Below are 238617 nucleotides of genomic sequence, written 5' to 3'. Positions count from 1 at the left end.
AAGGCAATCCTGGTCAGGAATGTACAGTGGGGAGAACAAGTATTTGATACACTGCCAATGGGAAAACCCATTGGCAGTGTATCAAATACTTGTTCTCCCCACTGTATTTAGCAATCTACTTATTAAATGTGTGCTGTGTTTTGTTCTTTCTTTACATTTCTAACAAAAACAAAGCAGAAACAAAGATTTTAATTCCTTCTTGTTAAAACTCATCCATTGCGATTGACGGTGATGGTTGTCCATCGCCGTCAATGGCAGCTAACAAGTTCATCAACTGAAGAAGTAGAAAACCTGTGGGAAAATATCTGATAGAACTGTAAACCCCGTCTAAAGGATCATCTCCCAGTTTTTATTTTTCTGGTTTTATTTGTATTTTTTGATGGGCAGCCAACATGCCCCCAGCCTGCCTTGGGCAAACGCAGATGTTTCAAAGCCTCACTCTGCTTGGTGCCTCCTTTTAAAGCCTGCACAACCCTTCTGGAGCGCGCTCTGTCTAGGAAGTCCGCTTCACTATCCACACGCTCTGTCGTGTTCTTCTCAGAATAAAGTCTCACTCTTCGTTGACCCCATCACGGCTTGTTGTAGAAACGGGGGCACCTATGTGGAGCAGGCCTGGCATGTTGTACAGCGAGTTCCATCTTCCCAGACTTATAATAAATGGTTCACGTGATTATTATCTTTTGGGGGGAGTCTCTGCATCATGCAACAAAGACTAAGAGTTCACACGAGAAAGCATTGTAAAACAAAAATGTGATATCCAAAAATGTCTTCAGTCTGGCTGCTCAGTACAAAGTGATCCTTCCTGAGACCTTACATCACTGAGTCATCATTGGTGAGTACAGTTTTTATAAATATAAATTTTTAATATGAAGTACTTTGCCACATGTTCAGATTAAATACAATACTTTGTTTGAGTGACCTGATTTATGAGTTGCCCTTGTTAAGAGCTGTCACAAGGTCACTTATTTTTAAAGGGATCCACAGATAGAAAGACATGTAGTTCTTAAAAGATATGTTAGTACGAGTTATACTAATTTGATATTAAAACCCCTCTTAATGTTTTCGTTTAAATAAAATTTGTAAAATTATTTGAAGTAGTAGGTCGCCGTTGTTGACGTCGCAGGCACATGGACACGCTGCCGGATTTCCACATTGTCACTCTTTAACTACATAAACATTTTGTCGGTTCTACCCTTACAATTTGAACCCGAGCGGAATATTAATGAGACGGACAGCCCTGTCGATATTTGACAAAACGAGCAGCAAAAACTAAATGAACACGAAAGACTGGATGAGAGGAGTAGCACACATGTGTCAAGTTCACTAGTGACAGCTAGCACTCTCCTGCTCTAGCGACAGACCAGGAGAGTGATGTCCAAAAATGTTTGGAGATCTTCACGGTAAACTACTAGTCCTTCTAAAAAAAATTAGCATATTGTGATAAAGTTCATTATTTTCTCTTATGTGCTGATAAACATTAGATTTTCATATATTTTGGATTCATTACACACAACTGAAGTAGTTCAAGCCTTTTATTGTTTTAATAGTGACGATTTTGTTGTTAAAAAAAAAAGGGGGGGGGGGATTTATGGGTTTTCTTTCTAAAAAAATTTGCATTTCATTAAAAGGTACTCTAAAGAAGCTCCTAACCAAATCATCTGAATCAACCAATTACCTCAAATCCCCTGCGAAAGATTTCTGAGGCTTTTAAAAACTCCCAGCCTGGTTCATTACTCAAAACCGCAATAATGGGCAAACCTGCCGACCTGACTACTGTCCAGAAGGCCATCATTGACACCCTCAAGCAAGAGGCTAAGGCAAAGAAAAATATTTCTGAGCAAATAGGCTGTTCCCAGAGTGCTGTATCAAGGCACCTCAGTGGGAAGTCTATGGGAAGGAAAAAGTGTGGCAGGAAACTGAAGAGGAGACGGCACCCTGAGAAAGATTGTGGAGAAGGGCCGATTCCAGACCTTGGGGGACCTGCAGAAAAAGTGGACTGAGTCTGGAGTAGAAACATCCACAGCCACCGTGCACAGGCGTGTGCTGGAAATGTGCTATTGGTGCCGCTTTCCCCAGGTCAAGCCACTTTTGAACCTAAAACGGCGACAGAAGCGCCTGACCTGGGCTACAGAGAAGAAGCATTGAACTGTTGCTCAATGGTCCAAAGTACTTTTTTCAGATGAAAACAAATTTTGCATGTCATTCGGAAATCAAAGTGCCAGAGTTTGGAGGAAGACTGGGGAGAAGGAAATGCCAAAATGCCTTAAGTCCAGTGTCAAGTACCCACAGTGATGGTCTGGGGTGCCATGTCGGCTGCTGGTGTTGATCTACTGTGTTTTATCAAGGGCAGTGTCAAGGCAGCTACCTATCAGTAGATCTTGGAGCACTTCATGCTTCCATCTGCTGAAAAGCTTTATGGAGATGAAGATTTCATTTTTCAGCACGACCTGGCACCTGCTCTCAGTGCCAAAACCACTGGTAAATGGTTTACTGACCATGGCATTACTGTGCTCAATTGGCCTGCCAACTCTCCTGACCTGAACCCCATAGAGAATCCGTGGGATATTGTGAAGAGAAAGTTGAGACACCAGACACAACACTGTGGATGAGCTTAAGGCCGCTATCGAAGCATCCTGGGCCTCCATAACACCTCAGGGGTGCCACAGGCTGATTGCTTCCATGCCATGCCGCATTGAAGGAGTCATTTCTGCAAAAGGATTCCCGACCAAGTATTGAGGACATAGCTGATATAATTAATTGAAGGTTGACTTTTTTTGTATTAAACACTTTTTTTGTCTTGGCCGGATGAAATATGCAAATTTTTTGAAATAGGGATTTTTCTTGACTTTTTTGCCAAAATCATCAATATTAAAACAACAAAAGGCTTGAACTACTTCAGTTGTGTGTAATGAATCTAAAATACATGAAATTTTGTTTATCAGTACATTAGAGAAAATTATGAACTTTATCACAATATGCTAAATTTTTTAGAACAACCTGTATATAGAGGCCTACAGACATCAAACCCATCCAAGAACACTCCCAGAAACCAAGTACAGCTGTGATTAAATGCCACCCAGCAGTTTCCAAGTCCATAGGGAACGAACACACACAACACACACACACAAAGTTCCATTTATATATCTGTATAAGAATACATATACATTGGTGCCACCATCCTGCTGCCTAGGTTTTTACATTTAGCAGATGATACGTTTTTGTTGAAAGCTTCTCAGTTCTTTTGTTTTCTGCTTTCTCAATGCATATAATTTGTTTACAAACACAATTTAAGGATGTATATTTTGAAGTGAAACCTTTTGAGGTCAGAGTTTAGTCATAAATCATTTGATGGGCGAACGATCCTTATTTCCCGAGACAATAAATCTTGCGAGATGTGGGCGTGGCTGGCACTTAAAATTTGATCATGGACGAATTTTATTATTTATGAAAGAAAAAGCTGTAACACTACTGTACATTCAACATCACTCAAATGTCATATGTTTAATCGCTATCCAGACCCGAACAAACTATTGCACTATGAGCATAACTAAGCATAGGTGTGAAGAATCTTGAGGGATGTGGGAAGCAAGGGCATAGGTTTGGTCTCAACATTGGTAAGGAGGATATAACAGCATAACTCGCATGTACACTTTTTGCTGGGGACGAGACATTAATAAGACCAAACAGATTGCGTGAACGGGGTCAGGGTGACATTTCTCACAAATATGAACCTAATTAATTGATAGGCTAAATGATTAATGCAAAATAAATCTGTATTGACTTATGCTAACTTTCTTGTGTATTGGTTCAAGTGATACACTGTTCGATTCAAACACTTTGTTTTCAAAAACTACTAAAACATTTTGAAAATTTCCAGAATAAATTTCTGGATTTTATTAGCAAAATTTAAATTGCAATATTTGCACATAACTTAAGTTTTATGGACATACACAAATACAAACTTGTTAATAACCTCTTAACCATCCAGGAATGCAAAAAATAAACATTTGTCTTAAGACCACCAAACATTGTCTGTCTAAATAAAGAAATTATAACAAAAATGGAGCCTACCATAGGTAAAACACTACTGCTTTTGTCCACAGGCAAACCCAAACTCGACACAAAATGAAAGCTCCTATGGGCTGCTTTAAGACCACAATTAGATAAAAATGACAATTGGGAAGAAAGGGGTACACCTCGGTAAACTACATTTCTCACAGTTAATGTTAAAAGTAGGAAACACATGCAGGAGGACACTTCTCTCTAATCAGCTTCCTACTTGAGCTTTGCAGGTTTGCAAGTTCACACAGTTTAATGTTATGCTAAGTCTGATGCAGGTCGGATTTTCAGTAGCAAAAACTGTGGTATGTTCCCCACTTCCACAACATTGACGTATTTTTATATTACTTGCAAAAAAAAAAGTCTAATATTCCTCCTATTCGAAGGGGGCTTAGGAGGCGGCATGTTTTCGACACGTATCATCAGCCAATCAAACGTGCGTTTGAGGGGGAAAAAATGGACTGGCACATTCAGCTAGTCAGAAGGGGTAAATACAAGTCATAGGATAATGAAAATAATTTACTTACTAATGGTAGGGTCAATTCTATCCTTTTAACACATGGGAAGATAATCTAAATGACCTACAGTGGGTCAAATAAGTATTTAGTCAACCACTAATTGTGCAAGTTCTCCCACTTGAAAATATTAGAGAGGCCTGTAATTGTCAACATGAGTTAACCCCAACCATGAGAGACAGAATGTGGAAAAAAAAAAACAGAAAATCATATTGTTTGATTTTTAAAGAATTTATTTGCAAATCATGGTGGAAAATAAGTATTTGGTCTATACCAAAAGTTCATCTCAATACTTTGTTATGTACCCTTTGAGGCCAAACATTTTCTGTAACTCTTCACAAGCTTTTCACACACTTTTGCTGGTATTTTGGCCCATTCCTCCATGCAGATCTCCTCTAGAGCAGTGATATTTTGGGGCTGTCGTTGGGCAACACGGATTTTCAGCTCCCTCCTCACCCGGTGGCGTCAAAATGATAACAAGAACGATGAGCAAAAATCCCAAAACCACACGGGGGGACCTAGTGAATGACCTACAGAGAGTTGGGACCACAGTAACAAAGGCTACTATCAGTAACACAATGCGCCGCCAGGGACTCAAATCCTGCACTGCCAGATGTGTCCCCCTGCTGAAGAAAGTACACGTCCAGGCCTGTCTGCGGTTCGCTAGAGAGCATTTGGATGATCAAGAAGAGGACTGGGAGAATGTGTTATGGTCAGATGAAAGAAAAATCGAATTTTTTTGTAGAAACGCAGGTTCTCGTGTTTGGAGGAAAAAGAATACTGAGTTGCATCATACCCACTGTGAAGCATGCAGGTGGAAACATCATTCTTTGGGGCTGTTTTTTTGCAAAGGGACCAGGACGACTGATCTGTGTAAAGGAAAGAATAAATGGGGCCGTGTATCGAGATTTTGCGTGAAAATCTCCTTCCATCAGCAAGGGCATTGAAGATGAGATGTGGCTGGGTCTTTCAGCATGACAATGATCCCAAACACACAGCCAGGGCAACAAAGGAGTGGCTTTGTAAGAAGCATTTCAAGGTCCTGGAGTGGCCTAGCCAGTCTCGAAATCTCAACCCCATAGAAAATCTGTGGAGGGAGTTGAAAGTCCGTGTTGCCCAACGACAGCCCCAAAACATCACTGCTCTAGAGGAGATCTGCATGGAGGAATGGGCCAAAATACCAGCAACAGTGTGTGAAAAGCTTGTGAAGAGTTGGAGAAAATGTTTGGTCTCCGTTATTGCCAACAAAGGGTACATAACAAAGTATTGAGATTAACTTTTGGTATTGACCAAATACTTATTTTTCACCAAGATTTGCAAATGAATTCTTTAAAAATCAAACAATGTGATTTTCTGTTTTTTTTTTCCACATTCCGTCTCTCATGGTTGAGGTTTACCCATGTTGACAATTACAGACGTCTCGAATATTTTCAAGTGGGAGAACTTGCACAAATAGTGGTTGACTAAATACTTATTTGCCCCACTGTATATAGCTGGAGTCGTTATAAAATGCAAATTACATTGATTAATAGTTGGTGGGGACAATTTGAGCATCCTAAAAAGTTGGTAGTGTTATGTCCCTACCGTCCCTATGCAAACCTACGCCCTTGGTGGGAAGGTTAATAAATACTCCCTACCCGCACCCCAGAAATTGATAAACTAAAGATATTCCCTTCAGAGGGCATCATATCTCATTTTGACACTGTACAAGAAAGAATTTAAGTAGTACAGTAAATGTAGGTCAGTGCTTCTGATGGTTTAGGCCAATAGAAAATGTCTTGATGGCCCTGACCTCTCCTCCCTCTGCTATACGGTCAGTCGGTGAGTGTGACACCCAGCCCTCCTCCATTCAGGTCAAGGGTTCCAAAGTGGTTCAGAGACGCTGTTGCTATGGTGCTATTGTCAAATCACATGGGGTATAACCTTGAGTGCATTATGTGAAACATTTCTATTACATACACACACTTGGCTTTATTGCCCTAAAACACCACCAGAGGTGTTTTGGTGTGTGCAAATTGTGCAGCACTACAAAAAGCTAATGTCGTGTGGCCGAGTGGTGGTCATCTTTCTGCTTTATTCCACCGTCCGCAGGTGTTCCTCTCACCTCCTTGATTGGATGGAGACGCCAGCCATCTTGCGGCGTCTCGGGCGCCCAAATCAGAGCGCTATTGAAACGTGTCATCTAAAGCTGATAGACACTATAGGACCCGCTGGGACCTGCGTTATTGTTTGTATAACCTGCAGGGTATGGCGCGTCTCGCTGATGGGGTCCCATGCTGCTGCTTATTGACGTGGCTCCATTGAAAAATGTCATGTTGTACACATGTCAGGTCTTGTAACAGTGCGCAGCACCGCAATCTATATTGACTTAATTATTCTTCATCCCGAAGGGTGCTTCTCCTTGTGCAAAAATTCACAAAACTTTGTGTTGGTGTGTTGGAAAGTAAATCATTCAACACTTTTTGAAGATATGTGTGAGAGAGATCTCAGATGATGGAAGCACTATGTTAAAGAAATCCTCCAACCCAGATGGTCCATTTTTCACAAACTCCTGATGTATTTTGCTTAGGTATCATCAGTCCGTTTTGGTGTAATCTTAAATAATACCTCATCAACAAAACACCTACATTTCATCGGAAAAAGGGTTTGTGGTCATGTGGTCTGACATCACATCAACTAAGTAACTGATGACAATTTTATAGTGTAAAAGGCATCACTTAAGATGCTTATAATCAGTGGCAGTTCTAGGGTTTTTCTAAAAACACGGGCCAAGAATGGGCCACATGTTACCCTCAGGGGCCAAGTGTCACTGCCATCTTTGTTCAGTGCAGTGTTGTTTTTGGCAGCCCTTTTAATTTTCGTCCTAGTCTTTTGGACGATAATACTTATTAGTCTTAGTCATGTATTAGTCATTTCCAAAATAATTTCGTCTTCATCTAGTTTTCGTCTTTAAAATTCCAAGGATTTACTCCAAAAATAAATAAATAAAGGTTTCCACCTTTTTAGAATGAACATTACGTCATTCAAGAATAATTTAGGGCAAGTGACTTAACTCATTATCGGTATAAAAGACACCTGTCCACACCTTTGGCAGTCACACTCCAATCTCCACTATGGCCAAGACCAAAGAGCTGTCGAGGGACACCAGAGACAAAATTGTAGACCTGCAACAGGCTGGGAAGACTGAATCTGCAATAGGTAAAACGCTTGGTGTAAAGAAATCAACTGTGGGAGCAATTGTTAGAAAATGGAAGACATACAAGACCACTGATAATCTCCCTCTATCTGGGGCTCCATGCAAGATCTCACCCCTTGGCGTCAAAATAATAACAAGAACGGTGAGCAAAAATCCCAGAACCACACGGGGGGACCTAGTGAATGACCTACAGAAAGCTGGGACCACAGTAACAAAGGCTACTATCAGTAACACAATGCGCCGCCAGGGACTCAAATCCTGCACTGCCAGACGTGTCCCCCTGCTGAAGCCAGTACACGTCCAGGCCCGTCTGCGGTTCGCTAGAGAGCATTTGGATGATCCAGAAGAGGACTGGGAGAATGTCTTATGCTCAGATGAAACCAAAATAGAACTTTTTTGGTAGAAACGCAGGTTCTCGTGTTTGGAGGAGAAAGAATACTGAATTGCACCCGAAGAACACTGTACCCACTGTCAAGCATCATGCTTTGGGGCTGGTTTTCTGCAAAGGGACCGGGACGACTGATCTGTGTAAAGGAAAGAATGAATGGGGCCATGTATCGAGAGATTTTGAGTGAAAATCTCCTTCTATCAGCAAGGGCATTGAAGATGAGACGTGGCTGGGTCTTTCAGCATGACAATGATCCCAAACACGCAGCCAGGGTAACAAAGGAGTGGCTTCGTAAGAAGCATTTCAAAGTCTCCAGATCTCAACCCCATAGAAAATCTGTGGAGGGAGTTGAATGTCCGTGTTGCCCCACGACGGCCCCAAAACATCACTGCTCTAGAGGAGATCTGCATTGAGGAATGGGCCAAAATACCAGCAACAGTGTATGAAAAGCTTGTGAAGAGTTACATAAAATGTTTGGCCTCCGTTATTGTCAACAAAGGGTACATAAAGTATTGAGATGAACTTTTGGTATTGACCAAATACTTATTTTCCACCATGATTTGCAAATAAATTCTTTAAAAATCAAACAGTGTGATTCCCCCCCCCCCCCCCCCCCCCCCCCCACACACACATTCTGTCTGTCATGGTTGAGGTTTACCCATGTTGACAATTACAGGCCTCTCTAATATTTTCAAGTGGGAGAACTTGCACAATTAGTGGTTGACTAAATACTTATTTGCCCCACTGTAAAGACGTAAATGCAGCACCGTTTTTTATCTCTTTGGATGAGTCAACAGACGTAAGCTATTTATTCCAGTTCAGCGTGATTGCAAGGTTTTGCCTATGAAAGGGACAACAAGATGGGAGGATTTATTCAAGTCCTTCACCGAGTTCGCAAAAGAAAAAAATTTACCGATGGATAAACTTGTTTCGATGTGCACTGATGTTGCTCCGTGCATAAGTTTCTCAACGCCTGATCGAAGCTTAACCCCACCAAATATCAACCAGACTCCAAAGCCATCAGCAAAACAATGCAGTACTAGAAGTTGCATTAATGCTAAGAAATACTAATCATTGATTAGCAACAGCATAACAATGTTATTAAAAAAGAATTCAGAGATTTATTGTACTTTAAAAGAGTTGAAATTACATAAAATGCACACATTACTTGTATTTTTAGTTTTGAACACATTGTATGGCTCTTGCGCAATATTTAAAAATATGTGGTGTTCATGGCTTTCTCAGCCAAAAAGGTTCCAGAACCCTGCTCTACAGTTATGTGCTCGTCTGTCATGTTCATTCGAAATTGTTGGGTACCTTTTATTTAGTTAGTTAGTTATTTATTCATTAATGGACTAAAACTTTTGAAGTTTCTAGACGAAAATATTTTGAGAATTGTCGACTAAAACTAGACAAAATTTGAGTTTTTGTTGACTAAAACTAAATGAAGACGAACACATTTTAAAATGACGAAAATATGACTTAAGTATTTTTGTCCAAAAGACAGACGAAAATTACAATGGCTGCCAAAAACAACACTGCTAGTATCATTTCCAATAATTTTTAGAACTTTTCTTGTTTATACTACTCCCGCTTTCTTCCCATCTCACGCATCTTTCTCCTCCTCAGTACCACTGCCACTAGGTCACCATAGCAACCGCTGAGCAAGCCCCACGTTGAGGGATGGTGAAAGAATGGACGTAGAGGAGGGAAGGGGGGTATAAAAGGATGGGGAGTTACCACTTGCCCCCCGCCTTCTCCGGCACCCCCTCACTTTATTGCTGAGTCCCCTATCCCAGCCGCATCAAGACCCCCCCTCCACCTCCGCTGCCTCCCCATGTACCCCATCATCCTCTCCATCCCCACTGTTGTCCAGACAAGCTGGCTCGCGTGGCGTGGATGGAGACCTTCGCCGATGGAAGCACTGGTAATGTTCTTTTATTGTGGGTGTTTTTGAAAGTGCAAAAAAAAAAAAAATGGTACTTGAGGGTGGGAGGTGTCTCCCTTTTCTGTTGGTCCTCCTCCCATCGGCATATGTGGAAGTGCTTTCACGTTGTTTGTGTGTTGGCATAGTTGGAATATGCGTGGGCCAGAGTCACGCGTGCACCTGTAACGCCCCCTCATTACCTGCCACGTGATAGTGCAGGTGCGTGCTTTTGCACGCTACGCATCCTCTTCTCGCGTGATGAGTGTATGAGTGGTCGATATTGCCTCATAGTTGGAGGAGTATAGCGGTGGCGTCCACAATAACACAGCGTCCACGTTGGAGCGGAAATCGATGGACACACTGAGTTAATTATGGGAAAATCAATTAAAAGGAGGAGGCACAACCGACGGGGCTTTCTATATAAAGAGGCCGGGAGTGAGGCTCTCTCTCCCCGGCAGAGGCGAGGAGGAGAGCGGGCCGCGTGGTTGGGAACCGCCGAGCCACCGGTGCGCAGAGAGAGACGAGCCCGGGAATGGTGGCTCGGTGGCCGGCCACGCTGCGCGCTCGCTCCCGGTGTTCTCCCTGTGCTCGCGCGTTGCAATGGCTGCGTGTATGATTGTACAACATCATGTTAAGCATATTTGGGGTGTTTTAGTGTGGGATATCTTCAGTGACATTGCATCGGGGTCACACTGAAAGTGTGAGTGAGACCCTCAGCGAAGTATCATTTATTTTTGCTCAACCTTACTGTATCAAATGTATGTTTTGTGAAGTTTTTAATGATGACATATGGAATAACAGCACTAAGAGAAGTGGAAATTAAACTATCCGATGCAACAGCTGCATCGATAATTTTCCATTCATAAAATTAATAAGGCACATTTAAGTGCATGGTCTTGAGTGACGAATATGCTTTTCTGTGTGTTTTGAGTCCTCTCATTTGCATCTTTGATCAACTTTGAATAAGGCTCAGTGTGAGTAACTGTGCTTGAGTGCGTGTTTTTAATAAGGTTAATTATAGGAAGATAATATTTCGTCAATTAAGTACAAAGAAAAAGGAGAAAGCAAGATTCCAGTCGTTGAACACTTCATTAGACAAGTTCATGAGCATTAAAATGATTTTATTGAAATAGCCGTTGTGGTTTTGCTGTACTTTTTGGTAATTTCTACACTGGTTTGAGCAACGTGAAATACACCAATTATGAGAAGCTCTCTCTCCGATGCATTACTTGATTATATGTATATACTTTTGGTTTAATACCACGAAATCGGGTGTTCATATGTGTGTTCATGCTTTTCTTTTGGATTATTTTGAATGCGAGTTTTCTGGTGTGTACCTAAAGAAATGCTCGCTGATTTTATAATAGATGCATGATTAGGATTTTTCTTTTTGGAGTGCATCAGAACGATAAAATTCAATCATTATTAATTTTATATTACATTTACACAAAATGAAAGTGATTCGTTTAAATTCAATTCGTAGAATATTCAACAGCAACAAAATTCAGACGTCTATTAATCCTTTTAAATAATTCGCCATTAAAACGGTGAGTAAATTTATAATAGACAATATTTGCTTATGATGAAATAACTTTTTCCCCCCGAAGTGCTTAATTAACACTGTTCTACATTCTTTCATGAATTTGCAGCATTTATTCAAATGCAAAATAAAATAAACTCAAATGCACGCTGTTGCTCATGTTTTGAAGCACATCAATAGTGATAAAAATGTTGATTTTTACGTTTCATTTAATGGTTCAATCTTACATATGTATATGTGATATATGCAAACTCTTTCCCGCATAAACATTTACTTTGATTAAATTACGTTTTATTCAACATATAGTGCAAATTTGTTCTAACATTTAGAATATATTTAATTGCCAATGTATTATAATGCACATTGCATTTTAATGCTGTTTAACTTGTATATGCAAATAATTTAAATTTGGGGGTACCTGTGCGATACCTAAAATGATTGCAAATGTGTACATAATGCAGTTAATAAGGATTATAGTACTTGAACAATATTCGCATATATTAAGTATGGATACGTTCAATACTTGAATCTTCTTTTTCACGAGGACAAAATGGAAAAGCATTTGGGAAAAACATCCATGAAGTGCAGTTTTACATGAGTGTGTGTGTGTGTGTGTTTTTTTTTTTTTAATTTATTTAGGTTTTTACAGTATTTGAAACTCACAGTGAGATCATCTAATATTAGCACCACGTTACAAAAGACAATAAGTGGAATTTACCTCGATTTTAGTTTGAATGAGAAAAAAAAACACGCAAAAAATGCTGAATATTTTTTGACACCTATCACACACGTGCATACGCCCCTGCACACACACTTTTGCATGTCGCAATAATAATAATAATACTCATTTTGAGTAAGTCTTCACACACTTTATTTATTTTTGAAAAATACAACAAAATTAATCAATTTTCCTTGGACGACGACCCCCACCTGGCAAATGCCCCTCACCCCCACGCATACCCCACACTCTCTGGCCCGCTGCACAATGCGGTAATGACCTGCAGGGTTCAAAGGTCGCCTGGTCAGTTTCTCAATTAATGCGGAGAGATTGCAATTGCACGTTGGGTTAGGGTGTGTGTGAGTGCGAGAGAGAAGAGGTGTGAGACAGCAGTGACCGCCAGAATATATTAGTGGCCTTTGGCAAGAACACAGCAGTCACTATATTAGGTATACCTGCTCGATTTGGGCCATTGTCAACACACACAAGCACTCAGATCATTTTAATTGTATGATTTAGTAAAAGACCAAATGCATTGTTCCCAATATTAGCTTTTAAATGTGTTTTATCTTAGAATAGTGTGAAAGTCAAAATATAGTTTATGCAAAGTCTGCCAATAATTACATAAACATATTTTATTAATGCATTTTTGTTCTGGATACTTTTAGATTGTGGTAGGTGTACCTAATAAACTGGTGCGTGTTTGTTCAATTTAGTAAAGCTTATGTGCATATTAATCAGTGCTTTTTTAAAAAATGTTTTCAAATGAATGCCTACAATTTATAAAGACTTATAAAAACAAACCACACTAACGTAATTAAATTGCAGAACACAATTTTAGCTTTGACAGCTTTCAAGTTTTTGGAGTGAGGAATCCAAAACTGATCTCAGTTTTTCTCAATCACATCAATTTTTTTTACCATAGGATCCCAGTTTTCTTGGAATATTTTGAACAATATTTTACTTCACATGAGTGTTTGTTTTCAACAATTTGACACACAATATAAATATGAAAAAGACAGGCATGACTACAATGGTTGTTGAAGAGTATTTTGTTTTTACAAAGGATATGGCTATGTGTGCAAGTAATAATGACAGTTGGTGAGATTTGGAGAAACATTTGAATTAGCTTTTACATTTTTTTTTTTTAAACTGCATGGAATCATCATGCCAATGTGATTTTTAATCAACCTAGTTGTGTTATTGATCTTAAAAAGAAACGTGTTTAATGTTTTGTACACTGAAAAAAATAACTGGTGGATTTACTTGATAAAATCATTGTGACAATTTGCACTTTTAATAAGTAAATTTTGTTGTAAGTTATGAACTGGACTTATTATTACAAGCAGTAAAATTTACTTAATAAAAATAAGTGCAAATTGTCACTATGATTTTATCAAGTAAATCCACCAGTTATTTTTTTGTGTGTGTGTACTACAATTACTACTACTAGAGTGTAGTAGTAGTAATCTAGTCTAGTGAATAGACTAATATTTTTATTACATTAGCTTTCTGTTATGTGAATAAAAATTCATTTACAGTAATAAAAGCAACCCACACTAAACGCATTCTGAATCCTAAAGCCTTGGTACTTAATGCAATCAAACAGGCTGCCATTGACGGCAATAGACGTCCAATTCATTTGAACAGAGAGTGGTAGCGCTTACTTGGACATGACACAAAAGGATGCATTTTACATTTCCAAAATACCGTGTGAGTGTCTCCAGTGTGACATAGTTGCGAATGAATAGAGTCAAGAGTCAATTCCCGATCATGGCCGAATTGATTAGCTGATAAATGGCAGTCGGATCAATGCTGGGCAAACATGGCTGATTGGACAGCGAGTCAAAATGGCGGCTGCAGCAGCACCGGCAAAGTGATAAATTGATCAAAAACGGCCATTACGGGAGAGTGTCTGCTGCCTTTGTGCTCGGAATACATCCAGGCCTGGGGGGGTCAGAGGTCAGGCTTCATCCCAGACTGATGACCCCATAGACAGGAGGACCTTTTGGGGTCCGAAAGCCGTCATGGAAGGGGGAGGGCAGAGGAGAAAAGAGGACCTTGCGAGGTTAAATTGGAAAGTAAGACTAGATTTTAGCGGTGGAGCTTCAAGTTAACGTTTTAGCGTGTTTTCCCAGAAGAAGCCCGATTATCGGATTTCTCCCAAACATGATATTGTGTTAAACAATTATTCCTTACTTATTATTTTCACAAATGTTAGTTGAACAATTAAATTCTAGAGAGCCAAATTTAAGCATTTACCCTCAATCTAAAACATTATCGTGATTATGACTTCCCACCCCCTAATCTGTTCTGTGAAATGGTCAAGCGTAATTATCATAAAGGAGGGTGCACAGGGTGAATGATCACGTTTCAGTGCCATTGACAGTGATGGGTGTGTGATTCATTTAGATTTGACGTTACAGCACCAATAGGCAACCATTCACACTTGCATTCCCACCAACGATATTGATGACTCAAAACTGATTTGGACATGTGGATCTTTGGTAATTTGCAAATTACCGGCCAACATCTGTTATTTGTAATTATAGACTTGGATAAGAAACATCTGTAAATTTGTCTATATTTTACTGACATTACACCCATAAAAAAGAGCTTTTTCGGTGTATTTTTTTGAGGGGGTTGGGGGTCCACATAGTTCTACCTGGAGGTGCACAGGAGTGTGGCGCAGCGTCTCAATGTGAGACCGTATTATATTTTGTCTTATCAAAATTACCACCGCAGCCTTCATCACTCAGGATCGGATTTAGAGCAAAATAGATTGAAAGAGAAAAGAACAGGGTAAGAAAATAAAAACAGAAAAAGCATGCACATTATTATATCATCGGACATCTGTGTTTGGTGACATACAACTATAATTTGTAGTGGAATTTTTACTCTGATATTCTGACAGATTAACGACATAATGCTAATACTCAATCTGTGCGAATCAGGATTTAGTGTTCACACAACTAAACATGACTGACACTGTTTGTTTATCACGAAATTTCACTAGTCCAAATTCTGAACCCCGTTTCTCTTCCCTAAACAACATTTGATTTTTTTTTTAACCATCCTCTTCTACAACCGCCAAAATCCCCCTCTTCTTCTTCATATCACTGATTTAACACCTGACCCCATCCTACACCCCCACCTTCCAGATTAGCAAACATGTGCTATCTTGCCTGCACACACACACGCGCACATACGTGCAACCTTTCACACAACCTGCTCACTTTGTAATTCTCGTGTGTATATTTGTGAATGTGAGGCAACAACACACTAAAAACACACATACAAATCATTTACCCTAATACAAGGCTTTGGTCAATGTAGCATAAATTGTGTTACTGGTCCTTTTTTTCTTGTTGCAAAAACATCGTCACATTTTGCACAAGATTCAAAACCGTTCCACATACAAAATGTTCCAAAAAAATGTATTGACCCAAAAACTAATTCTGAAAATTCAGAATAAAAAAATTCTCCATTCACTCCTATTGACTTTCAACACAGATCAACAAAAATAAACCTCCATATTCTGCTACAAAGTGGGACTCACAGAAAATTTGAAATAATTTTGGGGAAAATTCCACCTCAAAAGCACACATTGAACCCTTTAGAGTTATTTGACTCCGTGGTCAACAATTTACCCACACAAAAAAAAAAAAAACTCCCTATATGAGCAAATCTCCATTAACTCCCATTGATATTCAACTACAGTGGGGTAAATAAGTATTTGTTCAACCCCTAATTGTGCAAGTTATCCCCCTTGAAAATATTAGAGAGGCCTGTAATTGTCAACATGGGTAAATCTCAAGCATGAGAGACAAAATGTGGGAAAAAAAACAGAAAATCACATTGTTTGATTTTTAAAGAATTTATTTGCAAATCATGGTGGAAAATAAGTATTTGGTCAATACCAAAAGTTCATCTCAGTACTTTGTTATGTACCCTTTGTTGGCAATAACGGAGGCCAAACGTTTTCTGTAACTCTTCACAAGCTTTTCACACACTGTTGCTGGTAATCTGGCTCATTCCTCCATGCAGATCTCTAGAGCATTGACGTTTTGGGGCTGTCGTTGGGCAAGACGGACTTTCAACTCCCTTCACAGATTTTCTATGGGTTTGAGATCTGGAGACTGGCTAGGCCACTCCAGGACCTTGAAATGCTTCTTACGAAGCCACTCCTTTGTTGCCCTGGCTGTGTGTTTGGGATCATTGTCATGCTGAAAGACCCAGCCAGGTCTCATCTTCAATGCCCTTGCTGATGGAAGGAGATTTTCACTCAAAATCTCTCGATACATGGCCCCATTCATTCTTTCCTTTACACAGATCAGTCGTCCTGGTCCCTTTGCAGAAAAACAGCCCCAAAGCATGATGTTTCCACCCCCATGCTTCACAGTGGGTATGGTGTTCTTCAGATGCAATTCAGTATCCTTTCTCCTCCAAACACGAGAACCTGTGTTTCCACCAAAAAGTTCTATTTTGGTTTCATCTGACCATAACACATTCTCCCAGTCCTCTTCTGGATCATCCAAATCCTCTTTGGCGAACCGCAGACAGGCTTGGATGTGTACTTTCTTCAGCAGGGGGACACGTCTGGCAGTGCAGGATTTGAGTCCCCGAGTAGCCTTTGTTACTGTGGTCCCAGCTCTCTGTAGGTCATTCACTAGGTCCCCCCGTGTGGTTCTGGGATTTTTGCTCACCGTTCTTGTTATCATTTTGATGCCATGGGGTGAGGTCTTGCATGAAGCCCCAGATCGAGGGAGATTATCAGTGGTCTTGTATGTCATCCATTTTCAAATAATTGCTCCCACAGTTGATTTCTTTACACCAAGCATTTTACCTATTGCGGATTCAGTCTTCCCAGCCTGGTGCAGGTCTACAATTTTGTCTCTGGTGTCCTTCGACAGCTCTTTGGTCTTGGCCATAGTGGAGTTTGGAGTGTGACTGACTGAGATTGTGGACAGGTGTCTTTTATACCCGATAATGAGTTAAAATAGGTGCCATTAATACAGGTAACGAGTGGAGCCTCGTTAGACCTCGTAAGAAGAAGTTAGACCTCTCTGACAGCCAGAAATCTTGCTTGTTTGTAGGTGACCAAATACTTATTTTCCATTGTAATTTTGGAAATAAATTCTTTAAAAATCAAACAATACGATTTTCTGTTTTTTTTTCCGCATTCTGTGTCTCATGGTTGAGGTTTACCCATGTTGGCAATTACAGGCCTCTGTAATCCTTTCTAGTAGGAGAACTTGCACAATTGGTGGTTCTCATTCACATTTAACTATAGGACCCACAAAAACGGTTTGACTAATTTTCATTGGTCAGTGTTCTTCGACCCCCAAAACCTTCTACAAACTAAATCTCCATTGGCTCCCATTGACATTAAACTATTGGACCCACAAAAAAATCCCCATCGACTCTCACTCCAAACCCACAAAAAAAATCTCCATCAATTACGCCTGCACAATACATCGTTTGTACATCGCCATCGGAATGTGTGCATCCGCAATAGTCACATCGCAGGACGTGCAATTGTTTTTTGTTTTTAATGTGTAAGCTTCTGTTTTACTTCATAAAAGCAGCACGTGTGCACATGCTGGATCCCTTTTATATGCAGCAAACTTGGATTAAACCACTGCAGCTGGCATTTTGTACTTAAAGTTAATGATGATTGACAGGTTTGTGGCTTTGCTCTGGTTTGGTCTGGTGGCACAAATGTGTTAATCATCGTTAAACGTCCAGCCCAGTCTATAAGTGCGCTGTGCCAACTCAGCAGCGTGAGCGTCAAAGCATTAGCGGACTCACTCATATGAATTATATGAATGTTAAGGAGAGTGATTAAAAGTATGGTGTTAAAGGTGATGCAATGAAAAATATGGGTGAGCCTACATTTTGGTTGGTGAACCTTAAGAAAAAAATGCAACCAGGGCAACCTATGCAAAAGTAAATGTGGAGCCTTGGCAGTAGGGATGTGACAAAATATCGAAATATTGATATATCGTAATACTTTATATCCCCAAAAGGTTATCGATATGGCTGCCAAGAATGGAGGTATCGTTTTAAAAAGGTGTCATTGTCTAAAAAAATAAAATAAAACGGAACCAACAAGTTTCTACCAAAATCTTCCACCATAATAGTGTCTTAGTTAACTCTAAGGCTGCATTGACGGTGCACGATGCCCAATCCTTTTAGACTGGGGGTTTTCAGGGCATTTGCAGGTCACTTGCGGTTCATTTCAGGGCATTTATAGGTAATTTCCTGTTGAGTTTGAGTCACTTCCTATTCCTTTGGGTGATTCCCAGGTCACTTCCTGTTCTGTAACTAAAAATCAACAGGAAGTGACCCATAAAATACCCCAAAATCAACAGGAAGTAACTGAAGATCAACAGGTAAATGACCTTAAATGGCCCAAAATTACCTCATTGCCTGGCATTGGCTGCCACTGATGGCCATAGACGTTCAATCCGTTTGAAGTGGGAGGGATGGCAGCGAATGAACGCCACCCTCCCAGTTCAAATGGATTGGACGTCTACTAGAGATAAACTCATTTCAATTCACAGCAGAAGCTTGTTTTTCTGTTTATAAGTTGTTGGTCAGAAAATCATTCTAGGATATTCTACAAATGTATTGATAATCATTGTATCGCCATATCGTCAGATCATCGTTATTGTGAGCTTTGTATCGCAAATCATATTGTATCGTGAGGTACCAAGAGGTTCCCACTCCTATTTCATATACTCACACATATTTTGTATATACACTAACTGATATGTGCAGTACAAATTTTGGCAAGTTGGTTCAGTTTTAATTCCCTTACAAACAAAATGGAAAACACAGACAAGGCTGAAAAAGCCATTTCTGCTCTTGCACCCCTCTTTAAAATAAACTGCTGTATTTTAAGCCAAAAATAACTGCTGTGTTTGATAGAAAAATATATCCATAACTGAGACACTATTATGCTGGAAGATTTTGGTAGCAACTTGTTGGTTCCTTTTTATTTTATTTTTTTTAGACATTGTCGCCTTTTGAAAACGATATGTCGATTCTTGGCAGGAGCATATCGATAACCTTTTGTGATATAAAGTATCACAATTAGGGCTGTCAAATTTATCGCGTTAACGGGCGGTAATTCATCTTTAATTTTTTAATTAATCACGTTAAAATATTTAACGCATGCGCGGAACGACCCACTCACGCATTGCCGCAAACAGACTACAAGCGCAGTTTTATGTATATTGAGCGTTAAGAGGCAGAGACAAGCGAGTGAAGTGGACACAGGCATTCATTGGGGCCGTGCTATTTACTGGCATTAGCTTTGGCATCTCTTCCACAACAATTATATCTATTGTGGCGAGTGACGTGGGGAAGAACGACAGGAGATAATCTTTTTCTTAACACCCTGAACACAACGCAGAGAAGATATACCATTTGCAGCCACCACTGACAGTCATGGTTGCCAAACTTCCCATCATGCATTTGGGCAGAACAGTTAAGTCGCTACAGTATCATTTACTGAAAGCACAACAAAAATAATAATCCTATCTCTCAAAAAAAAAAAAAAAAAAATCTTCACAAAAAGAAAAGCGCTCAATGCAAAGAGAACTAACCTTCCCAATCAAAATAGCTATGCAAAATAATACTCAGACTTTGGTCAAACTCTATTCAAACATTTTGTTTAGCTCAACAAATACACTAGATGGCAATATTTTGTCACAATATACAAACTATCAGAGGTCTCTTACGTTGTGAAGTCAACACTGGCGAGCTATTAGTTTATTTTTTGATTGAAAATTTTACACATTTTATTAAAACGAAAACTTACAGAGGGGTTTTAATATAAAATTACTATAACTTGTACTCACATTTATCTTTTAAGAATTACAAGTCTTTCTATCCGTGGATCCCTTTCACAGAAAGAATGTTAATGTTAATGCCATCTTGTGGATTTATTGTTATAATAAACAAGTACAGTACTTATGTACAGTATGTTGAATGTATATATCTGTCTTGTCTTTCCATTCCAACAATAATTTACAGAAAAATATGACATATTTTAGAGATGGTTTGAATTGCGATTAATTACGATTAATTAATTTTTAAGCTTTGATTAACTCGATTAAAAATTTTAATCGTTTGACAGCCCTTGTCACGATATATTACCATTTCGATATTTTGCCACACCCCTAATATGAAATATACCATTCAATCTGACAAATAATGATCCCAGTGAAACATTTGCTCCCGCTTATTGATTCTTTCTTGAGAGGCGCTTCAAATACTAGTTGCCTGTTATCACTTATGAGCGTGACTCAGCAACATGGCGCCCCTCCACGTTATTGATCAAGTCTACCTGCTTCTCTCCAATACATTTTTTTTTTCTTCAACAGAGTGTTATTTTCCTCTCAGAGCCCGGAAGCGTGTCAACTCTTAATTCCTGTTGCTGTTCTTGCGCTTGGAACAAGACAATTGCGGGACCATTTTAGCCATCGAGCCCCCCTAGGCTGTAGGGAGGCCCGGGATGGATGGACCGTGTCCCGCTTGCAGTGACCGGTTGCTCACCTGCGGGTGTCAGCAGAGAGCAATGGGATGCTTGCGCCCTGTCTTGTCTTCCAGCTGTGTCACCCAAAAACGGACAAAAGCGCATGTTTTGTTCACTTTTTGAGCTTTCAGTCTTGCGCGCTCCCCTTCTCCTGCAAAACCACCACTCACTTTGTCGCGCAGTGGCGCTAATCCTCCTCTTTTTTAGCCCACACTCAGTGCTTAATCCCAAATCTCTTACTCCTCCTTTTTGCACTTGTTCCTCCTCCTCCTCCCCCGACTCCATTCTACTGTATATCATCTCTGAACACGCCACCTCTCAACGTAACCCCTTTACGCCTTATTTTCCACACCTTCAGGTCTTTTTGATGGGTCTCTCATGCACTTATTTTATTGATTTTATTCCAAGCACGGCACTAAACAACACATTCTGGTGAGAGGTTTATTATTATTTTTTTCCCCATTTATTTTTGATCCCCCATACCTTCCCCAAACAAAATCAATATTATTATTATTAGTAGTAGTACAAATAAACCTGAACCATCATTCTTCTTTTTAATTATTTTGTTTTATTAAAAGGGAACCACGGATGGAAGGATGTCGTTCTTAAAAGATAAATCTTTGTACGAGTTATAATAATTTGATATTAAGACCCCTCTTAATGTTTTTGTTTCAATTAAATTTGTACAATTACTTTAACTAGTAGGTTGCCATTGTTTTTGACGTCGCAGGGCGGTGACGTCACATGGCCACGCTGCCGGAATTCCACGTGTCACTCTTTAAAAAAAAAACGTGTTACTCTTTAACTCATTCACTCCCAGCCATTTTCACCAGAGCAAGGCCCTTTGCTCCTGGCCATTTTACTGGATTTTGACTGATTTTGCAAGGCCCACAGAAAATTCTGTTCTATTGCTATATAAACATGGAACCCACCAAAAGAAAGATTAGACTCTTCTTTCAGCAGAAAAAAAATGGTTCATATCTTTTTCCATTCTTTAGAAATCAGCATCAGAAAATAGCTTAGTTTGAGCAATTTTCCAATTTCTGATGAAAAAACTGAGAAATTGAGCCTTTTGTGAAAGCATACGTTTCAAACATAACTTTGACTTTAACACAGCTATTTTTTGCTTTAGTTACATCCCAAACATCTGAATAATGTTCTCCTTCCACAAAATAACATAATCAAAAAGAGCTTTTGATAGCAAAGTAACAATTTATTTACAGAAAACTAAACTATTGAACTGAGAGATGACGCTGTTGTGGCTGCAGCTGTCGCCCCGGCCGTGCAACCCAACCGTTTTGTTCCGTTAAATCGGGTTACGCCTGGCGTCCTGTGTGGATGAATTCTGGGGGGGGCCTTTGTCGTGACCACTACCTCATAACAGAATTCACCTAGGGAACTTGTGTGGGGCATGTGCCTTGTGTTTGAGATCGTTCTTCCCATTTTTCTCACACTTCGTACTTCTTCCAACTTCCTTTCCCTGACTATTTCTCTTCATTCACTTCCTTTCGTGGTCCGATGAGTTCTTACCAAATGCGCTACTGACCTCCAGTGGCCAGTTTTATTGCTTTAAAATGGATTTTCAGCGTTGTGCTTTGGAGCGAATTTGCATCACAACCTAGAGATGTCTCTTGTGGAAAAAAAAACGTAAAAGACGTATTCGTCTTTGGGACACTGAAACAATTAAAAATAGAACGTATTTATACGTTTTTGGGAGCAAATGAGTTAATTATGTAAGGTAATGATTTAAATATGCCACAAAGAAAAATGTGTCAATCTGTATTAATAAGGCCCTATTCTCACACAGTTAAACAAACAATGCAAAGAGAACTGGCATTCACAAATTCACAATCAAAATAGACCTGCAAGAAACACATAAAACTTACTCAGACTTTGGTCAAACTCTATTTAAAAATTTTAGCAACTCGTTTAGCTCAACAAATACACTGGATGGCAATATTTAATCACCTATGATGCTGGAAGCCATTATCAGGAGTCTTGTTTGTTGTGAAGACAACCCTCATATGAACGTAACTCAAAGTGGCCCCCTCACTAAACAGGAAACTACTGCGTCAGTCAACGGACAAAGCGCACTCATTGGCTTGATCTCTTATTAATTTAAAACTCGCCACTGACACCTTGTGGTTTATTTAAATCACTACCTTACATAGTTAAAGAGTGACACTGTGAAGTATGGCAGCGTGGCTATGTGACGTCAGTGGCGAGCTACTAGTTAATTTTTTTATTTACATTTTTACAAATTTTATCAAAACGAAAACTTTAAGAAGGGTTTTAATATCAATTTAATATAACTCCTACTAACAATTTATCTTATAAGAACTACATGTCTTTCTATCCGTGGTACCCTTCAAATAATGTTGCATAAAGCAATTATTCTGAAGTGGAAAAAATATACATATTTTTAAATGAGCATCATGTTTTGCTGTTTTGCTATGTATTGGTTTAGTCATATATAATTATTATCGGAAGACTGTAGGTCATTTTTAACCCGTTATGACCAAAGCATGCTGCTGAAGGACATGACGCGTTTGCGTCTCCAAACCAATAAATGCACTAAATTCAGTTGCTATTTCCACTTCTGGGAGATGATTGGATGAAACTTTACCCATCAAAATCAAATCATAAGGTTTGGGATGCCCTCTTTGCTATTTTTGACTCTTTGAAAATGTCTGACCAGACTTAAATAAGGATAACATTAAAATGACCAATAAAAGCATTAAATATCCACAACCCAAAAAAATTGCACTTTTTTTCAGGTGCTTGACGAAAAATAAGCGCTTTTTTTTTTTTTTTGCCCAGCAGAAAAAAAATGCGGGTCTGAAGGGTTAAAGGGTAATATATTGACTAAAGGCAAATATAATTTGATTTTTTTTTTTTTTTTTTTTTAAATATGATTACAAATTTTATCTAATATTTTTAATAGGACAGTAGATTGTCCACAAACATTTGTATTTTCCCCCCCCAGTATTTCTTATTTTTACGATGTACATATTTTGATTAATTTATTTGTATTTATAAAACATTTTTAAAATTAGATATTTAAACACTTACACAATTCATCATTTCATATTGTTTTGATCAAATTTAAATATTAAATTTTCCAGAAATACATAAATTAATATTTAAATACAGTTCTTTGCTTCTATTTTTGCTTAAGTTTTTAAGTTTTACAATTTCATGTTTTTTAATTACTTATAATTTCATAATAATGCAATGCATACATCTGTGAAAATCAAGGGCGTAGATTTGGTCTCCTCATTTGTAGGGATGATATAACAGCATAACCTGCATTTACACTTTTTGCTGGGGATGGGACAATAATCAGACCAAACAGATTGGGTGAACGGGGGTTTTCATTTCTCACGAATATGAACTTAATTAATTGATAGGCTAAATGATTTAATGCAAAATAAATCTGTATTGACCAGTGTTGATTTTGGCAGCCCTTTTAATTTTCGTCTTAGTCTTTGGGACGATACTTATTTGTCTTCATCGTATTTTAGTCATCTCAAAATGCGTTTGTTTTCATCTAGTTTTAGTTCACGTTTACTAACAATGTTTTCGTCTGTAAAATTTTACTCCAAAAATAAATAAAGGTTTCCAACAATTTCAAATGAACAGTGATGGACAAGCACATATTGTAGCATCTACAAGGACAATGCCAACTTATAGACCCCAATCACCAATGTCATACAATCACGTGATAGCTGTATTGTGCCGCCATATTGTCCGTCATTGTGTGTCCGTATTGTCAATGATCTTAGTTTCTAAAGGTGGATTCACTTACAAATTATGGAAGCCCCGGTGCTTTTAGACGCTGTAAACTCATTGGATGAGTTACATAAAAGCCGTTATTTGGAAAAGCTTCGGTCGATGCAGTCGCCAGATCCATATTTGATGCCCAAACCGATGTTTCCTCCCGTCCGGTCCCGTGTGTCAGAGCTCATCCTGAGACCACAAAATTTCCAATCATACTCCAGTTTATGTCACGATGAGGAGTCGGGTACCCAAAATCGGCACCAGCCCGAATATAGACCGACATTTGGTCAGCTGAGCGTCACCGTTGTCACGATTGTAAAATGAAATTTGATCGACAACGCGCCGGTGTGTGCCGAAAAATAGCTGCCCCGCGTGAAATGTCCCCCCTGACGGGAGCGCTTATTTATAACGCTTTATTGACGTGAAAACATCAAATGTTTTCATGGACGCATTACAGTAATGGATTTACGACTGTAAGATCGGTTTTAAATAATTAAATTACACAAAATATTAGTGCTGTATTTTAGTAACAAATTGTGGACTGGGCCACATAACCATCTTTGAACAGAAATGTATTAGTCTACAGGTTTTCCGTGTGGGCGCGCCCGTCAGGGGGAGACATTTCACGCAGGGCGGCTATTTTTCGGCACAACACCTCCTCTTGCTGCACGACCGTGGCGACGAGCTTCGTAGTCTCCATCTGATGATGTCTGCGATCGTGTTGGCATCATATTGATGTTTTCACCGCTGTCTAACAGACCGAGATAAACAAACCGTGCTGCTTTAGAGATTTGCCCTTTTAACAATGGGCACACAGCAACTACTAAAATGACCGTTTATCTTCTCTGTTACTGCAACCAGCCGCCACACATGCCTTCACCATTTTGCTTAATCAATGTTAACGATTGTCAGGAAGGTTTTTGGGTTGTTTACTAGGCGGTGATTCCTTCGACAAGCAGAAAAACACGGAGTAATAGGAATGTACGTAGTGGTAATATGTAAACACGATGAGCTGACGGACAATATGGCGGCACCAGTCAGGGGGGCGGGGTTGTGATGTCACGTGATTGGGATCTATACACACTCAGCACGAAAAAAGTACATTATTTTCAATTTATTGGTTGGACGCCCCTGAATTGTATGTTAAAAAAAAAAAAAAAAAAAAAAAGAAAAGTTGTCTGAGAGTGTAAGAGGAAGCTCACTGTCAGCAATAGCCTAATGCTAATGCGGATGCAAATGCTATGCTAATGCTACAAGTTACAATTAGTGTGTGGTGATCACTCAGCACAGTGCTTTAAAGGCTAAATCAACATTGCATTTCTCTCTTGCCAAGATAAGAAAACAAATCTTACCGTGTGTGCAAGCCTAAGAGCAGCACCACGTCACATGAGTGACACAACCAGACACTGCTACGATGCATGCTAACTACACAAAAAATGTCTCACATCGTGAACATGTAACGGAAACTATTGTGGATTTTCGTCTCGTTCTCGTCTTGTCAGACAAAAACTGGGGTTAGTCTTGTTATTTTTTGTCTCCCACGACACATTTTTAGCTCATCATCGTCTCATCGTCATGAAAAAATTGTTGTCGAAATATTTTCGTTATAGTTGACGAAAACTGATAGTGACTTATACTAAGTTTCACGTGTATCGATTCAGATGATACACATTTTGAGTCACTTTTTTTTTTCAAAAAGAAACATTTTTAAAGCTTCCAGAATAAATGTCGTAATTTTATTAGCAAAATCGAATAGCAATATTTGAACATACAAACAATAAATGCAAATTTGTCAATAATTTCTTAAATATCCATGAATGCAAAAGAAATGGTATTAAAAAATTGTCTTAAGACCACTCAACATTGTCTAAATAAATAAATATAAGTGAAAAAAAACTAGTCAGGGTATAACAAAAATAAATAAAAATGGAGCCTTCCTTCAGGTAAAACACGACATATACAGTATATATACATGCATATATAATAAATACATTTTAAATAAATGCAAATCAATCAAACATGCGTTTGGGGGGGGAAAAATGGACCGGCACATTCAGCAAGTGAAAAAGGGTAAATATAAGTCTGAATGAACATGATGAAAATAATTCACTAAATAATGGTAGGGTCAATTCTATTCTTTCAACATATGGGAAGACAATCTAAATTACCTACAAAACTGAACTCATATGATGGAAATAAGGATACTTAAAAGTTGGTGGGGACAATTTGACCATCCTGAAAAGTTTGTAGTGTAATGTCCAGTGGTGAAAGTGGGCCAGAACGGTCAGGAACGCAGTTCCTATATAAGATTCAGGGACAGAACGCAGTTCTGGTATAAGATTCAGGGCCGGAATGCTGTTCCGGTACACGGTGCTTTGATTCTGAAAATATGACAGCAACTAAACGCGATGTAAAAAAAAAAAAAAAAATAATAATAATAATAATAATGCTAAGCTGCCACACATGTATTTCATCTCCAGAAGAAAACAATCTACCAACATTAGATTTACATACACAAGTGTTAACAACAGGCATAATAAAGTACTTGTGTAACGTCATCCGTTTCCACCAATATTTATTATTTATTTTATTCCACGGAGGGCATGGAGGTTTCCCCAGCTGCTGCAGTTATCTGAGTCTGACGATGATGAGTCACGTCAATGTGCGAACTCACGCAGCAAAGCAAAACACCTTGACTCATTTATCCGTTCAATTGGCTGACATACTTACATGTGATCAACAGAGATAGTTAGCTCTGATTGGTTTAAATATGAGTGTTTTTTGAAACCGCAAAAAAAAAAAAAAAAAAAAAAAGGTTTTAGGATGCGACAAAAAAAGGGCAATGCAACCTAAAATGGATCAAATCTTTAAGAGCAACGAAAGTGTTGAGGAGGCTTATTTATTATATTTAGTTTTATTTGCTCTGATGGGGAGGTTCAGAAAATCTTAGCTGTCAATGTGCACTTTGGACTTATATTTGTTCATTTATGTTAGGCTACTTATTTATTTCCTTATGATTTTAAAAAGTCAATGTTTGCGCGATCTTCAAAATATATTCCATTTCACTGCATAATATAAGTCATTTGTACTTATTTTTCTAAATGTATGTTACTTATATCTTTATTATTAAAAAAAAAAAAAAAAAATGTTTACATTAACTTCAATTTTATTATACATCCGATGTTATTAAGTAGTTAAAATTGAGATTTGGCATTTAGTATGTGAGGAAATGAGGGAAAATAAAAATTAGCCGATGGTGGTTGTGGTTATTGGTGTTTTTGTTAACTTTTATTTTGCAAATCATTGAAAAAATACAATTTTGAAAGAAAATCTGTTTTTGTATGTGGTATAGAAACAACTGTGCTAAAACAGTTTTCTTTGCATTTCAGTAGTTTAAGAGGTTTGAAAGAAAATAAATAAATGGAATTTCTGGCTCCGTAGCGACCTTCACTTTCACCCCTGGTTATGTCCCTACCTTCCCTATGCAAACCTACGCCCTCAGTGCAAATCCATCCCCAAAAACCGCAGAAGAAGAAAAAAGAACTTTTTTTTTTTTTTTTTTACCACTTTCAAAAATCCAGATTACACGTTTTTATAATTTAGTCATAAAGATGTCCAATTAGCATAAGGACCAATAAAAACTCAAAGATATTCATGACTAGAGAAATGTCTCCATCCATTTAAAACAGTAACTAAAAGCATCTGTTAACAATTGAAACGTGTGCTAATTTTGGTGGAGCGCTTCCACTGCAGTAATGTGTTCATAAGTGCTTGGCGCAGCGTCATTTGTCACAAGTGCAGTGTTTTCATCCATCCCCTTTGCACCTGCTGGTTATTTTTTTCCCCCTCTCTTCCTCTTCCATCCAAAGCAAGCTCACACTGTTCTCTTTTTTTCTCGGTCACTGCAGCCATTTTGTGGGATGTGATCAATTTTCTGTGATTTTCCGCCCGTCATTGTGAGGTGCCACTGATGCCACGTTGCGCCGCGTGTATCTTTTTCCTCCTCTTTTCTGTGTGGCTTAAGGAGGAATATAATTTAGACTTTTCCCCTTCTTTTTTTTATCAATTCTCTTGTTCATTACAGCATTGGCAGGGGGAAACTTTCTCGGTCGTGTTCTAATTTCAGGCGAGCCTCCTAACAAACGGCGTATCCTCGCCTCCTCAGCGGCCTTCTATTATTCCTGATATCAAGAGAGCTGCAAAATAGGATATGTTTTCCTAATCTGCCAATAGTCGCATGGCCTTGAAAGACTTCATTTCGGCTGAGCCGTGAAAAGGCTCAAAAAAAGAAGGAGGACGGAGAGGGGGGGGGCATCAATATGGCTGAGCGGGATAAGAGGGAAAGAGCCGTATTCCGCGGCTGTATCACGTTGATGCCGTATCCTCCCTATTTGTGCAGATATTGGTTTTGGAGGGGCGAGAAATCGGGAGACGTCAGTCCAATAGGAAGGTTATACGGAACCAATGCGTCCGAGCCTAGGCCGTAAAGTCCATTCTTCAACTTTTCCTTCATCTCTGTCGGGAGGCGTGAGGTGTCGATTATGGACAGACATGTAGAGTTGAGGCGTGACGCATCGCGGGGGTTCACCGTGGAAATGAAGTGCGCCACAGAAAAGACTTGACTCAAATACACTCTCTGCCCCCCACACTTCCATTTTAGTGGACACGCTACAACGTGCATGTAAACAAAACACATGCAGAGCCACTACGCGGATTTAGTGCGTGTTGATGGGATTTAAAGGCTGTTTGTCTATACAGCTTTACACACTCTGTTGTTGTATCAGCGTTTTACGGCAGGCATAGGCGGATATACTGTTCAGGCGAAGTAGGCGATCGCCTTAGGCCCCCAACCAATAGGGGGCCCCCCAACCAGCTGCCCTTGCCCTAACGAGCAAGGGCTTGGGCCACCGGAGCCAGCAGCACCCCCAACTATTCGTTATGTATAATTATGTCAGCATACCAAACAAACTAATAACAAAACAAAAAAGAAAGCCATTTGAATGCTGGATTTATATTATCTCTCCCCCACACACAGGCACTACAATGGACTGTTCCACGACGACTGACTGAGTATCAGTCGCTTAGCTTCATTTAGCGCCGTTTAGCTTAGCTCCGTTTAGCATCGCTTAGCTCTGCTTAGATGTTCGTTAGCTTCACTTAGCTCTCCAGCATTTTTCACGCCACTAAGCTCGCTATTTTTACAGCTCACTTGCTACTTTGGACGTAGCTATTGTTTATTTCGAACACATGAGCGAATGTGCTCTCCATGACAGCCAAAATGCAGCTAGGGAGAAGTTTAGAACAGGCCGCTAATGCCTTTTAACTTTATTCTTCTTCACAACGAACATAAAATACACGACAGCACACCCTGTGGCGAACAATGCAGTACAGTTCCAATCATTCATACAATAACACCCAACAGCTACAGAATTTGTGTCAGGAATACGCTGGCAAGCAGGTGATGTGGACCCAAATGCAGGGAAACAAAAAGCAGCCAGGGAGGATTTGACACAGACAATGATGCAACAAGGAGTGAAAAGAAACCAGGAGCTTATTTACACACATGCAGAGAAGGGGTAACGAGACAACGAGGAATAGCTGGGTAATGCAGGAGATTACACTAGGAGCAGGCGGACCAGGTGAAATCAATGGGTAATCACAGGGACAAGTCACACTAGGAAAAAACCAACACAAAACCTAACAATTTGCTAACGATTAAAAAAAAAAAATCTATTAGTGACACCACAAGCAATGGCGACGAATGTTTTTTTGACGATTAATGTTTTTTTACGGAGTGGAAAGCTTTTGGTTAGCGGTTTAGCTAACGTACCTCCGGTGAACATTTCAAAATAAAAGCACGTCATGTTCATCATATAAATAACAATTTCTGGAGTTAGTCCTACATACTTGAGAAATAATATTATAATATGTTGAGTAAATACTACAGAATACAGATTCTACACTAAGAATAGCTTTGAAATGACACTCTTTATGACAAACATGATTGGCAATGAATTTTTTTTTTTACTATTTTAATACTATTATATACAGTGGTATACTATAATAATAATGCTAGATTTTTTTTAAAGAATTGAATAATATTGGAAAGGCAAAATCAGAGTTCTGAATCTATTTACTTTCCATTCTTTAGCACTAGTAAATGCTATCAGCATTTAACCTCATTGTTTATTTGTGATTAATTATTGTTATTTACATGATTATTTGTACTTTATTAAAGAATTTAAGTGTTCCAAAATGGTTTCGTGAATTAATAAGCGTCAACAAAAATGTCATTGCTAAATTAGTAAATTATTAGATTAGTCGACTAATCGTAAAACTAATCAGGAGAAAATTTGTCATTTAGGACAGCACTAGTGTACCGGAACATATTTCCTCCACACCCTTCTCACCTTTTTAACCCCTGACCCAAGAAGAGGGCCCCTGGATATGTTCGCCTTAGGCCCCAAAATTGCCAAGTCCACCACTGACGGCAGGTCCGCCATTTTTGTAGAGTGTATAAAAGCCAGTGGTCTAAATGGCCTACAGTAATCCACCTAGTGTGAATTCTGCACTATTGAGCGCACATGACTATAAGCCGCACCATCCAATGTCATTATACAAAAACATACACATACAATCCGCACCTGTCTATAAGTCTACACATATCTATGAATTAGTATTGGCAACTTGGTGGATCACAGCTGTCAGCGCTAGACCTAGCATAACAGCTTTGTCATAGCACACTGTTTGTTTGTTTTTTAAACCTGTCAGCTCACCAATGCTAGCCTCAAATTGTTCTACTGTAATGGTCTCAAGTATCAGACAGAGGTGTGTAGTTATGTGTAGTTATGTGCCTGAGCTAGCATAGAAGCCTCTTTATGAACAATTTTTTTTGTTTTTGTTTTAATGTTACAAGTTAGACCTGTTGAGAAACTAATTGCTTACTGTGTACTGTACTGTTAGTCCCACCTGTGGTTATGTGGGCAATTGCCCGAGCTGTGCAGAGTATAGCCTAAATAGTAATTGTAAATTTTTGTCATAACATTTATACCATGGATATTACCTGAAATTGAGACTGGTAAGTCCCACAGTATGGCAAGTGGGCATTTGAGTGTTTTTATCAGCAACATTTTCTGCGTATGTTCCGGGACCTGTACCTGTCTCGTCATCCATGCGCTGTCATATGTACTTTGCGCCCTGGCACCTTATGATTTACAAATTAAGCACTGCAGGGGGGGGGGCAAAAATGTTGATAACCCCGAAACACAGTGTCAACAATTAAATACACTTACAAGATGTATGCTCGTACACACAGGCATCCCAGCTATGTGGGTGTGCGTGCGTGTGTGAGCGCACGTTTTTCTGTCTTACCTAGTGGAGAAGTAGACACCGCATCTTTTTTGACTGAATATTCCAGGCAGGAATATTTCTAATAATATGTTGAAAATATGTATATTTTTTTTGTTTCCTATTATTTTTGAGGATTAATGTCTTTAGTGGAGCAAACTGAAACACAGCAGTGCTCTCTCCGGTGTTTCATGGTCCACATCTTTAATCCTTGGTTCTTGCTCAGTAGTTGTTGTTATTTTTTAGGTTATAGGTTTGAAAAAAATTACGTATTTCCATCTTGCCTCTTCTGTCCTCAGGTGTTTTTTTTTTTGGAGTAACCAAAGCAATTGACTGTCTCTAAGGTACTAGTAACATGATCTGTTTGAAAAATAATTTTGATCAATTATAAAAAATATTTTTTTTGTTGATTTTATGTTTGATTTATTTCAGATGTTAAGACAAAATGAATAGCCTCACAATCCACACAAAAATTATTTATTGAAATAACGACACAAAAGAAATGAGAAAAACATAGGCATATTGTTTTTGTTCATTTAATTCATTTTTGTTGTTTTATTGCCTTAAAACGTTTCTAGACAACTTTTTACCGGAAAAGACTTAATTTTAAATTCATATATTGGAAAGTCAATTATATGCAGTGTTGTCACAGATTACTTAAAAAAGTAATTTAATTACTGATTACTTTTTTGAGGTGTAATCAGTAATCTAGTTACTTTACCGATAACTATATTATCAAAGTAACTAAGTTACTTTAAAAGTAACTTATCAGTTACTTTTTACCAATGTTCCTCCTTTTGCTGCCTCAACATAAAAATGACAACAAAAAAATGTCTTCGCATGTAATAGAATTTTCACGTAAGGCTTAATCTTTGAGTTAGCGGGGGTTGACTCGTGCTAGCTTAGGCACCCCGGAGCCCTGAAACTAACAAATAACTGACAAACTGCACGGAATTTGTTCAAATCAACTCCAACGACTAAATAAACCCCGGCTAACTTCAAGATCAAGCCTAATGTCAAAAAATCTGAACTTCCCCTTTGAAATAAAGACCTAGCTGTTAAAATATTGTCTCTAAAAGTTCAAAAGTTGAAATGAACAAGAATCCTACAACAAATTTCTAATGGGTCAAAATCATTTTTCGAGCAAATCATATGACTAGCACCTAGCTAGACACTAGCTTTTGCTTTGCTAAGCCAAAACTACACCTGTGAAGGCAAGATGAGTATTTAGAATTTATGTAAACCTAAGCTTTCAAATGCAACCAACAACAACTGAGCTTGAACAGTTTTATATACACTCATCGGCCACTTTATTAGGTACACCTGTCCAACTGCTCGTTAACACTTAATTTCTAATCAGCCAATCACATGGCGGCAACTCAGTGCATTTAGGCACGTAGACATGGTTTAAGACAATCTCCTGCAGTTCAAACAGAGCATAAGTATGGGGAAGAAAGGTGATTTGAGTGACTTTGAACATGGCATGGTTGTTGGTGCCAGAAGGGCTGGTCTGAGTATTTCAGAAACTGCTGATCTACTGGGATTTTAACGCACAACCATCCCTGGGGTTTACAGAGAATGGTCCGAAAAAGAAAAAATATCCAGTGAGCGGTAGTTCTGTGGCGGAAATGCCTTGTTGATGCCAGAGGTCAGAGGAGAATGGTCAGACTGGTTCGAGCTGATAGAAAGGCAACAGTGACTCAAATAACCACCTGTTACAACCAAGGTAGGCAGAAGAGCATCTCTGAACGCACAGTACGTCAAACTTTGAGGCAGATGGGCTACAGCGGCAGAAGACCACGCCGGGTGCCACTCTTTTCAGCTAAGAACAGGAAACTGAGGCTACAATTTGCACAAGGTCATCGAAATTGGACAATAGAAGATTGGAAAAACATTACCTGGTCTGATGAGTCTCGATTTCTGCTGCGACATTTGGATGGTAGGGTCAGAATTTGGCGTCAACAACATGAAAGCATGGATCCATCCTGCCTTGTATCATCGGTTCAGGCTGGTGGTTGTGGTGTAATGGTGTGGGAAATATTTTCTTGGCACTCTTTGGGCCCCTTGGTACCAATTGAGCATCGTTGGAACGCCACAGCCTACCTGAGTATTGTTGCTGACCATGTTCATCCCTTTATGACCACAATGTACCCAACTTCTGATGGCTACTTTCAGCAGGATAATGCGCCATGTCATAAAGCTGGAATAATCTCAGACTGGTTTCTTTAACATGACAATGACTTCACTGTACTCAAATGGCCTCCACAGTCACCAGATTTCAATCCAATAGAGCATCTTTGGGATGTGGTGGAACGGGAGATTCGCATCATGGATGTGCAGCCAAAAAATCTGCACCAACTGTGTGATGCCATCATGTCAATATGGACCAAACTCTCTGAGGAATGCTTCCAGCGCCTTGTTGAATCTATGCCACGAAGAATTGAGGCAGTTCTGAAGGCAAAAGGGGGGTCCAACCTGTTACAAGCATGGTGTACCTAATAAAGTGGCCGGTGAGTGTATATGTATATATACAGTATTGGTGAAAAGTTTGGTGACACCTCAAAGGTGGATACTTTGAAGAATGTAGAATATAAAACCTGTTTTCAGTTATTTCCCTTTTTTTTGCCATTCCACATGTTCGTTCATAGTTTTGATGTATTCAGAGAGGATTTACAATATTAGTGAAAATATATAAAACGTAAAAATGTTTAGGTGTGCCCAAACTTTTGACTTTTGTTTCAGTCATCAACATGCTTTGCCCCCAGCCCCACAAAAGTAAAACTCCGCCTATGGTTACAAACACTGACAACAAAATGTGCATAAAGGCTGGTTACAAACTGTAGAAGTGCTGGATATCTTGTTACCTGTAGGCTTTGTTTGGAGTTTTGTCGCGTTGTCCCGTAATTCCAAGTGCTTCCTTGTTGAACTGAATGTAGAGTTTTTAGCGGCTGACAGTCTTTTTCAGCCAGCGTAAAGTTTGCAACGCACGAAGATATTTTTGTCATCTTTACTGGACAGAAATGTGAAGTAATGGCTGTATTTCCAGTGAGCAAAGGCATCCATTTGCGGTATATATCCTGCCTTTCACTGTTAGCCTCGCTGCCTCGTCAGAATGCTATGTTGTTGACCGCCGTGGCAGACAGCCTCAAACAGCATAGTAATACACGTGACCCGCCCCCCCCGATGAGAAATGCCCTTTATACATGACTACAGTATTCTTCATTCTACATACATTATGAGGCAAAAACAAAATAGTAACGCACAGGCACTAGGGAAACTAACTTGAATCGGATTACTGGCTTGGAAAAATGAACGCGTTAGATTACTCGTTACTAGGGCTGTCAAAATTATCGCGTTAACGGGCGGTAATAATTTTTTTAAATTAACCACGTTAAAATATTTGACGCAATTAATGTAAATGCCCCGCTCAGACAGATTTGAATGACAGTATAGTGAAATGCCCACTTGTTAATTGTGTTTCATGGAGTTTTGCTGCCCTCTGCTGGCGCTTGGGTGCGACTGATTTTATAGGCTTCAGCACCCATGAGCAATGTGTAAGTAATTATTGACATCAACAATGGCGGGCTACTAGTTTTATTTTTTGATTGAAGAATTTACAAATTTTATTGAAACAAAAACATTAAGAGGGGTTTTAATATAAAATTTCTATAACTTGTACTAACATTTATCTTTTAAGAACTACAAGTCTTTCTATCCATGGATCGCTTTAACAGAATGTTAATAATAATGCCATCTTGTTGATTTATTGTTATAATAAACAAACACAGTCCTTATGTACCACATGTTTAATATACATATATCCATCTTGTGTCTTTCCATTCCAACAATAATTTACAGAAAAATATGGCATATTTTATAGATGGTTTGAAATGCGATTAATTGCGATTAATTACGATTAATTAATTTTTAAGCTGTAATTAACTCGATTAAAAATTTTAATCGTTTGACAGCCCTACTCGTTACTGAAAAAAGTAATCAGATTACAGTAACGCGTTACTGACAGCACTGATTATATGCAATTAAATTTTTGGCCACTGGGGGGGGGGGCTATATGTTGTGCACGCCTAATATGGAGAAAAAGCACGAGCATGACAAATTTGGACCAAATTGGCTGTTTTTGGAAGGGACAAACAAAATAAGATCCTCGGCACCCCCTGTTGTGAGTGACTCCCAGCGCCCCTGAGCAACCATGCTTTATTCAAGTAAACTAATAAACTGATCCTAATTTGATTATTTAAGGAAAACACACGAAACCTCTTGCCTCGCTATCAGTCCTCCCAGTTAAAATGGATTGGACGTCTATCATTGCATGGTTGTTGGTAATGTGCTAAAAAGCTAGTAAGTGGCTGCCATGTTGTAGTGAGTTTTTAGCTTCTGTGCATCAAAGTCGCCTACAAGAAGCTTTGGGCTTTTTTATGCGTGCCGATGGGATTTAAAAGCTGTTTGTCTATGCAGCTTTACTCACTGAGTTGTAGTACATGGATGGCTTTGTGGTTGCACTACTGCACCGCTAACTGTCAGACTCCGATTTCCAGGGCTTTCATTCCCCCCCCCCCCCTTACACAAGGGGAGGAAATGAGGAAGAACAAACCAAACGTATGAAAAGTCAAACATGAGAGCGCTAGGAGGGAGGGAGGGAATGGGAGGGAACAGAGGAAGTGGAGAAAACAAGAGGGCTTTCAAAAGCGCAGGATGAAAGCTGTCGTCAGTTTGTTATTTCGGAGGAATCGTCCTGGTGTCGTGGAGCTCCTCTTAAGGAGCAGCTATGTATTACTTGGTCTTCCCGAGAGCTCCTCTGGCACGCTTTTTAATTCTCTCTTTTGTCTACACCAGGAAAATGGATGCTTAAATAAAAGCATGCTCATTTTCCTGTGCTGTAACTGAAGAGGTGTTTAAAAATTGTAGTTTCTAAACAGTACTCCACCATGATATCAGAATATACGAAGTAGCACAACAATTGCTTATTTCTTCACCGTTTTTGTGAATATCAAAACGAGTAATCAGGGGTGAAAGTGGCTAGAATTTCTGCCGGAACTCCTTGACGTGAAGGTCGCCACAGAGCCAGAAATTTAATTTATTAATTAATTTTTTTCTTTCATTTTTTAGGGGGGTCAAACCTCATAAACTACTGAAATGCAAAGAAAACTACGTCTTTCTATAACACATACAAAAACTGATTTTCATTCAAAATTGTATTTTTTTTCAATGATTTGCAAAATAAAAGTTAACAAAAACAGCAATGACCCTAACCTCCATCTCCTAATTTTTATTTTCCCTCATTTCCTCACATACTAAATGCCATATCTCAATTTTAACTACTTAAGAACATAGGATGTATATTAAAATTGAAGTTAATGTTAACATTTACTTTTTCTTTTCTTTTTTTTTTTTTATAACAAAGATGTAAGTAACATACAGTCAGAAAAATAAGTACAAATGACTTATGCAGAGTGAAATGGAATACAGTTGTGGTCAAAAGATTACTTACACTTGTGAAGAACATAATGTCATGGCTCTCTTGAGTTTCCAGTTATTTCTACAACTCTGATTTTTCTCCGATAGAGTGATTGGAACAGATACTTCTTTGTCACAAAAAAACATTCATGAAGTTTGGTTCTTTTATGACTTTATTATGGGTTAACAGAAAAAGTGATCAAATCTGCTGGGTCAAAAATATACATACATGGATCTGAAAAAGTGAATCATTGACTTGAACAAGTCAGGAAAGTCACTTGGAGCCATTTCAAAGCAGCTGCAGGTCCCAAGAGCAACAGTGAAAACAATTGTTTGTAAGTAAAAAGTGCATGGCACTGTTTTGTCACTGCCACGATCAGGAAGAAAATGCAAGCCATCACCTGCTGCTGAGAGAAAATTGGTCAGGAGGGTGAAGATTCAACGAGAATCACCAAAAAGCAGATCTGCTAAGAATTAGAAGCTGCTGGAACACAGGTGTCAGTTTCCACAGTCAAGCGTGTTTTGCATCTCCATGGACTGAGAGGCTGCCGTGCAAGAAGGAAGCCCTTGCTCCAAAAGCGGCAGCTTAAGGCTCGACTGAAGTTTGCTGTTGATCACATGGACAAAGATAAGACCTTCTGGAGGAAAGTTCTGTGGTCAGACGAAACAAAAATCGAGCTGTTTGGCCACAATGACCAGCAATATGTTTGGAGGAGAAAAGGTGAGGCCTTTAACCCCTAGTACACCATGCCTTCCGTCAAGCACGGTGGTGGTAGTATTATGCTGTGGGGCTGTTTTGCTGCCAATGGATCTGGTGCTTTACAGAGAGTAAATGGGATAATGAAGAAGGAGGATTACCTTCAAATTCTTCAAGATAACCTAACGTCATCAGCCCGAAGATTGGGTCTTGGGCGCAGTTGGGTGTTCCAACAGGACAGTGACCCCAAACACACATCAAAAGTGGTAATGGAATGGCTAAATCAAGCTAGAATTAAGGTTTTCGAATGGCCTTCCCAAAGTCCTGACTTAAACCCCATTGAGAACTTGTGGACAATGTTGAAGAAACAAGTGCATGTCAGAAAGCCATCAAATTTAACTGAACTGCACCAATTCTGTCAAGAGGAGTGGTCAAAGATTCAACCAGAAGCTTGCCAGAAGCTTGTGGATGGCTACCAAAAGTGCCTAATTGAAGTGAAAATGGCCAAGGGACATGTTACCAAATATTAGCGCTGCTGTATGTATATTTTTGACCCAGCAGATTTGATCACTTTTTGCTGTTCACCCATAATAAAGTCATCAAACAACCAAACTTCATGAATGTTTTTTGTGACAAAGAAGTATCTGTTCCAATCACTCTAACAGAGAAAAATCAGAGTTGCAGAAATAACTGGAAACTCAAGAGAGCCACGACATTATGTTCTTCACACGTGTATGTAAACTGTATATTTTGAAGATTGCGCAAACATTGACTTTTTTAAATCATAAGGAAATGAATAAGTAGCCAAACATAAATGAAAAAATGAAAATGAAAAAAGTCCAAAGTGCACATTGACAGCTAAGATGTTCTGAACCTCCCCATCAGAGCAAATAAAACTAGATATAATAAATAAGCCTCCTAATTCTTTTGTTGCTCTTAAAAATTTGATTCATTTTATGTTGCATTGCCTTTTTTTGTCATCTCAACCTTTTTTTTTTTTTTGCTGTTCCAGAAAACATGCACATTTGAACCAATCAGAGCTAACGATCTCTGCTGATCACATGTCAGTATATCAGCCAATTGAACGGATAAATCAACCCAGGCGTTTTGCTTTGCTGCGTGCATTTGCACATTGACGTGACTCATCATCTTCAGACTCTGATAACTGCAGCAGCTGGGGAAACCTCCATGCCGTCCGTGGAATAAAATAAATAATAAATATTGGTGGAAACAGATTACGCTACACAAGCACATTTTTTTTTTTTTAACTTTGCGTTTTGACAGTTCCCGTCATATTTTCAGAATCAAAGCACTGTGTACAGGAACAGCATTCCGGCCCTGAATCTTGTACCGGAACAGAATTCCGGCCCTGAATCTTATACCGGAACTGCGTTCTGGCCCTGAATCTTATACCGGAACTGCGTTCCTGACCGTTCTGGCACACTTTCACCCCTGCGGGTAATTCCCAACTCATAGCTGTCAGTATGAAGATGGAGATTCCCATTTGCTAATTTCGTACCCTTTCAAAAATTCTTAATTATTATCAGTGTTGGGAATAACGTTATTATAAATAACGCTGTTACATAACGTTATTTTTTTCAGTAACGGGGTCATCTAACTAATTATTTTTTCCGCCGTTACAACGCCGTTACCATTACTGACGGTCAAAAGCGGTGCGTTACTTACTTTGAATAAATTGAAGAAACTACCAGACGTTACGAGTCTACTCTGTTCTGTTTATTTGTCATCCAATACTTGGGGTGTGTTCAGGTTCATGGCAATGAAAATAGTAAACACACATAGCCTACCTTTGCAAGAACGATGGAGTTGCCGTTTGATACGGTCATAATGTGTAGGTCCTGCACTTATCTGCAGCAAAACTGTTCGTAGCTTTGTAGCGATTTGTAATTTCGGAATCGCTGATGAGTTTAGTAACATACACCAAACAATAAATACAGCAGAATGTCCATTTCGCGTAATTGTGGAAGCCCGTCGACATCTTTACTCCATTCGTCTCCGGCTTGCTCGTAAGTGTCAACATTGTTCAAATCCTTAAATTTGATCACATATCTGTTCTTCGGCTTAGTAACGAGTTTGTCTCTTTATCGAACTGGCAAGTTCAAGTTTAATGTCCCACGAGCCAGAACTGCTTCCAATATGGCTGTGTTGTTGTCAAATCTCACGTGATCCCCCATTCAATGACGTAAAAGCTCAAGCCTAATAGCGCACGTACTTCAGAGCCGGTGTTCGGCCATTCCTTACTACTAGGGGTGCAACGGTTCAGTTAGCCCACGGTTCGGTTTGAACCTCGGTTTTGGGATCACGGTTTCGGTTCGGTTTCGGTTTGCTTTTTTTTTGCCTTTAAAAAAATGAAATAAACACTTAAAATGTAAACATTTTCGACAGTTAAAATGCCTCTTAGCACTTTGGCTAGTGTAGTGACTGACTACTGAAATACACACACAGTAGTAAAAAAGTTACTTGGCAAAGTAACTGGTGATACCTTTCATGTTTTTTTTTTCTTTCATTTAAAAAACAAAAAACAAAACAAAAAAAACATAGTAACCTTTGCTATGTTTGGAGGTCATTTAATGTTGTGAATCAACCGTTAAAGTTGATAAAATTGCTCCCGTTTTTGCATTAGTTCCCTTCTGTCTACTTTCGACATGTGAAAATTACTGTTTCATCCTTTAAAGATAGACTCATGTCAAGATTTTGCCGATTTAGGAGTATTTTAGATAAAAAGTTGCCAAGGTTCGCTAGGAAGGTTTACTACAACAGAGCCTTTCTGAGAAGTTTACTGCTCTAAAATGGCGGCTGTTTACTAATGCTACAGAGTCTGTCATTTCGCATGTAGTTCTATATGCATGAGATATCTAGGCGTAGATTGTAGACTGTCAGCTACAGGGGGGAAACATTGGAGCCACCTAGCCTAGCATCGCGTTTGCTACAGCATCTCAACAAACACTCTTCCCTCTCCGTGTCTCTAACTTTGCTCGCATCATTCAACCAACGTATTAACGCACATTGTCTCGTTGCCAAAACGGTGACCAAATCCGAATGGATGGGAAAAAAAAAACGTAATGCACGAAAAACGTACAGATTTTGAACGTATCGTACGGCGTGCACATTTAAAAATCAGTGCTCACTTGTACAAATTATGACGAGACCGTACAACTTGACAGGTATGAATTATAGTGGACCGTCACAGTTAGGTAGTAGCACTCTTTAGCACGGGACGTCCAACTATCAGTGGTCAGGGCGAAACTATGTGCTGTAGCGAAATCATCTTCGATGGCTTTGCGTGCCATTTCATAAATGTCGGGGATTACGTTGTTGGAGAAATATGTCCACGAGGGAACAATGTAGCGCGGGTCAAGCGTTGCAAATAAATTAACGAAGCCCGTCGTGTGTTTTCACTGGTGTCATCGTTGGGGTTGTCCTGCTCTGAGAAAGTGATATCTGTGGGTGATGCCGGCTGAGGTGGCGGAGTTCGGTCTCTCCACTCCTCCGCTCGCCTTAGCTATTTGTTTTCTTTCTTGTTTCACTTTCACTTCGCTGGTAAGCGAGAGAGTGCGTTACTCGGCTTCTATTACACAGGTGCTTGACAGCGATCAGACATTTACTTGCGGGGCGGGAGTTTCTCCACAGCGGCGCTTCACGTCACACACAGGCACACAGAGCTTGATCAATTCATTCCACAAGCGTTCGGAATACATTCAATGCAAAACCGAAAAGGCGCGGTTCATAAAGGCGTACTGAACCGTACAGGGCAAACCGTACGGTTCGGCTTTGAACCGCGAACCGTTGCACTGCTACTTACTACGTGGCGAAACGTCCTACACAATGCTCAGCGCGCTTGCGCACGCATCCGTACGCATGCGCACATCGGTTTGAAGCGGCGAGTAGTCATTAATTTTGTTTTTATTTAGTTTTTTTATACTTTTTGCATGTATTACCCTATCCTACATTTAACCATTGTGTTTTTTTGTGTTAGCTCCTTCGAAGCAGTTGACCACATTAGTCATGTAGCGTATTTAAACCTACATTTAAGTATTTTTTAAGGCATTTTTTTAGTACGTTCTGCCTGTACGCATCTAATCAAAACAAGTTCAGCGCGCACGGTAGTACTTTGGGTGTCCAATTCGACTCATGTAGACGTTTGCCAATGTAGCAGATTTTGGCAGAACACCGGTGTTTCACACACAAACTGGAACAGCGCGTGAGGCAAACACACACACGCAAAACAGATGCAGAGGGATATGATGGCAGAGCATTCAGAGAAAAAATTTGTCCTTTACGAGGTGGAGATATAAACACTATTTCAAGTTGGTCGAAATTAAAGGAAAGAATGTGCATGTAAAGTGTAATTTATGTCCCGGGGCAAAGCTTTTGTCGCCATCTGTGGTAAGCAATTCAAATCTGTTTATTTTTGTTGCACTTCAAGTGTAGGACAAATCTGTTGCTGGTGAGGTGCAATAAATATTACAAGGTTCTATAACACACCTACCTGTCTGTTCTTCTCTATTCAACTGACTCGAATACTGCTCAGAAAATTTCAAATTCTTTGACATACAACTTCTTTTTAAAGTAACGGAAATAGTTACTTTCCCTGGTAACTAGTTACTTTTACTATAGAGTAATTCAGTTACTAACTCAGTTACTTTTTGGAAGAAGTAGTGAGTAACTGTAACTAATTACTTTTTTAAAGTAACGTGCCCAACACTGATTATTATGGACTATAATTGGCCAGCAAATGTTAAATTTAAAGGATGAAAAAGACTGTTTTTGTTATTAAATTTCCAGCCTGATTGGAATATTCTTTCGCGCCGTGCATTGTGGAATACTGACTGTTATTGTGTGCCATTTTCCCCCACAAACACGGCCTTTCCTAAAGATTCTCATGATTAAAACAAAAACAAAAAAACTGAATTGATTGAAAGAGGATTTTAATGGCGCCTTGCAAGAAAACAAGTTGCTGTCCAAATCAGCTGTCCACTTGCAATATGGACGTTGTTGCAAATGCATGGCAGTGGACTGAACGAGTACTCATACTTCTGTGATGATTAGGGATGTGAAGGAGGTGACTGGGGGGTAATCAGGGAATGACAAATAGCTCTGGTCATCTTGAAAGATGGTCTTGCGATGGTCAAATCAATGGAAATGACAATAATGCTTCAGATTTGGATGATAATATTTCAATCACGACCCCTTGGTTGGTGATGAAGGGTAATGACAGTTTTTCAGAAAAAAAATCTAAAAATGAAATGAAATACGTTAAAGTCATTATTTCATGGCTCGATCAGGCACTAAATTTTTCCTCCTGGGTTTCTATGACGAATTTGAGGGTTGTCCAGCATAACTGTCTTATTATGCTTGTTGCTAAGGTCAAGTGAATGGTTAATTTTTAAAATCCAAAATGACCAGACCATGCAACTTCAAGTCACAATTTCTGAGAGATGAAACACTGTAGCAGGCCCGGCCCTGGGTGATTAAGTGCCCTAGCAACCCCCCCCTCCCCCCCAAAAAAACAAACAATACATCGTGGTACCTCGACATACAAACGCTTCGACACACGAGTCTTTCGACATCCGACGTAAAATTTGACTCGCCATTTATTTCTACATCCGACGACATGCTCGAAACACGATGATTTATGACTGCGCCGCAGTTACTTTTTCCCCCGCAAGACGGACACACGGCTGATTTTCATGTGAGAGAAATCAACATAGGTTCCAAGAATGTTACTGCAGGTGGTGAAAAAAGGGAAAATGTGACGCTTACCATTGAAATGAAGATGGAAATGATAGAAAAATAGGAGCGTTGTGTAGAGATGTCCCGATGCCGATCGATCGGGTCCGATCACGTCATTTTCAAAGTATCGGAATCAGCAAAAAATATCGACCATGCCTTTTTTTAATATATATTTTAATTAAATCGTTTTCTAATTGTATTTAACGTTACAGACATAATATATTACACTCATCCAGAGTCTTTAGTTTAGGCTTAAGGTAGGGTTAGAGGTTAGGGTAGAGAAGATATATCAATTGGTAGCTCTACGCACAGTCATGGGTGCACTTCCCATCATGCATTTGGGCATGGCTACAGTATCATTTACTGAAAGCTCAACAAATACACTAGATGGCAATATTTACTCACAATATACGAAGTCACAAGTCTTTCTATCCGTGGATCCCCCTCACAGAAAGAATGTTAATAATGTAAATGCCATCTTGAGGATTTATTGTCATAATAAACAAATACAGTACTTATGTACTGTATGTTGAATGTATATATTCATCCGAGTTTTATTCATTTTTTATTTAATGCGTTGCCAAAATGTATATGATCGGGAAAAATTATCGGGAATGATTGGAATTGAATCGGGTGCAAAAAAAAGGAAACGGATCGGGAAATATCGGGATCGGCAGATACTCAAACTAAAACGATCGGGATCGGATCGGGAGCAAAAAAACATGATCGGAACAACCCTAGCGTGGTGTGCACGTCAGTGAACTGGCTCGACAATACGGCTGTAGAATGTCTACGATCCCGATGGTCCACCTCCGACCTAAGTTCACCAGTCTTACGGCGCGCTAGGCAATTGCCTAGCTCACTTATGCCCAGGGCCGGCCCTGCAGTGTAGCAAAATGGTTTATACACAGGGGTGCACATAAGTGGTCCGCATGCGCGCATGCCTACCGGACGTAGACAAACGCGCTGGCCCTCAACGACTTCCATACGCTTTTGCGTACCGATGGCTGACCACCGTATTTGCGGTGGACACGAGAAAATAACTTCTCAAAATGTCAAAGAGGCAGGCCACACTGAGTAATTACTTCCGTGTTCCCCCACCCCCGTCAAAAGACAGACAGACGACAGAGACGTCACCGGAGCTACCGAAAAAAAGGACTTTTGCTGAAAAGTAGGAGGTACCATGGCTAGAAGCAAATGATGCTCGCACGGAAATGCGGTACAAAATGTGCTGTGAGAATCCCAATGTCGCCGATAAGAGCAGCGCATTTTATGTAGGGTCAAAGAATTTCAGCCATCCAAACTTTGAAAAGCACGAAAAAAACAGAGCATGTGGCAATTAAGCAAACTATCGATGTCAAACAGGACCCCGCTCGCCCTATGGACAAGTGGCGGAATAAAGGTAATGAACAGTGACATGCACTGACAAACGTGTTTTTGCTCGCATTTTACAAAGCTAAACATGCACGTTCAATAAGGTTTTATGAGGAGGACATCCCACTTTTAAAAAGGCTTGGAGTTAATGTGGGAGCCGCATAATGCCCTTTATTTTGAATTGGTGCTTTTTATTTCTTTACATTTCAAAGTAATGGCAATTTTGTTGTGCCAGTTGATGTTAATCAAGCATTAATTGTTAATATAATTAATTAAAATTAATTGGCTGTAAGTAAAGCTTGTCATAAATTTATCGCATCAGGCGGCTTGGCTCTCAAGCTCAATGAGGACCAAGTCACATCTCCAGGTCCTCCTCTGAGAACCTGGGCAAAAAAATGATGTGCACCCCTGTTTATACACTAGTACTACAGTGGTATGAAAAAGTATCCGAACCTTTTGGAATTTCTCACATTTCTGCATAAAATCCCCATCAAATGTTATCTGATCTTTTTAAAATCACACAGATGAAAATACAGTGTCTGCTTTAACTAAAACCACCTAAACATTTATAGGTTTTCATATTTTAATGAGGATAGCATGCAAACAAGGGGGGAAAACAAGTAACTGAACCCTCTGCCTAAGGAGAATTAAAGAACAATTGAAACCAATTTTTACCAAACAATTTAAGTCAGGTGTGTGCCCAACCACTGATGAGTGATTTAAATCTGCCCTGCTCAATATAAAACACACACCGGGTAAGAATTGTCTTGATGAGAAGCATTGTCTGACGTGCATCATGGCTTTGTCAAAAGAGCTGTCTGAAGACCTGCTATCAAGGATTGTTGAGTTGTATAAAGCTGGGAAATGATACAAAACCATCTCTAAAAGTCTGGATGTTCATCAATCGACAGTCAGAGAAGTTGTCTACAAATGGAGAGAGTTTGGCACTGTTGCTTCTCTCCCAAGGAGTGGCCATCCACCAAAGATGACGCCAAGAGGTAAGCGTAAAATACTCAGGGAGGTAAAAAAGAACCCTAGAGTGTCTGCACTGGAACAGCCCAATATCTCTGTGCACACATCAACTATATGTAAAACAATGGCCAAGAATGGTGTTCATGAGAGGACTTCACGGAGGAAGCCACTGCTGTCTAAAAAACATTGTTGCCCGTTTAATGTTCGCAAAAAGGCACTTGGACATTCCACAGAAGTTTTGGCAGACCAAAGTTGAATTGTTTGAGAGTAAAACACATCGACATGTGTGGAGGAAAAAACGGAACAGCTCACCAACATCAACACCTCATCCCCACTGTGAAGCGTGATGGAGGGAGCATCATGATTTGGGGCTGTTTAGCTGCCTCAGGGCCTGGACAACTTGCAATCATTAACGGAAGGATGAATTCAAAAGTTTATCAATGTTTTGCAGGAAAACCTGAGGCCGTCTATCAGACAGTTGAAGCTAAACAGAGGATGGATGCTGCAACAAGACAATGATCTAAAACACAGAAGTAAATCAACGTCAGAATGGTTTCAGAAGAACAAAACACACATTCTGGAGTGGCCAAGTCAAAGTCCAGACTTTAACCGCTCTGAGATGCTGTTGCATGACCTAAAGACAGCGATTCATGCCAGACATCCCAGGAATCTGACTGAACTAAAGGAGTTTTGTAGAGAAGAATGGGCCAAAATTTGTCCTGATTGATGTACCAAACTGATCTGCAGCTACAGGAAGCGTCTGGTTGAAGTTATTGCTGCCAAAGAGGGGGCCACAAAATATTAAATGTGATGGTTCACTTACTTATTTTTCCCCCTTCTGTCACTGTTTGCATGCTATCCTCATTAAAACATGAAAACCTCTAAATGTTTAGGTGATTTAAGTCAAAGCACTAAAGAATAAAATACACATTCTGGGCTGGCCAAGTCAAAGTCTAGACTTGAACCCCATTGAGATGCTGTGGCATGACCCATCCCAGGAATCTAACTGAACTACAGCAGTTTTGTAAAAAAGAATGGGCCAAGATTAGTCCTGATCAATGTGCCAGACTGATCTGCAGCTACAGAAAGCGTCTGGTTGAAGTTATTGCTGCCAAAGGGGGGTGGGGGGTGGGGGGGGGTGGGGTGACACAAAATATTAAATGTGATGGTTCACTTATATTTCCCCCTTCTGTCATTGTTTGGATACTATTTCATTAAAATATGAAAACCTATAAATGTTCGGGTGGTTTTAGTTAAAGCAGACACTGTTTTTCATCTGTGTGATTTTAACAAAGATCAGAACACATTTGATGGTGATTTTATGCAGAAATGTGAGAAATTCCAAAAGGTTCAGATACTTTTTCATACCACTGTATATCATTGTAATGCTCATGAATTGAGTGCTGCTGATGTGGGAGGTGATTGTACGTTTTCTTTGTATTACATTAAATGGCAAGAAAGCGCTCCTTCTCCATCTGACATTAGAAAGCGAAGACTTGATAATGTCAAAACCTCATTTATTCATAATTGTGCCAAAAACCCAAATTAACAGATGCCTGAAAGATTATCCTGATGACTGGACGCAGGAGTAACTTGAATTCTGTGATCTGATCTGTCATGATTTTGGAACATACTGTACGACAACACAACCAGTATATTTGTAGTGCGCTTCCTTTCTTTTTGCTGACTCGCTCGCTGTCAGGAGCTTTCCAGATGTTTGTATCGGAATGTGTGTGCGAGCATTCAACACGTGTCCTCCGTATCAATAGGTTAATAGCCCACATGTCAGTTTCAGTGACTGGCTGATTAGTTGTGTGTTCACTAATCCACACTGGGGCGGGGAACTATTGGCTTTGTCATTGATTTTCAGCGTGGTGAGCAGGCAGAAGATAGAGAGAGGGGAGATCTATTGATTGACCCCAAATTAGCCCCCCCCCCCCCCCCCCCCCCACCGCACACCCACTCTTAACATCACCCACCTACCGGCCAATCAATGATGTCGTTTCCTACCAGCCTTTAGCTGCAGTGTCGTCATTGGCTGCTGATGATCGAGAGGGGAAACTGTCCGATTGGTTCACGATTAAGCAATTATGACTAGTCTTAGCTTAGGAAACATTTTCGCTAACCAGGGATAATTTCAGGTTGAATAAATTTCCCCGTTGCGTAGTAAGTTAAAAAAAATATATGTTTGAAAACATTTGAAGTTCTGCTCTCAGACTCCCAATTTGGCCAACTTTCAAAATTGTCTGATATGCATGTGTGATACATGATTGGGAAGCTTAAAATCTCTATTTTCTGAACAGGAGGGCATTTTTGACACCTTAAAAGTAGGTCAAATAAGGTGACTGAAAAACTTTTGAGGCCTTTGAAATTTTTCTTTTAAGTTTCTCATTTTAAAAAAAACTTTTGGACACCCATCCTGGTACATAATAAATAACGAACACTTCAAGATGATCCCCCCTTGTCTACTCAAGCCTTGGATAATCGTAATGGCGGAAAACACTCAGGTGACTTGAAGTTCCGCTCTGAGACCCCAAATTTGGCCAACTTTCAAAATTGTCCGATATGCATGTGTGATACATCATTGGAAAGGTTAAAATCTCAATTTTCAGGGGAAAGAAAAATTTTGAAGCATTTTTGAAAAAGATTTTTTTTTTAAACAGCGAAACCCTATCTGGAGGTGAGAGCATGAAAGAGCAGAATTAAAGACTTTAATGAGATATTATGGCGTACTTGTTTCGATCCAAAAACTCCACATAGCATGTATCACTGAGTGTCAGGACCAGGGGTCGCGTTAACTGGATATTTTCCGTCGTTAACCGGTTTTTTAAAACGGTGACGGAAAAAACTGAAGTCCGTCCGTCATTTTGACAGGTTGCAATTCACACCCCAGACCACAGGGTGGCGAGTTAGCTCTTCTGTCAGAATATTGTAGCGTCACCGGGGTCTGGCGGCGGCACCGTGATTGACACATCAACGCGAGGTTCTTATTGGTGCACCCGGTGTGCCAGCGCGTCATCCAATTGATGGACAAGATTGCCGCCTGTGTATAGACCCCAATCACATGATGTCACAACTCCGCCCCCCTGACCGGAGCCGCCATATTGTGTGTCAGCTCGTCATATTTACACATTACCGCTACGTACATGCCTCCTATTACGGCGTGTTTTTCTGCTCGTTAATATTAATAATCAAAATGGTGAAGGCGTGTGTGGCGGTTGGTTGCTGTAACAGAGAAGATAGACGGAGAGACTTGAAGTTCTACCGTATTCTGAGAGACCCGAAGATGAGAGCGAGATGGACTGCTGTAATTCGACAAGAAATCTGGGCACCAAACGATCACCACAGACTATGTAGTAGTCTTTTTATATCTGGTAAGATGCATTTAATATATATTTAGAAGATTTTGGGCTGACAACCACAATTAAGATCATTGTGTGACGTTGGGATTGGGGTCTATATCGTTGCCTCTTTTTCTTTGGGGGCGGAGTTGTTGGCAGTAAGCAGAGTAAAAAGGGAGAAAAATACCACGACTTCCGTGTCTAATTTTTCGCCGCCAAGCAAGCGTTACAATATTAATTAAAAATGAATGAAAACTAAATACTATTGAATATGTCATCCTTATCATTTTAAAATTTTAAGTGACGGGTAAAAATAGACTATGACCGGATTTTTATGACCCTGTCAGTCAAAATGACAGACAACGAAAATGTCTAGCGCAACCTCTGGTCAGGACAAAGGTGTTAATGGCCACAGCTGCATTTTTGGGGGATTTTATGGGTGACACATGGTAATATGACAAGGGTCGCGATGCAGAAATCAGACATCAAGGATTGGTCGAGATTTCTTTTTCATATATTTACCCTTTTAAATGTTGTTTTTCAATGTACTTTGCTTGGATCGAGTAGTTATCATCTAACATATCGGAGAAAATGCGACAGTAACAAAAAAAGCAAAAAAAAACAATTAAGCGATAGTTATGAGCAGAGGCATCGCATCCCATTAGGCAAACCAGGCAATTGCATAGGGCCCCCAGCCAGCAGGGGCCCCCAGAGGGCCAACAGATTTAGCACATGCAGCTTTACTGCATTGTCGTAGTGACAAGTGTAGGGAGTGTTTCAATACCATGGAATCATTTGGCAGATTATCTAACGATTCTGTTATCAATTCCAATCAGCACTAACCGTAGATTATACAGGTTTAAGAAAGTCCAATCAGCTATTAATCAAAACTAAATAATAGACATCAATTCATGATTATAAGCTAAATATGATAGACATTTCGAATACTAAATATTATTACTTACCTTCTTATTTTGGCTGGGTTGAAGCAACAGCAACAAGCGGTTGCGAAGTGTCTGTAAACGGGGGTTTCCAGGGTAAAACTGACAAATTAAAAATATTCATGAGGCATAATGCGCAATGAAACTGCTATGAGAGCATGTAGACATTTTATTCTATCAAACACATCAGTTTATTTTAAAGAGGGGTGCAAGAGAAGCAACTGCTTTTTCAGCCTTGTGTGTGTTTTCCGCCATATATAATTATATGTAACAAGCAGGGGGGAAAGTGGGCCAGAACGGTCAGGAACGCAGTTCCAGTATAAGATTCAGGGCCCAAATGCTGTTCCGGTACATGGTGCGTTGATTCCAAAAATATGACAGCAACTGTTAAAACGCTATGTAAAAAAAAAAAAAAAAGTTTGTTGAATTGATGTGACAAAAAAAGGGCAATGCGACAGAAAATGGATCAAATCTTTAAGAGCAAGGAAAGAGTTGAGGAGGCTTATTCATCATATTTAGTTTTATTTGCTCTGATTGGGAGGTTCAGAACATCTTAGCCGTCAATGTGCACTTTGGACTTATATTTGTTCATTTATGTTAGGCTACTTATTCATCTCCTTATGATTTAAAAAGTCAATGTTTGCGCGATCTTCAAAATATATTCCATTTCACTCTGCATAATATGTCATTTGTACTTATTTTCCTGAACGTATGTTTCTTATATCTTTATTATTTAAGAAAAAAAATAAAAAGAAAGCAAAAGTTTACATTAACTCCAATTTTTAATATACATCCTATGTTCTTCAGTAGTTAAAATTGAGATTTGGCATTTAGCATGTGAGGAAATGAGGGAAAATAAAAATTAGAGGATGGAGGTTGGGGTTATTGGTGTTTTTGTTAACTTTTATTTTGCAAATCATTGAAAAAATAACAAAAATCAGTTTTTGTATGAGTTATAGAAATAACTGTGCCAAAACAGTTTTCTTTGCATTTCAGTAGTTTTGGGAGGTTTGACCCACCCCCAAAAATGAAAATAAATAAATAAATAAACAAAATTGCTGGCTCCGTGGCGACCTTCAGATCGGGGAGTTTCGGCAAGAAATTCTAGCCACTTTCACCCCTGGTAACAAGTGTTTATTATTACAACAGTGCTGTTTGCTGTGTATATCGTGAGACAAGTTCAAGGTACCGCTGTGATCCTGGATTAAGTAAAAAAAAAAAAAATAAATCAAATTCAGGACAAAATTTTTCTTTTTATATTTTTGGGGGTACAAAACCAACCAGCCAGTAATTTGAGTTAAACGTGAATTGACAGTCAACTAATGACTCCAGCATTTTATCTAGTACCCGGTTCTGAAGCCTTGATATGGCTGCCCTTATTGGCTTCCCGATGGCATTATCCCATGAGGTCAGCATCCCCCTGGTCCCGGTGCCCGTCCTGGCATTCCTCCTTCATCTCTAGCCCTTAACTTCCCTCCCTCCCTCCCATGCCTCCGCCTAAGCTGGGGAGCTTTCCCCCGCTGAGCCTTTTCCTTCCCATACATCACTCCATCTCATCCTTCTCCCGCCTCCTGTATTCCTCCTTTGGGCTCAGCCCCTCTCGCTCTCCCTATCTCTCTCTCTCTGGTGTGTCTGCAAGCTTGTTAAACATTTTTCTTGCCTCTTAATTGTTTTGACTGGTCCGATTGGCATCCCGATTAGGCCCATTGATTTCCTGGCGCTAAGTGCATTGATTTTTAAATTTCTTATTGATCCCCTGCTCTAAATCACCTGCACTCTCACTCACAGTCTCGCTATTTTGCCGCGGCTCGCACACATGCACTGAGGGAGAAAGGGCTGAGGGAAGACCTCGGCAAACAATCAAGACAGAGGGAAGGATAGTTGCAGGGAAATGCATGGGAATGTCCAACTATGGAAATCTTTACACTTCAACTCATTCGCTGCCATTGACGGTGATAGACATCCAATCCATTTTAAGTGGGAGTTTAAGGTGTTTTCTGTCAAAACTAAAAGAAAAACAAAAAGAATTTTATGTTTTATAGCTTAATGCTAATGCAGAACTTGAAACATTGAAGACGGGGTAACAAAGATAGCATCAATGTTTGCAGTATTTTAAAACTTTAGAAGTGACCGTTGGCTGAGGTTATTTCTCATAAATTAATGAGTGTGTGACCCTATTGAAATATGTAATTTATGCAGTTCATGATTTTTTTGTCATCGCTTTTGTAAGTCACAAGTTATGCAAGTAAACCTGCTCACTTTGTGCTTTCTCACACAAGATTTTAATTGAAACCAGGGGCGTTACCAGGGGGAAGGGGTGGTCAGTGCCCACCCACGGACACGCTCTGCCCATCCAAAGAAAACTGGATGTAGTTCTAATTGCAGTCTGGGCACCGCGTATGGTATCACATTCATATAGTACTGATGTGTTCTAAGTTTTAACCTTTGCATTGTTACCTCCTCCTTTACCTTAACCCTTAAATACCTGCAACATGAAGCAATTATCAGTGAAAAAATAAGGTCCTAATGAAACCTTTTTTTCAAATGTGTAAAAAGAAAAGTCAAAATGAATATGTGTAATAAGCGCTCTAATATCTATAACCCTTGCTAATTCCTGTTTTTTTTCCTCAGGGAAACTGCAGATGCATGTGTTGACTTTCATCTTTTTTTTCAAAAAGAAAAGTCAAAATTCTGAATTAGTCTCAAAATCATCAAATTTTAGGTGTATAAAAAAGAAATGAAATGTTGGTTTTGTATCTAGGGGGCGCTACACACATTTACGCATATATATATATATATATATTACATTTTATCAAAGTTTTCACCAGTGTTCACCTGGCTGTTGAGTTTGGTGAGTTTTGAAGCATTCTGAAGGGGTCAAAGTAGGGCTCAAAGCGTCTGCAGGACAAAGAATGACTGCTAGGGGTTGCTACATTGTGTATTTGGAATTTGTCTTTATAGGGTATCAAAGATTGCACCTGTCTTGACCTGGCTGCCGATTTTGGTGCATTTTGAAGCATTCTAAGGGGGTCAAATTGAGCTCAAAGGGACTGCGGAACAAAGAATAACTATAACTAGGCCTGCAAGCAGGACTGAACGGGCCCTCGCGATCTAGCGCAACTCGGACGTCACGCAACTCGGACTGTGTGCAGGTCAGGGCGGTGGCAGATCCTCCTCTCTAATCATCTCATTAGAACCTAACATGCTCGAAAGTCGCCTATTTACATTCCCACACCCAAGAGATAAAAACCCCTATTGGAGAGAGTACTACAAAAAAGGAGCCACTACTGAGCTGTGCAGCCAAGCCCTTATTCAAAACTAAAATTAATCTTCTAACTGGGCCAATTCGACCAAGTGTGCCAACTATTGTGGCTCTATAAGCTGCCTGAGTCTCTGAAAAAAAATATTTCCTTTAAATGGCGAACAAAGGGTCGTCACGGCAACAGACAGAGACACGTGGACATGGGCCGTAAAAAAGTATTTTAATAGGTCTTGAAACTACAATGACCAACATGAAAAGAACTGGACATGTTTTGGAAAAACGAGTGACTTTCTATCGCCACTAGTTGGCGCTGTAGGGTTGATGCAAATGACCCCTACAAGGCCCTTCAGGGTATGACTCTCAACAAGCACGGGAAGTTTGGCGCAGATATCTTGTATATCTGCCGAGTTATGACTGTTCAAAGTTTTTGGAGAGAAAAATTGTTGACAGTCATTTTCACTTTCCTGTTTGGACCCCTCCGCTTCAACGAAACTTCAATATTTTTCATCAGGCACCTGAAGACAGGTCTTAAGGTTTCCCTTATGCAGGTTTGAGGTAGATTGATTTTTTCCCTTTAGAGGAGGAGTGTGTCCCGTAAAAAAGGGCATTTCCTGTTCCCACTAGGAGGCGCCAGGCACAAATGGTAAATTTTCAATCCAGTCCTGCTCAGGCTGGTATACCTCACACACATGCCAGATTTAAAATAGATTGAACGTTGTATGAGGGAGTTATCAGTCATTTTCCGAATTCGGTGTTTTTGCGAAAAAATGGAAGAATTTGGCGCCCCGCCCAGGTCAGGCCCGTGAATGAAAACACACCATTTTTATAACTTAAGATTTCATATGCCTCATGAACAGTCTCACCAATTTTGAGAATGATCAAACTAATTCCCTAGGTGCCAAGGTGTAAAATGTGCACACTGTAAATCGATAAAAAGTTCACATTCAATCCAAAATACCCGATTTCCTGTAGGATTTGGAATGTGTGTGCAAGAGACTTTTTGGAGCAGTTTTGCACAAAGTTTTGACTCTCCAAATTTCATCACTCTATGTTAGAAAAACCTAAATGGAGAGGCCTTTTTGAAAATTTCAAGGGGGCGCCACTGAGCCATTTTGTTACATGTTTTCGTAACGTTGCAAGATTATCGAACGTTATCCAAAGCCGCATGTATGTGCAAATTTTGGTGAGTTTTTATGCATATTCAAGCCTCCAAATGTAAACTCTTACTGTGAACCCATGAAAATTTCACATTCGATCCAAAATACCCAATTTCCTGTTGGATTTGGAATATGGGTGCAAGAGACTTTTTGGAGCAGTTTTGCATAAGGTATCTACTCCCCAAATTTCCTTGCTCTATGTTGAAAAAACCCAATAGGAAAGGCCTTTTTTAAAACTTCTTTCTGTTGCCACTAGTTGGCACTGTAGAGTTGATGCAAATGACCCCTACAAGAACCTTCAGGGTATGACTCTCAACAAACACGGAAAGTTTGGCGCAGATATGTTGCATATCTGCCGAGTTATGACTGTTCAAAATTTTTGGCGAGACAAATTGTTGACGGTCATTTTCACTTGCAGTTTGGACCTCTCCGCTTCAACGAAACCTCAATATTTTTCATCAGGGACCTGAACACATGTCTTGAGGCTCCCCTGAAACAGGTTTGAGGTCAATAGATTTTTTTCCCTTGGAGGAGGAGCCTGTCTCGTGAAGAAGGCCATTTCCTGTTCCCACTAGGGGGCGCCAGGCCTAATAGGTAATATTTCAATGCAGTCGTGTTCAGGCTGAGATATCTCATATACATGCTAGAAATGAAAAAGATTGAACGTTGTATCACGGAGTTTTTAATCATTTTCTGAATTTGGTATTTTGCCCAAAAATGGCCGACTTTGGGACCACGCCCAGGCCAGACCCTTGAATGAAAACACACCATTTTGAAAACTTAAGATCTCATAGGTCTCCTGAATAGTCTGACCAATTTTGAAGACGATCCAACTTTATCCTTCAGCGACAAGGTCTCAAATGTAAATCGATAAAATTTCGCATTTGACCCAAAATTTCCGGCTTCCTGTTGGGTTTGGAATATGGGTGCAAGAGACTTTTTGGAGCAGTTTTGCACAATGTATCGACTCGCCAAATTTCATCGTTCTACGTTGAAAAAACCTAATAGGAAAGGCCTTTTTGAAAATTTCAAGGGGGCGCCACTGAGCCATTTTGTTAAATTTTTTTGTAGATTATCAAAATTTTTGCAAAGTTGCATGTATGTGCAAATTTTGGTGAGTTTTCGTGCATGTTCAGGCCTCCAAATGTAAACTCCAACTGTGAACCGATAAAAATTTCACATTTGATCCAAAATATCCGATTTCCTGTTGGATTTGGAATATGGGTGCAAGAGGCTTTTTTGAACAGTTAGGCATAAGGTATCTACTCCCCAAATTTCATTGCTCTACGTTGAAAACCTGAGAGGAGAGGCCTTTTTGAAAATTTTAAGGGTCAAGGGGGCGCCACTGAGCCATTTTTTGACATTTTTTCAAAACGACACAAGATTATCGAATTTTACGCAAAGCCGCACGTATGTGCAAATTTTGGTGACTTTTCGTGCATGTTCAGGCCTCCAAATTGGCCATTTTCATTTGCCCTGAAAAAAGAAGAATAATAATAATAATAATAACTAGGCCTGCAAGCAGGACTGAACGGGCCCTCGCAATCTAGCGCAACTCGGACGTCACGCAACTCGGACTGTGTGCAGGTCAGGGTGGTGGCAGATCCTCCTCTCTAATCATCTCATTAGAACCTAACATGCTCGAAAGTCGCCTATTTACATTCCCACACCCAAGAGATAAAAACCCCTATTGGAGAGAGTACTACAAAAAAGGAGCCACTACTGAGCTGTGCAGCCAAGCCCTTATTCAAAACCAAAATTAATCTTCTAACTGGGCCAATTCGACCAAGTGTGCCAACTATTGTGGCTCTATAAGCTCCCTGAGTCTCTGAAAAAAAATATTTCCTTTAAATGGCGAACAAAGGGTCGTCACGGCAACAGACAGAGACACGTGGACATGGGCCGTAAAAAAGTATTTTAATAGGTCTTGAAACTACAATGACCAACATGAAAAGAACTGGACATGTTTTGGAAAAACGAGTGACTTTATATCGCCACTAGTTGGCGCTGTAGGGTTGATGCAAATGACCCCTACAAGGCCCTTCAGGGTATGACTCTCAACAAGCACGGGAAGTTTGGCGCAGATATCTTGTATATCTGCCGAGTTATGACTGTTCAAAGTTTTTGGAGAGAAAAATTGTTGACAGTCATTTTCACTTTCCTGTTTGGACCCCTCCGCTTCAACGAAACTTCAATATTTTTCATCAGGCACCTGAAGACAGGTCTTAAGGTTTCCCTTATGCAGGTTTGAAGTAGATTGATTTTTTCCCTTTAGAGGAGGAGTGTGTCCCGTAAAAAAGGGCATTTCCTGTTCCCACTAGGAGGCGCCAGGCACAAATGGTAAATTTTCAATCCAGTCCTGCTCAGGCTGGTATACCTCACACACATGCCAGATTTAAAATAGATTGAACGTTGTATGAGGGAGTTATCAGTCATTTTCCGAATTCGGTGTTTTGGCGAAAAAATGGAAGAATTTGGCGCCCCGCCCAGGTCAGGCCCGTGAATGAAAACACACCATTTTTATAACTTAAGATTTCATATGCCTCATGAACAGTCTCACCAATTTTGAGAATGATCAAACTAATTCCCTAGGTGCCAAGGTGTAAAATGTGCACACTGTAAATCGATAAAAAGTTCACATTCAATCCAAAATACCCGATTTCCTGTAGGATTTGGAATGTGTGTGCAAGAGACTTTTTGGAGCAGTTTTGCACAAAGTTTTGACTCTCCAAATTTCATCACTCTATGTTAGAAAAACCTAAATGGAGAGGCCTTTTTGAAAATTTCAAGGGGGCGCCACTGAGCCATTTTGTTAAATTGTTTCGTAACGTTGCAAGATTATCGAACGATATCCAAAGCCGCATGTATGTGCAAATTTTGGTGAGTTTTTATGCATATTCAAGCCTCCAAATGTAAACTCTTACTGTGAACCCATGAAAATTTCACATTCGACCCAAAATACCCGATTTCCTGTTGGATTTGGAATATGGGTGCAAGAGACTTTTTGGAGCAGTTTTGCATAAGGTATCTACTCCCCAAATTTCCTTGCTCTATGTTGAAAAAACCCAATAGGAAAGGCCTTTTTTAAAACTTCTTTCTGTCGCCACTAGTTGGCACTGTAGAGTTGATGCAAATGACCCCTACAAGAACCTTCAGGGTATGACTCTCAACAAACACGGAAAGTTTGGCGCAGATATGTTGCATATCTGCCGAGTTATGACTGTTCAAAATTTTTGGCGAGACAAATTGTTGACGGTCATTTTCACTTCCAGTTTGGACCTCTCCGCTTCAACGAAACCTCAATATTTTTCATCAGGGACCTGAACACATGTCTTGAGGCTCCCCTGAAACAGGTTTGAGGTCAATAGATTTTTTTCCCTTGGAGGAGGAGCCTGTCTCGTAAAGAAGGCCATTTCCTGTTCCCACTAGGGGGCGCCAGGCCTAATGGGTAATATTTCAATGCAGTCGTGTTCAGGCTGGGATATCTCATATACATGCTAGAAATGAAAAAGATTGAACGTTGTATCACGGAGTTTTTAATCATTTTCTGAATTTGGTATTTTGCCCAAAAATGGCCGACTTTGGGACCACGCCCAGGTCAGACCCTTGAGTGAAAACTCACCATTTTGAAAACTTAAGATCTCATATGTCTCCTGAATAGTCTGACCAATTTTGAAGACGATCCAACTATTTTCTTCAGCGACAAGGTCTCAAATGTAAATCGATAAAATTTCACATTTGATCCAAAATTTCTGGCTTCCAGTTGGGTTTGGAATATGGGTGCAAGAGACTTTTTGGAGCAGTTTTGCACAATGTATCGACTCGCCAAATTTCATCGTTCTACGTTGAAAAAACCTAATAGGAAAGGCCTTTTTTAAAATTTCAAGGGGGCGCCACTGAGCCATTTTGTTAAATTTTTTTGTAGATTATCAAAATTTACGCAAAGTTGCATGTATGTGCAAATTTTGGTGAGTTTTCGTGCATGTTCAGGCCTCCAAATGTAAACTCAAACTGTGAACCGATAAAAATTTCACATTTGATCCAAAATATCCGATTTCCTGTTGGATTTGGAATATGGGTGCAAGAGGCTTTTTTGAACAGTTAGGCATAAGGTATCTACTCCCCAAATTTCATTGCTCTACGTTGAAAACCTGAGAGGAGAGGCCTTTTTCAAAATTTTAAGGGTCAAGGGGGCGCCACTGAGCCATTTTTTGACATTTTTTCAAAACGACACAAGATTATCGAAATTTACGCAAAGCCGCACGTTTGTGCAAATTTTGGTGACTTTTCGTGCATGTTCAGGCCTCCAAATTGGCCATTTTCATTTGCCCTGAAAAAAGAAGAATAATAATAATAACTAGGCCTGCAAGCAGGACTGAACGGGCCCTCGCAATCTAGCGCAACTCGGACGTCACGCAACTCGGACTGTGTGCAGGTCAGGGTGGTGGCAGATCCTCCTCTCTCATCATCTCATTAGAACCTAACATGCTCGAAAGTCGCCTATTTACATTCCCACACCCAAGAGATAAAAACCCCTATTGGAGAGAGTACTACAAAAAAGGAGCCACTACTGAGCTGTGCAGCCAAGCCCTTATTCAAAAGCAAAATTAATCTTCTAACTGGGCCAATTCGACCAAGTGTGCCAAATATTGTGGCTATATAAGCTGCCTGAGTCTTTGAAAAAAAATATTTCCTTTAAATGGCGAATAAAGGGTTGTCACGGCAACAGACAGAGACACGTGGACATGGGCCGTAAATAAGTATTACAATAGGTCTTCAAACTACAATGACCAACCTGAAAAGAACTGGACATGTATTGGAAAAACGAGTGACTTTCTATTGCCACTAGTTGGCGCTGTAGGGTTGATGCAAATGACCCCTACAAGGCCCTTCAGGGCATGACTCTCAACAAGCACGGGAAGTTTGGCGCAGATATGTTGTATATCTGCCGAGTTATGACTGTTCAAAGTTTTTGGAGAGAAAAATTGTTGACAGTCATTTTCACTTTCCTGTTTGGACCCCTCCGCTTCAACGAAACTTCAATATTTTTCATCAGGCACCTGAAGACAGGTCTTAAGGCTACCCTTATGCAGGTTTGAGGTCAACAGATTTTTTTTCCTTGGAGGACGAACCTGTCTCGTAAAAAAAGGCATTTCCTGTTCTCACTAGGGGGCGCTAGGCCTAATGGGTAATATTTCAATGCACTCGTGTTAAGGGTGGGATGTCGCACATACATGCCAGATATGAAAAAGATTGAACGTTGTGTGAAGGAACTATTAGTCATTTACTGAATTTGTCATTTTGCCGAAAAAATGGCCGACTTTGGCACCCCGCCCAGGTCAGGCCCGTGAATGAAAACACACCATTTTGATAACTTAAGATTTCATATGCCTCATGAACAGTCTCGCCAATTTTGAGAATGATCAAACTAATTCCCTAGGTGCCAAGGTGTAAAATGTGCACACTGTAAATCGATAAAAAATTCGCATTCAAACCAAAATACCCGATTTCCTGTTGGGTTTGGAATACGCATGCAAGAGACTTTTTGGAGCAGTTTTGTACAAGGTATCGACTCACCGAATTTCATCCCTCTACGTAGAAAAAACCTAAATGGAGAGGCCTTTTTGAAAATTTCAAGGGGGCGCCACTGAGCCATTTTGTTACATGTTTTCGTAACGTTGCAAGATTATTGAACGTTATGGAAAGCCGCATTTATGTCCAAATTTTTGTGAGTTTTCGTGCATGTTGAAGCTTCCAAATGTAAACTCCTACTGTGAACCGATAAAAATTTCACATTCGATTCAAAATACCCGATTTCCTGTTGGATTTGGAATACGGGTGCAAGAGACTTTTTGGAGCAGTTTTGCATAAGGTATCTACTCCCCAAATTTCCTCGCTCTATGTTGAAAAAACCCAATAGGAAAGGCCTTTTTTAAAACTTCTTTCTGTCGCCACTAGTTGGCACTGTAGAGTTGATGCAAATGACCCCTACAAGAACCTTCAGGGTATGACTCTCAACAAACACGGAAAGTTTGGCGCAGATATGTTGCATATCTGCCGAGTTATGACTGTTCAAAATTTTTGGCGAGACAAATTGTTGACGGTCATTTTCACTTCCAGTTTGGACCTCTCCGCTTCAACGAAACCTCAATATTTTTCATCAGGGACCTGAACACATGTCTTGAGGCTCCCCTGAAACAGGTTTGAGGTCAATAGATTTTTTTCCCTTGGAGGAGGAGCCTGTCTCGTAAAGAAGGCCATTTCCTGTTCCCACTAGGGGGCGCCAGGCCTAATGGGTAATATTTCAATGCAGTCGTGTTCAGGCTGGGATATCTCATATACATGCTAGAAATGAAAAAGATTGAACGTTGTATCACGGAGTTTTTAATCATTTTCTGAATTTGGTATTTTGCCCAAAAATGGCCGACTTTGGGACCACGCCCAGGCCAGACCCTTGAATGAAAACACACCATTTTGAAAACTTAAGATCTCATATGTCTCCTGAATAGTCTGGCCAATTTTGAAGACGATCCAACTATTTTCTTCAGCGACAAGGTCTCAAATGTAAATCGATAAAATTTCACATTTGATCCAAAATTTCCGGCTTCCTGTTGGGTTTGGAATATGGGTGCAAGAGACTTTTTGGAGCAGTTTTGCACAATGTATCGACTCGCCAAATTTCATCGTTCTACGTTGAAAAAACCTAATAGGAAAGGCCTTTTTGAAAATTTCAAGGGGGCGCCACTGAGCCATTTTGTTAAATTTTTTTGTAGATTATCAAAATTTACGCAAAGTTGAATGTATGTGCAAATTTTGGTGAGTTTTCGTGCATGTTCAAGCCTCCAAACGTAAACTCCAACTGTGAACCGAAAAAATTTCACATTCGATCCAAAATACCCGATTTCCTGTTGGATTTGGAATATGGGTGCAAGAGGCTTTTTTGAACAGTTAGGCATAAGGTATCTACTCCCCAAATTTCATTGCTCTACGTTGAAAACCTGAGAGGAGAGGCCTTTTTGAAAATTTTAAGGGTCAAGGGGGCGCCACTGAGCCATTTTTTAACATTTTTTCAAAACGACGCAAGATTATCGAAATTTACGCGAATCTGCACGTATGTGCAAATTTTGGTGACTTTTCGTGCATGTTCAGGCCTCCAAATTGGCCATTTTCATTTGCCATGAAGAAAGAAGAATAATAAAAATAAACTAGGCCTGCAAGCAGGACTGAACGGGCCCTCGCAATCTAGCGCAACTCGGACGTCACGCAACTCGGACTGTGTGCAGGTCAGGGTGTTGGCAGATGCTCCTCTCTAATCATCTCATTAGAACATAACATGCTCGAAAGTCGCCTATTTACATTCCCACACCCAAGAGATAAAAACCCCTATTGGAGAGAGTACTACAAAAAAGGAGCCACTACTGAGCTGTGCAGCCAAGCCCTTATTCAAAACCAAAATTAATCTTCTAACTGGGCCAATTCGACGAAGTGTGCCAAATATTGTGGCTATATAAGCTGCCTGAGTCTTTGAAAAAAAATATTTCCTTTAAATGGCGAATAAAGGGTCGTCACGGCAACAGACAGAGACACGTGGACATGGGCTGTAAATAAGTATTACAATAGGTCTTCAAATTACAATGACCAACCTGAAAAGAACTGGACATGTATTGGAAAAACGAGTGACTTTCTATTGCCACTAGTTGGCGCTGTAGGGTTGATGCAAATGATCTCTACAAGGCCCTTCAGGGTATGACTCTCAACAAGCACGGGAAGTTTGGCGCAGATATGTTGTATATCTGCCGAGTTATGACTGTTCAAAGTTTTTGGAGAGAAAAATTGTTGACAGTCATTTTCACTTTCCTGTTTGGACCCCTCCGCTTCAACGAAACTTCAATATTTTTCATCAGGCACCTGAAGACAGGTCTTAAGCCTTCCCTTATGCAGGTTTGAGGTCAACAGATTTTTTTTCCTTGGAGGAGGAACCTGTCTCGTAAAAAAAGGCATTTCCTGTTCTCACTAGGGGGCGCTAGGCCTAATGGGTAATATTTCAATGCACTCGTGTTAAGGGTGGGATGTCGCACATACATGCCAGATATGAAAAAGATGGAACGTTGTGTGAAGGAACTATTAGTCATTTACTGAATTTGTCATTTTGCCGAAAAAATGGCCGACTTTGGCACCCCGCCCAGGTCAGGCCCGTGAATGAAAACACACCATTTTGATAACTTAAGATTTCATAAGCCTCATGAACAGTCTCGCCAATTTTGAGAATGATCAAACTAATTCCCTAGGTGCCAAGGTGTAAAATGTGCACACTGTAAATCGATAAAAATTTCACATTCAATCCAAAATACCCGATTTCCTGTTGGGTTTGGAATATGCATGCAAGAGACTTTTTGGAGCAGTTTTGTACAAGGTATCGACTCTCCGAATTTCATCCCTCTACGTTGAAAAAACCTAAATGGAGAGGCCTTTTTGAAAATTTCAAGGGGGCGCCACTGAGCCATTTTGTTACATGTTTTCGTAACGTTGCAAGATTATTGAACGTTATGCAAAGCCACATGTATGTCCAAATTTTTGTGAGTTTTCGTGCATGTTCAAGCCTCCAAATGTAAACTCCTACTGTGAACCGATAAAAATTTCACATTCGATCCAAAATACCCGATTTCCTGTTGGATTTGGAATACGGGTGCAAGAGACTTTTTGGAGCAGTTTTGCACAAGGTATCGACTCCCCAAATTTCATCACTCTCTGTTAAAAAAACCTAATAGGAAACGCCTTTTTGAAAAATTCAAGGGGGCGCCACTGAGGCATTTTGCTACATTTTTTCGTAACATTGCAAGATTATCGAACGTTATCTAAAGCCGCATGTATGTGCAAATTTGTACAAGTTTTTGTGCATATTCAAGCCTCCAAATGTAAACTCCTACTGTGAACCCATGAAAATTTCACATTCGATCCAAAATACCCGATTTCCTGTTGGATTTGGAATATGGGTGCAAGAGACTTTTTGGATCAGTTTTGCATAAGGTATCTACTCCCCAAATTTCCTTGCTCTATGTTGAAAAAACCCAATAGGAAAGGCCTTTTTTAAAACTTCTTTCTGTCGCCACTAGTTGGCACTGTAGAGTTGATGCAAATGACCCCTACAAGAACCTTCAGGGTATGACTCTCAACAAACACGGGAAGTTTGGCGCAGATATGTTGTATATCTGCCGAGTTATGACTGTTCAAAGTTTTTTGCGTGACAAATTGTTGACGTTCATTTTCACTTTCCTGTTTGGACCCCTCCGCCTCAACGAAACCTCAATATTTTTCATCAGGCACCTGAACACAGGTCTTAAGGCTCCCCTGATGCAGGTTTGAGGTCAACAGATTTTTTTCCCTTGGAGGAGGAACCTGTCTCGTAAAAAAAGGCATTTCCTGTTCTCACTAGGGGGCGCTAGACCTAATGGGTAATATTTCAATGCACTCGTGTTAAGGGTGGGATACCACACATACATGCCAAATATGAAAAAGATTGAACGTTGTGTCAAGGAACTATAAGTCATTTACTGAATTTGTCATTTTGCCGAAAAAATGGTCGACTTTGGCACCACGCCCAGGTCAGACCCGTGAATGAAAACGCACCATTTTCAAAACTTAAGATTTCATATGTCTCCTGAACAGTCTCACCAATTTTGAAGATGATCCAACTAACTCCCTCGGCGAAAAGGTCTCAAATGTGCACCCTGTAAATCGATAAAAATTTCATATTTGATCCAAAATAACCGATTTCCTGTTGGGTTTGGAATATGCGTGTAAATGCTTTTTTGGAGCGGTTTTGGACAAGGTATAGACCCCCCAAATTTCATTGCTCTACGCTGACAGACCCTAATGTTATAGGCCAATTTTAAAATTTCAAGGGGGCGCCACTGAGCCATTTTGTTATATTTTTTTGCAACGTTGCAAAATTATCGAAATTTACAATTTTTCGGACGTATGTGCAAATTTTGGTGACTTTTCGTGCATGTTCAGGCCTCCAAATTGGCCGTTTTCATTTGCCCTGAAAAAAAAAAAAAAAAAAAAAAATAAAATAAAAAACTAGGCCTGCAAGCAGGACTGAACGGGCCCTCGCAATCTAGCGCAACTCGGACGTCACGCAACTCGGACTGTGTGCAGGTCAGGGTGGTGGCAGATCCTCCTCTCTAATCATCTCATTAGAACCTAACATGCTCGAAAGTCGCCTATTTACATTCCCACACCCAAGAGATAAAAACCCCTATTGGAGAGAGTACTACAAAAAAGGAGCCACTACTGAGCTGTGCAGCCAAGCCCTTATTCAAAACCAAAATTAATCTTCTAACTGGGCCAATTCGACCAAGTGTGCCAACTATTGTGGCTCTATAAGCTCCCTGAGTCTCTGAAAAAAAATATTTCCTTTAAATGGCGAACAAAGGGTCGTCACGGCAACAGACAGAGACACGTGGACATGGGCCGTAAAAAAGTATTTTAATAGGTCTTGAAACTACAATGACCAACATGAAAAGAACTGGACATGTTTTGGAAAAACGAGTGACTTTCTATCGCCACTAGTTGGCGCTGTAGGGTTGATGCAAATGACCCCTACAAGGCCCTTCAGGGTATGACTCTCAACAAGCACGGGAAGTTTGGCGCAGATATCTTGTATATCTGCCGAGTTATGACTGTTCAAAGTTTTTGGAGAGAAAAATTGTTGACAGTCATTTTCACTTTCCTGTTTGGACCCCTCCGCTTCAACGAAACTTCAATATTTTTCATCAGGCACCTGAAGACAGGTCTCAAGGTTTCCCTTATACAGGTTTGAGGTAGATTGATTTTTTCCCTTTAGAGGAGGAGTGTGTCCCGTAAAAAAGGGCATTTCCTGTTCCCACTAGGAGGCGCCAGGCACAAATGGTAAATTTTCAATCCAGTCCTGCTCAGGCTGTTATACCTCACACACATGCCAGATTTAAAATAGATTGAAGGTTGTATGAGGGAGTTATCAGTCATTTTCCGAATTCGGTGTTTTGGCGAAAAAATGGAAGAATTTGGCGCCCGCCCAGGTCAGGCCCGTGAATGAAAACACACCATTTTTATAACTTAAGATTTCATATGCCTCATGAACAGTCTCACCAATTTTGAGAATGATCAAACTAATTCCCTAGGTGCCAAGGTGTAAAATGTGCACACTGTAAATCGATAAAAAGTTCACATTCAATCCAAAATACCCGATTTCCTGTAGGATTTGGAATGTGTGTGCAAGAGACTTTTTGGAGCAGTTTTGCACAAAGTTTTGACTCTCCAAATTTCATCACTCTATGTTAGAAAAACCTAAATGGAGAGGCCTTTTTGAAAATTTCAAGGGGGCGCCACTGAGCCATTTTGTTAAATTGTTTCGTAACGTTGCAAGATTATCGAACGTTATCCAAAGCCGCATGTATGTGCAAATTTTGGTGAGTTTTTATGCATATTCAAGCCTCTTACTGTGAACCCATGAAAATTTCACATTCGATCCAAAATACCCGATTTCCTGTTGGATTTGGAATATGGGTGCAAGAGACTTTTTGGAGCAGTTTTGCATAAGGTATCTACTCCCCAAATTTCCTTGCTCTATGTTGAAAAAACCCAATAGGAAAGGCCTTTTTTAAAACTTCTTTCTGTCGCCACTAGTTGGCACTGTAGAGTTGATGCAAATGACCCCTACAAGAACCTTCAGGGTATGACTCTCAACAAACACGTAAAGTTTGGCGCACATATGTTGCATATCTGCCGAGTTATGACTGTTCAAAATTTTTGGCGAGACAAATTGTTGACGGTCATTTTCACTTCCAGTTTGGACCTCTCCGCTTCAACGAAACCTCAATATTTTTCATCAGGGACCTGAACACATGTCTTGAGGCTCCCCTGAAACAGGTTTGAGGTCAATAGATTTTTTTCCCTTGGAGGAGGAGCCTGTCTCGTAAAGAAGGCCATTTCCTGTTCCCACTAGGGGGCGCCAGGCCTAATGGGTAATATTTCAATGCAGTCGTGTTCAGGCTGGGATATCTCATATACATGCTAGAAATGAAAAAGATTGAACGTTGTATCACGGAGTTTTTAATCATTTTCTGAATTTGGTATTTTGCCCAAAAATGGCCGACTTTGGGACCACGCCCAGGTCAGACCCTTGAGTGAAAACTCACCATTTTGAAAACTTAAGATCTCATATGTCTCCTGAATAGTCTGACCAATTTTGAAGACGATCCAACTATTTTCTTCAGCGACAAGGTCTCAAATGTAAATCGATAAAATTTCACATTTGATCCAAAATTTCCGGCTTCCTGTTGGGTTTGGAATATGGGTGCAAGAGACTTTTTGGAGCAGTTTTGCACAATGTATCGACTCGCCAAATTTCATTGTTGTACGTTGAAAAAACCTAATAGGAAAGGCCTTTTTGAAAATTTCAAGGGGGCGCCACTGAGCCATTTTGTTAAATTTTTTTGTAGATTATCAAAATTTACGCAAAGTTGCATGTATGTGCAAATTTTGGTGAGTTTTCGTGCATGTTCAGGCCTCCAAATGTAAACTCCAACTGTGAACCGATAAAAATTTCACATTTGATCCAAAATATCCGATTTCCTGTTGGATTTGGAATATGGGTGCAAGAGGCTTTTTTGAACAGTTAGGCATAAGGTATCTACTCCCCAAATTTCATTGCTCTACGTTGAAAACCTGAGAGGAGAGGCCTTTTTGAAAATTTTAAGGGTCAAGGGGGCGCCACTGAGCCATTTTTTGACATTTTTTCAAAACGACACAAGATTATCGAATTTTACGCAAAGCCGCACGTATGTGCAAATTTTGGTGACTTTTCGTGCATGTTCAGGCCTCCAAATTGGCCATTTTCATTTGCCCTGAAAAAAGAAGAATAATAATAACTAGGCCTGCAAGCAGGACTGAACGGGCCCTCGCAATCTAGCGCAACTCGGACGTCACGCAACTCGGACTGTGTGCAGGTCAGGGTGGTGGCAGATCCTCCTCTCTAATCATCTCATTAGAACCTAACATGCTCGAAAGTCGCCTCTTACATTACCACACCCAAGAGATAAAAACCCCTATTGGAGAGATTACTACAAAAAAGGAGCCACTACTGAGCTGTGCAGCCAAGCCCTTATTCAAAACCAAAATTAATCTTCTAACTGGGCCAATTTGACCAAGTGTGCCAAATATTGTGGCTCTATAAGCTGCCTGACTCTCTGGAAAAAAATATTTCCTTTAAATGGCGAACAAAGGGTCGTCACGGCAACAGACAGACACGTGGACATGGGCCGTAAATAAGTATTTTAATAGGTCTTGAAACTACAATGACCAAACTGAAAAGAACTGGATATGTATTGGAAAAACGAGTGACTTTCTATTGCCACTAGTTGGCGCTGTAGGGTTGATGCAAATGACCCCTACAAGGCACTTCAGGGTATGACTCTCAACAAGCACGGGAAGTTTGTCGCAGATATGTTGTATATCTGCCGAGTTATGACTGTTCAAAGTTTTTAGCGAGACAAATTGTTGACGGTCATTTTCACTTTCCTGTTTGGACCCCTCCGCTTCAACGAAACCTCAATATTTTTCATCAGGCACCTGAACACAGGTCTTAAGGCTTCCCTTATACAGGTTTGAGGTAGATTGTTTTTTTCCCTTTAGAGGAGGTGTGTGTCCCGTAAAAAAAGGGCTTTTCCTGTTCCCACTAGGAGGCGCCAGGCACAAATGGTAAATTCTCAATCCAGTCCTGCTCAGGCAGGTATACCTCACACACATGCCAGATTTAAAATAGATTGAACGTTGTATGAGGGAGTTATCAGTCATTTTCTGAATTTGGTGTTTTGGCGAAAAAATGGCCGACTTTGGCACCCCGCCCAGCTCAGGCCCGTGAATGAAAACACACCATTTTGATAACTTAAGATTTCATATGCCTCATGAACAGTCTCGCCAATTTTGAGAATGATCAAACTAATTCCCTAGGTGCCAAGGTGTAAAATGTGCACACTGTAAATCGATAAAAATTTCACATTCAATCCAAAATACCCGATTTCCTGTTGGGTTTGGAATACGCATGCAAGAGACTTTTTGGAGCAGTTTTGTACAAGGTATCGACTCTCCGAATTTCATCCCTCTACGTTGAAAAAACCTAAATGGAGAGGCCTTTTTGAAAATTTCAAGGGGGCGCCACTGAGCCATTTTGTTACATGTTTTCGTAACGTTGCAAGATTATCGAACGTTATGCAAAGCCGCATGTATGTCCAAATTTTTGTGAGTTTTCGTGCATGTTCAAGCCTCCAAATGTGAACTCCTACTGTGAACCGATAAAAATTTCACATTCGATCCAAAATACCCGATTTCCTGTTGGATTTGGAATACGGGTGCAAGAGACTTTTTGGAGCAGTTTTGCACAAGGTATCGACTCCCCAAATTTCATCACTCTCTGTTAAAAAAACCTAATAGGAAACGCCTTTTTGAAAAATTCAAGGGGGCGCCACTGAGGCATTTTGCTACATTTTTTCGTAACATTGCAAGATTATCGAACGTTATCTAAAGCCGCATGTATGTGCAAATTTGTACAAGTTTTTGTGCATATTCAAGCCTCCAAATGTAAACTCCTACTGTGAACCCATGAAAATTTCACATTCGATCCAAAATACCCGATTTCCTGTTGGATTTGGAATATGGGTGCAAGAGACTTTTTGGAGCAGTTTTGCATAAGGTATCTACTCCCCAAATTTCCTTGCTCTATGTTGAAAAAACCCAATAGGAAAGGCCTTTTTTAAAACTTCTTTCTGTCGCCACTAGTTGGCACTGTAGAGTTGATGCAAATGACCCCTACAAGAACCTTCAGGGTATGACTCTCAACAAACACGGGAAGTTTGGCGCAGATATGTTGTATATCTGCCGAGTTATGACTGTTCAAAGTTTTTTGCGTGACAAATTGTTGACGTTCATTTTCACTTTCCTGTTTGGACCCCTCCGCCTCAACGAAACCTCAATATTTTTCATCAGGCACCTGAACACAGGTCTTAAGGCTCCCCTGATGCAGGTTTGAGGTCAACAGATTTTTTTCCCTTGGAGGAGGAACCTGTCTCGTAAAAAAAGGCATTTCCTGTTCTCACTAGGGGGCGCTAGACCTAATGGGTAATATTTCAATGCACTCGTGTTAAGGGTGGGATACCACACATACATGCCAAATATGAAAAAGATTGAACGTTGTGTCAAGGAACTATAAGTCATTTACTGAATTTGTCATTTTGCCGAAAAAATGGTCGACTTTGGCACCACGCCCAGGTCAGACCCGTGAATGAAAACGCACCATTTTCAAAACTTAAGATTTCATATGTCTCCTGAACAGTCTCACCAATTTTGAAGATGATCCAACTAACTCCCTCGGCGAAAAGGTCTCAAATGTGCACCCTGTAAATCGATAAAAATTTCATATTTGATCCAAAATAACCGATTTCCTGTTGGGTTTGGAATATGCGTGTAAATGCTTTTTTGGAGCGGTTTTGGACAAGGTATAGACCCCCCAAATTTCATTGCTCTACGCTGACAGACCCTAATGTTATAGGCCAATTTTAAAATTTCAAGGGGGCGCCACTGAGCCATTTTGTTATATTTTTTTGCAACGTTGCAAAATTATCGAAATTTACAATTTTCCGGACGTATGTGCAAATTTTGGTGACTTTTCGTGCATGTTCAGGCCTCCAAATTGGCCGTTTTCATTTGCCCTGAAAAAAAAAAAAAAAAAAAAAAATAAAAAAAAAAATAATCCTTTGCAAAACAATAGGGCCTTCGCACGCTTAGTGCTCGGGCCCTAATAATCCTTTGCAAAACAATAGGGCCTTCGCACGCTTAGTGCTCGGGCCCTAATAATAATAATAATAATAATAATAATAATAATAATAATAATAATCCTTTGCAAAACAATAGGGCCTTCGCACGTCTAGTGCTCGGGCCCTAATAATCCTTTGCAAAACAATAGGGCCTTCGCACGCTTAGTGCTCGGGCCCTAACTAGGCCTGCAAGCAGGACTGAACGGGCCCTCGCAATCTAGCGCAACTCGGACGTCACGCAACTCGGACAGTGTGCAGGTCAGGGTGGTGGCAGATCGTCCTCTCTAATCATCTCATTAGAACCTAACATGCGCGAAAGTTGCCTCTTTACATTCACACACCTAAGAGATAAAAACCCCTATTGGACAGAGGACTACAAAAAAGGAGCGAATAAAGGGTCATCACAGCAACAGACAGAGACATGTGGACATGGGCCGTAAAATAAGTATTTTAAAAGGTCTTGAAACTACAATGACCAACCTGAAAAGAACTGGACATATATTTAAAAAAATGAGTGACTTTCTTTTTTTTTTTTTTTTTTTTTTTTTTTTAAACCTGTCCTGTTCAGCTATTTGACACAGAGAATGGAAGTCTAAGTGCCCGGATTCTGAACAGTTTTAATGTTTCACATTGAGAGTCTGACATACTCCCATTGTGATCATTCAAAATACCTTTTTATTATGACAAAGCAGCGAACAGGAAGGGATTATGGGGGGACAGAAGAAAAGAAATACAAGAGAAGAAAGAAAAGAAACACATACACAAACAACAACAAGAAATACATTGAACATCTAAACTAGTTACTAATATGCTGGTGCTATCGTCAGCGAGATGTATTTCCGGTTTACACCATGTGGGGGCCTATTGGCCAGTGAAAGAGGAGAATGGGGGTGGGGGTGTCTATAAGACTATAAACTAAGTGATTGAAAGGGGTAGAGTGTACACAAATCAGTTCTGTGATCTAGAACCCAGTAATCGTGTGAATCTCTTATGAGTGAAAGCCCGTTGGCGACCAACCCTACGCCGCCACATCGCCAATCCCGGCACCGGAACCCCCAACCCGAGCATGCCCTACCACATCCAGCAGCACGCAAGCCCCACCGGGCGCGCGACAGCCACGCAGACGGGCGGAGAGACCGCGCGGGCACCAACCCAGGGCCACGGCCCACACCCAGCCAGCCCGGGGAGGGAGGGCGGGCGGGGGGGCGGGGGGATCCATGCGCAGCCCATCCCTCCTCCAACCGCCCAGCAAAGGAGCCACCGTCACCCCCCCCCGGGACCCAGGGTGGTCCCCCGGGCCACCCGCGCGCCCATCAACCGGCCTTCAGGGATGGCAGGAGGGGACGCATCACCAACCCCACGCCTACACCCACCCCCGCCCGCCCACCCGGACCACGAGCCACAGCCCCCCAACCGGCACGGCACGCCACGGGACCCCCAGCGGCCCACCAAGCCCCAGGCAAGGCAGGGCCCCCCGCCGGTGCAGGCGACACCCCGCTGATACACCGGCGCCCAGCCAGCGACCCGCGACGGAGCGCAGGGCGGACGCCCAGCCAGAGAAGAGAGGGGAAGGCGGAGGCAGGAGAACGCCCAGGGACTGCCATGGGGCGACGCAAGATCGGAGACCCGACCCCCCAACCCACTCCCGCGGCCGGCAGCCGAGGCAGAGGGGAGGCCACACCCCGGGAGCCACGCCATATAGAAAAAGTGTGGGACCCACCTACCACCCTATTACTGTGGCTGCCAGGTTCCCGACTGGCAGCCATCACCCAGCACCGTGATGGGGGTGTGAGGGGAGGGTAGTGCAATGTATGCATTAAAATAGGAGAGCTTGGCTTGGGGCAGTGGGACCGCAGCATGGAGTTTCTGTCCAGCCGCCCGTCCCACCGCCCTTTGCCAGAGCTCTCCTGTGGAGTATGATGTGTGTGGTGCATTTAAAAAAGGTGCAGGGATGGCGGGGCCTGTGGTGAGGAGGCAGCCGTGAGGCCCCCCCCCCCCCCAGCAGGTCCCAACCATCCCACAACCTTGGTGTGTGGTGCATTAAAAACAGGGGGGAGTCGGGCTGGGACTGTAAAGCCCCGTCCCAACTCTCCCCGGAGAAATGTATGAGCATGTAAGTGCCAGGGTGAAAAATATTTACAGTGCCGAAGTGAGAAGTGCGTGAGTTAAGAGGCAGGCTCCCGCGGGCGTGGCCCCGTCCACCAGAACCACCGGCCCCAGGGCGGAAGAAGCGTCAGGGCCCCGATCAATCCCCGCCCCAGAACACCCACGGCGCCTCCGCGACCGCCCACCCCCCTCCCACCCACCGAGCACCCACCCCGCACCCCGAGCAGGCGCCACACCAAGCGCCGGCGACCAGGGGGCGTCCACCCCACCGGCAAGGGACAACAAGCCTCACCCTAGGCCCCGCGGGCCCCAAGAGGCCCCGCTAACGACCCCGCCGGCCGGGGGGCAGCCGCGGCCGCCGCGGCCCAGGGAGGCAGACAGAGCCGGAAACAGACCAAGGGGAGAGAAGCGCACCCCCCACAACCCACCCCCGGGCCAAGAGGGGCGCGCGGTATGGCACCAGAGGGCACCTCCCCGGCACCCGGTACAGGGAGACGCGGCTCCGGCCGGGCGGACCTGGGAGGGAACCATGGCTGCCGCATACACCCCCCGGCCCCCACCCCAACCCGGCCGGCCGGGGAAGGGCCGCGGCCCCGGACCGGCACCCGCACGGCCCCCCCACCCGCCCACGACACCAGCGCGCGCCCGACGGGACCCCCCGCACAGCCAGACGCAACCGGACAAGCCCCGGCCGAAAATCCCGGGGGCCAAGACCGGCGGCGGGACGGCCCAGGGCAGGACGCCAACAAACTCCACCTGTAAAGCTGATAGAAGAAGAGGTTTATCAAACACCATTAGATGTATGCCAAGGACCAGTGAAGTGTATTATTTACGCATAGTTCCTTAATTGTTCCAAGTCTGATAAGTAATATATAGGGTGTTCCAAAAAAAGTTGCATATGATCCCCAGCAGCTGGAAACCAAATTGTCCATGAGTATCCTTGTAAAATAAGCCCATTGACCGACTAAACTGTGAAGGAAGAAAAATTATTTATTACATGCTGTTGGGAGTGTATAAAACAATTCGGATTTAAACATGTCCAGTTTCCAGCTGCAGAAGGATGCATACAACTTCCCTGGACACCCCGCATACATCCATTTATGTATACAATTTTATTATTTTTGTGGCATTCCTTCGCAGGTGAGAGAGAATCCTTAGTCTATGTTCATCATTCTTGCGACCGTTTCCCACTGTTGTTCATATTTGTCCATTTTATTTGTCTGTTTGGCAGATATTTTCTCTAATGTTATATATTCAATGATTAGATTTAGCCATTGGTTAATGCTAATGTTTTGTTTGTTTTTCCAATTCAACAATATTGTTTTTTTGGCTATCGTTAGACTTGCTAGTAGTGGACGGGTTTGATGGATAGAGATATTCACTGTATTCAGATCGCCAAGCAGACAAAGAGTTGGAGACAATGGAATCCTGCAGTTCAATAGGAAAGAGAGTTTCTTCGTTATCTGTGCCCAGAAATCTTGTATTGGTTTACATTGCCAAAGAGCATGAAAGTATGTATCTGAAATATCTTCGTTGCAGCTTATACATTTATCGGATTGGGAGAACCCCATTTTGTGCATTTTAGATTGAGTAATATGCCATCTGTGCAGTATTTTGAACTGTATAAGCTGAAGGTTCTTATTCTTTGTCATTATAAATGCATTTTTACAGATGTTGGACCAATAGTTATTATCTAATGTTACCGAAAGTTCGTTATTCCATTTTTCGATTGGTAGGCAAGTAGAGTTGTTACATGAGAGGGCTTTATATACTTTTGAAAGTATTTTTTTTTTGTTGAGGATGTATATTTATTATTTTATTTACGAAAGGTGGTGGGTCTAACGTACCCGTTAGTGATGGAAATTTGCTTCTGATGGCTGCCCTGATTTTATTGTATTGAAGGAAATTGACCCCTTTGATCTGGAAATCTTGTACTATTTTTTCATATGACATGAATGTATTATCTTTAAACAAATGCTGTTTTGGAAAAACAAGTGACTTTCTATTGCCACTAGTTGGCGCTGTAGGGTTGATGCAAATGACCCCTACAGGACCCTTCAGACTATGACTCAACAAGCACGATATGTTTGGCGCAGATATGTTGTAGAAGTTATGACTGTTCAAAACTTGTGGTGAGACGAAATGGCTTCAGTCATTTTTACTTCTCCTGTTGGACCCTTCTGCTTCAACCAAACCTCAGTATTTTTCATCAGGCACCTGAACACATGTCTTCAGGCTCCCCTGATGCAGGTTTGAGGTGAATAGATTTTTTTTTCCTTGGAGGAGGAGCCTGTTTCGTAAAAAAGGCATTTCCTGTTCCCACTAGGGGGCGCTAGGCCTAATGAGTAATATTTCAATGCACTCGTGTTCAGGGTGGGATCCCGCACATACATGCCAGATATGAAAAAGATTGAACGTTGTTTCAAGGAGCTATTAGTCCTTTACTGAATTTGTCATTTTGCCGAAAAAATGGCCGACTTTGGCACCACGCCCAGGTCAGACCCAGGAATGAAAACACACCATTTTGAAAAGTTTAGATTTCATAGGTCTCCTGAATTGTCTAACCAATTTTGAAGATGATCCAATTGATTCCCTCTGTGACAAGGTCTCAAATGTGCACCCTGTTAATTGATAAAAATTTCACATTCGATCCAAAATACCCGATTTCCTGTTGGGTTTGGAATATGGGTGCAAGAGACTTTTTGGAGCAGTTTTGCACAAGGTATCGACTCCCCAAATTTCATTGCTCTACGTTAAAAAAACCTAATAGGAAACGCCTTTTTGAAAAATTCAAGGGGGCGCCACTGAGCCATTTTGTTATTTTTTTGTAACGTTGCAAGATTATCGAAATCCACACAAAGCCGCATGTATGTGCAAAATTTGGTGAGTTTTCGTGCATGTCCAGGCCTCCAAATGTAAACTGTACTAGAAATGGACAGAAATTTCACATTTGATCCAAAATACCCGATTTTCTGTTGGATTTGGAATATGGGTGCAAGAGGCTTTTTTGAGCAGTTAGGCATAAGGTATCTACTCCCCAAATTTCATTGCTCTACGTTGAAAAAACCCAACAGGAAAGGCCTTTTTTAAAACTTCTTTCTGTCGCCACTAGTTGGCACTGTAGAGTTGATGCAAATGACCCCTACAAGAACCTTCAGGGTATGACTCTCAACAAACACGGAAAGTTTGGCGCAGATATGTTGCATATCTGCCGAGTTATGACTGTTCAAAGTTTTTGGCGAGACAAATTGTTGACGGTCATTTTCACTTCCAGTTTGGACCTCTCCGCTTCAACGAAACCTCAATATTTTTCATCAGGCACCTGAACACATGTCTTGAGGCTCCCCTGAAACAGGTTTGAGGTCAATAGATTTTTTTCCCTTGGAGGAGGAGCCTGTCTCGTAAAGAAGGCCATTTCCTGTTTCCACTAGGGGCGCCAGGCCTAATGGGTAATATTTCAATGCAGTCGTGTTCAGGCTGGGATATCTCATAAACATGCTAAAAATGAAAAAGATTGAACGTTGGATCACGGAGTTTTTAATCATTTTCTGAATTTGGTATTTTGCCTAAAAATGGCCGACTTTGGGACCACGCCCAGGCCAGACCCTTGAATGAAAACACACCATTTTGAAAACTTAAGATCTCATAGGTCTCCTGAATAGTCTGACCAATTTTGAAGACGATCCAACTTTATCCTTCAGCGACAAGGTCTCAAATGTAAATCGATAAAATTTCGCATTTGACCCAAAATTTCCAGCTTCCTGTTGGGTTTGGAATATGGGTGCAAGAGACTTTTTGGAGCAGTTTTGTACAATGTATCGACTCACTAAATTTCATTGTTCTACGTTGAAAAAACCTAATAGGAGAGGCCTTTTTGAAAATTTCAAGGGGGCGCCACTGAGCCATTTTGTTAAATTTTTTTGTAGATTATCAAAATTTACGCAAAGTTGAATGTATGTGCAAATTTTGGTGAGTTTTCGTGCATGTTCAAGCCTCCAAACGTAAACTCCAACTGTGAACCGAAAAAATTTCACATTCGATCCAAAATACCCGATTTCCTGTTGGATTTGGAATATGGGTGCAAGAGGCTTTTTTGAACAGTTAGGCATAAGGTATCTACTCCCCAAATTTCATTGCTCTACGTTGAAAACCTGAGAGGAGAGGCCTTTTTGAAAATTTTAAGGGTCAAGGGGGCGCCACTGAGCCATTTTTTGACATTTTTTCAAAACGACGCAAGATTATCGAAATTTACGCGAATCTGCACGTATGTGCAAATTTTGGTGACTTTTCGTGCATGTTCAGGCCTCCAAATTGGCCATTTTCATTTGCCATGAAGAAAGAAGAATAATAATAATAATAATAATAATAATCCTTTGCATTACAATAGGGCCTTCGCACGTCTAGTGCTCGGGCCCTAATAATAATAATAATAATCCTTTGCAAAACAATAGGGCCTTCGCACGCTTAGTGCTCGGGCCCTAATAATAATAACTAGGCCTGCAAGCAGGACTGAACGGGCCCTCGCAATCTAGCGCAACTCGGACGTCACGCAACTCGGACAGTGTGCAGGTCAGGGTGGTGGCAGATCGTCCTCTCTAATCATCTCATTAGAACCTAACATGCGCGAAAGTTGCCTCTTTACATTCACACACCTAAGAGATAAAAACCCCTATTGGACAGAGGACTACAAAAAAGGAGCGAATAAAGGGTCATCACAGCAACAGACAGAGACATGTGGACATGGGCCGTAAAATAAGTATTTTAAAAGGTCTTGAAACTACAATGACCAACCTGAAAAGAACTGGACATATATTTAAAAAAATGAGTGACTTTCTATTGCCACTAGTTGGCGCTGTAGGGTTGATGCAAATGACCCCTACAGGACCCTTCAGACTATGACTCAACAAGCACGATATGTTTGGCGCAGATATGTTGTAGAAGTTATGACTGTTCAAAACTTGTGGTGAGACGAAATGGCTTCAGTCATTTTTACTTCTCCTGTTGGACCCTTCTGCTTCAACCAAACCTCAGTATTTTTCATCAGGCACCTGAACACATGTCTTCAGGCTCCCCTGATGCAGGTTTGAGGTGAATAGATTTTTTTTTCCTTGGAGGAGGAGCCTGTTTCGTAAAAAAGGCATTTCCTGTTCCCACTAGGGGGCGCTAGGCCTAATGAGTAATATTTCAATGCACTCGTGTTCAGGGTGGGATCCCGCACATACATGCCAGATATGAAAAAGATTGAACGTTGTTTCAAGGAGCTATTAGTCCTTTACTGAATTTGTCATTTTGCCGAAAAAATGGCCGACTTTGGCACCACGCCCAGGTCAGACCCATGAATGAAAACACACCATTTTGAAAAGTTTAGATTTCATAGGTCTCCTGAATTGTCTAACCAATTTTGAAGATGATCCAATTGATTCCCTCTGTGACAAGGTCTCAAATGTGCACCCTGTTAATTGATAAAAATTTCACATCCGATCCAAAATACCCGATTTCCTGTTGGGTTTGGAATATGGGTGCAAGAGACTTTTTGGAGCAGTTTTGCACAAGGTATCGACTCCCCAAATTTCATTGCTCTACGTTAAAAAAACCTAATAGGAAACGCCTTTTTGAAAAATTCAAGGGGGCGCCACTGAGCCATTTTGTTACATTTTTTTGTAACGTTGAGAGATTATCGAAATCCACACAAAGCCGCATGTATGTGCAAAATTTGGTGAGTTTTCGTGCATGTCCAGGCCTCCAAATGTAAACTGTACTAGAAATGGACAGAAATTTCACATTTGATCCAAAATACCCGATTTTCTGTTGGATTTGGAATATGGGTGCAAGAGGCTTTTTTGAGCAGTTAGGCATAAGGTATCTACTTCCCAAATTTCCTTGCTCTATGTTGAAAAAACCCAACAGGAAAGGCCTTTTTTAAAACTTCTTTCTGTCGCCACTAGTTGGCACTGTAGAGTTGATGCAAATGACCCCTACAAGAACCTTCAGGGTATGACTCTCAACAAACACGGAAAGTTTGGCGCAGATATGTTGCATATCTGCCGAGTTATGACTGTTCAAAGTTTTTGGCGAGACAAATTGTTGACGGTCATTTTCACTTCCAGTTTGGACCTCTCCGCTTCAACGAAACCTCAATATTTTTCATCAGGCACCTGAACACATGTCTTGAGGCTCCCCTGAAACAGGTTTGAGGTCAATAGATTTTTTTCCCTTGGAGGAGGAGCCTGTCTCGTAAAGAAGGCCATTTCCTGTTTCCACTAGGGGCGCCAGGCCTAATGGGTAATATTTCAATGCAGTCGTGTTCAGGCTGGGATATCTCATAAACATGCTAAAAATGAAAAAGATTGAACGTTGGATCACGGAGTTTTTAATCATTTTCTGAATTTGGTATTTTGCCTAAAAATGGCCGACTTTGGGACCACGCCCAGGCCAGACCCTTGAATGAAAACACACCATTTTGAAAACTTAAGATCTCATAGGTCTCCTGAATAGTCTGACCAATTTTGAAGACGATCCAACTTTATCCTTCAGCGACAAGGTCTCAAATGTAAATCGATAAAATTTCGCATTTGACCCAAAATTTCCAGCTTCCTGTTGGGTTTGGAATATGGGTGCAAGAGACTTTTTGGAGCAGTTTTGTACAATGTATCGACTCACTAAATTTCATTGTTCTACGTTGAAAAAACCTAATAGGAGAGGCCTTTTTGAAAATTTCAAGGGGGCGCCACTGAGCCATTTTGTTAAATTTTTTTGTAGATTATCAAAATTTACGCAAAGTTGAATGTATGTGCAAATTTTGGTGAGTTTTCGTGCATGTTCAAGCCTCCAAACGTAAACTCCAACTGTGAACCGAAAAAATTTCACATTCGATCCAAAATACCCGATTTCCTGTTGGATTTGGAATATGGGTGCAAGAGGCTTTTTTGAACAGTTAGGCATAAGGTATCTACTCCCCAAATTTCATTGCTCTACGTTGAAAACCTGAGAGGAGAGGCCTTTTTGAAAATTTTAAGGGTCAAGGGGGCGCCACTGAGCCATTTTTTGACATTTTTTCAAAACGACGCAAGATTATCGAAATTTACGCGAATCTGCACGTATGTGCAAATTTTGGTGACTTTTCGTGCATGTTCAGGCCTCCAAATTGGCCATTTTCATTTGCCATGAAGAAAGAAGAATAATAATAACTAGGCCTGCAAGCAGGACTGAACGGGCCCTCGCAATCTAGCGCAACTCGGACGTCACGCAACTCGGACTGTGTGCAGGTCAGGGTGGTGGCAGATCCTCCTCTCTAATCATCTCATTAGAACCTAACATGCTCGAAAGTCGCCTCTTACATTACCACACCCAAGAGATAAAAACCCCTATTGGAGAGATTACTACAAAAAAGGAGCCACTACTGAGCTGTGCAGCCAAGCCCTTATTCAAAACCAAAATTAATCTTCTAACTGGGCCAATTTGACCAAGTGTGCCAAATATTGTGGCTCTATAAGCTGCCTGACTCTCTGGAAAAAAATATTTCCTTTAAATGGCGAACAAAGGGTCGTCACGGCAACAGACAGACACGTGGACATGGGCCGTAAATAAGTATTTTAATAGGTCTTGAAACTACAATGACCAAACTGAAAAGAACTGGATATGTATTGGAAAAACGAGTGACTTTCTATTGCCACTAGTTGGCGCTGTAGGGTTGATGCAAATGACCCCTACAAGGCACTTCAGGGTATGACTCTCAACAAGCACGGGAAGTTTGTCGCAGATATGTTGTATATCTGCCGAGTTATGACTGTTCAAAGTTTTTAGCGAGACAAATTGTTGACGGTCATTTTCACTTTCCTGTTTGGACCCCTCCGCTTCAACGAAACCTCAATATTTTTCATCAGGCACCTGAACACAGGTCTTAAGGCTTCCCTTATACAGGTTTGAGGTAGATTGTTTTTTTCCCTTTAGAGGAGGTGTGTGTCCCGTAAAAAAAGGGCTTTTCCTGTTCCCACTAGGAGGCGCCAGGCACAAATGGTAAATTCTCAATCCAGTCCTGCTCAGGCAGGTATACCTCACACACATGCCAGATTTAAAATAGATTGAACGTTGTATGAGGGAGTTATCAGTCATTTTCTGAATTTGGTGTTTTGGCGAAAAAATGGCCGACTTTGGCACCCCGCCCAGCTCAGGCCCGTGAATGAAAACACACCATTTTGATAACTTAAGATTTCATATGCCTCATGAACAGTCTCGCCAATTTTGAGAATGATCAAACTAATTCCCTAGGTGCCAAGGTGTAAAATGTGCACACTGTAAATCGATAAAAATTTCACATTCAATCCAAAATACCCGATTTCCTGTTGGGTTTGGAATACGCATGCAAGAGACTTTTTGGAGCAGTTTTGTACAAGGTATCGACTCTCCGAATTTCATCCCTCTACGTTGAAAAAACCTAAATGGAGAGGCCTTTTTGAAAATTTCAAGGGGGCGCCACTGAGCCATTTTGTTACATGTTTTCGTAACGTTGCAAGATTATCGAACGTTATGCAAAGCCGCATGTATGTCCAAATTTTTGTGAGTTTTCGTGCATGTTCAAGCCTCCAAATGTGAACTCCTACTGTGAACCGATAAAAATTTCACATTCGATCCAAAATACCCGATTTCCTGTTGGATTTGGAATACGGGTGCAAGAGACTTTTTGGAGCAGTTTTGCACAAGGTATCGACTCCCCAAATTTCATCACTCTCTGTTAAAAAAACCTAATAGGAAACGCCTTTTTGAAAAATTCAAGGGGGCGCCACTGAGGCATTTTGCTACATTTTTTCGTAACATTGCAAGATTATCGAACGTTATCTAAAGCCGCATGTATGTGCAAATTTGTACAAGTTTTTGTGCATATTCAAGCCTCCAAATGTAAACTCCTACTGTGAACCCATGAAAATTTCACATTCGATCCAAAATACCCGATTTCCTGTTGGATTTGGAATATGGGTGCAAGAGACTTTTTGGAGCAGTTTTGCATAAGGTATCTACTCCCCAAATTTCCTTGCTCTATGTTGAAAAAACCCAATAGGAAAGGCCTTTTTTAAAACTTCTTTCTGTCGCCACTAGTTGGCACTGTAGAGTTGATGCAAATGACCCCTACAAGAACCTTCAGGGTATGACTCTCAACAAACACGGGAAGTTTGGCGCAGATATGTTGTATATCTGCCGAGTTATGACTGTTCAAAGTTTTTTGCGTGACAAATTGTTGACGTTCATTTTCACTTTCCTGTTTGGACCCCTCCGCCTCAACGAAACCTCAATATTTTTCATCAGGCACCTGAACACAGGTCTTAAGGCTCCCCTGATGCAGGTTTGAGGTCAACAGATTTTTTTCCCTTGGAGGAGGAACCTGTCTCGTAAAAAAAGGCATTTCCTGTTCTCACTAGGGGGCGCTAGACCTAATGGGTAATATTTCAATGCACTCGTGTTAAGGGTGGGATACCACACATACATGCCAAATATGAAAAAGATTGAACGTTGTGTCAAGGAACTATAAGTCATTTACTGAATTTGTCATTTTGCCGAAAAAATGGTCGACTTTGGCACCACGCCCAGGTCAGACCCGTGAATGAAAACGCACCATTTTCAAAACTTAAGATTTCATATGTCTCCTGAACAGTCTCACCAATTTTGAAGATGATCCAACTAACTCCCTCGGCGAAAAGGTCTCAAATGTGCACCCTGTAAATCGATAAAAATTTCATATTTGATCCAAAATAACCGATTTCCTGTTGGGTTTGGAATATGCGTGTAAATGCTTTTTTGGAGCGGTTTTGGACAAGGTATAGACCCCCCAAATTTCATTGCTCTACGCTGACAGACCCTAATGTTATAGGCCAATTTTAAAATTTCAAGGGGGCGCCACTGAGCCATTTTGTTATATTTTTTTGCAACGTTGCAAAATTATCGAAATTTACAATTTTCCGGACGTATGTGCAAATTTTGGTGACTTTTCGTGCATGTTCAGGCCTCCAAATTGGCCGTTTTCATTTGCCCTGAAAAAAAAAAAAAAAAAAAAAAATAAAAAAAAAAATAATCCTTTGCAAAACAATAGGGCCTTCGCACGCTTAGTGCTCGGGCCCTAATAATAACTAGGCCTGCAAGCAGGACTGAACGGGCCCTCGCAATCTAGCGCAACTCGGACTGTGTGCAGGTCAGGGTGGTGGCAGATCCTCCTCTCTAATCATCTCATTAGAACCTAAGATGCTCGAAAGTAGCCTATATACATTCCCACACCCAAGAGATAAAAACCCCTATTGGAGAGAGTACTACAAAAAAGGAGCCACTACTGAGCTGTGCAGCCAAGCCCTTATTCAAAACCCAAAACTAATCTTCTAAGTGGGCCAATTCGACCAAGTGTGCCAAATATTGTGGCTCTATAAGCTGCCTGAGTCTCTGAAAAAAAATATTTCCTTTAAATGGCGAACAAAGGGTCGTCACGGCAACAGACAGAGACACGTGGACATGGGCCGTAAATAAGTATTTTAATAGGTCTTGAAACTACAATGACCAACCTGAAAAGAACTGAACATGTATTGGAAAAACGAGTGACTTTCTATTGCCACTAGTTGGCGCTGTAGGTTTGATGCAAATGACCCCTACAAGGCCCTTCAGGGTATGACTCTCAACAAGCACGGGAAGTTTGGCGCAGATATGTTGTATATCTGCCGAGTTATGACTGTTCAAAGTTTTTGGAGAGAAAAATTGTTGACAGTCATTTTCACTTTCCTGTTTGGACCCCTCCGCTTCAACGAAACTTCAATATTTTTCATCAGGCACCTGAAGACAGGTCTTAAGGCTTCCCTTATGCAGCTTTGAGGTAGATTGATTTTTTCCCTTTAGAGGAGGAGTGTGTCCCGTAAAAAAAAGGGCATTTCCTGTTCCCACTAGGAGGCGCCAAGCACAAATGGTAAATTTTCAATCCAGTCCTGCTCAGGCTGGTATACCTCACACACATGCCAGATTTAAAATAGATTGAACGTTGTATGAGGGAGTTATCAGTCATTTTCCGAATTCGGTGTTTTGGCGAAAAAATGGCCGACTTTGGCACCCCGCCCAGGTCAGGCCCGTGAATGAAAACACACCATTTTGATAACTTAAGATTTCATATGCCCCAATTTTGAGAATGATCAAACTAATTCCCTAGGTGCCAAGGTGTAAAATGTGCACACTGTAAATCGAAAAAAATTTCACATTCAATCCAAAATACCCGATTTCCTGTTGGGTTTGGAATATGCATGCAAGAGACTTTTTGGAGCAGTTTTGTACAAGGTATCGACTCTCCGAATTTCATCCCTCTACGTTGAAAAAACCTAAATGGAGAGGCCTTTTTGAAAATTTCAAGGGGGCGCCACTGAGCCATTTTGTTACATGTTTTCGTAACGTTGCAAGATTATTGAACGTTATGCAAAGCCACATGTATGTCCAAATTTTTGTGAGTTTTCGTGCATGTTCAAGCCTCCAAATGTAAACTCCTACTGTGAACCGATAAAAATTTCACATTCGATCCAAAATACCCGATTTCCTGTTGGATTTGGAATATGGGTGCAAGAGACTTTTTGGAGCAGTTTTGCACAAGGTATCGACTCCCCAAATTTCATCACTCTCTGTTAAAAAAACCTAATAGGAAACGCCTTTTTGAAAAATTCAAGGGGGCGCCACTGAGGCATTTTGCTACATTTTTTCGTAACATTGCAAGATTATCGAACGTTATCTAAAGCCGCATGTATGCGCAAATTTGTACAAGTTTTTGTGCATATTCAAGCCTCCAAATGTAAACTCCTACTGTGAACCCATGAAAATTTCACATTCGATCCAAAATACCCGATTTCCTGTTGGATTTGGAATATGGGTGCAAGAGACTTTTTGGAGCAGTTTTGCATAAAGTATCTACTCCCCAAATTTCCTTGCTCTATGTTGAAAAAACCCAATAGGAAAGGCCTTTTTTAAAACTTCTTTCTGTCGCCACTAGTTGGCACTGTAGAGTTGATGCAAATGACCCCTACAAGAACCTTCAGGGTATGACTCTCAACAAACACGGAAAGTTTGGCGCAGATATGTTGTATATCTGCCGAGTTATGACTGTTCAAAGTTTTTTGCGTGACAAATTGTTGACGTTCATTTTCACTTTCCTGTTTGGACCCCTCCGCCTCAACGAAACCTCAATATTTTTCATCAGGCACCTGAACACAGGTCTTAAGGCTCCCCTGATGCAGGTTTGAGGTCAACAGATTTTTTTCCCTTGGAGGAGGAACCTGTCTCGTAAAAAAAGGCATTTCCTGTTCTCACTAGGGGGCGCTAGACCTAATGGGTAATATTTCAATGCACTCGTGTTAAGGGTGGGATACCACACATACATGCCAAATATGAAAAAGATTGAACGTTGTGTCAAGGAACTATAAGTCATTTACTGAATTTGTCATTTTGCCGAAAAAATGGTCGACTTTGGCACCACGCCCAGGTCAGACCCGTGAATGAAAACGCACCATTTTCAAAACTTAAGATTTCATATGTCTCCTGAACAGTCTCACCAATTTTGAAGATGATCCAACTAACTCCCTCGGCGAAAAGGTCTCAAATGTGCACCCTGTAAATCGATAAAAATTTCATATTTGATCCAAAATAACCGATTTCCTGTTGGGTTTGGAATATGCGTGTAAATGCTTTTTTGGAGCGGTTTTGGACAAGGTATAGACCCCCCAAATTTCATTGCTCTACGCTGACAGACCCTAATGTTATAGGCCAATTTTAAAATTTCAAGGGGGCGCCACTGAGCCATTTTGTTATATTTTTTTGCAACGTTGCAAAATTATCGAAATTTACAATTTTCCGGACGTATGTGCAAATTTTGGTGACTTTTCGTGCATGTTCAGGCCTCCAAATTGGCCGTTTTCATTTGCCCTGAAAAAAAAAAAAAAAAAAAAAAAAAAAAAAAAAAATAATCCTTTGCAAAACAATAGGGCCTTCGCACGCTTAGTGCTCGGGCCCTAATAATAATAATAATAATAATAATAATAATAATAATAATCCTTTGCATTACAATAGGGCCTTCGCACTATGCACTCGTGTTAAGGGTGGGATACCACACATACATGCCAAATATGAAAAAGATTGAACGTTGTGTCAAGGAACTATAAGTCATTTACTGAATTTGTCATTTTGCCGAAAAAATGGTCGACTTTGGCACCACGCCCAGGTCAGACCCGTGAATGAAAACGCACCATTTTCAAAACTTAAGATTTCATATGTCTCCTGAACAGTCTCACCAATTTTGAAGATGATCCAACTAACTCCCTCGGCGAAAAGGTCTCAAATGTGCACCCTGTAAATCGATAAAAATTTCATATTTGATCCAAAATAACCGATTTCCTGTTGGGTTTGGAATATGCGTGTAAATGCTTTTTTGGAGCGGTTTTGGACAAGGTATAGACCCCCCAAATTTCATTGCTCTACGCTGACAGACCCTAATGTTATAGGCCAATTTTAAAATTTCAAGGGGGCGCCACTGAGCCATTTTGTTATATTTTTTTGCAACGTTGCAAAATTATCGAAATTTACAATTTTCCGGACGTATGTGCAAATTTTGGTGACTTTTCGTGCATGTTCAGGCCTCCAAATTGGCCGTTTTCATTTGCCCTGAAAAAAAAAAAAAATAAAAAAAATAAAAAAAAAAATAATCCTTTGCAAAACAATAGGGCCTTCGCACGCTTAGTGCTCGGGCCCTAATAATAATAATAATAATAATAATAATAATAATAATAATCCTTTGCATTACAATAGGGCCTTCGCACGTCTAGTGCTCGGGCCCTAATAATAATCCTTTGCAAAACAATAGGGCCTTCGCACGTCTAGTGCTCGGGCCCTAATGATAAAAAACATTGTCACCTGCATGTCCATACTGTTCAGTTATGGATGTGTTCTAAGTCAAATAAAATCAAATCAACTTTTATTTGTTTAGACCAAATCACAACAACATTTAACTCAATATTTTAAAGTGCAGTAGCCCTACGCTGGATTTCGAGCTACTTGAGCATTGTAGTACTCATACGAGAAATATATTTAACAAACTTTTCCAGCGATATTTCGTTGTGTAAATGCATTTTTAATGAACATAAAAATATGTAGACTGTTGAAACATTGGAAAAACTAGCATTTTTGTCTTCCAACTCGAAGAGTCTGTCTGCGGTTCGCTAGAGAGAATTTGGATGATCCTGAAGAGGACTGGGAGAATGTGTTATGGTCAGATAAACCAAAATAGAACTTGTTGGTAGAAACACAGATTCTCGTGTTTGGAGGAGAAAAAATACTGAATTGCATCCGAAGAACACCATACCCACTGTGAAGCATGGGAGTGGAAACATCATGCTTTGGGGCTGTTTTTCTGCAAAGGGACCAGGACGACTGATCTGTGTAAAGGAAAAAATGAATGGGACCATGTATCGAGAGATTCTGAGTGAAAATCTCCTTCCATCAGCAAGGGCATTGAAGATGAGACGTGGCTGGGTCTTTCAGCATGACAATGATCCCAAACACACAGCCAGGGCAACAAAGGAGTGGCTTCGTAAGAAGCATTTCAAGGTCCTGGAGTGACCTAACCAGTCTCCAGATTTCAACCCCATAGAAAATCTGTGGAGGGAGTTGAAAGTCCGTGTTGCCCAACGACAGCCCCAAAACATCACTGCTCTAGAGGAGATCTGCATGGAGGAATGGGCCAAAATACCAGCAACAGTGTGTGAAAAGCTTGTGAAGAGTTACAGAAAACGTTTGGCCTCCATTATTGCCAACAAAGGGAACATAACAAAGTACTGAGATGAACTTTTGGTATCGGCCAAATACTTATTTTCCACCATGATTTGCAAATAAATTCTTTAAAAATAAAACAATGAGATTTTCTGTTTTTTTTTCTTCCACATTCTGTCTCTCATGGTTGAGGTTTACCCATGTTGACAATTACAGGCCTCTCTAATATTTTCAAGTGGGAGAACTTGCACAATTAGTGGTTGACTAAATACTTATTTGCCCCACTGTACAATATAACAATCCCCATAGGCTTTTATGTCCTTTATCCTCTGCAAAATGGGCCGTCTTGTTCGCTTTGGTCTGTTTTATATGGTGTGTATTGTTAGAAAAGACTTCCCCATCAAACAAAACTGAAAATGCAAAAACAACTGGTTAATTCACACACTTACATTTTGCAGTCGACGACTCTGACTTAAATGTAAATTTTGAAAATCTATAAAACATAAACCATAAGGATCTGCAGAACCAGGATCCACCAAGATGCAGAAAAAAAGTCAATATACAGTACACACACTATGTATTCAATGAGAAACATTATTTACACACATTCACTCTCCCAGTTGAATGACTACTTTTATTACACATACCACACATATTATAGCATATAGTATACAGTCCAGCCAATAAAATGCAGTTATTTCCAAGAATCCGTCCGGGCACATTTTCAACATGTCTGCTGGAAAAAGCTGCAGATTTGGGAGGATTGCGGGGGCGGATCAATAATTGAGTAATTATAAGCCGGATCAGAGGACCGATGGTGGGGGTGGCGGCCATGTTGATGTAGCGTGTGCTGGTGTGTGCGGCCCCGCAATGACTCACTTTATGGCTGAAGTCGGCTTTATGAGGGATGGACAGATATTGGAAATGTCAGAGATGGAATGCGCTGTTTTGTCTTTGCCTTGTTATTTCGCATGCTGTGTGTGTGTGTTGGTGTGTGTATCTGTGTTATTTGTGCCTTATGACTGTGTTAGGTATTGGAGACCCGCTGGACTCCAAGTCTTCCATGCCCACTGGTGTTTCTCTGAAGGTTGTGGGCCTAATTGGCTGTATCCTCCTGTGTGTGTGTGTGTAGGGGTGTGTGTGAGTTTCCATGCATGCATGAGCACTGTAATAAAGTGTTGCCATGTGGGTTAAACTGCGCATGAACTGGCAAACTTTTGTTTCGTCTACTGTATACAGTAGGTGTACATTTATCATTTGTTTGTGCTTCTATCTAGTTTGTACATCTTTGTATTTTCACAAGGAGGGTTTTAAGCATGTCTAAGGGTGTTTTACTGTGAATTCCAAGTTTGTGAGAAAGGTTAACTCATTGGTTGCCATTGAGGGTGATTTTTCAGCTAGAGTGAAAGTTTCTCAAAAACAGGCAGCTTTTTGCTATTTTTTTCTCTTATGATGATAGGTCTACTCAAAAGCAGGCTCAAACATAAATTTAGGATGGAAACCTTGATGTGAAGCTTTTTATGTTAGAGTTTATGATAGGGCTGTCAAAATGATCGCGTTAACGGGCGTTAATTAATTTTTAAAATTAATCACGTTAAAATATTTGATGCATTTAACGCACATGCCCCGCTCAAACAGATTAAAATGACAGCAAAGTGTCATTTCCACTTTTTACTTGTGTTTTTTGGTGTTTTGCCGCCCTCTGCTGGCGCTTGGGTGTGACTGATTTTATGGGTTTCAGCACCATAATTATTATTGACATCAACAATGGCGAGGTACTAGTTTATTTTTTGATTGAAAATTTTACAAACTTTATTAAAACGAAAACATTAAGAGGGGTTTAAATATAAAATTTCAATAACTTGTACTAACTCTTTTAAGAACTACAAGTCTTTTTATCCATGGATTGCTTTAAAGCAGTAATGTGAAGTAATTTCTTCACATGCCAAATAGGGTCACAAGTAAAGTAATTAAACATTGTCCAACAAATAAAGCATGAAAAAATAATTTATATGTTGTATATTTGACAAAATAATCGCGTTTCCGAAGTTCGAGCCTGAAAGGGGACGAACCCGGAAGTGATACGTCACACCGGGAACGCGATGGCACCTCCATACATACGGCCGCCACACAAAGCCCTTCAAACAATGATTCAAACAGCGATAGATCAAGCGCAAGGGAGGAGATTCAAGTTTTTGAAGAGTTGGAGGAAGAAGAGGAGATTGGAATTTCATGTCATTAGCCAGACGCTAATCATGATGCAAACAATGTGCCTAGACTTCCTGACATGGAATGGATACAAGACCCATCGAGATTACAACATTGGTAAGATATAGGCTGTTATTGTTTTCATGATTTGAAGATGCAGATATTTGCACACAATTTTATGTTTTTGTCTATCTGATGACATTGTTAAAAAAAAATAATAATCAGACTTCATGTTCATTTTGGCAGATCCGGCAGCTCTCGTGCATATAAAATAATAATATAAAAACGTTGGGGGGAAAGAAGGAGATGAGTCATTGTTATATCTTGACCGAGTGACCCACACGACACCTTTATTGGCTTTTACAACTTTAATCAACGTCTTGCCAAGTGACTCTGAACAATTTTTCTCTATTTTAGTGAAGGAGTAAGGCACAAACAATAACACATCTAAATGACATGCGTACACTCTACTGGTGAACTCCCGTATTACAACTAAATAAAATCCACTATATCACAGTCGCCGATTGCTTTCTCCACTTTATTGTGGCAACAATAAGAAAACAAAGTGGCGTCTAATGGCGTGAGGAAATGTAGTTTTTTTCACACAAGCGAACAGATTACAAAGCACCACTTCAGTGTTGTCCCGAGACTACATTTCCCATGATTCACTGCGTGGCCTGGGCGTTCGCTGATTCGCTGCCAGACATTAAAAGCAACATTTGTCACCTGTCAGCGGCTCTCGCGAAGCGACGAAGCACAAACTAGAAGGCTTCAAAGCGATCACCGTGAAAGAAACGGCGAACCGTACAAATGCAATGCAATGCTTGAAGCATGAAGGTGGAAATACAAATACAGATAAATAAAAAATAAATAAACAAACTCACCGGCGGTGTGTGTCTCTTACTGCAACGTGACCGTGAATTACGCGACGCCGACCCGCTTATGTGCACATCCACACCCCTTTCCTGATTGACAGTGGATTAACCCTTTCGGGCAAGATCGTAGATGACGCACAATTTAAACACGCTTAACATAGCGAACGCAACAACAACTATGATCGGGGATAGCCTCGGCTAACGTCGCTAGCTTATACTGTTCATTCCACAACAGTTGGCAGCTCTGCTTTGACAAAGTCATCAGTCATCTATCCAAAAATCACACACAAATTACTTTTTGGCAAATCCTTGATCATAAGCAGACCGGTTAAGGAAGCAGGCATCTTCGAAGTGTTTGCAGCAGAGAACACTACTCGATGATGGCATGAAATTCATTCGCTTCGTGCGAACGAAAGATGTCCATTTATGTGCCCTGCTATCCTTTGGCCACTCATACAACTTTTTGTTTGAGTGAGAACAAAACATCGCCACACACCGCCATGGCATCTTACCGAGAAGCAATGCAACAAACAATACTGTTCTATGGCGGACTTCCCTCGCACTTCCCGGTGTGACGTAATTTCCGAAGATTTCCAAAGATTGCCGAAGAAAAGCATTTTCGTTGTCAAGGGCGTTGCTATGGGTTAAACAAAGAATCTGGAAGGGTTGCGTTAAAAAAAATAATGAAAATATGCTTATAATTGTTTAGCCATTGATATTATTCAAAAACATGGTTGGCCAACCTTAGTTCACATTTGGCCTTTAACAGAATGTTAATAATGTTAATGCCATCTTGTTGATTTATTGTTATAACAAACAAATACAGTACTTATGTACAGTATGTTGAATGTAGATATCCGTCTTGTGTCTTATCTTTCCATTCCAACAATAATTTACAGAAAAATATGGCATGTTTTATAGATGGTTTGAATTGCAGTTAATTACGATTAATTTTTAAGCTGTGATTAACTCGATTAAAAATTTTAATCGTTTGACAGCCCTAGTTTATGAGTATCGAGGTTTTTAAGCATTTTTTCCCCCCTAGACTTTAACAGTTGAAATACAGCATTGTAAAAGTGCTGCAATAAATTGTTTTTTTTCACCACGTTTAGCTTAACAATTTCTGTTCTGTTTTTATATACCCTAGTTTTTGGAGTAAAAGCTGCACCCAATAAATTTCTAAAGAAAACTGTATTTGTTAACATATCTACTGTAGGGGGCCTCTTTGCATTATGAGGTATTTATACCAAAGGAGAAACAGTTCATTAGGAAGTAAAAATCAATAAATTAGCCACAGTGGGCTATAAAGCGTAGGTTCAGAAGTAGTGGCTTATATTCCGAAAATTACAATTGTTGCAGTGTTTTCCAAATTCATTTGGTATTTTAATTTTTTTAAACAAAAAGGTCAATGTAAGTATTGCGTAATTATGTACCACACTTATAATCAACCCTGAAAGCCAATATATGAATTAAATTGCTAAAGACAAAAACAAAGGTAATTTTCACCATAATTATGGTTAGTTTTAGTTAGCTTTGTGAATTTAAAATGTAGTTCCAACTACCGTTGTTTTCGTCAGCGAAGACGATAGCGAAAATATTTCGTTGCTGAACAATTTTTTCATGACGATGACGAGCTAAAAACATGTCTTGGGAGATGAAAACATAATGAGACGAATGTCAATTTTTGTCTGACGAGATGACAATGAGATGAAAATGCGAAATAGTTTCTGTCATATGTTCACAATGTGTGACATTTTCTTCTTATACGTGTAGTCAGCTTGCAACGCCAGGCTGAAATGACTAAAATATGACAAGACTACTATGTGTTTTCTTCCAAAAGACTAAAACGAAAATTAAAAGGGCAAAAAACAAAACTGGTTCCATCTAGTTTCAAAGATATATATGGCGGAAAACACTCAGTTGACTTGAAGTTCCCTTTTGAGACCCCCAATTTGACCAAATTTCAAAATTGTCCTATATGCATGTGTGGTACATCATTGGAAAGCTTAAAATCTCTATTTGCTGGGGGAAGAAAATTTTTGAACTGGAGGGAATTTAAAAAAAAAAAAAAAATTTAAACAGCAAAACCCTAACTGGAGGCGAGAGCACGCGAGAGCAGAATTAAAGACGCCATGATTTTAACAAGATATTATCGCGTACTAACCTGGTCTTGACCCAAAAACTCCATGTGGCATGTATCATCTAGTGTCAAGACACAGATGTGAATGGCCACAGACGGATTTTTGGATGATTTTATGGGTGAAACATGGTAATATAACAAGGGTCGCGATGCAGAAATCGCAGACATCAAGGAGTGGTCGAGATTTTCTTTCAAATATTTACCGTTTTAAAGGTTTTTTTTTTCAATTTTTCTTTGTTTGGATCTATCATTTATCATCCAACATATCGGAGAAAATGCGACAATAAACAAACAAACAAAAAAACAATTAAGCAATCGTTACGAGGTAGATATCCGTGACATTTTACAGACACCATTTTTTTTTTCATTGTGACGTAATTTGTTTAAATGTATAAAATATGCGAGTTAATAATTCTTTTTTAAGTTTTTTTTTAATTATTATTTTTAAAGAAATATTAGACATCAATCAATGATTCTAAGATAAAAATGACAGACATTTTGATTAATAAATATAATTACTTACTGTATTTTTCGGACTACAAGTCGCACCTGAGTATAAGTCGCACCAGCCATAAAATGCCCAATGAAGAGAAAAAAAACATATAAGTCGCACCGGAGTATAAGTCGCATTTTTGGGGGAAATTTCCTTGATAAAATCCAACACATATAACAGATATGCCATCTTGAAAGGCAATTTAATATAAAAATACAATAAAGAACAACATGCTGAATAAATGTACAGTGTACAGTGCATGAAAAACGAAATGCGAATATACTGTCCTCACCAGGACTTTACGGCTCGGTCCTGGCTATACAGCGAACTCCCAAATGATGATGCTGGACGTCCATATAATTTGCTGAATCAATTTCGTCCTTAATACCAAACAGGTTCGCATCAATGTAAATAAATGAAAATTAGGTGCTCTTACAGCAATGACATAAACGGTTAGCATGCGTTTGCTAGCATTAGCACATTGTTCAAACAACCACACAACTGGCTCTAAGTGTCCGATCGCGGGTGGAAAACACACAACAACAACAGACGATCCACATAGGCTTTGCCTCTGTAGAGATATTTTAAAAGCATAAACAATGAACATAGGTTTGCAGCCGTGTTTTTCTCTCGCTAACTTGCCCACTCACTCACAGCTACGTAGCTGTCCGTCTTCTTCTGGCGTGTGAGCGCTCTTCTTCTCGTAAATAAGTGCGAGTGCGCCCCCACGTGGGTGTGAAAGCGCCACAAACTAAAAGCATGCATTTCAATATAAAAAAGTCAAGAATACAATTTAACACACATTGCCAAAGGCAGAACGCGAACGTGGCCATAGCTATTAAGTTATTAAGATAACTATAGCATAAAGAACATGCTAACAAGTTTAACAAACCATCAGTGTCACTCCAAAACACCAAAATAACATGTGGAATGATATCATAATGTGTTAATAATTTCACACATACAGTGCTGCTCAAAAGTTTGTGAACCCCCTCAACATTTTGGAATTTTCTATTATTTCAACCTGATTTCCTAATCAATCAATTCAGTAGTTTTTTTTTTGTTTTTTTAACAGTTGTGTTGTCGAGACTAAATTAAAAAGAGTTTTCATCAACTGATGTAGGTGCAAAATTGAACTGTTTGGTCACAACCAAAACCGCCATGTCTGGCGAAAAGTCAACACTGCATACCACCAAAAGAACCTTCTCCCAACAGTGAAGCATGGAGGTGGGAATGTCAAGATCTGGGCTTGCTTTTCATCCTCAGGACCTGGACAACTCCACATAGTCCAGGGAATCATGAATTCTGAGGAAAATGTCAAATCCTAGAACATAACCTGACGCCATCTGTTTTGAAGTTAAAGCTTGGCAGAAGGTGGATCATGCAACATGATAATGATCCAAAGCATTCCAGCAATACAACCAAGGAATGGCTGAAAAAGAAGAAGATTCGTGTTCTGGACTGGCCCAGTCAAAGTTCTGACCTAAATCCCATTGAAATGCTGTGGCGGGACCTGAAGCGAGCAGTTCATGCCAGACGCCCATCAAACCTCTCTCAACTGACTGCGTTCTGCAAGGAAGAATGGGCAAAAATCCCCCAAAGTAGATGTGAGAGGCTGATTAGTCACTACAGAAACTGTTTGGTTGAGGTAATCTCTGCAAAAGGAGGCGCAATATCCTATTAACTGAAGGGGTTCACATACTTTTGCACACATGATATCTGAGTTTTTCTTAAATCAACCACTTTTGTTAAATAAAGAATGACAATATAACTATTTCTTTTGTTTCAGTCCATTATTTGGAATGTCAGTATTGTGGATTTGGGTATAACTTAACATTTAATAAGGTTATTTTAGTTTTTTTTACAAAAAATCTGACCATCGCTGTGGGGTTCACAAACTTTCGAGCAGCACTGTAAGTCGCTCCCGAGTATAAGTCGCACCCACAGCCAAAATATGAAAAAAGAAAGAAAAAACACGACTTATAGTCCGAAAAATACGGGTGCCTTGTTTTTATGGCTGGGTTGAAACAAAAGCAGTTGCGCGATGTCTGTAAACGGGGGTTTCCAGGGTAAAAGGGACACAATAAAAATAGTTCAGGGGCTTAGTGCGCCATGAATCTGCTATTGCAGCATATAGACATATTGTTCTATCATACACAATAGTTGTTTTGGCTTAAAATACAGCAGTTTCTTTTAAAGAGGAGTGCAAGAGCAGAAACAGCTTTTTCAGTCTTGTCTGTGTTTTCTGCCATATATAAGCATTAGCCTCTTAGGTCTTATACAACTGTATTGTTGGCTGGCTTTGAATTCTGCAAGTCCAGTCAGTATAGCATGTTCCCTTCAACTGTTCTATCGCATGAAATCATATGATGCAAGTGCCACAAGTGTGTTTGCAAGACCTTTCTGTAAGCGTCAAGACATGCATTTTCATCTTATGTGATTATTTTTCCGCCGTTGACCAAATTGCCCTAACCTTTTCCCCAAGTGGTTCTTCGTCATTGTGTGACCATTGTACACGCGTGGCCCTCCGCGCCACAAAAGCGGTGCTGGGCGTACGGCCTCGTAATGGACCGTGCGTCCAGCGCCCAAGCGTGGCTATTACAATATATACTCGACTGTGTCTACAGCCACTTAGGATGAGTGCTTTTAAATGGCCCCGGAGATGAGAAGAAGAAGAAGAAAAAAGACAAACAACAAACCCATTGGCCTTGCAAAATCCTGTTTCTTTCCAGCGTTCACACTTACTGTGGTGCAATATCTTTGATTGTACTGTATGGACCTTCGCCTTAGCTCTAGTGTCCGTTTGCTCTGTGACATTCGTAAAGTCAAGGAGATATAATGGAGCTCTGCTCTTTGCTCTGGATAAGGAATCAACAGTGTTCGTGAAACATTGACGTTCTACTAAAAGTGATTCAGTTTGCCAGTGTTGATCGTTAACATATAAAACATACCGTACAGTGTATCACAAAAGTGAGTACACCCCTCGCATTTCTGCAGATATTTAAGTATATCTTTTCATGGGACAACACTGACAAAATGACACTTTGACACAATGAAAAGTAGTCTATGTGCAGCTTGTATAATAGAGTTAATTTATTTTCCCCTCAAAATGTGGCCATTAAAATCCAAACCCTTGGCAACAAAAGTGAGGCCACCGCATGGGAACTACATACATCCCTAAATGTCCGAATTGAGTACTGCTTGTCATTTTCCCTTCAAAATATCATGTGACTTGTTATAGGAGTGCTGTCAGCATTGCTGCAGAGATAGAAGAGGTGTGTGTGTGTGTGTGTGTGTGTGGGGGGGGGGGGGTCATTCCCACCACCATGCTTGACTGTAGGCATGACACACTTATCTTTGTTCTCCTCACTTGGTCGCCGCCACACATGCTTGAGACCATCGGAACCAAACAAATTAATCTTCGTCTCATCAGACCATAGGACATGGTTCCAGTAATCCATGTGCTTTGTTGACATGTCTTGAGCAAACTGTTTGTGGGATTTCTTGTGTACCGACTTCAGAAGAGGCTTCCTCCTGGGGTGACAGCCATGCATACCAATTTGATGTAGAGTACGGCCTGTGTTGTCACAGATTACTTGAAAAAGTAATTTAATTACTGATTACTGATTACACCCCAAAAAAGTAATCTAGTTACTTGACTGATTACTTCATTATCAAAGTAACTAAGTTACTTTAAAAGTAATCTATCAGTTACTTTTGACCCATTTTTCTCCCTTTGCCGCCTCAACATAAGAATGACAACAGAAAAATGTCATCACATGTAATTGACTTTCCGATGATTGAATTTAAAGGGAAATATCAGAATTTTTCACATAAGCACCGTTGACTCGCGCTAGCTTAGCCACTCCGGAGCCCTGAAACTAACAAATATCTGACAAACTGCTTGGAATTTGTTGAAATCAACTCCACCGACCAATTAAACCCCACTAACTCCAAGAATAAGCCTAATGTCAAAATTTCTCAATTTGGGTTATGGTTGACAGCATTTCAGTGCCAATGCAAAACAATGCAAACTGACTGCACAATAATCAACAACACACAAGTGGATTGTACAGTGCAATAAACACAAAGTTGGTGGCGGGCACGGATGCGCGTGCACAACCCGGAGGTACTCCTCTCAATACACACGCGGTCAATTTGGCCACAAAACGTGGCGGCATCTAAGCACTTTACACTCAATCGGACTTACAACACATCCCACAGATGATAAACGAACAAATCACCTCACGGCATAAATGTGCAACACGCATATGATGTAAACAAAGCTTGCCAACTTGGAGCGATGACTGCCCGTCGTTGCTACGGCAAAGCTACAAAATGGCCGCGCATGTAGGGGGTCCAACCTTTTGCTGATACCCTCCGGAATGAAGGAAAAATACTCACCTTCATTCATGGATATCCACAGATCAACATTCCCTAGCAACGTCTCAACACTCAGCTCGAATGTCCACCCGCCTGGCCCACGCCTTTCTCAGTCCCACAACACATGTGACGCGAGACCAAAGCAGGAAGTAGCTGAGAGGTTGTCATGGAAACACGTACCGGGAACCTTTTATTTTAGCATTTTCTATTCAAAATGCTCTTCGTACATGACTACAATATTCTTCGTTCTACATACATTATGAGGCAATGAAAAAATAGTAACGCAGAGACACTAAGGAAACTAACTTTAATCAGATTACTGGTGTAGAAAAATGAACGCGTAAGATTACTCGTTACTGAAAGACAGTAATCAGATTACAGTAACGCGTTACTAACTAACGCGTTACTGACAACACTGAGTACGGCGTATGGTCTGAGCACTAACAGGCTGACCCCCCACCTCTTCAATCTCTGCAGCAATGCTGACAGCACTCCTATAACGAGTCACATGACATTTTGGAGGGAAAATGACAAGCAGTACTCAATTTGGACATTTAGGATTGTACGTAGTTCCCAAGCGGTGTACTCACTTTTGTTGACAGGGGTTTGAATATTAATGGCTACATTTTGAGTTATTTTGAGGGGAAAATAACTCTACTATATAAGCTGCACACAGACTACTTTTCATTGTGTCAAAGTGACATTTTGTCAGTGTTGTCCCATGAAAAGATATACTTAAATGTCTGCAGAAATGCGAGGGGTGTACTCACTTTTGTGATACACTGTATTTTTCGGTCTATAAATCGCACCTGAGTATAAGTCGCACCAGCCCAAAAATGCACAATGAAGAGGAAAAAAAAAAAACATCAGTCGCACCGGACTATAAGTTGCATTTTGGGGGGAAATTTACTTGATAAAATCCAACACATAGAACAGATATCTCATCTTGAAAGGCAATTTAAAATAAAAATACAATAGAGAACAACATGCTGAATAAGTGTATAGTATGATAATGTTACATGATGCATGAACAACGAAATGCGAACGTGGCCGGTATGTTACATAGCTATTAAGAGCTATTCAGATAACTATAGCATAAAGAACGTGCAAACAAGTTTACCAAACCATCAGTGTCACTCCAAAACACCAAAATAACATGTGAAATGATATAATAATATGTTAATAACTTCACACATAAGTCGCTCCAGAGTATAAGTCGCACCCCCAGCCAAACTATGAAAAAAAAACTGCGACTTATAGTCCGAAAAATACGGTACTCAAAAAAGGCTCCAAAGACATCATCCGGTTCTTTTGACTTTACTTGATTTTTTTGTTCGATAAGTATTCCCACTTTTAGGGCCTCATTTGCGTGCCTTTCCCAATCATGTCTGATCAAATGAAATAACCACACACTTAACTCATTTGCTGTCATTGACGGTCATAGATGTCCAATCATGTGGCTATTTTCATCCATCTGCTGTGAATTGGAATGAGATTATCAATAGCAGACGTCCAATCCGTTTTAACTGGGAGGGTGGATTCGCTGCCAACCCTCCCACTTCAAATGGATTGGACGTTTGTCGCAGGCAATGGCAGCCAATAAGTTAAGCAGTAGTAAATCCGGGTTACTGTATCCAAGATGCACCTATGCTCAGTTTTTTGTTTTACGGCGACGACTGGAGATTTTTAGTATTAAATGGGCCTTTGCAAGGAAAAGGCCCAGAGAATAAAATTCCTTTTTTATTTCTGAATGGCGTTTCCTCAGTGCGCCGCACAGCCCGAACCGTTTGACCGATAGGCACCGTTCGAATATCGAAATGGCCGGAATTTTCGTGCGACTTAGGGAATTTTTAGAATGAGCCCCTAAAATTTTCCGTTCACCTGTAAACGCAGGTTTAAAAAAAAAAAAAAAAAAAAAAAAAAAGAATAAATAAATAAATAAGGTTTTCAAAATGCTACTTGTCCTACAATTTTTGACCAAATCGCAAAATTTTCACATAAACAATTTCTGGACAGTTACCAGCATAAAATTTGTCTACAGAATTTGGCAAAAACTTACGGTTCCCCCAACATTTGCCAGAAACTTGCCCCTTTGTTTCTAATGGGATGCCATTGACAGCCATGTATACGTCCAAATTTCCTATTCATTTTCAATGGCTGGAAAATGTAGGTGCTTGTGATTTTTGACCATTTACCATGACAGCCAATTGACATTCAACTGGCACCCAAGTAAGTCGATGCCACTGACACCCATGCACGTCCATGCCATTGACGGCCATGTACGTCCAAATTTCCCATTGGTTTTCAAGACTTGTGTGGTTGTGATTTTTAACCAAAAACTTACCATTACAGCTCATTAACATTCAACTAGCACCCAAGTAAGTCAATGCCATTGACAGGCATGCAACCGGACGTGTCCCCGAATTGTCCCAAATCAACATAAAGTCACCTGATAGATCTGTACCTACCGCAGCAAGGCCTCATCGTAATTTCTCCAGAAATTTCAGTTTCTAGTTATGGGTGTGATCCACCAATTCTATGACAAAGTGATATAAAATCAATTCTTTAGATACCAATATAATATTTGCCGATATTACAAAGTCTGGCATGTTTGGATTTCAAGAGATTCCGATCGATTAATTACGATTTTATGTACACTTTTACCAGTTATATTTCCCTTAAAAGAATAAAAAATGTTTTTTGGAAACAATTTGATGCTTAGACATTTCACACATTGGAATGAAGACTATTCTTTAAAAAACAAACAAAAAAAGGCATATCTGGAGTGTGATGTTGATAAATGTTTTGCTTTCCACTTGATTTTGATTGGATCATTGTATAACCAATTTATGTATCGTTCTAGAATGATTTATCGTTAAACTCCCAATGAGGCTGTAACATAACAAAAGATGAAAAAATGTGCTGTGAATATTTTTCTGGTGCACCATACAGGTATCGTATCAGGATCAGTAAATATCTACAGTTGCTGTTCAGTATTCAAGTACAAACTATTGATTATTACGGTTATGTGGTCTCTCTGCTTTTAAGCGACTCCAACACAACTATCACATTGCAATTGTAGAAAACATCAATACTGTTAAAAAAATAAAAAAATAAAAAAAAGGAAAAAAACGCAATAAAGTAGTTCATAACTGTGCCACGTACAGTACATCATCCTGAGCAGCTTTGAATCAATATTTATCAAATAACATGACAAAAATGTAAACCAGTGCAGTAAAATACATCATACTCACCAAAGTAAAATTATTCATGTGCACAGATGGCTCCAGAGGTGTTTTGTATTTGATCATCTAGAACAGGCTGGCATCAAATGATCACTGCCACCTTTTCCAGTCAAAATTGATCAGATTTCTATCACTGCCAATGTCAGTAAACAAGATAAGTTAGGGGATGTTTGTCCGACAAAGTTACCAAGGTTGGTTAAAAACATACACAAAGTGTAGTTTTCTTTGCTTCTGTCAGCTCTCCCAATTCAAACGGATTGGACGTTCATCGCCGTCAATGGCGGCCACTGAGTTAAAATGCGTGAAAATGTAATGGTGGTTCCATAGAGAGTAAATGCTTGTCACCAGAGGTGGGTAGTTACCAGTGTTGTTAATTTTACTTTAAAAAGTAATTAATTACAGTTACTTCTCCTAAAAAGTAATTGCGTTAGTAACTCAGTTGCCTGAATGTAAGAGTAATTAGTTACTTGGCAAAGTAACTAGTGATAATTTTCTTTCTTTTTTTTTTCTCAAAAAAAAAAAACAAAAAACCAAAAAAAGGGTTTGGGGGACAATTGGCCCTAGCCCAATTCTTTACCCTCCACTTAACTAGACACAAGGGTATTGCAATAACTAGATAGTAACCTTTGCTATGTGTGGAAGTCATTTAAAGCTGTGAATCAACCGTTAAAGTTAAAATTGCTCCCGTTATTGCATTAGTGCCCTTCTGTCTACTTTAAACATGTATAAGTTTTAAAACTGTTTCATCATTTAAAGATAGATTTAAGTTAAGATTTTGCCGATTTAGGAGCATTTTAGATTAAAACAAAAAAAAGTTACTTAGGTTCGCTAGGAAGGATCTCTACATCAGAGCCTTCTTGAGAGGTCTACTGCTTTAAGATGGCGGCTGTTTACTAACGCATGAAGTCCTTAAACATGTTGCCAATGCAGCCGTGTCTGTCAATTGCATCTAGTTCTATAATATGATATCTACCATGTCATGTGGGCGTAGTTTGTCGGCTATGGCGACAGTCAGGTATTATTGGAGCCACCTAGCATCGCGGTTGCAACGGCGTCTTCCCCACTCCTGCTCTGCTCTCTCGTCTCCGTGAGTCCGTTTCTCTCACTTTTTTTATTCAACCAACTTAGTAACGCATAGTAACGCACGCCTTTCCCGCCTCAGTAACGGTAACGGCGTTGCCAAGATGAGAAAAGTAATTAATTAGATTACCCATTACTGAAAAAAATAACGCCGTTAGTAACGCCGTTATATTCTAACGCCGTTATTAACAACACTGGTAGTAACAATAGGTGGAGCTTGACTTTCGTGGCGGGGGGGCAAAACATGTTGATGACTCCGAAATGCAGTGTCGGCAATCAAATTAACCTAAAAGATATATGCTCGGATAGTAGCTTAGCCCATGCTCATACATACAGGCATCCGAGCTGTGTGTGTGAGGGCACACATTTTTCTGTCTTACCTAGTGGAGAATTAGACGCTGCATCCTTTTTGACTGAATATTTCAGCCAGGAATATTTATAATACGTTGAAAATTTGTGTTTTGTTTATTTGTTTGTTTCCATCATTTTTTAGGGGAATTTAAATCAGGCTGCTTAGGACAGCTATGATTTTGGCCAAGATTGTTTTCCATTGCATATGGTACATCTGGTGGTGACTCTGTTGTACAATTAGCATCTTTACTGGGGCAAACTGAAACTCCGCTCAGCATTTTGGCAGTGCTCTCCGGGGTTTCATGGTTTACATCTTCAACCATTAGTTCTCGCTCAGTAGTTGTTGTCGCTTTTGAAAGCTTAGGTTTGAAAAAATTACATATATCCATCTTGCATCTTCTGTCCTCAGGTGGTTTTGGCTAAGCAAAGCAAATGACCGTCTCTAAGGTGCTAGTTTATAGACATTTATAGATAATTATAGACAAAATTTATTCCCGGAAAAGTCTTGTTTTTAAAGTGCGTAGAATCCTATTTTGAGACGATTCAACTGTATACAACAATTTGGCAAAGCGCCGATGGCGAGAAGTTAGTTGTGTGACAGCATTTTGGGTTTGCTGATACACTATCCCCACTCGTACATATTTGAGTAGGCATGTGCCGGTATGAGATTTTGACGGTACGATAACCGTGAGCAAAAATACCGCGGTATCACGGTATTGCAATTATAGCTCCAAAATGTGTTATTTTGAGATGTATGAGTTAAAAAAAAAAAACTTTTTTCCATTGAACAGGATTTTTTTTTTCAGAACATAGTTGCAAATTGGAATATGAATGTATTGTTCAAATAAATAAATTATCAATAAAAATTTTTTTTTTTTTAATAAAATTAAAATATAACGTAGACTATACCCACAGCTACAGCTCAAGTTGCTCAAGTTTAGAGCAAGAACAAAATAATTTCTATAAAAAAAAGTAAAAACTCTTCTGATTAAAATTTTAAAAAATTTATACTGCATAATTTTTTTTGAGGATTGAAAGGCTCAAGTGAAGTTTCGCCATTTTCAGCCACTGTGTCAACTCTAGTCTACATGATGTCATGCCTTTGTGTTAGAAAGAACAAAGAATTCAAAAGTTAATAAGTTAGTTAAAAATGTGTAAGTTAAAAGTTTAAAATGTAAATATTGTTGTGGAAAGGTTTCATCTAAAAAGAAAAAAATCATTGGGAGTGAGACCTCTCCTTGATCCAGGGAACATGGATTTGTGCTTAGGGCAAGATCATCTTTCCGCAATTAACGATCTTTGATGCTATGCCTTTTTTCCCCCATTCATTCAAGCGAGTCAAGCTCGTTTTCTCACTCTGCGGCTGTCACACTCGACGAAGTTGCTCTCCCAGCTAAGCCTAGGCTAACATTCGTCTTTTATAAGCTTTTAGTTAGTTTTTATATCGAATTTCAAAGGAAAATGTGTGTTTTGTTTTTGGCGAACTTTTTCCATGGTGCTAATCTGTTTAGCTACTCACACATGGAAAAATACAATTGTACGTTTTAAATGTATTCATTTTGCATATTCCACTTACTACGATTTGAGAGCTCAATAAATTGAAGAAAAGAACGCCTTATGTTTGGAGTATTTGTTTAGGGTTTGCTGGCTGTTTAGCCGATAGTCACTTTCACACACAGCAACAAAGGGGAGGGGGTGAGCGCTTCCGCGCCACGCCACTTCTGGCTGCATTTTTGACACATGAAAAATGGCGAATACCGTACTACGGTCTGACGGAAAATTTTAGTGGTTTTGAAACCGCGACGTTTTCACACCACGGTAAACCGTGAAACCGGTAACCGGCATATGTCTATATTTGAGTAAGACTGTCTTTACGGATATGTACAACAGTGCCCGTCAATATATAGTTGCCGACTTGGCTGCTACGAATAACCTCGTTTTGACAAAAGCATACCTGTCAACCCGAGGCCGTTGGCAATCTTACAAATAGTGACGTATACCCTTACAAATTGGTGACTAATCTTACAACGTTGTATATAGCGTGCAATATGAAACTAAAATAAAACCCAATTTTTAAAATAATATGAATTTATTGGTAGTTTTGTAATCAAAAAATCAATATCTTGAGCTACATCATGATTACTAAAATTTAACAGTGACTTTTGTTATAATTGTATGTAGCACTTTTGGCAATTTCTACCATGTCCTGATGGCTGCACTTCATGGCACTTCAGCTCTCAATTCAGTTTGACTTGGATGTAGTTCGTTAGTGTGTCCAATTATAAATTAAAATGGTTAATTGATAAAATTAACGTACCGATGCAATCTTTGAGTCAGGGAGCATTTCTTTTACTAATTCTTAGAAGTGATCAGCAATAGTTGCGGGCAAATTGTGTTCGGCAACAAATTGGCAGAATAAAATCTCCGCTTTCGTCACTTTTCATTCTGCAGACTTCATCTTTATGACCACTATTGTTAATCATACTTCTAAAAAGTAATTAATTAGTTACAAATTGCTTCTCCCAAAAAGTAATTGAGTTAGTAACTCAGTTACCTGAAGGTAAGCGTAAATACTTACTAGGCAAAGTAACTGGTGTTACCTCTCATGTTTTTTTTTTCTCCATTAAAAAAAAAAAAAAAATAGATAAAACATGGTAACCTTTGCTATGTTTGGAAATCATTTAATGTTGTGAATCAACTGTTAAAGTTGTTAAAATTGCTACCGTTTTTGCATTAGTTCCCGTCTATCTACTTTCAACATGTGAAAGTTTGAAAACTGTTTCATCATTTAAAGATAGATTCAAGACAAGATTTTTCCGATTTTGGTGTATTATACATAAAAAGTTACTTAAGTAAGTTCGCTAGGAAGGTTCACTACAACAGAGCCTTTCTGAAAAGTCTACTGCTCCAAAAGGGTGGCTGTTTATTAACGCCGCTGTCTGTCATTTCGCATGTAGTTCTATAAGCATTTGATATCTAGGCGTAGATTGTAGGCTGTCGGCTACAGTCAGGAAATATTGGCGCCACCTAGCCTAGCATCGCGTTTGCTACAGAGTCACAACACTCTTTCCTCTCAGTGTCTCTGACTTTTCTCGCGTCATTCAACCAACGTAGTAACACACATTGTCTCGTTACTGAAACGGTGACAAAATCTGAACGGAGAAAAAAAAACGTAATGCACAAAAAACATTGATCTTGAACGTACGGTGTAGACATTTAAAAATCAGTGCTCACTTGTACAAATTACGCCGAAACTCTACAACTTGACAGGTATGCAAAAGACAGGTTAAGACCGTGGATCACAGAGAGCCAACTCACGGTTACATGAAAAACAATGAGTGGCAAATTTAGAGCGCTGTACTTCAAACTTGTCCTGTTTATGAAAGTCGTTAGTCAAATGCTGGTGTTGTGCAGTAATGAGCCGATGTGACTTCTGTGGCGTTTGTTAATTTTTTTTAATGCCCGACAACACTTGTGCACACACACTAGATATCATCAAATAGTAAACCTAGATGTGCTACGTTAGATCCCCTCAAGTCCCATACCATTAGCTGCGTGAGCCCAGAGTGATAATGGGACGCGTAGTCCATATACTACATCGATGAATTAAAAACCGCCATGACTGAATGGAAGTAAAGCAGGCCAAATCAATCCATACCAGTGACCATACCATAGCTGCTAAGAGAGCTGTAGCAATCAACAGTGTGCCCCGCCTCACTCTACAAACAGTACAAATTGTTCTCAGCACTTTTATACAAAATTTCTCAGATCAGTAACAGGTAAGCACACAAATATTATGCACTAAAATGCAAGTTTATATGATGGCATTGTTATTTTGCTTGTTAGCAAAAAAAAAAAAAAAAATTAAAAATAAATAACACTTGTATATTTTGTTTCAGAGCACTAAATGTATTGAATCGAATCGAAAATCGTGTCCCTAGTATCGAAACTTGTACCGAACCATGACTTACCTGTATCGTTGCATCTCTACTTGTAATAAACACTTAACTTTAGAAACATTCACTTCAAAATTTCCATCCTAAAGTTGTTTTTCAGCATGCTTTTGCAAGCAGACTCATCATGCTCAGTAATAAATAGCAAGAAATCATGCAAAGTTGCGTGTTTTTGAGATGCTATATTCACTATATTTCATCTGATAAATGCAGTACCACGGGTGGCCTTAAACATCAAACGTATTATATATGATACATGAGTTTTTCATCCCACCATATGTGAAATTTAATATTTTCTCTCTTGAACAACCTGATATATACAATCGGATACATGCATTGCACTAAAAATCTAAAAGGAGAATAGACTCTTTGAGAATTTTGATTAATAAAAATTTATAATTTTTTTATGTGTGTGTGTGTGTGTGTGTGTGCGTGCGTGTGATTTTCGGAGGGACAATAGGGGCTTGATTGAAAATTTCTGTCACTTATTTAATGGTTTGGGGCCACATCCAAACACACCCATAAGTAAATATACCTTCCGTCCATACATTGTCCTTGGATTCACATGCATCCACTTTAGTCCAAGTCTAACCTTGACCCCCACCTCAACCATCCATCGAGTCAGCTCGATTAAGAACGTACCCCAATTAAAGGCTAGGTTGTTGGGCAGGTGCAATGTGTGTAGAATTAGAGCGGACACAGGCGGCGGTGGCGGCGTGATGAATTCCTCTGTCAAAGACAAATTCGAAATAAATCTTTCGGCTCGGACTTCCAGCGCGTGTCGCACTCTGATAATTTCCACAATATCCTCTGCAACCCCCCGGGGGCAGATTCTTTTTATTTATTTTTTTATTTGTTCTCCTCCCGCCACCCCTTTTTCTTTATTTCCAAATCTGTCTCTTATTCCTCTCTCCATCCTGTTTGTTTCTATCCTTGTAAAATGCTGCTTGCTTTGCTGAAATACTGCAGTGCTTTATCAGCCCACTTTTTTAGTCCTTCTCCTGGACAAGCAACCCTCCCCCCTTTTTGCTTTTTTTAAGGTGTTGTGTAGAACGTTTGCTTGATAGAAGGGGGGGGGGGGGGGTAAAGGGTGAGGCACAGAGGGAGGGGTCACTAGCAGACGTGGGTGCGACATGTAACCGCGGCGCGGGAGAGGAAATCAATACGTGAAAGGATGAGGAGCACTGGGGTGGATTACCGTCTGGAGGCAGATAGGGGGGGTGTAGATGAGGCCTGGGGGGTTGCAGTGTTTGTGTGCGTGTGGAGGGCAAGCGCATTGTCCAGTTCTGTCCCCCTACCTCTGACTTGAATTTTGACCCACACACACACATAAAAACACATATTCACGCACACAAATGGAGGAACTCCATAGATGCTTACGGCCGCCGTGTGCTGATAACCCTGAACGAGGGAATAATGGCCCGATATTACCGGTGTAAATTAAAGAGCCCCGGTGAGACCGTGTGTGTGTTTAGTGCATCTGCCAAGCAGCCAGATAATAAATATCTATAATAAATATCATTATTATTGGGACAAACTATACACACCCCCAATAAGGCAGCCGCTGTGAAAGATGGCTCGGGGGACTGAGGTGGATATTGCCAATATATCAGCATTGATTATTGAGAGTGCTGACAGAAGTGAGGTAAAGTTAATAAAACCTAATAAAAAAAATAAAAAAATAGACGAGGAATATAGAAAGAACGCCGGCTTTAGTAGGATCAAGTGCTTGTAAAGGAGTGAGAGGTTGTATGTATGATGTATCAGCATTATTTGTTAGGGATGTACGTCACTAAGAAGCAGCTCAGTGGAACATTATTATTATTCTTACACAACCAACCAGAGGATACGTTAACGCTGTATGCAAGGAACATACACATATAGGATACAATATAAGTGGAGATAAGATGTTGTTCTAGCTCTACAGGTACATGTATGTGTCTTGATCTCATAATTGTGCATCAGTCACTACAGAGGGCAGTAATATATTATGTAGAAGGTTTTGTGTCAAAGATATACATCAGTCACTACAGGAGACAGATTCTTGACATTAAAGTTGCTCATCAGCCCCCAAATTGGACAGAAATTGTCACTTGCAGGGGCGCTGGAAGCCACTCACAGCAGGGGGTGCTGAGGGTCTTGTTTTTTGTTATTCCCATCGTAAAACTTTTCGGTCGCGCGTTATGTCCATAAAATGCGTGCACAATGGCAGTACTAACGCATATCGGATAGTTTACGTACTACTACCAGGCTACCACAAAGACAGCGTTCTATTTCACCTACAGTGTGTTGGAGTTTTTGTATTGGAAATAAAAGTGTATCATAATGCAAATCCCTGTAGCTAGACGGCGCAATTACACACGAACGTATTTGAAAACTAAAAGGTCACAGGTCAATTGCACAACCAACAGCTCTCTGCACGGGGGAAGCTCAACAGCAACAATAAATAATAATATGGCTACAATGCAAGCATGTCTTACCTATTTGAAGACACTAAAGATACAGTAGATTTCATTTTTAGACTCCCCAGTCTAAATCTGCTGCTAACTCTTCCATGCTGGGCACTACCATACAACTGTCATCATAATGATCTTCATTTTCACATTTTAGAAAATTTCACTGTTTTTGTAAAGGAAAAAAATCATTTCTGCACCATGTTAACGCCTCCCATGTGAACAGTTAACTTCTCTGTTCCAATAGCGCCTTATTCAAGGTGACCCGGTAGTAAGCAGGGTGTCAAGTGGTGACCATGATATTAACAAATAAAACTTTGTTTCAATGTGTTTTATTTATTTTTAACAAAAATAATCTACAAAAACTTTTTTTTCTCTCCCGAACACCAGGAGGTACGGCAGTACCCTCAGCACCCCACTCTCCGCGCCGCTGGTCTCTTGTTGTTCAAATGGAATTTTCTTTCAAAATGATGAAAATCTTGTGAAAATCTTTTAGAATAATCATATTAATAGATAAGGTACATTAACAAGAACGCATTATAATGTTACCATTAAATTCGAATAGGTTTAAAATGTAGCTTTAACAGAACTTAACACATCCATTTCTCAGGTTATTGTGGAAAAACAAAAGCTCATTGCTCTTACGAACACATTCAGATGTATTCAACAAAAAAATGTAGTCCAGACCTGAATATCTGTCTTATCCTATAACTTCATGCATTATTGTCTGAAACACAGACATAGGCTCTGCGCTCCTTCGAATCCTTTGAACTGTTGACGGTGTCACAACCTTGCCTGGTACGGCCAGACTGTTCTCCCTGTATTTTTCAAACACTGAGAGAAAAGTCTGGGAACCAGCCCATTAACGGCCTCTCGAGCAGGTACAAAATCAATCGACAAATCAGATTCGTTTATTTGCGTGACGTGTTTTAACGAGCAACGTCACTCTTGTGCGTCGGAAGTCGTCTCCACAACAACACAGATGGTGAACAGGAGAGCCGAGAATATGTTCCAATCCACGGTAAAATCAGTTTTAAATTACTAAAAACACATCAACACGAGTCATTGACAACAGTCTGTCTCGCGCTAGCCATGTTGAATAAACTCCGCTCTCCTCGTATGTTTACTTCCGCGCGCAAGTCCCTCGTCCTGCCCCGTCGTTTTACTAACGTCACGTCTGCCCGTCGCTGGTTGGTCCACTCCGCTTTCTGTTTGCTGTGGCTTGCTCCGCCTGGAAATTGTCTCCGCTGAATGGTTGCCAGACTCAATAGCTGGAACAGCGGAGAGTCTGGTGTACCAGGCAAGTCACAACCATCCCCATCTGAATTGTGTTTTTGGTTAAAGCTAAGCTAACATTGCAACATTTGGCAAGCTAGAGATTTTGAATCAAAACTGTGGCTTTGAATTCATACATACTTTTTGATTTTAACACTTTCGTAACTAGAAAGATAATGTGTAAATTCCCATAAAAACAATAGACCTTTTAAATTGACGTTGAAAAAAGTAATTGCCTCTAACTTCAAAGTTATGTGACATGCAACAGTACAGATTTTTTACTGGCGCAATTCTGATTATTTCAACACTTATAATGCTCAACACTGCCTTCTGTTGTTCTAGTTGACGCAAGAGTGACAACCGAATCTCTGCTCCGCTCAATGAGTCCTGATATCTGGACATAAGTCACTACAGTGACAGAGTCAATAACTTTTTAAAAGTTCTATTCTTTTATATGCATGATTCTTAACTCTTTCTTTGCAATTGTTTTTCATCCTTCTGCTGTGAATTTCACTAGTAGACGTCCAATCTATTTGAACTAGAAGGGCTCACAGGGAATGAATGAATTCGCTGCCACAGCTAGTCTCAATCTCCTTATTGCATAGTGTATAAAATTTGAATCCATTTGCCCCCATTTTTAACTCTTTAAAAGGGGTAATGCACATTAATGATGTTTGTGTGATTGTACCCAGAGGTGGGTAGTAACACGTTACATTTACTCCGTTACATTTAATTGAGTAACTTTTTGAGAAAATGTGCTTCCTAGAGTAGCTTTACCACTCAATACTTTTTATTTGAGTAGATTTGTGAATAAGAAAACGCTACTCATACTCAGCAACTTTGGCGTACACTAGAGTCATTACATTTTCCACAGTGACAGTGGCTGTCTCGGTTTCACCAATGAGACGTTGCAAAACAATAACCACGTGACTCCATTATACCAATAAGCGGTAACAATGTTTTTTCTCCACTAGAGAGCACACATGCTCTTCGGTCAGGGGATGTTTCATTTTTTTCAAATTAGAATTCAATGATTTTTATGTCATATTTTTACCTAATTTGGTCATGTAATAGGTTATAGTACAGTACTATAATAACAGTTAATATGGATGAAGTTGTGCAGGAAAAAAAAAAAAATACAGTGATCCCTCTTTTATCGTGGTTAATGGGGACCAGAACCTGCCGTGATAAGTGAAAAACCACGAAGTAGAAAAAAAAATGTTGTTTGTTTGTTTAATGTATTTATTTAGATTTATCATTGGAAAGAGATACATATAACACATGTTTTTTTAACTTTTTTTCCCAAATTAGAATGAAAATAAAACTTTTATGTACACTACCGTTCAAAAGTTTGGGGTCGCCCCAAACTTTTGAACGGTAGTGTACATAAAAGTCTAAGCGACCCCAAACTTTTGAACCGTAGTGTATCATTTGGGATTTTTCCATTATGTACACTACGGTTCAAAAGTTTGGAGTCGCTTAGACCCCAAACGTTTGAACGGTAGTGTATATGATATATTTTGATGAATGGTTTCTAAGCACATCAACTGTAATAACTATGATAAGTTTTAAGCATGCTACTGTCCCACCGAATTATTTTTAAAAAAGAATAAAGTAGAAAAATGCTTCTCTTTATTAGATGCTTCATTGAGTGAGTCCACTCAAATCCGCTCAAGCTGCTCACTTACACACAATGAGTTGCCACAGCAACTGCTTAACAAGTTAAATGATTGATATTTGACACATGTGGCACTTTGAAGTTTCAACTTACAGGCGTCTCTGGCAAGATCAAACCTTAACGTCTGCCAATCGTCATTAACTTTAATAAGTGCACTGCCTGACCAAGAAAAGCAGCAGGAGCGAGAATGTGAGACTATGTGATTGGATAGGACAGCTCTATAAAATACTGCATTCATTTATATTTTTAATTGAAAAAAAAAAAAAAAAATCACGATGGACTGACGGCGCGAAGTTTGAAACACGAAGTTGCAAGGGATCACTGTCCCATTATTATTATTTTGAATTAAACATTGTGAGCAGTTACTCACAATGTTACTCATAACTTGAATATTCTTTTCAACGAAAACTTTTTTACTTGTACTTGAGTAAATTTTTGGATAACTACTTTACTTGAGTAATATTATTTAGAAGTAACGCTACTCTTACGTGTGTAAAATTTTTGGTTACTCCACCCACCTCTGATTGTACTAAATTTAGCATATGAAGCTATTTTACATTTGTAGTCCTTTGGCAGGTTTTCTTAAACAAAGACACATAAACAAATCACTCAGCGATTAACATTTTCCACATCAAAACGGGTCCAAAGCAACAATAAGAAAGTGCAAATAGGAAAATTCTGGACTCGTAGTGTCAAAAGTACTGTACATTTCAGCCACTGCAATAGACTATTATTCAAAAGTGAATTCCTGGTTGAGCATTACTTACTATAGTAAGCAGTGGCGGACTTGGCGATTTTGGGGCCTTAGGCGAACATATCCAGGGGCCCTATTCTTGGGTCAGGGGTTAAAAAGGTGAGAAGGGTGTGGAGGAAATATGTTCCGGTACACTAGGGCTGTCCTAAATGACAAATTTCCTCCTGATTAGTCAGCCGACTAGTTTTACGATTAGTCGACTAATCTAATAATTTTCTTTTTTTTTTACTAATTACGCAATGAAATTTTTGTTGACGCTTATTAATTCACAAAACCATTTTGGAACACTTAAATTCTTTAATATAGTACAAATAATCAAGTAAATAACACTAATTAATCACAAATAAACAATGAGGTTAAATGCTGATAGCATTTACTAGTGCAAAACAATGGAAAGTAAACAGATTCAGAACACTGATTTTGCCTTCCCAGCATTATTCAAAACAATTCTTTAAAAATTTCTAGCATTATTATTATAGTATACCACTATATATAATAGTATTAAAATAATTATAAAAATTATTCATTGCCAATCATGTTTGTCATAAAGAGGGTCATTTGAAAGCTATTCTTAGTGTAGAATCTGTATTCTGTAGTATTTACTCAACATATTATAATATTAATTCTGAAGTACGTAGGATTAACTCCAGAAATTGTTATTTATATGACGAACATGACGTACTTTTATTTCGAAATGTTCACCGGAGGTACAGTACGTTCACTAAACCGCTAACCGAAAGTTTTACACTCCGTAAAAAAAACATTCTTCGTCATTGCTTGTGATGTCACGAATAGATTAAAAAAAAATTCTTTAGCAAATTCTGTTAACCAACTGTTGGGTGTTATTTTATGACTGATTGGAACTGTATTGCATTGTTTCACCACAGGGTGTGCTGTTGTGTATTTTATGTTCGTTGTGAAGAAGAAGAAGAAGAAAGTTAAAAGAGGCATTAGCGGCCTGTTCTCAACTTCTCCCCCACTGCATTTTGGCTCTCATGGAGAGCACATTCACTCATTTGTTCGAAATAAACAATAGCCGACGTGCAAAGTAGCAAGTGAGCTGTAAAAATAGCGAGCTTCGTGGCGGAAGAGCTAAGTGAAGCTAACGAAGAGCTAAGCGGAGCTAAGCGATGCTAAATGGACCTAAGCTAAGCTAAACGGCGCTAAATGAAGCTAAGCGACTGATACTCAGTCCGTCGTCGTGGAACAGTCCATTGTACTGCGTGTGTGTGTGGGAGAGATAATATAAATGCAGCACTCAAATAAATGGCTTTCTTTTTTGTTTTTTTATTTGTTTGTTTGGTATGCTGACTAGGGTTGCCACCTGTCCCTTAAAATAAGGAACGATCCGAAATTGGGAATTAAATGCTGCGTTCCGTATTGAACTAATACGGAATATAAATGAACAGATACAGCAACATTTAGGAGTTTTAGGGATGTCTCTTTTTTTCTCTGCCTGTACAGCTTTGTGTGCGAGGGGGGCGTCCCATATTTCTTATTTCTGAAAGGTGGCAACCCTAATGCTGACATAATTATACATGACGAATAGTTGGGGGTGCTGCTGGCTCCGGTGGCCCAAGCCCTTGCTCGTTGGGGCAAGGGCAGCTGGTTGGGGGCCCCCTACTGGTTGGGGGCCTAAGGCGATCGCCTACTTCGCCTGAATAGTAGATCCGCCTATGATAGTAAGTTACACGGACAAATTTGGATGTCAAATTGTACATCGCTCACTACAGTGGGCAGCTGTTTAAAAGTTTCTATTTTGTCACATTAGTGCATCAATCAGTACAACGGACAGCAATTCATAGATTGTTTTCTTCTATATGTGTGAATCTTGATGTCAAAGTTGCACATCATTCACTACAGTGAACAACTACAGGCGCAAGGCTTGGTGTCAAAGGTGCCCATCAATCACGACAGTTGAAGGCAATTTGTATGAGTCTTATTGCTAGAGTTGTACATCAGTCACTAAGGTTTATGCATAAGTCTTGATGTGAAAGTCACTACAGGGTACAACTTTTCAAAGTTTGTTTTCCTTTTTACGCTTGAATCTTGGTCAATTATTTGGTCAATTTTTTAGCTGTAGTTTGGTCGTGTTTTATTTTTAATTCACTAATAACTCAATATATGGGAGTGGACAATGCACCATGACATCGTATACAGGACAGTGCAACAAACACACAAAGTTGATACAAGGCCATGCATCATATCTATATTATCTTGACAAATCTATACATCATGTCACGACATGGTTTTATGTGAATATTGCATTGTGCTATATTGTTGTGTATACATTGAGGATATGATGGAACAGCATAGGCAGCGGTGGTGGGGGCGGGAAAAAAAGGGTGAATGAGGAAGTGAGGGGGTTGTCCATTCTAATGGGGGCCCTCGTTAGGCCGCTGACACAGCCGGCAACGCCACCGCCGGCCTCCCCCGCTATCGATTGACGAGTGGCGGCGTTATTGATGAGTGAGAATTTAATTCAGCCGCCTCGTTTGTCACCGTGACACGAGCGTTTAACAACGCCACCATGATGCAGGCAAGCTAGGATGAGCATGCCACTGACACATGACTATGACGATGAGGAGGACTTGACCAGAACTCATGTGCAGTCAAATACATGCTGAACTGGAGAGCAACACTCAATGTGACTAATGCAACGCCCTGTTTATGACTAATGTATGGCCTGAGGACACTTCAGCCTCCTTCTGATTGGATAAATATTTCATGCCACACTCTGACCCGCAGCACATGACAGCACCGACGCCAGGCGAGGTGTTCAGCAAATTGCCCTCTATGAAAATATTTGTTTTTTGGTTCTTGTACAATATGTGGAAAAAGCACTTAACAAGCCATTGTTTACCATGCGAGAAAACACCCAACTATTTACAGTATGTGTAGAACCAGTCTGTGAAATGCCATTTAACCTTTATATAAACTACCATATTCCAACAAAGAAAAAATGTAGCTCTCTATAGACAAGGGATATTTCAAGTAGGAAAATAGCAGTTGCTAAATACTAAATTTTTAAAAAGTGCAATTACTGAAAGATTATTGCCAATAGCTTTTTTCTTTTAATTGATATTTGCCCATTGTTTTTCAGATAAAATACTGTAAAACTGTATTAGAATATTTTAAAACGTAATCATATTTATGGAAATAACTATACTTTGTAACTAATGATATACAGAAGAATAAATTATTGACATTATTACTTGTGGTTTTCTTCCTAAATGATATTGCAAATAAATTTATAAAGAATTTTAAAATGTAAACCAAGTAATTTATATTTTTATTATTTACAGTGGTATGAAAAAGTATCTGAACCTTTTGGAATTTCTCACATCTCTGCATAAAATCACCATCAAATGTGATCTGATCTTTGTCAAAATCACACAGATGAAAAAACAGTGTCTGCTTTAACTAAAACCACCCAAACATTAGTAGCTTTTCATATTTTAATGAGGATAGCATGCAAACAATGACAGAAGGGCGAAAAATATGTAAGTGAACCATCACATTTAATATTTTGTGGCCCCCCTTTGGCACCAATAACTTCAACCAGACGCTTCCTGTCGCTGCAGATCAGTCTGGCACATCGATCAGGACTAATCTTGGCCCATTCCTCTCTACAAAACTGCTGTAGTTCAGTCAGATTCCTGGGATGTCTTTAGGTCATGCCACAGCATCTCAATGTGGTTGAAGTCTGGACTTTGACTTGGCCACTCCAGAATGTGTATTTTGTTCTTCTGAAACCATTCTGAAGTTGATTTACTTCTGTGTTTTGGATCATTGTCTTGTTGCAGCATCCATCCTCTTTTTAGCTTCAACTGTCTGACAGACGGCCTCAAGTTTTCCTGCAAAACATCCTGATAAACCTTTGAATCCATTCTTCCTTTAATGACTGCAAGTTGACCAGGCCTTGAGGCAGCAAAACAGCCCCAAATCATGATGCTCCCTACACCATGCTTCACGTTGGGGATGAGGTGTAGCTGTTGGTGAGCTGTTCCATTTTTCCTCCTCGTTGTGTGTTACTCCCAAACAATTAACTTTGGTCTCATCAGTCCAGGAGTGGCGTGTCTATGTGCCTTTTTGCGAACATTAAATGAGCAACAATGTTTTTTTTTTTTTAGACAGCAGTGGCTTCCTCCGTGGAGTCCTCCTATGAACACCATTTTTGGGCATAGTATTACATATAGTTGATGTGTGCACATAGATATTGGACTGTGCCACTGATTTCTGTCAGGCTTTAGCAGACACTCTAGGGTTCTTTTTTACCTCTCTTAGTATTCTGCGCTGAACCCTTGGCGTCATCTTTGGTGGACGGCCACTTCTTGGGAGAGAAGCAATAGTGCCAAACTCTCTCCATTTGTAGAAAACTTCTCTGACTGTTGATTGATGAACATGCAGACGTTTAGAGATGGTTTTTTAAAATCCTTTCCCAGCTTTATACAAATCAACAATCCTTGATCCACAGCTCTTTTGACGAAGCCATGATGCAAATGAGACAACGCTTCTCATCAAGACATTTCTTACCAGGTGTGTGTTTTACAGTGGGGAGGGCAGCTTTAAACCACCCATCAATGATTGGGCACACACCTGACTTAAAATGTCTGGTAAAAATTCAATTGCTCTTTGTCTCCGTAGGCAGAGGGTTCACTTACTTATTTTTCCTACTTTTGTCTTTGTTTGCATGCTATCTTCATTAAAATATGAAAACTGATAAATGTTTGGTTTTAGTTAAAGCAGACACTGTATTTTCATCTGTGTGATTTTGACAAAGATCACAGTTGATGGTGATTTTAAGCAGAAATATGATAAATTCCAAAAGATTCAAATATTTTATCACACCACTGTTTAAAATGTATACAATAATTTTCTGGAGGTCCATTTATAATGATAAAAGATAGGTATGGGGTTTTTTTTTTTTTTGTGGGGCAGGAAAATTACTCAAGTTACATTAAAAAAAAGTAATGTAACATAAAATACCACTATAGATACATAGTCATCAAATAAATAAATAATGTAACCATAAACCAGGTATCTTTTTTTTTAAAATTGACACGCTTTGTTAAGTCATAAAAATGAAATATGAATATACTATTAAAAGACTCAAGTTATAGGTGTTGGGTTAAGTATGAGTTATTGCATAACTTATTTCGTACAACACATATATACTGTGTGTATATTGAGGTATATGGTGGGAATGAAATGGGGTGTCAGTCAAAGTCACACCATGGTGACATTTCCACAAATAAATATGAATCAATAATTCATGCACGGTTAAGAGTGCAGAATGTATTCAGTCAACAACCAACCCAAACCTGCAACGCAGGTGAATACAGACACTGCAGTGTTTTAGAACCACAATGCCAGTGATTATGGATATTGTATGCTTCTACCTTACTTAACAGTAATCATCCATAATTGCCGAATGCCATCATTACATCCATTACCTATGGAAGACATGCGAGCGTATTTTCTGCAGCATTTGGAGCTGTGGTTGCATGCTATAAAGATGGATGCATTGGGAGCGGGGGGTAGGTGGGTTGTTGTCCCCAGTGACAGCTAGCAGTCCAGCAGGTGTTATTGGTCAGTGTCTCTCTCTCTCCTCGGGCCTTTGGGTCTTCCAGCTTCCCCAGGGAGCAGAAGCCTCTGTTAGGGTAAGAAAAGCTGCGGGGGTCCTGAAGGCAGCTAGAACCAATCTGACCAATTTGGGTAGACAACATCAAAGTGTTTGGCGTACTCCCTCAAATAGTGGTTCACATTCTGATTTAAGTTGTGTTGTCATTTGTCATTGTTCATCTTCTGTCTTAAAGCTGGGATGTATTGCTTATTTTAACAGTAATGTCAAAACTAACTTCAAGTGTGAGTGAATTTTTTAATTTGAGAGTTTTCCATAACCTGTATTTTCATATATATCATATTGGTTTTTCTGCCCCTCTAGTTAAAATGAATTAGAGATTTAACAGTATAAAACCTTTGCAAGGTTAATTTGAATTTCAAGTCAAAATTGTGTCACCAGTACAAGACTTTCCGCTTGAGTGAGTGAATATCTTATTTTTGTATAATTGTGAAACAGTGAAGTTTGGTGTCAATTTTCAAAGGATTGTATTCCGTGTCTCCGTGATGTACTAGTATATGGCACCACATGCATTGCCAATGCCCAAGAGCTTCCGACCAAAACCTTCTCCACCGACGGCCAATGACAGCAAAGAATTTGCAAATCAGCTCCAGTCAACTGCATATAAATGAGAAACAGTATTTTTGCAGAGGATCCAGAAAAAGACCACCTAAAATGGTTTAGAAAATGACTTTAAATTCAAATTGTCATGCAAACCTGGTAAAAATGGCATCCAATTTTAAGAAAAATAATGTTTAAAAAAATTGAGTCAAGTGCACCTTTAATACAAATATGACTGTAATATATCTGTAAATATTTCATTTTTAAAGTCTTTTTTAAAAATTTTTTATTTGAATTTAAATAAAAAACAGTAAATATATTTTTTTGATTTTTCACTTTAAATAATGTTCATTTTATTTATTTATTTATTTTTCAAAGGATATTAACTTCAATCTTTCATTGAGGACACAGGAATTTTATTAAAAAATGTATTTTATTGGGAAAAAAACATGAGGTCGATTCACATGATTTACTTTTGCGGGCCACACAAAATGACATGACAAGCCACATCTGGCCGCTGGGACTTGAGTTTGATGTGTGACGTAATGCCGTTGGCTTTGTAATCGCCCACGACAAACTGGGTGTCATTGTATTTGTAAAATTTAAATTATGTGATAGTGCTTTGAAATTTACTGAAGTCTGGGTTGTAGTAGTACTTCGCTCCAAATACACACCACCCTGACCAGGAAGAAGAAAATACCGTCATAATACACCACCCACCAAATTTGGCACGAAAACGGCATTTGTTCATAGATAAGACGCACTGGACTATAAACCGCAACTGTCCTCACTGGATTATGGGATATTTACACTAAAAGATATTAACCGGTAACACTTTATTTGACAGCGGCATCATACAACGGTTATAAGACCAAATGAACCACCATGAAGCTTTGAACCAATTGGCTGCAAAGCTTCAGTGCTTAAGAAGCTTCATTTGGCCGTCACTGCTCCCTTGGGGGAGACAGTCAACCTCTGCTGCCACCTGCTGTCAATACTGTTGTTGTCCAATATGCCTCCTAGCATGCATTGCAGAGCTACAGATGTAAATAACAATCAAAATTCATGCTCTGTGCTAATTTTCTCTTCACTTTCTGTTCCAGTTGTTTCATTAATTGCTACTTATGGTATTTGGTAACACTTTATTTGACAGTGATGCCATAAGACTATCTAGACAATCATAAGTATGACATGACCAGTGTTGTTAATAACGGCGTTATTTTCTTCAGTAGTGAGTAATCTAATTAATTACTTTTCTCATCTCGGCAACGCCGTTACCGTTTCTGAGGCGGGAAAGGCGTGCATGACTAAGCGTTGTGATGTTGGTTGACTGACGCGAGAAAAGTCTACAAAGACGGACGGACTCACGGAGACGAGAGAGCGAGCAGGAGTGGGGAGGTGGCAAGGGAGTGTGACGCCGTTGCAAACGCGATGCTACAATGCTAGGTGGCTCCAATAATACCTGACTATAGCCGATAGCCTACAAACTACGCCCACATGATGCTTCGGTAGATATCACATATATACACAACTAGATGCAAATGACAGACACGGCGGCATTAGCAACAAGTGTAATAAAGAACTAGATGCGTTAGTAAACAGCCGCCATCTTAAAGCAGTAGACTTCTCTGTTGTAGAGAACCTTCCTAGCAAACCTAAGTAACTTTTTTTCTATAATACTCCTAAATCGGCAAAACTTAACTTAAATCTATCTTTAAATGATGAAACTGTTTTAAAACTTACACATGTCGAAAATAGACAGAAGGGAACAAATGCAATAACGGGAGCAATTTTAACAACTTTAACGGTTGATTCACAACATTAAATGACTTCCACACATAGCAAAGGTTACTATCTAGTTCTAGTTATTGCAATATCCGCAATACCCCTGTGTCTAGTTAAGTTTGGGGTAAAGAATTGGGCTAGGGCCTATTGTCCCAAAAACCCTTTAAACTTCACATTGTGTGACCTGTTTTTTTGTTTGTTTTGTTTTTAAGCATTCAGTGATGCCCATGACAGTGTCATGTCATAATTATGACATGTCTTATGACGCCGCTGTCAAAAAAAGTGTTACCTATTAACTAGAGCTGAAACGAGTACTCGAGCAACTCGAGTAACTCGAGTTTAAAAACTGATCCGAGTAATTTTATTCACCTCGAGTAATCGCTTATTTTGACAGCTCTAAGCATCACGTTTTGCTCGGACTACTTTTAATGCGGGACAACGCGCTGTCACGTGCGGAGAGGAAGAAGGAAAAAAAAAAACTTACTGCAGCTGACAGCCGCCACAAACGACGCCGACGTTGCCAAATACTAGCCCGCACGATGCTACGTTGGTAACAGCTAGCGTCTGGAGCGTCTCATAAAGATCACATGTATGTTGAACTAGATGCGCAATGACAGGCTCGGCCGCGTCTGGGCAGCGTTATTAAACAGCCGCCATCTTAAAGCAGTACAGCGCTAAAGAGAGCGCTAAGTGCTAGTAAAGAGCGCTAAGCGCTAATAAATAAGATTAACGTTACTGTCGCTACTAGCTCACGTAAAGTTAGCCCTGCGGAGGGCTAGGTTTCAATTAATTATGACCACTGTCGATGCGTGGCTAACGTGTCTTACATACAGGCTTTAACATAACATAGCATTGTGGAGTGATGAGGGTGTAAAATAAAAACTTTATCATGCTAACTATCAATTTTAGCTCAGTAGTCATTGCTGGATAAAACACCAAGTAGCACTGGTCCCTAATGTGCTCCAGTACAGCCTGTATCATACATTTATTTTGAACACTGCAAAAACTCAAAATCCTCTCAGGACTTACAGTTTGGACTAACTTAAAACTTAACTAGAACTTAAAAATGGCTTGACACAAAGAGAAATTCAATTGAAACACGTGGGAAAAAATCCTAACTTTTAAGTGATGTGTGTTATCAAGCGTAACGGCATTTTTAGGTAATATATATATATATATATATATATATATATATATATATATATTTTTTTTTTTTTAAAATAAGATCTAAAAGTTTTTTGAGTGAAAGCAGTGAATTAGTCTTTTTTTTTTTTTATTCTAGCTACATCTGAGATACAATTGTTGGCTGTTTTCAACAACATACATCGAAAATAAAGACATTGATTGACTGAAAATGGTTCAAGATTAGATGAAATGTCTTGTTTTCTCATGTATATTTATAATTGCTCTTCACCTAAAAATATATTTGTTTTATCCGATTACTCGATTAATCGATAGAATTTTCAGTCGATTACTCGATTACTAAAATATTCGATAGCTGCAGCCCTACTATTAACCCAACAAAATAAGTCACACTGGATTATAAAATGCGGGATTATAAATGAAGGAAAAAAGTAACTGTTTATAGTCCGAAAATTACGGTAGATGAGTGTTGGGTATGGAGAAATAATACAAGGCCGTTTTATTTTAACCTGTGGGTAACCTCACAGTTTCCTGACTATAGACCACCATCCTTCCTTTCCCCCCCTCCATTTATGTACATTGACACAAGTCAGATAGATCAAAATGTTGCTCCCCAAAACCCAAGGTGTGGGTGGATGCTGTATAGGTGTATAGCACAGCACCTCCCCATCCGCTTCCACGCCGCCCCCCTACTCCTTCAATCTGGCGCACCCTCCCTCCCTCCGTCGTTGCCTCGCACACACGCACAAACGCACTACATTCTACAAGAAATAATTGCTTTTGTCTGGAAGGAGTGCGCGGAGGGAGAGAGGGAGGGGAAGAAGGGAGGGAAAGGGGGCGCGCGCACTCCCTCCGTGGAAGAAAAAGGGGGTCTTTGAAGGACAACCAGTCACTTCTTCCTCCCTCTTTTTCCCCCTCCTCCCATCTTCCTCATTGGATGTCATCTGTCATACATGACGCTCGGGGAGAGCCGCCATCGAGCCCGTTTGTCCACTGCAGGACATTTTTCTTCATTAAGGCCCCTTTAGCTCGCAGCACTTTCTCGCCGGCCTCGATGATGAAATCCGGCCAGTCCGCCTCTCTCCTTTTTATTCCATTCTCAGCGATAATTCTATGAAAAGCATCCGATAATCGCCCCGCGGCGTTTGAGGTAGAAAAACCGAGGTCTGCGGGACAGGATATGGGGCTCGCGGAGCAGGCGGCAACACACGCTGGCTCATTCCTATTGATTCCCCCCGTATTGACTGCCATGTTTAAAGTATAGATTTTTCTATTTAAAAATCTATATGGACAATAATCTGGCGTGTAAGCGCCTGGCGTTGACTGATGCCGGCTAGTAATTGACGACGTGTAAGGGAAAGAGGTAGCAGTGGATGCAGGGAAGACGATTCCGGTGGTGACCTCCAGAGCACTAAACCCTTCAAATATCAATTCAAATTCTTGCCAGTGTAGGAGGCTTTAGGGCTAAAGTGTACAACTAATGAGGAGGCCTCAAATGACCAGTTTTCGGAGTTACGTGCTGTCGCTCGGTCAATTTTATTTAGCCTTGTGTCGCAGGTTAAAATCGACTCGTGCAAAGCTTTGGATACACCACCGCTTAAGTGTAGTGAGTTAAAAAAAAAAAAAAAGCCATTTAAAGTGCTGTAATATTCTCAATTTGGTTAAAGGGAGACACCGTCACAAGCCAAACATTTTACTCAAGTAAGGGGAATGTTACTCAGGGGTGAAAGTGGCTAGAATTTCTTTCCGGAACTCCCCGACGTGAAGTTCGCCACGGAGCCCGACATTTTAGTTATTTATTTATTTTTCTTTTTTTTTTTGGGGGGGGGGGGGCAAACCGCAAACCACCTAAAAACCGCAAACCACCTAAAACTACTGAAATGCAAAGAAAGCTGTTTTGGCACAGTTCATTCTATAACACATACAAATACTGATTTTTTTCATTCAAAATTGTATTTTTTTAAGGGTTTGCAAAATAAAAATGAACAAAAACAGGAATAACCCCAAACTCCATCTCAATTTTAAGTACTTAGAACATAGGATATAAAAATTGAAGTTAATGTAAACATTTACTTTTTTTTTTTTTTTTTAAATAATAAAGATATAAGTAACATACATTCAGAAAAATAAGTACAAATGACTTATATTATGCACAGTGAAATGGAATATATTTTGAAGATCGTGCAAACATTGGCCTTTTTTAAATCATAAGGAAATGAATAAGTAGCCCAACATAAATGAACAAAAATAAGTCAGCAGCAGCTGGGGAAACCTCCATGCCGTCCGTGGGATAAAATCAATAATAAATATTGGTGGAAACTGATTACGCCACACAAGCATTTTATTATACTTTTTAACACTTGTATATGTAAATCTGATGTTGGTAGAATGTTTTCTTCTTGGAGCTTAAATGCATGTGTGGCAGCTTAGCATTTTTATTTATCTATTTTTTTTTTAATTTATTTTTTTTACATAGCGTTTTGACAGTTGCCGTCATATTTTCGGAATCAAAGCACCGTGTACCAGAACGTCATGCCGGCCCTGAATCTTATTCCGGAACAGCAATACGGCCCGAAATCTTATACCAGAACTGCGTTCTGGCCCTGAATCTTATACCGGAACTGCGTTCCTGACCGTTCTGGCCCACTTTCACCCCTGGTGTTACTTCAAAATAATATTACTCAAGTCAAAGTAAAAGCAGTCATCCAAAAAATGTAAAAAAGTAATTGGTGAAAAGAATACTCAAGTAATGAGTAACATTGTGATTAACTGCTTACAATGTTACATTTTTTAACACTTGAGCTTATTTTGTCCGAATTTGCATGCCTTTGATGTTGCCTTTATATTTCAAAGAAAAAAAAGTTCACAATGGCCTGGTTGGGTCCATTTTTTTAAGGATACCATAACCTTCATGTCCAAACTGTTGTTTTATTAACTCTGATCAATTATAATCAACATTTAGGACCAAAAAAGACACACCAAAAAAAAAAAAAAAAAAAAAAAAATTTTTTTAAATCCAAAATCCAAATTTTTTTGGACAAAATTTGTAATATTGATGTCCCATTGACAACCAAACATGCTCAACGAACCATTTTGAAGCTTGATAATATTTATTCAACTTGTTAGGATAAACATTCAACAGAAAAAAATGAGACTAAATTGTTTTATATTTGATAATTCAACACAAACAGCAGGGATGGTCATAGGCGTTTTTGTCCTTCGTACATCCTACGGTCAAAACAGGTTATATGCAGTAGGCCAACAATGCTAAATAGTGACTATAGATATATACAGTGGGGCAAATAAGTATTTAGTCAACCACTAATTGTGCAAGTTCTCCCACTTGAAAATATTAGAGAGGCCTGTAATAGTCAACATGGGTAAACCTCAACCATGAGAGACAGAATGTGGAAAAAAAACAACCAGAAAATCACATTGTTTGATTTTTAAAGTATTTATTTGCAAATCATGGTGGAAAATAAGTATTTGGTCAATACCAAAAGTTCATCTCAATATGTTGTTATGTACCCTTTGTTGGCAATAACGCTGTGTGTTTGGGATCATTGTCATGCTGAAAGACCCAGCCACGTCTCATCTTCAATGCCCTTGCTGACAGAAGGAGATTTTCACTCAAAATCTCTCGATACATGGCCCCGTTCATTCTTTCCTTTACACAGATCAGTCGTCCTCGTCCCTTTGCAGAAAAACAGCCCCAAAGCATGATGTTTCCACCCCCATTAGTCACAGTGGTTATGGTGTTCTTCGGATGCAATTCAATATTCTTTCTCCTTAAAAACGAGAACCTGTGTTTCTACAAAAAAGTTCTATTTTGGTTTCATCTGACCATAACACATTCTGCCAGTCGTCTTCTGGATCATCCAAATGCCCTCTAGCGAACCGCAGACGGGCCAGGACGTGTACTGGTTTCAGCAGGGGGACACGTCTGGCAGTGCAGGATTTGAGTCCATGGCGGCGCGTTGTGTTACTGATAGTAGCCTTTGTTACTGTGGTCCCAGCTCTCTGTAGATCATTCACTAGGTCCCCCCGTGTGGTTCTGGGATTTTTGCTCACCGTTCTCGTTATCATTTTCACGCCACAGGGTGAGATCTTGCATGGATCCCCAGATGGTGGGAGATTATCAGTGGTCTTGTATGTCTTCCATTTTCTAATAATTGCTCCCACAGTTGAATTCTTTACACCAAGCCTTTTACCTATTCCAGATTGTCTTCCCAGCCTGGTGCAGGTCTACAATTTTGTCTTTGGTGTCCTTCGACAGCTCTTTGGTCTTGGCCATAGTGGAGTTTGGAGTGTGACTGACTGAGTTTGTGGACAGGCGTCTTTTATACCGATAGTGAATTAACACAGGTGCCATTAATACAGGTAACGAGTGGAGCCTCATTAGACCTCATTAGAAGTTAGACCTCTTTGACAGCCAGAAATCTTGCTTGTTTGTAGGTGACCAAATACTTGTTTTCCACTCTAATTTGGAAATAAATTCCTTAAAAATCAAACAATGTGATTTTCAGTCCCCCCCGCCCCCCCATTCCGTCTCTCATTGTTGAGGTTTACCCATGTTGACAATTACAGGCCTCTCTAATCTTTTCAAGTAGGAGAACTTGCACAATTGGTGGTTGACTAAATACTTATTTGCCCCACTGTATAAAATCTAACACAAAAAGGGTTTGGAAGATAGCTCTTTGTGAGGTTAGGCATGGCACCCATCACCTTATCAAAAGTATATACATACAATCAAGCTTCTCAGACATACACATCTACATGCAAATTGTAAAGATAGTGAAAAAAATTCAAATGAAACATTAAAAAAAGTCTTAAAAAAAAAAAAAATGACACTCAACTAGTTCAGTTAATTTTTTCAGGCATGCCACTCATTTCCCCCTCGAACAGGACACAGAATTTACGCCATACAGCCCACTCTTCCGCCGTTTGCGTGCTACTGTCACTTCTCACTCACCGACTCATCCGAAGAAAACAACAAATCTGGTCCATCCTCTTCCTGGAGTTGATGAAATGATGGATTAGTTTGCGCTAATGTTAACTTTCGATTCATTCCGCATGCTTCAAAGTCGCTCGCTCAATCGCCTACCTCTCCTTAGGTTGCGCATCGCCTGGCAATTTATTAAAAATGTTCAAATTACGTCTGTCGTTCTTGACCTTACAATGGCTCCTGGGATTTGTAAATTTTCGTGGTGCCTTAGGGTTTGAAAAAGGACAAGAAATGATGGAAATATGGACTTCAACACATGGTCCATGCAGCGTTTTAATGTTTAATTATGAGGGAAATAAAACTAAAAACTCAAATGACATTATCTCCCGTTTTACTTGGTTGTTTGACTTAAAGTAAAAATTGGCGTGGACCTCAGCTTCTGCACTTTCAAATGAGACCAACCAGGGACACGTGGGTGACGTAATTACAGCGTCACGAGGCTTCAAAGATGATATGCGTAAATGTGTTGCCGCCGACACATTCAGTGTTACAGGGTTACACAATGGTATTTTTTTTTTCTCAGCATAAAGTTATCTATATGAACTGTTATTTTCATACTATACTATAACCTATTACATCACTACATTAAACCAAAGAAATACAAACAAAAAAAAACCAAAACATTTAATTCTGGTTAGAGAAATAACATTTTTAAAAAATGAAGCATCATTTGTCCAAAGAGCATGAGTGCCCTCTAGTGGAGAAAATACATTCCCTACTATGAAACTTAAAATGATCATATGTCCGGTTTTCAGTGGTCAATCGGTGCCAAATAAAAACTGGGAGAGAGGTTAAAATCTTCGCTTTTGAGTCAGCTTGACGGCAGCGCTCTATGTCAAATACTTAAGACGCAACGTGATTTAACAGGCTGGCGTGATCATAGATCGGCAAGCTTGAGTCTGATTGGTATAATGGAGTCATGACGTGACATCTCATTGGTGAAATTGGTAGAGCCACTGTTGGCATCCCTGGCAAAAAAAAAAAAAAAAAAAAAGTAAAATCTAATATGTAGAATAAGGAGGAAAAATGTAACAACTAGTGCAGCCCAAAGTAGCGTAGTAAGAGTAGATTTTTTTCTTCACAAATCTACTCAAGTAAAAGTACAGACTTTGGCTTAGCAAAACATTTTTGTCAAAAAGTTACTCATGCAAACGTAACTGAGAAAATGTAACGTTACTTCCCACCTATGACCGTCACTGAGGCCCTTCTAGCCGGAAAAAATGGTCAAACACAGAATAAAAAATCAGGGGACTGGCAAAGTTACTGTAGGCTACAATTCGCGCAAACTAAAACTGACCAACTCTTGGTTTTGATGTCTCTCACTTGGTCACACAGCCATCACACGAACAGTAAAGTAGGTACATGCTCTAGTTTTTCAGATCAACTTTTATTAGTTTTATAGAGCACACTAATACATTGTTTTTTCCTGTGGCTTAGAACAGATTGATGGCATTTCAACTAGGTTCAGTGTAGAAAAGTTTTTTGACATTCAAGAAATGTGAACTTAGCCACTCACCAAAAAAAAAAAAAATCAAGTTATTATATCCTTGTCATTCAGTCGGCAGCGCGGTGCAGTTGTGGTTAGGACGTATGCATGAAAGTGAAGAGGTTTACATTTTGGTAACACTCAGGTTTCCTCCTGAACCCAAAAACATTCACAAGTAGTCCAATAAACAGTCTAACTGTAATTTATTTATCTGTGATTAATTAGTACCCAGAACAGGTCCCGCAATAGTTTTCAAGCCGCATGTCTTTGAAAATGTATTGACAGTACAGTGTACAGTGAAAAGTCAAACATCTGAAAACTGTTACGTGAGATTTGATTACCTTTGCGAATGGTCATTTTCCTCAACAAGTCAATTTGTATCAATAGAAAAGCAAATAGAACTTCCTGCCACAGAGGAAAACAAATAGACTGGCTTAGTGAAACACAAGTGATCAAATACAACAGATGTCTTAGGGTTTCTTCACTATTGCATAGTAGTTTTACTTCTTACTGTCATTGGATTTAGTTCTTTTATGCTTGTAATGTCAAAACAGTGGCATACAATATATATACATTTATAATAAAACTATAAGTAGTCATCCAAATATGTACTCAAGTACAAGTAAAAAAAATACTTGGGGATTTGAATACTCAAGTAATAAGTAACATTGTGAGTAACTGCTTACATTTTTGTTTTTTAAAAAATATTTTTTTATTTTTTTAAGTCATTGAACTCCTGCTAGAGAAAGAATAATGATACAAGTGAAGCATTATTTGTCCAAAGAGCATGAGTGCCCTCTAGTGGAGAATATAGTTCATAGTTTGAATAGTTCCTTCATAGTTCCTATTATGAAATTAGAAAGATATCTCCAGTTTTCCGTGGTCAGTCGGTGCCAAATAAAAACTGGGAGTCAATAAAAACTTTGAGTCATGTTGAGGGCGGCGCTCTATATCAAATACTTCATTTTTTACAGTGCTTTAAAGACGCCACGTGAATGAACAGGCTGGCATTATCATAGAACGGCAAGCTTGCGTCTGATTGGTATAATGGAGTCATGTTATTAATATTGCGACGTATCAATGGTGAAATTGGTAGAGCTACTCACGGCATCACTGGAAAATAAATAGATAAATCTAATATGTTGAATAAAGAGGAAAAAAGTAACAACTCTTGTGCAGCCCAAAGTACCGGAGTAAGAGTAGCCATTTTTCTTCACAAATCTACTCAAGTAATAGTAAAAACTATGGCTTAATAAAACTACTCTTAGAAGTACATTTTTTCCTCAAAAAGTTACTCAAGTAAATGTAACGGAGTACATGTAACGTGTAACTACCCAGCTCTGCTTAGATACTGTATCTCTGTCCAATGTTAAATCTGAATAAATACATACATACATAAATACTTTGCGATTTTTTTACTTTTCAATGCGGGTTCTGGTCCCCATTAACTGCGAAAAACGAGGGATCACTGTACTGTGTATGTACAGGAGTGCTGTCAGCATTGCTGCAGAGATTGAAGAGGTGGGGGGTCAGCCTCTTAGTGCTCAGACCATACGCCGCACTCTACATCAAATTGGTGTGCATGGCTGTCACCCCAGGAGGAAGCCTCTTCTGAAGACGGTACACAAGAAAGCCTGCCCGTCTCATCAGACTGTAGGACATGGTTCCAGTAATCCATGTGCTTTGTTGACATGTCATCAGCAAACTGTTTGCGGGCTTTCTTGTGTACCGTCTAGGGCTGTCCCAAACGACTAATTTCCTCCCGATTAGTCAGCCGACTATTTTTACGATTAGTCGACTAATCTAATAATTTTTTATTTCTTTTTTTAACTAATTTAATAACGAAATTTTTGTTGAAGCTTATTAATTCACAAAAACATTTTGGAACACCTAAATTCTTTATTAACATATAAATAAATAACAAATATCAATAATAAATCACAAACAATGAGGTCAAATGCTGCTGGAATTAACTGGTGCGAAAAAAATGTAAACGGAAACACTGAGACGTCACCTCTTTAACAGGAGTCAAAACAATTCTTACTCTTTTTGTGGTATGTAATTGTCTATATTGTTCTAAATGTTAAAATGAATTGCAATGTCCCAGACAACCATTTTCAGAATAGTTTGTGTGAGTTCAGATGCTTTTTCTGGTGTGCATTCCGGATTTTTGGGGGAGGGGAAATACTGTTCAACTTTTGTTTGTTTTAACCTGAAAATAGATAAAGTAGAGAGCACACTGAAATATTACAATTATTTTGAATGAGAGGCACACAAACTCACAGTAACAAAAATTAAATATATAGTATTAATTTATTTATTTAAATATAGTATACTACTATATGTATATACTCAATGATACTTTATAATATAAAGTAACTAACATTAGTGCAGTCATGGATTAAGGTAAGCAGGCCAGTGCTGTTTCCATATATATTTTTATTATATTATGTATATACAGGATATATATATATATATATATATATATATATATATATATATATATATATATATATATATATATATATATATATATATATATATATTCCCCAAGTGGGAGCTTCCATGATCCCAATAAACTTAATAATAATTTAAAAAATATATTATATAATTATATTATATATTAATTATTTTATTAAATAAAAATGCACGTTGGTACGACGCACATAAAGGTAACTTCCATTTTTTAAAAATCGTTAGAAAGTTGTATGGATTTACAGTCCGCTAGCTTGTTGTTTCCTGTTGTCTTCCGAAATACACCTGGGTGACGGCGCGTCAAATGTTCGTTCATATCTGACGTGCTACTGTGGTATGCGAGCTCAGCTTAGCAAAGAGTACACACAGTGGCACCCTCCATATTTTCCTTGAAATAATTCCAGGCTCTGGCGATTCTGGTCCGCTTTTTGGACTTTATGCCGCTTTCACATGTCACCAATTCTGCCCTTTTTGGTAATTGGCGGTGTTTTCAACTCCTCACCGTAGTGAAGAGTGAACCGGCGATTCACTTGGCTCGTTGTCGTCGGTTCGTCCGATTTCCTACTCAGGAAGGCGGCGGCGTGCGTAAAAACACCGAGAGGCGTCGGATGGCTCTTTATGAACTTTTATTGACCAAGACAAAAACATGGGGGATGCCAACTCCGAGCTACCCGCGCACTTTCCCAACTCACCGATCTCGCTCCCTCTCTCTCGCTCGCCCACTTTCTTCCTCTTTGCTCAATCTGACAATGCCGGTTACATTGAAATAACAGCGGCCCCCTTGGGGGTGCCAGTAACAACCGCTTGCATCGCAAGCGCCCGCCATTCTAAACTTTATCCGCATGTAATTTTTTTTTAACCCATTATTACCCGTCAACGGTATGTTTTGCCTGTCGACGTATTTACGTCATCGATGACGTCGACAACGTCGACTAGTCGGGACAGCTCTAGTACCGTCTTTAGAAGAGGCTTCCTCCTGGGGTGACAGCCATGCACACCAATTTGATGTAGAGTGCGGCGTAATGTCTGAGCACTAACAGGCTGACCCCCCACCTCTTCAATCTCTGTAGCAATGCTGACAGCACTCCTGTACATACATAGTACAGTGATCCCTGATGACATGACATTTTGGAGGGAAAATGACAAGCAGTACTCAATTTAGACATTTAAGGATGTACGTTTTTTCATAGTTGTGTACTTACTTTTGTTGCCAGGGGTTTAGATATTAATGGCTGTATTTTGAGGGAGAAATGAATTAACTCTATTACCGGTATATAAGCTGCACACAAACTACTTTTCATTGTGTCAAAGTGTCATTTTGTCAGTGTTGTCCCATGAAAAGGTATACTTAAATATCTGCAGAAACGCGAGGGGTGTACTCACTTTTGTGATACACTGTATATGTACACACAGTTGTGTATTCAGATAAGTATAATGTATACTGTTGATGTGTACACGTGCTATACAAAAGGATATTGAAATATTTAAAAATATCAGCAAAAATAATTTTAATTAAATACTTATTACACTCTTTTCATTCCATTGTGTACACTGCATTGTGAATTCCATGTTTTTTTCAAACAGAGAATTAGAAACAAATAACATTGAACCTTGACCCACAAATGCTCCGTACACATAATAATTATAAACATTAGGTGCTATCCACCGGCCGTATGTTTTCAAGCCAGTCGTCTCTCTTTCTCTGGTGGCTCATTATCAGCAATGGCAACGAGATAGATAGTTAATTGCATTGCATGCAGAGGTTTTAGCGTTTAAACATCACCATGGATTCCCTTATCGGGGTTCCATCCTTGTTCCCCCCTCCAAATGCACTGATCACGGCTGGCATCATTATAGCCTGTATTATTAAGAGTGGTGGTGGTGTTGGGGGGCAAAAATCGATACAGGATACCTTTTGCAGCGCTAGTGAAAACGAGGGAGAGGGAGGGGATGGTTGGTGGAGGTGGTGCAGGGGGGTTGGTGGGTGGTGATGTGTGAGTAGTAGCGGCTCCTGAGCTGCCTCAATGTTGCAGGCAGCCTGGTGTGGCAGATCGCTACAACCGTGCAAGGGAGGCGGGTCGAGTGAGCTGGCTGCTGCATACCGGGGGGGCTTCCCAAAAAAACAAACAAATAAGACTCAAAAGAGACAATACACACAGGCGGATGGACGAAGTGTAAGTTGTTTTTCCCTCGGGCCAATCTCCCCGTTGTTGACTGGTCGCCGCGGTTGTTTGTTTATCTATCGATTGATTGCGTTTTAATTACACGAGAAGAGGGGCGGAGATTCGGGTAAGAGCGCGCGACTGTGCGGGTGAGTGTGTATGTGTGTGCGCGCGCGGACGTGCGCGTTCTCGTGTACGAGCGCGCTTTTAATTAACGAACCGGTGCATTTCTTTTATTTTCTTTTTTAACAAGCTAGCTTGTAACGAATGTATTGCGAAGCAAATGTACGCCAAATAGCTCCAAACCAAATATAACCACACAATAAGACTTTTCCCCTCCAAAGTGTTATTATTATCACCCTCTCGAATGCTGTTTCCGTGTTGTCGTGTCTTTTATTCAAGCTAATAACCAAAGCTAACCCTCTTAGCACGCCAGCGACTGTTTTCACGCCTTTTTTTGTAAATTTAACGTCACTGTATTCACCTCCAGGGGCCTCCATGTTGGCTTATTTAATCCAAAAAAAGAGCAGTCCTCGTCGTTTTAGCCCCAACTTTTCCTCTCGTCTATCCGTCTGTGTAGCGTCGTAACAGGTTCTATGCACATTCATCCTGGGTTAAGTCAATAAAAGTGCCGAGGGAGGGCTTCATGTGTACGCACCAAGCGGCGAGCCGTCCACGCCGAACCGCCTCCCGAACAAGTCGGACCGAGAGCGCCGAGACTCCGGCGAGGACCGAGCGCGCCCCGGTTCTTCCTCATTCAAACCCAAAGAAAGAAGCCGAAGGCGGAGGAAGATCATGTTTGTCCCCTTGCCGGTGCCGTTCGTCTTTCAGAGAGCTGCCCCTGACCTCAGCGCCTGGCGTCTCAAGTCCCCCCTGGCTCTCCGCTCCAACTCCGGTAAGACGTGTTCACTTGTTACCCCCCACCCTCCCCGCGGTTGTGACACTTCCGCCCCGCCTCGGTGGCTCCGTCGCATCCTTACATCCCCGGCGTGGCTTCCGTTCGGCTCTCCCGGAGAAGCGCGCCGGTCCTTTCCCTCTCCTCCACTGCCTCAACCTCCGTGTCTCTCCCCGACTAGACTCTCGGCAGGCAGGGAATATTCATGCCAACTTATTGATCCTCGCGGAGATCGATTCCGCGGGCCGCTGGAAGCAAGCGCGAGGGGGAGATAGTAGAAGGGGAGCTCGGAGGGAGCACATGTCCTTTTCCCCCCTCTTCTTCTATGTTTAATAAAGCTTTTCATTGGCGATTTTACGTAGGGTGCAAGCTGAAGTGGACTTTTTGTCCTAATGGGTGATAGCATCCTAGCTCTCGCTCCCCGCGGTGCTGTTCGGGTGCTACGCCGGGGACATGAGCAGGGGAGCGGATAGAGTCAGGCGGCAGGTGGTGGTAGTCGGCTGGAGCTCCGTAAAAGGGATGCATGGAGTGAGAAATTAGTAATTGTTGCTCCCCTCTGCAATAAAATCTTTAATTCTTCCATTTATTTATTTTTTTATATATTGCATTGCTGCATTTTTTTTGACTTGGGTCAAAAAGTCTCAGAATTGTCCATGGGCAAGGTTGTGCATGGTTGTTTATATGTGCCCTGGCAATCACACAAAGGTCAAAGTCAGCTAGGCTAACCTTTACGAAGGTGATTGCATGAAAAATCAATCGGTGTAGTGTAATTTCTTTTTTATTTTAGTTTCATGATGTCCCAGATCCTATGCGTCAATGCACTGCCTGTGGCCCACATGCCTCCGGTTGCCCAACTTTTAATGACAACGCAAGCATTACCCTGGTTTCGATATACATTTTGAGGTTTCAAATGGTGTGAGTAGATATATTTATGTTACACACAATGTTTGGTTAGCGCATTAGTTATTATATTATGGTTTACGAATGTTATTCCTCTAAATATTTAATTAGAGGTTGAAAAATGCAAAGAGGTTGAACACTACAGTGCATTTTTTTATGGTAATGTACAGTAAATGACCTAGCAAGTTTTTTTTTTTTTTTTTCACAAGTATTTACTGTAATGTAGAGGTTTTGAGGTTATGAATGACGCACAATGAACTACTTTAAACAGTGCTGTAGGAATACGTCCTGAAGTAAACTTAGCTCGAGTACTTATGGCTAGTCGTGATTTTTACATAAATATTACTGTGATGTTTTGAGGTTACAAATGGCGCACAGTTAGCGAGTGTGTGCAGTGGCATAATGATGCAGAAGTTCAATTACTGTTATGCTTTCTGTTTTTATTATTTTTTATTTCAATGGGTAAGAAGTCAGTTTAACACATGAAATGAGTTTCTGAATGAGATTACAACCTTTGAAGTTGATGAATGGCTCAGGAAGAACTAGTTTAACAATTAACATGTCATAAGAATTACTTTAAAAAAAAAAAAAAAAAAAAAGATTATTTTAGATTCATTGCATAAATGTGTTTTTAATACACATTTGTTATGGCTTTACTACGACATTGACATTGCTAGTGACCTCCTGTACAGGTGTAACATATACTTTTACAGTAGCACAGCATCAGTGATTGTGAATAAATGCAAGCGAGAAGGGACAGGTTCTTAAAGGGCCAAGCACCCCAACCCCCCTTTCACAGCGCGACGGCTCACCTCTCATTTCCAAATCACTTCAAGCATATTTGATTCAGAGCGCACCGGGGCATCGCCGCCGTTCTTGCACACACTCAGTCAGCAGTGCACGGTGTGTGACAGTGATGAGATAGGTGGGGGTAGGATGATGGTGGGGGCCATATCTCTAAGAAGAGAGGACTGGGGGGATGGAGCCAGGATGAGGCAAAAGGAGCAAGAACCGGCAGAGGAGGAGGAGTTTTGGCGCTGAAAAATTGCGAATGTCAGAAGGAGATAAAAAAAAAATGCGGGCTGAGAGAGAGAGGAGCGAGTGAAAGTAAGAGCAGATGACAAGGTGAAAAACGAGGAGGGGATGGAAAACCCAGTTTGAGCTGGAGAGGTGTGAGGAAAGAGCCGGATGAGCCATTACGTTGCCTCGGCTGCACCTAGCCCGGCATTGGAATAAGCAGGCAAAGTGATGGGATGTAGATGACGGGATAACAGTGATTCACTATGCTGGTTCTGTAATGCACAACAAGTGGCTGCACTTTGGTATTAAATATTTGTAGAATAATCGTGTAAAAATACTTTTGTTAAGTTGAAATGGATGAATTTATGTTGATAGGATTAACTTTATGTTCAAAGTTAGAGATTTTGTCTGGACGGTGACAGACATCCAATCAATACATTTTCACTACCAGCCCCTTCTATTCAAAATGGATTAGTTTCGCCGTCAATGGCAGCCAATGAGTTAATATATGAAAAACGCTATAGCGGTTAGAAATACTGTTGGTCCTTAAGTCCTTAGTCTCAGTGTTGTAAGTATCAATTTAACAAAGTTACTGTCTGGTCAATGTAAAAATAGATCATTTTTAGAGCAACCCTGGTTTGTATGTCACAGTCAATGGCAGCCGATGAGTTAAACATTTTTTGTGTTTCTGCATGAAAAGCTTGCAAAATGTGGAGATAAAGTACACATTTTTCACTGGGTCTTTATAAAATCCATAGGTGAGATTTTCAAGTCCTTATTTTGAACCACACAAATGTGACAACAGCCATTGTTTTTGCTGGAGTTATGATGTACTACTACAATGATTTCATTAGCCCCCTCTTGGGCTCTTGACTCAAGCGCCCACTTTACTCTTTTCTTCGGCTGGTGGCGGCTCCTTGACTCCTTTGACTCTGAGCTCTGTGCGGGTTCAGGGGTCACAGTCAAGAGCGCTTGACTCAGCTCCACCTGACCCTTCTCCGCCCCTGACGCCCCGCTTGTGTTTTTCCCCCCTTTCAAGTTAGAACGAACCTCGAGCACGACGGGGGTCTGGCGCACACTATCATGAAAGAGGTAGACCGCCGTACGACATAAAAACATGCATGTCGGGCTCTTTTCCACACGGGCAGCTTTAACTGATCTAGCTTTTTGTTCCATTTTTAATGGCATTGTGTCTCCGTGTCTGTATGTGTAGTCAAGTGCTTTGTGGCGCCATCAGCATTAACCGACATATGAAAGTTTAATGGGACATGCTGGAGAAACAGCGGGTTTCCCTCACGGTGCGGGATTTGAGATGATATGATGGGACATCACAGACCTTGAATCTGTTCATTTATGCTATGCACCTTCTGTCACACACACCATTAAGCACTGTCTTTTACAATGTGCGATTCAATCCTGTCATACTATACATACATACATCTGAACATTACAGACCTAACGTGGGTAAACCAAAGGTTCTTAACAGCATTTGAGTGTAGTTCTGATTCTAAACATTTAAACAGGTTTTAAAAAGCCTTTCTTTGTCTTCAAAGTCCTCACTTTTGATCAATGATCTAAAGAAAAATGATCTGCAATTCTGCTTTCCCATCTGTGAAAATTCAGGTTGTTTAATAAGTGATTTCTAGTCTATATAGGATGGTGTTTACTTTTTTTGCCACCTATCTGGCGAGGATTCCTGCTTCTGTTATTGCCTCTTAAATGTTCTGTCAATTGGTGAATCGTGAGTTGACTGATAAGTTTTGTGTTTTATGGTGAGTTGTCAAAATTCACTCCTGTAGTCAGACTACAAACAATATACTGGTATAGTCGATTAAAATATAGCATCATGCATTTGATTACTTTCATGTAACCTGTCCAGGTTTGGTCAATATCATAGTTCCCATAAATCCATACGGTTTGTCAGCCCTCATGTTGGTTTATTATTTATTAAAGTGAGTAAGTGATTTAAAGTCTTTAATATATTTAATATTATTTTTTAAAAACCAAATAAATATGCATTAAAGGATTCTGCTGTGAAATACATCGGAGTCCGCTTTCAATGCAAAACCTATGAATAATTGCTGAATATACCAAATTTCATTTTGCAGAGTGCAATTGGCTTCGGGGGCTGAATTTTCGAATAACAGTTTACTCACTTGGGGGGAAAAAAAGGTGTATTTTCGAGTACGGGAAAGCCCTCAAAGTATAATTTATGTGGCCCAATGTGACTTCATACACAATCAAGAAACATTTAACCCACATATGATTTATAACTGGAAACGTGTTGATTCTTGCATTGTATTTGTTCATAAATTTTGTGCAACCCTCAGAGGACTTTGTAAAAAGGGCCCCTTTCCCAGTTTTAGACAGCGGATCAATTGTATTTTCATGTACAGATCCATTTCCCCTATGATATATTGCATGCACTTGTGCCCACTCTATGTGTATTTGTGTACGAGCGACGGCCCACGTGGCGAACGACCGAACGAGGGTGCGCGCAGGCACGGATCGGTCCGTCGGACGCGGGGGGGAGCGTGCGAGTCGCAGTGTTAACATGATTGCAAATGACAAAATGTCAACCTGGGTTTGTTAGCGACATAATGGGGAATCAATAGACGTGAGAAAGATGTCAATACTACATGCTTTATTGCATTAAGCTACCTCTCTCCTTCTCTGTAGCCACCCCTCCCTGCTCTCACCCTCGCTTACTCCCTGTCTCACTTGCTGTCACAATACGATTCTCTCCCTGCTGGAATTAGATTGGTGAATATGACTACAGGAGCAGACTGATGGCGGAATGCTCCAGTGGCTAATGAGCTTTTGGTTCTGCTCTTTGCGTACATTAGGATGGTATATAGATGCACTCCCTGCACTACTTGAGACCTGACTGGTGATGTAGAGTTCAGCTTACAGTGTGTATTCAGCCTCCAGTTTAAATGAGATTTACTCAGTGTAGCATGCATTTTTCCACGTCTTTTAATTTCTTCACCAGAGATGATGTCTTTAGCCAGTGGGCGATTGTATACTCCATCCTATACACTGTTGGACCAACGGTGACATTGAAGCGCCATTTTATTTTTTGTGTGCAAAATATTTCAAAATTTTGGCAAATTATACGTAATTGCCACTCAAGCGTTTCCTCTGCGTTTCTTCAAAAATGCCTCGTAATTTTTATGAAGTCTCATCGTGTGAGATTTTATTAAAGGAAGATGGCTGCCCAAAACCTGTTTTGTGTGGAGGAGAAATGATCATGTGACTGGCTGTGCCCTGTCCACTGGCGTACAAATTCAAAAAGTTTTTTTATTATGTTCTTGAGATACGTTTTAGTTTGGCAATACTTGTTTTTTTTCCCCCCAAAAATTCAAGTTTATATTACCTTTTTTTTTTAATTGGAAAATTTGGTTTTGCGAATTACGAGGTGTAATGGAAACATATCCAGAGATAATAAAATCAGGTTTGGCTGATTACACGATCTAACACATATTTTGTTCCGAAGTTTTAAATGGTATTCCTATTTGTTTCATGACATTGGCATTTAAAAAAACTTGTTTCCCAAAAGGTTTGGTTTTGTAGTGGGGCTGAACGATATTGGTAAAAAATGAACATTGCGACAATTGGGGGGTTTGCGATATATTGCGATATTAAACTAGAAGAATTTTCCCCGGATGACTTGAATAGCTCTACTTGGGAAGACTTCGGTTTACTCACTCTGACCACTTTGTAGTCATATAATAGCGTTTAATCAAGGGGGCTCATGGTTGATGAAGATTGGTTTATATAAAAGGGATCTATGAAGCAAAACAAAAGTTTATTTTATTTATTTATTTTTTTGAATATGTAATGCCATGCGATGGGACTATTGCGCATGCGTACATGTTCAAACGATATATTGTGCAGGCCTGGTTTGTGGTCACGACTTTGAAGTTCTATTTTCCACTTTTACTGTTTTACTTTTATGTCCCAAAAATGCAGGAGGAAATCCTTCGCTTGCAACTGAAAGGCTTAACCCTCCCCCACATGTTGTTGCTCAGTGTCAGTGAGTCAGCTGTGCTACACAATGGCTGGAGGAGGTGAAACTCCTGAAATTTTTTTTTCCCCATCGAAGAAAATGAAATTGCTGATATGGGAATACATCGGCTACAGAAAAGTAGCCGCGACTTCGAGGTGGAGGGCCAAACGACATGTAAAACATGTTAGTGGAGGGTTGCTGCCGAGGAAGCAATACCTTCAATATGATTTCACATTTATACAAAATTAAAGATTAGTAACAAGCAATGATAATTAAATCCAGCGTGTTAAGTGTGTCTAGTGGTGGTAAAACATGGTGTTTTTCCTCCCTGGCAACTGTCTGTGTTGAGAAAGAGAGTGTGTGTATAAGGTAAACATGATACGAGTCATACACAAGTGCTTTTTATGGAAAATAATTCAATTATTTATGTTCTGATGGTAATAATGTTGAGCTGTGGCTGTGGGATTAGGCTCACCTAAGGGACTGCAATTTTTTATTAGAATTTTTTTTTTAACTTAATTACGTTCCAATTTGCCAATATGTTTTGAAAAATAAAAATCCTGTTCAATGGAAAGTTTATTTCATTTGTATTTTTTCTAATACGGATATCTTAAAATAACACATTTTAGTGCTGGAACAGCATTACCGTGAAACCGTGATATTTAGGTTCAAGGTTATCATAGAGTCAGAATATCAAACCGGCACATGCCTAGACCCAAGCAACACAAATAAAACGATTACAAGCCAGGAACAATTTTTTTTCCCTCGTAACATGGTATTATCAGACTTTAATACTGTTAGTTACTTCTATTTCATGCATCCAACAAGACTCAGTGCAGCTCTGCTTACCTTTCAATTTGATGTGTGATGGCAGTTTCAGTGTCTCACACAGTGGATTCCGATCGTTGCTTGGATTCTGCCATCAATCAGCCTAGTTGATCATGCCCTGTGTGGGGAAACTTAATTTGTGGGTGGTTATTATGTAAAAAAATACTTTGAAAACACTGTAGCTGCTCACTTCAAATCAGTTTCCTCTTCAGCAGGGCGTGCTTGCTTGCTATTCAGATAGCATTTTGAAGAAGAGTTAGTGTTTGACTAGTTATGCAGCAGAAACCCTATAGTAAATGTAAATATCGGCAAAGAGAAGGTTAATTTCGTCGTGGCAGCCAAATTTGTGATTGTGATCAAACTCAGTAATTTTCCTACTATACGACGCACCTGACTATAAGCCAAACCAATCAAGTTTGACAAGAGAATTCAAGATTTGCTTATATGTAGGCCTCACTGAACTATAAGCCATACATTTCCACATTGTTCAATGGAATTTTTTCACACCCAAAGTCACATTGCTCATTAGCCTGTAAAAATCCATTAATTAGCCGCACTGGACTATAAGCCACTTGGGGTTGGCGTGGCAGCAAATAGTCAGATAATTAGGGTAATTGTGCATCCCTAAATTGGTGGCTACTTTTAAGTTAAATATCAACTGCTGGATGACTATTGATACAACACAGCTGACTACTCTTGCTCTCATTAACTTCTACTGCAATTCACTAGACTTTGTAATGCTGTCTACATTTACCTCTTTAACGGACGTGCACAGGTGCTCAATGGTGAGCCGTACATGTCTGGAAGGGAATGTTAGCGCCGCGATGTGTGGCTAATGTAGTATTAATGCTGATGAGGTCCCACAGCTCATTAGCAGCAGCGAGCGCTATCGAGTTTCTCCAGACCACACGCGCGCATCAACCACTAGCATATTAATAACCATTACAAAGCAGTGACCTTTTGCGCAAATACTTCACTCGCAAAGAGAGACACACGGCATCCAAATTGTGCAAACTCACAGTGTTTCCCCTCTTGTGGTTGCATTAGTACGCGCGCAAGCAGTAATTTTGGTTAGCCACGTCCAGTGAAATACAGCCCAGCATTAGTCCTAATCACAGGCCGGGTGAGCAGGCCACTTAATCAGACCTATCACCTGGAGAGCACAGGCACACAGCCATAAATGGACTCGGTGTATATGTATGTGTATGTGTGTGGGTTTGTGTATGTGTGTGTAGTTGCAGGCAGTTAATCAACACATCAGCGGGAATCAACACATTCAAAGCGCCCGGCTCCATTCCGGGTATTGATTTATAGCTTTTCTTTCCGTTGTCGTCTCTTGCCTTCACTCGCATCCAGATGACGTATACCTATGGAGAACTGGAGCGTACTTGACCTCTACGGGAGGGGACATCCTGTTATATTGTGTGTGGGCGTGGATGTTGGAGAAAGCCTGGTCAGTGGTGACCTGGCCTGATCAGGACCTTGAGTGGGCTTCGCCACACGCTACCAATCACAGGCTGGAAAAACAGGTTGTGAGCTCCTGCTGGTTATTGACTGCTTGCTTAGTGTACTGACGCGACAACAAATTAACAGCTTTATGAGTTGCTTTTTAAAATATTATCACCCTAATCATGCCAATCACATTTCTAGCTCTTTAGGTGGATAAGTCAATTTTGTGTGCTTTAGTTCCGAACCAAAAGAGTTAATGTAAGATTTATGATTGTTGTAATAATTAAGGAGGAAAATTGACCACCTGGAGTGAAATTTTGCTACTTTATGACCATTGGCAAAGCCTGATTTTTGCCCTTATTTCCAAGCTATTGTTGTATCTCTCCATGTGCCGATTACCTGTTTCAAAGTATACCATGGTATGAAAACGTCACGGTTTTAAAACAGAACAAAAATTTTCCGTCATATGTTGCTCCGTGTCAGTGAGTCAGCTGTGCTACACAATGGCTGGAGGAGGTGAAACTCCTGAACCCCCCCCCCCCCCCCCCCCATCGATGAAAACAAAATTGCTGGTATGGGAATACTTCATCTACAAAAAAGTAACTGCGGCTTAGAGGAGGGCCAACTGACATGTAAAACACGTTAGCGCGGGGTGGCTGCCGAGGAGGCAATACCTCCAATATGATTTCACATTTATACAAAATTAAAGGTTAGTAAACACGGTCATGAACGTTTCCCACCAGCTAAGAGAGTAAACTCCAGCGTGTTTAGTGTGTCCAGCGGTGGTAAAACGTGGTGTTTTTTGTTGTTGTTTTTTTTTATTCATTTTAACTTAACATTATACTTATGTTCCAAATTGCTAATATGTTTTGAAAAAAAAAAGTTCAATGGAAAAAGATTTAAATTTTTTTTATTTATTTTATTAATTTTTTTTAACCCAGATATCTCAAAGTAACACCTTGATACCGTGAAACTGTGATATTTTGGCTTAAGGTTACCATACCATACAATACAGAATCTGATACTGGCACACATCTACTTGGCACAAAATACCTTGGAGGAGTTACTGTATATAAAATGACTGTAGCATTTGGGCCTTTGCTGTGACCAACTGAAGGGGATATAGAGAGATTGTGTTAGTTGAACTGAACCAACTTTTTTGTTTTCTGGCATGTTTGAGACATTTCATTTTGTTTTGTGTGTGTGTTATACTATACTGATACCATGCGTTTAAAAGAAATATGCAAATAGTTTTTAATCAGTCTGTTTATTACTGGTTACATTGGAAACCGTACACAATAGGCACAGTCTTTCGGTACACAGCTCTACATGCAAGCAGAAGACAACTTCAACGGTATCTCATAGAGTACACATGTCAATGGTCATTTGTCAGATCTCAGAACCATGTTCACCATCTACAAAATTTGGCGAGTGTCCGGGTCAAGTTTTTGCTTAAGCCTGTCAGATTTAGTCAATGCCTCTGCAAAGCAATCCACATGCTCCTAGCCAGAGGGACTTCATTCATATCTTCATAACAAAAGCTGAAGTCTCCGGACGGTCAGTTTGCCGTCAGTGCGCTCATAAACGTGCCAACAATCAGTTTTACCGCCCTCAAGTCTTTTTTTTTTTTTTTTTTTGGTTGTTGATTGCTGCAGGCTGTCACCTTTTGCACCCTGCTCATGTGCAAGTACATTTAGCTAATAAAAAAGACCAATAAAACCCAGAGGTTTGATTGGGTGTCTCCCCTTACCTCGGGAGAGCGGACGGCTAAATCAAGGGTCCTTCTACTGCTACCCCTCCTCCCACCATTTCATTTAGCTGATAAGATTTATGGTAATGAAGGCGTCCTATTAACCTCTGGGTTTCCACTGCTGTCCTTCACGGTGAGGGTGGATGAGAGTCACGCTCGGCGATCGTAGCAAAGGTAGCCAACACGTCCTCTCTTAAGACCCGCACACACAAATAACCGCCAAACGTAGCTCAGCCCTTTTGTGAGGGGGTTGAATACATGTTTAATCTCCCTCCACTCCGCATTCTCCCATTTCTTTATCCCCTCTATCCTTCCTGCTCTCTATCCTCCTTTTCGGCAGGAGGCCTCTGTTCTGAAATTAATCTGCTGTACTCAACCACCTTCTCGCCCGCTAATTCTCTTGTGCAGTCTCTTTCGTCCGGACGTCCTTTTGTCGGCTATTGTTGCCCTTGGTTGGAAAAACGTGACTCTAGCGCAGAACACAACAAAACATTTTAAAGATTTTAAAGAAGGGACTGCACACCCAAGCAAATGTGTTATTGTTTTATATTTAACAGTATTTGTACTATTGACATGATATGGTATTATACTTGAACAGATCTTTAAGGGGCAGCAGTTCGATCCAGATTGTTGGAAAAAGCCAGGCTCAGCCATTAGCTTACGTTGGATATTAGCATCATCATGTTTTTGTGCCTCATTCACAAGACAAAAGATGTTAAAAATGTGTCTCGGCAAGTTTTTTTAAAGTAGTTTATGTTTATGATATCAGTCACTAAATTCAAACACTGTTTAAAAAAATGTTCTTGAACCTGTACCAGCAAGAACAGCATCAAAACACAACAAATCCAGCATAGTAGGTGCTCACCAGCTGGATTTATTTATTTATGCATTCAAAGGTGGCTAATGAGGGTCAGAAATAATTAAATGAAGGTTAACAAGCACTTATAAAGTTTAACATCCTGCCTCAACCAGTAAGATTTCAAATACTTTTGTAGTTTTGGAAAAATCAATTAAAAGTACAATATTAGATTTTTACTTGTCGTTTTCTAAAAAAAGTTTGACTGTTCACATTGCTTCAGTGCATTTTTTCATAGGGCACAAGTAGGCACAATCAGATAACACTATTCTTCCTGCTTTTACTTTGATTGTTTGATGTTTTAAGGGAAAAACTACACCTTTTCATGTCCATCCCAGAGGTAAGAATCTTGTTTAACAAATTGTAAAAAAACACACTATTTCATTTCTCTTAAGTGCAATATTAAAGAAAACATAAAGGGCAGAATTTCCAGGAAGGGGTTTCCCAATATGGAGCTAGACAATTTATCGATGCCAGTGATATTTTAGCCAAACAAATACGAAGATCCCAAATTACCCACCTTTAGTTGTTTCATCATTAATACCATTATCATTCGCAGTTTGCATACTTACTGTAAATAACTTTGACCAACAGTCAGGCCCGGAGTGGCTAATCGGGAGCTTCTGGACGATTCCAGAAGGGCCGGCCGGCCAGATGGGCCGGTCCGGGTTTTATTTAAAAAAAAAAAAAAAATTAGACTGTTATAATTTTTTGTTTGGTATTTATTTATGACAGTGTCACTGAGTAAAACTTACATTCTGTTACCGCTGTCCCTGTGGGCCGTCTTAAAAAAAAAAATATATATATACAGTATTTTTTTTTTTCCAGACTCATCCTCACGTGCGCACACGAAAAATACAGCATGCAGCTCCGCCCCCTAATTGTAGTCTGTATTGAGCCAAATTAGCTGCTATCTCGGTGGTCGGGTGGATAAAAAGAGCAAGGGTGGCGCTGAAAAATAAGAATTAAAAAGAGAAAAGCACTCGTGAAAGAATCGGCAAAATGCGCGAAAATAGCAATTTTTTTTCATGCAACGACCTTGCTGCCTCAAACTACAGAGGATTACAACGAAAGTGGTAAGGTCAGATGGCGAATAAAATGCAACTTGCACCGTGTGATACGACAATATGTAATTGTGGAAACTTTGGCTTCTTGTAGCACCTCACAAGGGATATGTAGCAGCAAGCATTAGCCATAATGAACACACCACAGGTGCAGAGCTGGAAGGTAGGATTGCCATGTCGTTCAGCGAGTGAACAATAGAATTAATATAATCAATTACGTGGCGTTTTTAAAGTGGAAATGGAAAATGGATAATAGTATCATTAGAAGTTGTTACAATGTGCAATACGTATTCTTTATTTTTCATATTGTTATGTTGCTATGTTTGTTTTATCTGTAAGCACTAATTTTGTTAATATTTAATGTTGCAGAAAAGGTCTTATTTATTAATTTATTTTAGGGCTGTCAAAATTATCACGTTACCGGGCGGTAATTAATTTGTTCAATTAATCACGTTAAAATATTTGACGCAATTAATGCACATGCCCTGCTCAGACAGATTTAAATGACAGTACAATGACATGCCCACTTGTTAATTGTGTTTTATGGAGTTTTGCCGCCCTCTGCTGGCACTTGGGTGCGACTGATTTTATAGGCTTCAGCACCCATGAGCATTGTGTAAGTAATTATTGACATCAACAATCGCGGGCTACTAGTTTATTTTTTGATTGAAAATTTTACAAATTTTATTAAAACGAAAACATTAAGAGGGGTTATGATATAAAATTTCTATAACTTGTACTAACATTTATCTTTTAAGAACTACAAGTCTTTCTATCCATGGATCGCTTTAACAGAATGTTAATAATGTTAATGCCATCTTGTTGATTTATTGTTATAATAAGCAAATACAATCCTTATGTACAGTATGTTGAATGTATATATCCATCTTGTGTCTTATCTTTCCATTCCAACAATAATTTACAGAAAAATACGGCATATTTTATAGATGGTTTGAATTGCGATTAATTACAATTAATTTTTAAGCTGTAATTAACTCGATTAAGAATTGTAATCGTTTGACAGCCTTAATTTTTCAAATGTATCATTTAATAGTTTTTTTTTAAATCCATTTTTAAATTTGTTCAAAATGATGTTGTGTTGCACTTGTTAAAATAAAGCCACCTTGTTAAACAACCATTACCTGCACTGAATTGGAATACACAGAATTACAGTACACAGCTTTAGAGAACACTGAACTTAACACGTGTATGCATAGTGACATTATTTTAAATGAGTGGGCCGGTCTGAGGCATGAAATTCCAGGGCTGAAAATGAGTCCCACTCCGGCCCTGCCAACAGTCTTTCACCTGTAGGACATTTATACTAGAGGTGTTGTCTTTCCCTTAAGACCTAAATGTGCTATTCCAGGCTTTCCCCTACATATTAATTATTGTGGCGCACCGCCACACCAAAATAAAAGCCGCCACGCCGTGCAAAGCAAATGTTAAAAAAAAAAAAAAATTAAGGCCATTTCAAACTAGCGGCAGCCTAGTGTGAAGGGTTCAGCGGCAACCTATTCATTGTGTATTGTAATGTCCGTAGCTCTGCGAGGCCCACTTAAGAGACGATCGAAGGAGGGACTGTGACGTAGAGGGAAGCGAGATAGCGGTCGCATGTCACGGAAGCCCGCTGTTATTTTGTTATTGTTTTTCTTTATTATTGTTGCCACATTAAAGTGGGTAAGCCAATACAGACTCCTCTCCTTCTTCCCCCCCATCCAGGGCATTACAGTATTTTGGATCGGACTTTTCGGCGAAATTAAGCAGTGGACGGCCGTCTTGGACGGAACGGCAAGTTTGAATGAAATTGCGCCGAGAGGCGGGGAGAGCGCCACTGCGCTAATATCAACAACGCGTTCAATGGCAGAGGGGCAGGCGTAGTTATTATATCTGCTACCAGGCTTTTTCGGCGGACGGATATACGCAATCGCGGCTGATGAAACCTTGATAAATGTGCTCTTTTTTTCCCAAGTTTTGCGAGCTCTGGGACACTCGAAAAATTACTCTCCTTGCTGAGCTAATTGGTACCTCAATGTGCGTTTGTGTGGAAATGGAGTTCACGAACAACAACAAAAAAATATTCACTTTCTCACCGAAACTTTTAAATTTCTTTACACGGCAATTAGCATTTCCTCCTACTCCTTAAAATGGATCCATTACAAGGGCGTAGGTTTGGCCTCAATATTGGTAGGGACGATATAACAGCATAACCTCCATGTACACTTTTTGCTGGGGATGGACATTACCGTAATAAGACCCAACAGATTGGGTGAACGGGGGTCTGGGCTACATTTTTCACCACCAAGATGAGCCTAATTAATTGATAGGATAAATGATTAATGCAAAAATAAATCTGTATTGACGTACCAAATTTCACACTGCTAATTTAGAATGTTTTAATACGATGATTTTTCTGAAAACTATTCAAATAATTTTCTCTATCTTGTTTTGAGTGTTAAAGACTAGTTAACAGATTAATGGGTCAGATTATTCAATTTACTTTAGGTAAATATTACCATTTGTTCTAATTAAGCCCATACATCTAAAGGTTGGTCATTTTCCACCAAAATCAAGGGGGAAAATGCTTTTAAATAATGTTTTGAACAATATCATAAAAAAAAAACTTTATTCGTTTATTTATTTATTTTTTGTTTAGAATAAGTGTTAAAAATAGCTATCTGAAAATATAATCTTATTTCAAGAAATCTGAGTAAAATTTACTTAAAGCACTGGCAGATAATTTCAGTTATTTCTAGTAGATTGAAAACAAGGGAATTTAGTCAACTGCCAATCAAACGTGCGTTTGAAGTCTGAACATAAGGAAAGTCATTAACTTAATAATGGTAGGGTCAATTCTATCCTTACAAAATATGTGAAGACAATCTAAATGACCTCTATAACTGAACTCATTATATAATGCAAAAAGGTTGCTTAAAATTTGGTGGGGACAATTTGAGCATCCTGAAAAGTTCCTAGTGTCATGTCCCTAACGTCCCTATGCGAACCTACGCTATTGGTCCATTAACAGAAGTACTATTATTGTTGTGTTAATGTAGTACATATTAGGGCGAATAAAAGGTATTATTACGTAGAGTAATGTAACGGTAATCAGCTACGCATTTTATGTACATGAACCGTAGCCGAGAGCTACGATATTAGCCTGGCTCATGAAATATTTCAAATAGATCTTTGTCATGGTTCTTTTGGGAAACAAAATTTGGGGGAAAAAAAGTCATGATATGACGCAATTTTGCCGTAGCACAACATGGTGAGGCAGTCCGACTCCGATGCAGCCCACCACCGCAGCTTAAAAAAATCCTAGGGGAAACACTGTATTCATACACATATTTACTGTTACGATGATTTTGCTACTGCATTGCGAAGACTGCTGATAGACTAGGCTGCATGCCAACAAAACAAGCACATGTATTTGGGTTATGTCGTAGTTGTCTTAAGAAACGAAACGAAACTGTGGTAAACCAAGGATCTGCTTTACTGGGTTGCTGTGTAGTGAAACGTTTTTTGGGGCTTTTCCCGCCACAATAAGAATAACTATATTGACACACTATAGGGGTAGCTGTATGGATAAGAAATCGAGAGGGTGCACCCCTCCTTCTTCTGTACAAGAACTGCACCCCTCTGTCCCTTTGTTTGCTTGTAAAGACGGACAAGAGGGGAGGCGCGGATTCGGGGGCCCTGTCGAAGGAATGACTAAGTGACCTCTTTCTCCCCTCTCTTTTGACGCTCTCATGTTCTGTCCATTTCAGCGTTGTGCCTCCCCATATTCCTCCCTCTTTCATCCTATTTCGTTCCCCCTTTTTTCAGCCTGGTTAAGTCGCCATGGCTGTTGGCCTCACATGGTCTGTCCTCTACCTTCTGCCCTCCCTCCTCTGTATCCGTGCATCCGCGACAGTAGCGGTCTGCTTGCCAAAGTGTCTATAAGACGCATTAAGGACCATAAAAGCCTAGTTTGTGGTGGCACCAGTCAGAGGTAGTGTACAAAAGTGACTTTAAATGAGGCGGTGATTACCCCAGAACATGAGAGAGGGACTCCGAAGTGGCCAGGAGAGTGTAAGACAAGGCCGCAGCAGCTTTTTCTCTTAAAAGAAAATGAAAGTGAAACTAATTTTTGTTTGTCTCACCCTAAGAACTAAAAAGCCTACCTGAGTGCAGGCGTGGCGACGAAGTTGCAAACCCAAATTTCCTATGGAGCCCACCAACCTTCCTTCCCTCTTTTTCACCCCTCTGACTAATTGGCCACATGTTGTCTTGAGTGACAAGTGTAATCATCAGTCAAATTATGATGGGGGAGGAAAAGGGGAATGACAGAAGGCGGTGTTGGGGGGGCTCAGAGGAAGTGCTTTGATCAAACATGAAGATGGAGGGGTGGGAGCACAAACAGTCATAGCTACATGGAAACCTGCTGTCCACACACCTGCTGCTTCACAGAGCAGCAGCATTAGTAGCACATCACTGACGAGCTGCATTCACTGCTAATGGCACCAAGTGTATTGATTGCCATTCTCATGTAAATGGCATTGAACTTGGCCTTGGAGAACCCCCGCTGCTTCTCAGTTCAATACGACCCCACAATGGCAATGGGAACAAAATTTGATATGACATGTATAATCACTTCACTAATGACAAATTTCGAGCCGAGTTATGCAATGCTACAAAGAATACAGAATATGGAATAGATCAGTAATAGTTCTGCTGCAGAAGTATATGATAGTGTTATACAGTCATTTTTGGTGGTAATTAGTATTTCATCAACTATTATTTTTATATTTGCATACAGTGACACTACTAACATGATTATACAGACGGCGCTACAATTGAATTGGATGAAAAAACTATGCATCCTTACAGTTCTTTAAATATTAAACCAAAGTACACAAATGTCGATTGACTACATTCTTAAAGGGAACCTCGGAATTAATAACTTGTAGGGTCGAATGAGCCACAATTGTTCACTTTTACTAAAATATGTTATTAGAAACGCATAAAATATTGCCATTGATTTAAAAAATCTATTATATTTTTTATATTATATGGGGGTAGCTTTACAGCAGAATGTTGATCTTTTGACCACATTAGACACGTAGCGTATTTAAACCACTCTTATTTGATATTGCTACGTTTAAGTATTTTCTTAAAGCATCTTTAATTAATATGTTGTGTCCGTGTGCATCAAAACAAAAAAAAACTGAAAGCGCACGGTTGTACTTTGGGCGTCAAATTCGCCTCTTGTAGACATTTCGCCGGTGTAGCACATTTTACTTCTTTTTTATACTTACTTCTTACTGATCTGAAGAAATTTTGTATAAGAGTGCTGAGAACAATCTTTACTGTTTGTAAAGTAAGGCATGGCACACTGTTGATTGCTATTACTCTCTTAGCGGGTATGTTTACCACATGAGAAAAACATCCTGTTTGTAGTCCGCGTCCATCTGTGTTACGTACTGAATTAACAATATTTGCAGCATTGTCTGTAGTCAATGGTATGGATTGATTTGGCTTGCTTAACTTTCATTGAGTCATGGCGGTTTTTAATTCATCGATGTAGTATATGGACTACGTGTCCCATGATCACTCTGGGCTCACGCAGCCAATGGCATGGGACTTAGGGGATCTAACGTAGCACATCTAGGTTCTCTATTTGGTGATAGCTAGTGTGTGCGCGCGAGTGCTGTCGGGCATTAAAAAAAGTTAACAAACGCCACAGGAGTCACGTCTGCTCATTACTGCACAACACCAGTATTTGACAATCGACTTTCATAAACAGGACGAATTTGAAGTACAGCGCTCTTAATTTGCCACTCATTGTTCATCATTTAACCATGAGTTAGCTCTCTGTGACCCTTGGTCTTAACCTGTCTGTTGCCAAAGCGGGGTAATTCTTAACAGCCAAGTCGGCAACAATATATTGGGGGACTTTGTTATACGTATCAGTAAAGACAGTCTGTGTTTAATATGTACGAGTGGGGATAGCCGATCAGCGCTCCCAAAATGCTGCCCAAAAACGGATCTGGACGGTATTGTAGCCGGCAAGCCCCCTCCTTAAGTTTCTGTCTTTCCTCACGAGCAATGATCCTTGTGCGCCAAAGCTCCCAACTTTCGTGCAGTTTAATGGAGGAGTGGAGGAGGCTCCTAGCAGCAGAATTAGTTTTTTCAAGGCAAAGCTATGCCAGACATTTTAGTGAGAGAGACGACAAAAATAAATCCGGAAAATACATTTTGGGGGCTTTTCATTTGGATTGAATGTTTTTGCCTATTGAATCGAAGAGGGCGTATTGAACGGTTCTATATAAAACCGAGCATTGTTGCATCCTTAGTTTTAATATCAAAATATTTTAACTCATAATGTTTATCTTGTAAGGCCTACAAGTCTTTCTATCCGTGGTTCCCTTTAATATTGTTGTGACTCCAAACTACAGCTAGGCGGTCTGGCCCCAAACAAATTACAATTTCTTTTTTCATATAGCTCCTTTTTTTTAAATTGGTACTTAAGCTTGGAAACAAGGTCAGTTTTGATTTCCTTGCCCATATGCGACAGTTAAGGTATCCATTAGAATTTTTTTTCTTTTTTTTGTGCAGTATGAACAGTCCTATTCAGATTTTTTTCATATCTGACCTAGGCTCATTTCGTATGTTGATAAGAATCTGATGTCGCTAAAAAAAAGTTGGCTGCGATAGCACAAAATCCTCAAAAGATGCGACAAAAGCGTAAGGGGGGGGCGCCACCCCACCGTATTTCCGTAAACACTACGACACGTGATAGTGTGTTACAGGGGATCCGTAGATTTTATATGATGACGCGACTTCACTGCATTTTCCGCGCCTCATCTTTCTGCGAAATCTATTATCTTCTAACAGTACAACAACTCTCTGGTTCCCAGGATTCAAATTATTTTTCCATTTATTGTTATCTTAATGTCCCCCTCTATTCATTTAACATATTTTTTTCTTTTGATTCTAGTTGTAATCCAAAATATGAAGCAAGCACAAAACAGAATGAATCAGACTGCCACATGACCAAACCCATAAAATAGCTTAGCGAAATTCCTATATATATGAATGTGGAATATGGCAGAACTATTGGCTGATTGCATGCTGGTTTAATAGCCAACTTAATACAGTTTTGTTAGTCACCCCCTACACCCACCTGTAATGCCTATGCAAACTCACAAATACATTTTTTTTTCTTGCTAACACTACCCTCTTCAAGGCACACCAAAACACCACACAGTTTTATACAACATACTCTAGCTCATTAATAAAAAAATGTAACCAAAAGAATGAGTACTATCGTTGGTATTTGGTACATTATCTACATACCTAAAATAACTACTCTGGCATAAACCCCGCTTATGCCCCGCGTTACATGTCTATTTAAACACACTTTGTTAGCAAGACCAGACGCTATATTTTGCCGGCAAGCTAATGAGGTTTACAGTAATTAGGAGTGCTGATGAAGCGCTTTGATTCCCTGGCTGTAGCGGCGCGCTCATTAGCGGCGAGCTAACCGCAGCCCCAGTCACATCCTATTAGGCGGCTCAGTGTACACTCTGAATCAGGAGCGGGAGATTAAGCAGAGATGAAAACGCTCTGCTTGCACACACACATGCTAGCACACACACTTATAAATTGGGTGAAGTCCACAATGCCCTCACTACTATAATGAAGTTTGTAGATGAAAATTCCCCTTTTAACGACAGCTTGAAAAATATACTAATTAGGGTTGTTTCATGGAGCGTGAAGTTTCTTCGAAGAAAAGTCACTTTTAACACAACACTGCGTGGCTATTGTTACTGTATTCAGAACTAGTTAACCAGATTTTTCTGGATTTAACCCCAAAAAATGCCCGTTGAGATTAATTAGATCTGGTAGAAACTTTATCAACTATATCGGTTTTGTGAGGGTAACACTTTACTATTATTAACCTTCATATAAATCCAGTGAACCAGTTTGTCCACTTGCAGTTGTTGACAAAAATATGTTGGATAATTCAGGGGTTATGAAGAAGGCTGCATCTAAACATAGCTCAAATGTGATGGTGCATTGTGATTATCGAGCAATGTTGTGAAAGTGGTCATTTAAAGATGTAACCACCGGCAGAGATTTTTAGAAGATAATTGTGTTGCACTTTGATATTTATCTGTTTCCTAACTATGGCAAGAAATCATTAACATGATCAGTGTTTTCACATATATACATAGAATTAATAAAATATTGAAAGTGATTTGAAAATAAATGATTAACAAATTTAATTGGTAAAAGAGAAATAGCTTTTGGGTTCAAACAAGTTTGGTGACCCCTTACATACAGTAGACATATACTGACCATACATAAACCATATTACAAAAAAACATTTGGGGGGGAAAAAAATGTATGACGCCCCCCCAATGCTTCAAATCAAGGCTGTCAAACTAATTTTTGTCCTGGGCCACATTACAGTTATGGTCTGCTTTGGAGGGTCAATTATGTTTGCCAATTAGGGCTGACAGTTAATTGCCTAATCGACGAAAATTAAAGACCAAATGAACCGGCAACTATTTTGATAGTTTGAGACTTTGTTGACCCAAAAATGGTCAAGATTCCCCGGGGGTCCTTAAAAAGTCTTAAAATGTCTTAAATTTAAAATCAGGACAATCAAGGTCTTAAATTTTATTATAAAAGAGATGTGAGTAGGCTGGGTGGAGCGTACACAAATCAGCAAAGTAAGGTGTAGAACCCAGTAATATGTGAATCACTCGTAACTTACTGTATTTTTTGGACTATAAGTCGCAGTTTTTTTTTTTTTCCCATAGTTTGGCTGGGGGGGCGACTTGTACTCCAGAGCGGCTTATGTGTGAAATTATTAACACATTATTATATCATTTCACATGTTATTTTGTAGCTTAGTTTAAGCAATTTTCCAATTTCTGATGAAAAAAACGGAGAAAATGAGCTTTTTGTAAATGCATACATTTCAAACACACCTTTGATTTTAACAAAGTTATTTTTGGGTTAGTTATATCCTAACCATCAGAATAATGTTTTCCTTTTACAAAATACCATGAACAACTAACAAATAGACCTTTTGATAGCAAAGTAACAATTTATATACACATGACTACTGAGAGATGACGGTTTGTCGCTGAGATGACGCCGTTGTTGCCATGTCAGCCGTGTAAATTTTTCCCTCATCGTTGTCTGTCTCACAAAGATGGATTATTTTTGCGTCTCTGCAGGGTCTGCTCGGCGAGCCGCTGCACTGGGGGTCCCACTCATTTTGCTCGGTCGTCCAGCGCCTGGCCTCCCAGGCGTCCTCTCGGTTGTTTTGTTCGGTCGGAGCGCCGCCTGGCATCATGCCGCCAGCGCTCTGACCGTGCTGCCCGGCCGTTCATTGCTGTTGAATCGGGTTGCGGGTCTTACAAAATGCGCTACTGCTCTCCAGTGGCCAGTTTTATTGCTTTAAAATAGATTTGGAGCCTTGTTTTTTGCTTCTCAGATAGATCGCAAGCTATAGATGGTTCTTGTAAAAAAAACAAAAACAAAAAAAACGCAAAAGACGTATAAATACGTTTTTGGGACGATGAAGCATTTAAAAATAGAACGTATTTATACGTTTCTGGGAGCAAATGAGTTAATGGCTATGTTACGTTAACATACCGGCCATGTTCGCATTTCGATGTTCATGCATCATGTAAAATTATCATACTGTACACTAGAGGTGTGCATCGGCACTGCCCTCACGATTCGATTCGATTACGATTCGGAGGGCCACGATTCGATTCGATTCAGAGGGCCACGAAGCGATTCGGTTCGATTCAGCAATGCATCACGATGCATTAAAGCCTGGGATGCATTAAAATGCTAAAGCAAAGCATATTTTACACGAATCATGAGGCAACACAAGCGGTCAGACATTAAACAACTTTTTATAGGCTCTTGTGTCATTCCTGGTTGTAGTCAAATGAAAATAGTAATATATATTTTAAAAAAAAAAAAAAATACATCACAGTAGCAGCCTTTAATTTTTTACACACTGCATAAGTTTGGTCAAGTTTCCCACCAACCTCATAGAAGCCAAAATGTCTCCATATGCCTGCTTTCAATGTCTATGGTGCGTCAATAATCTTTCGCGCTCCCTCTTTCTCCTCTTCAGCCATTGTTGTTATGTCTTATCTCTCTGCTTTCTCGATTGCCACTGCGCAATTGCGCATGTCTGTGACGTTACTCCCGTGAGGAAGCAGATTTGGGTTCCTCGTCCCCCCTGCATTGCTTGTACAGTAGCTCCCTCTACAGGTAAACATGAGAATAATAATACAAATGGGGAAACAAAATCCATTGCATCACCGGAAGATTTTTGAACGGACTTATATATTTTAATATGTGCTGAATCGATTCGGCTTGTTGCCCGCATCGAATCGCATCGTCCATGGCCTGCATCGGGATGCATCGCCGCATCGATTATTGTTGACACCAGTACAGTACACTTATTCAGCATGTTGTTCTGTATTGTATTTTTATTTTAAATTGCCTTTCAAGATGACATTTCTGTTCTATGTGTTGGATTTTATCGAGTAAATTTCCCCCAAAAATGCGACTTATACCCAGCTGCGACTTATAGTCTGAAAAATACGGTAGTTTCTTTTAAAACGTTTATTCTAAAAAGCAAATTTTAAGAAAGGGGGAAAGAATAGGAAATGACATATATCATTCAGGACTATAGACATTTTATTTCAATTTTATTTGGGCAACACCATGGCCGATTCACATGGCTTTCGTGTGCCACACAAAATGGGCTGGCAGGCCGGATCTGACCCATGGGCAGTGGGTTTGACTCCTGTGTTAGAAATACATTCAAATTATTGTAAAACACACTTTTACTTTTTAAAACAGTCATTTTAAATAAACTTAAACACTATTTTTCAGCATAAAATTTATAGAATATAGTGTACTTATTCTGTTGTCTTTTGGGATGCCGTGTGCCATAAGTGTTCCAGTGTCTATACATGAGCTGTGGCTGACATCAGCTCCTGCATCTGTTTGTTCTGCTTTTCTCCATCTGTAAAATTAACAAATGAAAAGTGCAACTGTGGCTCATCTTTCTGACGTATGATATTTTAGTAAGAATATTATGACACCCAATTGATAAAAAATATTGCTCAAAATAACTTACCGGTAATATGGGATGAGGCAAAAAAAAAAAAAAACAACACGATATAGCAGTGGCGGCACTGTTTAACTAACCCATATACAGTGTTGTCCTGATAGATCGTTTTTTTAAATTTTATTTAAATGCCCTCTCATGAAGCAAAGGAAAGCCGCAGTTGCTGATGTTTTTTTTGAGTCATTTGTTGAGTGCCTAGAGAGCAGTAAAAGACCACAACTCATGCCAGGACACTTACGCAGATATAAACACAAACACTACAGTGCTTAGTAACATACAATTAATGTCCGCAGTTGGTTTTCTGTGTTTTAATGCTTTAGAACAGGATCCCAATTCATTTTTTTTGCCCCTGATAATGAGATTGGGTTCTCTGTAATGTCAATTGAGAAAATTCAGCTTCATAATTTCTGTATTTTTTTTTTTTTTTTAATTTCTTCTGGAACCATTTCCCACAGATTTCTTGTCACTCTTCACTGTGAATCCTCTCTTTGTCTTTCTATATCCTGCTCTCGCCGTCTTTTGTGTGATGGAGTGATTATTGAGGACATGGCTCCCGTGTTTAACGCCGCTTGATGAAGTCCGCCTTTGTCCGTCTACGCTAACCTGTCGCAACCGGGACAGCGCTTATAGCAAAATCAATACGCACAAGTCGAAGAGTGAGCCAGGGACGTGAAGGGTGTGCATATGTATGTGTGTGGGTGGATGATGCCAGGAGAACAGGAAGTGGGAGACCGAGTGACACGGAAGGGAATTTGGAACACTTGACCCCTTGCAGCTGCTCAAGTGTTTCAGCTTTGGTGTAAATCAGCACATTTCTATACATGCGTTCCTCGACCGAGGGGAGCTTAGATTGCTTGTTTTTTTGTTTATGTTGTTTAAGCCAATGATTCCCATCTGTTGTTTTGAAGCACATTAGTATTCAGTGACTTGTCATCAGGTGCGCCACGGGAAATTTTCCAATTCCACTTAATTGCTCAAAAAATGGTCTATTTACCAAAGATAATTGTATTTTTGTTCATTTATGCTACTAACGTGGTCAGGAGAGCAATTAAATGTTCTTCTAATAAGATGGAAATGAAAATGTCCCCATTTTTGTAACATTTTTGTTTGTTGGTGTGTAAGGCTGCCACGATTACTCGACTAATTGACGAGTCGATTATCATATTAGTTGACAACGATTCCAATGTCGGTTAATCATTTAGAGACACCTCAGAATTGGCGTAATACTCTTTCAACTCATAGGCTGTTATTGATAGTGATAGGCAGCCAATCCATTTGGACTGGGAGGGGCTAGCAGCAATCAAATGATCCCTAGCAGTCCCTCCCAGTCCAAATTGATTGGATGCCTGTCACCGTTAACGGCAGTGAATGAGTTCATAGCAAAATGTTCTTATTTTTTGATGAATTTTTCAATATAAAAGAAAAATGGGGGGAAAATGTAAATATTCTCATCATTTATTTTCAATTTAAACAGTAATGTCATTTTTTGTTTAAAAGAGAAAAAAAAGTTTTTTTCTAAAATTTAATTTAAAATGTACAGTATGTATTTGAAATAAGGGCAGAGAAAGGTGAATATTGTTTCATCTATTTTAAAATTGTTTAATTTCAAATTATCAAAAAAAAAAAAATATTAAATGACTTTTAACTTGCTTTTTAAAATATTTGAAAAAATATTTACATTAAAAAAGGAAAAAAAGTATTTTCTCTTTTTTTTTTTAAATATATATTTTTGATTTAAATTTTTTTTTAGAAAAAGCAACAACAACAAAAAATAAATAAATACAGCAAAGCGTAAACAGTAAATAACATACCATATTTTTTGGACTATAAGTTGCACCTGAGTATAAGTCGCACCAGCCCAAAAATGCACAATGAAGAGGAAAAAAAAAACATATACTGTAAGTCGCACCGGAGTAGAAGTTGCATTTTTGGGGGAAGTTTACTTGATAAAATCCAACACATACAACAGATATGCCATGTTGAAAGGCAATTTAAAATAAAAATACAATAGAGAACAACATCCTGAATAATCGTACAGTATGCTAATGTTACATGATGCGTGAACAACGAAATGCGAACGTGGCCGGTATGTTACCGTAACATAGCTATTAAGAGTTATTCAGATAACTATAGCATAAAGAACCTGCTAACAAGTTTACCAAACCATCAGTGTCACTCCAAAACACCAAAATAACGTGAAATAATATCATAATGTTAATAATTTCACACATAAGTCCAGGCATGAAAATCTCACCTTTCGGCGAAATTCGCCGTTTTGAAGTCAAAAAGGGCGACCTACGTGAATTGCGTAGATCCGAGGAGAAATTCTTTTTGGGAGGAGGGGGGGGGGGGGTCGGGAGGTTTTATTTAATTGTTATTATTATTATCATCATGTGATTAACTTAGTACGTAAACTGAACACTTAAGAACACAGTCAGCAAATCCTTCTAGATGCTTCGCTAACGAGAACCAATCATCGACCCAAGCTGCGTTCCATTATTCCAAATGCGCGCACTCCTTACTGTAAATGGAGTGCTCGGAGAGCCTTTGGTTGCATTGCAAAGCTGCGAAAACAAAAAGCAGGCCTTATCCACACCGGGGCAGACCAGAGCGCAGCATACACACTTGCCTGTATTTGCCAGCAGATTGAATTTGGTGAGTAATGGTTTCAATCGTTTTCACATTTTGCGATATAAAAAAGTTACTGCCACTCGTTGCAGCTTGCGTTGAACACTGCCAGAGCTAGCCAAATCTCCCATGAAAAAAATAGCTCCCGTTAAACTGGCGTCAAGCTTGTGTATTTAGCGGTAATATAAACGAAGAAACACACTGTTGAGTCAAATTAAGCGGCATGCTCTCGGATGGAGGGGGTGCCTCACATCGCTCCCGTCGTCCGCCGGAGATGCGTTTTTTTCGGCTTGGATTTGAGCTGACGGCCGGTGTCGGCACAACACCGGCCCGACAAGTGGTGGGAATGAGTCCTGCTTCTTAAAGCTTTTCAGAAATACAGGGATCCCTCGTTTTTCGCGGTTAATGGGGACCGGAACCCGCCGCAATAAGTGAAAACCGCCCCCCCCCATTTTTTGTGCGTGTTCAATGCATTTATTCAGATTTTACATTGGAGAAAAGATATATATACAGTATAAGACATGTTTTTTTCACTTTTTTCACCAAAGTATCATTTATAAATGGTTTTCAAGCACTTCAAAATGTAAGAATTATGGTAAGTTTTAAACATGTTACTGCCCCACCGAATTATTTTTAAACAAGAATAAAGTAGTAAGAAAATGCTTGGCTTTATTAAATGCTTCATAGTGAGTCTACTCAAACCCTCTCAGGCTTTGGTAAACGGTGATTGACACATGTGCAAAGTTTTTCTTTTTATATATATTTTTTTGTTTGAAGCAACTTATTTGATTGAATAATAAAGACACAAATGTCCTAGCCAAAATGTGGCCCAAACGCAAAACAACATTACTTCAATGGAAAAATTTGTTTCAATCAAGAAAAATAGTTTTCAAATGCTTTTTTTTAGGGTTGGGAATCTCTGGCATGAAGCCAATTCGATATGTATCTAGATACACAGGTTACGATTCGATTAAAAAACGATACATTTTTAAGGCCCAGCGATTCGATACGATTCGATACAGTTTAAGAACGATACGGTTCGATACAGAGTGAAAACGATACATTTTTAAAGCCCAGCGATTCGATACGATTCGATACAGTTTAAGAACGATACGGTTCGATACAGAGTGAAAACGATACGATAGTAAACATTTGTTGTGTGTGTTCGTACAGTATTTTAAAAATATAAAAAAGACCATATTTTTTAATAGCAAAATTTACAAAATTTGATACCAATGTTATGTTTTATTTTTTATGAGAAAATAAATAAGGCTTACTATATGACCATCATTTTGTTGGATGGGACTGAATACAATAAAACTCCAGTCACAGACAACAATAAAGTGCAGTAATTCAATTACTGTATTTCCTGGTGTTTTTAACACAAGAGGTAAGTAATTTAAGTGCAAACTTTCAATGTAAACATCTTACAAACAAAAAATATTAATTATATGCAGCAGCTCTTGAAAAAAAAATTAAACCTGCTAGTGTTATCATAAATAAATAATAAATTATGCTTTACGACTGGTATAATTGGGGGAATAAAAACATAGCATTTTAGACAGGTCAGTAATCATTACTTTAACCTAATACACAGCAAAGTCATTCACTTATGCCCGTGCTTCCTCATTTTTTATTGCTCATCACTGTCCATATCTTTTTTTGAAGGGCAAATTTTTCTTGAGGAAGATCAACTAATCCACATGTTCATATTTAATTAGACTGCGTTTCGTGGAAACAATATGCCGCCCTTTCCAGCATTGTAGTGGGTTATTTTTCAGGGTTAAAACTCACGATTTCTGTACCGCTCCACACTTCACACAAGCTCTGTCCCATGCGAACAGATCTGGCTGCTTTCATCACTTAAAAGTCCGACTTTTGTTTTCCTGGGTGCGTTGAAAATTAATCACAGCACGTCGCTGCCGTCGGTGATCACACTGTCCATTGTTTTAGCATGTTGCTTCGTTGCCACTACTAGTTTCGTTTTCGTTTTGGGCTGTGAAGAAAACGCGACGCTGCGTGCGTTACAGTGGTTTCGTTAGCTCTCGCGTTGTTATGACACGCCCGTGACGATCATGTAATGACGGCGACTAGTAGCGGTTCTGCCGAAATGCATGGGAAGTAACTTGTGGCAACCACGACTGTGAGTAGTGCTTGTCCATATTATATCATGCGTGCGGTCTCGATCTGAGTGTGCGCTGTATGGCGAATGACGCACACTTGTGTCATACACTGAAAGACACAAGCGTAGCATGTGAAGTAAAAGCTAAATTATCATATTAAGCAATGCATTGAACTAGGCATTAGAAGCCGATACTTGTGCTCGCGATAGCCGACTTCTATCTCTACTATCGGTTCACTGAATATTTAATGGCTAATTACTGTCGAATGGTAACTTTACAATCGATACATCTGTATCTCTCACCTGGAAAACCGGATATCCGGTCGTATCGGTTTATCGTTCTCAAGCTTACTTTTTTTGTCTCAAATTTATTTTTGCAATCAAAAACAAATTTTTTTATTGAAGTGACTTTCTGGGGATTAAAAGTATGTACTGTGTTTTGATTGAAGCAACTTTGTTTTTGATAGAAGTAACTTTGTTTTTTGATTGAATAATAAAAACACAAATCTACCTCCATCGTTATTGAGAGAGAAAGAAATTAAGAAAGCTTTAAAACTAAAAGCCACCGGGGAGTCTGTTTTTTTTGTTTTTTTAAATATTTATATTTCATTACATAGACATGCGTCGTAGGGAAGGGAGATTGAGGGATAAAAAAAAGGAGTTAGATGAGGCTGCTAAAGGCAGTGGATACCTCATCAGCTGGGTGAATAGCAGACCTGGTAAGAACAAGTTTGCAAGGATAGTCGGGTATTAAATACAATTATAAACACAATTACAATGTTATTTTTTTATAAGAGTTTTATGTCATTGCTTTATTAATCATTAGGTGCTAGAGTTGTTAAGTATGGATAATAATGAAATAATAGTTTTAAGAAAACTGTGCTGTTGGTGGCTCAGTGACCATCTGATGTGGTTTGTTCTCAGATGAACAAGTTGAGGAAGGAAGTTTTGATGCAGAGGTTGAAGGGAGAAAATAGGCAGACTGACTGAGTCACAGCCAGAAAGTGTTGATGACAGTTTTGATTTCTATTCACTGTTGCCCCCTCCCAATTAAAGTATGTCACAGTCGCAGCCAATTATTATCTAAAGCTGGTAAAAATTGAAGTTATGTTGTTTTAAGGTGTATTAAATACTTGTTCATGTGCCCCTTTTGATCTACGAGCACCCGCCCCTCCACCGGTCTCTGCATGGCCCTGCTGAAACACAGTGTGGGTCGACAGAGCTCAATATTTTGTTGGGGTGTACAGTGTACTGGAACATATTTCCTCCACACCCTTCTCACCTTTTTAACCCCTGACCCATTTTCATGCCTGTAAGTCGCTCCAGAGTGTAAGTCGCACCCCCTGCCAAACTATGGAAGAAAAACTGCGACTTGTAGTCCGAAAAATACGGTAGTCGATGTATGAACCGATTGGTTGACTAATCATTAAAACAATTAGTGATTAGTTGACCAACAAAACAATCATTTGTGCCAGCCTTTGTGGTGTGTCTAGAGTACTTTATGATTTGGCTCGATGAAGTTTGGGGAAACACTGGTCAAAGCGGCAAACAAGCTGTGTGAAGATGACAGGCATGAGAAGGGGGGACACAAGGAAGGACAGGGAAGGAGTAGAGTAGCAGAGGTGGGGGGCTTGTGTGAGAGAGGCACAGCTGGGAAATGAGAAATGCAAACCTCCCCCCTACCATCTATCCTTCTCTGCACCTTTTACACACGTACACACCCATAGGATCCCCATCTCTTTATCCTCCCCTCAGGAAAGAAAGGGTGGCGATGGGATAGGAAGAGACGACGAAGGGGACAGATAGTCGCATTAAAATTCATGCCTCCCCCTCCCGCCCAGACTTTTTTTTTATTTTACCCTGCTGAAAATCAATAGTGTTTACTATGAATGAGCGCAAGAGTGGACAACAGTGGTGCCAGGGGGACAGAAAGACAGACGGAAGAAGAGGAGGAGGAGGATGGGTGACTTTATTGCAACGGGCAGAAGCACCAGAGGCCAAGGTTAAAGACCAGCTGGGGTAGTGAGACAGAACAAGAGACACACTAAGTAAATTCAGCTGTCTTGTAAAACAGACATAGTGCCCCTTAAATGCATATCACGCTTGCGGGCTATCATAATAACAGAATATGAATCACAGTCCAACCCGGCTCGTAATTACCCGCGCCATTAATAGCCTAACTTTTCCGTAGGCCCCGGCCGTCCTTCGCTGGAGACGTGTTCCTTTTTGAAATGACAATGACAGAGAAACAGCGCATTGGCACTCACACAACGCACTACAGAGAGGTTCACTTATACAGTCCGCTTATCCTGGAGAGGTTTCCCGCTGAAGAAAGCTGATGTCGCTCATCATGCTTTAGCGCAAACAGAAAAATCATTCAAGAACCTGTATTATTTGGGAATCATTTTAAGCGGTACAGATCCAATAAATACAGAAAATGCATTTGTCTCGACCTATGATGGCATGCTTGAAATACGTCAAATTATGACAGCATTTCAATGTCGTTGTTTTCCCGCAAGACCGATGCACGGCAGATTTTCTGAGAGAAATCAACATGGGTCTCTAGAAGGTTAGTGCAGGTGATGAAAAAATGAAAAAGGTTACACTTACCATTACCAAATTTAGAAGGTAATGTTAGATTAATATGAGCATGGTGTGCGTGTGAGTGAAATGGCCAGACAATATGGCCGGTCTCCTCTGACCTCCATTGGTCTCTCAAGGTAACAATAAAAACACTTTTTTATATCCAATTTAATGTTATTATTGTAACATTTGCACACAAGTCGCCACCTTCTTCAGGTTTTCATTTTAGAACTTGTGCAACACAACATGGCTACTGTCCGCCATAGCCAACGCTAACAACAACATGAAAAGAGAAAGCAAAAACATCCGGTGCGTTCAAGAACAGCATGCAAATCATAACCGTCACATTAGAGCCTAATAAGTTACATTATTATTATATTATTATTATTATTAAGATTTTTATTTAGAATAGATTTTTTTTGCTATGTGTAATTGGTGTTTGTAATTGTAATTGTACCAGCAGTATTCATTAAGAAAGTTTTTGGACTGTGGAACAAATTAATCGAATTATAATGTATTCTTATGGGAAAATCCTGTTCGACATACGACCATTTTGACTTACAAACCAGGTCCGGGAACAAATTAAATTTGAATATAGAGGTACCACTGTAGTAGTAATAAAACGGAGAACAAAGTGCTAAATAGGTATTTGTTAAAATATTAAGTTATTCAGATAATGATAAAACAAACTCAATTTCATTCCAAATTACTACCAAATCCATTCATTACTTCATCTTCAGTATCACTTTTGAAAACCTGCACCACCTCGAATTACAGGGCATGCCTCTAGTATAAGTATAAGTATAAGTAAGTCGAAGGCGCAGCCAAACTAAAAAAAAACGTGCGACTTACGGTCCGAAAAATAGGATACTTGCTTTTAAAGAATCTGTCCAAGCTAAGAGGTCTCGTATTTACAATTTTTGCTTCATGTTGACAGCCAAATTAGAGATACATACAAACTTAAAATTTGCAACTGTTAGATAGCAACAGGGAATTCCACGATATTCATGAAATACACCCACAATTTGATATATGTGCATATCAAGTTACAAACTTTAGTCACTAAACAATTCAAACTCTGAAGTCAAGGTACCACTCCAGTTCAATAGTTCATTTGCTAGCAATAAGGGTAAATCTACTGGCAAGTTTGCTCTAGAAGAACCCCTGCCTGGAAAAAGCAAAAATTACCATAAAATGGCCGCTTTTGGACAAAATGGTCGACTTCCTGTGTCTTTTCGGAAATGGCTTTTTGAGACTTTTTGTGAGTCTACTCATGATTGACACGCCTAACAAATTTCACGCGGCGAAGTGAAACTGGTTTCAGGGGCTCAATTTTCAAAAAGGCCTTGGCGAGTTTGGACAGAGGGTGGGGGAGAGATGAATTACAGGTGTGGAGTTATGCATGCGTGACATCACTGGACCCTTGCGCCCTTGGGAATGGGCACCTTGGAAACGGTCGCTAAGAGAACAGCTCGAGAGGGAGGAGGCTGGACAAGATAGTTAAATGGCGGGGGGGGGGGGGGGGTATTCAAGGTTTCAGATAGTTTAAGGGACAGAAAACACCTAGGATAAATGGCCATGTGAAAGACAGTTGCTCAGAGGATTTAAGTATGCAAGTAGCAAATTTCTTAGACCTCTGCTAATGTTTTAAATACAAAAAAAGGGCACGTCTTATGTGTGTAGCCATTTTGTAACGTCATTTATACCCTCCCACATACACAAAAGCAAAGGTGCATGTGATAAAACAATATTAGTTACCGTATTGGCCCGAATATAAGACGGCCCTGATTATAAGACGACCCCCTCTTTTTCAAGACTCAAGTTTGAAAAAAGACTTTTTGAACACCAAATTTTTATACAGAAAATAATTACAGTACATCTGAAACAAATGATTATAACAATATATTTGAGAGAAAAAGCATGTTATTTTGCCATATTCAAATCTTAATATCTGAACATTTAAATATGTAAACTAAAGTGCAATCACATTCGTAAATGAATGGCTTCTGGTTTTTGAAATGTAAATAAACCAATCTATTGTGATAAAACAACAAAATTACAATAACTGCATTAACCATCAAAGTGAAGTCTATAACTGTAGTCTTGAAACTGAATAAGGAAAATCATTGCAATAAAATAATGCAAACTGGTTAAACTTGAGAGTAGCTGAGATGTCATGACGGAACATTGCTTCAATGATATTTGGCGCCATCTAGCGTCGTGAATGGGTATAATGTCTACACCGCAAATATAAGATGACCCCCTCTTTTTCAGTCTTATTTCAATGCAAAAAAACACAGTCTTATATTCGGGCAAATACGGTATGTCACAAAGATGAGTGAGGAATCTGTGATTCTCAATTTTGATTGGCTAAAACGGTTCCAAGATTGATGAAACGTCTGCCCACACCAAGGGAAGCTACTTCCCGGAACAAGTGCTCTTATTTGAAATTAAATTCTGTCTTTTACCAGCTCTTTCCGGCAGAAGGTACAGGATAAAGATGTTAACTGCCCCTTTAAGTCCGTTTAGCAACTCGCCTTGTGATGTGCTTTCGCGTGATATGCTGATGTCGCTCATTTTGAATTTGTAGGACATATAAGGCATTTTCTTGAAAACATTACGATTTCTGTTTATTTCATACATACGACTTATCTGTTCAGATGCTTTGAGGCCGTCTTCGCCGAGGTCAGGCCACTTGTGCCAATTCCTCCCAAATTCACTCTTTGAGCGTCTTGTCTGTAGACGACCTCCCTCCACCTACGTGCATTACGAGTCGACGCATCACTTTAAGAGCTTTTCTTTGTCCATCAACATCTTTTCCCCCGTCAATATTCCTCTACGTGTTAACTCTCAGAGCCGAGGTCGCCTCTGCCTATCGCTCATTTTTAGTTATTGTTGTTAGCCATCGCTGCTGTGCTAAATCTCCTAGAGTGCTCGAGAGGTCACAGCATACATGTGGGGGTAGAGAGACAATGTAGCTATGATAAAGCATGCTTTTTCGTCCCATTTTCCCCCAGTGGAACACGAGGAAGGTAAATGACTTGTCCTTTCTATTTAGGTTTTTGATCAGAACTTTATTGGGTTGGAGGGTTCAGTTCGTTTAACTTTGTATCAGTCATTTTAAAAACGCAACAAAGGATAAAGAGAAGCAAAGTGGCGTCGGGTGAAGACCAAGCTAAATGTGTTATGGGTACACCCTTCTTTACAAAAACAAACTCCGGCAAGAAAATCTTTAAAGGCCCCTCGCAGTTATTTCAAATACCTAAATATCAATAGGAGTGATTTTAAGAAAAATAAAAAACACAAACTTTGCACAAATTTATCACCACAGTCAAATAGTTTCACAATTTCCTTTTTTTTGCCCGATTCATTTAATCTTTCTAAGTACCAACAGTAAGAAAATGTAAGTGAGCCACATAATTCCAAATAATTCTCACAGTCATCCCACAAATCTGTGCTTTGTTAGTTCTTGTCTTGCACACACAAAAAAAAATCTGACAAGTGAACGGATTTTAATTGTGGCAGTTCAATTGATCAAAAATATAGAACTGCTTTGCTTAATGTGGCAAAAAATTCAAATGAACTTAATTTCTATGGTAGCAGAGGTGGGTAGAGTAGGCAAAATTTATACTCAAGTAAGAGTAGCGTTACTTCAAAATAATATTACTCAAGTATGAGTAAAAGTAGTCATCCAAAAAAATGTGCTCAAGTACAAGTGAAAAAATATCCAGTGAAAAGAATACTCAAGTAAGGAATAACAATTTGAGTAACTGCTTATTTTATTTTATTTTTTTTAAACAATAGTATTTTTTTTCTCAGCAGAAACCTATCTATATGAACTGTTATTATGATACTGTACAATAACCCATTACATAACCAAATTAAGTCAAAGAAATAAAAAAAAATAAAAAAAAAAGAGAGGGGAAAAAAAACTGTAATGAACCATTATTCGTCCAAAGAGCGTGAGTGCCCTGCCCTCTAATGGAGAAAATAGTTCTTAATTTGAGTAGTAAATACTGTAGTTCCTTCATAGTTACTATTATGAAATTAAAAGGATCATTTCTCCGGTTTTCCATGGTCAGTGGGTGGCAAATAAAAACTGGGAGAGAGTTTTAAATCCGCGATTTCGATTCATGTTAATGTCAAATACTTCATTTGTTACACTGCTTTGAAGACGCCCTAACCCTAAAGAGGAAAAATGTAACGACCCTTGTGTAGCCCAAAGTAGCGGAATAAGAGTAGCGTTTTTTCTTCACAAATCTACTCAAGTAAAAGTAAAAAGTATAGCTTAGTAAAACTATTCTTAGAAGTACATTTTTCTCAACAAGTTATTGAAGTAAATGTAACGGAGTACGCTTAACGCGGTACTACCCACCTCTGTATAGTAGTATGCAGAAAGTGCATTCTGCCTGAGAAATGGAGTGTTTATAAGTCAATACATAAAACCTGTTTCTTGGCTTCAGCTATATTAACCTTTTATAGGGCAAATGACAATTTTGGTAAAAAAAAAACAAAAAAAAAAAACTTATAAAACCTCATGTCCGCATATATGGACATCACATTTTGAGTCGTGTAGACTTTAGAGCACAAAATTATGCCTAAATATGGCCTACATGACTCAAAATTGGGTGAAAGTGTGTTAATATGTTATCATATTGTTTTTACGTTTTTTTTTTTTTTTTTTTTTTTTTATTCATAAGCTAACACAATGTTATTTAAAACAAATGAAGCCAGACTCTGTATATGGACCCCAATTTACACTCTAAAGTTGTCATTCATAGCCATGCACTGCTAGCCTCTCCAAGTCAAAATGTCTAGACCCATCAATGGCAGCCAATGGGGTAAATGGTAAATGGTGTTATACTTGTATAGCGCTTTTCTACCTCTCAAGGTACTCAAAGCGCTTTACACTACATTGCCATCTACCTACTGGTGACACAGCACCAAAATGAGTGCACCATTAAGGGTAAGGATCACAGGACAGATTGGGACTCTGAACGTCCCTTTGGACTGGTATTTTTTGGCATGCACCTCACAGCCTACGAATGTGAAACTAAAATAAATACATTTGTTTTAATTGTGCACGTGGATGTCTTTTTCATCATGACACTTCATAAACCAGCTCGGTTGTGGTTAGGCAAGCAAGCAGCATGATTAGCATATCAAAAGTCCAGCTTGGGGAATGCACTATGGATTTGTATGTATGCATAACATGATCAATATCCGTCGCTGAATAAAACATGGTGGCGGCTTCTGACAGGCTGATTTGAAATGGAGATGCTCTGCTAATAACAAAAGGGCCATGGCTGAGATTGGCCCTGAACCCTCTGCACGCAGCGGACGTTCACATTCAGACGCTCACCTGCACTCTCCATAATGCATGAGATGCCTGAATATATACTGTATCGCCCCACACCCACCCACCCATTCACGCAGCTCACCGTGCGCAAGGACGAGGGCCAAGTATGAGCATTACATCCATTTAGCTCAATAGTGAAAGCGTGATGGCTAAAGAAAGACAAAAAACTACTTGCTGACTGCTACTGCTTGTTGTAAAATCGATTCAAATATTGCATAAAAGTTGGAGATTAGGGGTTTATTTGACTGTTGAACTTTCTACTTTTTTGCAAATATCAAATCTTGATAATTTGGTATTTTGGCTTTTTGAACAATAGTTGTTTGCCGACTTACTGGCACATGTAGCAAAAAACTTTGCTCGCAAGTCAAGACAAAACATAATTGGGCCTAGCAAGGCCTATATTGTAAAACATGAGTCAAATAAGTAGAGGTGCCACTGTACATCTCAAAGAACAACCAGGTAGTTGATAATATTGAACAACTCTAACTATATTGTATAATGCTTGTAAATGGTCTCTAATTAAATAAAATTACCTCCCCAAAATGTGACTTATACTCCGGTGTGACTTATGTACCTTTTCTTATTTTTCAGACCGCAGGTCTTAATGCACGACTCTGATTTTTTGTGTGTTTTTCCATCTTGAATGAGGCATTAAGTTCACTGTCTGAATGAGACAAGTCGTATCGAAGTGGATCATTTCAAATCCGATCTGGGTCACTTTCGTATGTGGTTTAAACCAGAATGTGGCGGCAGTCTGAACTGTTAAGTCTCCCAAATCGGAATTTATGCAGCAATTATGTCAGCAAAGAGCGAGAGCAGCAGGCAGGACTGCAGCGATAGCTGTGCATTACAGTTAGTGCCTAGCTTGAACTCGCCTTTTACGCAGCAGGCAGACTTGACCACAGTCATAAAACAAAATTAAAATGAAGAAAAGGATAAACCTGATAATGCTTTTATTTTTACAGAATTTCGTCAAACGCCTGGTTTCTTGCAAAAAAACAAAAAACAAAATGTGTGCTATCGTCCAGAATATCTATTTCAATAAATTTTTTTAATTGTGATGATAAAAATTCAATGAGCATTTTATGAAAAAATATTTGGCAGTGAGTCTATCATCTGTCGACCCACAGAGAAAAGTTTCAGGAAGTCATACCTGTAAAGAAACAAGAAGTGAGTTACTTTGTAGCGACCATTTTAAGGTAATGATAGCCATTTCCAGGTGTCCATCAAAGATAAACATACTAGACAGATGGCTAAAGATGAATTGCCAAGAATTGTCGTTTTGGTTATTGAGGGATGTGTCGATTTACTCTAAACTCTGCATTCTCTCATTGGAATTAAAAGTTTGTTTAGTTTTTTTTTTTTTTTTTTTTTTTTTTTTTACCCAGTCGCAGAGCAGTGACGCTTATCTTCTCCCTGGCAGTGTAACCTCCCTGTGTCCACAGTGTACATGACGCTCTACATCTGCTCCATGTTTAAAAGGTCATTTGTCAAATCTGACATTTTCTGCCCTTACCAAAGGTTTCCTCAATATCCCGCCCGTCTCCTACACCCCCATCTCCATCTCCCCTAAATCAGAATTTATGTTTCTCATCTATTTGTTTGGCTTTTGTATAAACCCTTCCTGACAATACATCTCGCTTCAGTGCCACAACATATCAGGAGAAATGTAGGTGGCTGAATGCTATCATTGTGTAATGTCCAATACACTACAATATGACAGATGTGCTCCCCAGTGTGCCTTTGTGTGCGAGTGTTTAGGTTGCCTGGGTAGTAGAGTCAAGGATTTCGAGAAATGTCAATCGCAACTGGAAGATTACACACACACAGCCTCAATGAAGTCAGGCTATGTATGGTAATGTGTGTGCGTGCGTGAATGTGCCTGTGTGCAGTTTCTGTTTGTAGATAATAGAGGAAAATCTAGATGGTAGACTGAATGGATAAAAAGACAGTTTTTTTTTTTTTTTTGTCCACCTGGGTTATTCCACTGCGTGCACACTCAAACACATCAATACTTTAAATGTCCTAATAAATGGTGACCATGTCAAAAAATGAAAATGACTGCTCTAATGTAATTTTACATATACTAGAAAATGAGAAAAATTTGACACTCAAATCACACTTTTATCATGTCAGTTTTTCCATCCAAAAAATGCGTAAGGGAAGAGCCACATTTCAGCAATTCTGGTTTTGACGTCAAAACCATACTTGATGATCATGTGATCATCTAACAAGTACATGTTGACGGAATGGTCATATGGAAACAACAGAATAGAAAGCCTTTGGATAGCATGCTCACAGGCTGCAAAAATTTGCAGCTCATTCTGATTGTGCCTTGTTTTTTTTAGTGGGTGGGGCAAAGGCAACTGAGAAAGGAAGACTAATTAGGATCTTCCATAGACTTCACTATCAGTTGACAGGACACTGGGCTCGGGGGCCGATCCGTAGGGGGCCTATTTTAAAAAACTTATGAAATTCAAAAATCCACTAGCGACTTAAAACCAAAACAGACCTCTCTCCCTTAGGTATATATGAGTCTCCATGAGCAGCGACATCAAAAAGATCAAAGTCGTTCCATAATGAAATCCTGATTATTTTTTTTTGTACAAGTAAAACAAAACTTTAAAATTGCTATAAAATTCTCACATTTTACGCTATATGCACAAAAATCACCAAATGCACAGATAATCACCTATATTTTCAGGATCAATAGCAATATTTAACATATAAGTTTTTGTTCAAAATAGCAACTTTTTTTTTTTTTTTTTTTTTAATTTAGTGCAAATTTTCAACAGCTCATAAATCCCTCAATTTTTCACATCAGAAACTTAATACTTAAGATGATTCTACATTCTTTCCTTAATTCTACTCAACAAAAGCAAAATTGGCACACATTCTCAACTTATTTAGGTTGAATTCTGCTATTGTGTAGAGATACAAAATCTAACATGGCGGCCGTCACAAAGCAAAGCGCTTTTTAAGTACAAAATTCTTGCAAATTAATGCTTGAATCGTGGAATTTCTATAGATATGAACTAAAACAGTGTAGATTCTTGGTTAAAAGCGAAAAAAAGACAGTTATCGTTCATTTTACTTAAACATTTCAAGCTAAAGTTATGGTATTGTGTAATCCAACATAGCGGCGGTCACGAAACAAAGAGCTTTTTAAATTGAAAAGTCTTGCAAATAAATGCTTAAATTGCGGAATTTCTATAGATATGAACGTTAAACAGTCTAGACGTTATTATTGCGTCATTATTTCAAGCTAAAGTTAGGCTAATTTTTTCCATTCATTTCACTGTATTCACAACGTTTCAAGGTGCATGCATCGTGCGAAAATATAATTACTTTGAACTCGACCAAATCACTCTTGAGACACTCCTGCCTGCTTGTATGCAGTAAAACCTTTGTCTTATTTCTTATGTTTGAGTTTATCACAGTGAACAGTGAAAGCCACCTCAACGCTCTATGGGTCGGCCCCTTACGGAACAGCGTGGCGCAAAGTCTGTGGGAGTTGTCTTGTCAATTAAAGGTGGAGTCTACTTCTTTCATTATTAAGTCTTTCCTGATGATGGATTTATATAAAAAAAAAATATGGTCTATCATTTTAAAGTACAGTAATTTGCTGTAGAATTTCATAGCACCTATAATATCAAAATATGCTCCTTATCAAATAATGGTTTTATGAATGCAGGCATTTTAAAACCACACTTTTTTCTGTTCTAAATATTTTATATCCTTTAGAACTACCTATTCATCCTCAAAAAGTTAGAAAACATTTCTAATGCAATTGAAAATTCAGCATAAGGTAATTCATAGTGCTTCACATAAAAATACCAAAACTCAAAAACAATGATCCACCAAAATTACATTAAATCATCAAAAAAGTTAAAACATTTAAAACAAGGAATGTATTTTATTTTTATTTCTTTTTAAAATTTATATTAAATTAGAATAGTGTGTCAAACTTCCAGCTCAAAATATAAATCATACGCATAGGCACTTTGTTTTGCTAAAGAAAGAAAATTGGATAATCTACAGGGTTTCTTTTTGAAGAAAAATTAAAAGATAAAGAGAATATTTTTAGGCTTTGTCATTATTTTAATAAATGTGAATAAATATATATACGCAATGTATAAAACAAAACATTGAATCTATAAACTATAGATAAGTACAAAAAAATATAAGGGAGAATATTTGCAATTATGAGGTTCAAAAAAGAGGATTCGGATTCAAGTTTTAGGTCAATATCTCTAAAATATAATGAATTGACCACTGATAAATAAATTCATAGTAAGATTTATTTGATCATCGATTCATTGTTGATTAATCGTGGCAGCCCAGTTGAATGGCCCTCCAAAGAAAACCATAACTACGATGTTTCCCGCGACAAAGATGAGTTTTTCACCCCTGGATTACAAGCTTTGTAGTTAACCCCAAAACCTCTGTTATCTGCAAAGCTCTTGTTCACAATTGAGAATAGGATAGATAAGTGCACTATTCAAGAGTAAAAGCTACTAACCCAGTAGCATATACACTATGTATTACCTGTAGTGCCGTGTATATTATTATCCTAAGTAGAGGCTCTTTTTTGCAGTGATGGTGCCAATTATGATTTATCTGTCAGATACAGATTGCCTCAGTTATGGCTCTGCTATTACGCCAGAAGGCTGAAATGTGCTGTGTTGACTTTGAACCCCTTTTCAGTCATTTTCCTCCATCTTTTTTTCCATGTGGCTTTTCTGTATAAATGGTACAAAAGACGCGCCATTTACCTGCCTCTGGATGTTACACAGACCTACTGACAAAGTACCTCCCAATAAATTCCCAGGATAAATAAATGCCGCTAATAGACACCTCCTTAGATTGCTGTCATTACATTTTACTATGACATGTGATAGCACCGCATGTCCCATTTGGCCTGCTTACACACGTCTGTAAAACTGACGTTTGAAATTGAAGTTAAGTGGGAAGTTAGGTCATTATTTATCTCCGTTTGTACAAATCAACACCTCCGCTAATGGACGCTATGTGCTCAGTCATTGGTTAAATAAATGGCCCTATCATTGTATGATTGACAGTGTAATGTACATTATTAAGGCAAGATAAAATTGCAGTTTTGTGCATGTTGCCATGTTTGCACATGCAGTAGTTGTCTCTCAGCTGTGCTGACGGGTGAGGTGGTTATTGGGGGAGTCTGGTGGGTTTTTTGAATGAACTCTGCATGCCTGCAGACGAATCAATGGTAAGGAGTGATGACATTTCCAAGCTAATGCCTCGTTTTGTGCTTTCAGTGGCCGCGCCCCCCCTTCTCTTTTTATTCCACCGTCTCCAACTTTGCTTGAAAGCGTTTCTTTTGCTTTGTTTGTAGTAATTTGTGTCTTTTATCTTTGTCACCACTTTCTCCCCATTGGTCTGTCCATCCTCTAACTCACAACCCCCTCTTCTCCCTTGCTATTGATCCAGTCATAGTTTTTTCAGTCTTCACAGCGCAGGGCCGCTCTAATCAATACAGATAATTGTCTGCTCTCTCTCCATGCCAAACATGGTCTCCCCTTCTCCCTTCGCCTTCCTTTTTTATCAATGAACCCCAGTCTTTTTCTCCCCGCCCCACCCTGGCAGACGGGAATTCCCCCTCCCCTAATGACGGGAGATAACCTGCTTTCTTTACCGATTTTCTCCCCCCGACCTCCCTTTCCTCTCTCGTTCATCGATTACCGTGAGAGTCTGGGACCGGCCTGACCGCCCTACAGATGTAAACACACTCACTGCTTGTGCTGTGGTTTAGTTGCGGTTTGGCCACTGCCAATTCTACACGGCCCGCCACTCACTTCTCAGCAATTGTCTTCCAACTAAGATAAATAAATGCGATATTTCGCATACTTGGCGTGCATCTACGTATATCTTTTTGATATATTTTGGTTTACAAAACTACTGTATGTTGCAACAAATGTTCTGTACCTACTAGGTTATAACATGCATTAAGTAATACATTTATAAATCCCAAATACTTGAAACTTGAAAGCTATAATACAAGACTAATGCAAAAAATAAGTCAAGAATCTTTTTTTTCTTGATACAACTTATAGTGTACTTTTATAATAAACATCAAATGTTGTACACGTACATGCACTATATTGGTATCTAAAGAGAAAAACATTGTTGTCCCATTTCTTACAGTCAAGACGCCTAGCGCGCTTGGTTGAATTCATCCAGCGATCTATGGCAGGAGTTGGGTCAAACTCCTCTAGTCTTGGTCCCTCCGGAGTGATCCTCATTAGGTCCTCTGTCGTAGACACGACCAGACTGCTTCTTTTCGAGCTCTTAATCCTGTTCTGAGCAGAGAAGCCCCTTTTACGCTGAAATAGGTAGCACCATCAGGTTTACTACTAATATTTACCAACTTTGGCCAGAAGTTATTCAAAATTGTGGATTAAAAGAACCACAAAAATGAGAACTGTAACATGATTTCACATGCTGGAATTTTAATTCATCCTTCCAAATATTGGTACAGTAAAAATGCTGTTTTGAGTATGGAAGTAGTCAGAGATGTCCACTTCTAAGATTCAACAACATTGGCCAGTACTTATTCAGTTTTGTGGATTTACAGCGCCACAGAAATGAGAATTGTGACCTATTATTTACTACTGTTTTTAGTCTTACTTTAAAAAAGTAATTAGTTACAGTTACAAATTACTTCTCCCAAAAAGTAATTGAGGTAGTAACTTTGTTACCTTACCCCCTTTTTACACTTTTGTAAATTTCACCTATATAAGAGTGTATACAAACTTTGATTTTCAAATGCTGTAAGAAAAAAGCCTTTTTGTTTTTCCTGTTGAACTGAACGCGCACCAAACAGTGACCCCCGTACCGATGTACGTACTGAAGCGTGACTTGTGTGTACCGTCACACCCCGAATATATATCAATATGCAGGTTAGGCACTGAATCTTATCCCTCTTCTATTTTTGCTGCATTTGTTTTGATTAAAAAAAAAAAATCACGCTAGGTTTATGGATACGTCATTCGTCAAGTTGAATTTAAGATGACGCTCGCCACACTAAATGCTAATGCTAGCGAGAACGTGAATGCTATTCTAACGCTAGCATCACGTTTCCAGCGGTGCCACAGCCCCCTTCCCTCCTCCCCTCTCCTGCTCTGCTCTCTACGTGTCTCTCAGACATTTCTCGTCATTCAACCAAATTGTACTAACGCACGCATTCCCATCCTCAGTAACAGTAACGGCAATGCAAAGATGGAAAAAGTAATTAATTAGATGACTCATTACTTACAAAAATAACGCCGTTATACTCTAACGCAGTTATTAACAACACTGCCATTTACTAAAACTGGATTGTGACAGCGCACATAACGCACATGGAAATGGAGCGGATATATTTTAAATGATAATGGTAGCGTTATATATTTTAGAGTGTTTTTTTAAGAGTTTGGAACAACGCGAGCACACGGAAGTTAACTGCCTTGCCGCTTGGTGAAAATACATTTACTGTAAGGCTTTGATTCCACGGGTGCGCTAGTTTTTAACGCATTTGATCACGGAAACACGAACATCCGTCGGTTAGACTGCTGTTTGCTTCTGCCCTTTGAATCATTTACAGAACATAACATTGTCTTCTAGCATTAGCCAAGTGAAGCGTTTGAGCTTATCTGATCAGAATTTGTAAATCTTGCTACCAGTCCCGCTGCTAGCACTGGCTATCAGTATATCTTCGGACTTGATACTGACAGACCCAGAAAGTATCTCCTCCCGCATTTATTTAGCCAATTTCCTCTCCCTTTTTGGTTAAAATCTTTTGTAAATACCACTCAATTTTCTTGATTGCCACTGTACCGTGATTGAAACTCGCAGTTTCATATGCTCCAAACAACGAGGCGCAGTTGAATTTTGCCTCAGTGAATACTTCGTTTAACATTGTTTTAGCCCACGTTTTATTGGTCATGCAGCCAATCATCAGCGCTATTGGAGGCATACGGAGCTTGTAACAATTGTCAGCTCTAAAATAACTAATGATTTATTGTAAGCTAACTAGAGCTGAAATGAATACTCGAGCAACTGGAGTAACTCGAGTTTAAAAACTGATCCGAGTAATTTTATCCACCTCGAGGAATCGTTTAATTTTGCCAGCTCTAAGCATCACGTTTTGCCTGGACTCCTTTCAATGCGGGACAACGCGCTGACGTCACGTGCGTAGAAGAAGAAGCAATAAAAAAAAAAAAAAACCTTACTGCAGCCGACAGCCATTACAAACTGCACCGACGTTGCTAAAAACTACTCCCGCATGTTGCTACGGTGGTAGCAGGTAGCGTCTGATGCGTGTCATAGATATCACATGTACGTAGAACTAGATGCGAAATGACCGACTTGGCGGCGTTAATAAAACAGCCGCCATCTTAAAGCAGTACACTTCTCAGCGCTCATAAATAAGATTAACGTTACTGTCACTCGCTCACGTAACATTATCCCTGCGGAGGGCTAGGTTTCTATTCATTATGACCACTGTCGATGCGTGGCTAGCTCTTACATACAGGCTTTATTTAATCTGTGAAAACAGCGCTATAGAGTGATTAGGGTGTGAAATAAAAACTTAATAATGCTAACTGTCAATTTTAGCTCAGTAGTCATAGCTGGATAAAACACCAAGTACCACTGGTGCCTAATGTGCTCCAATACAGCACAGCATTTATTTTGAACACTGCAAAAACACAAAATCCTTACAGTTTAGACTAACTTAAAACTTAACTAGAACTTATAGTTTGACACAAGTGGAAATTCAATTAAAACACGTGGGAAAAACACCTAACTTTCAAGTGATGTGTGTTATCAAGCGTAATGACGTTTTTAGGTAAGAAATACAGTATATATATATTTTTATAAGCTCTAAAAGTTTTTTGAGTGAAAGCAGTGAATAAGTCTTTTTTTTTTTCTTTTTAAGTCACATTTGAGATGCAATTGTTGGCTGTTTTGAACAATGTACATCGAAAATAAAGACATTGATTGACTGAAAATGGTTCAGTATTAGATGAAATGTCTTGTTTTCTCATCTATATTTATAATTGCTCTTTACCTAAAAAAAAAAAAAAAAAAAAAATGTTTTATCCATTTACTCGATTAATCTGTGTTAGCTTTAGAGCTGCAGCTCTAAAGCTAACACAGATGGGGATCAAGACATCTTCAAATCTCTCATATTTTATAGGAGCAAAATGCGACTTAAAGGGGTAAAATCTGTACTCGTGCTCCCATTCTACTTTTTTTCTCGGCTCCCAACAAATTATTTTATGTGCAAACGCGAGTAAAACACTCGCACTGTACAGCCTTGTAAATAATACTGTATTTTTCTGTATGTAAGTTAGCCCCGCTGGTACCTTCTCGAGAAATGCTCTGTTTAGAGGTAATTGAGTAATAACACGATGCTCTTTCACTATCATTGGTTTCTAAAGAGAAGTAGTCCCACATGGCGGACATTTTTGCCTTATGGTTTGATTTACAGCAGCCCAAAAGCGTGACTTATGAAAACACACATTGAATACTGGATTGGATCTGATCTTGTGACCAAATTCGAAAGTAGACATATTGGGTGCCGATCCGAGTATTGAGTATCAGATTGACACAACACTAAATAAAACTGATCTCTACGTAAACATTCATTCATTCATTTTCCATACCGCTTTTCCTCACGAGGGTCGCAGAGGTGCTGGAGCCTATCCCACCCTGAACTGGTTGCCAGCCAGTCGCAGGGCACGCCACTATAATTAAAAAAAAAAAAAAAAGATTTGAACATTTAATTCAACTCTTGTACTTGTACAACACTTTGAGAACAAATGATGTAAACAACATCCCAATGTGAGGTGTTATTGCATGTATCATGCAAGTTCACCATATGTGTAATGTGGGGTTGTTAGTTTCATGAACATTAGTGTTACTCCATTTTATGTGCATGTTTTGACGCATTGTAACGCTGCACCGTACACTGAAGTTGAGATAGTGATGTGGAAGTTAGAAACTGAGTTAAAAATAAGAAACTAAGATCTCAGATTCATACATTTTCTTTAGTGCTTGTCTTTGTTGTTTCAGGCAAGCTGGAGCTTATCCCAGCTGACTTTGGGCAAAAGACGAGCCATCCACAAGGCATCTTTTAAACCCTTATTCACACCAATAGATAATTTAGTCGTCAAAGCACCCAACATATTTTTGGCTGTTAATGCCTTTAAAATGCATACAATTGAGAGTCCCTGTTAAGTAGATGGAAATTAAGAGTTTCAAGCAAAGACTCAAGTAAACACTACACTCGATTGCACTGTGTGTCTGTACATGTGTAATCCAGTGTGTTTAATAATGCATCCAGGCCACAAGGGCCTGCAGGTATTGTGCGTGTATGTACAGTATGTGTGTGAGCACGTTATTCTCTGATGTATACTCTATCACTGAAGCCAATCTGGACTGCAAGTTAAACCACACAAGCAATACCAATGCTGATATAAATATATATTCTGTATATGAAGAAAAAAGAGCCTGTGTTTGTATGTCCAATGTTTACACAAACATCTCATATCCATTCACATCTGCTGCAAGTGATGGGCTTCTTCTCTGTTTGGTCTTTTTCACAAGAGGAGTAAGTGAGATGGAAACAGCGAAGCACTTATCAGCCGCGATGTCGCTCACAATAGAATGATTTGCTCTTGTATGAGAAAACTAGAAGGAGGGCAACTGCCAATCATTTGTGTTTGAACTCAAAGGTGGACTGACGTTTTTTTTTTTTTTGTCACGGTAGCCTTTTTCACACCGAGACCTCGCAAAATTGGCAATTGGTAATAGAAGACCTAGGCTTATCCACTTTTGCCTTTTTTTACGGATACAGATTCATATGTCTCCCCGAAGGTGGAAAATTGCTCAGTTGACATTGTCGCCGATATTACTTGTTGGTACCATTCAAAGAACAGCAACATGGGATAGTGACGGGGGTGCTCATGTGCCATCTTTTGCCTTTTCCACACAGGGAAACTGCAAAATTGCCATAACAGAAGATGCAGCATTTATGAGCCTAGGCTACAACTGCTTTTGACACAGCATCCTGCAATTCATCACACAAAAATAACAAACATCCCCTTTTACATGGCCTGTAAAAAAAGCATTTTCCATCAGATATCCCCCCACCTAATGTGAGTTCTAATCTTGCTGAGAAAGAGCAGAAAAGTGGGGTAAGTTGACCTGTGGGCATTTTCCCTCTTTTGAGGTGATATCAGAGCCGTAACAGAAGCGTATAAATCTGTATCTGTATAAAAGGCACAGCTGGATACATGCCACATCTTCTGTTAAGTCTTTGTTAGGTAGAGCTGGGCAATATGGTTTACAATTCATATTATGTAGAATCCTTTTATATTATTATATAAACACAGGTGTAAAAATGTGAGTGTATTTTTAGCAGATTTATGTAAATTCATTCAAAATAATAATACAATGGGTGTTTTAGGACATTTGATTTGACTATACAGTGGCACCTCGACATACGATCGCTTCGACACGATCTTTTCGACATCTGACGTAGGGCTGGGCGATATGGCCTTAAGCACGTATCACGATAAATCGAGCAGATTTACCTCGATAACGATAAATGACGATAAATTCACCCAAGCAGACTGTTATATAATTTGAAAATCTGAATCAATGCATGAAAAAGATTGTTGATTTATTTACCAGCTTTCAATTTAATATATTTAACAATTGTACATGCAGTCTAAACATTAAGTATACAAAAATTTATTGTAAACAATAAGAATTCAAGTATGAACATTTAAAACAGCTTGTATGGCTTGAACAATGTACATTGTCAAAATCAATATGCCTGCGCAAACATGTCATTGTAACACAAATTACTTACAGCTTGAACAGTACACTTCAAAAAGACAACTTATTGTTATTGGCTGCTGTGACATAATTACTCAACACAAGTGTTTACCGCAAGGTTTCAGGTTTTTTTTTTTTTTCCCCAGTGCATTTTTTAACACATACACACACACACATTAAAGCTGCATTGATCTAATGACACAGAATTAAGCACATACAGAAAAATAGCTGGGGCCATTAAACAGGTATATTATAATTTTCACTGTTAGATTGTACTTTATGCTGAATGCTTTACCATCACAAAAGCTATCAGAGAAATCACACACAGACAAGAGATACACAATAACGTGATAAACTAATGCTGCATTCCAGAGAAGTGGGAAGTCGGATTTATCCCACTCGGATGGTACCAGTTCCGACCTCAAAGCGTTCCAAGCAAATGTAAACAACAAAGATGGCTGATCGCGACGAGGTGTTTTTTATTTTGGCCATCCAAAGACATTTTGACCTCCAGCGAACCTGCCTTCCTATAAGCGATCAAATAGTAGAGGAAAAACAACGGCTGCGTTATAGCCCACACTGTAAACTGCCTTTTTTTTTAGTTACATCCTTTGCTGATCGTCAGTATAAAAACATAGCACAACGAAGATAATTCACTGTTTGAGACATGGCGTCTCAAATAAACTTGATTTACTTCATTATTGTGTTATCATTCAATACGTTTTCATGAGCGCCTTTTTGTCCAGTGACGTCAGATTGAAACAACTTGGAAGTCGGGGTAGTTATTTTTTCTCCGACTTCGCGACTTGGACCTCCCAGTTCGAGTGGCGTTCCAATTATATTTTCCGACTCGGAGGTCGGAAAAGTCCGACATCCCACTTTTCTGGAACGCAGCATAATTGCTAGATGCAGTCCGAGACCAATCCACTCATTAAGTTCAGCTGTTTCGACAAGTTTAGAGCCGCTATCAGACTCCATCACGTTCATTTGTAGCGTTAACCGCTAGAGTTAGCCACTAGCGTTAGCCTGTGGCTTGGCTACCAGTAGAAAGCATTGAAAGCATCCTCTTTGGAAATCGTGACAACAAGGGAGGACAGCAGGTGAAAGCCCGTCTGGGTGCCGCCAAGAGTCTATTTAATGTCGGGTGAAAGTTTGGCGAACCTCCCTTAAGCAAAACTCCATCACGTTTGCTTGTAGCGTTAGCCTACCGGGCTCGTTTGTTTGGCTTCCTGATAACCACGTGACTCCATATGTAAGCACACTGTCTGCTTTCTTCAAGGGGAATGAACATAGCCGAACAAAACAGAGTCAAAGCGGGATGAAAAGACTATATTTACATGTTTTATTAAATTACCGAATTTACCATCATGGTCAAAATGACGTCGGTCATCATAAAGAATTTCGGTACCGGTAAATGTTCTGTTTACCGCCCTGCTCTAATCTGACATGAAATTTGACTCACCATTTGTTTCTACATCCGACGATATGCTCGAAATACGACGAATTATGACAGCGCAACAGTTTTTTTGTTTTGCCACAAGACGGACGGATTTTGTTGCGAGAGAAATCAACACGGTTTTCAAGAAGGTTAGTGCAGGTGGTGAAAAAAAGGGATAAGGTGACTCCTACTATTGAAATGAAGATGGAAATGATAGAAAGTTATGAGCGTGGTGTGCACATCCGTGGTTCAGTTAGTCAATATGACCGTGGATTGTCTACGATCTCGAAGGTCCAGGCTTTATAAGTCAAGGTGACAACTATTATTGTGGTAACATCGACAAAGAAATCGCCAGCTTCGTCATGTTATAAATCATTTATTTCAGAACTTGTACAACACAACACGCCTGCTGTCCGCCGCAGTTGACGCCAAAAACAAAGCATTAAAAGGGAAATTAAGATCTCTACTGCACTTTTCTCTGTCAAATCAGCCACGTGGTGCGTTTAGGTACAGCATGCAAAACACATCCGCTATATTAGAACCGGATTTGTTACATTATTATTTATTACAGGAATTATTATTATTATTATAATATTATTCCAATTTTCATTTATATAATTTTTGTTTTTGCTATGTGTAATTGCCATTTGTAAAAGTACCAGCAGTATTTATTAAGGATTTAGTGTGGGTTTTTTGGGCTGTGGAACAAATTAATGGAATTGTGATATATTCTTATGGGAAAACCCTGCTCGACATAATGCCATTTCGACTTAGAAACAAGGTCCTGGAATGAATTAACTTCGTATGTAGAGGTACCACTGTAAGTGTTCTTGCCTGTGTAGCTGTTATTTCCTCTTTAGATGCTTATTTGCTTTTCATATTTACCAGTTTGACTGTTGTTAAAAATGTACGGTACTACCCAAAACCTTTGTCAGGTGTTTTGCTAACATTTTTTTTTTTTTTTTTTTTTTGTGGTTAGTATGGCTTCTCATCTTTTGCTTGTTTGTTTTTGCACAGTGCCACGCAATGAGTTACTCCACGTTTAAGTGATAACGATACTTTTTAGAACTGAAAAAGAAGAAAACTCCCTGAAGTTGCAGTCGCTTGGTTAGTTACTTGAAAGTTGAACTATCATCGTAGTCACTTTCTTCTGATTTGTTGAATCAAATCAATGAAAATTCTTCTTCATGGTCAATGGTATTTGGCAAACCAATCAAATAGGCTGTTATCACCTCCTCCAACTTGTTTACCATGAGGGCTACAGCTGCAGCTCGAATCACCAACCCCTTCTTGGATTGTCGGAAGCGCCCTCATCTGCTTCAGTAATATCTCCCTAAATCAGCTTTTAGATTTAGACCTAACCCTAACTATTTTCATCTTAGTCTTTCGGATGAAAACACTTATTAGTCTTAGTCATATTTTATTAATTTTAAAATGTGTTTGTCTTTGTCTAGTTCTAGTCGACGAAAGCTTAACAAATTCCATCTAGTTTTAGTCAACTATTCTCAAAATATTTTCACCTATAAACTTCAAAAGTTTTAGTCCATGAATTAGGGTGACCATATTTTGATTTCCAAAAAAGAGGAAACTCGGCCCGGCCTCGAGATACTTGGAATTTTACTTGAAGTTCACTCAAAGATGCCTATATCATTTTAATATGTTTAAAGCGTGCCTCCTCCGTATGGACAGAATAATTCAGTTTTAATAAAAAAAAAAAAATTGTCATATAGTATATATTATATACTATATGGAAATAAGTTTTTACTCAACAGGCTTTATTCTTACTAAAACATAATCAAACAATAAAAACGCAAAAAAAAACAAAAACAAATGAAATAATGACAAAAAAAATATTATGCTGACCCGTGGAAATATAGTGGGTGTACTATATTTCCACGGGTCTACACATACAGACACACAGTAGGCTATATAAACATTTTTATAAATTACTATAGCGACAATTGTCGTTGAGAAATTGTTATTCCCACTCAATTTTTGTTCTTATTCAATGTTCTAGATTGCATGCAAACAATAACTAAAATAAACTGGCAAACTATTCAACCAGCATGTTTCCAAACGCTGCAGTTCAAAACTACGTTTCCCATAGTGCCCAGCGCGGCTTAGCTCACAGATAGCTACCCTATTAGCGAGTACCGGGAGACGAGGCAAAATCAAACTTTGCTATAAAAGTTTACAATCATCGGCAGCGCAACGATGCGACACCAAATGGGATTTTACAGATCACGCCAGTACAAAGCTCAGACAGAAGTCAACAGTTGCCATTATATACGTTTTTATCGTAAAAAAACTTAACAACTGGGCAGGCCCTCCTACTTAGAATATAATACTAACATTCAACCAAATACACGAACGCAGAAAAATTAATACAAGACTAATACAACATACTGCATCTCCTTGTACATGTATTAACCCAATATAAAACAGAAGACACATGAGCGACATTAACAGGAGATAAACTTACAGAAAGGTGTACAGAGCACTATAAACGTCTCTTAGAACTACTCCTTATTGTGGTCTGTAACTGCCTGTTCTCCTACCAAACCGTCAACCCAGTAAATGGAGGTAATTTCCCATAATACAAGGGGTTAACTGTACTCTTCTCCTGCACCTACTAGTAAGAGCCACGTCAACGCAGGCAAGCGCTGCCCCCCAGCGGCCGGAGGGATTCTCTTTAAATTGGTCATGTTTTAGTCTCCCAAGACATGTTTTTAACACGTCATCGTGACGTCATCATCATGAAAAAATTGTTCGTTGACAAAATGTTTTCGTTATTGTCATCGTTCATGAAAACAACACTGCGTTCCACTGGTAATTCCCTAAAGTTGCTGTTGGATATTGACACAAACATAACTGGCATGAAGCCATTTTCACATATGCCAGGTATGGTCACTGTGTGCGCTTTCAAAGACCAGTACCAAAACACTAAAAATCCAGCAAGGTTCTGGTGGCAAACTGACCGCTCTGCCGTGGAGGATGAGGACGATGATAATTTTTTTTCACTGTTTCTCAACCAAAGCATCACTTTTCTGCCTTTATCCTCCTGTTGCTGTTATACAAAAATATGAAAGTGCAGAAAAATGGGGCAAAGCTGATCCGGCAATTTTCCGCTTTCTAAGGTAAATCTACTGTACGTATAGTAGCAGAGGTTGATAAAAGCTTATCTTCTATTACACCAATTATTTAATATTGCAACATTTCCTGACATATAGACCCTACTCACCTACGTCACAAAATGACGTGTCGCTGTATCCGGCCGCCATATTGTCCGTATTTTTTAGACCTATTCTCATTGTTTTCAATTAGTCGTGCAAGTTATAGAGCAATTCATGGAAGCCCCAGTGTTATCTGACGCCGTAAGCACATTGGATGCGTTGCATAAAAGGCGTTATGTGGAAAAGCTTCAGTTTATCCATTCGCCAGATCCATATTTGATGCCTAAATCGATGTTTTTCGACCCGCTGTCTTCGCCGTCTTTGCCTGACCCTGATATTTACAACTATCTTGTCCACACAAAATCAGCCTATTCTCACGAATGTTTGAAAAACTTTTTAAGAGCTTGGAGGCTTATAAATGCTACGTTGCTGGTTGGGTGAAACAGGTCCTCGTACACGAAAATTCGGCAGGAATCTTGTGCTCAGGAAGGTGAGTTACGAAATTTTCAATTCAAAATCTTTTGTTCTTGCTAACATCCACTGTCAAGTCTAATGTATTTCATGTCATTTGTCAATGGAGCTAGGGCTTTTAATGTTTATATGGTTTAGCGATAGCTGTCTCACTACATACATATATAATATGTAATAAATATGAAGTGCGATAGCACTACTCCAGATTGTCCCTAGTTGAATTTATTTTTTGGCTTTTGACCTCAATAGTGAAATTGTAAATTAATTGTATGACAACTGTCTTATTATCCCCTTATAATTATATATTTTCAGGTAGTTCATTCACAACGTCTGAGTGTATGTTAATCTTATTATCTTAATTGTGGTTGTCAGCCCAAAACCCTCTAAATATATATTAAATGCATCTTACCAGATATAAAATGACTACTACATAATCTGTGGTAGTCGTTTGGAGCCCAGTTTTCTCGTCGAATTGCAGCAGTCAATCTCGCTCTCCTCTCCGGGTCTCTCGGAATACGGTAAAACTTCAAGTCTCTCCGTCTATCTTCTCTGTTTTTGCAACCGACCGCCACACACGACTTCACCATTTTGATTATTAATGTTAACGAGCAGAAAAACACGCCATAATAGGAGGAATTTACGAAGCACTAATGCATTAACATGACGGGTATACGGACAACATGGCGCGGGGGCGTGGCTGTGACGTCACGTGAGTAGGGTCTATGGGCTTTAAAAACTGTCTGTTATGATGAACTGCAAGGTTGGCTTAGTCCCTCCCATTCTATGTTGTGAAATGTTCTTCATATATAAATGCAACAAATAGACACCGATACAAATTTGTATGCCATAAGTACATCTTCAATTATATTTAATTCTGGCAGCCCACCATTGTCAGCACTTGCCTCTGTTACTCCGTTACAACCTTCGAAATCAGAAAATTGCCATTCCATGTCAGAAGTAAGGCGTAAAATGCTGTCTTGTCCAGGCTGTCTTATGTTTGTCGGTGATAGTGTGTTATCTGTGTGATTGCCTGCATTGGACGCGTGTGTTTGTTTAAGAGACGAAGGTTCACACATGGACTCGAGGGGGCCAGAAGCAGGACGGAGTCCAAAAGAGGGGGGGTATTATTGTCGTTCTCCTCCATTGGGATGTTTGGGAGGGGTCAGACGAGAGACAGCAGGGATCCTCTTCTCCCTCTGTCCCCCTTGGGAGTTGAACCGTCAACCCCGTAACCTTACTCAAGCCCTCTGGTCATGGACTTGAACCCTGTCATACCCCCCTCCTTTTCGCCTCCTGATGGACAATCTGTTCTCCTCCCTGGCTGCAACACTGTGCATGACATTAACGGATAAACAGCCCTTCTATGCGTGTGTGTGTGTGTGTGTGTGTGTGTGTGTCTACCCATGAGTCAAGTGTTTGGTCAGTTGGCTTTGGCGTGGGGTCATGGCCACGCCCCCTTTTCATCAAACGCTCATCAAACGGAAACCAAAGCTCTTCAAATTGCTGAATTTACAAAGGGTGTGTTTACAGTTTGAGGATCAAGTGACACGAACCTGTTTTTCGGTCCTGTCAAAGCATTGTAGATAGAAAAAAAATGTATGGAACCTGATATCTTCAGAACGCAATGAGATTGCTTCCAGGCATCAAAATCCAATATTTTTTGTATATCTACCTGCAAAGTTATTGAATTGCGCTACGGTGCTTAGTGACATGTACACAATGGCATATGACCAAACCCCACACAAGAAAACACGATAAAAGCAGCTGCCAACCAAATGTATCAAATGTATTCAATCTTTGTATTTTCCATTCCTGTTTGTTTTTTGTTGTTGTTGTTTTTTTTTCTTCGTTTTTCAGTTTTATATCATTGTTTCCTGTCTTTACTCAGTCATTTTCGATACATACATACTTATAACTTGCAGTAATGGCCTGACTGATAATGATCTTGTCAAATTATGGCAAAATGTCGCCATCATTTTTAGTTGGAGGGCATGCACATACAAGCCAGCATTCACATTTTACACTCATGTTCACACCTATGGATAATTTAGCCATGTATGTTTTTAGAATGTGAGGGAAGGCCAGAGTACCCGGAGGAAATCTCCTTTCAGGCAGTACTGAATTAGGAACCTCTCAACTGTGAAACCCCACTGTGCTGCTCTGGAAACCTGCACTTCGGATCTGTTGTATTAATCCAGTTTAAATCCCGTTTTGGGGGCCATTGATTTACTCCAAAATTCCACAGACATCTTAACACATGTATCCTTTTTACCACTGGCCTGAATGCAGGGAATTTTTTTTTATTTTATTTTTTTTTGTAATAAAGAAGAACACTTACCCCCTTCTTTTTAAAACGTAAAAAAAAATAAAAATACAAAAATTATTTACTGTATTTTCCTTTTTTAAATACTGTATAATTAAAAAGAAAATATATGCCTTCCCTTATTTTTGTAATAAAAAATGTATATAGATTACACAAATTTTATTGTTTTTTTTTTTTTACCTTTGAAGGACCGATGCTTCAAAGAATATTTTAATGATTTTCTTATGCAAATAAATAAAAAAATATTTTATCAACTAAAAACAGGGTATTTACTGTTTTTTTCCTTTGTATTTTTCCTTTTATTAAATTCAGAAATAAAACCGCTAAACTTTGTATTTAATTTGGTTTTCCCTTTTTTTTTAGTTTGAAAAATAAACTAAATAATACCTTGGTAATATCCCCGCACCCACTTTTAAAAAAAAATATAAAACAGTGGAATAAATAAAAGCGAAATAAGAAAAAAAAATGCTAATAAGAGACTAAGGTTGGGTTCAGACTGCAAGTCTTGATCCACAAATCCAATAGTTTAGTGTTTTTCCGACTCGAGTGAGGCATTAACTTGACGGTCTGAGCATGATAAGTCGCATAGAAGTTGACCATTTCAAATCCGATCCTGGTCACTTTTGTATGTAATTCAAATCCGATCTGCGCCACATTTTGCTGGAATGTGGCGGTAGTCTGAACTGTCAAGTCTCCCAAAGCCGGAATTCATGCAGCAATTATGTCAACAAATTGCGAGAGCAGCACGCAAGACTGCAGCGATGTAGCTGTTCAATAGCTTTAGCGCCTAGCTTGAACTCGGCTTTTACTACACAGGAGGCTGGCTTGACCAGTCATAAAAAAATACAATGAAGAAAACATTAGCCTGATAATACTCAGTTTCTCTGTGCCTCTATTGCTTACATGGCCGAGTCATGCTCGCAAAGTACGTAGTTATGAGGTCATCAATTTTCTAAACAATTCAACTATCAAAAAAAGTTGTCAATTAGTATTTGATTAAACGTGGCAGCCCTAGTTTCACTACCATTGACGACGCTAGTCCCTTTTCACTAGGAGGGCTGGCAGCAATCAAATGACGTTTGAATGTCAGCCCCTCCCGCTCAAATGAATTGGACGTCTCGTGCCGTCAATGGCAGCCAATGAGTTAAATATTTATACGTTTCGGTTTGAACTTCAAGCTGCCATTTTCAGGATTGGTGACCCTCAAAAAGGCTTTACTCATCACTTCAATAATGTTTAATTGACGAGATAGTGATTTTTAATCTTAATGGTCAGGGGTAGGGCACATTTGTAACCTTGAGCCTGAAAGAGGTTTTTATTCACCCCTTAAGGTTCAACTTGGAGGTGCTTAAAAGGCATCTATTCCCTCTTTCATTCCTTTCCTTCCTTGTTTGTGTGTTGTAGCTTATCAGATCCCAGCTCCTCACTCGGAGGAAGAATCCAGACATCCTCCTCTCTCTCTTTCACTCTCCTAACCTTTGAGAATAAGAGCAATGAATTTGAATTTCTGAGCGAGCTTGCGAGCGAGAGAAGGCATCGGAGGGAGGAGTGCGCGCGTGTGGAAGCGTGTTCGCGAAGGGGTTTGGTTTGGCTTTTGTTGCGAGGCTGGCAGTCGTTGAGAAAGGCCCCGTTCAGAGCGTCCTTCGGCCTCCCCCCTCTGAGGGGCCCCGATCGATACAAACTCGGAGCAATAAAGCTTTCCCCCTGTCATCTCTGCAGAATACAAAGCAGAATAGAGAGAGGGGGAGTGAGAAAGGGGGGAGAAAGATGGGGAGAGTGAGAGAGAGAGAGGTGAAAAGCTGTTCCGCTAGCCAGACCAATTTCCTAACCCTCCTCCTCATCCTCTTCCTCCACCACAATCACCAGCACCACCTCCAACACCCCTTTCTCACCTCCTCCTTGGACCTCTCCCCCAAAAACCCTGCACTGTATAACTGCATGACTCCTATCTCTCCATAATAAATGCAGCATGAATAAAGTATACATTCCCTGGTGCCCCAACTATGTGATAGGAAGGAAAGTATGAAAAGGAAGTGTAGCGAACTGGAAAAAAGGGGGGAGGAATGCACCAGGAAGAAGATGCATGTGGCGATACAGGTGGAGGAATATTGATGAAGCCGCAGTCAGGGACAGGGTGAGCGGGTCAAACAGAAATCCCTAGAATTGAGAGCCAATTACTGTAAGTGTAATCTGGATACAAAGCGACGCAGCAACATTGACAGGCCTCGCACAAAAGGCCTGTGTGTGCATGTGTATGTGTGAGAAATGTGTGGCTCAACATGCTGCGTTGATTGCGCCGACCGTGAATTTGCGCTTTCCATTCTTCCGTGCTTGAATGGCAGCACAGGAGTCCGCCTGCCAATCAACTATTGTGCTTTTGTCAATTTAATCATATTTCTTAGCGCCCACCTCCACGCCACTCCAGCCATCTCTTCATATATATCTATACCTGTGTGTATGTGTGTTCCTTTATATTCCTGACTTTCCATCTCTCACCTTTAAACCCCCCTACCTTCCCTGTCTTTCATTCGCTCCTTTATTAGAAGGCGGCAAACCTTTCACCTTTCTTCTTATGATTGTGCTTGTATCTCACACTGCATTCAGTGGACCGTATGCAAGGACTAACCACAACATTAGGTAGACCTGCTAGAAAAACACTCAAAGACAATGCTATGTTTAGACACATCAGTTAACCTACATTAATAAACAGTTGTGACTCCTGACCAGTGTTGGGCACGTTACTTTAAAAAAGTAATTAGTTATAGTTACTCACTACTTCTTCCAAAAAGTAACTAAGTTAGTAACAGAATTACTCTATAGTAAAAGTAACTAGTTAGCAGAGAAAGTAACTATTTCCGTTACTTTAAAAAGAAGTTGTTGTTTGTCAAAGAATTTGAAATTTTCTGAGCAGTATTTGAGTCAGTTGAATAGAGAAGAACAGACAGGTAGTTGTGTTATAGAACCTTGTAATATATATTGCACCTCACCAGCAACAGATTTATCCTACACTTGAAGTGCAACAAAAATAAACAGATTTGAATTGCTTACCGCAGATGACGACAAAAGCTTTGCCCGGGGACATAAATTACTCTTTACATGCACGTTCTTTCCTTTAATTTCGACCAACTTGAAATAGTGTTTATACCTCCACCTCGTAACGGACAAATTTTCCTCTGAATGCTATGCCATCATATCCCTCTGCATCTGTTTTGCGTGTGTGTTTTCTGCCGCACGCGCGGTTCCGGTTTGTGTGTGAAAACACCGGCTCTGAAGTTTTTTTTTTTTTTTTTTTAAACAAACTTTATTAACAACAAATACACATATACAAACATAGGGCGAGACAATTCACATATAAACAACCGGCTCTTAAGTACGTGTGCTATTAAGCTCGAGCGCTTACGTCACAGAATGGGGGATGACGTGAGATTTGACAACAATGCAGCCAGATTGGAAGCAGGTCTGGCTCGCGAGACATTAAACTTTAACTTGCCAGTTCGATAAAGAGACAAACTCGTTACTAAGGCGAAGAACAGCTATGTGATCAAACTTAAGGATGTGAACAACAATGTGTTGACCCTTACGAGCAAGCTGAAGATGTCGACGGGCTTCCACAATTACGCGCAATTCGCACATTCTGCTGTATTTATTGTTTGGTCTATGTTACTAAACTCATCAGCGATTCCGAAATTACAAATCGTTACAAAGCTACGAACAGTTTTGCTGCGGATGGGTGCATGACCTGCACATTATGACCGTATTAAACGGCAACTCCATCATTCTTGCAAAGGTAGGCTATGTGTGTTTACTATTTTCATTGCCATGAACCTGAACGCACCCCAAGTCTTGGATGACAAATAAACAGAGCAGAGTAGACTCGCTACGGCTGGTAGTTTCTTCAATTTATTCAAAGTAAGTAACGCACCGCTTTTGACCGTCAGTAACGGTAACGGCGTGTTTGCGGCTTAAAAAAAAATTAGATTACCCCGTTACTGAAAAAAATAACGCCGTTATGTAACGGCATTATTTATAACGGAGTTATTCCCAACACTGCTCCTGACAGGAAAAACCTTTAACCCGTAAGAAGACATAACAAGCACTTTTTGTATAATGATTATAATCAAGTTTATATGGCAGTAAAAGTTTAATATTTCTGATGTGTAATAGCAGAAGAAAACGTAAATTAAAAGCCAGTACCGTAATTTTTGCACTATAAACTCCCACTTTATTCCCCTTATTTTGAATCCTGTGGCTTATAGTACAGTGCGGCTTATTTGCTGATTTATTTGGGTTAATAGGTAACATTTTATTTGACAGCTGCGTCATAAGACTGCCATAAGACCGTCATAATCATGACATGACATTATCAGGGGCATTAATGAATGCTTATGACAGATGTCATTAAGTGTCATGGGGCAAATTATGTCACTAACTTCATTTATGTCCAGCTCAGAACTTTTACATCCGTTCCAAAGTGAGCGAATTTTCCGGATGACACAAAATGACATCTGTCATAAGCATTCATTAATGCCCCTGATCTATGTCATGCCATAATTATTACAGTCAGATGGCACTACCTTCAAATTAAGTTTTACCAAATTCCATACCTAAGCAATTAATGAAACAACTAGAACAGTAACTGAAGAAATAATTAGCACAGAATATGATTTTTGATTTGTTATGTATAATGCATGCTAGGAGGCATATTGGATGACAACAGTGTTGACAGCAGGTGGCAGCAGAGGTTGACTATCTCCCCCAAGAGAACAGTGATGGCCAAATGAAGCTTTTTCAAGAAATGAAGCTTTGGAGCTATTTGGTTCAAAGCTTCATGGTGGCTCATTTGGTCTTACGACAGTCTTATGATGCCGCTATCAAATAAAGTGTTACCGGTTGATATCTTTTGGTGTAAATATCCCATAATACAACGAGGAAAGCTTTGGCTTATAGTCCAGTGCAGTTTATCTGTGAACAAATGTCATTTTCGTGTGAAATTGGGTGGGTGGCGGCTTATCGTCATCCTATAGACATATAAACTTAAAGTATTTTCTTTCAGGAAGTAGCTGCTGTTAGTGCGGAACATTTTATAAATGTTGGAAAAATTTGAGTCAATCAAATGCGAGTGTCTGCAATTGCCCGCCCTTCCTCGCGATGCCTAATATCACTTGCAAATATGCTCAAGTCTATCACTACATACATGTGAAATATTGGTTCCGATATCATGAGATTTTCAAAGGTTGAAGTAGGCACAAGTAGAAACTGTATGCCCATTTACTTTATGGTGCTTGATTGTTGATGTTGGGCATTTAGCCAGAAGGTTTTTCACTGTTACAAGAGCCTATTGGAAGACGGTTGTATCCATTAAATACAATATTGGGGCAATCGTTGTGATATTTTCAGAGGTCGAAATTGGTCTGAGAACATATGTCCACATAAGTTGTCTAACAGTAATTGAGCGTGAATTCCTGGGCAATATCCAAAGTAAAATAGAATAGCCATTTATTGTCATTGGATATTATTTCACAGCAACGAAATATAATATAAATATAATATAATATAAATATAAAGAAAGGAATATGAAAGTAGGGTTAGAGGGACAAAAAAAAAACTCCTCATTTAAATGAGGAAAAAACCGCTATGAAGAACATTGGAGTGGGCAGCCACCAAAAGGCGGCGCTCGCCAAACCTAGATGTAAACGCATTGAGGGCAGGAGGAGGAAGTGGAGTGGAGGCATGGAATGTGGCGCCATAAGTCCTCTGAAGAAATATGTCAAATTTCCCTTAACACTGTACTGTGGACTAGATGATACATCAAAATATTTAACAAGAGATCCTGCAGCGTTCACTGTTTAAAGTGGAAGAGAGTTGTGCCTGTTACACTATGACAATGCCCTGAGCATCCGACAGTTCCTGTCTGAGAAGAACATTGCTCAGCTGGAGCATCCTCCATGTGATTCAACCCACACCCCTTTCCTCAAGATCAATGAGGTAATCAAGGGGACCCTTTTTGAGGATGTGGATGACTTCAAGACGGCTATGATAACAGAGCTTCGCAGGAAAGTCCTTCCAGTGCATCCAAACATATTTTTGTGGCTCTTCGTAAGGTGTCATTTGAGTTACCGTATAGGATTTCTCACCGATTCTCTGCGTGAACCCACACCATGTCATGGGTCCGTTTTAAACACTCATTAAAGTTCCCGTATACGGTAGTTCCTCGATCCAGAGTTTAAAAAAACTGTTTTCCACCTCACTTTGCGTCCTTTGGTTCGCTTCTCCTCTCGCCATCCGTCTCCCGTGTCCCCTTTTTTTCCGGGCCGAGTCGTCCCGTCTCACTTTCAGCATTGTCCCCTCTTGCTTTTTCATCATCATTGGCTCATTTTGTCAACTCCGTGTCTCCCTCTCATCCCTCACCCTTCCTCCCTTCCTCCTCTCGCCAACACCCAGCCTCCACCCTGCTGGCTCCCCGGGGAGGTCAGTAATAATGGTAGTGATGGAGTGAGAGAGGGAGGTGCGATTATTGTCTTGTCGGGAGTCAGAGGAATCGATCGGCCCAGAAATATGAGGCGCGAGAAAGAGCCGCTGTGTCAGATACAATAACCACCCACTCCCGGGGGCTTACACACACACAATGAGAACACGTTTATTTGTGGAGACGTTGCAGACAGACATTCGTTTGAGTCTTCTTTTTTTTCATTAACAAGACACTCTCAGCCCTGTTGTTCTTCCGCGGTACAGGCGGCCGGATCATCTGCATGCTTTGATTCCAGATAAACCTTAGGATGCGCTCCGATCATTCCTCATGCACAGATAAAGGGCAAGGCGTGGAAAATGGCTCGCACACCTTTCACTCGCTATAAACAGACGCGCGCACACATACACACGCTCACACTGAGACCTTTCACTGCTGTTGCCTGGCAACGTGGCCGAATGTCCAATCGGAGGCGAGAAGAGTGGCCGCTGATGTCACAGCTGCTGCTGACCAACATGACCGAGAGAGCAAGACGGACTGGGGAGAAGGAGAAGAAGAGAAAGTTTGAATGAGAGGAAGGAAAGGGCAAAGTCGCTCTCACTCACACACACATGATGGTGATGATGATTTCGGCAGGCAAGGTGAAAGATGGGACGGATGGCCAAAAAATATAACAACTCCCAGAAGGCCAATTTTCGTACTTTTTAGATCTTCCCATCAGGGGCCATTTTGGGCCAAGTTCGCACATTCTTTGCGGCTTACTATATGGGATCATTGCCTCCTCCCTCATCACTTGAGGATTTTTAGTCTGCTAGTAATCACTCATTCTCTTCTCCCTAATTGTAGTTTTTTTTTTTTTTTTTTTTTTTTTTTAATACAGCAGACTAAATAAATATTTTATCAATCTACTAATCAGTGCGTGCAGTTATTGTACAATGTAGCAGGTTTACTTCAATGGATGGACCTTCAAGGACACATGCACAATAAGATAGAAAATTCCTGCACATGAGAAAACTCAAAACGTTCTTGATTCATCCATTTGTTTTTTTTAGTCATCATTTAAGACACAAAAAATATCTCTGTACAGTATGTCAAGAAAATGTCAGTTTTTATGAGGTATCATGAAATTAATGATTGCCTACTTAACATTACATTCATCACTATGTCCTCGACTCATCACTACACATTGATAAAATAAATTCATTGAGCAAAAGGAGTTCAGTTGCCTTGATTCAAGCAGAGGATAACCATGACCTGAGTGATTGACCAACTATACAGAACAAAAAAAAAATTTTTTTTGCAAGCACGTTAATTAAAAAAATATATATATATACTGTGACGGTAGTTGAAAACTAATCAGGTAATTATATAGGTTGAACTCTATACTGGCAGTGTAAACAAAGTACAACCTATGCGATTTACAGTACACTCATAATCAGTCTTTTATGATTTTCAACCTTAATTTAAACATATTGTTCTTTATATTTAATGGAAAGGTACCACTTTCAAGGAAAGGAGACAGCCAACCAAAGTAGACGGCACTTTCTTGCCCACATGCAAGTGCGTACATACTGTACATTTTTCCACAATTTGAGGCACATTTAGGTTTGGATACCACTGTCCTTGGAAGATCTACCTTAAATTTAGTCAGAGGTGGGTAGAGGAGCCAAAAATTGTGCTCAAGAGTAGCGTTACTTCAAAATAGTATAACTCAAGTAAAAGTAGTTGTCCAAAAAATGTACTCAAGTACAAGTAAAAAAGTATTTGGTGAAAAGAATACTCAAGTAATGAGAAAAATTGTGAGTAACTGCTTACAAATTTGTTTTTTAAACAATGTTTTTTTTTTTTTCTCAGCACAGTTATGTATATGAACTGTTGTTGCAATGAAACTGTACAATAACCCATTGCATAACCACATTAAGCCAAAGGGGGAAAAAAAAAAAAGAAAAAAAAAAACAGAAAAAAAAGGACAGAAATTAAGCATTATTTGTCCAAAGAGCATGGGTGCCCTCTAGTGGAGAAAATACAGTAGTTCCTAATTTGAATAGTGAATACTGTAGTTCCTTCATGGTTACTATTATGAAATTAAAAGGATCATATCTCTGGTTTTCCGTGGTCAAGCGGTGCCAAATAAAGACTGGGAGAAAGGTTAAAATCTGCGCTTTCGAGTCATGTTGAGGGCAGCGCTCTATGTTAAATATTTCATTTTTTACAGTGCTTTAAAGATGCCACATGATTGAGCAGGCTGGTGTGATCATAGAACAGCAAGATTACGTCTGATCGGTATATTGTAGTCATGTGATTATTGTTGTGACGTCTCATTGGTGAAATTTGTAGAGCGACTCTTGGCATCATCGGGGGAAAAAAGAAATCTAATATGTAGAATAAAGGGAAAAATGTAATGACTCCTGCGTAGCTCAAAAAATGTAAAGACTCCTGTGTAGCCCAAAGTAGAGGAGTAAGAGTAGTGTTTTTTTCTTCACAACTCTACTCAAGTTAAAGTAAAAAGTATGGCTTAGTTAAACTACTCTTAGAAGTACATTTTTTCAAAAAGTTACTCAACTAAATGTAACGGAGTACATGTAACCCGTTACTACCCACCTCTGAATTTAGCTAATTCCCACTTTATTGATAAGTTGGAAACATAAAAGGCCTAGCAGCCCACCAGGCTTATAAAGCGCAGGAGGAACACTGGACTTTGCCTCATTCAAAACCTGTTGGTTGCACTGTTTTCGATTCAACATTCGAAGTAAGGCAGGTTCATCTCTACCTGCCTGTATTTGGCCAACGGGCCTAGAATTGGCAATCCGATGAAGACTAATTGATGAAGGTACAGGTGCACCTCAATGCCAGTTGTCTCTCACAGTTGCTCCCCCACAGAACAATTTCGGCCTCAACCTCTGTGTACAGTGCCTTGGAAAGACTATGCGCGATGTCCGTGTGGTGTGTTGAGCACGTAGGTGGAATGTTTGCGTTTCCCGTTGGACAACCTCTACTCCTCGCTATCGTGCTGTTCATAATCCCGCTGTGACACCATCGGGGAAAAAAAACACTGGACTGGGTTTTTAATCTCTCACCTTGCAGTCTTGCGGTTGGGACGATGTAGAGGACTTGGCGGGTCCATCAGCGGGCCGCCGTAAGAGCGGGAATGTGATGGATTAGATGAATTAGAGGCTGTGTGCGTGCTTGTGTTCTTATGTGTCTGTAGGAAGCTGGAGAAAGAGGGTCGTCGGACTGCTTTAAAGAGTTCGCAATAAGCCCGACAATGAGCCATTACATACACATCCACCTTGCTTTCTTCCTCTATCGTTCACCTTGGCTTCCATCACTCGTTCACCTCCCCACCGTCTTTTTACTATTCTGTCGCTCTTTGTAACCCCCCACTCCTATACTCCCTGTGACAGTGCTGTGATTGATGGCGCTCTAGAGGCCTCAGCCTCCCCCATCCTCCTCCCTGGGGTCACACTATCACATTGTGCGGCGTAAGTGTGTATATGTGTTATCATATCGACACAACTTTTGGTCACTTTAACGCATCTAAGTCGCGTAAAAATGATCACAATTAGGGGGAGCCAAATTGAGGGTCCCACAGGTGTCAGTTTTAAATTTAAATAAAATGTGATAAAACTTGTTTTCAAGAAAATAAATGTTGTTCCTTAAATTTGTATTTACACATGTCCATGTTTCTCGACCAGTACAAGGATATCCTTGGAATTAATTTACGATCTAAGAATGCCCACATTTCCATATTTTCTATGGTTAAATCCATAAATTCATTCAGAATTACTTATCCCATCCAAATTTTTCAGCCCATTCCAAATTTCAAAAAGTTAAAATAATGCTCACGGTACTTTTTTCAAAATTTCAAATGAGTTTCCACAATTAAAACAATTACCATTTAACAACTTGAAAATGTTAAGAAACCCAGAGGTTTTTTTTTTTTTTTTTTTAATTTAAAAACAAATTAGTGGATCAATATTATGAAATAATTTTGTCCAAAAATTAAACTTGTTCCCTCAACTCATCATTTCATGATTAAGTCTTGCCATTCACATTTCTAATTCATTCCCTACCATTCAATTTCATGTCCCGTTTGCCCACGCGTCAGTTGAGACCAGTATCATCTAAGTGGCCGAGCAATGGTGTTGCTAGATTTGGTCGCCATGGTAACCAAGGCTGAGACCTCTCCACAGGGGTGCAGGAAGACCCTTGGTGGCCATGAACTGTACACACAAGGCGACGCGGCCATCGATTTACCAGTTTATTTCATTTTTAAACTGCAGATACTCGTGCCAATATGCACATGCACGCACACACACACTTTCTCTTGCTCTTTTTCCCTCTCTCTCTCTCTCTCTCTCTCTCTCTGCTTGTTATGAGGATAGATTGGACTTTGGACAAAGGTCACGGCCAAAGCCAGTGCTGCCCAGACAACCTTTGACCTCCAGATGCTCCCCCATGCCTGTCTATCAGTGTCTTCACACATCACACGCAAGCACACATACCCCGACACACAGACAAACATGCGGTCACCCAGTGCACGATACAATACAGTGTACAATCAAACAAATGCATCTGCTGCCAAATAGGTGGCAGTAGGATGACAATCACAGTTGATGTCGATCTATGGCATGCTGATAAAACAAATGGAAATTGACAAAGAATCAACATTTTTTTCCCGATTTTAGTTTTGTTCCAACTTTAATCAATACCACAATTCCTCCTGTAACGGCCCCGAATTCACGCAGTTCATCGCCGAAACAGCAGCACCTGCAGAGGGATCGTAATAGTCCTAGTGTGAATCCTTATACTGTAGGACGGTGTTAATGAGGAGGATCACATGTTGAGTCATGTCAATAATGCATCCTTGCATGTTTATTGCTCACCAAAGCCACAATAACTGCAAAAGCCCAGAATTTCTGTGATATCTGACTGAATGTACTGTATTAACGGTTCCCTGTGCAGCATTATTAATTATCTTGTTGAGGCAGTTTGTGTTCTGGTAGACCACAGGTGTCAAACTCGAGGCCCAGGCTTGCAACCATTTTTTGTCGATTAGTATAAATACAAATACACTTAAAACAAGCATAAAGTAGCTAAGAAAATAGACACTCTCTTCATAGTTATGTACCATTGCAATATACCTGTTCTGTAGTTCATTTTTGTTGTGGGACTCAGGCGAAGTCGGCGTCACTTCCTGGAGCCATTAAAACTTGTTTGTCCAGTAGACATGTATAATACACATTACAATCTGAAATACTTGCATTTGTTTGGCTAAAATAGTATTGGAATTTAAAAATGTCTGACACTTGCCACGTTTACATGGAGCCAAATATTCCAATTACAGTCGGAATATTTGTTCAAACCGAATAAATGTGTTCCATATAAACACCTCATTCGGAAGGAACAGGCGCATGTCAGACGGCAGTTGTCAAACGTCCTTTCGGAATAAAGGCAGTCACATGTAAACGCTGGATCGGAATAGATGAAGTGACATGTAAACAGCTGATGTGAAATTTCCATTCGGAATGATTTGAATCGGTATGAATAAAAGTCAGCATGTAAACGTGGCTACTGTCTATTTTTCCTATTTCTTTGGAATATTGGCTTTTATTGTCATTTCTCTTTACTATTACACATCATTAATTTTTTTTTCAAGTTAAACAAGTTTCTTTACACTGGGATGCACTTGATCAAAGGTTTTTTTTTAGCATTATATGAGGAAATTCATTGTCTTTAGTTAATCAGTTCACTTCATTAGATGTTCCTTGTAGGGCAATTTGGTCCACAGTAGGGTACAGCCACAACGCAGAGTGGCATGTACAAATATACATATGGCGGAAAACACTCAGGTGACTTAAAGTTCCGCTCTGAGACCCCCAATTTCTGAGACCTCCAATTTGGCCAAATTTCAAAATTCTCCTATATGCATGTGTGATACATATTTGGAAAGCTTAAAATCTCAATTTTCTGGGGGAAGAAAAATTTTGAACAGGAGAGCATTAAAAAATAAAATAAAATTAATTAATTAAATCCTAACTGGAGGTGAGAGTATGAGAAAGCATAATTAAAGACACCATGATTTTAACGAGATATTATCGCTACTTACCTTGTTTCGATCCAAAAAAGCTGTAGCACGTCTGACCGATTGTCAACACAACATGGCCACAGCCTGAATTTCTGGGGATGTTATGGGTGAAACACAGTAATATAACAAGGGTCGCGATGCAGAAATCACAGCCATCAAGCAGTGGTTGAGATTTTCTTTTTCAAATATTTATCCTTTTAAGCGTTTTTTTTTTTTTTTTGTAATCAATTTTCTTTGTTGGATCAATTATAAATCATGTAAAATTTGGGGGGAAATGCAACAGTAAAAAATTAAATAAAAATACAATTAAGCGATAGTTATGAGTTACATATCTGTGACCTATTTACAGACACTATTTTTTTTTCATGGTGATGTAATTTGTTTAAAAGTTTAAAATATGCGAGTGAATGATTTATTAAATAATTTTTTTTTAAACTAAATATTAGACATCAATTAATGATTCTAAGCTAAAAATGACATACATTTCGAATAATATAATTACTTCTTTTTACGGCTGGGTTGAAACAAAAGCAGTTGCGCTGTGTCTGTAAACGGGGGTCCCCAGGGTAAAACGGATAAATTAAAAATACTTCAGGGCCTTAATGCGCCATGAAACTGCTGTAGCAGCATATAGACATATTGTTCTATCAAACACAACTGTTCTTTTGGCTTAAAATGCAGCAGTTTATTTAAAAGAGGGGTGAAGGAGCAGAAACTGCTTTTTAGCCTTGTCTGTGTTTTCTGTAACAACAACAATGTGTGGCATATAGCCAAATACATAGACACATGGTTAAATAAAGTGTGCAATATTTTGTAGCAGCAATGTATATCATACTTCTGGTCACAATAGGATGGAAGGAAAACTAATTGGTAAAAAGCCTTTCTGGTATTTAAGTATTTTTGGTTTTACATTGATTGTGCTGGTGATTCTGTATCGGTTCTCTTGTGACCATAACAGGTCATCTCTACTGCCTTCCTTCATTGATTTCTAGCTCAACAGTGCTTCCTTGTGGTCAGTTACTGTTACTGTCACAGTAGAAACTCAACATCGCTCTATCCTTTTTCAATAGCGTTTATTCTAATTGGGGTGGCCTTTGAGTGGTTGCCAGCTAATTAAACATATATCACTTATTTAACTTAAATATAGACAACTGAGGGGCTTTCATGAACATTTTTTGGAATGTGGAGGAAAGCAGAAGAACATTAATAAAATACAAGTAATACCTTCTCACATGAATAATTGTCATTACAGTATTTTTAAAATCTATGATCCTTATTCTCTCTGATTTTCATCAATTATAACACGGTCCCCAGTAAAACATAGTCTAATTGTTCTTTTTTATAAATATTTCTGCTTGGGGTTTAAAAAAAAAAAATCCTCCCCCAGACCAAATCTGTTTTTAGCAGCTGTAGGTGACACCGATTTTTAACGCCTGATGAGATTTCCGCCACATTCAGGTGTCATTGCATGGTCTCACGTGTGGGATGGTCAGCCCTACATACAATACATACAGTATATGCATACAGTGCATTGTGATTCTTTTCTTCCAGTGTTTTTTGCACGAGTGCAGCATGTGAGCGACAGTTTCCAGAGCGCCGTCACTTTCCGCCACAGTCATCCTCCCTCAGTTTTCTATCCCTCCCACTCCACCACATACTCACCCTCCCTTCTTTCTTTTTTCTTTCTTTTCTTTTTCTTTTGCCTAATTTCTTTCTTTCGCCTACTTTTTTCCTCCTAATTTCTTTTTAATCCTGTCTTCCTTCTTCCTTAACTTTTGGGTTTATTTCCCACTCTAGACCTCACTTCCTGTGGTGCTGCAGGATGTGGTAGTAGAGGAGGTGTGGCTTAGATTTAGTGAGTGACTGAGTGATGTGTGTATGTTACATTGAGTTATTCGTTACATGCATTGTTACACTGACTCTATGATTGAGCAAGCAGCAGCAATAGCAAAAAGCAAGGACTTGTTCTTCTCCACTATGTGGTTGTCAGGTGAGTATGCAGTCCTTCATTTAGCAACCAATTACGCGTGTGCACGTTTGGGAGTGGGCGCGTGCGTCTAATTATAGAGCGAGGGGTGGCCTGTGGGGGGTTAAATTGGACAGGAAAGGTCAGTGTTTACAGTTTTGAAACTTGAAAAATGTGTTTTATTTGTGCAATTATCATTGCATCGGAGCAAGTGATTTCCAGTCGTTTAAAGTAAATATTTTGTAGAATCAAAATACCTATATGGGAACTGACAAATATTAATATAATATTCCTTCATTTATGAAACAAATGAAATTTTGCCATATTTTTTGGTTCCATGCGCATTGCATTATTGACATTTATAGATTGAAAATTGTCTACTAATTTTGCCTAGTTGTATTTCATGTCTTGGTGAGATTTAGTTGAAAATGCTCCTTTTTATGGTCAGCTGAGGCCGGCGAAGAGGTCAAGACAGCTTGTTAGTCCACCAATTACCTCTTAAATGTCTTTTTCCCCCCCTATACTCAGTGATATTTCTAAGTTCTCTTTTCATGTTGTCATCAATAATTCTTCATATGAGCTGGATTAATAGACCACCAACAGCGTGATGCAAAGGTGCTACAAATAGAAGTGTCACAAACTGCACATTCCCCTTCGTGCAAATTAAAAAATTCATATCATATCATATCATTCATTTCATATGTGAGATGTTTCAAAAGCCAGTGTTGTATGTTCTTTTATTAAATCTCAATTTTTTCTTAAGTAGTGAAATATTTCATTGTTTTTTCAGTGTGAAAAAACTTTTTTTTTGTTCTGTGGGGGGGAGCTAAGATGATTAAAAAAAGGGGGGGGTGAAAAAATGTTTTAGTAAAGAACACGTTTTTGATTATATATGTCTGATAGGTTTCTCCCACTGGAAGTTGGTCAAAATGTAATTAAAAGAGAGGGATTGAATTTGGCAAATTTTGTGGCATTCTCAAACTTTTTATATATGGCCTGCATGATGTCCTTTTAAAATCCCTTTGAGCTAAAACATGTTTTCCTGAGGGTCCTTAATTCATTGACTGTCATTGGTGGCAATAGATGAAGCAGAGTTTCTCTAAAATTAGCTGTTATACATTGACCACACAGAAACGTTGTCAAATTACTACTTGTAACCCTAAAACTAAAGAACAACAATCTTCCCAGTTTTCGAACAGCTTTAATGTTTTTATGTAAAATTTATTGCATGTCATTGACGGCATAAAGTTTTTGTTTTAAAAAAAAAATTTTTTTTTTTACTGTGAGGGGCTGGCAGCGATCAAAATGTTAAACACAAGGACAAAAAAAGAACCAACAATCAACAGGTTTATAATATTCTTAGCATTTGTAGTTTAAATTTTGGACATTTTTAAAGCAGGTTTTGTTTGGATTTAAATGCGTTGGTTGGCCTTGTGTAACCCACAGGATATATATACGCAGGGGTGCACATATTTTTTTTGCCCAGGTTCTCAGAGGAGGACCTGGAGATGTGACTTGGTCCTCACTGAGCTTGAGAGCCGACCCGCCTGAAGCGATAAAATTATGACAAGCTTTACTTAGAGCCAATTAACTTTAATTAATTATAGTAACAATTAATGCTTGATTAACATCAACTGGCACAACAAAATAACCACTACTTTGAAGTGAAATGTAAAGAAATAAACATAAAAGGACCAATTCAAAATAAAGGGCATTATGCGGCTCCCACATGAACTCCAAGCCTTTGTAAAAGTGGGATGTCCTCCTCATAAGACCTCAGTGAACGTGCATGTTTAGTTTTGTAAAATGCGAGCAAAAACACGTTTGTCAGTGCATGGCGCTGTTCTTCATTACCTTTATTCTGCCACTTGTCCATAGGGCGAGTGGGGTCCTGTCTGACATCGATAGTTTGCTTAATTGCCACATGCTCTGTTTTTTTCGTGCTTTCAAAGTTTGGATGGCTGAAATTCTACATAAAATGCGCTGCTCTCATCAGCGACATTGGGATACTCACGGCACATTTTGCACCGCATTTCCGTGTGAGCATCATTTGCTTCTAGCCATGGTACCTCCTGCAGCCACTTTTCAGCAAAAGTCCTTTTTTTCGGTAGCTCCGGTGACGTCTCTGTTGTCTGTCTTTTGACGGGTGTAGGGGAACACGGAAATAATTACTCAGTGGGGCCTGCCTCTTCGACATTTTGAGAAGTTATTTTCTCGTGTCCGCCACAAATACAGTTGTCAGCCGTCGGTACGCAAAAGCGTATGGAAGCCGTTGAGGGCCAGTGCGTTTGTCTACGCCCAGTACGCATGCGCGCATGCGGACCACTTATGTGCACCCCTGTATATGCGTATATCCACGTATATATATATGTGTGTACGTATATGGCGTGTATATAAGTTCCCTCTGAGACCCCAAATTTGGCCAACTTTCAAAATTGTCCGATATGCATGTGTGAGACATCATTGGAAAGCTCACAAAAAATACACTTGAAGCCTGGGACCGTGTGCTATGGTCAGATGAGACCAAGATTGAGCTTTTTGGCAACAAACACCCTAAGTGGGTCTGGCGTGCCACGAAAGATGCGCATGCTGAAAAGCACCTCATACCCACTGTGAGGTATGGGGGTGGGTCAGTGATGCTGTGGGGCTGTTTCGCTTCCAAATGCCCTGGGAACCTTGTTAGGGTGCATGGCATCATGAATGCTTTGAAATACCAGGACATTTTAAATCAAAATCTGTTGCCCTCTGCCCGAAAGCTGAAGATGGGTCGTCACCGGGTCTTTCAGCAAGACGATGACCCTAAACATATGGCCAAATCTACACAGAAATGGTTCACCAGACACAAAATCAAGCTCCTCCCATGGCCATCTCAGTCCCCAGACCTTGTTTTGTTGGCAAAAGGGGGTTGTACAAAGTATTAACACCAGGGGTGCTATTAATTGTGACACACATTTTTTTATGTCAAATAACTTTTTCTTTATGTGGGATTTTTTTCCCCACTGAATGAATGCACTTGTATTGATGGTTGGATTTTTCTCTTTTTTTCCATTATGGTCCCATATTATTTGAATTTTAAAAAAAAATATTAGAAGCTAAATAAAACATCTTTTTCAGGGGTGCCAATAATTATGGAGGGCACTGTATGTATGTATACAGTGTATATATAAACTAATTTTAAAAAACTCTTCCCTCCCCCCATCGCCCCTGGTAGGGTGGGTGGCTATTCATCTCAAGCTCGGGTCCTCTACCAGAGGCCTGAGATCTTGAGGGTCCTACACAGTATCTTTGCTGTTCCTAAAACATGTACAGTATATAATGTATATATGTGTGTGTGTGTATATATATATATATATATATCTGTCTCATTTTGGTCGTATTTTTCTTGATGGATCAAAGAAAAATATTTTTTAACACTTCGTGTTTGTGTTGCATCATGTACTGTGTTCGTGGAAGTGGATTACACAGCACAAAATATTTCATGTATGGTTGCAGCCAAAACTGCATTTGGTCATTATAGGTAAAATAAACATTCTTTTTAAAATTTTACAGCTAAAATGAAGTAAAAACCGCTATAGCCACTATTGACTCTTTCTTTGTGTGGAATGTTTGAACATGGTCATATTACTGGTAAGTAATACATACACACTACTATTATAATGGGGAAGTAATGTGGGGAAGTGAGAGGACGGCAATGCATCTTGATGTACTGTACCCGCACACCATTTACTGTCATGTTAGCCACCAACATTGTCATATCACCTGGCAAACAATATTGGTCGGGGCTCTTGTTTGGCTTTTACTTTTTTGAATACCATAACCTTCCACGAGCAAAATCGCGGGTATTGCTATTTTATTACCCTGTGGACCCCCTCCCCTGCCGCATTTTTTTTTTCCTGTGTGTGTATTGTGTGTCCCTTGAGTAGTTTTACTCTTGTCACGTGAAATCTTGGTTTCCAAAACAATAATAATAGAAAACAGAATGCTACTTAAAAAACGTTTAATTTATATTTATTTTTTTAACTCTACAGGCAACCTTAAATCTCATTCCAGCTCTTAAAAAAAAAAAAAAAAAAAAAGGTTAACTGCTATGTAATAAATGAAAATTGTTGAATTGCTCAACAATTGATTAAAATGTTTACAGATAGTTACTGTCACCTAGTGGCATTGGTGCGACAGACATCTTTAGAAAAAGTGAAAACCAAAATTGTAAGCAACATTTTTCATTTGACAAAATGCAATGTATTTTTTTGAATTCTTTTGAATTGTCTCCTGATTTCTCTTATTATCATTTTTTTAAAATGTATTTTTACCTTATTTCGTTTGGAGCTAAAAACAACCAAATGACTTGATTTGAAATCACCATCTACCTCACTGTTGCAACAAAAAAAAGTCTGATGGAAAGAGCAATGTGTGTGTGTTGGGGTTATTGCGTTTATTATGCAGGTGGCATGTTATAATTAGTTGGTCGTTGGGCAGATTTGCATGTTTTCACAAAAGGGAAGTGGCTGTGTATGTGCATGTTCAAAGGGCTCAAATAACTGCAACACAATCTCGTCTTGCAGTTTGTCAGTGAGGAAAGTAGTAAAAAAAAAAAAATAAAAAAAAATTAATATAGCCTTAAATACATTTTAAAAAGTACACACTTTGCACCAGGGCCACGAGCACTCACAATGAATAACATGCTCGTAACATTTAGAGCGACCAGAAAATCGCTCCCACGCAAACACCTTGAGTTAAATTTAGCCTGAACCCAACGTACTCTCTTTAATTGGAAACTTTGAATGAATGAATGAAAGCAAGTGGGCCGGGGTCGACTTGTCATGTGAGTGATTCACCTACGCTCCGTACAGCATGTGTGTGGGCTGGGGGGCAGCAATTCTACCAGCCTGCTTCTCTCTTTCCTTTTGTGTCATCAATGCAACCACATTTGAAGACATCTGTGCGTGTGTGTGTGTTTTGCAGATATCAGGATGTCACGGCCAGCTGAGTTTGAGAAACTAGGGGCTGACTCGCCACTGGACAGCACAGGTGAGTGCAACCACTGCTGTGAAGGAGCAAAGGTGGATAAAATACACTCTTAATCCAAGGAAAGCCGTGTAAGCATTTACTCAATAAGCTTCCATATTGGGAGAACAACTGTAATTTTCGGACTATTTGCCGCGACCCCCACACCCCCACTTTTAACCCTGCGTCTTATAGTCCAGTGTGGCCAATTTATAGTTTTTTTTACAGGCTAATGAGCTTCATGTCTTTTGATGTCATACAATTGGTACACCAACTTAGTCCAGTGTGGTGTGAAAATGAACAAATTTCATTTTCTTGTAAAATGTTGGGTGCGGCTTATAGTCCAAAAATTACAATACTAGCTTTTTCCACTGCAATGACGTTTCAGGTCACTGATAATACAAAAACCTGTTCATAACGGAATAACAGCTAATCGATCTGGATCAATACATAGAAATCTAAAGTCAAAGACAACACCAAAATGATTTCATTTAAATGATGATTGCTCAAAGTATTTAAGTATGCAAATGCCAATTTCATACACCTATGATAATGGAGAAAATAATGTTTAAAGGGATCCGCCAGTCGAAAGACTTGTAGTTCTTAAAAGATAAACGTTATTATGAGTTTAAATAATTTGATATGGAAACCCCTCTTGATGTTTATAAAATTTGTAAAATTAGTTTAGCAGGGCGGTGACGTCACATGGTTATGCTACCGGGCTTCCAGAGTATGACTCTAGCGACATAAATATGTCATCTGTTCAACCCTTTCAATTTGAACCCGGGAGGAACATTAATGAGCATGACAGCACTGTCGATATTTCACAAAATGAGCAACAACAACAAAATGAACAGGAAAGACGGGATGAGACGAGACGAGAGTATGAAAAAACCAGTGTTCTGCCAAAATGTACTACACCAGCGAAACGTCCTACAAGAGGCAAATTTGACACCCAAAGTACTACTGTGCTCTTTCATCTTGTTTTGTGTAAGATGCATACAGACAGAACGTACTAAAGATGCCTTGAAAAAAATACTTAAACGTAGTAATATCAGATAAGGGTGGTTTAAATACACTACGTGACTAATTTGGTCAACAGATCAAAAATCTGCATTAAACGTACCACAAGAAAACAGAATGCTTAAAAATATGAGAGAGAAATACATGCAAAAAGTACTATGTAGCAATGAAAAGGTGATAAGACTCAATAAAAACACAAATAGTCAGTACCTGACACTTCTAACCGATGTGCGCATGTGTTGGACGTCTCGCAGTGCGGAAGGAATTGCAGAAGACCGTAGTGTTTGTCTAGTGAGCAGTGTTGTTAATCTTACTTTAAAAAAGTAATTAATTACAGTTACAAATTACTTCTCCCAAAAAGTAATTGTGTTAGTAACTCAATTACCTGAATGTAAGAGTAATTAGTTACTTGGCAAAGCAAGTGGTGATCCCCCCCCCCCCCCCCCCCAAAAAAAAAAAGGTTTAAATGTTTTTTGGACAAATGGCCCTAGCCCAATTCTTTACCCTAAACTTAACTAGACACAAGGGTATTGCGGATATTGCGATAACGAGACAGTAACCTTTGCTATGTGTGCAAGTCATTTAATGTTGTGAATCAACCGTTAAAGTTGTTAAAATTGCTCCCGTTATTGTTAGTTCCCTTCTGTCTACTTTCGACATGTGTAAGTTTTAAAACTGTTTCATCATTTAAAGATAGATTTAAGTCAAGATTTTGCCGATTTAGGAGCATTTTAGATAAAAAGTTACTTAGGATCGCAATAGAGCCTTCCTGAGAGGTCTACTGCTTTAAGATGGCGGCTGTTTACTAATGCGACTAGTTCTTTATACATGTTGCTAATGCCGCCCTGTCTGCCATTTACATCTAGTTCTATAATATGTGACATCTACCGTAGCATGATGTGGGCGTAGTTTGAAGGCTATTGGCTACTGTCAGGTATTATGGAGTCACCTAGCATCGCGTTTGCAACGGCGTCACAACTCCCTTGCTTCTTCACCACTCCTGCTCTGCTCTCTCGTCTCCGTGAGTCAGTCTCTCTGACCATCTCACGTAATTCAACCAACACAGTAACGCATAGCAACGCAAGCCTTTCCCGCCTCAGTAACGGTAACGGCGTTGCCAAGATGAGAAAAGTAATTAATTAGATTACTCACTACTGAAAAAAAGTAACGCCGTTATATTCTAACGCCGTTATTAACAACACTGCTAGTGAGTGACAAACTACGTCATCACCCCAAGCTTCCATTGCGCGCATAAAGCAGCGCCCTCCGTAGGTCAAAACATGTACTAAATGTTATAGATTTTTAAATCAATGGTAATATTTAATGTGTTTTTAATAACATATTTTAGTAAAACACAACAATTGTGGCTTATTAGAGCCTACAAGTCTTTAAGTCCGAGGTTCTCTTTAATCACAAAAAAATGATGCGGCTTACGGGCGCAGCCATTTTGTGATGTCGGTTATACCCCATACCTACGCACTGATGGACTCGAGCACAAGTGCATGTGATATTGGATGTTCAAGATGTAATGAGGAAGAGTGGGCAATTTGGAATATTCACATTTGAGAAAATGTCTGCAGCCACCCACATATCGGTCAACCACTTCTTGGAAATACAGGACTTTTTTTTTTTTTTTTTCCACTGTTCCCTTTTGTCTCTCCCTTGAAACATAATCATATTGAAATAGAACACCAAATAAAAAAACATTGATCAATACATTTCAGATATGCCGTTTTGTAAAGGGAATGGTTGTCATTAGCGCTGCAGCTATCGATTATTTTAGTCGTCGATTGATCTATCAACTAGTTTGTTCGAATCATCGAGTAATCGGATTAGGAATATTAAATTCGTTAAAGAATCAATTTTAGGAGATGTCAAACAAAGGCTTGTCAAGATTGCTCTTTCAAAAGAGCATTAAGTGGGAATAAAAAATAAAATTCTCGAGTGTTTCTTCAAACTATGCAGGATTGCACTTTTTTTGAAAAAAAAACATTGAAATACTCGAGCCTAGCCTCAAACGGTATTTAAAAAAAATTAATGAGGATCTAAGTACAACAAAAGAACAATTGGTTAACTTACATAGCAAAAGTCATCTAGCTTAAAGGCTATAAAATACTTATTCGTACAATGCTCTTAACAAATTGTTCAAACACATACAGTATTCTCTTAAATAAATGGCTAATTATACCTAGAAACTAAATTAAGAATGCATATAAAACATATTGGCTCAAACAAAAACTTACCTTAAGTTGGTCTTAACAGGAAGCAGCTGGATTCAGCCATGTTAAATTAATTATGTCTTATTCACTATTGCCACTAGAGGGCAGTGTGTCCAAAAAAATCAATTAAACTAAATGCAAACACTTTCAAAACAAACAATTTCAACGCCACTCGAAGCAGCGAAATTTGATTTGATTCTTTTTTCTAATCCAATTACTCGAGTTAATCCTTGCAGCACTAATTGTCATTAAAATATTTCAGCAACAAAATTGTCAAAAACATCAAATTTGCCTTGTGTTTTTTATTTAGGTTGAAATGTAACTGGATCTTAAATGCGTACATAATATTGACTTAAATTGATCAAGGCCCTTTAATTCAATAGTTCATGATATTTATCACCATTTTTGTATCATTGCTCAAAGATCAACAGAATATAATTACATGGTCATGAAATGAAATGTGTGATTTACACGGCTACATATTGGGCAGCTAAAAGGAAAACTGCACTAGTTCACATCTGCCCAGTATAATTACGTCACGTCAAGGTTTAGGTATCAATCAGTAGAATTTTGTCACTGGTACTAGAAGCATGCAGTTGGTGTAATTCACAGTTTTGCCTTCAATATTATATCATATGAAAACTTTTTTACATTCACTGAAATTGCTAGTAACAGCAAAGGTTTGAGTTTGAATTGGTCATTCAAATTGCTCATCAAAGGAACAGAAAATCTTGAGTTCGAGGAAATTTAAAGGAAAATTGTATACCTGTTTTTTTTTTGGTTTGACCTATGATTATTTGGCTTTTCCGCCCGATTCCACTGACTTTTTTTCCCTCCGTGTTTGTTTCACAAATACTAGACATATTGCTCGACCACTAATGATGACTTTTCCTTCCTATTTTTCCTAAAATCACATCCACTTTTTGACTGTATTTTATTGGTGCAATTTCAAGTATAAATCAAGTTTCCTTTCTTAAAAATGTGAAAAATAAAGTAAAGGGCACATACAGCCTTTTTAAGTTCATCCAACTTCTGTTGAAAACGCTGTACTCAACATTCTATATCTTACTCATCACTGCTGTCCTTGTCTTCCTATCTAGATTCGGAGCGTAATGGTTCTGAATCTAATCACCAGGTACGTCCCATTCAACACTTAGCGATGAATATGTCAAGAAAGTCTGTGAAGTGTACATGTTTTCTGCATTAAATCCTAACATCTGCAGCAAAACCTTTGATTCCAAACAAAATGATTGTCACATTTGCTTTTATGTGGTTGCTCTCCCTGGAAATGAAAAATCACTTCTTCAATCAATCCTTCAATTCTGTCCTTTTTCTCTTCATCAAGGCTCAGTCAGTGAAGGTCAATCCCTTTTCCCTTTCTCCGAGCCTGAGCAACAGCAAGGTGAGGGGCTTTTGTGACTGTCTGCGTGTGTGCGTCCTCATGTTTGCTCATCTTTTGTGTCTTAACATAGCACTGAAAGTTGCTTGACAGAAAGCAGGAGGGCTTTAAATTGCCCCTTTTATGTGCCACCCCTAAGTAAACAAGCAAGCCAGTATCGTGGTATTCCCCCTCATTTCCCACAATGCCTAAATAAATCCATAATGCAACAACTCAACCGAATTTGCATACGCCGCAGAAGAATATGCAAACAAGTGGGCAGGGAGGGTCTGTCCTTTCCAGTTGGAACATGCTATATCCTGGAAAGAACGGCTGATATAATTTTTTTGTCCTCAAACTTATCTTGTGACTAGTCAGTTGTAGACAACTGCACAACTTTGTTCACGGTGAGTTGAATGGGAAAAACTGAAAATATATTTTTGGGATTTGCTACCAGAATTAGTTTTTACAATTGCTGCTACGGAACACTACACCTGAAACATTGAAAATAACAACAATCTCACTTTTTTTTCATGAGTAGGTGATTAAAAGCCTGAACTTGCTTGAGTATGTACAGTCCCTGACCAAAGTCTTGTCGCGTAAGGACCAGTGTTGTTAATCTTATTTTTAAAAAAGTAATTAATTACAGTTACAAATTACATCTCCCAAAAAGTAATTGCGTTAGTAACTCAGTTACCTGAATGTAAGAGTAATTAGTTACTTGGCAAAGTAACTGGTGATAATTTTCAATGTTTTTTTTGTTTTGTTTTTTTGGTTAAAAAAAAAAACAAAAAAAAAACAGGTCACACAATGTGAAGTTAAACGGTTTTTGGGAGCAATTGGTCCTAGCCCAATTCTTTTCCCTAAACTTTAACTAGACACAGGGGTATTGCAGATAATGCAATAACTAGATAGTAACTTTGCTATGTGTAGAAGTCATTTAACATTGTCAGTCAACCATTAAAGTTGTTAAAATTGCTCCCGTTATTGCATTAGTTCCCTTGTGTCTACTTTGGACATGCGTAAGTTTTAAAACTGTTTCATCATTTAAAGATAGATTTAAGTCAAGATTTTGCCGATTTAGGAGCATTTTAGATAAAAAGTTACTTAGGTTCGCCAGGAAGGTTCTCTACAACAGAGCCTTCCTGAGAGGTCTGCTGCTTTAATATGGTGGCTGTTTACTAACGCATCTAGTTCTTTATACATGTTACTAATGCCGCCGTGTCTGTCATTTGCATCTAGTTCTCTTAATATGTGATATCTACCGTAGCATCATGTGGGCTTAGTTTGTAGGCTATCGGGTACAGTCAGGTATTATTGAACCCACCTAGCATCGCGTTTGCAACGGCGTCACAACTCCCTTGCCTCCTCCCGATTCTCTTGTCTCCATGAGTCCATCTCTCTCAGACTTTTCTCTCGTCATTCAACCAACATAGTAACGCATAGTAGCGCACGCCTTTCCCGCCTCAGTAACGGTAACTGCGTTGCCAAGATTAGAAAAGTAATTAATTAGATTACTCAATACTGAAAAAAATGGCGGCACGGTGGCTGAGTGGTTAGCACGTCTGCCTCACAGTTCTGAGATCAAGGGTTCAATCCCGGGCTTCGGCCTTCCTGTGTGGAGTTTGCATGTTCTCCCCGTGCCTGCGTGGGTTTCCTCCGGGTACTCCGGTTTCCTCCCACATCCCAAAAACATGCATGGTAGGCTGATTGAACACTCTAAATTGTCCGTAGGTATGAGTGTGTGCGTGATTGGTTGTATGTCTCCTTGTGCCCTGCGATTGGCTGGCAACCAGTTCAGGGTGTCCCCTGCCTACTGCCCATAGGTGGCTGGGATAGGCTCCAGCACCTCCGCGACCCTCGTGAGGAAAAAGCGGCATGGAAAATGAATGAATGAATGAATACTGTTATTAACAACACTGGTAAGGACATAGTGACTTAAAATGGCATATAGCTTAATTTCTAATCATTTCATTCTTACAATAAAATTTTAATGTCAAGGGCTTTCACAATAATAACTGGGTGCAAAATGAAAGCGTAAAAAAGTAGTGTGACGTTCAGAGCTTAGTAAAGCCCATAACATTTGTTTTTGCAAGGACAAAAGTCTTGTCGTATACAAAAATGAAGTATAATTTCTACCATAAATTAATTTGATTGATTAATTTTACAATACGATCAGAACATAAAGTCAAGGTGTCTTGAGAAAATTCTGTGTGACTCCCATGAGCTTGGAGGACTGCATTAATGCATCATGGCAATGCAAGTAACTTATTGATAGTCATTTGGAATGGCAAAGAAAGCAGTCTTGCAGGACTCCTGGTGTTCATCAAGTTTGTTTGGTTTCATCTTCAAAACCTCCTCCTTGCTCCTACTCCAGACATGTTCAAAAATGTTCACGTCAGGTGACTGGGCTGGCCAGTCCTGGAGCACTTTAACCTTCTTCGCCTTCAGGAACTTTGACGTAGAGCCTGAAGTATGAGAAGAATATGCCCTCTCTTGTGGTTCTGAATGTAATGGGCAGCAAGAATTTTTTGATACTTCAGGCTGTTGATGTTGCCGCCCACTCTGCAGATCTCTCGTTTTCCAATTCATTCAAACTGGAAAAACTAGCTGCGAATACTCATGAGTGCCATGGACGGCATGAGATGTCCAATCCATTTTGACTGGGAGGTGAATGATCGCAAGAAGACAAGAAGCTAGATTGTGTCCCGATATGTATTTATCATTTAATGAGACTAAATCAGTCATCTTGTTAAGTACACAAATGATAGAAACGCATGCTGAAAGCATACAACAATGCTCAAGGGAATATATTCTTTACCCTTCATGAAAAATGACGAATATTGCATCTCAGACGAGACATTCTTTTATCATCCAATCTATGATGTACTTTGTGTGTATTATTTCCCGCTGTTGGCCAACGTGCACAATAAGTACTGTGCAATACTCCTTGAAATATCAAAATTTGCAAACTGTCCTCCCGATCCCACATCTGATGCCAATTAGTCCCTCCTAACTTTTAAATGAATGTGTGCTCGTAGGCAAGATTCGTAGCATGATTGCTATTAGTGTTTCTCTTCCTGACTTTTGTTTCCTTTGAAGACTAAGATGGAAGAGTGTGGCGAGATGTCCCCGGCATTGCCGCCCTCCCACGGCCCGACCCCCTCCCAGACAGCACTGCAACACACGCAACTCATGCTGACCGGCTCCCAGCTGGCAGGGGTGAGACATCACACAGACAAATTCGCTGTAGAAACTGCAGACAAATTATAAGTCGGTTAATAGTTTGTTCCATAACTTGTCAGAAAATAGGCGGAAATATTCGTCAGTTGAATTTTAGGTTTCTACTGATAGTATAGAAAGTGGCCCCAATATGGCATTAAAATGCTGGCATCGGTATCAGCGAACAGTAACAAATATCGCGCCGAAGTTATATGTAATCTTTGGGTTTTCATTTCCAACTGCCATGAAACCACAGAAGAAAACTGCTAGCAAGTTGAGTTGGGTACCTAGATGCAGTGGCAATTGCATACCATATCCAGCATACGTAACTGTCAGTAACCAAACCAGGTAAAAAACATTTTGTGTATTTTTCCAAACAATGTGGTATCGGTACAGTGTTGGCGTCAGTGATACGGCACAGTCGTGTCTTGGAATCGGGTGCAAAAAATTGTATCGAGTAGGGTGTGATTTGCCTCATATCTGGCGATACGGTTCGTATCATGAGTCACATTTCACAATTTGATTCGATCCCGATTAATCCCGATACTACACTTGAAGATAATTATTGCGGAAATTTGCATTTTACTCAGTGTTGTTTTTGGCAGCCCTTTAAATTTTTGTCTTAGTCTTTAGGACGAAAATACTTATTAGTCTTAGTCAGGGGTGAAAGTGGCTAGAATTTCTTGCCGGAGCTCCCTAACATAAAGTTCGGCACAGAGCCCTTATTTTGGGGAGACGGCGGGGTGGTTGGGGCTTAAACCTCCTAAAACCACTGAAATGCTTAATGGGGAATTTTCATCTCATTCTATTTCGTCAGACTACAACTGGCATCCATTTCGTTATGTTTTAGTGCTCCCAAGACACGTTTTTAGCTCATCATCATCATGAATTAAATTGTTCGTTGACAAAATTTTTTTGTTATCGTCATCGTTGACGAAAACAACAATATCACTTTAGAACAGTGGAAGCTTAGGCAGTTTGACTTGTATGTGTGTGTGTCGGGGCGGGGGGGGCAAAAAATAGAAATTCCAAATATCCATCTTGCCTTGGTTTAGTTTTGGCTAAGCAAAGCAAAGTGGACTGAATTGTTTATTTCCACCAAATACACACGTGTAAGTATCAATTTAGACGGATTTTGAATCGATACAAGAATTGCGTGGCGTAATATCGTGGTAAATCTCTGAATCGTTTTTTTTTTTTAACACCACCAGTTTCAGAAAATCATTATTGAAATTCTAAGGATTTGGATTTTTTTAACACCACCAGTTTCAGAAAATCATTATTGAAATTCTAAGGATTTGGACAATTTTAGGTTAAAGAAGGGCTCTACATGTTTCGATTGTCGAAATGGTTGTCAATTAATTTGAGTGATTATTCGCACCTCTAGATGTTGTTTGGATTTTCTTGAGACCATGAGCTGTATAATTCTTTACAAGAACAATTCAATCCTAAGGTACTAAATAGTGTTACCTGTAACGGTCCTCGCACATAGTCCTACACTCGCTGCATATTCAAACAGCACTACAAAATGGCAACCTCACCATATCTTGCACTTTATAGCGACTAGGAAAAGATTCTGAATACAGCCAGATACTCAACGCACTCTTTTTTGCACTCGCTCTTTGCTTTTGCTTTGGCTTTGGACTTCTTAACACTTTCCTTCCCACTCGGGCACCGCTTTCAGCTCACCGCCCTGTTGCCGGCACAGCAGCAGCTCCTATTGCAGCAGGCCCAGGCTCAGCTACTGGCCGCCGCCGTGCAGCAATCCAGCGCCGCGCACGCCGCTCATGCTGCCCATGCCGCCGCCCAGGCCAATCACCAAGCCCAGGCAGCAGCAGCGGCGGCAGCGGCCAATCAGCAGGCTCACAAACAGCAGCAACAGCAGCAACAAACGCAGCAACAGGCGGGGCAAACAGGCCAGCAGGGTCAGGGGCAGAGCACACAGGAACACACTGCCCAAAGCGTCCCCGCCCCACCTCCTCCGCCCCAGCTTGCCCTCTCTCAGCCAATCCAGCTCACCGCCCAGGTACTGACAGCCAGTCGGAGCCATCAAGGGCCTCGCGAGCGAGCTTTTTCCTCCAGCGGTTCTCAAACTGGATTTATTGAGGCAAAATCATTTGCAAGATGCACAGACTAAACCTTCCTTTAAAACAAACAACAAAAACTATATTTAAGTTTAAATATTCTGAGGGAAAGGGATGCAACAAGTAATCAAAAGGATAGGAAGAGGGACGATAGGTCAGATTAGGGTGTGACAGACCAGGGTGAGCGTACAAGAAGCGCTGGTGTTGTTCAGTGTGTTCTCCAATATTGAAATATCTCAATATCTCCCATTTGGCATAAAGAATATGGAGGGTTTTTTGGGAAAAACAGTTTGAGAACCACTGCTTTACGATACCCATTCTCACCCTAGCATGCCGTTTTTCCCCTTTTTCACCTACAACCACACTCTATTGTGCCACTGTCTTATTGTGTCACGTGGTCTTGATCTGGTCATCATCAGGACATCCAGCAGTTGCTGCAGCTCCAGCAGCTGGTGTTGGTGCCCGGCCACTCACTCCCGTCGCCTGCGCAGTTCCTTCTCCCGCAAGCGCAGCAGGGCCAGCAAGGTAGCATGACTTGAGGAAAAAAAAGGATTACATTGAGATTTAAATGACATTATTGATTTCAGGACTCCTATCGACACCAAATCTTATTTCGCTACCTCAACCAAACCAAGGGAGCCTGCTGTCTGCTCAGAGTAGAATGGTACTGCAAGCACAGGTAGGATAAACAATTCATGCTGTGGTAGCGCTTTTTGACTGATTAAAAAAAAAAAAATCACAAGACAGTCAACAACTAGAACTGTATATGTAGGACAATGGCCACAACAGATGACATCTATTCAAAGCTCGAAGCGATCATTCCATCTTGTCTTGTTTCAGCGAGACAAGAGCACGGAGATCAGCAGTGCCGGCCTGACTTCAGTGCCCCCCGTGCCCTCTCACCCTGAGGAGCCCAGCGATCTGGAGGAGTTGGAGCAGTTTGCCCGCACTTTCAAACAGAGACGCATCAAACTGGGCTTCACGCAGGTAATGGCGGCTCAACACCGCAGTCGGCTGCTCTTCATTTTTTCTCATGCTGACTCGACGTGGGGACCACGCAGGGAGACGTGGGCCTGGCCATGGGGAAGCTGTACGGAAACGACTTTAGCCAGACCACCATCTCTCGCTTTGAAGCCCTCAACTTGAGCTTTAAAAACATGTGCAAGCTGAAGCCGCTGTTGGAAAAGTGGCTCAATGATGCAGGTTCGGCACTCATTCTCCTTTTTTGAGATTTTTGTTAGGGTGATGATAATGAGTGGATGTATTGTGATTTTCCCCATCTCCAGAGACCATGTCTATAGACAGCACGCTCCCCAGCCCGAGCTCACTGTCCTCGCCCTCGCTGGGCTTTGATGGCATGCCCGGCCGCCGCAGGAAGAAGAGAACCAGCATCGAGACCAATGTACGCGTCGCCCTGGAGCGTGCTTTCTTGACGGTAAGTTTCCGTTTTATGGTTGAATTTTTTTTTTTAAGTGCTTTTGTGATCATCAAAACTAAAATACTTCATTGCCCAGAGAGAGAAAAAAATAATTGGCTTTCATCTCTGTTTGGTCTTAAAATGCAAAAATATTTTTAATGTTTTTATTGTGATATAATAATAGAATAGATATAATTATAATATAATGTATTATGATTAGGGCTGTCAAAATTTTCGCGTTAATGGGCGTTGATTAATTTTTTAAATTAATCCCGTCAAAATATTTGACGCAATTAACGCACGTGCCCCGCTCAAACAAATTAAAATGACAGCAAAGTGTCATTTCCACTTGTTACTTGTGTTTTTTGGTGTTTTGTCTCCCCCTGCTGGCGCTTGGGTGCGACTGATTTTATGGGTTTCAGCACCATAATTATTATTAACATCAACAATGGCGAGCTACTAGTTTATTTTTTGATTGAAAATTTGACAAACTTTATTATGACGAAAACTTTAAGAGGGGTTTTAATATAAAAAAATATATAACTTGTACTAACATTTATCTTTTAAGAACTACAAGTCTTTCTATCCATGGATCGCTTTAACAGAATGTTAATAATGTTAATGCCATCTTGTTGATTTACTGTTATAATAAACAAATACAGTACTTATGTACAGTATGTTGAATGTATGTATCCGTCTTGTGTCTTATCTTTACATTTCAACAATAATTTACAGAAAAATATGGCACATTTTAGAGATGGTTTGAATTGCGATTAATTACGATTAATTAATTTTTTAAGCTGTGATTATTTCGATTAAAAATTTTAATCGTTTGACAGCCCTAATTATGATATATTTTATCTTTTACATTTTTTATTTATTTTTTTGGTAATATTTTGATTTAAAAATTCTTTTTATGCTATTCTTCATTAGTTTTTATCATTTTTATATATTCATTTTAAAACATATTGGTGGTCAAATGCAGGAAACAAATATTCAAACTGTGGATGTAATATAGAGTAGATGGATTGTATAAACAAATTTTTGTTGGTGAGATGTTAATGCTGTTTGTGTGTTTGTAAAGCACTTTGGTATGGTTGAGAAAGCACTATATCTTTAAAAAAAAGTTTTTTTTTTAGATCCGAAACATCAACGCATTTATGACACACCAATCATAATGCGCTTGTGCTGTTCACAGCACAAAGGCTTGACGTTTTGGCGTGCTCGCAAATGCTGTGATGTATCAACCAAGGCTTTTTCCATTTGCATCCCTCAACATTTAGTTTGCGAAAACAGATAACAATTTCTCCTTTAGGCACAGAGCGATTGTAGTGAGTGATCCGTGTTCTCTGCACTGCCATTGTAGAACCAGAAGCCTACCTCAGAAGAGATCCTACTGATCGCCGAGCAGCTCAACATGGAGAAGGAGGTGATCCGGGTGTGGTTCTGCAACCGCCGGCAGAAGGAGAAGCGCATCAACCCTAGCAGCTCTACCCCTCCCCTTCCCAGCCAGCCCGCCAGCGCCCCGCCCGCGCACAAACCCCCGTGCTACGGCCCCCACATGGTGCGTCTTGTTTGCCAATTTCATGTGCTGAATTATCATCTCATGCCTTCTTCGTCTCTACGACAGATGAACAGCCAGCTGTCACAAGCCGTGACCAGTATCAGTAGCACAACGGCGACCACAGTGTCCCCTGTTTGCCCCCTGACCTCCAGTCTGGCTTCCAGCCTCACCTCCAGCTCCACCCCCTCTCCGGTCACCCCACCTCCCGCTCCTCCGCGCAGCACGGCCAGCCCGGCCACCCCCAGCCACAACGCACTTAATCTAAACACCGGGTGAGATGGCTTGCAAATAGCTTGCAATTAACAGGAATTCATTAACCATCGCAATGGCGTACCGCAAGCAGCACGTCACTTCCGCTCATTAATATTCATGACATTAGCTACTTTTGCTAAGGGGGGGACACACCACCGTTTGTCCTCAATAGGAAATGAATGGAAATCGTGTACGAAGGAGCTATTTACAGAGCTAAGCCTACCAGTTCTGTCTGAAAATGATGTCCCTGGTTCCAAATTCACTTGCAAAGATGTGGAAGAACATAAAATTGTTCAGTTGAAGAGATGGCTTGAGTGTCGAGGGCTGAAAAAGACGAAAAAAACTAGCCGACCGTAGCATAGCCTTAGCTTTTTTCTTACGCGACTGACAATGACATTCTCCTGTTTCAACAAGCTATCCTTTACCACCTGCCCTGTCTTTCTTATGTAATATATCCCCTGGTTGTCCTAAGTCTCTGACTGTTCCTGGGGGTAATTTATATATGCAGCTGCGTTACACACAAGCATAAATAACATTGTGCTAACGTAAGCACCCTTTAGCTTGGCAAGCTGCAATATTACTGTACTTCAGGTCAATAACGGCCACTTCTTCAGCTTTCTACAATTTTCACTGCCTTCACACAGTTTATAACCTGCAATTTTGGAAAATAATCTGCTCATCGACAGTCCTGTTAGCCTAGCTTAGCTGTTGTGGCTTCGCCTGGTACGCATTAGTTCACGCAGGTACTTTTGCAGTGAGCAAATTTTCATCCACCGACTTTTCAGATTTATGTAGCTACTTTGCATAGCTTAAACTGACTCTGAACGGTTTCATAAGCAACTACGACAAAACTCCGTCCTGCTCATATTTGCTTTTAAAATCACACTAACATCAGCAGACTTGTTGGCAGCTGGTATGGTTCGAAATAAACGTAGGACTATGCGAGAAATACAACATAGTACGACACAGTTAAGTAAGCATTGCCAATGCCTACCTACAGTGGAGAAAATAAGTATATGAACACCCTGCTATTTTGAAAATCCTCCCACTTAAAAATCATGAAGGAGTCTTAAATCTTTAACAATTTATTTGTGTGATGAAGCTGCAAATAATTATTTGAACACCTATCTATCAGCTAGAATTCTGGCCCTGAAAGAACCTGTTATTCCGCCTATTAAAAGTCCACCTCCACTCCATGTATTATCCTGAATCAGATGCTGTTGTTTGAGGTCAAGAGCAGCATAAGGACACCTGTCCACTCCATACAATCAGTAAGACAAACTTCTAACACGGTGGAAACAAAAAAGTTGTCCAAAGACATGAGAGATAAAACTGTTTACCTCTACAAGGCAGGAAAAGCGCTACGTAGCAATTGCCAAGTAGATTGGTGAAAAAAAGGGTCCAACATTGGAGTAATCATTAGAAAATGGAAGAAGCTAAACATGACAGTCAATCTCAATCGGAGTGGAACCCCATGTAAGATATCTCCTCATGGGGTCTCAATGATCCTAAGAAAGATGAGGAATCAGCCCAGAACTGCACGACAGGAGTTGGTCAATGACCTGAAAATCGCTTGGACCACCGTTTCCAAAGTTACTGTTGGTAATACACTAAGATGTCATGGTTTGAAATCATGCATGGCACAAAAGGTTCACCTGCTTGAACCAGCATATGTCAAGGCCCATTTTAAGTTTGCCTATGACAATTTGGATGATGCAGAGTAGTCACAGGAGCAAGTTTTGTGGTCAGATGAGAGGAAAATAGAATATTTTGGTAATAATTCCACTAACCGTGTTTGCAGAAAGAAGAAAGATAAGTACTAGCTCAAGAACACCATACCTACTGTGAAGCATGGGGGTTGTAGCACCATGCTTTGGGGGTGTTTTTCTGCGCATGGGGCAGGACGAGTGCACGTATTAAAGAGAGGATGAGATTATTGTTATATTTTGGACAACAACCTCCCTGCTTCAATCAGAGCACTGAAGATGGGTCGTGCCTGGGTCTTCCAAAATGACAATGACCTGAGGCACAAAGCCAGGAAAACCAAGCAAAACAAGGTTCTAGCATGGCCTAGCCGGTCTCCAAAGCTACAGTAAACCCACTAGAAAACCTTTGGAGGGTGCTCAAACTCTGTGTTTCTCAGCGACAGCCCAGAAAACTGACTGATGGGTGGGGCAAGATCCTTACTGCAGTGTTTGCAAACTAAAGGAAACATTTGACCTCTGTAATTGCAAACAAAGGCTACCGTACCAAATATTAACATTTGTTTTCTAAGGTGTTCAAATACTTATTTGCAGCTGTATCACACAAATAAATCCTTAAAAAAATCGCACATTGTGATTTCTAGATTTTTCTTTTTAGATGATAGCTCTCACACTGGACATGCACCTACGATGAAAATTTCATAACCCTCCATGATTTCTAAGTGGAAGAAATTGCAAAATAGCAGGGTGTTCAAATACTTATTTTCTTCATTGTACCTACCTACCTACCACCTTGCAAAATCAATTAAACGCAATTAAAAGACTTCCAGAGGGCTATATGGGGAAGACAGGAAAGCTTTGCCCAGGGACGGGGATCTCCTGTGGGCCTGCCTCGGAGACATTGTTTTTTGTGTGTGTGTGTGTGTGTGTTTGTTTCCTGAAAACATTAAAATACGTGTAAGTGGTCAGTGGAGTCGATTTGGGTTTATTCGTGTATAGTTGAGTGATTATGGAACGATTATGGAATTAGAATAGGGTTATTTGCACTAGATCCGTGTTTTTGCACCATTTTTGTTGCACTTTTCATTAAATCTACATAAAAAAAGTCAACGTTATTCATGTCATTCAAGCAAATTGTTCTTTTTCATGATGATTGGGATCAATAACTTAAGCGTTGACCTGGGTCAGTGGATTTGATAGTGGAATTTGTTAGCCATTGGCCCAGAGGGCGCTAATTTTCCTTATTGTCTACCTCTGAAGACTAACAATACTTCAGCATGTATAAGATGACACATAAAAACATCTTCTAAATTGCTGCTGGGTGTGAGGAACAGGGTTTCACAAAGACGATGTTCTGTTGACCTTTCAGTCTTGGTTTTGGCAAATTCTAGAAACTGCATTCGGAATAAGGCTATTTTTTGCCAATTCAATTCATAGGTATTATGTATGAAATGTGTTCTAACATAGTATTTGTTTGCGTTTTTCCACAGCATGTGGCGTTTCGGCAAAAAGAACGGTGAGGTGTCAAGCTACATCCCCGACTTCGCTGCAAACTTGAGGTAAAGAATAAATGCGCGATGCACGCAAACTGAGGTTTTTTTTTTTTTTTTTTAGACCTTTTAGATTTTTCTACAAGTTTGCAGGGAAAAAAATGACTTTTTTGTGCAGTTATCGCTATAATAGGCGTGCTATTCCTGTAAAATGATGTGCACTAGCACTGTGGCTAGAGTGTGTTGTGGTTGCTTTACTTTTTCTCCGGTTTCCTTCTAAATTCTCATGAGACATGAGAACACGCTGAAATGTGCAGCTTTGGTTCAAAATGCTCTTTCCCTGTTTTGGTTTCATTTTTGCACATGACCAAATGAACAGAAGTCTATTTGCACCTGTTGGATTGCATGTGATATGGAACCTCTTAATCACATGTTCTGTTTGCCCAAAATTTTGAATTGAGTGTTTAGACTTGTTTACTGTCATTGACGGAGAAAAAAACTAAATCTATTTCGAATTGACCTCTACCACTGTCAATGGCAGCCATTCAGTTACAATAACATGGTTTTATACAGTAAATGAATTATTTTAGAGGTTCCACTCTTTTCTTTTGTAAGCTGCTAAACTTGCTTGCTTTCCTTCTTTTCTCCTTTGCCTGTCTTTACATGTGTATGTGTGCTGTTGCGTTTGGGTGCGTGCATGTGTCTGTGACACAACAGGAACACTGTGATGGGGGTTAACACAGGGATGAGCCAAGCCCTCCTCGGTAACAATCCCCTGGCTACCATTCAAGGTGTGTGTTTGCACGACCATGCTAGGCAAATAGAGCCATAGTTGATAGCGGAAGATTCAAGGTTCATTTTAAAAATCATAATTAGAACAGTAAATAAAATATACATATATATATATACTATTGGCAATTTTTAATTGAAAATGTAAACAATTGGAAAAACCCTTTAAATAACTTTTTCTGTTAAAAATGGCAAAAATGTCAAACTTATACACCAACATACAGATATTTCTGAAACATCAACCATTTTAAATACAGGTAGTCCCCGGATTATGAACGAGTTCTGTTCCTGTGCTGACAACGTAACCCGAATTTCCGCATAAATCGGAATTAACCGTTTAAGCACCCCTAAATCTCAAAATGGCGAGCCAAGAAGTCCAAAAGTATTGTATTTTGTTTATTGATCTGGTGGCAGCATTGGGTCTGGCTGGACCCAGCCTTGTATGACTGAGGAGCAGACTCGTCTGAAATGGTAAAAAGACTGCTACGCTGTGGTTTGGCCCACATAAGGCTGTAAGTTGTTTCAGCTAATATATGTTTCTGTTTGCATTTGTAATCAAGTTTACAGCTACTGTTTGTGGAGTTCTGTGTGAGCGATTTGCTATGGGAATTGTAAACATGTTAGCGTTCGTAGCATTTAAACTAGCTCACTCTAGTTAAGCAAATTAGGCTAATTTAATCGACTGAATTTACATTTTGATCAGAAAAGATGGACTTTTGAACACCAGTTCTTTTGTGTCAAGTGTTTTATTGTTGAAATGCATGTCGTTTTGAACATAAGTACATATGTGTGTTACAACTTTACAAATTGTCAAAATTGAAGGACGTAAAAAGCTTCAAAAACCACAACTGCCTTGTTTGCTGTCTGCCAATCTGAACAACTTCACGTTTAGTGAGGACAGAACACGTCGTATTAATAAAGTAAAGTAAAAAAATATGATACTGTGAGGTAAAATAAGGTACTGATTACGCGACTAAAAAAAGAAAAAAAATTAGACTGGAGATGGCGGACGAGACTCGTAAAGTCGAAATCAAGTAAGTAGAGTACGTCGTAACCTGGGGATTACCTGTAATTGCCTTAGTCTATTTTTTTTTTAAACTTAAATTTTCAGCACAAATTATGGCTGATAAATTAAGCATAAATTATAGCTGATGGCTAAGCAGTTGTTTAAGAAGTATTGTGAAAAATGTGTTTTTCTTTTTTCTTATTTTTAATTGTTAATCAAAATGGTGTTTTTTTTTTTTAATCAAATTGTTCAGGGTTTTTCATGTTTTCTGACAAATCTAGAAAACAAAATGGCCTAGGAAATTATTTTAAGAAGATATGTTTTTAAAATTCTGGAACATTTTCATGCTTTTGTCCAGTATTCAAGTTCTTTCAAATATATTATTCTGAAAACATTTATTTATTTGTTAATTTTATTTTCCTCAAATGTCAAATGTTTTAAACCAAGAACTCATTTTGAAAAAAATGTTTGCAAAAATAAAGGGTGACATGGGACTAGTATTTAAATAACATGTTGCTTTAATTCATCGTTTGACTAAAATTCTATTCAAAGAAAAAAAAAAAGACTATTTGAATTTTTAAATCATTTTTGGTTTGACTGTAAATTCAAAAATGACCTGAGAAATGTTATTCTTTTCTTAAATGAAATATTCTTATCATCAAATCTCAAACATTTTCCTGTTAAGAATACCGAATGTTTTTGGGGGATGAGATTAAAATTGGTTTCTCCTCCAAATATCTATATATTTTTAAAAAAATATTTTGTCTGATTCTCACTTTTTCTCATGTTTTTTTATTTTTATTTCTTTTTTTTTTTTTTTTTCTTCTTTTTTAATTATAAAACCCTGCTTTTTGAATGATGAAAATTTACAGGAACAACCACAAAAGAACAATTAAACATGAACAAGTTTAGCAAAACAACAGAAACTAATATGATAAAGCCTTGACATCTTTGAAAAGGAGTAGGAAAAAAGAAAATGTTTCTTTTCAGTGGCTATTTTTTTCTTTAAATATACTGTAGATATCATTTTGCATGAATATCATTTTTTAAAAATCTTCATCCAACTTTGTTTCTTAAAATGACAACTTTTCACTCGTAGTGTAAAAGTCTCCTTTTCATTGTGAGCCTAATCCTCATTTGTACCATTTAAAGAGCACTTTGGCTTTAAATGAAAGCACACCATCAAAATCCATTGCATGTGAGGAGTGTTGCTGCGTGAAAGCGTGAGTGTGCTCATCTTCCTCATGTGATTCCTTTCCTCCCTGCATCATTAGTCACAAATAACTCAAATGTGTGAAAACTCAGCAGCTCATCAACTGAGCTCATGAGCCTTTGTGCATGAAATCCTACATGATGGACTCCGCTAATGTATAAGCTGTTTTTGTGAACAGAAGAACTGCAGCGTTGCCATAACAATGACCCACTCAAACCTGTTGCCGTGCTGTCAGTGATGACAATAAGAAAACCAAAGCGGCAACTGATTTGCACGCTCTATTGTAGCTGCAATTAAAAACACTGTAATGACAAAAATGAATTAATTCAAGCTGCAACCTGCAACCCAACCTGGAATAAGCAGATGAAAATTCATTTTTGTTAATGAATTAGTCCCCCAAGACAAAAAGTATGTGTAGTTCTAATGTGTATATTTGTGATCAAATATATCACTCCGTAATAGTATAACTTTGCAAAATCATACATATTAAAACACAATTTGAAAGACTATCAATTCTCTTTACATGTCTTTTTATATTCCATCTGTGCCACACAGGGGCAGTATAATACAGACGGATGATATGGATCATTTCACAATTTGAAGACATTTTACGCACCAACCTTCCAATTCTAAATTATCCACATACAAAATACATGCAAGTCATGAGTAAATGTACCCATCTTTATTCTAAAGATAAAAAAACTAAGTGAAAACGATGCTTAAATATTATTTTAAATTTGTATATAGGTCAAGAAGTGTATCCCACTCAATGCTGTTTTTGGCAGACCTGCAATTGCAGTCTTAATCTTTTGGACAAAAATATTTATTATTCCTAGTCATATTGCAGTCATTTCAAAATGTGATCGTCTACCTCTAGTTTTAGTTGACGACTACTCGACATGTTTTCGTCAGTAAAATTCAAAACTTCTGGACGCCACTATGTAAAAAAAAGTTGTCTGAGAGTTTAAAACGATACTCGCCATGCTAAATGTTAAAGCTAATGCAAATGCTATGCTAACGCTACAAGTTACATTTAGTGTGGGAAGCAAAATTGCATAGTCTCTCTTGCCAAAATAAACAAATCTTACTATGCTTGCTTGAAGCACATCCTAACACCAGTGAGGATGGGGGGTTGATGGTGGGGGTAGGCACTCATATGAGTGGCGCGTACAACCCACGTACTCCACATACAATATGAAAATGTCACGGATTGTGAACATAAGACAGAAATTTATGTCGCATTTTCATCTCGTTGTCTTTTTGTCAGACGAAAACGGACATTCGTCTTATGGTCTAGTCTCCCAAGCCATGTTTTTATCTCGTCGTCATGAAAAAATTGTTTGTTTTTAAAATATTTTCGTCGTCGTCGTTGTTGACATAGGTGGAGTTTGACTTTTTGGTGGTGGGGGTGGGGCTAAAATGTTGTTGACCCTGAAACGCAGTGTCAGCATTAAAATTGACGTATAGTATACAGTATATGCTCGGATCGTAGCTTAGCCCATGCTCGTACATACTGGCATCCCAGCTGTTTGTGCGAGCGCACACATTTTTCCTGTCTTACCTAGTGGAGAAGTCGACGCCGTATGCTTTTTGACTGAATATTCCAGCGAGAAACATTTATAATAATACGTTTAAATTAGCTTTTTTTTTTTTCCCCCCATCATTTTTTAGATTATTCTAAATTAGGCTGCTTAGGACAGCTATACCTTTGGCCAAGATCGTCATCTATTGAATATGGTACGCCCTGTGGTAGCTTTGTTGTACAATCAATGTCTTTAGTGGTGAAAACTGAAACTCCATTCAGCATTTTGGCGGTTTTCTCCAGCGTTTAACCTTTAATCCTTGGTTCTCGTTCTGTAGTTGTTGTTGCTTTTGAAAGCTTAGGTTTGAAAAATTATGTATATCCATCTTGCCTCTTCTGTTCTCAGGTTTTTTTTTTTGTTTTTTTGGGGGGGGCTAAGCAAAGCAAATGACAGTCTCCAAAGTGCTAGTCACATGATCTGTTTGAAAAATAATTTTGACCCCTTATAATTTTTTTGGTTAATTTCATTCATTTTGGTTGTTTGTTTTATTGTTTTACAACTTTTATAGACAACATTTTACCGGCATAGTCTTAATTTTAAATTCATGTATTGGAAAGCCAATTACATGCAATGACATTTTCGGCCACAGGGGGGGACTATGCCCTGGTCCCCCCTTAATCTTCGCGCATGATCGTTGACGAAAACAACGATCCCACAAAAACACAAGCATCCCTGCTACTAGGGTTGTTCCGATCATGCTTTTTTGCTCCCGATCCGATCCCGATCGTTTTAGTTTGAGTATCTGCCGATCCTGATATTTTCCGATCCAATTGTTTTTTTTTGCTCCTGATTCAATTCCAGTCATTCCTGATAATTTCCCCCGATCATATACATTTTGGCAATGCATTAAGAAAAAAATGAATACAACTCGGACGAATATATACATTCAACATACACTACATAAGTACTGTATTTGTTTATTATGACAATAAATCCTCACGAGGGCATTTACATTATTAACATTCTTTCTGTGAGAGGGATCCACGGATAGAAAGACTTGTAATTCTTAAAGGATAAATGTGACTTTGTATATTGTGACTAAATATTGTCATCTAATGTACTTGTTGAGCTCTCAGTAAATGAACCTGCACCCATTTAACTGTTCTGCCCAAATGCATGATGGGAAGTGCAACCATGACTGTTTGTAGGGGCACCAATTCATATATCTTCTCTGTGTTGGGAAAGAACATAGGGTGTTAAGAAAATGATCAACTACTACCTTTCTTCCCCACATCACCTCTCATGATATTTTTAATTTCTGAGAGAGGGATTGTAAGGCTTTAGCCAAATAAAAAAAGGCTCCAAAGGCTGTCAAAATTATCTCTACTAATTATACGCTGCCTTTTAGCTCTACATATAGGTAAAACTGCGCCTTTATAGATTGAACGCGATGATGCAGGAGTGGGTCGTGCAGCGCATGCGTTAATTAATTAACGTGATTAATTAAGAAACTTTAATTACCGCTGTTAACGCAATAAATTTGATAGCCCTACTTTAAGCCAAAACTACTCTGGATGAGTGTAAGACATTTTGTCTGTAACGTTAAATACAATTAGAAAACGATTTAAATAAAATATATTTATATATTAAAAAAAGGCATGTCCGATATTTTTTTGCCGATTCCGATACTTTGAAAATGACGTGGTCGGACCAGATCGATTGGGACACCTTTATCTGCTGCCCTAATTTTTTTTTATCATGGTAGAAGAAGAAAACAGTAAATCACATGATATGCTGGCTTTTTTCATGATCAGTTTTCCCAAAAGAATGGGTCCTCGCTTGTAGTTTTCATATTTTATAAAATAGTTAGCCTTGACAAAATGTCTCAATCTTCCTAATGCCATATAAACCATATAAGACAACAGTATTTTATTTTTTTTCCTATCCAAATAAAGTTGTCCTTCTGATCAACAGTAACAGCTAGCTAGCTTCAACTGCTAAGAAAAAGTCATTATTAATTTTTCCATGTAAAGTATTCATGACAAGTGCTGAACTATGCTAATAAACAGGGTGGTTTGCCTCATTGTTTAATTTATGTTTTAACACTAAAATATAGCTTGGAGTGGCTGCTTTTTAAAAATGAGTCACTGCCACCATTAATTTCTATTAAACCTTTACCTTTGCTTGTCTCCCCCAGCCCTAGCAACCAGTGGTGGCCAGCTGCCTCTTACCAGTCTTGAGGGCAGCGGCAAGATGATGCTTGGGGCACCGGGCGGGCGGGGCGGCGGCCTGGCGTCCTCCCTCTTCCTCAACCACCCCGCCCTCCTTCACATGGGCCAAAGCCCGGGCGCCGGGCTCCTGAGCGCGGCGGCTGAGGCCTCGCGCCCCTCTCCTTTCGCCCCCTCGGCCAGCAGCGTCAGCCCCACCCTGTGCTCACCCTCTCCCTGCTCCAGCCCCGCCTCCTCCTGCTCATCCAGTGAAATGGCGCACAGCCCTAAGATGGAGTGACGGCGGCGGGCGGCCAATCAGAGAGGAGGAAGGAAGGAAGCAGGCATCTCTGGCCTTTCACACCAAAGCTAGCTCTTCCTCTCTCTCTTGCGCTCTTTTTCTTCTTCTTCTGGATCTCTCTGTCCTTCCCTCCAGCGCTTTCCGATGCCAAAAAACCCACAGAATGGAAGAGGAGGGAAGGAGAGAGCGAAAGAGGAGGGGAGAAGGGGGCAGGAAGGGGAAGACCGAAACCAAAAATCTTTCTCGTCCCAAAGAGGGATCTTTTATTTTTTTGTCAGCATCAGCATGGCACCTCAAACCAAAAATGACAAAAGAAGACCGAGGAGGACAAAAAAAGGAGGATTTTTCTATTTCTTTCGCGGGTCTGAAGAAGAGGAGTAGACGTTTGAAACCAAAAATATACCTAAGGAGGAGGCAGAGGAAGAACACACAATGACAAAAAAAAAATGACAACCATACCAAAACCCCAAATACCAAAAAATACGGAGAGAAAAGCTTTATTCAAAGGACATGTAAATACATAGTGAAGCTATCCAGGACCAGGACTCCACTGCTACACAAACATTGTTTGTCCACCATTTCATGAAGCTGCATTTACACTGTTTAAAAAAAAAAAAAAAAAAATGTTCACTTAGGGTAAAATAATGGCAGCTGTAGTTACCATTAAACACAGAGAAAATTTTGAATTACATGTAAAAACGGTATTGTGCTTCGGCAACCGTAAATTCTTTGGTATACTTTAAAACTCAAAATTATGATAGAACGTAAAATTGTTAATTTTTTAATACTGTGTGTAACCAGTCTTGATAGTGGTAATAACATCATATTGCACATTTTCTTGTTCTTCACCTTATGCCATTATCTTGGAAGTCAAACGTGCTAACTAGTGAGCTATTGCAGATCAGTTGGAGCTGTGCTTGCATGTAGAACTCATCAAACTCATCTTTGTTGTGGGTCACGTATGTCTGCCAACAATGGAAGCCATGATTAATTGACTTATCAATAAGTAATCGATGATCAAATGAATCCACAAGTATTTTGATAGCGAATTTTGGGAGACATTGTTGGCCTAAATATTGCCCAAATCCCTATTTTGGAGTTTCATAATGACAAAAATGATATATTTCCATTTTTTTCGATTAACGAACAAAATAACTGATATTCTTTATTTTGATTTTGTTTGTTTGTTTGTTTGTTTGTTTTTATAATTTAAAAAATAGAAAAATTGTATTGATATGACTGTCTGCCCTTTGGGGAAATGTGTATTTGATTATAATTTTGACATTTGTTTTGTAATGCATGCTTTTATTTTGGCGCAGGAAGCGTAGAGCAGGTAGTACTTCCACATGCGAGTAAGAGCGCATGCAGGGGCGCTGGAAGTCACTCACAGCTGGGGGTGCTGCGGATCTTATTTTGTTCTTCCCCCATTCCAAAAACGTCCGTTTCGGTCCAAATTTGTCATCCTCGCGCTTTTTCTCCATAGGAGGCGTGCGCAATGACAGTACACACTAGAGGCTTGCGAAACTTCCGATTCTTAGATTCTTCGCGATTCGGCCGTGGAAGATTTGAGAACGATTTACAAACATCCAAATTCCGATTATTGAATTATACCAGGTAAAGCGGACATAAAACACAGTCAGCGCGGTCTTCAGGACGCAATGAGGAACGGACCGAGAGTAAATATCATGTTCAACTCATGCCGCTAGATGAAAAAAAAACAAAAAAACAATAATACCTGACTGCGGCCGTATTTTATTTACTGTTTTTAACGGTTAACTTGATACTGAAATAGTAGTTTGTTTTGCCTGAGAGGATTTTTGAACAATTTTGGAACTAGTGTACAAAAAATTAAAAGCGGAGGGGTTTGTGGTGCATCTATAATCGATTTATAATCGAATCGGAGCCTCTGAAGGTGCCCAAAGATTCCCCCCTCTAGTACACACGCATTCTGGATAGTTTACATACCACTGCTCGGCTACTGCAAAGGCAGTGTTCTATTTCACCTACTGTGGGTGTTGGAGTTTTTGTATTGGAAATAAAAGCGCCCATGTATTATAATGCAAATCCCCACAGCTAGACGGCGCAATGACACAAAACACATTTGAAAACTAAAAGGTTGAAAAAGCCTCGGTTTAACACAGAGTCAAAATGAATTGCACACAAATATCCAACAGCGCTCTGCACAGTGGCAGCTCAACAGCAACAACAAACAATAATATGACTGCAATGCAAACAATTCAAAGTTCTCCAAGGTCTAAATCTGCTGCTAACTTTTCCTTGCTGAGCACTATTATAAACTATCATAATCATATTCATTTTTGACGTCGAATTGAATTTTAGAAAATTTCACTTTTTGTAAAGAAAAAAATTGCTAATTCGTTTTTGGGCCATGCTTCCTCTGTCAACGGTTAACTTTCCGTTTCAATAACGCCTTATTCAATGTGACCCGATAGCAAGCAAGTAGAGGCGTAGCAAGGGTCCCCGGGGGCCCCTGGCAACAAGCAACATGGAGCCCTTCGAACGTGCGCAAGTAAGGGGGACAGTTGGACTTGGAGCAATAGCATATTTAATAAAAGTATAATAACGCCTCGGTCTCATACAGCGCTTTTTAGGACACTCAAAGTGCCCGGCTTCTACTACATTAGGACATAAAACTACAGTAACATAGTACACTCACCGCTGTCTTGCTTCCGTTTCTTCTCTTCTGATTTTTTTTCTTTCTTTTGTCGCTTCCAGAAGGACAACTTCTCTTCATTTTGGTTATACGCCAGTTTAAAAAAAAAAGCCAAATCGACGCTCACTCTCACTCTGAGTCACGGGGGTTGGGGGGGTGGGTGTAGAGCGAGTGAAGGGGCCCCTTCAGGGAACTCAGACACAAGGCTTTCACTGGCACTGTCGCAATTGTCGCTGCAACAGTGCAGTAAAGCTGCGTGTGCTAAATCTGTTTAAATCTCCAGAGGGCCCCTGCTGACTGGGGGCCCTAGGCAATTGCCTGGTTTGCCTAATGGGATGCGACGCCTCTGCAAGCAAGGTGTCAGGCGGTGACCACGTTATTAACACACACACACAAAAAGTTTTCATCATATAGATTTAATCCCCAAAATTAAATAATCTATTATTTCAACGTTTTCTTTATTGATTTATTTTGAACAAAAACCACATAGTCCACGCGCATCCGCTTCCATGAAGAAGACGAGTGAGAGAGAGACAGAGAGAGGGGAAAAATTACAGTTTAGCTCGCTGTCTAGCTAGGACTTAGTTCCAACGTCTTGGACATTACAATGACGTACAATGTTTTTGGATAGTTAATTTGAGATTTAGAGTGTATTCAGGTGTATTTAAAGAGATAATTCCGATTTACGTGGAAATTTGGGTTACGTCGCCAGGATAGGAACGGAGCTCATTCGTAACCCGGGGGACTAAATCCTCAACCTTTCCAAAAAAGTATATTTATACAGTATATGGCGGAAAACACTCAGGTGACTTGAAGTTCCACTCTGAGACCCCAAATTTGGCCAAATTTCAAAATTATCCTAAATGGGTGTGTGATACATCATTGGAAATCTTAAAATCAATTTTCTGGGGAAGAACTTTGAACAGGAGGGTATTTTAATTTTTTTTTTTTTTTTTTTAAACCCCTAAACCCTCACTCCAGGTAAGAGCATGGGAGAGCATAATTAAAGACACCATGATTTTAACGAGATATTATCGCGTACTTACACTGTTTTGATCCAAAAACTCTGCGTAGCATGTCTCACTGAGTGTCAAGACACAGCTGTGAATAGCCACAGCCAGACTTTTTGGGGATTATGTGGGTGAAACAAGGGTCGCAATGCAGAAATCGCAAACATCAAGGAGTGGTTGAGATTTTCTTTTCCAAATATTTACCCTTTTAAACGTTTTTTTCCCTCTCAATTTTTCTTTGTTTTGATTGATTATTTATCATCTAAAATAACGGGGGGAAATGGGACGGTAACAAAAAAATACAATTAAGAGATACAGTAGTTATGAGGTAGATATCCGTGACCTATTTACAGACACTATTTTTTCCTTTGTGACGTAATTTGTTTTAAAGTTTAAAATATGTGAATGAATAATTTTATAAAGTTGTTTTTTTAAATAAATATAAATAAATATTAGACATCAATTAGTGATTCTAAGCTAAAAATGATTGAGATTTCAAATAATGAGTATAATTCTTTTTAAGGCTGGGTTGAAAAAAAGCGGTTGCGCGGCATCAGGGTAAAACTGACAAATTAAAAATAGTTCGGGGGTTTAATGCGACATGAAAACGCTATGGCAGTATATAGACATATTTTTCTATCAATCACAACAGATGTTTTGGCTTAAAATACAGCAGTTTATTTTAAAGAGGGGTGCAAGAGCAGAAACTGCTTTTTCATCCTTGTCTGTGTTTTCCGCCACAATCACTTTATTTCATTTGAAGTTATTTGTGTTCATAATTTAGAAACATTTAAGTTGTATTTAAATTATTTGTTGGGTGGCAGTATCGGTAAAAAAAAATGTTTCAGCACCGAAACAGGTTTTAAAAATATCAAAAATAACCAGTACTGGATAAAACTACAATACCCAAAACTACTCGGTAGTCAGCACGCCTGCCTGCCACGATGACGGTGGAAAGCAAAGAAAGGAAGCGCAGTGACATCACCACCACCATCATACTGGTTGCACATTTGTAAAGTCCTTTGATATCAAATAACTGTTAAAATTGAGTTAATTTTACACTAATATGTTAATTTCACATTAGAACTTTTTACATGTTTCTCATTTCTGTCAAATGCAGCTGCCTGTATTTTACCCAGAATTTAGCAGTCTTTTACCATTTTTTTTTCTTTTTTTGTTAAAGTGAGATGTAGCTTATCTTAATCATCGTCATTTCACAACGGAAAATCCGTTGAAGCCGCGATTGTGGCCGCCATCTCTCACTACCCCCTTTCATCAATCAACTTTGCCCCTTTCGCCGCCATTCATCCGACTGCCATTAAACGCTCAAAACGGAAACCAAAGCATTTTTTGTCAAGAGCCAAGACGCCCGGAGGGGGCCGCGGGACGAGGGGTTCAAACCAGGACTCAATGCCCCCTCCTAGCCCCGCCCCCTTTCGGGTAATCGGCTCAACTCTAAAACCCTCACGTGGAGTTTCCCTACTGAACAACTAATGGGAAGCAACTTTAGTGCAAGCTTGTCGAACAATTCCTGGGGTAAGTTGGTCTGCCACCCCAAACGGGGGTACTTTTCGCCCAAGGGACTGCTTACCCAGCTAAGCGTAGGACGCACGGCCGTGACGTCACACTTTTTTTTTTTTTTTTTTTTAAAGGATACCAAAAATAAACCCAAACCAAAAAGAGACAACCCAAGGACTGACTGAAGCAAACCAAAAACAACCAAATGTGTCTGGAGGGAGCAAGGGAAGACTTTTGGGCGCTGCCCTCAAAGTGTGTAGCACAGGAGAAGCACCAAAAATTTCAAGGGTTGGCCCCTCCAGCCTCCCTTTTGGTGCCGGATGGTACCAAAACGTAAACGACCTCACTGAACTGAATCTTCTTTTCAAAGAAATCCTTATTTTCTGTCGGGTTGCTGTGATGCCGTTTTATCGTACTGTACCTTTTAGTGCTTATTATGACCACGCATTTGGGATAACCCACTCGCTTTTTCTTTTCCTGTAGTCGTGCTACAGATTTTTATCAGGTGTTTGGGTTGAAGAAAAAAAAAACTGAAAATTTAGCTTCCAGATTTTTCCAAAAACGCCAAAAAAACAAACCAAATACACGGGAAGTGACGGTCTGGGAAAACGGAGCAGATTTGGGCAGCAAATTTTCAACCCGAAACGCAGTTGCGGTTTTTCGGGGTTTCCGGCGCTCCCCTGGATTCGCTTCAGGAAGGCGGGCGTTGACCCAAAGACGACTTGGCGCAGACGTGGAAGTCGGCGTCTCAAAGGTGAAGCCTTTTTGTCCGCGTGGACTCTTTAGACGGAATGTATCTGTTAGTGCTCCTATAGATTTTTGTAGTTCCAAAAAAAAAAATCTATGTTCTACTACTGCTTACTTATTGCCAATGTATTGAAGAAAAAAAAACTGAGGAAAAAAACAAATCCTTAACTCGTTCGCTACCACTGATGGAGATGTCCATTTTTTTTGGTAGCGATTGAGTGATTAACATTGACTTGATTTTAGACCAAAAATTTTAACTATCTCTCTTTTTTTGTTTTGTTTTAAAGTTAGACTTTTGATTGTACTATTTATTCAGGGTAGGGTTAATTTGTTCCCTTGTTATTTATTTAATTTATTTTGTTTTTTGAATATTCTGGGATGGATGTGACAATGTTCTTACCCCTCCAACCAAATAATCATTCTCTGTTTGACGAGGCAGGGGGTCCGAGGTTTTCGTCATTCCTTCTCAATTTGTTTTCTATTTGCAGCCTGTAAGTGTTTTTCACACAAATATTGACTGTACGTTACTGTAGGTTAGTGATAGACTACGGTTTACAAATTTCCGTTGGTAAACTGAGGACCCCCTGTCTACCTTATTTTTTGTACAGTAACAGTTTTGTGAGCAGAGCAAAAAGTTGACTTTGTTAAACATGTTTCTCCGCCAAGAGAAATTCCGAAAGCTTTACTGCTACGTGACCAAAAAGAAGCAAAACACAAGAAAGGATGCTTTTTTTTTTTTTTAAATCAATAGTGACCTTTAACAGTTTTTTCCCCCCCTTTCCTCTTTTATTGTGTTCCGTCATCCAGCGTTGGATGTAAAAGAGAGATAGTTCATCATATACCTCATTCTCTGATGATAAACCAAATAGATGAATGCTTTAAACAAAAAAATGCAGGGGTTTGTGAGGTGGTTGGGGGTTAGGGTTACCGGGATTTTGTGCTGACAGCATGGAGGTCTGATTAGGAAAATTGCAAAAATGTTATTCTTACCATAGACTCCACCATCAGTTGACAAGACAGCTTCCA

General features: G+C 39.6%; 1 protein-coding gene and 1 long non-coding RNA gene across 8 annotated transcripts; one reads left to right on the top strand and one right to left on the bottom strand.

Moving 5' to 3' along the window:
- The first annotated feature begins 9981 nt into the window (after nt 1-9981).
- On the top strand, nt 9982-234454 carry pou2f2b (POU class 2 homeobox 2b). 7 transcript variants are annotated; one of them, XM_057833939.1, is made up of 16 exons: nt 9982-10085; nt 208210-208275; nt 212594-212628; nt 212839-212895; nt 215974-216093; nt 217778-218119; nt 218597-218702; nt 218765-218856; nt 219018-219164; nt 219239-219380; nt 219464-219612; nt 220961-221158; nt 221225-221430; nt 224604-224672; nt 225321-225394; nt 231332-234454. In XM_057833939.1, the coding sequence occupies exons 1-16, from the start codon at nt 10058-10060 to the stop codon at nt 231640-231642; spliced, it is 2142 nt and encodes a 713-aa protein (XP_057689922.1). In that variant the 5' UTR covers nt 9982-10057; the 3' UTR covers nt 231643-234454. The 7 variants fall into 7 exon arrangements, with proteins under 7 accessions (XP_057689922.1, XP_057689924.1, XP_057689920.1 ...); XM_057833941.1 differs by lacking the exon at nt 9982-10085 and adding an exon at nt 102046-102142; XM_057833937.1 differs by lacking the exon at nt 9982-10085 and adding an exon at nt 132731-133734.
- Nucleotides 131795-141619, bottom strand: LOC130914592 (uncharacterized). Its single transcript, XR_009062964.1, has 4 exons — nt 141511-141619; nt 140682-140778; nt 140513-140609; nt 131795-132787 (listed from the first exon to the last, which is right to left on the bottom strand). It is a non-coding gene; the product is annotated as an uncharacterized LOC130914592 (long non-coding RNA).
- Nucleotides 234455-238617: the final 4163 nt, after the last annotated feature.

The sequence above is a fragment of the Corythoichthys intestinalis genome, chromosome 4, assembly GCF_030265065.1.
Source record: "Corythoichthys intestinalis isolate RoL2023-P3 chromosome 4, ASM3026506v1, whole genome shotgun sequence".
Lineage (NCBI taxonomy): Eukaryota > Metazoa > Chordata > Actinopteri > Syngnathiformes > Syngnathidae > Corythoichthys > Corythoichthys intestinalis.
The sequence above is the reverse complement of the archived record's forward strand: the minus strand, read 5'-3'. Positions and strand labels throughout refer to the sequence as shown.

What these genes read in the sequence shown, in the direction of transcription:
- pou2f2b (XM_057833937.1), top strand. Translation starts at nt 133,635, where the DNA reads ATGTTTGTCCCCTTGCCGGTGCCGTTCGTCTTTCAGAGAGCTGCCCCT. An exon ending in TGGAGCGTGCTTTCTTGACG is followed by an intron (nt 219,613 to 220,960) that starts GTAAGTTTCCGT and finishes CTGCCATTGTAG; the next exon opens with AACCAGAAGCCTACCTCAGA. An exon ending in GCACTTAATCTAAACACCGG is followed by an intron (nt 221,431 to 224,603) that starts GTGAGATGGCTT and finishes GTTTTTCCACAG; the next exon opens with CATGTGGCGTTTCGGCAAAA.